The sequence below is a fragment of the Hemitrygon akajei genome, chromosome 11 (genome assembly GCF_048418815.1).
Source record: "Hemitrygon akajei chromosome 11, sHemAka1.3, whole genome shotgun sequence".
NCBI lineage: Eukaryota > Metazoa > Chordata > Chondrichthyes > Myliobatiformes > Dasyatidae > Hemitrygon > Hemitrygon akajei.
The window spans coordinates 115,380,673-115,607,558 of record NC_133134.1 but is presented as its reverse complement, the minus strand read 5'-3'; the positions used below and the strand labels follow the sequence as shown (position 1 = coordinate 115,607,558).

Genomic DNA, 226,886 nt, shown 5'->3' with positions numbered 1-226,886 from the left:
TAACTCTGTTCGAGGCTTCTGGTCCTTGTAAGACTCTGCTCTGGACTTTTCACCTTTGCAGCAGGCTGTTCTGTGCTTCTTTGTTTTGTAGGATTGTATTTTGGGCTTCCTGCCTTTGAAGAAATGAGTTCTGAGCTTTTTGCTTTTGTAGGAATGAATTCTGGGCTTCTTGCTTTTGTAGGCATGAATTCTGGGCTTCTTGCTTTTGTAGGCATGAGTTCTGGGCTTCTTGACTTTGTAGGAATGAATTCTGGGCTTCTTGCTTTTGTAGGCATGAGTTCTGGGCTTCTTGACTTTGTAGGAATGAATTCTGGGCTTCTTGCTTTTGTAGGCATGAGTTCTGGGCTTCTTGACTTTGTAGGAATGAATTCTGGGCTTGCTTTTGTAGGAATGAATTCTGGGCTTCTTGCTTTTATAGGCATGAGTTCTGAGCTTCTTGACTTTGTAGGAATGAATTCTGAGCTTCTTGCTTTTGTAACCATGAGTTCTGGGCTTCTTGCCTTCATAGGACTCTGTTCTGGGCTTCTGACCTTAGAGAGGTCCTGAGCTGAATTATCAGTCCAGTTTGGATCCTGAACCGCCATATAGGCCCTTGTAAAACCTGGGTTTACAATGCAGGTTCTCACAGGAAAATGAGGAGGGTAAGCTGGTACAAAGTATCCTTCTGCATTATTGACCATGGCAGGATACTGACCTGCAACATTGGCATCCGCATGATACCTAGGTATAAAGTATGCCCTCATGGGGCTCTCAGAAGTGTTGTTTGGCTTTTCCACATCCTTGCCTATTCCATTGTTCACTGCAGCATTTAGCCGTGCTCTCTCAGCCTCCATGAAGCCCTCGACTTCGTCCATCTTTGAAATATCCTGGCTCCTGCTGTCAACGTTGATAGGATCATGGTCTATGCTTTCAGTACTCGCAGAATACTGCCCTGAGCTCATTGAATCCCTCTCTACACTATCACCTCTCACACCTCTCACAGAATCTTGATCTTCACTGCTGTACCTCATAGCTTCCTGGTCTGCAATCTCAATCCTTTCAGTATCCTGGTCGGTGGAATCAGTTCTTTCAAAATCCTGGTCTATGCTGTAAACCCTCTCAAGGTCTTGATCAGCACTAACAGCCCTTTCAAAATCCTGGTCTACAACACTCTCACTCCTTGTAAGATCCTCATCTGTGGTGTCGGTCATTTCAAAATCTTGGCTTGCATTATTGATCCTTTGAACATTCCCATCTGTATCATGGCTTGTTGTGGAATGCTGATCCATGGTATCAGTCCTTGCAGAGTCGCAAAACAGATAGGTTTGCAAATTGTTTTGCAGACTCTGGCCCACAATGTAATTCCTCACTGCATACTGAGGGGAAAAGTGGGTCAGAGGATAGTGACCAGCGACGTAGTTTCTAATGTGATAAGGAACTGAATTGTAGGTGCCCATGTGATGTTGGCCCATGACATAAGTCTTCGTAGGATACTGATTTGCAACATAGGAGGGTGCTGGATATGGAGCTTCACTAGGGATCCTCATAGGATACTGAGTTTTGGCATGAATTGCGACAGGAGGTTTAGATGTGGCATAGGCTCCTCCAGAGTACTGATCTTTTGAGTAGATTCCTCCAGGATACTGAGCTGTGGCATAGGTTCCCATAGGATATTCAGGTTTGCCATAGTTACCCATAGGATACTGAGATGTGGCATATGTCCCCACAGGATATTCAGTTATAGCATAGCTCTCTACAGGATATTGAGATGTAGGATAGGTCCTCACAGGATACTGAACTTTAGCATACGTATTCATAGGATATTGAAGTGCAGTATAGGTTCCCATAGGATATGATGATGTTTCATATTCCTGAAGAATTTACCATCTGTTATTTAGGGAAAAGTTGCTAATGAGTTAAGTTATACACTAAGACTCAAATGATTTTATAAGCTACAGCATAATGATAAAGATAATTTACAACGTATACTCCCCCCTCCATTTGGTCTAATATGCAGTAAAATGTACACCAAACTAGTTGCTAATATTTAAACCAAAAGAAAGGTCAAATCATCATTTTGCGTCTGGTTAGTTTTACCAGATGTGCTAACTAAGCAGCCATCCACCCTCCTACACCAAAATATATTGCTGAAAATTATTTTTAGGAACAGCATGAACATTTATATAGCACCTTTAATATCCAAATGGATACAGATTTATCTCTTTTATCTCTACTTGAAAATTCACCTCACTCTATCATATTCTAACCATACCCCTTATCGTTTCTGCTACAAAATTCATAGTATGGTGTCATCTTTAGATGATAAAGCTTTTATTGCTGTTTAAAATTAACAATTGAAAATCACAGGCCAGATTTTTATTTTGCTAGTGATTTTGTAAAAGACAAATGTAGTAGAAGAATGGTCTGCCAATTATAATGTAACAGTAATAGTACTGCTTTCACATAGCTTAATCATCTACTTCAGTCCTACTAATGTGTTGAGAAGATTGACTATGGAGCCATCACTGGAAAAGCAATGTTCAAAGACAAACTTGTTGGTAACACACCGCACAGAGAGAAAGCCAATTGACTTTGGAACTCCAGAGGTCTGTAGCATTACTGGGCGTGCAACAGGGTCGAGAGCTTAACCTTCAGCTTTTGACAATCTTGCAAATTGTGAGAGTTAGTTATTTACATGATTAAAGTGTTGCGGGCTATGGAAATGGAGGTGTGCTCTGCAGAGGTTTTGGAAAACACTGAGGAAGGTGAGATGAAGATTACTGAATTGCAGAAAGATTACACGTGTACTGAATGAGTTGCCATGGAACGAGATGGAGCTTTTGGCAGGGGACTTACCAGTTTATTAGCATATATTGTATTCATGGAAGTAGTCATGAAAGATGTTCAGTACAATGGTTCATCTCTCAGTAATAGAAACTGTGAATGATCCTTCATACACCAGTGCTGAAGTATGTTTAATTACCATGTAATAGTCCCAAGCCTCATCTCAATGTTCAAAGGGTTTCCCCAGTGGCTGCACAATTAATTTTGGCTCCCATTACAATAATACAGTTGCAGCCTGTAAGTGTGCTTTTCCCTTTTCCATGAAAAGTTTTGTTCAATTTCCCTGAGTTATCCCTTTTTGTTTGTTGCTAGCATTATTGCCTTCTGCATCTTATACTTTCTGTAACATACTTTGCCTAACTTTCACAGTTCCTTGATAAAATTGTAGGGGAGAAGGCAAGGAGGAGAGGGAATGTCGAAGAGGTGTGGGGGCGGGGCTGGGAATAAACCCATTCAACAATATCAAGAACTAATGATACTAATCTCCGCATATTCTTTTCCCATAAAGTAATCACACCTGGAAGATGATATCCACAGTTTGCAGAGTATAGTGCTAGCAATCAATGATAAATTATTCCTCATTATTAAATATTTAATGAACAGAACTTGATATTTAATAAGTGGAATTGACAAATGAACAATATGCTAATTAAGTCTTGGTTGCACTTCTAAAAAGCCTGTAAGAGAAAAGTTTAGTGCAAAGGTTTTCTCTCAGGAACAGTAGAGGCTCTCCTTGTGCTGGAAGGAGCCTACATGCCTGGACGAAACAGTTCATTCAAAGTTAATTATGAAATACTTTGAGATCTTTTAAGTACATTTCAGAGGTCATATTTATACACTCTCACTGCAGAGTAGAGAATGTGGATTCCATCTTCCTTTTCCAATAATGTGTACATTCTTGAATTCCTTTTCTCTCTGGTCTCTTGCTCTATCACCAATAATAACGTATAAGTAAGAATCTTTATTAAGAAACACATTTTGTTGGTCTGTTAGATGGAGGTGAGTTTGATATTTGCTGCTAAGAGTAGACAGGGAAACATTCAAACCAAGTAAAAATGTTCTCATAATTATTTCAAGAATAACTGAATAATTATTCATGATTTGTGGAAAACCAAAAACATGTATGAACAACTGTTGAGCATAGGTCATAGATGGCAGTCTAACTAATCCCATATGCCTACACATGGACTGTATCCCTGTCCATTCATGCGTCTATTAAATGCCTTGTGCTTCTATCATCTTCACTGACAGCATATTCTAGGCATCTAGTGCTCTCAGTGTAAAGGAACTTGCCTCTAAAGTCTCCTTTAAACTCCTCCCTTCACTTTAAACCTACATCTTATAACATTTGACATTTCCAACCCTGGAAAAAGACTCCATTTATCATGCCTCTCATAATCTTATATATTTCACCTCTCAGCCTCTGGCCATCCAGAGAAAACAATATAAATCTGTACAACCTTACATTACAGCTAAAGCTCTCCAACATATCCGGATGAACCTCTTCTGCTTCTTTTCTGTATTATACACTATGATCTTCACTAACAAGCAGGGTAACGTTCTTGCCTCAATGGGACTTCTGTTGAAACAGTTAACTAGTCATTCTAGGAAGGGTAGCAAAATTGATTTTCCAAGACAAAGTCTTGCAAAACAAGAATGACCTTATTGTTGAGTTGATAGATAGAGGCAGGAGTAGTGGACCATGTAAAAAATATATAAACCAATTGGAGAGGGTTAACATTGATTTTTTTTAAAGGAGTTATACCAGAATTGCTGTTTTTTTTTTGGTTAAATGAAGATATTGACAAAGATAGGAATAAAATGTGAATACTCAGATTTTAGTCAAGGGTACCAAGGTGATTAATTTACTAAAGTGGCATCCAAAGGCCAGACTGTTGATCTTTTGCCTCAGTTTGGCTAGACACTTAGTTCTCCTCAGGCGGAGAGATGTTGCCCCACCCACTCACGCTTAATGGCTTAGTGATATTATGTCCTGTTTAGACCTTAAAAAGATTCTTTATTCACTTCTCAATTCGGACATAAAGTTTCATAAGGTGTGGGGACCTTTTCTCGAATACTTTCATAACTCTTTAGATTCAGCTTATTCTTTTTTTTCTGTACCATAATCCTTTACTTTCAGCTTTTTTTTCCTGTACGTTTTACAGGTTTTTTTGATGGAATTACATTATAGTTTTGGTAGTAGGAATTATATATTTTTTATATATATATATTTACAGCTCTGTGGGGTCGAACGCTCTGATTATTTTTCTTTTACATATTGAAATGGTTGGCCTGGGGTTTTGTAGTGGGAAGGTGGGGAGGATACTAACTTTATATGATTTTATTTTGGGTGCTTTTTCCTTATTGTCATGAATTATATATTAGACACATTTGTTTTGCGCTGTAATAATCTCCATTTTGTTGATTTTTTTTGTAGTTGTATTGTAGAAACTCAAAAAAATTAATAAAAAAAGAAATCTGATGGCTGATGGGAAGAAGCTGTCCCCAGAACATTGAGATTGTCTTCAGGCTCTGTACCTCCTCCGTGATGGTAGCAGTGAGAAGGGGGCGCGTCCTGGGTGATGGGGGTCAGCTTTTGAAAACATCCTGGATGCTGAAGAAGCCAGTGCCCATGACTGAGCTGGTTGAGTTTACAACTTTCTGAAGCAGTGGCCCCTCCAAACCAGGCAGTGATGCAGCCAGTTAGAATGCTCTCCATGGTACACCTGTACAAAATGTTTTTGGTGACATACCTAATCTCCTTAAACTCCTAATGAAGTATATCTGCTGTTGTGCCTCCTTTATAATTGCATCAATATGTTGGGCCCAGGATAGATCCTCAGAGATGTTGACACCCAGGAACTTTAAACTGCTCACCCTTCCACTTCTGGCCCCTCGATGAGGACTGGTGGGTGTTCCTCGACTTCCCCTTCCTGAAGCGCACAATCAATTCCTTGGTCTTTCTGATGTTAAGTTCAAAGTTGTTGCTGTGACACCACTCAACCAGCTGATCTATCTCACTCCTGTAGGCCTCCTTGTCACCATTTGCCAACAACAGGTACATTGTCGGTACATTTATAGATGGTGTTGGAACTGTGCCTAGCCACACAATCATGAGTGTAAAGACAGCAGAGCAGTGGGCTAAGCACGCATCTTTGAGATGCACCAGTGTGCACTGTCAGCGAGGAAATGTTATTTCTGATCCACACAGACTGTGATCTCCCGGTGAGGAAGTCAAGGATCCAGTTGCAGATGGAGGTACAGAGGCCCAGGTTTTGGACCTCATTGATTAGAATGTTTTGGACCTTTTTGATTAGAACTGATGGCATGATTGTGCTGGAATGCTGAGCTGTGATCAATAAACAACAGCTTGACATAAATATTACTATTGTCCTGGTGATCTAAAGTAATAAACAAACCTGGAAGTTAAAAAAAAATAGAATCATAGAGAAGACCTACCTCTTGAACAAGGCTAAATATATTGATAAAAGTACAGTGGAAGTTGGAAGGAGAGTTTTGCGTTTTACTATTTCTTCTGGAAAACAAGTTGAGCCTGAAAAATAGATAATTAGTTATGGCATTTTGTCCACTGTGTAAAAACCTGAAAATGTGGCATTGAAAGAAGGGTGCTATGAAAAAGTGATGAGACATTATTATGAGATAATCAATCAATTCCATAACTTTACAGGAAAAATATTTGGGATATTTAGATTAGTGATTTGAAAATCAGAAGGATGTAAAATGGCAAATTTGGATTCAAGCTGGGAAAGTTGTAACTTATAAATGTTATGTTAAAAGAGTTTTTACTTTATCTATGAATATTTAACTTATTTGGAAGGCTAAACATCTGATAAGTGAAATGTTAATTGGATATGAATTAAATCATCTAAAGCTAATAGGCTCCATTTGCCAATCTCAGAACTTCAGTGTTCAGACATTGTCTTCAATATTAAAATACTTTAACCATCAAATACATTATTGTAGCCAACAGGGTCTATGGAGACTCTGGGATATCAGTAACAGGGAGAGTCTCAGATTCATGTACATTATCAGATATAGATACAAGAAATCATTTAACATTTCTTTTTCAGTGGTTTGCAATCCAATGTTAATTTTACTTAGAGCAGATCACTTTATTTTTGATTGAAAATGCACTGGTTGTGAAATAGGGTCAGGCATTTCTGATGGCCTGTTAGTTTCCCAGCAACCTAATAGAAATCAGAGTCCATAGCTCTTTGGTGGAGAAGATAGGCAAGGTAAAATAGAAATTGGGAATCTGGGAGCAGTATTCCCTCTGGATGGTGGGCATGGATCTGGTCATAAGGTACAAGATACTCCCTGTGCTGTTATATTTGGAGCAAGTAACATTTCTGCACTGTGGCAGCCATTATCCATTTTATCTGGAGATGCAAGATATCTTGTATCTAATGGATTGTGATATACCCTATAGCAAAGTGGGGAATTGTATCCAGTATAGCCCTCAACATGATGATCACAGTGCTGAGGTGTCTTTGGTGCTGTGTAGAATGGGCCTGGTATTGTTGTTATGCAACGTTCCATTCGGTAGAACCTTGCCACACTGCCTGTAATTTCTGAAAATGTTGCAAAATATAAACGTTTTTGACTACAAGACCTCAAGAGGTAGTCTACACAAGAAGTCCCGCAGGCCCTGTGATGGCACACTGAATAGTGCGACAGTTTTTTGAGCTTTTAATGTTATTTTGCAGAATGTCATTTCACTAGAATTCAGAAGCAAGCAGTAGGACCTTACTCGGCTCTCAGTGAAAGGGGTCTTCCCTTGCCGCGTAGCTGGAGCCTCACTCACACCACATGCTAACTTCAAGATTGCAGTGATGTGGATGATTGTCCATCTCTTTGTGTACTTGTTAAGAAGGTCTGGAACAGGATGCAATAACCCTTGTTGAGATCCACCACAAGCAGCTGCATCTACATGCTATTCTCAGAGGTGATACTGAGACAAGCATCAACTGCTGCTGGAAGATCATCAATCTGGTGAAAGCGTGCTTTGGTCTATCTGAAACTTGTTGGTCTAGCAGTGTAAGAAGATACTTGTAATTGAAAGCTGCTGACTGGCACGTTTCGGGGCAAGGAGTATATGCTGAAGGATGCACTGAAGCCTGGTGCAGGTATTATAAAACTTTGTGCATAAGGACTACAGTCTAGGGTCCTACATACTGGACCCCGAGGGGTTAGGTGTATTATTAAGAGGAAACATTTAAAGGATATCTCAGCTGTGAAAGTACGAGAAGGTACCCATTACTACAGGTTTAAAGAAATTCATCGCAGGTGATATTGAGAGAGTTTGACGTCTTTGAACAAGAGATAAAGCAATCCATCAACAAAGAGCCTACTTCCAGAATATTATACCTGGACTGGTCTGATGAGCAAAGTCTTTGCTAGCTTAGGCTTTTAAAGTTTGTAATCACTAAGATAAATAAGGCCTTGAGGATGACTTTTGGTCAGGTTCTTGCGTCTGGAATTCATGTGAGTCAAGTTGACGGTGACTCCCAACTTAATGCCACTGTATCATTCCCAGCTCACCACAGCAAATCTTTATAACAATCATTAATTTGCTCTTGACTGCTGCATTGGTGAGATCCCAAGGCTTTGAAGAAAAGAAATAATATCTTTTGATTTCATAGAGGCAAAGCTGACTTCTTGGACAGAGGGATTTGCCAACTTTACTGACTTTGTATGAATGTAGGTAACTACTTACTGCGCTCATGGCCATTGCCCTTTCGATCAATTATCTATTCACTGGTCACTGGGAAAGCATTTGGCAGTAATTGCCACATTGGTATCCATCATCAGTGATTACCGTACTATTTGCGATGATAATGAAAGCAACTCAGAATAATAAATACTGCAAAACATTGATGAATGAAAGAGGATTCCACATAACCATATAACCATTCATTTGTTTGCTTTGGAAATTTGGCCTTTACTCATGGATAAGTGGATGACACAAATTGCATGTTTACATCATGCAGGTAGGTTCACCTCCTAAGCCCCAATCATCCTTTGTTTTGGAAACAGTAGCTCATCTTCCTTGTCACTTGGTAACATCCTAGAACTTATTTAACAGCATTGTGGGAGTATGTTCACCACAGACGTAGCAGTTCAAGAAGACAGCTCTTTGCTACCTTCTCAGAGATGCTAGGAATACAGATTGAGTGCTGGTTTGCTACCAAATTCACTCAGTGAATGAAATGGGACACGTATTCCTCATTTCACCATTCTCAGTGAATTTTCTTTCACATGCTGATCATCTCAGCATCTGTTTGACTACAATTTATGAATAGAAGAACCAATCAAATTATTATTTCAAACAATATTCATTCATCTAATTAAAATTAAAATTATGTGATTGATTAACACCTCTTGTGCATCAGCCCAGTTCATTCCTCTAGTGCCTGCAGCCATACCGTTGGAAGGCTGCTCATTTAGAGTGGATGAGTTTGCTCTCGGCCCTAAATGGAAACATCAAACTGCTTTGGCTTCAGGTTGCATCCACTTTCGTTGCTGTGAAGAGCAGCAGACTGAGCTGACGTGGCAGAAGTTTGAGCTTCTATTGAAGACTCAAACACTGAATGGCTTCTACTGAGATACTGACCATTAGGGATGCATAATGGTTTGAATTTTGTGAGAGCACGGAGTTAAAGCACACAACCACCTCCGTTATAGAAAGACGGCTCCGGGGTCTGACCATAGATCTGTTCAAATGTAGAAATGCCCCTTCTTCCTTGGCATCTCATGCAGGCCAGGCCTGAAAACATTTATCTAAGCACCTTTTAATCTTGTGCAGCTTGCACATGCAGTCCTCAGTTATATCTGTAGGGGATTTTTTTTAACTCATCGGGGCAAAGAGGCTAAACTGCGCAGGTATGTGACGTAGCGCACGCCAAAGGTTTAAAAAGGAGAGGAATTTTTCAACGGTCTTTTAAATTGAAGCAAGAAGCGGAGAGGGAAGCAGTAAAGGCATCTTGGAGAGAAGCCGTTTTTTTAACTGATCGGGGCAAAGAGGCTAGACTGCACAGGTGCGTGACATAGCGCGCCAAAGGTTTGATAAAAAGACCACCATATACAGCGCCATCATCAGAGTGGTCTGAGTCAGAGTGGGACGGCTTTGGCTCAACAGGATTCGGTGTGAACGGGCAGAGGAGAGGGTAGGTTCCGGTAAGTTTTGTTTTGTTTGTTTAGAGTAGAGCAAATGCCAGGCAGGATGTTGGAATGCTTCTCTTGCAGGATGTGGGAAGTCAGGGAGACCTTTGGTATCCCTGACAACGACACCAGCAAGAAGTGCATCCAGCTGCAGCTCCTAACAAACCGCCTTAGGGAACTGGAGCAGGAGCTGGATGACCTCCGGATCATTCGGGAGAATGAGGAGTTTATAGATAGTAGTTTCAGGGAAGCAGTTACTCCAAAGGAGCAGCGCACAGGTAATTGGGTTACCGTCAGGCGAGGGAAGGGGAAAGGGCAGGCAGAGCAGGGCTCCCCTGTGGCCATTCCCCTCAACAACAAGTATACCGATTTGGATACTGTTGGGGGGGATGGCTTACCTGGGACAAGCTGTGGAAGCCAGATCTCTGGCACTGAGTCTGGTTCTGCAGTGCAGAAGGGAGGGGGGAAGAAGAGGAGAGTGGTAGTGATAGGGGACTTGATAGTTAGAGGTACAGACAGGGGGTTCTGTGGTCGTGACAGAGACTCCCAGATGGTTTGTTGCCTCCCTGGTGCCAGGGTCAGGGATGTCTCTGATTGCGTGCACAGCATTCTGAAGTGGGAGGGTGAGCAGCCAGATGTCATGGTACACATCGGTACCAATGACATAGGAAGAAAGAGTGAGGAGGTCCTGAACAGTGAGTTTAGAGAGCTTGGTAGGAAGTTAAAAAGCAGGACCTCGAGGGTGGTAATCTCAGGATTGCTACCTGTGCCACGTGCCAGTGAGGGTAAGAATAGGATGCTCTGGAGGATGAACACGTGGCTGAGGAACTAGTGTAGGGGGCAGGGTTTCAGATTTTTGGATCATTGGGACCTCTTCTGGGGCAGGTGGGACCTGTACAAGAGAGACGGGTTACACCTGAACTACAGGGGGACCAATATCCTTGCAGGAAGGTTTGTTAGTGCTATTGAGAGGGGGTTTAAACTAGATTTGCAGGGGGATGGGAACCAGAGTGACAGAGTAGATAGTGGAGCGGGGGTGAAAATAAATGATGTTAAAGTTTTATGCAAAGTCACTGTGGTGAACTACATATACCTGTCTGGACTGCTCCTGTGGCTCCTCCCACAGACCCCTGCTGACTGCTCCTGTGGCTCCTCCCACAGACCCCTGCTGACTGCTCCTGTGGCTCCTCCCACAGACCCCTGCTGACTCCTCCCACAGACCCCTGCTGACTCCTCCCACAGACCCCTGCTGACTCCTCCCACAGACCCCTGCTGACTGCTCCTGTGGCTCCTCCCACAGACCCCTGCTGACTCCTCCCACAGACCCCTGCTGACTCCTCCCACAGACCCCTGCTGACTGCTCCTGTGGCTCCTCCCACAGACCCCTGTATAAAGCTGATTGAGGCCTGAGCCCAGCCTCATTCCCCAGGATGTAGTGTTGTTCATTCTTCCAGTCAATAAAAGCCGGTACCTCGTTTCTTACGTCTCAGAGTGAGTTATTGATGGTGCATCAATTTTATTGACTGGAAGTTAAAACATGGAAGCCGTTTTAGGTCCAGAAAGATTGGATTTGGACCCCCAAGGCCCTGAAGCAGCTCTTGCCTTTGAACTCTGGCTTGCATGCTTCCAATCATACTTGGAGGAGGTTCGTGCAACTGACCCCGCTGTTAGGCACAGAATTCTCCTCTCGAGAGTCGCCCCAAAAGTTTATTCATTCATCAGGGACCTCTCGACCTACGAAGGGGTGCTTGACGCCCTCAAAAGACAGTACCTGCGGCCGGTGAACACCGTCTACGCCAGACATCGCTTGGCCACGCGCAAACAGCGGCCTGCGGAGTCAACCGCTGAATTTCTCCGAGCTCTACAGGCACTCGTGCGGACTTGTGACTGCAAAACACTCACAGCGGAACAGCATGCGGAACTCTTGGTCCGAGACGCCTTTGTGACCGGAATCAGGTCAGTGTATGTGCGCCAGCGGCTGCTGGAAAAGGCTGATCTGACCTTACGCTCAGTGATCGAGACGACTGATACGCTGGAGGCTGCTCTGCACTACGCTGACGCTGTCCAGCCGCGCGATTCCCCGCCGGGTCCGTGGACGTCTCCGGCCCCGCCGCCACCGGTTCCCGTGAGTGAATTCGCCAACGCCGCTGCCAGTCGCGGTTCCACAAACTCCCCAAACTCGTCAGACAGAAAACTGTGTTACTTTTGTGGGCTCCTGAAACATTCTCGAAACAGTTGCCCAGCTCGAGAAGCGACCTGCTCCAGCTGCGGGAAAAAGGGCCATTTTGCCAGAGCCTGTAAGTCTAAACCGCGCGCGGGGTCGAGCAGCACTGCATCTGAGACCTGGGGGCCGCCATCTTGCATGCCCGGATGTGAACAACCATCTTTGCCGGCATCACCATGCCCCGCCCCTACCTACCCGTGTGAGACGTGGGGGCCGCCATCTTGCATGCCCGGATGTGAGCGGCCATCTTTGCCGGCGTCACCATGCCCCGCCCCCGACTCGCCAGAGTTTACCGGGCACCAGGACGGCTCAACTCTGGCCACCGTAACCCTCGGCCAAAGCGCTCCGCACCAGCTCGCAAGGTCAATGATGGACATCCTGGTGGAGGGGCACAGGACTAGCTGCCTGTTTGACACGGGCAGCACTGAGAGTTTTATTGACCCGGCCACAGTGCAATGCTGTGGACTCGTGACACGGCCGGAAAGTCAGAGGATCACCTTGGCTTCTGGGTCGCATTCCACAGACATCCGGGGGGGTTGTGTAGCCACATTGGTGGTGCAGGGCACAGAATATCGGAACTTCGCGCTACTGGTCACGCCTCGACTGTGCGCACCTGTGCTGTTGGGGCTGGACTTCCAGAGCCATCTCAAAAGTGTGACTATGGCATATGACGGGCCCCTCCCACCACTCACTGTCAGGAATCCTCAGTTTGGTGGGACTTCACCATATACTCCGTTACCACACGCACATACACACCGAACCCCACATCCCGCCCAGCACCATGCCGATAGCTGTGCTACTGACACTACTTGCAGCCTCTCCACCCTCAAGATCCCTCCCCCATCGCTGTTCACCAACCTGACCCCCGACTGTAAACCAGTGGCGACTAAAAGCAGGAGGTACAGCGCGGGGGACAGGGCCTTCATTAAGTCGGAGGTGCAGCGGCTGCTCAGGGAGGGGATCATTGAGCCAAGCACAAGCCCTTGGCGGTCCCAGGTGGTTGTTGTTCGGACTGGGCAGAAAAATAGGATGGTCGTGGACTATAGCCAGACCATCAATAGGTTCACGCAGCTTGACGCGTACCCCCTACCCCGCATCGCGGATATGGTCAACCAGATAGCACAGTACAAGGTGTACTCGACGATAGATCTGAAATCCGCTTAACACCAGCTCCCCATCCGCCCAGAGGACCGCCCCTGCACCGCCTTCGAGGTGGGCGGCAGGCTCTATCACTTCCTGCGCGTCCCATTTGGTGTCACCAATGGTGTCTCAGTCTTCCAGAGGGAGATGGACCGGATGGTGGACCAGTACAAACTGAAGGCCACATTTCCCTATCTAGATAACATCACCATCTGTGATTGCGACTGGTCGGATCACAACGCCAACCTCCAACGATTTTTCCAAGTGGCCGAAGCTTTGAACCTTACCTATAACAGGGACAAGTGTGTGTTCAGAACCACCCGACTCGCTATCCTTGGGTATGTCGTGGAGAACGGGGTCATTGGCCCTGACCCCGACCGTATGCACCCCCTGTTAGAACTCCCTCTTCCCACCACTCTCAAAGCCCTCAGACAGTGCCTGGGCTTCTTTTCCTATTACGCCCAATGGGTCCCCCATTACGCAGACAAGGCCCGCCCCCTGGTCAAGTCTACCACTTTTCCCCTCTCTGCTGAGGCCTGCGCGACCTTCAGCTGCATTAAAGGGGACATTGTCAAAGCAACGATGCATGCGGTGGACGAGACCATTCCCTTCCAAGTAGAGAGTGACGCCTCCGATTTCGCGCTTGCCGCTACCCTCAATCAGGAAGGCAGACCAGTGGCATTCTTTTCTCATACCCTTCAAGGCTCTGAAATTCGGCACACCGTGGTGGAGAAAGAAGCCCAGGCCATAGTGGAAGCTATTAGGCACTGGAGGCACTATCTCACCGGCAAAAGGTTCACCTTGCTGACCGACCAGCGCTCGGTTGCATTCATGTTCAGCAACCAACAGCAGCGCAAAATCAAAAATGATAAAATTTTGCGGTGGAGAATAGAACTCTCCACCTACAATTATGATATCCTGTACCGGCCTGGCAGACTCAATGAACCCTCTGATGACCTATCCCGGGGAACGTGTGCTAGCGCACAGCTCGACCAGCTGTATGCCCTTCATGCACATCTTTGCCATCCGGGGGTCACCCGATTTTACCATTTCATTAAAGCCCGGAACCTGCCGTACTCCCTGCAGGACATCAGGACGATGACCAGGGACTGCCAGATCTGCGCTGAGTGCAAACCTCACTTCTACCGTCCTGACACTGCGCAGCTTGTCAAGGCCACCCGCCCTTTTGAGCGACTGAGTGTTGACTTTAAGGGCCCCCTTTCCTCCACCGACCGCAATGTCTATTTTCTCAGTATTATTGACGAGTACTCGCGATTCCCCTTTGCCATTCCCTGCCCCGACACTACTACCACGTCCGTCATAAAAGCCCTGCGCCAGCTCTTCACCCTGTTTGGATATCCCTGCTATATCCACAGTGATAGAGGGTCCTCCTTTATGAGTGACCAGTTGCGCCGGTTCCTGCTAGCTAGGGGCATTGCTACTAGTCGAACCACGAGTTATAATCCCCGGGGAATGGACAGGTGGAGAGGGAGAATGCCACAGTGTGGAAGGCCACACTTTTAGCCCTTAAGTCAAAAGGGTTGCCGGTCTCCCGATGGCAGGAGGTCCTCCCTGAGGCACTCCACTCTATCCGCTCCCTGTTGTGTATGTCCACCAATGCCACCCCTCACGAACGCCTATTCTCTTTTCCCAGGAAGTCTGTCACTGGGACCACCCTACCAGTTTGGCTGACGTCCCCGGGGCCAGTGCTGCTACGTAAACATGTGAGGAGTAATAAATACTCCCCGCTGGTCGAGAGGGTTCACCTTCTGCTTGCTAACCCCCAGTATGCCTACGTGGTCTTGCCTGATGGGCGGGAGGACACGGTCTCTGTCCGCGACCTGGCACCCGCAGGAGCAGCAGACCACTACCCCGTACACTCCACGGTAACTATGAACCCTGTACCCGAGGTGACACCGCACACACCGTGCCCCACACAGACTCCTCACGACGCTCATGTACTGGGCATCTCGTACGCGTCTATTCCGGGGACCTCGCACACATGTGAGGGATCCCTGACACCTCCAGTTGGGCCAGAACCAGCACAATCTCCGTCTCCGGTGCAATCACCACCTCCGGCACCTGTGCAATCGCAGCCGGAGCTACGTAGATCGCAGCGAAAGATTCGACCACCTGATAGACTTAACCTGTAACTATACTTGTAAGAAACTTCGCCACCTGGGGACTCTTTTAAAACAAAGGGGGGGGGGGTGAATGTGGTGAACTACATATACCTGTCTGGACTGCTCCTGTGGCTCCTCCCACAGACCCCTGCTGACTGCTCCTGTGGCTCCTCCCACAGACCGTGGCTCCTCCCACAGACCCCTGCTGACTGCTCCTGTGGCTCCTCCCACAGACCGTGGCTCCTCCCACAGACCCCCGCTGACTGCTCCTGTGGCTCCTCCCACAGACCCCTGCTGACTGCTCCTGTGGCTCCTCCCACAGACCCCTGCTGACTCCTCCCACAGACCCCTGCTGACTGCTCCTGTGGCTCCTCCCACAGACCCCTGCTGACTCCTCCCACAGACCCCTGCTGACTGCTCCTGTGGCTCCTCCCACAGACCCCTGCTGACTCCTCCCACAGACCCCTGCTGACTGCTCCTGTGGCTCCTCCCACAGACCCCTGCTGACTCCTCCCACAGACCACTGCTGACTGCTCCTGTGGCTCCTCCCACAGACCCCTGCTGACTCCTCCCACAGACCCCTGCTGACTGCTCCTGTGGCTCCTCCCACAGACCCCTGCTGACTCCTCCCACAGACCCCTGCTGACTGCTCCTGTGGCTCCTCCCACAGACCCCTGTATAAAGGCGACTGAGGCCTGTTGCCCAGCCTCATTCCCCAGGATGTAGTGTTGTTCATTCTTCCAGTCAATAAAAGCCGATATCTCGCTTCTTACGTCTCAGAGTGAGTTATTGATTGTGCATCAGTCACAAATAGAAGGGTTGTGTGTGGTGGTAATAATCTTCTGAGCTGTGTCTATTTCAATGTGAGGAGTATTGTGGGGAAGGCTGATGAGCTGAGGATGTGGATTGACACGTGGAATTATAACATTGTAGCCATTAGTGAAACTTGGCTACAGGAGGGGCAGGACTGGCAGCTTAATGTGCCAGGGTTCCGATGTTTCAGACGTGATAGAGGCAGAGGGATGAAGGGTGGTGGGGGGGGGGGGGTTGCTTTGCTAGTCAGGGAAAATATTACAGCAGTGCTCAGACAGGACAGATTAGAGGGCTTGTCTACCAAGGCCATATGGGTGGAGCTGAGAAACAGGAAAGGTATGACCACATTAATGGAGTTATATTGTAGACCACCCAATAGTCAGCGAGAATTGGAGGAGCAAATCTGCAGAGAGATAGCAGACAACTGCAGGAAACATGAAGTTGCGATAGTAGGGGATTTTAATTTTCCATGTATTAATTGGGACTCCCATACTGTTAAAGGTCTAGATGGGTTAGAGTTTGTGAAATGTGTTCAGGAAAGTTTTCTAAATCAATATATAGACGTACCAACTAGAGAGGATGCAATATTAGATCTCCTATTAGGAAATGAGTTAGGACAGGTGACAGAAATATATGTAGGGGAACACTTTGGTTCCAGTGATCATAACACCATTAGTTTCAACTTAATCACGGATAAAGATAGATCTGGTCCTCGGGTTCAGGTTCTAAACTGGAAAAAGGCCAAATTTGAAGAAATGAGAAAGGATCTACAAACGTTGGTAAAAATCGTGGATTGGGACAGGTTGTTCTCTGGCAAGGATGTCGTCAGTAAGTGGGAGGCCTTCAAAGGAGAAATTTTGAGAGTGCAGAGTTTGTATGTTCCTGTCAGGATTAAAGGCAAAGTGAATAAGAATGAGGAACCTTGGTTCTCTAGGGATACTGGAACTCTGATAAAGAAGAGAGAGATGTATGACATGTATAGGAAACAGGGAGCAAATAAGGTACTTGAGGAGTATAAAAAGTGCAAAAAAATACTTAGGAAAGAAATCATGAGGGCTAAAAGAAGACACAAGGTTGCTTTGGCAGTCAAGGTGAAGGATAATAGACAATAGACAATAGGTGCAGAAGTAGACCATTCGGCCCTTCGAGCCTGCACCGCCATTTTGAGATCATGGCTGATCAATTCCCCATCAATACCCGGTTCCTGCCTTGTCCCCATATCCCTTGATTCCCCTATCCATAAGATACCTATCTAGCTCCTTCCTGAAAGCATCCAGAGAATTGGCCTCCACTACCTTCCGAGGCAGTGCATTCCAGACCCCCACAACTCTCTGGGAGAAGAAGTTTTTCCTTAACTCTGTCCTAAATGACTTACCCCTTATTCTCAAACCATGCCCTCTGGTACTGGACTCTCCCAGCATCTGGAACATATTTCCTGCCTCTAACTTGTCCAATCCCTTAATAATCTTATATGTTTCAATCAGATCCCCTCTCAATCTCCTTAATTCCAGTGTGTACAAGCCCAGTCTCTCTAACCTCTCTGCGTAAGACAGTCCAGACATCCCAGGAATTAACCTCGTGAATCTACGCTGCACTTCCTCTACAGCCAGGATGTCCTTCCTTAACCCTGGAGACCAAAACTGTACACAATACTCCTGAGTAAAAAGAGCTTCTACAGGTATATTAAGAGCAAATGGATAGCAAGGGATAAAATTGGTCCTCTTGAAGATCAGAGTGGTTGGCTATTTATGGAACCAAAAGAAATGGGAGAGATATTAAATGGGTTTTCTGCATCTGTATTTACTAAGGAAACTGGCATGGAGTCAATGGAAATGAGACAAACAAGTAGTGAGGTCATGGAACCTATACAGATTGAAAAGGAGGAGGTGCTTGCTATCTTGAGGCAAATCAGAGTAGATAAATCCCCAGGACCTGACAGGGTATTCCCTCGGACCTTGAAGGAGACTAGTGTTGAAATTTCAGGGGCCCTGGCAGATATATTTAAAATGTCGGTATCTATGGGTGAGGTGCCGGAGGATTGAAGGATAGTTCATGTTGTTCTGTTGTTTAAAAAAGGCTCAAAAAGTAATCCGGGAAACTATAGGCCGGTAAGTTTGACGTCTGCAGTAGGTAAATTATTGGAAGGAGTACTAAGAGATAGGATCTACAAGTATTTCGGTAGATAGGGATTTACTAGGGAGAATCAACATGGCTTTGTGCGTGGTAGGTCATGTTTAACAAATCTATTAGAGTTTTTCGAGGAGGTTGCCAGGAAAGTGGATGACGGGAAGGCAGTGGATGTTGTCTACATGGACTTCAGTAAGGCCTTTGACAAGGTTCCGCATGGGAGGTTAGTTAGGAAGATTCAGTCGCTAGGTATACATGGAGAGGTAGTAAATTGGATTAGACATTGGCTCAATGGGAGAAGTCAGAGAGTGGTAGAGGAGGATTGCTTCTCTGAGTGGAGGCCTGTGACTAGTGGTGTGCCACAGGGATCAGTGCTGGGTCCATTGTTATTTGTCATCTATATCAATGATCTGGATGATAATGTGGTAAATTGGATCAGCAAATTTGCTGATGATACAAAGATTGGAGGTGTAGTGGACAGTGAGGAAGGCTTTCAAAGTTTGCAGAGGGATCTGGACCAGCTGGAAAAATGGGTTGAAAAATGGCAGATGGAGTTTAATACCGACAAGTGTGAGGTATTGCACTTTGGAAGGACAAACCAAGGTAGAATATACAAGGTAAATGGTAGGACACTGAGGAGTGCAGTAGAACAGAGGGATCTGGGAATACAGATACAAAATTTCCAAAAGTGGCATCACAGGTAGATAGGGTCATAAAGAGAGCTTTTGGTACATTGGCCTTTATAAATCAAAGTATTGTGTATAAGAGTTGGAATGTTATGGTGAGGTTGTATAAGGCATTGGTGAGGCTGAATTTGGAGTATTGTGTGCAGTTTTGGTCACCAAATGACAGGAAGGATATTAATAAGGTTGAAAGAGTGCAGAGAAGGTTTACAAGGATGTTGCCGGGACTTGAGAAACTGAGATACAGAGAAAGGCTGAATAGGTTAGGACTTTATTCCCTGGAGCGTAGAAGAATGAGGGGAGACTTGATGTATATAAAATTATTATGGGTACAGATACAGTGAATGCAAGCAGGCTTTTTCCACTGAGGCTAGGGGAGAAAAAAAACAGAGGATATGGGTTAAGGGTGAAGGGGGAAAAGTTTAAAGGGAACATTGGGGGGGGGGGCTTCTTCATACAGAGAGTGGTGGGAGTGTGGAATGAGCTGCCAGATGAAGTTGTAAATGCGGGCTCACTTTTAACATTTAAGTAAAACTTGGACAGGTACATGGATGAGAGGTGTATGGAGGGATATGGGCCAGGTGCAGTTCAGTGGGACGAGGCAGAAAAATGGTTCGGTACAACCAAGAAGGGCCAAAAGGCCTGTTTCTGTGCTGTAATGTTCTATAGTTCTATGGTTCTATGGGAAGAACTCATGTGTGACCTTGCTGTAGTAGTGAGCTGCATTTTCCTACTGCTCAGTGAATTGTCATGTGTGGATCCCACTTCTGTGCTAACTCCTTTAGCAAACGAGGTGCCATTATCTGAACTCTTGGCTGTGAGTGTTTGTCAGAATGCATAATCTCATGAGTCCAGCAACTAGTTCCGAGTGAGGTGTGTGTGTTTGACTCTCTGAGAAAACATTTCAGCAGAATCACGGTGAGAGGAATAGAAGTAGAAAGTACTGGAAATGCTCAGGTGGTCGGGCAGTATCCGTGGAGAAAGAAATGGAGTTAATGTTTCAGCTCAGTGGCCTTACATCAGAGCCAGGATAAATTCAAGTTGCAGTGAAAGGAGAAAGGAGGTGAAAACAAAGAGAAAGTCTCTGATGAGGTGAAGACCAAGGGACTGAATGACAGAAGTGATGGAGGTGGTGGTGCTGACAGAGAGATGTCGGTAAAGGCTTATTAGTTTCCACTGTATCTGTTTGGGCATAATGTTAAAAAGCAACCAAATGGGAACAGTGGACAGAGGAAAAATACTGTTTCTGATAAAAACTGGAAAGGCTGCTTACCTAAAATTACAAAATTCAACGTTGAGTCCTGAGGTTTGTAACATGCCTTGTCAGAAAGCATGATGCTGTTTCTTGAGCTTACGTTGGACTTTATTGGAATGGTTAAGAACATTGAAGTCAGAGTATGAGTGGGATGAAGGATTAAAATGACAGTCAACTGGAAGCTCATTATCATCCTTGCATTGACCAGAGTTGTTCCAATAAGCTTTTCGATTCCCGTGGAGAGGAAATAACAAAGTAAGAGATACATGATTGTAAATCACAGCAATGTGGGGATGTGAGTAAGTGGCATCTGAGAAGATTGGTGTTGGATGAAATAAAACATCTTCGATATTTGTAAAGCAAAGGTGATGTAGATGTTGAAAATTAACAAGCCTTTACTACCTTTGTGTTATTCGATCTCTGTCTCCATCCTATCATAGACATTCTCTTTGCTCGATGTACTACTTGATCTCTGTACTTTCTCAGTTCTAATGAAAAGGTTATCAACCCAAATTATTAATCATTTTTCTCTCTCTTCACAGATGCTGCCTGCACTACTAAATATTTCCAACATTCTTTGTTATCTTGAATGAACCATGATGGTACAAGCCCCAGGCTCTTCTCCATGTTGCTGAGCTGCTAGACATATGTTTTGAGACATGAGATTTCATTACGTAGTTTCCAGTCTTTACTGTAATTACATCCACGCCCTTAGTTACTTTCATATTTATGAAGAACATGCAGAGCATCTTGTCCATCAAGGCTTCTGAGGCAACACTGGAAAATTGTGTCATTTGATATTGTCCATGCTGGCACCTCCCTACACAAATGAGTGAAATGTGGAATAATTCCATCAGCAGTTGCAGGCAATGAGTATATCCCCTCTAAGAGGTACAGTCATGGATACTCCTGGTATATACGCTGGCTAAACTTTATGATCATATACAGTAAAAGCTTCACTATCCAACAAACACAGGGAATAGGAGAGGCCAATGAGTTAAAAAAAGCTGGTTAGTTAAGGATCAAGTATATTTTTACAAAATCAACAATACTAGAAATTCCAGAATAAAAGAGACAAAACACAGTTTTCCGCAATATTCTACGAGTTGCAATCCATTTTTTGTAATGGAGTACTGAGGCATTATAGTACCGTTCAATGAAATTTAAAATCTGCTGCATACTTAAATTTAAAATTTCATTTTTTGCTGTAGTACAGGTTAGTGAGCTCCTATGTCTGTGCACAGTACTAATGCCCTTTTGCTTCGGGAGGGGAATGTACAAAACTAGCTGTCTCTGTTGTTGATGCAGAACTCGACAGTTTCACACACGCTGCAAAAGAAGTTTGTAGCAAGTTTTGATGGCTAATTGCCTAAATACTCAGCCGCATTTTCCTAAAATTAAGTTTCTGTTGATATGCAATCACATAACTTTCTGTGCAGAGTACATGGAACTCTTTGCTCAGGGCAGCACACACAAAATGCTGGAGCAGCTCAGCGTCTATGGGAAAACAGTACAGCTGCCTGACCTGCTGAGTTCCTTCTGCATTTCATGTGTGTTGCTCAGATTACCAGCATCTGCAGACTTCCACTTGTTTGCTTTTCACTCAGAATTTGACTAATATATTGGTTGATTTGATCATCAGATAAAAGTAAGGTGACTTTGACATATTCACTCATTTCTCAATTTCTTCTTTTCCAAGTTAATGTGTGTGCTTCAGAAGATTCAAAGAACATTTATTAAAGTGTTTATGCCGTATACAACCCTAGTATTCATCTTCTCCACAGACAGCCACGAAACAAAGAAAACATTGAACCCATTCAAGGAAAAACAACAACACCCCCACAAATGGCAACGTACACCAACACCCCCACACGCAAAAAGCAAATGGAAAAAGTGGCAACAAGAAAGAGCAAGCGAAAACACAGAATTAAAAACACAAAACTGAAAGAGCCAATATTCCGTTCAGCTCAGTGCCCATTATCTGCAGGTCACCCCATTTCAGTCGCCCAAAATAGCAACAGAAAAAGGAGTGACCAGAAACTACAGTCCATTCCACAACCTTCAGACCCAGAACTGCAGTACCATCCTCCAACATACCAAGGGAGAGAGAGAGACTATTCGAATGCAAGGGGCCTTCCTCGGGAGCAGTGAGAGAGAGACTGACACGTGCAGGCACCTTCCTCTGGCAGTACAAGTGTGAGACTGATAGACGGTACTGAACACTGGCTCACTTTCCCCACTCGCCTTGATGTTTTCAATCTTCCTCAATGCTTTAACCGTCGACATCAGCGAGAAATGGAGTCGATCGTGGGCTTGCACCCCTTCTCTAAGTTTCTCGGCCTTGAGGCTGCTCATCTCCTGGAGCCTTCTCAGAGACAGCAAAGTGCCAGACCATACAACCAGCCTGAAAACACCCATCAGACAGGCTCCAACATTACCGGAACCCCACTTAATAGAAAGACGATGTAAAAGAAATGAAGGGAACAGTTTTGGGGACAATTTGGAGAATGTTGCTCGTGTTTCACTGTCGTTCACTGGCACCATCATCACTCTTAAGGATTTCACTAATTGGCTTCTCTTTGTTTTCTTTGAAACCTTCAAAATCTTCTTCATCAGAGAAGCCACTCTCAAATATAATGGATTGTAAATTCCCTCAGGTTCTCCACATAATTTCACACACAAGTTAAATTATAAATGTCATCTTTGATAGCGTACTTAGATTGAAATTCTTAAATGGTATTCTCACTGTTCACCAACTTGCACATGAGGTCCTTCTGGCACAGCAGTAACAAATCCTAGATTATCATCTGTATAAAAGATATCACATTTGGAGGGAAACCATGAAACTATTTCCATAGACTCAGACTCTGCAGTTATTGAGAATACAAATCTCTTCACTATCCTGTTTTCCATAAATATTCCTTTACTCTTGTAAAGACATGACAGAATCAATGCAAGTAGATTTTTATGTCCACCCAGGCATTAAGTTGTACTTTATATTCCATTGGTAGATACCTGGTGCCCTTGAAAGCTCTTGGGTTGTACCTTCCAACATTCAATAACTACCTTATACGTGTCTGATGAACTAGCACATTTGATTACAGTAGACAATCCTTAGGTTGCTTAAACACCAGATGTTTACACCTGCTAATGCCAATTTTAGAAGATGAAACCACACACCAGTCTTGTCAGAATTGTAGATCTGTTGGCAGGAAAGAGACCACTTTCATTTACCAACTTCTGAAAGAACTCTGTATTTTTCAGTGCTCCTCAGACCAGCAGATTTTTCTCTCTCCAGTGAAATGTCCAACATGAAATATCACAATCAACCATCTAAGAACTTGTAGTTATCCATAATCTCCACCTTCTTATGAAAGCCCTTTGTCTTTTGATCAGCATGGGTCCAAACATTAGCATATATTATGAACATTTCAAATCAAGCCAAATGCTTAACTTGTCTAACTGAGCCAGTTGTAAAGAATTATGGGTTTTCATAGCCTTGCTTGTCTCTAGTGAAGCCTAGTTACAGGAGGTAGATAAGCATGAAGGTACACATTCAATGATTCAGGAACAGCTTCTTCCCCTCAATCATCTGATTCCTGAATGGATATTGAACCCATGAACACTAACTCACTACTTTTTTATTTCTATTTTGGACTACTTATTTAATATAACTATTTCTATATATATATAAATGTATCTGTGTGTATATATATATATATATATATTTACTGTAATATATAGTTTTTTCTCTATTATTATGCTCTGTATTGATCTTCTACGGCAAAGTTAACAAATTTCATGACATATACCGGTGATATTAAACCTAGTTCTGATTTGGCTCAGCTTCTGCAGACTGAACAGTTGTGGTCAATTGCAGGTCAAGGCAGGATACAGTAAACTCTGATAATCCACCATCTGGCTATTCAAAGGTACTGATGGCTCAGCATCTGATACACCAGGTGATATTTGTAACTTTTCCTTTTCTCCTCACTGGTGCCCAGTTCATGAGCATCACTTCTTCTCATAGGGGCCCCATTTTTCATCTTCATTCTCATTGGGTCCCCGTATCCCTTGCTCCCTTTTAACCTATAAGGCTCACTGAAAAAAATTATAATACATTGTAATAGCTTAAAAAACTGAATTAATAGGGTGTAGGTGTACTAATAGGATAGCATCCAATAGACCAGAAAACCTGCGAGTCTGGGTCTTGAATATCAGAGTTCTACTGTAACTTGGACCTCATTTGACTTTGTCACGGTACTGAGGTTTCATCTTGCACAGCACCAATGAGATCCATGAGTTAACAATGAAAGCACCCCATTGAAATAATTTTGTCTCTAAATTGAACAAGATTACTCTCTTACCGCTCATTACAGGTGTAAATTCCCTCTTATTTTTCAGTTCTAACTTAGTTATTGCTTTATCCTTCCACATTCTTTTAAACTAACTTTAGAATAGTGTGTTGGAGTTTTCAGAAGTCACATTTTGTTGACATAAATGTATTTTTCATTATAAACCTATTTTCAACTGTATTAATCAAACTGCAGCAGGTAATTACTCTCCAGGATATTACAGAAAACCACAGAGCAAAGAAAAGTGAGGAACTTCCAATCACCAATACTTGTGGAGAAAATTTATTAGGCAATGTAATGTGATTAATGCCAACAAAATTCCCCCAGCTTGACAGCCCACACTCTGGGGTTGCAAGGAAAGCAGAAGCATTAATTGCGATCTCCTAAAACTCTCCACGTTCTGTTTGAAGAAGAATCGTAAAGTTGTTAATTCAAGAAAGGAAGGAGCTACAGGGCAATTAACACCATTTATTAGGACAGTTCTGGAATCCACTTTTATGGAAGTGATAACAACTCTTAGAAAGCACAGCAATATTGGGAGCTGTAAACTAGGCTTTAAGAAAGACATCATGACAAGCAGAATTCTTCTAGGCTATAACAAATAACATTGATAAAAGGGAGCAGAAACTGTTTGCAATGAACTTGGATCTACAAAAAGCACCTGATAGTGAGCACATAAAGGTTACTGCAGAAGGTAATAACTTGTGTGTTTAGGAAAATACGTAATCATGGATAAAGTATTGGTCACAGGCATAAAACAGAGAGTAGAGATAAATATGTCATCTTTATGTCAGCAATCTGTTGTCAATGCTGCAGCCTCAGCTATGACTTAAATTAAGTAATGTATTCTCCTTAGCAGATGGCAAAAAGTTAAATGGAATATTTTCTGGGGAATAATAGGTGATTAACAAATTAAATGAATGAATAAAGAGATGACTGATGGATCACAATTATAAGAGTTGCGAGATTTCATAATTTAGTAGAAAGAATAGAAAGCAGAATATTATTTAAATGATGAAAGACAATTGCACATTGGCATATCGAGACTTGAAACCTAGAATATTAGTGTATAAAAATAGCAAATAATTATGAAAGTAAATAGAATGTTGTCTTTTTTTTTGTATGTGGGATGCAGAATAAGAATCTTGATAGAACTGTGTTGTATTTGATGAGACAACACCAAGCATTGTTTACAGTTTTGGTCTCCTTATTTCCTAAGATGAGATGGTTGTCCTTTACAGACAAATTGAACTGAACGTTTATACAAATAAGAGATGATTTCAGTGTAATGTATAAAATCCTGTAGAAACCTGACAAAGAGCTGCCTCAGTGAAGATCATGCAATTTCTTACTCTTATTTATTTTTTTCATAAATATCTTTTGTACTTGATATTTAAATGAGAACTTTCACAAACACATTGTCTAGATCAATGTTGTTAATTCTCTTACATTCCTGTTCTCATGACTACGCCCCTCCCACACCTGAAACCACCACGGTGGGCTTCACAGCTGAACAGGTGAGAAGACAGCTGAAACGTCTCCATCCAAGCAAGGCTGCAGGCCCGGATGGTGTCAGCCCCAGGGTGCTCAAAGCCTGTGGCCCCCAGCTATGTGGAGTACTTCACCATGTCTTCAACCTGAGCCTGAGTCTCCAGAGGGTTCCTGTGCTGTGGAAGACGTCTTACCGAAGACACCACGCCCCAGTGGCTCCAATGACTACAGACCGGTGGCATTGACCTCCCACATCATGAAGACCCTGGAGAGACTTGTCCTAGAGCAGCTCCGGCCTATGGTTAGGTCACATTTAGACCCCCTCCAGTTTGCCTACCAGCCCCGACTAGGAGTTGAGGATGCCGTCATCTACCTGCTGAACCGTGTCTACGCCCACCTGGACAAGCCGGCGAGCACTGTGAGGGTCATGTTTTTTGACTTCTCCAGTGCGTTTAACACCATCCGCCCTCCTCTGCTGGGTGAGAAGCTGACAGTGATGCAGGTGGATGCTTCCCTGGTGTCGTGGATTATTGATTACCTGACTGGCAGACCACAGTACGTGCGCTTGCAACACTGTGTGTCAGACAGAGTGGTAAGCAGCACTGGGGCTTCACAGGGGACTGTCCTGTCTCCCTTTCTCTTCACCATCTACACCTCGAACTTCAACTACTGCACAGTCTTGCCATCTTCAGAAGTTTTCTGATGACTCTGCCATAGTTGGATGCATCAGCAAGGGAGATGAGGCTGAGTACAGGGCTACGGTGGGAAACTTTGTCTCATGGTGTGAGCAGAATCATCTGCTGCTTATTGTGAAAAAAACTAAGGAGCAGGTGGTGGACCTGAGGAGGGCTAAGACACTGGTGACCCCTGTTTCCATCCAAGGGGTCAGTGTGGACATGGTGGAGGATTACAAATACCTGGGGATACGAATTGACAATAAATTGGACTGGTCAAAGAACACTGAGGCTGTCTACAAGAAGGGTCAGAGCCGTCTCTATTTCCTGAGGAGACTGAGGTCCTTTAACATCTGCCGGATTATGCTGAGGATGTTCTACGAGTCTGTGGTGGCCAATGCTATCATGTTTGCTGTTGTGTGCTGGGGCAGCAGGCTGAGTGTAGCAGACACCAACAGAATCAACAAACTCATTCGTAAGGCCAGTGATGTTGTGGGGGTGGAACTGGACTCTCTGACAGTGTCTGAAAAGAGGATACTGTCCAAGTTGCATGCCATCTTGGACAATGTCTCCCATACACTCCATAATGTACTGGTTAGGCACAGGAGTACATTCAGCCAGAGACTCATTCCACCGAGATGCAACACTGAGTGTCATAGGAAAGTCATTCCTGCCTGTGGCCATCAAACTTTACAACTCCTCCCTCGGAGTGTCAGACACCCTGAGCCAATAGACTGGTCCTGGACTTATTTCCACTTGGAATAATTTACTTATTATTATTTTATTATTTATGGTTTTATATTGCTATATTTCTTCACTATTCTTGGTTGGTGCGACTGTAACGAAACCCAATTTCCCTCGGGATCAATAAAGTATGTCTGTCTGTCTATATTTGTAAAATCGTTATTGACGTTTTCCCTTCTCCAAAGAAAACCAACCCAGCTCCTGGGACTGATAATCAGAATTGTCTTTTTGTCCCTAGCACCTGTTCAAGGTACATTGTGGCTATTACTTACCATTGAGTTCAGGCTGAATCAGGACCAAATCTTTGTTTTGTTTTGAAAATCGACTAAGTTCTTCAGCTGTAGCAGGAAAAGCAGAGAAGTAGCCTTTACGATGCAGTCAGTGTGTGGTGGGAATGACAGTGGGTTAGCTTGTAAGACATAATCAGTGTGTAATGGGGATTTATGGTTGGGCGGATGATAAGTTGCAGTCTGTGTGGCAGGACAGGTTATACCATGTAATCAGCATGACAGCAAGGCCTTTATGATGTAATTGGTATATGACATGGAAATGTTATATAAATCTGACATTATGCCTAGACTTATAATTGTACCAAAGGATAGAAAATGAATTGTGATTTAATTTGTCTTGGTGGCTGCTCAAAGAGAATGGTAGCAACTTGTCATTTTTTATTTTATTCTTTATGTGATTCATATTTTGAAGTTCAAAGTAAAATTTATTATCAGAGTACGTACATGTCACCACATACAATTCTGAGATTCTCTTTCTGCGGGCATACTTAGTAAATCTATAGAACAGTAACTGTAAACTGTAAACATCAGGAACTGTTAACTGTAAACAGGCTGTGCAAATGCAGATATAAATAAACAGCAATAAATAACAAGCATGAAATAACAATATAATTGGGTCCTTAAATGAGTGTAGCTATCCCCTTTTGTCAAGAGCCTGATGGTTCAGGGGTGGTAACTGCTCTTGAACCTGGTGGTGCGAGTCCTGAGGCTCCTGTACCTTCTACCTGATGGCAGCAGTGAGAAAAGAACATGGCCTGGTCGGAGAGAATCTTTGGTGGTGGACGCTGCTTTTCTACGGCAATGTTTCATGTAGATGTGCTCAGTGGTTGGGAGGACTTTACCCATGGTGTACTGGGCCAAATCCATTACCTTTTGCAGGATTTTCTGTTCAAAGGCATTGGTGTTCCCTTACCAGGCCATAATGCAGCCAGTCAGCACACTTTCCACCACACATCTGTAGAAGTTTGCCAAGATTTTTTTTTGTAATTCAAATTTTTATTATTATTTATTCTTATTTTACAAAGTAGCACAACATATCATAGAGCAGATACAGTACAACATATTTACACAGCCATCCCATGACAGGAAAACATATAAAACTAAGAAACAGAAAAAAACTTCTAATTTATGTTTAAATTAACATACAACCAAAATTGATCCCACGCGTCTTGCACTTTTCCTTCACTGTTAGTTCTTCCTAACATGTGCTCATATGATGAAATCTTAACCATTTCCTCAGTCCATTCCCTCACAGTGGGACATCTGGGTTTGTTCCAAGTTTGCAATATAATTCTTGCAGCTGTGATGAGACCCACCTTTAAAATAGTAAATTTGTCATTGTTTACATTAGGTATCATTGTCCTATCGCCCAGGAGACAGAGCTGTGGGCACAAGGGCAGTGTGGGACCCGACCAATTCCCCAACAAATCAAGAACTTTAGACCAAAATGGACGAACCATGGAACACTCCCAAATCATGTGAAAGTATGTGCCCACCTCATTTTTACATTTCCAGCATAAATGATTATCGACAATCCCCATTTTGTAGTCTAGTTGGTGTCCAATAATATCTGTGTACTATCTTATACTGAATAAGTTTCCCTCTCGCTTCCCTAATATGTCTCCCACATTTGATAAAATATTTGACCACTCATTATTTTCGACAGCGCTTCCAAGATCCTTCTGCCATTCTGCTTTGAGATTGTTACACGGTTGTTTACCAAGATTTTTGATGACATACTGAACCTCCACAGACTCCTGAGGAAGGAGGCTGTCATACTTCCTTCACAATAATATTTATACGATGGGTCCAGGGCAGTTCCTCTGAGAGAGTGACACCTAGCAATTTAAAGTTACTGACACTCTCCACCTCTGATCCTCTGATGATTACTGGCTCGTGGGCCTCTGGTTTCCCCCTCCTGGAGTCTACACTCAGATCTTTGGTCTCATTGACATTGAGTTGTTATTACACCACTCAGTCAAATTTTCAATCTCCATTTTCAATGCATTTTCAATCCATCACCACCTTTGATACAGCCCACAACGGTGGTATCGTCAGCAAGCAGGTATATGGTGTTGGAGCTGTTCTTAGCCACACAATCATAGGTACAAAGCAGGGGTCTAAGTACACATTCCCGTGGTGCTCCTGTGCTGTTGGAGATTGTGGAGTTGTTTTTGCCAATCGAAACTGACTGGGGTCTACACATGAGGAAACCCAGGATCCATTTGCACAAGGGGGCATTGGGGCCCAAGTCTTGGAGTTTACTGATTAGTTTAGAGCATATATGTCAAACTCAAGGCCCGCGGGCCAAATCCGGCCCGCGGTGGAATTATCTTTGGCCCGCGAGATAATATCTAATTACTATTAAAGCTGGCCCCAGTAATCGAAGCGCCTATGGCGTACGATATGGCTAATGCTGAGTTTATTCAGGTACCAGGTTTTCAGGGTTTTTAGTGTTTATTCGGCAGTCTTGCTCGGCAGTCTTCTTCATAAAAAACGGAATTTGTAAAGTGAAACACTTTGTAGTTATAGCAGAGACTGAGACACATGAGAGCAGGCTGAAAAAACGGAGGCAACGAAAGCTGCGTTCGCACGCGTCGACTGATCCGGCCCGCATGAAGCTGCATTTTGCTCAATCCGGCCCGTGACCTAAAATGAGTTTGACACCCCTGGTTTAGAGGGTATGATCGTGTTAAATGCTGAGCTGTAATCGATATATGCATCAATATATCCTGATGTATGCATCTTTGCTGGCTAGATGTTTCGGAGTGTCTGAAGAGCCAATGAGATAGCAACTGCTGTAGATCTGTAGGTGAATTGGAATGGATCCAAGTCACCATTCGGACAGGAGTTGGTATGTTTCAACACCAGCCTCTCAGAATACTTCAACACTGTGGATGCAAGCGTCACTGGGCTGTAGTCAATGAGGCAAGTTACCACGCTCTTCTCGGGCACCGGTACGATTGAACCCTGCTTGAAGCACTGCCAGAGTGAGAGGTTGAAGATATCCGTGAATACACCAGCCAGTTGGTCTTCAGTACTCGGCCAGGTACTCAGTCCGGACTGGATGCCTTCCTTGGATTTACTCTCTTGAGGGCAGCCTGCACGTCATCTTTTCATTGAGCAAAATGTTAATGACTTTTAAACTCAAACTATGACTCACCTCAATTTTGTTTTATGGTCTCCAATAGCTAAGCAGTAATATTTACTGCATCTAAAAGAGAACCAAGGGACTTTGTGCAGTACATTTTGCTATGTAAAGGACAATGCCAGACATGGTATGCTGCTAAGCTTATTGTAGCAAGGAGTTAACTGCACACCAGGTCACAATGCTTGTGATATAAATAACCCAAGCTGTGAGATGAATCTGTTTAGACGCCTGCTGAGAACAGCATCAAGTGTGGCTGCAAGGGACTCCATGGGAAAAGATTGTACCAAGTCACCACTAAACCGAGATGATCAATATCCCCTCCATTTACTGGGTACCCTACTTCCCTTATGTGAGTTGTTTGTAGGAATTACTGAATCAAGAAGTTTGATGCCAGTAACTTGACAAAAGATTCCAACAATTTTTTCTGCTTTCTTATGACAGTCTGTGGTGAACTACATATACCTGTCTGGACACGCCCTCCCACTGACCGTGGCTCCTCCCACGGACCCTGGCCTCAGTCTCCAGGATGTAGTGTGGTGGTCAATTGCTGCTTGTTCTTTCTTCCAACCAATAAAAGCCTATATCTCGTTTCACGTCTCGGAGAGTTATTGATGGTGCATCACAGTCATTTTTCATGTTTGCAACTTAACAATATCATAAATGGATGGATTGAATTGATTATAATTTGCTTGTGATTGTAATGTTTAACCACACATTTACACTGATTCCAAATTGCATGTTGCCCTGAGGCATAAATAAAATCTTATGAACCTGTTTGCACCACTATGGCAATTTAACATTTTACCTTTACCTTTACCTGTTTTCTTAATCAGCTAGCTTGGTGTGGAGGCAATAGAAGGTGGATATTAGAATGCCTAGCCTTCCCTGATCTCTTATCATTCGATGTTTAAGATCTATGCCTGATACAGACTTTCTCTTCGTCCTGTAGATTAGACGTTTCCTTTCTTCTGATTGTGTTTACTCAGATCATGTGACATAGCCACACTGGAACAGGCTCTTCGGCCCACAATACTTGTGGCAGCCATGATTCCCTTAATACCCAGACTTCTGTCATTCTGTTCTGAATGATCAAAATGTCCTCAGCCCTCCAGAGTAAACAAATCTCAAAATTCAACCACTCTTCTCCTCACTCCTGTCATGAACAAGAGCAAATCTGCAGATGCTGGAAATCCGAGCAACACACACAAAATGCTGGAGGAACTCAGCAGGCCAGGCAGCGTCTATGGAAACAAGTCCAGTCGACGTTTCAGGCTGGAACCCTTTGGCAGGATTGGAGAAAAGAAGATGAGTAGGTTTAAAAGGTGGGGGGGGGGAGGGGAGAGAGAAACACAGGGGTGATAGGTGAAACTGGGAGGGGGAGGGGTGAAATAAAGAGCTGGGAATTTGGTTGGTGGAAGAGATACAGGATTGGAGAAGGGAGAGTCTGGTAGGAGAGGGCAGAGGAGAGGGTAGGGGAGGAACACTAGATGGAGGCGATGGGCAGGCAAGGAGATAAGGTGAGAAACTGAAAAGGGGATGGGAAATGGTTGGGGGTGGAGGCGGGGGGCATTACCAGAACTTTGAGAAATCGATGTTCATGCGATCAGGCTGGAGACTACCCATGGCCTTCAGTCTCTTTCATCAATCAACTTCCCAGCTTTTTACTTCATCCCTCTCCCCTCCAGGTTTCACCTATCAACTTGTGTTTCTCTCTCCCCTCCTCCTGCCTTTTAAATCTACTCCTCAGCTTTTCTTCTCCAGTCCCGCTGAAGGGTCTCGGCCTGAAAAGTCGACTTTACTTTTTTCCATAGATGCTGCCTGGCCTGCTGAGTTCCTCCAGCATTTTGTGTGTCTCTGCACTTCTGCCCCATGTCTGTCCTGTAGAAGTGGGATAAGACGGAGCACTTGTGGTGAACTACATATACCTGTCTGGACACGCCCCCCTGCTGACTGCTCCTGTGGATCCTCCCACAGACCCCTGTATAAAGGCGATTGGAGGCACTGCTCCTCCCTCAGTCTCCAAGATGTTGTGTGGTGGTCTCTTGCAGCTAACAAAAGCCTATCGTTTGCCTCCCATCTCCGAGAGTTATTGATGGTGCATCAATTTTATTAGCTGCAATTTTAAAACATGGAGAGTATTTTACGACCAGATAAATTGGACATTGATTCTCAAGCTCCTGAAGCAGCCATTGCCTTTGAACTCTGGCTTGCATGCTTCCAATCGTACCTGGAAGAGATTCCCGTGACAGAGCCTGCTATCATGCACAGAGTTCTCCTCTCCAGAGTCAGTCCGCGGGTATACTCCCTAATCAGGGACCTGCCGACCTACCAAGGGGCACTGGACGCCCTCAAAAGACAGTATCTGCGGCCGGTAAACACCGTCTATGCAAGACATCGCTTAGCGACGCGGCGGCAGCGGGCCGGAGAGTCGAGTGCTGAGTTTGTCCGGGCCCTACAGACACTCGTGCGGGCCTGCGACTGCAGGGGACTGACGGTGGAACAGCATGCGGAGCTCCTGGTACGAGATGCCTTCATTACGGGGATCAGGTCAGTGTACGTGCGCCAGTGGCTGCTGGAAAACGCCGATCTTATCTTACAGTCAGCGATCGAGCTGGCTGACACGCTGGAGGCTGCTCTGCACAACACTGACACTGTCCAGCTGCGTGACCTCCCACCGGTCCCATGGATGCTGCAGACCCCACAACCCGCCGGTGAATCGACCACAGCTGCTGCCACTCGCGAGTCCATGAAGTCCCCGCAACCCGCCGGCGAGTCGGCCACGGCTGCTGCCACTTGCGAGTCCGTGAAGTGTTACTTCTGTGGACTTGAAAAGCACCCCTGAAAACGCTGCCCGGCCCGTGAAGCTACCTGCTCCAGTTGTGGAAAGAAGGGCCACTTCGCCAAAGCCTGTAAGTCTAAACCACGAGCGGGGTCGAGCAGCACTGCGTGCGAGGCATGGGGGTCGCCATCTTGGTCGCTGCCATCTTGCCTGCCCACCACGTGCGAGGCATGGGGGCGGCCATCTTTGTCGGCGCCACCTCGCCCCGCCTCCGACCCACAGGTGCTTACCGGGCACCAAGACGGCGATTCAACTCTGGCCTCCGTAACCCTCGACCAAAGTGCACCATACCAGCTTGCAAGGTCAATGATGGACATCCTGGTGGAGGGGCACAGGACTAGCTGCCTGTTTGACATGGGCAGCACTGAGAGTTTTATTGACCCGGACACGGTGCAATGCCGTGGACTCGTGACACGGCCGGTAAACCAGAGAGTCACCATGGCTTCTGGGTCGCATTCCACAGACATCCGGGGGGGTTGTGTAGCGACATTGGTGGTGCAGGGCACAGAATATTGAGACTTTGCGTTACTGGTCATGCCTCAACTGGGTGCCCCTGTGCTATTGGGGCTCGACTTCCAGAGCCACCTGAAAAGTGTGACAATGGAGTATGACGGGCCCCTCCCACCAATCACTGTCAGAAATCCTCAGTTTTGTGGGACTTCGCCATATACCCCGCTACTGACCACACACACACACCGACCCACACATCCCACCCAGCACCATGCCGACAGCTGAACTACTGACACCACTTGCAGCCTCTCCACCCTCAAGATCCCTTCCCCACCGCTGTTCACCAACCTGACCCCCAACTGTAAACCTGTGGCAACTAAAAGCAGGAGGTACAGCGCGGGGGACAGGGCCTTCATTAAGTCAGAGGTGCCGCGGCTGCTCAGGGAGGGGATCATTGAGCCAAGCACAAGTCCTTGGAGGGCCCAGGAGGTTGTTGTTCGGACAGGGCAGAAAAATAGGATGGTCGTGGACTATAGCCAGACCATCAATAGGTTCACGCAGCTTGACGCGTACCCCCTATCCCGCATCGCGGATATGGTCAACCAGATAGCTCAGTATAAGGTGTACTCGACCATAGATCTGAAATCCGCTTATCACCAGCTCCCCATCCACCCAGAGGACCGCCCCTACACCGCCTTCGAGGCGGGCAGCAGGCTCTATCACTTCCTGCGCGTCCCCTTCGGTGTCACGAATGGTGTCTCTGTCTTCCAGAGGGAAATGGACCGGATGGTGGACCAGTACCAACTGAAGGCCACGTTCCCATATCTGGATAACATCACCATCTGTGGTCACGACTGGCCGGATCACAACACTAACCTCCAATGATTTTTCCAAGTGGCCAAAGCTCTTAACCTTACCTATAACAGGGATAAGTGGGTGTTTGGAACCACCCGACTTGCTATCCTTGGGTATGTCATGGAGAATGGGGTCATTGGCCCTGACCCCGACCGTATGCTGGCTAGGGGTATTGCTACTAGTAGGACCACGAGCTATAATCCCCGGGGAAATGGACAGGTGGAGAGGGAGAATGCCACAGTGTGGAAGGCCACACTCTTAGCCCTTAAGTCAAAGGGTTGCTGGTCTCTCGCTGGCAGGAGGTCCTCCCTGAGGCACTCCACTCTATCCGCTCCCTGTTATGCACGTCCACCAATGCCACCCCTCATGAGCGACTCTTTTCTTTTCCCAGGAAGTCTGCCACTGGGACCACTCTACCGGCTTGGCTGACATCCCCAGGGCCAGTGCTGCTCCGGAAACATGTGAGGAGCAATAAATACTCCCTGATGGTCGAGAGGGTTCACCTACTTCATGCAAGCCCCCAGTATGCCTACGAGGTCTTACCTGATGGGCGGGAGGACATGGTCTCCGTCCGTGACCTGGCGCCCACAGGAGCACCAGACCCCTACCCCGAACACTCCACCGTGACTATGAACCCCGTACCCACCGAGGTGTATACCCACGAGACACCACGCACACCAGGCCCTACACAGACTCCTCATGACACTCCTATACCGGGCGCCTCGCACACGCATGAGGGATTACTGACGCCTAACAGGCTGGCACCTCAAGTCAGGCCGGAGCCAGTACAACCACCGTCTCTGGTGCAATCACCACCGGCACCTGTGTAATCACAGCCGGTGCTACGTAGATCGCAGCGACAGACTCGACCGCCTGATAGACTTAACCTGTAAATATACTTGTAAGAAACTTCGCCCTGTGGGGACTCTCTTTTAAAACAAAGGGGGGGGGGTGAATGTGGTAAACTACATTTACCTGTCTGGACACGCCCCTCTGCTGACTGCTCCTCCCACAGACCCCTGTATAAAGGCGATTGGAGGCACTGCTCCCCCCTCAGTCTCCAGGATGTTGTGTGGTGGTCTCTTGCTGCTAATAAAAGCCTATCGTTCACCTCCCGTCTCCGAGAGTTATTGATGGTGCATCAGCACTTTCGAATGAGCCCGACTTCTCTTAGCGTCTATTCTCCTGATTTAGTACTCCATTGTTAGTACTCTGTTTACAAGGACAGGTGTGTAAAAAGGGCTCGTAGGATCATTGGGGACCCGAGTCACCCCAACCACAATCTATTCCAGCTGCTACCATCCGGGAAACGGTACCGCAGCATAAAGGCCAGGACCAACAGGCTCCGGGATAGCCTCTTCCACCAGGCCATCAGACTGATGAACTCACGCTGATTTGAGTGTACTCTATGTTACATTGACTGTTCTATTTATTATAAATTACACTGATTGCACGTTGCACATTTAGATGGAGACGTTAATATAAAGATTTTTACTCATGTATGTGAAGGATGTAAGTAATAATAAAATAACATATTTTGTTTCTTTATGACAGTGTTCCACCCTAATTTACTGGTTCTGTATACTCAAAATCAAGCAGAATTTTGCTTGAGAATTCCGGGTTATTTTTGTTGTCATAAAAGGCACTCAGTTATGTTAATTACAGTTTTACGGTGCCAAACTATTTAAATACTGCACTGATTACATTGTTTCTTCTGGTTTTTATTGGCATTTTGAAAATATAATTACGAAATCTTTAAAGGTTGTAAATATTTTTTAGCATGTTTGCCTGGTATCAATATGAAATAAAAGTTGGGATACTGACCCAATAAATTTGCAAGAGTAAGGATAGTGTTGTTATCAGCTGATAAGGAATACCAGATACCACTCCTGAACGTCAAATAAACTAAAACTCAATTAAACAAAGTTCAAAAAAAGCATTTCAGGATGTATATTGTATTAATTTCTCTGACATTAAATTGTACTTTCGAAACCTTTGAAAACCATTTAAAATTGCAAGAACGAACAAAAGAAAATCTACAGATGTTAGAAATCCAAGCAACACACACAAAGTGCTGGAGGAACTCAGCCGGCCAGGCAGCATGTACAAAAACAGTACAGTCGACGTTTTGGGCTGAGACCTTTTATCAGGACTGGAGAAAAAAAGATGAGAAGTCAGAGGAAGTGGGGGAGGGGAGAGAGAAGTACAAGCTGATTGGTGAAACTGGGAGTGGGGAGGGGTGAAGTAAAGAGCAGGGAAATTGATTGGTGAAAGAGATACAGGACTGGAAAAGGGGGAATCTAATAGGATGGGTGTGGTGAAATACATATACCTGTCTGGACACGCCCTGCTGACTGCTCCTGTGGCTCCTCCCACAGACCCCTGTATGAAGGTGATGGAGGTCTGAGCCCGGCCTCTCAGTCTCCAGTACGGTGGTCACTCACTGCTTGTTCCTTCTTCCAGTCAATAAAAGCCGATACCTCACAGAAAGCCATGGAAGAAAGAGAAAGGGGGGAGGATCACCAGAGGGAAGCAATGGGCAGGCAAGGAGATAAGGTGAGAGAGGGAAAAGGGGATGGATGAATGGGGGGGGGGGTGGCGGGGAAGGGGTCATTACCGGAAGCTTGAGAAATTGATGTTCATGCAATTAGGTTGGAGGCTACCCAGACGGAATATAAGGTGTTGCTCCTCCATCCTCAGTGTGGCCTCATTGCAACAGTCGAAGAGCCCATGGACTGACATGTTGGAACAGGAATGGGAAGTGGAATTAAAATGGATGGCCATTGGGAGATCCCGTTTTTCCTGGCGGACAGAGCGTAGGAACTCGGTGAAGTGGTCTCCCAATCTATGTCGGGTCTCACTGATATACAAGAGGCCACACTGTGAGCAGGATGTATTATTAAAATTTCAGGCAGTGTTATTAGATAATCAGGAAGGATAATGGATAACAAGAGGATTGTAGACAACTGTACAAGAAACAGAAAAGCTGTATCAGTAATCTGAAACGTCAGACTGTCAAAGACTGTGCTGGTGGAGGGAAAAAATGTGAAGTTTCCAACATTGGTGCCTTGAAAAGAAAATAGGCAAAACACAATAAAACAAACAAACCCAAACCTGCTTCATACAACTTTGTCCCCTCCTGCTCCTGATTCCATTCACCCACTTCACTCACAGCCTCCCAGCCCCACAGCTCTCCACCCATCTGGTTCTTACTGTTGCTCACTGATGCACCATCAATAACTCACTCTGAGACGTAAGAAGCGAGATATCGGCTTTTATTGACTGGAAGAATGAACAACACTACATCCTGGAGAATGGGGCCGGGCTCAGGCCTCAGTCGCCTTTATACAGGGGTCTGTGGGAGGAGCCACAGGAGCAGTCAGCAGGGTCTGTGGGAGGAGTCAGCAGGGGTCTGTGGGAGGAGTCAGTGGGGGTCAGTGGGAGGAGTCAGCAGGGGTCTGTGGGAGGAGTCAGCAGGGGTCTGTGGGAGGAGTCAGCGGGGGTCAGTGGGAGCAGTCAGTGGGGGTCAGTGGGAGGAGTCAGCAGGGGTCTGTGGGAGGAGTCAGCAGGGGTCTGTGGGAGGAGCCACAGGAGCAGTCAGCAGGGGGTCTGTGGGAGGAGCCACAGGAGCAGTCAGCAGGGGGTCTGTGGGAGGAGCCACAGGAGCAGTCAGCAGGGGTCTGTGGGAGGAGCCACAGGAGCAGTCAGCAGGGGTCTGTGGGAGGAGCCACAGGAACAGTCAGCAGGGGTCTGTGGGAGGAGTCAGCAGGGGTCTGTGGGAGGAGCCACAGGAGCAGTCAGCAGGGGGTCTGTGGGAGGGGCCACAGGAGCAGTCAGCAGGGGTCTGTGGGAGGAGTCAGCAGGGTCTGTGGGAGGAGCCACAGGAGCAGTCAGCAGGGGGTCTGTGGGAGGGGCCACAGGAGCAGTCAGCGGGGGTCTGTGGGAGGAGCCACAGGAGCAGTCAGCAGGGGTCTGTGGGAGGAGTCAGCAGGGGTCTGTGGGAGGAGCCACAGGAGCAGTCAGCAGGGGTCTGTGGGAGGGGCCACAGGAGCAGTCAGCAGGGGTCTGTGGGAGGAGCCACAGGAACAGTCAGCAGGGGTCTGTGGGAGGAGTCAGCAGGGGTCTGTGGGAGGAGCCACGGTCTGTGGGAGGAGCCACAGGAGCAGTCAGCAGGGGTCTGTGGGAGGAGTCAGCAGGGGTCTGTGAGAGGAGTCAGCGGGGGTCAGTGGGAGGAGCCACAGGAGCAGTCAGCAGGGGTCTGTGGGAGGAGCCACAGGAGGAGTCAGCAGGGGTCTGTGGGAGGAGTCAGCAGGGGTCAGTGGGAGGAGCCACAGGAGCAGTCAGCAGGGGTCTGTGGGAGGAGCCACAGGAGGAGTCAGCAGGGGTCTGTGGGAGGAGTCAGCAGGGGTCAGTGGGAGGAGCCACAGGAGCAGTCAGCAGGGGTCTGTGGGAGGAGCCACAGGAGCAGTCAGCAGGGGTCTGTGGGAGGAGCCACAGGAGCAGTCAGCAGGGGTCTGTGGGAGGAGCCACAGGAACAGTCAGCAGGGGTCTGTGGGAGGAGTCAGCAGGGGTCTGTGGGAGGAGCCACGGTCTGTGGGAGGAGCCACCGGAGCAGTCAGCAGGGGTCTGTGGGAGGAGCCACAGGAGCAGTCAGCGGGGTCTGTGGGAGGAGCCACAGGAGCAGTCAGCAGGGGTCTGTGGGAGGAGCCACAGGAGCAGTCAGCGGGGGTCTGTGGGAGGAGCCACAGAAGCAGTCAGCGGGGGTCTGTGGGAGGAGCCACAGGAGCAGTCAGCAGGGGTCTGTGGGAGGAGCCACAGGAGCAGTCAGCAGGGGTCTGTGGGAGCAGCCACAGGAACAGTCCAGACAGGTATATGTAGTTCACCACACTCACTCTCCCCTTGTAGCTCACATTCTTACCTCCTTTGCTAATCAGAATCCAGTATGATAGCACTTTATGTTCCTGCTCATCTCCTGACAACAGCTATCTCTCATTTTTATGCTTCCTACCTCCCGTCTTGCTCCATCCCTCTTTTTCCTCCCTCTCTTTGTCTGCCTCTATTCACCTGCTGCTATTTTCCAACTCCACCCTCGTTCACCTTCTCTAACCGCTCTATCTGCTTGTCATCTCACATCCCTCCTCCGTTCGCCAATAACTTCTCAATCCTCTCTCACACACCAATTCTCCTTTCTTTTTCTGGCCTTTCCACTCTTTGGCCTGAAACACCAACAATTCCCTTCTTACCACAGATGCTGCTTGACCTGCTGAGTTCTTCCAGCAGATTGCTTGTTAAAACAAATAAGCAACCTTGCAATGGGATCATAAATAGGGAAACAAACAGATACTGGTACTAGAGCTGAAGCCTGATCCAGTTCTAAAACCTAAAATATTAAAGGGCCACTTGCTCAAAATTTTCCCAATATTTTGAAAAATTGGTAAGTAGGCAGAGAGAAAACACTTTGCCATTTGATGACAATCCAGAAATTAGAGTGCAACTTTCAGATATGAAAATATGAAACACAGTTACACATAAAAGTTTGCATACTATATATATGGGACAATATTTATTAATACCGTATGAACTGATAATTTAAAAACTAAGCCTGCTGTGTTTATGGAGTTAGTTAATAGATTAATCCCGTGCCCATTGAATGACAGAACTGGCTCAAAAGAATAAATGGCTTACTCTTCTTCCCATGTTCCTATTCAAGAATTGAAAAGCATGTCAACTATAATTTTTTTTTGAATTTGCAGTCTGGCTGTCAGTCACCATTGTACCAGAGAAACTGAGATGTTGATATGTGCTGTGTTAGATAAATAAATACAGTCTTGTTCAAATATTATTCAGGTTTTTATAAAAGTACGTACAAGTCCATCATGGCTTATATATTATCCCTCTCAACCCTATTCTCTTGCCTTCGCTCCGTAACCTTTGACACCCTTACTAATCAAGGACCTATCAACTTCCACTTTAAATATACCAACAACTTGGTCTCCACAGCTGACTGTGGCAATGTACTCCACAGATTCACCACCCTCTAGCTAAATAAATAACTTCTCATCTCTGTTCTAAATCGATGTGCCTGTATAATAAGTCTGCGCCCCCTGGTCCTAGAACCCTCACCGCATGATAGGAAACATCCTTTCCACATCCACTCTATCTAGGCCTTTTAATATTTGATAGGTTTCAATGAAATTCCACCATCATTCTTCTAAACTCCAGTGAGTACAGGCCCAGAGCCATCAAATACTTTTCTTATGTTAACCCTTTCATTCCCAGGAGGATTCTTGTGAACCTCCTGTGGAACCTCTCCAATGCCTCAACATACGTCTTTGCTTTTATATTCTATTCCTCATGAAATGAACGCTAATATTGCATTTGCCTTCCATACCACCAACAAAACTTGTAAGTTAACCTTTAGGGAATCCTGTACGAGGACTCTCAAGTCCATTTGTACTTCTGATTTCTGAATTTGCTCCCTGTTTAGAAAATAGCTTACACCTTTAGTCCTTCTACCATACACTTGCCTAAACTGTATTCCATCTGCCACTTTCTTTGCCCATTCCCCTAATCTGTCTAAGCCCTTCTGCAGACTCCCTACTTCCTCAACAATACCTTTCCCTCCACCCATCTTTGAATTGTTTGCAAACTTGGCCACAAAACCATCAATTACGTCATCCAAATCATTGACGTGCAATGTGGAAAGAATCGATCCCAACACAGACCCCTGTGGAACACCACTAGTCACCAGCAGCCCATCAGAAAAGGCCCCCATTATTCCCACTCTAAGCCTCCTGTCAGTCAGCCAATCTTCTATCCATGTTAGTATCTTTCCTGTAATACCATTGGCTTTTATCTTGTTTAACAACCTCATTGGCAGCACCTTGTCAAAGGCCTTCTGAAAATCCAAGCAAACAATATCCACTGACTCTCTTTTACCTTTCTCGCCTGTTATTTCCTCAAAGAATTCCAAAAGATTCATTTTAGATATAGCACAGAACAGGACCTTGTGGCCCAACAAGTTGCACGGCTCAGCAACCCACCTATTTAACCCCAGCCTAATACAGGACAATTTACAGTGACCAATTAACCTACTAACTGGTACGTCTTTGGACTGGGAGGAAACTGGAGCACCCGGAGGAAACCCACACTGTCATAGGGAGAACATACAAACTTCTTACAGATGGCATCAGAACTGAACTCTGAACTCTGACACCCTAAGCTGTAACAGCATTGCGCTAACTGCTCCACTACTGTAGTGCCCCAGGCAAGATTTGTCAGGCAACATTTCCCCTTAAGGAAACTATGCTGACTTCAGCCTGTTTTGTGATGTAGCTCCAAGTACCCCAAAACCTCATCTTTAATAATGGACTCCAGCATCTTACCAATCACAGAAGTCAGGCTAACTGGCCTATAATTTCCTGTCTTTTACCTTCCTCCCTTCTTAAAGAGTGGAGTGAAATTTGTATCGAGGAACCAGGCAAGGATCCAATGCCAGTAAGATCACTACTACTGTTCTACAATCTCCGCAGTTCCCTCTTTCAGAACTCTGTGTGTATTCCATCTGGTTCAGGTGTCTCATCCACCTTCAGACCTTTCAGCTTCCCAAATATCTTCTCCTTAGTAATAGCAACTACACTCACTCTTGACCAGACTCTCAAGTTTCTGGCATGTTGCTGGTGCCTTCTACAGTGATGACTGATGCTAGATACTTATTATGTTCATATGTCATTTCTTTAATACTTCTCTAGCGTCATTTTCCAGTGGTCTGATATCCACTCTCACCTCCTTTTTACTCTTTATATATCTAACAAAAGTGTTGGGTATCCTCTTTTATATCATTGGCTAGCTTACCTTCATTAGTCCTGGTCCTTATACCTCCTTGCCACTTGCCAAGGCCCAGCTCCCATGCTCCTTTGCCATTTTCTGGAGTACCCTGCTGCTAGTGACAGTGTTCACACAAAGATCAAGAACCTTGTACCTGGTGGATGCTCCAGTATACCACAATCAGGTTAGCTGCACCTGCCAAACTCACAGGTATATTCTCCTGTCCCTGACCACTGCTCAGATCTAAACTGGCACCTAATCGCAGGTGTGACTGCCTCTGGAACAAACTATTACAATAAATCTTGACATTTTTGGTGGATCACAAGTGATATAGTTCAGTAGAAAGTGGCAAATTTTGAAGGAAATTACATTGAGGTACAAAACCAGAGTGGTATAATGGGGGACTTCAAATTCATTTATTACAAAACCAGTCTGTACTGGACCATCTGCATACTGGTTGCATTGACTTGTCACCATTTTGGACTTTGCCAGAAGCTTGCAGCTTCTGACTTCAGTGAAGATTTGAATTAAACATTTGCCAAGGAATGGAATCCCTGAGCTGAAATGATGGTGTCTGCCCTTGACATTATGGCAGCATTTGACTCAGCGAGGTACAAAGGCACCCTGGGGTTAAACTTACATCAATGGATAACATTCCAGCACCTAGTCATCTTCCACAAAGGGAGTTGGTGATGATTGTTGGGACCAATCTTTCCAGTGTCTGGATATTGTGTGGGAAATCCTCAGAGAAACTCCTGGGCCCAATTATCTTCAACTTTATTGGTAACTTTCCTTCCATCGTAAAATTAGAAATGGGGTGTTTTCTGATATTTTCACAATGGTCAATTCTTTATACAACGCCTCAGCAAATCTATGCCTGCGTGTTGCAAAATCAAGACAATATTCAAGCGTGGGCTGTTAAATCACATTGATATTCATGCTCTAGAATTCCAGGCAATGATTACCTCCAGATGATATCTTTAAGATGAAGACGCAGTTGTAGCCAGCAGAACAAAGTACTCTGTTTAATTGGTACGCCATCCTCAACCTTAAACATTCATCCTCTTCATCACTAGTGCATTGCATTTGAATTATCATGTATGCTAACAGCAAAAAAAAAAGATTTTGGGCATCTGAATACAGGGTCTATCCTCAATGGCCCTTGGGAAGGCACAGAGAATGGTCTTCTTGAATTGCGGTAGCTCCCACACAGCATGTTGCTACAAAGTTCCAAACTGACTATGAAGGACTGAAAATCTACTCTAAGTCAGGGCATGGTGGAAATGGAGGGAGATCTGCAAGAGGCAATGTCCCATGAGCCTGCTGCCTTGTCCGTTTTGGCAATCACGATTGTCAGTTTGGAAAGTGCCCGTAGACTGGCTTGAGTGAGGAACTGCAATGCATTTTGTAAATCTGCAGTGGTGGAAATCAACTCTTAGGATGATGGGTGGGGTGCCAATTGAGTGGATTGCTGTTCTTGTACCTTCTTGGGAGTTGCTGATGCTCCACTCATCCAGGAATGTCAATGGATGCTAATACCCCTAAACAGTACCTTGTAGATGGTGGCAAGACCTTGGGGGTGGGAAGCTGGCAGGGAGCAAATAGGGATCAGTCTCCACAAGATACCCAGCTTCTGATACGCTTTCATAGACAGAGATTATACATAACTGGTCCAGATGAGTTTCTAGTCAGTGGAGACCCCTGGAAGTTCATGGGGACATAATGAGTGGAAGAAGGCAACTCTCTGATAAGAGAGGATCTGCTTTGTTTGTTCACAAAGGTGAGCAGAAATAGGTCAATGGTTTGACAAATAACTTCCACTTTTACAAACCTTCATATGTCAATTTTGCCCATAAGTTGAAATATGTCCATATGTACACAAAATCACTCAGTATGGTAATTATTTCTCCACAGAACTGGACATGATGCAACTGGTTCCAGAGATGTTGGTAAATGTAAATGGTTCTAGAAATGATGCTGAGGTGGAGGTGATTGGTTCTGATTTCATTTAAACCTTTTAGAAAAAACATATCATACAAGGATTGAAATTCTGATTTTTCTTTTCTTGTAAAGTGTCTTTGACATCCCTTAATGTATCTTGCTAAGCGATCCATTAGGTTTTTTTGTGCGACGGAGAGGTTTGTGAGTTTTGTTTCTTTTTCCCTTTCATGTGGGGACGGAGGTTGATTTCTTTCAATGACCCTGTGAATTTTCTGTATTTTGTGGCTATTTGAAGAAGACGGATAACAGAGTTGTACTGTACATGCGTACTTTGGCAATAAAAAGAACCTTTGAACCTTTAAGCTAGGCTCTTACCCTTCTAACATTTCCTTCTTCAAATTTCTTCAAAGCCACTGTCAACCCTTTTGTAGTGATTCTCTTTTCAGGTCTGGGGGTTTCAACTTCTCTTTCTTTTTCCTCTTCCAACAAATACTTTCCCAGTCCGATAAGTCTTCAAGCAGGAGATTCAAGCAAGTCAATGATACCATCCTCATTAATCTGAAACCGAAGATGATCATGTGTATTGTTTTTTGGCTTTTTAGATATATGGTAGAAAGAGAGGGTATATAAATGAATAAAAATAAGAATCACGATGCATGTCAAAAACCTAAACAGGATATGAGAAAAGGCAATAAGGAGCCAAGATAGAAAAAGACGAAAGATAATTAACTAACATAAAAAGCCCACAATTCTTCACTAAACATATAATTGTAAATGGATTGAGGAGGCTGAAATATTCAATGGATCCTTTACAACAATATTGAACAAAAAAGAGGACACAGGGTTGATAGGTGAAATCAGTGGGGTAAAATTGACAAGAAAGAGGTACTAAACAGGCTGGCAGTGCTTAAATAAATAATTCACTAGATCTGGCTCTGTTACCTTGTTGCCTTTTGCATTTTGTGTTTTGTGTCTGTTCGCTCTTGTTCTGTGGCCCCTTGTAGCTTGTTATTTTGCAGTTTATTAGTAAATTATCATTTACTGCTAAATTTTCTCCTCTGCTCTGCTTTTGGTTGAACTTCCTCTACATTTCTGGGGAGGATGGGTGAACCAGTGATTGACCAGCAGAGTTTGCTTGCCTAAAGGAAGTCGTCTGTTGATAAGGTCCAAAGCAACAGGAAACCACTGCCTTGCCACTCTCAAGCAACTCTCCATCTTGATACAGCAACCCTGAACCAGTCAGTCTCTTCCGTCGGAGCCCCAGGTTCTGGAGCCCAAACACTTTGACAGATCCCTGACCTGATGCCACAACTTCCTGTACCGACGCATCTTGCACTTCGAGCTCCAACCATCTCTGTATTTTACAGACTGAGCCAAGAGACCATCAGCTGTCTCTTGACTGGGAAAACTCTGAACTGGGCTGCTGCTAACTGGGACAATAAGACCGCCATTTTCAATAAATAGGAGGAATTCACCGCTGGGATACCCAGGTTTTCAACTATCCGGGAGCTGGACCAGGTACATTGTCTGCATCAAGGCTCACGCTTGGTGTTGGACTACACGCTGGCATTCAGGACCCTCGTGGTGGAGAACAGCCAGGATATGGAACCCCACCATGATCTCTCAGAGCACTTGAAAGATGAACCGTATACCTGGGAGATGCCCGTCAACCTCGAAGGTTCCATCACTCTGGCCCTCCATATTGGCAAACATTTTATGGAACAACCCTTCAGATCATCAGCCAGAACCCCAGTCCCATTCCAAGAGCCCCAGTCCCATTCCCGGAACTCTAGTCTCATTCCCAGAACCCCAGTCCCATTTCCGGAATCCCAGTCCCATTCCCAGAGCCCCAGTCCCATTCTCGGAACTCCAGTCTCATTCCCAGAACCCCAGTCCCGTTCCCAGAACCTCAGTCCCGTTCCCAGAGCCCCAGTCCCATTCCCAGAGCCCCAGTCCCGTTCCCAGAACCCCAGTCCCATTCCCGGAACCCCAGTCCTATTCCCGGAACCCCAGTTCCATTCCCAGAGCCCCAGTCCCATTACCAGAACCCCAGTCTCATTACCAGAACCCCAGTCCCATTACCAGTACTCCAGTCCCATTCCCGGAACCCCAGTCCACCTCAGGCTCCAGGACCCTCATCAGCAAAGCCTCCAGAATCCTTGCAGGTAGGGAGAGCTCCCTTAGCAACCACGCTCCTCCAAGAACACGAGTGTTGGTAGAGAAACAACTTGTGCACTTACTGTGTAGCTGCGGATTACCCACTATTCAAACGCCCAGTGGATCTGGGACACTGCAACACCAGGTGGAGATGAGGGTCCTTCTCTCTGGTAAGCTCCCCCAGCCACTCATTCCATCACCATAGCCCGACTCACTCTCTCTGTTCTCCTCCATTCCTCAGTCTATATGCACACAGGAGGCTTTGGTGGATTCCGGTGCAGTAGGCAACTTTCTGGAGAGATTCCATGTGTGCAGCTTGGACTCCCTACCAAGCCTGTCTTGCACCCATTCTGCATCGTGGCCATTGACGGACGTCCATTGGGGCCTGGGATGACCAGAGTGTATGCACCACCATCTGCACGTGAGCATCGGAGAGCACAGTGAGTCCTGATCGACTCACCAAACACTCTCATTTCGGCTACCCCTGGCTCTCCACTTACGGCCCTCACTTCAGCTGGTCATTCGGTTTACCCACTTGCCTGCCGCCTCCCTGTAAATCCATGGAGATGGAGGAAGCCCTCAATGGCACCAAGCTCACACAGGAATAACATGATTTAGCCATTGCCTTCAGTAAAAGGGAAGGCAGCACCCAGCCGCCTCATAGACCACAGCTTGGCTTCATATGACCATCTGGTGCAGGGTTCTTCTTTGTCAAAGATGGAGTTTGGGGGGGGGGGTCTCCATCCCTGCATCATCTACCATGGACTCAACAAAATCACCATTAAGAACTGCTACTCTTTCCCCTTGATTCGAAACACTCTGTGGGGCCCAGATCTTCACCAAACTGGATCTGCGAAGCACATGCAACCTGATCCACGTCCACTGGGGGGATGAGTAGAAGATGGTGTTCATAACATACACTGGCCACTACAAATACTTCTGGACTTTCCAACAGTCCAACTATTTTCCAAGCCTCATTAACAAGATAAGCTATACAGGTATGTGTTCATCTACCCCAATGACATCTTCATCTTCTCCATGGACTCCCAAGGCCATGTCTGTTGTGCCTATTTAGAACATAGTGCATAGAAATTTACAGCACATTACAGGCCCTTTGGCCCACAATGTTATGCCACCCATGTAACCTACTCTAGAAACTGCCTAAAATTAGCCTAGCGCATAGCCCTCTACTTTTTTAAGCTCCATGTACCTGCCTAAGAGGCTCTTAAAAGACCCAATTGTATCTGCTTCCACCACTGCTGCTGGCAGCCCATTCCACACACTCACCACTCTCTGTGTGAAAAACCTACCCCTGACATCCCCTCAGTACCTATTTCCAAGCACCTTAAAACTATGCCCCCTCATGTCAGCCCTGGGAAAAATCCTCTGGCTAACAATGCCCCTCATCATCTTATACACAGATCTTATACTCAATATCTTGTTTAGACCTTCACCATCTCCTCGAAAACCCTCTGTACTGTAAGTCAGTCCCATACCCCTGTAACTTCCATCCTGGGTTACATTCTTCCACCTCAAGGCATAACTATTGACCCAGACTTATTTTGTTATTTTGCAGTTTATTAATAAATTATTGTTTACTGCTAAATTGTCTCCACTGCTTTGGTTTTGGGTCAAGCCTCCTCTACATTTCCTGACAGGAGGACTGTGAAAATTGTGAGGATTGGATAAACATAGACAAAAATGTGTTAAGGTTTAGCATCTTTGAAAGTGAAGTTACCAAGACTGGAATAAATACTTCCTAGACTTAAATGAAACAAGGAAGGAAAAAGCCCTTCCATTATTTGTCAATCATCCTGAGCTTAGGACCTTGGTAGCTATAGACACAATTACAGTTAGAATCTGGAACAATTAGAGATGTACATGGGTGTAGAACAGGAGGAGTGCAGACATCTTGGAGGGTTATACAGATAGAGATTAATATAGAAACTGGCAAGAGTGATTAAGGGATTGAGAACAAGGATGTGCATTTTAAAAGCAGAGTACTGGTTTACCAGAAGTCATTGAAGGTTGGAAATCACAGGAAAAATCAATAAATTGGATTCAACATAGGCAGACGTTGGATGACCTCAAACTTATGGAGAATAGGCTATAGGAGGTCAGCAAGGAGTGTGGCGGAATAGTCAGATCTGGAGATATCAGAGGCTTCAATGAGAATTTTGGCAACATATATTCTCAAATACAGCAGGCTCAGGTGATCTTAATCACTCTAGTAAGATCCAAAATTCTGCAAATTTCTCCTTAAACCTTGCCCCTTACATTATTCCCTCTAAGATACCCTTTGAAACTAACCTGTTTGACCAAGGTTTTGATCACTGTTTTAATATCTTCTGAAAATTTTAATGTTCTTGTGAAACACCTCAGAAGTCTTATTACATTAAATACCTGTTGTTATTGATATCAGCTGGGATTTTGGAGTACAGTTTGATCAGACATCACTACAGCATTAGGGACTTTTACACAGGTGGACTTGCCAGAGTATTTCATGGTCAAGTAGATTGTTTTTGAAGGAAGTCTTTGTTGAACAAAGGAAACATAATAGCTAAGTTTTGTATAGGAAAGTCCCAAACGTAGCAATGAAATAAATAGCATGATTATCTGCTTTAATGAGGATGATTGAAGAATAAATATTGGCCTGTTTTTCCCAATGATGACATGTGTTCCTTACATGTGATACAGACTTTGACTTAACGTCTCTTCTGAAAGATAGATCTGATAGTTGAGCACTCCTAAAGTACTTAAGTGAGATTACTTTGAGACTCTAATTACTTTGAATTCCAATTTTGCACTCTGGTGTAAGACGTGAATTATATCTACTAACTCAAGAAGGAGAAGTGCTAACAGTTAAGCACGCTTGATTTTGTTAAATGCAGGGATGAATTGGGAAGGTGGTAGTGGGAGAAGCTTTGAATGAGCTTGTAACTTTATACAATGGCCTGATATTTATTCTGCAATATTGTCACCAATAATACAATACACTTTGATACATTCACGAGTCATGTTATATGGAGTCTTTGAGCTATTTGCAAGATTTCAGTGGGGTTGACCTCTGATCTCTAACTATTTGATACCAGCAACTGCTGTACTACCATGAGATGGCACCAGATGGCAACCCATCCCTTAAATCCTATTGCAAGTGTTCCGATTTCAGCATGCTGTACAGTGGAATCTACTGTATATCAATACCACTTCAATGAATCTAAACACATTTATGGACCATAGTCTCTTTGCAATTTAAATTATTTCTTAAAACAAATCACTGCGCTTACTGTATAAAATTTCTATAAAATCCAGCGACATCTTCTTCAGTACAAGTAGTTCAAATTGCTCTCCCAAATACGCCTTCAATGACTGATGCTTTTTTTGACTTGTTGGGTTAAGGGTCTCTTGTTCCACAGCCAGGGTTACCATGCATCTTCTATCATTGGCTTCATTCTCCTCAATCTTTTTCCAGAGAAAGTCCAATCCTGTGCTACATAAATGCTTTCTTGGTCTTTATCTTCTAGAATTTAGTTGTAGCAACTATCTAATGACTGTTACTTTCTATTATTTTACTTGTTGGCATTCTAGTTGGATTCATACCATAGCTGGTATGACATCTGCTCAGCTATCCAGCTGTAACAGAAATCTAACATTTCCTTCTCCCTCTTCCCTGAATGCTTAGCCCTCTTGGAATTTTAGGTTTCAGCAATCTTGCATCTGCTGGCAGGGTTGTCCTGGTCCAGTGAATCCTCAGTTTCTAGACTGACATGGACGTAAATCCTGCCAATGAGACAGAGCTATGATCTGTGTGTGCTTCTTTGGCCTTTCTCAGAAGCAAAATCTGTCTTCACAGAATCATCTGCTTTTCTGTTGGATTTGTGGATTCTGTGTTGAGGTTGTAGTAATGATCCAATTCCAGCATAGTCACAAACTTGGAAAACTCATCTGCAATATATTGTAGATCACTGTCTCAAACTCATATGGAATATAATATTTGGTCAGCCTGAGCCTTCACCTTATGAATGGTGATGGACAGAAGCAAGTCCATTTTGCGGATGTTGGAAAAATAACTAATTGTCACCGTAGTTCTTGCCATCAGTCATTAAGTGAACTGCTGCAATCTATGTCCAGATCTAGCTACTACTTCATGTTCTAGAACACATTTCCCTTGTTGCTTTGTCTATATAGGTTTGTATGTGTTACAATTTTGTGTTGTCTTTTACTTCTACTTTGCAATAATCCACGAGCTCTCCTGACAAAGTCATTTACTTCCAGACGTACTAGTCTAGCATTTCTCCCTCCATTGATTTGAGCACCGATACTCTTTCACCTCTGAAAACTAGGCTCCTGGAAGTGTTGAGCCTATCTTGAACATAGAAGGGGCAAGACTGTGTCATGCTGATAGCCTTTCATAATTGCTATCTGCAGTTCTTGTAGTTGTTTATTAAGTGAAGTACCTTGCTGTGGGTCATTGTCACAAATTTAATCAACGACTTTGCAATGGCAGACCCTTAAGCCTATTCACTTGACCTAACTGTGTGACTGCAATCTTTCTCTTCTCCAGGTCTAACTGCCTCTTTTGGTTTTTCAATGGCTCACACACCTCCCTCAAAAGTGCTCACTTAAAAAGTTGACAGATTAAAGAACCACTGATTCCTAGAAACATTTGTTGGGGTTGGTATTTCCATTACCTTTGTTGGATCCAGCTTAAGCTCCTCTGTGGTGACTGTAAAATCCATGACGATAATGTCTTTCAATCTAAAACTTAGTTATGCATATGCACTTTGACCACTTCTCTGCAGTTAACAATTAAGTCTCTGATCTTTCTGTCATAGTTGCCACTGTAATATAGTGGTTAGTGCAACACCGTTGCAGCTCGGGGCATTCCAGAGTTCAGAGTTCAATTCCAGCGCTGTTCTGTAAGAAGTCTCGGTACATCCTCCCCGTGGAATGCGCGGGTTTCCCCTGGGTGCACCGCTTTCCTCCCACAGTCCAAAGATGTAGACGGTAGGTTAATTAGTCGTTGTAAATTGTCCCGTGTTGAGGTTAGGATTAACTGGAGTTGTGAAGTTGATGGGGCCTCGTGGCACAAAGGGCTGACTCCACCCTGTATTGCTAATTAAATAAACAGACCATTTCTCCCACTGTATCAGTCAGTTCTTCTTCAAAGGCAAGAACATAATGCCAACAAGTCCTCCAAGAACCTAATAAACTTTGTGAAAATTGTGTGTACTGTGTTGCTCTCCAGTTGCATATGCAGCCGTAAATATCTTCAAAAAAGTTGGTAGAAATTAGATCTCACCACATGGCCATTCATGGCGTGCTGTAGACTGAAGATATATTCTTTGCTCAGATCTGACTAGGGATATTCAAGTGTCTTCATCCAATGAATATTCTTCGTCACCACTTCATTCACACTATCTGGATCCAAAGAGACTTCCTATTTGTTTGGCTTGCCCACAAAAAGTAACTTCTTTATTCAAAGGATAAGAATATCTACTGGCATGGATATCTCTGTTTCCGTCCTGCTTTCAAGCTTAAATTTTGGATTTTGTTTGACAGCTACTGGAACATATTTTGAAGAATTTCCTGCTGATTGCTCACTTTTATTTAGCTCTCAATAGTATTTCCCTACTGACTTTCTGTTCCTTCAAACACGATTGCCAATTCATAAAGATGATACTACTTGTTGAGTCCATCTGCAACACTGGAACTAAGGCAAGTTTGGTATTTCTGGATAGTTAGCTATGCAGCCACCTTGAGCTCTCACTGCGGAATTATAGCTGTGTAGTAAAGAGTTACATACCTGTTGGCATCTTGATGTAGCAGATGAATCCAAATTTGCCTCTTTAAGCCATTACCATATGATCTCTTTGTCTTACAGTGATCATGTAAAGTTTCTTTAAAACGCCAGTGTTCTAAGCAAATCATTTCTGAAGTCAACAGAACACATTCAAGCTGCTGACACCATGTAGCGCTATTTTGTCACCAATAGTTCGTTCTTCCTTTTAATAAAGTACTTCTTGTCTAATTCTGTGGGTTCTTGGTGAGTCGTGTTATGGATTGACAGTGAGATACTTATAAGCACGTAATGTTATTGTCCTCTTTCTTGAAAACATACTCTGACTGAACTACTTGACACTCACAGTCATTGGCTCTATACCTCTTGTGGTTCAGTGAAGTAACAGAACTTTTTGTGCTGTCTCAAAATGTCAGCCTAGCTCAGTGGTAAAACATTCACCTATGATACAGACTGCCATGGTCTGGAACTTGCAATGAGAAATAACATGAAATAATGATTAATAGTTGTACCCCCCATTACTGAAGACTTCAATTTAGGAAAACACTTCTCTTAGAAAATTTCCAGAACCCTTTCACAAATCATTTTCTGAAGGCTGCTCCCTTTGCAACAATGTACAATGTGTGGAAATTTGCTGCTCCATATTGCAAGGTCTGAACATGTTTTAAAGCAAAGCTTGAAAACTTTGGGTTGTAATCTGTGGATTTCCAAGATGGCGGCGCAACGCAGCTTGCGGCGGCCACTCCGGAGCTGATTATCTGTTATTTGTGAAGTGGGGTGCCGTGCACAATCATAATCGATTGAAAACAGACGTGAGAACACGGAGGAACATCGGGAAATCTCCAGGAAGACCTTCTTCATTGCTGCTGCTGCTGTGAGGTCCGGGACTCTGCTGGGAAGAACAGGCCCCCAGTCCTCGGGGTCGCGTTGCCGATGGCCGTTGGCGGGGCTGTCTTAATACACTTGGCAGAGGATGGTGCTCGGAGAAGCTGTGCCGGAGGGGATGGTTGTCGGCTCAGAGGTTCGACGGACTCGGAATCCGCTGCGGTCAGGTCACTTTCGATGTGTGCTGCGTCTGTGAGGCTGGTTTCAACGGAGCTTTCATTGTATGCTGCGTCTGCGAGGCTGAGTCGGGCGGTGCCATGGAAGTCCATATTGGGGGTATTCCCTTCTGCTGCCGGCGTGGGATGGCGAGTCTGTCGGGACCCTGGGGACTTGTGGAAACTGTGTGGTGATTTCTTTTGAACTTATAGTCCTTTAACATCTTTGGACTATTTTTACTGTGCCCATGGTCTGTTTTTTTATCAATTATGCTATTGTTTGCACTGTTGTAACTATGTGGTTTTGTGCAGGTCTTGTAGCTTTAGTTTTTGGTCTTGTTTTGTCTGGTGGATTTGGAGCTCCTTTCTGGGGAACGCGCTAGACGGTAGCGCAATATTAGTACGCAGCAGCCTCTCCAGACTCTGGATTGGGGATTGCCAAACGTTATGTGGATTTTCTGGTGTCGTCTGTTTTGTCATATGCTTTTGTGATATCATTCTGGAGGAACATTGTCTCATTTTTTAACTGCATTGCAGTTGTGGTTTCTAAATGACAGTAAACTGAATCTGAATCTGAATCTGAGTAAGCAAGCTCCATTGGCTTTAACTAATGTCACAACTGATTGAAGATGAAATCTATAGCACTGGCATGAAGTTGAACATCAGAAGTGGATCTGGCGGTCCATGTTCTGGAAGCAAAAGTGGAGGGATCAGCAATGAACATGGGAAGGGTTGGTCTGAGAGTGGTGATGCACAATATCCAACACACAGGATAGACCATTTGGGGTGGCAAGGTCAGTAGTAGGTCCAGCATTAGGTCAGTAGTGAGCTCAAGGCAACATGCTCCAGCTGAGAGGGAACTTATTGATGCTTACTTTACATTGGTGCATGTAAATTGCCCTGCACCCACAATTTGGCTCAGTCAAGCAATTCCGTAAATTGGCACATATACTACATTCAACAGCAATTGGGATGGTCAATGCTTATCATTACACTAAAGAAAACCAACGGCAATTTCTGGATTTTACAAATGCATGGATAAGCAAGAAAATCCAAAAAAGTTGCTAGAGTTCCCCATTCTTCTACTATTTCGAAACCTCCAGCATCATCATCTCTAGAAACTGATAAACAGTCAACAAAGGATCTAGGACAGGGGTTCCCCACCTTTTTTATGCCAAAGACTCCCACCATTAACTGAGGGGTCCAAGGACCTCAGGTTGGGAGCTTCTGGTCGAGGTGTTGCTATATTTTCTTTCAATTATTTAACAACGGCATCATGCTGTTTTGTAGAAATCCCATTACAAATCAAGATATTCAACTGAAACCTTCCCTCATGTATGCCCATCAACCCCGCCCCCCTTTATTTGTTTTGCCACTTATCTACATTGAGGGGTAATTTAGAATAGGCAATTATCATACCAGCAAATATCTGGGATGTGGACGAAACTAGAACACCCATAGTTACATGCAAGCTCCGTACAGTGTGGACGGGAAGTCAGAAGCAACCTGGGCTTGCGGCTCTGTGAGATGGCTGCACTTACTGGCATGCCACTGCAGTTATAAAAACCTGATGTTTGTTCCCTGCAATGCTACTGAATTTTAATGACATCCTAAGCCTTAATTATTATTAAGCGACTTCTCAGGTTCTTAAAAAAACATCTTACAGGTACTCATCATTTCCCGAGATGGTGAATTCTATGCTTTCAAAAAACACGTCAAAATTTTTAATGTTTGTATTTCAGGTTCTGCCTTTGGTATTTGTACTCATATTCAGAACAATTCATATTTGGATTCAAAATGACATGAAAGCAAACACAGTTTTAACAATAATAACATGGTTTCATGGTTCGACATTTGAGAATCTGTTCATCATTAGGCTGTACATATGATTGCCTCCAATTACCCCGCATTTTCATGTAGATAGAACTGTTAAATGGTATTGGGCCCATTTTTTTACCAGTGGGAGAGGGTTGATATGTGTGCTCATATTTTTTCAGAACTGCAGTACAGAAATAAAATCCTAAATATTAGGATAGGTTGTTCAAATGTAGAACTGTAGCTGAATTGTAGAGTTCAGATAGTTGGACTGCACAATTTGGTAGCTGCTTGGATTGGAGGGTGGTTATTGATTGTAACAGAAATAGGACGGTGGGGGAGTTATTATACGATTAAAGTAAAAAGATAAAACATTGAAGTGTAACATGAGAATTTGTGTATGTTGAGTATGAGTAATAATTTGGTGTGTATGATGCGGAAAGGAAGAAATTAGTGCCAGAAGTGGTGGATGGAACATCTCAGAAACTGCGAATCCTCTAGATTTTCACGCTCAACAGTCTCTAGAGTTTACAGAGAATGTTGTGAAAAACAGAAAACATCCAGTGAGCAGCAATTCTGTGGGCAAAAACATGTTGAGAGAAAGTTTCCAATAGTAGAGGAGTCTAGCACCACAGGGCACAGTCTCTGAAGACAAAGACCATAAGACATAGAAGCAGATTTAGGCCATTTGGCCCATTGTCAGAACAGAGATGGGCAGGCATTTCATTTGCCAGAGGGTGCTGAATGCATAGAATTCAATGCCACAGATGGCAGTGCAGGCCAAGCCATAGGGCATATTTAAAGTGGAGGTTGATAGGTTCTTGGTTGGTAAGGGGAGAATGGGATTGAGTGGGTTAATAAATCAGCCATGGTGGAATGATGGAGCATAATCAATGGGCCAAATGGTCTAATTCTGCTCCTAGTTGCTATGGTTTTATGGTTATCAAATGTCTTTGACAAATACAAATAAAGGGAATCTCAAGCCATTTTATACAGGTCCTCCTCAGCTTATGAGTGTTTGACTAATGTATAGTCCATACATATGACAGAGTGTTTGGAAAACTGGTAGGATGGCTTTGCCAGCTGTTGGCAGGGCTCTAGGCACCTATCTTCTGCCACGTGGAACTTGGTTCATTGCTACACACAAAGATTTAGCAGCTAGCTGAAGCTTTAAGCGCCAGTGATTGGGGTTGAAATCGTGCCATTGTAAGGAGTTCATACGTTTTCCCTGTGGCTGTGTGTGTTTTCTGTGGATGCTTCAGTTTCTTCCCGCACTCCAGAGTCGTACAGGTTAGTAAGAGGTGGGCATGCCATGATGGTGCTAGAAGCATAGTGATATTTGCAGGCTGCCCCCAGCACATCCTCGTATCGTATTGGTAATTGACACAACTGATGCATTTTACGGTATGTTTCAATGTACATATGACAAACAAAGTTAACCTTTAAATCTTTGAGTCATTTCCAACCTGTAAACTCTCCGTCCGGGTTATGAGTAAGTTTATTTATTTATTGTAATTATTTTGTGTTTGCACAGATTGTCTTTTGTATATTGGTTGTCTATCTTGGTTTGTGTGTAGTTTTTCATTGATTCTATTGCTTTTCTTTGTACCTTCTGTGAATGCCTGTGAGAAAATAATATCTATAGCATATAATATAGCATATATTATATAATCTTATAGTCTGTCTATAGTATATAGTATAGAAAATAGTATATGTTGACATATACGTACTTTGATAATTAATTTACTTTGAACTTTGAAATAGAATGGTGTCATTATCATAGATATGACCTGCATGAAACTGAAAATAGCCTGACTGGTAAGTTTGCGGAGAACATACAAACTGGAATTGTGGAGAGTTAGGGTTAGGGTTGTCAAAGGATGCAACGGTATATAGATCAGTTGGTAATTTTGTGCATTGTAATGACAGATGGAGTTTTATTCAAACAAATGTGAGGTACTGTACTTTGGGAGATTAACGGCAAGAGTAAAACACACAGGAGACATACACGGAGTATGTCCACAACTCCCTGAAGGTGTCAACACAAGCTGATAGAATGATAACGCATATGTCTTCATCAGTCAGACCATAGAAGTTAGGTGGTCATGTTGCAACAGTATGCACACAGTGGCCAAGGGAATAAAGATATTTGGTCTAAATAACAGATCAAGAGGTTCAGTTGTTATTCCGACCAAACAGCAGAATGAGTAAGAAATGTGATCTAAGTGATTTTAACTGTGGAATGATTGTTGGTGCCAGACAGGGTGCTTTGAGTATCCCAGAAACTGCTGCTCTCCTGGGAATTTCACTCACAACAGCCTCTGGAGTTTACAGAGGATGGTGCAATAAACAAAAAAAAGTTCCCGTAAGCAGCAGCTCTATGGACGAAGCACTTTGGTAATGAGAGAGGTCAGAGGAGAATGGCCAGACTGGTTAAAGTTGACTGGGAAGGCGACAGTAACTGAAGTAACCATGTGCTAAAACAGTGGTGTGCAGAAGAACACCCTTGGACATACAACACAGACAAGAGTTACCTGATAAAATGGCCACTGAGCACGAAACCTCGGTTAAGCCACATTTGGAATATTGTGTGCTATTGCAGTTGTTACACTACAGAAAGAATGTGTGGAAATTGTGGAGAGAGTGCAGAAGAGGTTACTCCAGTCCTGATGAAGGGTCTCTGCCTGAAACATCGACTGTTTATTCCTCTCCGTAGATGCTGTCTGATCTGCTGAGTTGCTCCATCATTTTGTGCGCATGTAACTCTGGATTTCCACCATCTGTAGATCACTGATATTTATGATGGGCAGAATCAACTGGTTTTGTGAAAGGGAAATTTGATAAACTTATTGAAAGTGCTTTAATATTATAACAAGAAGGATGGATAAAAGGGAACCAGTATATATAGTGAATCTGAAATTTCAGAAGGTTTTTTGTATGGTTCCATATAATAGGCTACTATAAAAGAGTTCATGGCATTGGGAGGAATACAATGGTATGGAAGAGGAGCCAAAAGAAAATATCCAACCAAGTTGAATAGATTAGTTTTTAGTTGGCAAATGAATTGTGAGAGCCATCAATAGCCTCAACAATTTACAATCTATATGAATTACTTACAAGAAGGGACCAAATATGTTGTATGCAATTGCTGATAATACAAAGATATATAGGAAAGCCATTTACTTTCTTTTTAATTTTATTTTAGCCATGCAGCATGGAATAGGCCCATCAAGCTGTGCTGCCCCAGCAATCCCAGACAACCCTGATTTAACCCTAACCTAATCATGGGACAATTTGCAATGGCCATTTAACTTAGTCGGTATGCCTTTGGACTGTGGGAGGAAAGTAGAGCCCCTGGGAAAACCCAAAAACATTTTGCAAGGAATACGTAGAGGCTTCTTACAGAAGATGTGTGAATTGAATTCCCAACTCCAGCGCTCCAAGCTGCAATAGTGTCACGCAAACCACCATGACATCCATTTATGGTGAAGGTGAAGAACCTTCAAAAATAGGATACATATCGACTGAGTAATTTGACAAAAAAAAATGTAGGTGGCGTATAACGTGGGGAATTGTAGCAATATCCACAGTTAGGAAAAACAGAAAATTTGAAGAGTGATTATATGAAGAGAGACTACAGAATGCGGTTTCACAGAGATACCCTCATATGTGAAGCACAAATAAATTAACATGTAAGTTCATCGAGTAATTGGTGAGGAAAATGGAATGGCAGCCTTTATTGCAAAAGCAATGGAGAGTAAAAATGGAAAAACTTGCTTCAAATTTAAAGGGTCTCGCGATTTAAGGAATAAATTTGCGGCGCCTGATCGATTGAGTGGCTAGGTTGTGTTTCCTGTTTGTGGTGGAATCTACAACAAGAAGGGAGGGGAGGATAAATACCTTCATAAAGCAGGACTGAGAACCTATGGAACTTTCTACCTTAGAGATGCTTGAATACTGAATGTATTTGAGACAACTGTGGTCAGATTTCTCGTCTGTGAGAGCAAGTCAAAGGTTATGGGAAAAGAATGAGGAAAATGCAGTTGGGAACAAGACAGATCGATCAACTGATGAAGGGTGTGAATTCTTGTTTATCTTTTGGGTATGTTACCTTTCCAACATTTCCCACTTTCATTTCTGATTTCTAGTATCTCCAGGTTGTTAAAAATTTTAATCAGCATGATCTTATTGAATGGCAGAGGAGGCTTAAGATACCATATGGTTTATTTCTCCCCTATTTCATATGACTGTTTTATAAGCTGATTATAACTGTGAGGAGTCCGGCCAGGATGGTATTTGAGGAGATGATTCTGATAAAGACGAACGTACAGTAAATGCAAAGCTTTTGGCAGCTTTAGACAACAGTTGAGGAAGTAGATTCATTTAGAAGGTATGATTATTTATTTCAGTATTCCAACACTTCATGTTATTGCTGAGTAACATAAACAAGGGCTTGGGGAAGTGGCTGCCTCACCAGTTTGCTATACAATAGTGTAGGTGAAGATCTGAGTATCAGAATCAGATTTATTATCAATGGCATGTGATGTGAAATTTGTTAACTTAGCAGCAGCAGTTCAATGCAATACATAATCTAGCAGAGAGAGAGAAAAAATAAAATAAAACATAATAATAAATAAACAAGTAAATCAATTATATATACTGTATATTAAAAAAGTGAGGTAGTGTCCAAAGCTTCAAAGTCCATTTAGGAATTGGATGGCAGGGGGAAGAAGCCGTTTCTGAATCACTGAGTGTGTGCCTTCAGGCTTCTGTATCTCCTACCTGATGGTAACAGTGAGAAAAGGGCATGCCCTGGGTGCTGGAGGTCCTTAATAATGGACGCCGCCTTTCTGAGACACCACTCCCTGAAGGTGTCCTGGGTACTTTGTAGGCTTGTACCCTAGATGAAGCTGACTTGTTCATGTTTCTGAACAACACACAAAAGTACCTTCTCCCTCACCAGGCCTCACCTATCACCTATCTGCTTGAACACCTTCCTCTCCCCTACTTTCTTATTTTGGCTTTTGCCCCTTTCCTTTCCTTTCCTTCCTTTCCAGTCCTGGTGAAAGGTCTTGGCCAGAAATGTTGACTGTTCATTTCTTTCCATAAAGGCTCTCAGACCTGCTGAGTTCCTCCAGCATTTTTTTGGAGTGTTCCTTTGGTACTACCCTGGATATAGTCAAACATCCTGTGGCAAACTACATATACCTGTCTGGACACACCCCTCTGCTGACTGCTCCTGTGGCTCCTCCCACAGATCCCTGTATAAAGGCGATTGGAGGCACTGCTCCTCCCTCAGTCTCCAGGATGTTGTGTGGTTGTTTCTTGCAGCTAATAAAAGCCTGTCATTTGCCTCCCGTCTCCGAGAGTTATTGATGGTGCATCACATCCCAAGGCTATTCACAGGAGCATACTCAAACAAAATATATTGCTGTCATGGCAGATACTCAGAAATCTTGAACAACAGAGTAAATTTTTTCTTAAAAGAGGAGAGTAAGGGAATGTATCTAGAAAAGTTACTGGAAGCCTCTGTTTTTTTGTTTTTCTCAATATGTTCTGATGTAATTTCCAAGATAGATGACAATCTCCTTTCTTATGGATATATCTCTGGAGGTCACGTGTACATATTTTGTGAAAAATATAAATAAATAATAGAGTTGGCATTTATTTTGAATGTGTCATTGCTAGGTGGTTTCATAACATCTGGCAAACTTATTTCTTTTCCCTTTGGCATGAACTACTCTTTTTCTACTTCAACATTGGCATGTGACCAATGATTTTGCTGTCTATATCAATACTGTATTCAAACTCGTTGTGGGACACAAAACAGTGGAAAGACGTGATCAAGCTTTGGTATGGTGAATTTTAAAGCTGGAAGAACTGACACTTTCAATAATATGATACCTTCCGTAGGCATAGACAATCAAAAGCAAATGATTACTGGAAACAGATTTGCAAAATCAATATTAACATTAATCCATGGCCCTTTTGGTTACTCCAAAATTCCCTTTGGTTCTTGCAGACTGGATACAATGACTATTTATCATGCGAGGCTAATACAACATTCATCTGCTTGTAACAAATAAGAGCAAATCTGCAGATGCTGGAAATCCAAGCAACACACACAAAATGCCGGAGGAACTCAGCAGGCCAGGCAACATCTATGAAAATGAGTAAACAGTCGACGTTTCGGGCTGAGACCCTTCATCAGGACTGGGTCAGCCTCTTGTACCAGGAAAGTTCATGTGTATAGAGGCTGCTCATGAAATTGTTCCTTAAATTTAATCTGATGATACCACGTTTTAGGGCCTAATTTTAGGAAACGTTTGGAACCATTGGCTTTCTGGATAAATTTATCCATTATTGATCTTACATCTTGCCCATATCGCATTGCTTCGTTGCTGTGAATTTGGTTTTGGTGTGTTTTGACTCATTAACAGCCCATGTAGATGAACCTCATGGCATTGTTTCATTTCTACCTCCTTCAATGATGTCAAGAGAGACTAGCCATTTGAATTATTTCTCTTTATCTACAACCGTGAAAAAGGAGCTTGCAATGTGCTGTATCACTGACTATACTAACTTCAATATATATTTGCACCCAACATTTCTCTTAAATATGTCATAGAATGTTGTAGTTATACAGTATATTTTTACATAGCAAATGACTGATTCTGTGAAAGTTGCTGATTCTCGGTAATATCCCAGTCCTCTGAGATGTATAAAGTTACTTTGGAAGTATGGTGCTACACTGTACAATAGTGTAAATTTAGAATCAGAATCAGGTTTAATATCACTGGCGTACGAATGTTGTGAGATTTGTTTGCAGCAGCAATACATAATAATAAAAATGACACATTATAATAAATATATATATAAAAATAAAAATAAATAAGTAGTGCAAACAAAGAGCTAAAAAAACCCACAATAGATAAATAATGTACATGGGTAATTTGTCCATTCAGAAATTTGATGGTGGAGGGGAAGAAGCTGTTCCTAAAATGATGAGTGTGTGTGTCTTCTGGGTCCTGTACATTCTCTTCGATGGTAGGAAAGAGGAGAGGGCATGCCCTGGGTTAATGATAGGTGTAGTCTTTTTAAGGCATTGCCATCTGAAGATGTCCTCAGTGCTGGGGAGGCTACTTGCCATGATGAGGGTTGCTGAGTGTGCAGCTTTCTGCATCCTTTTTCTGATCCGTGGTCCCTCCATACCAGACAGTGATGCACCCAGTTCGGATGCTTTCCATGGTACATCTTCTAAAATTTGCAAGAGTCTTTGGTGAATGCCTAGTCTCCTCAAACTCCTGATAAAATATACCCTCTGTTGTGCCTTCCTTGTAATAGCATTAATAGTACAGATCTTCAGAGATGTTGATGCCTAGGAACTTAAAACTGCTCACCTTTTTCTCTACTGATCCCTTGACAAAGACTGGTGTGTGTTCTCTGACTTCCCCTTCTTGAAGCCCACAATCAATTCCTTGGGTTTGCTGACATTGAGTGCAAGGTTGTTATTGTGACACCACTCGACCAGCTGATCTGTCTCACTCCTGTATGCCTCCACGTCACCATCTGAAATTCTGCCAATAGTTGCGTCTTTGGCAAATTTATAGATGGTGTTTGAGCTGTGCCTTGTTACACAATCGTAGGTGTAAGAGAGAAGAGAGCAGTGGGCTGAGACACAGCCTTGAGTTGCACTAGTGTTGATTGTCAGAGAGAAGGAGATGTTACTTCTGATCTACATGGATTGTAATCTCCTGTTGAGGAGGTCAAGGATCCAGTTGCAGAGGGAAGTACAGAGGCTCAGGATTTGAAGCTTGTTGATTAGTACTGAGGGTATGAGTGTTAAATGCTGAGCTGTAATCAATAAACAGAAGCCTGATGTAGGTATTGCTATTGCCCAGATGATACAAGGCCAAGTGGAGGGCCAGTGAGATTGCATCTGCTGTAGACCTGTTGTGGCAATAGGCAAATTGCAGTGGATATGGCAAGTGCAGCTTTTCCTCCTATGTAGCCATTAATTGTAGGTAATAATGGTTCATAAAGTATTAAAATTCTTCACTATTGTAGTATAACAGGGGTGCATTACTTTTTGGATGCCATCCTTGATTACAAATCACGTCACTAATCCTGTCATTCCTAGTGCAATAGGACAGAGAATGGTTTAGGATACATGTGGAATGGCAAGAGGTTAAGCATAGAGCTCCCCATCCTAACAGTATGTGAATGCTTCTTCAGTGTTCAAAATGCACTGAGAGTTGCTGTTTATTTAAATGTATATTTTTGATTTGCATTGATCAGGATTAATCACATTAGTTTGCCTTCTCAGCACTTGCTGGGCGAAAGGGAGCATTCTGACTGAGTGTATCACAGTCTGATATGAAGCCTCCAATGCACAGGATCGTGAGAGTGAGTTATAGACTCTGCCAGCTCCATCCTGGGCACAGCCTCCCTTCCTTCGAGGACATCTTCAAGAGACAGTGCTTTGAGAAGATTGCATCCATCACTAAGGACCCTCACCAGCTGGGACATGCACTTTTCTTGCTACTGTTGTCAGGAGAGCGGTACAGGAGCCTGAAGGCCCACACTCAGTGATTCAACTTCAGTGTCTTATGCCCTGACATCAGATTTTGGAATAGTCCATGATCAATGCCTCATTACTTCATTTGATTTTGTACTGTATTTATTTTGTAATTTATAGTAATTTTATGTCTTTGCTCAGTGCTGCAGTCGCAAAACACCAGATCTCACATTATATCAGACTGATAATAAACATGATTGTGATAACTCACTCAGTTTTGGCTTATCTTATATGTTAAATCAAAAATCAACAGGATGAATTCATATTCACACACAAGCTCACAGAATATTCAAACTGATAACCAATGGGTTTCAGAATTTTCATCCTTGCCTTTCCCTGGCACTTATGATTAATTATATAGACTCAGTGTTGGAAATATTGTACACAATGGCAGCTTATTGTATTATTACATCCAATAATGAGCATGCTTGGGGCTATGCACAGTCTTAAAATCGATTCTTAAGAAGGAACTTTCTGGACATAGAACAGCATTATAGTGGGGACAAAGAGTAGAGTCTGATTATTACATTTGTAACTTGTTCTATTTCATGAGGGAAATCACCATATGTAATATGCACATGAGAATTGAGGGAAGGGCCAGGAATATGTCTTTGAAGGGTGCAAGAAATAAAAATGCTGCTGATTCTTCAGCTATGTCTAGATAGGCAGGAAATGAAACAGTGAACCCACCCCAGCCAGGTTATCGTAGGAGAATAGTGTGATCAACTGTGTAAATGATTATAGATTCTTCAAGAAGGTTGAGGAAGAGTTTTCCACAGTCACAGTTACATATAATCTTATTTGAGACTTTGGGATGAGACATTTCCCCACTGTGGTATGGTATTTTAATCCCATTTAACAGTATCATACTTTGGGTAATGCTCTTTGGTATACACGTGAATTTAACTTAAATGTGAGGGTATGGTTCATGAGTAGATTTATCAAGATGCAGTGACTTGGGCTAGGTCCTGACAAGGGATATTCATTATTTCAGTGCACAGTTGGTCTCAAAAGTGTCAGTCAGACCAGAACTTTGGCCTTAGTCAGTGTCCTAAGTTGAGGTGGACTCAATTGTCACCTTTTAAAATAAATGAGTAAATATTTGGAGAAAAGATCAAGGAGGGTATATGAAAAGAGCAAAAAAAAAGTCTAAGTCAATTGGTCCTAGAAAGATCTGGCATGGGTCCAGTGGGCGAGATGAGTGTGTTCTATGCTGAACCACTTCACGATCCTCATGAACCACTTAAACCAACATGGAGCATTTCTTCAGACCACCTTGTTTCAATTACTTCACAAATCTGAAGTAATTCCATGAATGGTTTAGTGTCATCTGGTCCATGTCTATGGAGTTTTCATTTTCTTAATTTATTTTTTAACTTATTAAATTATAACTAAGATAAAATAGAAGCCAAAAGATTATCACTGGCATGTGACGTGAAATTTGCTAACTTAGCAGCAGCAGTTCAATGCAATATATAATCCAGCAGAGAAAAAAATGAATTAAAAAAATTGATAATAAACAAGTAAATCAATAATGCATATTTAAAAAAAACATGCAAAAACAAAATTTCTGTATATTAAATAAAAGTGAGGTAGTGTCCAAGGGTTCAATGTCCATTTAGGAATTGGATGGTAGAGGGGAAGAAACTGTTCCTGAATCGCTGAGTGTGTGCCTTCAGGCTTCTGTACCTCCTACCTGATGATAACAGTGAGAAAAGGGCATGCCCTGGGTGCTGGAGGTCCTTAATAATGGACACCGCTCCCAGAAGATGTCCTGGGTACTTTGTAGGCTTGTACCCTAGATGAAGCTGACTAGATTTACAACCTTCTTCAGCTTCTTTCGGTCCTGTGCAGTAGCCCCTCGATACTAGACAGTGATGCAGCCTGTCAGAATGCTCATCACAGTACAACTATAGAAGTTTTTGAGTGTACTTGTTGACATGTCAAATCTCTTCAAACTCTTAATAAAGTATACCTGCTGGCTTGCCTTCTTTATAACTACATCGATATGTTAGGACCAGGTTAGATCCTCAGAGATATTGACACCCAGGAACTTGAAACGGCTCACTCTCTCCACTTCTGATCCCTCTATGAGGATTGGTATGTGTTCCTTCATCTTACCCTTCCTGAAGTTCACAATCAGCTTCCTGAAGTTCACAATCAGCTCTTTCATCTTACTGACGTTGAGTGCCAGGTTGTTGCTGTGTTACCACTCCACTTGTTGGCATATCTCATTCCTGTACGATCTCTTGTCACCACCTGAGATTCTACCAACAATGGTTGTAAAGTCAGCAAATTTATAGATGGCATTTGAGCTATGCCTAGCCACACAATCATGTGTATATAGAGAGTAGAGCAGTGGGCTAAGCACACACCCCTGAGGTGCACCAGTGTTGATTCAACACATCCTAAATAAACCAATAGTGACATATTTTAATAGTACCTGTATATTTATTTATTTATTTTTAACAAACTATTTAATTTGAGTCAAAGAAGTTCTCAAAATTGACTTTATTGAGAGATGAAACAGTATTGTGTTTGTACATTCCACCTGAACCTTTTATAATAAATATGGTTTTAAATAAAAGATTTTGTTTTGTCCAAAACTAAAGGCTCCCATGTTGGTATGGATCACAGGGAAGAAATTGAAGTTAGAGGAAATAAATAGATTTTATGTTTTGTGTAAAGCTATTTACATAAATATTGCTTATATGTATACACACCCATGCACATAGGCATGTATGCACACGCAGCTTGGCATGAAGTAAAGGCATCTAGTTTCTGATTCTCTGAATTGTAAACAGAATAACTGTGGAACAGCTAATTCAGGGCACTGAACAATTTGGTGGCTTTAGATGAGAAAGAATTTTTAAAATATAGATATAGAAGTAAAATAAAAATAGATGAAAGTGGCCAGCTGGACTGCCAGTACTGTACTATTAAAATTAAATTCGTTTTTGTGCTCTTAAGTGAACCTTGAGAAACAGCACATAATCTGCCCTTGCTGTCCTTTTCAATTCTAGCCGTGAATACCAGGCAAAGGACTGCCTATCATTTGTAATTTACCAAACCTGGCACGGTGCCTCAGGAATGCACACAATGAGAATGTCACTTATCAATGTCTTCATTTGTTCCTCTCTACAAGGCCTTTTTTTATACTTAGGACAAACTTAACAAAGCATTGTATTCCTAAAATAGCTTGCCTGCTTATCAATATGTGCATACGTACATCAATTATTCTTGCATGCAAATTCATGAAAACACACAGACCTAGACAGGGACACATGTTGACAACCCATCTGTAGAAAGTTATACGCATGCTTAAAGCACACAGAGGACAAATGTGTTGTAAACCGCCTAAATGCCTGTTTCCATAAACCACTGTAATTTGAGAATAACTCATGATTTTTTCCATTGCTATTTAGAGATATGTTTTAGAATGGTAAAAACAGAAGCCAAACAATAAGGAGGCCTAATGGCTTATCTGTCATATGTCATCTATGTCATCCACAGGATGGCAGTGAATCATGTGGCTTTGTGATCTGAATAAGTCAAAAATATAAACAGCATTTGGAAAATGTTTGCAAGGTATAATGGGGAATAACAGAAGAGGCTAGACTGAAATTATGTTTATGAAAAATCAATTATCGTATTTTTCAGAATGGACATCTATAATAGGAAGAAATGTACAATACAGTACAATTGCACTAATATGATGGGGCTGAGTAATCAGTTGCAAAAATACCAAGATTATCCTTGGTAATTAGTGAAAAGAATAGGCTCATTATATTCAGGATTATAAGAGGTAAAAATAGCTTCTATTATCCTGCATAATCAGTGATAAAGAGCAGACTTAGTGGGAACGAGCAAATTCAGATAAACTTCATGATCAGAAGTGAAGAAAGCTCAGATTATCCTGGAGGATCAGCGGTAATGGCCAATGTTAAATTTATACAAATCAGTCAGTGGAAATCTTAAAATTGTCCTCAGCAATTACCAGTTAGAAAATCTGATTTTGATTATCCTGCGTAATCAGTGGGAAAGAAATGCAACAAGTAAATTGCAATGATTCTGAGAAACCCATATGGTAAAGAGCAGGTTCAGATGATCCAGGATAATTAGTGGTAAGGAGTGGGTTTAATCAGGAGCAAAGATCATGTTTCAGGTTATCCTGGGCATTGATGTTCAGATGAATCAGGGGGAAAGTCATTTAGGTTTATCCTGGATTATCAGTAGTAATGAAGATGTTTAGATGATCATTGCCTTTCAATACTAATGAACAGTTTAAACAGGAAGAGCTTTTTTTTCACCCACAGTTAAAAAACACTGTAGCCACTAAATAATGAATGGTAAAATCTAGTTGCAGATGATCTGTGGTATACAGTAGTAAAGATTCTGTTGATTGTGAATATTCATTGGTTCAGATTTTCCAGAGAAATCAGAGATAAAAGCCGATTATGATTATTTAGCATGATCATTAGTAGCAAAGCAATTTGGGCTATCCTGGTTATTAAAATTGAAGTGTAGATCCAGATGCAGATTACCTGATAACCAGTGGTAGACGACTAATTCAGAACATCCTGGATAATCAGGGGAAATGAATGGATTCAATAAATCTTGGTAAACAGCATTAAACACCAGGCTCACTTTATCCTGAGTAATCAGCGGCAATAATTATTGTGGGTAATTATCAGAGCAATGCACATTCAGATTATCCTGGCTATTCAGCAGTGTGTAGATTCAGTTGGGCAGTGGTGTGATCTTTTTGATTATCCATGGTAAAAACAGTGGTGAAGAATATTCAGGTTGCTTATGGTTATCTTTGGTAACAAGCAGATTCAGATTATTGAGGGCAATCAGTTTCAAAGAGCAGGTTCCTATTATACTGTGCAATGAGCTGTAATTATATTAAAATATCCCTAATAAACAGATTTTAAACAGTTCAATTTTAGTGTATACTTGCAAATTTGTAGATAAAAAGGTTTGATATTAGTGGTACAGGTATATCAGGCCACGCTGTTACAGAGAGCAGTGGTGTGTGTTTCTGTTGCTGGTGGAGTCCGCAGAGCTTGTGGGTGACCCAGTTTTGGTGTGCCAAGTCTGTTCTGAGTCTGTCCCATTTAGCACAATAGTAGCGCACAGAATGCGGTGGGCAATGTCATCAGCTCTGGGTTAGTTCAGGCAATTATTGGTGTAACATGGTTCATTTTATCATGTGTAATTTGCTGTTAAGGAGTAGGTTGCAATTATGGGTAATTAGTGGTGAACATCAGATAAAGATCATTTGGGATAATTGGTAGGAAAGAACATGATTGAATTATTCCTTGTAGTTGAACAGACTCAGAATATTCTGGATAGGCAATGGTATTCAACAGGTTCTGCTTATCCCGAACAGTCAGTAATGAACACATTCAGACTGCTATACGTAATAACTGTTGAGGAATAAGTTCATAACCTGTGCATCAGTGATAACAAGCCTGTTCAGATTATTTTGAATATTCATGAGTAAAGAATAATTTAAGTTTATCCAGACATATTCATCATAAACATTGGTAATAAATTCAGATTGTTCAATGTATCTGGTAAAAAGGGTCAGATTACTCAGGGAAATCAGCGGTTTAGAAGGTGGTGCTTACTCTGGGCATTCAGTGGTAAAGATAATCTCATTGTAAAGTCGCAAAGTTGTAAAGTTTCAGATTATCTTGAGTAAGCAGGAATAAAAAGTTCATACTATCCTTAGTGGTTAAATACAGGTTCATCTTATCCTGAGTAAATATTGTTAAAGAGCAGCAGATTTGAACAGTAGATTCAGACTGTGCAGATTTAGAGAATCCTGGATAGCTATCATCAATCTAGTTTGATTGTCAGTAACTTGCAGATTCAATTTATCATGGACAATGAAGAAATGAGCTGCTTGTGATTATCCTGGGTGATTTATGACAAAGAATCTGTTCTGATTACATTGGATAATCTGAAATGAAGGACATATTTAGATTACGTGGTCATCTTTGGTAAAGAACAGGTTTAAATTGCTCTGGGTAGTTATGGGGATCTGTAGCAGAAACAAGAGAAAATCTGCAGATGCTGGAAATCCAAAGCAACACACACAAAATGCCGGAGGAACTTAACAAGCCAGGCATCTATGGAAAAGAATAAACAGTAGATGACCCTTCATCAGGACTGGAAAGAAAGTCAGAGTAAGAAGGTGGGGGAAAAGGAGTACAAGGTGGTAGGTGAAACTGGGAGAGGGGGAGGAGGTGAAGTAAAGTGCTGGGATGTTGATTGGGGGAAAGAGATAAGGGGCTGGAGAAGCGGGATCTGATAGGAAAGGACAGAAAATATGGAAGGATGGGAAGGAGGAGGAGCACCAGAGAGCAGCAATGGATAGGTAAGGGAATAAGGTGAGAGAGGAAAACAGGAATAGGGAATGGTGAAGGAGAGGAGGGGGCAATTACCAGAAGTTTGAGAAATCAATGTTCATGCCATCAGGCTGGAGGCTCCCCAGACGCAATACAAGGTGTTGCTCCCCCAACTTGAATGTGGCCCATTGCGGCAGCAGAGGAAGCCATGGACTGGTATGTCGGAATGGGAATGGGAAGTAGAATTGAAATGGTGGGTACCGGGAGATCGCGCTTTGTCTGGTGGATGGAGTGTAGGTGCTTGTCGAAGCAGGCTCCCAATCTACGCTGGGTCTCACCAAATAAGAGAAGCACCAGGCACAGTAGATGACTCCAACAGACTCACAGGTGAAGTGTCGCCTCACTTGGAAGGACAGTTTGGGGCCCTGAGTAGTAGTGAGGGAGGAGGTGTAGGGGCAGGTATAGCTTGCAAGGATAAGTGCCAGGAGGGAGATCAGTGGGGAGAGACGAATGGACAAGAGAGTTGTGTAGGGAGCGATCCCTGTGGAAAACAGAAAGTGTGAGGGAGGGAAAGATGTGTTTGGTGGTGGGATTCTGTTGGAGATGGTGGAAGTTATGGAGAATTATGTGCTGGACGCAGAGTCTGGTGGGGTGGTAAGTGAGGACGAGAGGAACCCTATCCCTGACGTGGGAGTGGGAGGATGGGGTGAGGGGAGACGTGCATGAAATGCGGGTGAGGGCAGTGTTGATGGTGGAGGAAAGGAACTCTCTTTCTTTTCAGAAGGAGGGCACCTCAGTAGTTGTGGAATGAAAAGCCTCATCTTGAGAGCAGATGTGGTGGAGACAGAGAATCTGAGAGAGGGGGATGGCATTTTTACAAGTGACAAGGTGGGAAGAGGTATAGTCCAGGTAGCTGTGAGAATCAGTGAGTTTATAAAAGATATCAGAAGATAGACTGTCTCCAGAGATGGAGACAGAGAAATTGAGAAAGGGGAGAGAGGTGACAGAAATGGGCCAAGTAAATTTGAGGGCAGGGTGGAAGTTAGAGGTAAAGTTGATAAAGTCGACAGATTTAGCATGGGTGCAGGAAGCAGCATCAATGCAGTATTTGACGTAGTGTAAGACATCATCAATTATAAAGAACATATTCAGTTTATGCTGGGTAACATGGGACAACAAAAATTTTGCTTCCTGAATACTTTTGGGTTGATCTTATGGATTTTGGGCTACTGATCATGAAAATCACCATGAATTTTCCCTATCATGAACCATTTTCTGAAATTGCCTATATTTGTCATTTCAATTCATAATTCAAGTCAGAATAACTGATGCCAAGATTAAGGAAGGCATTTCTGTTGGTCCACAAATCAAGCACATCATCAAAGACAAGCAATTTGAAGAGCTTCTAGTGGGACAGGAGAAAATCTCATGGAAGGCAATCAAGGATGTTGTTGAAAGTTTTCTTGGCAACTACAGAGCACCAAACTATGTGCAGCTGGTTGATAACATGCTTCAAGCTTACAAAACCGTGAAGTGCAACATGTCACTAATGATTCATTTTCTGTATGCCCATTTAGAATTCTTCCTTGCCAATCTTGGCACTGTCAGTGATGAGCATGGTGAAAGGTTTCACCAGGATATTGTGGTCATGGAGAAATGGTATCAGGGCAACTGGGATTCATCAATACTAGCTGATTATTGTTAACATTTAAGCTAAAAGCCTCAGATAATGAGTACAAATGAAAATCACTGAAATAATTTTTTTGCTTAGCTGAACTATTGCAAAGCATAAGCACCATATGCAATTAATTGTATTATATTCAATAGAAGTTCATTTCTTGTTTCTCCAAATTTCTATGTGATACATGTAGTCTGAAATTATAATTGTGTTCAACTTCAAGTGGCCTATCATAAACAAAAAAAATTGAGGAAGTAATACTTTCGAAAAAAATTTGTTGTCCAATGTAATCAGCAGATCAGGTTTCTATTATCCTTGGTTATTGATAGCAAAGAGCAGGTACCAATTATCTTCGATTTACTTCTGTACAGATATTTCAAATAAATAGTTAAGTGCTGTTTTAGTTTATCAGAGCAAGTTCAGATAATCCCAGGTGATCTATAGTAAAAAGACTACCCTGTGTAATTAGTGGAAAGGAACTTAGTTTTGAGTATTGTTTAAAAATGTCAAGTTACAGTAGTTCTGTGTATTTTTTATCCGCTTTCTCAAAGACACCAATTATGCAACACTGAGCTTGTGTGCTGTAGCTCATTTGGAGGGGTTTGGTAACTAGAAGTCTTGTTCCATTCTTTTATAGTAAATCACAAATGTGAGCTTTATAGCCATGTTTCCAGTTGCTTAAAATTACAGAGTTTGTGCAACAAAAATAGTCTGTTTAGCTCGGTTGGCCTCTGCCACTGTTTGTACTTCATAAGTCTCCTCCCACTTCACTTCACTGATCCAAGTTAACATTACCATCAGTTTCTTTTTCTGTCGTGCCTATCGAACCTCCACTTAAATATCTCTATACAGTTTGCTGTAACCATTTCTTGTCAAATTGAACTTTAAATAAATTTCTCCTCAATTTCCTTCTGTACTTATGACTGTCTTAATTTTATGACTCACAGTTTTGACTTCTTTTCCCCAGAGTTGTAAACCATGTCAACCATTGTCAGAGCTATTTTGATCATCCCTTAGCCTGCTCTTTCCTAGAAACAGAGATACAGTCTGTTTACTTCTGTTACCATTCTTTCGGTGTAACTTCTTTGGTGTCCCAATAGCTCCTTTATAATTTGGAGAACCAGAAATCTGTACAATTCTGAAAATTGAAGTATAAGTGATCTGAAAATAGTTGTCTCTGATTGCAACTGATGAAATCTCTCATTTCCAATGATGACATTTATCAGTCGGTCAAACCAAAAGCATCTGCGTTCATCGGTTTCACTAATTTTCAGCAAAGCTAGTCTATCGTTCCTACTGTTTCCATCCAGTATGTGACTTCAGACCCCTTAATGTGGTTCACTCTACACTGTCTCTTCAGTTTACGGCAATAAGGGCCGGGTAATGATTGCTGGTAATGAAGTCCATCTCCCATAAACAAATAAATACCTAAATAAAAGCTTACTTTTAATTTTTCCCTTTTTCTTTCCATTGCTCAGCTATTGACGGAGACGTATCTGATGGTCAAGAAGGTGGCTGAGGCAACACAATCTGGAGCCAGAGATGCACTGCCTGCCCTCACCCTGCACTACAAGGACGATAACGAATCTTACCTTCCTCCTGTTTCTCGTCCCATATAACTGACAAATGACAATTCTTGATAACTTGAGTTAAAACAATAGTCTGCTTGATTATTAGGATGCCATACCTAAAATTCTCAAACGATAAACTTACATGCCGCTCAAAAGGTTCATGTGATTGAAGTGAGCTGTGCAGTACTGCCATTCAGGGCCCTGGCCTCTTCCTCTGCTGAAGCCAACAATTTTATCCCACTACCCCTCTGCTTAAGATCAGTTAGCACTGCACGGACTGAGGTTCAGCTGCATCTTTCTCAATTCCTAAAATTTATGCCTCGTAGTTCTCTACAGATCGAACATATATTGCAATTGAAATTCTACTGTAACCTGGCATGAAAAAAAATCTGCCCTTGACTGGAATTAGAGTTTGTGGTTGAGTTTACTCCTGAACATGTCCAGTGATATCAGAGCATGCATTTTTTTATCTGTCTATTTTGATTCACCATTTTGGAGCAGTAAATCAATCGTTGAGAAATGTCTTCTCCCTACTATAAATTGCAGAATATTGTCTTCAAAAGTGATCAGGTAATCTGACACACGTTTTTAAAATCTGAATTTTCCAACACAAAAAAGTCTATCTGAAATCCTTTGACCTCACACTTGCTCATAATACAAAAAGAATAGCTATACATACAGTCAGCCTTAAAAATGAAAGTTGTGGGAAAATATATTCTTGTTTTAAGGTTAGGTTTTCCTCAAAGCCACCCCAGTTCAGTAAGTAAGTTGACTTGTCACGGGGGTACTCATGACTGGCAGTGATGCTGGTTTCTCTGTCTTTCAGGAGCTAATGGCAGCCACATGCTCTAACAACCATGTTCCTGTATTTTTTAAGGATGACGTTTGAGCTGTCGTCAAAGTACAGCACGGAAATGGCGTTGAGCTGTGTGGGAGCGCAGCATGGCTTCGGAACATTCTCCGGGTTTATTAAATGGACCTGAATGTAAAATTAAGATTTTTATTTTAGAATTCACTTCAAAGATACACATAATACAACCAATCACAGTCATATATATACATGAAACTCATTTGGAGGAAATATGTTTCGAGATGAGTTAATAGTCTTCCACCCAGAAGAACGCTCCCTAAATCACACAGATTTTTTGACCTTCTGAAGCAACTGGTTCACTGAGAAACAGTTATCTCTCAGCCTCTGAACTCTAATAACTTTCCTGAGAAGGAATCTGGATACTGAGCATTGGAGGCCCATTCGTTTCTGTATGTACTGCAACCAATTCCGTTTTATCTTGTATTTATGTGCACAAGCTTTGGATTAGACCTCAATGGAATTGAACAAATTCCTCCCAGGGTTAGTTTCCAACTATTGTGCCGATTTATTAGTTTAGATCAGTCAAATCAGCATAAGCTTAACATAGTAATTTTCCTTTCAAACTCGATACCACACTGCAGTAACATATTGCTACACTAGCCTCATGAGAAAAAGTGAGGGGCTGTTTGACATCTGTACAAAATGAGCCAGCTTCCAGCTCAGTTGTCAGAACCAATCCCAACTCAGCAGTTGAAGGACTCGGCTGAGATGCCATTTCTTGTCTTCTCTGTCAATGCACTTACATGTGACTCAGAGCACACTATCAGTCTGCTTCCCAATGGGTTTCTGCCACCCAGGAAGACCCAGGACACACCCTCTTTCCTGGTGCGTGGGTCCTCATTAAGAAACCACTCAAGGAACCACTGGGAGCTGGATGGGAAGGTCCTTATCAGGTGGTAAAAGTGCATGGATATACACTAGTCACTGCAAGTGAGCTAAAGTGATACTCGATAAGGACAAGTGCTGTGGTTAATGTGCTGAGAACCTTTTGCCACTGTGCCTACACTGCTGGGCTACAGTGAGTAAATCACTAACCAGCCAGAAGACATTAAGCAAATCAACTTATTGATAACTAATGTTAGAAGTTCATTCTAACATTTGTTATTGTTATATTATTTGCCAATTTTACCTATTTACTATGAATACTAAAACTCATACTAATATGCCTTATCATAATTTACATCTGTTTTACTTGTTTAAAGACGATCATTAACAGAATATTTCGAGCTTGCATAAGTGCACCTGCTGATCTGCCTAAACATGACATAATCTTATGAATGAGGAATATATACCCTTTGATATTTCATAACTTAAGTAATTTTTTGATGATTTTACACACAACATACGAGGGGTGATTGATAAGTTCATGGCCTAAGGTAGAAGGAGTCAATTTTAGAAAACCTATTACATTTATTTTTCAACATAATCCCCTCCTACATTTACACACTTAGTGAGCGGACCGAAAGGTCTCTGGCACTGTGAAGCAGCACCCGTGCTAGCTGCACCGCTGTGCCACTGTGCCACCTGGTGATATGCTGGACTAGTCAACCTTCCCCACCTGGTGGGTATTTCTGCCTACAATTTCATTCCACCTTCAACCACACACTTATACTCGTCCTACATTCCTACCAACCCCGTCCCCTACCAAATTCCAACACACACCTACACTCCAGGGCAATTTATTTACTACTGATGAATTCTGGTGTTTTAATCCAAGGTTCTTTTAGAAGTCAAGAAAAGGCACAAAACTTGTTGCTTCAAGATCATTTTAAGAGTTGGTAGGAATGTAGGACGAGTGTGAGTGTGTGGTTGATGGTCAATATGGACTTGGTGGGCCAAGGAGTCAGCTTTCATGCAGTATCATCAGCTACCCAGTAACAAACTGGCCGTCGTGACCAACTTTGTCCTTGTGGACTTAGATGCCCATCTAAGCTAGTTCTGCCTTTGGGCCTTATCCTTCTAAAGTTTCCCTAGCCATGTATCTATCCAAGTGTGTTAAACATTAATATACCTGCATCAACCACTTCCTCTGGCAGCTCATTCCATATACCCTCTGGATGAAAAAGTTGCCCCTCAGGTTCCTATTAAATTTCTTAAACCTAAACGCTTCAGCTCATGATTCCCCACTGATGAGGATAGAAGTCTGTACACATTCACCCTGTTGATGCCCAGAATGATTTTGTACACTTGTCTAAGATCACCCCTCATCCTCCGAGGCTTCAATGAATAAAGCTCTGGTCTATTCATCTTTTCTTTATAATTCAGTCACTCAAGACCCAGCAACTTCCCTGTAGTTCTTTTCTGTATCTTTTCCAGCTTCATGGTGTCTTTCTTAGAGTGGGATGACAGTAACTGACTAACTTTTGAAATGCGGTTTTATTGTGTCTTGTAGAACTGCAACATAACAACATTCCAATTTCTATGGTCAATGTCCTGTCTGATGAAGGCCTGCATGCCAAGAAGTCTTCTCCACAACACTGTTTACTAGCTTCCTACTGCATTCTTAGATATACCTGCTCAGGCCCTGGAGACATTTATGTTTTAAGATGTCCAGCAACTCCTCAATTGTAATGTGGACTATCCCTAGAAATCCCCACCATTTGTCTCAAGTTCCAAAATCTTCATGTCTTTCATCTTAGTAAAAACAAAGGACACATAGTCATTGAGGCTCTCACTCAGCTCCTGTGGCATTACACATTGATACACACTTTGAAGGGCCCTAGTCTCTCCCAACTCATTTTTCCCTTAAATGCATAAAATCTCTTTGGAATGTCCATTATATTCTCTTTCACTGCTATCTTATGCCCCTTTACCCCCCCTTCTGATTTTCTTGTTTCCAGCATCTCTTATATTCCTGCAGAATTCCTTTGATCCCAGCTGCCTGTACCTGACCCATGCCTCCTTTATCCCTGACCAGTCTCAATATCTCTTTCCATCCAGAGACCTTTACTCCTGCTAGCCCTGACCTTCACTCTAGCAGCAACAGGCAGACATTGAAGTCTCATTATCTCACTTTTTAAAACGTCCCACGTGCTGGACATTCCGGTGAATGCAAACAACCTATTCCAATCAACTTTTGCAGGTTCTTCTCTAATACTGTGAAAAAGTTGCTCAGTTGTGCCAACCCTATTATACTTGCAACCTTCTGTAATCTCCCTTCATACCTGTGTTTCTTTTAATATCCATTGACCATTAGGGGCCTATAGACAAGATCAACAGAGTCATCATCCCCTTCTTATTTCTCCACTCCACCCACAAAGCCTCACTGGACAATCCATCAGAAATTTCGACCCAGACTACTGCCATGATGTTCTCATTAATCAGAAACGCAACTCGTCCTCCTGTCTTTACTCCACCTCTTTGCTGTCTGTAGTATCTGTACCCTGGCTGGAACATTTATCTGTCAGTCCTGAACCTCTAGAGTAGACTGGCCTCTGAACATATAATTCACAAAAATCTCGCATGAAGCTACACAGAGTGATTGGGAATGCTAGCAAAGTGTGGAATTGAATACAAAAGTAGGGAGGTTGTGATTCAAGTTTGTAGGGCTTTATTGAGATCTTATGCACAGTGTTGGTCTCCTCATGTAAGGAAGGAGATGTTGATAAGCTGTTAGCAGTCCAAGGAAAGTTAATACCTGGAATTGCTGAAAAACTCAGGTAGCAACTATGGAAAGAGAAACAATTTCTGTTTTAGTCTCGAGACCCTGATCAGAAATAGGAAAGATAAAAATAAGTTTGTTTACACAGCAGAGAAGGTTTGAGAGAAGTGAGCAAAAGGGAATTTCACGGATAGGATAAAACTGGATGACTTACGGTGGCAGTTAAGGTCAGATTGGTAATTTGTTGCTGGTATTATACGGTCTGTGTTATTGTCTCTCCTTCCCAGTACTGATAAAGAATCCTAAACCTTGAGAAATTAATTTCTCTTTCCACAGTTGTTGCCTGACCCACTGATCTTTTTTCCAGCATTTTTCATTTTTATTTCAGATCTCCAGCACCTGCAGTTTGTTTTTGTTTTCTAATACCCGAAATGGATTGGTTGTCAAATGAGGAAAGGTTGGACGGATATGCTGCACCCTGTTAGGGTGACTACGGTGATCATGCTTCCTCTTGTGGGAGAACATAAAACTCTTAGGTCACTGGTTTAAAACAAGGTGTCACTGATGCACCATCAATAACTCTCCGAGATGTGAGGCGAGATATCGGCTTTTATTGGCTGGAAGAAAGAACAAGCAGCAAGTGACCACCACATAACATCCTGGAGACTGAGGCCGGGGTAGTGTCCCCAATCGCCTTTATTCCGGGGTCCGTGGGAGGAGCCACGGTCAGTGGGAGGAGCCACAGGAGCAGTCAGTGGGGGGGGGGGGGGGCGTGTCCAGACAGGTATATGTAGTTCACCACAGTCACCCATTTAAGATTGAGATGATGTGTGATTATTTTTCTCTTAGAGAGGCATGTGACTTTTGAACTCTTTTTAAATGATAATGAAAGAGAGCCTATCAATGTTTTTAAGTCAAGTTAATTATTAGCAAAGAAGTAGAAGACTATTGCTGGCAGATTGGAGTGCAGAACTGAATTTATAAGCAGATCAACAATGATCTTACTAGGTAGCTGAGCAGGGTTAAGGGGCTGAATGAAGTATGCCTGCTTCTTACTCGTATGTATAAATCCTGATGGACAGCATAATTGAGTGTTTAGAGAGGAAAAATTAATCAATGTGGGATGGATTAGTTAAAGAAAGGTCATGTCAGACTAGATTAAACTTTCTGAGCAGGTAATAGTGGATTGATGGTGCTATTACATTTAATGTTGCCCTCTCGGATTTCGGCAAGACTTTTGGCAAACTGATTAGCAAAATAAAATGAAAAAAATGGGATACAGTGTAAAATGGCAAATTGAATTAAATTTCTTTCAGAAAGAGATTGCGAAAGGTAAATGGGAGTTTTAGTGACTGGAAAATTGTAGACAGTTGGCTTCTGCAGGATACGGTTACAAAAGTTAGTCAACGATGCCAAAACTGGCAGTATGATATATTGTGGGGAAGGAAGTTATGGGCTGTTAGAAGACATTATTTGACTAATTAAGTAGTTGATAACATTGGAGTAATTCATCTGCAAATCTTCAGCGCAACGGTAGTGTAGTGGTTAGCATGAAGCTATTACAGCTCAGGGAGTTCTGGAGTTCAGAGTTCAATTCCAACACATTCTGTAAAGAGTCTCTTTACTTCCCATCCGTGGAATGTGCGTGTTTTCCCCAGATGCTGTGGTTTCCTCCATGGCCCCATGACACACCGGGCAGGCTACTCGCTCCATTGTAAATTGCCCTGTGATTAGGTTAGGGGTAATCAGGTTTGTGGGGCTGCTGGGGCTGCATGGCTGGAAGGGCCAACTCTGCACTGTATTGCTAAATAAATAATAACAAATAAATAAACAAACTGTCATGAAGACAAAGGAATAATGATAACTGGTTTCTTCTGAGAAGACCAAAGAAAAGAGGAATATGAGGAGAATTAGGCCATTCAGCCCATCGAGTTTGCTCCAGCATTTCATCATGGCTGAACTGTTTTCCCTCTCAACTCCACTCTCCTGTCTTTTTCCCATAATCTTTGATGCCCTGAATAATCAAGAACCTATCAACCTCCACTTTAAATATACCCAATGACTTGGCCTCCACAGCTACCCTGTGGAGCCACCCATTCATTCAATGCCAATGAATTCACAGATTCACCACCCTCTGGCTAAAGAAATTCCTCCTCATCTCTGTTCTAAATAGTTGTCCCTCTATTTTGAGGCTGTGCCCTCTTGTCCTAGACTGTCCCACTATAGGAAACATCCTCTCTACATCCATACCTTGCAACATTTGGTCGTTTCAATGAGATTCCCCCTCATGCTTCTAAACTCCAGCAAGTACAGGCACAGAGTCATCAAACTCTCCTCATACATCAGCTCATTCATTCCCGGAATCATTCTCGTAAACCTCCTCTGAACTCTCTCCACTGTCAGCACATCATTTCATAGATAAGGCATTCAAAACTGCATACAATACTCCAACTGAGGCCTCTCCAGTGCCTTATAAAGCCTCAATATTGCATCCTTGCTTTATATTCTAGTCCTCTTGTAATGAATGCTAACATTGCATTTGCCTTCTTCACCACCAATTCAATGTACAAGTTAACTTTTAGGGAATCCTACATGAGGACTCCTAAATCCCTTTTCACCTCAGAGTTCTGAATTTTCTACTCATTTAAAAATGGGCTATGCATTTGTTCCTTCCACCAAAGTGCATGACCATTCACTTCCCGCCACTGCATTCCATCTGCCGCTTCTTTGCCCATCCTCCCAATCTGTCTAGGTACTTCAACCTTCCTGTTTCCTCAATACTACCTGCCCCTCCACCTCTCTTCGTATTGTCTGCAAACTTGGCCATCAGCTTTGTCATCCAAATCACTGACAGACAGTATAACATAAAAAGAAGCGGTCATAACACCAATGCCTGCGGAATGCAGCAGCCAACTGGAAAAATCTCCCTTTATTCTCCCTCTTTGCCTTCTGCCAATCAGCTAATCCTATCATTGCTGATATCTTTCCTGTAGTACCATGAGTTCTTAACTTGTCAAGCAGCTTCGTGGCCTTCTGGATATCCAAACACACAGCATCCACAGATTTTCCTTCGTCTGTCCTTTTTGTTATTTCCTCAAAGAATTCCCAAAATTTCCCCTTAAGGAAACCATGCTGACTTTGGCTGTTTGTCATGTGCATCTAAGTACCCTGAGACCTCATGCTTAATAACCGGCTCCATCATCTTCCCAGCTGCTGAGGTCAGGCTAACTGCCTACGCTTTCCTTTCTTCTGCCTCTCTCCCTTCTTGAAGAGTGGAGTGACATTTACAATTCCCCAGTCCTCCCGAACCACGGTGCACACATCCACAGATCCCTAATGTTAACAGAGATCTTGATAGGAAGGAATTTCAGATACCTTCCTTTATAAGCCCTGGCATAAAATATAGGAGAAAGGAGGTCATGGTGGAACTATATAAACAGCTACAGTGGGCAATTGTGAATATTCTGATGACCATACTATAACTGTAGTGGCACTACAGTGTGTAGAGAGGAGATTTAACAAGGATATATTTGGGTCTGGATGGGGTGCAGTGCTGTCGGAGCTCACCAGAACTCTGGCACCTCTGTAAAAAAAAGCCAAAATAAACAAGCAGGGAATTTAACAGCGGCCGCATATTAAACAGAGGGTATTTTATGGAAGCGGGGGTTGGGGAGAGGGGGTGGTGGCTGGTGGGGAAAATACCACTAATAACATTAGGATGTTTGATTGTTTTTGGTGAAATCCTGGAACTGTGACTTCTGTGAAATTCCTCCTTGCTCGATCCGTTATCCCAGCATACCCTGCTGTAGCCTCCCGCCATTTCACAGATCCTCAGTCTCTCTTCAGCACTTCTTGTCTGAGAATTGGTTGCTGAGAAAATAAAAATCTTAGATCGTTTGAAAAATGGCGTGTCGCTTGCTGAAGTGGGCCATAAGGTCGGTAAGAATGAATTGAGCATTTGCACAATAAAGCAGAAAGAAGTTGAAATTCGTGGAAATGTTGGTGCTACCACTACAATGGCAAAAATGGTCTCTCTGGTTCGTGATAAAGTGCTTGCAAAGACTGAGAAAGCATTAAATGTGTGGCTAGAGGACACATCACAGAAGCGTATCCCTGTTGATGGCAAAATTATGTGTGAAAAAGCACTTAGACTCTATGAGCACTACTATGAGGGGGCTGAGGAGAGTGAGAGGAGGGAGTTTAAGGCTAGTAAGGGATGGCTGGCTAGCTATGTAAAGTGCTACAGCCTCAAGAACTTAACGACCACGGGAGAATCGGCATGGCAGATGTACCAAGTATCCTATTATGGAGCCGATCGAAGTACACGCTTGAAGTCTCTCAGAAAAAAAATTGTTGATCACAAACTATCAAAAGCTCACACTGCTGCTCCAAGTGTTGAACATATAACTACTGAAGATGCTCTTGGAAAATTATGTGACACCATGAATGCTTCGTACCTAAAGGCAACTTGTTCAATTTTTCGATCTGCATATTATTTAGCTCAGAATGACAGACCATACTCTGATCACTTTGGCTTATTGGAACTTATTGAAGATTGGTTGTGGATTTTGAAGTTGGTCAATTCTTCTTCGATTTGTGCCAATCACTCTTTAATTCAATTTAAAATTGTACATCATTACTATTTGACAAAGGAGAGACTGTCTAAAATGTTTCCTAATATTGATAGTCAGTGTGACAGATGTAAAACCGAGACAGCCACATTGACACATATGTTTTGGCCGTGTTCTATATTGAAACATTTTGGAAGTCTATTTTCTCTACAATTTCTAAAGCTTTAAAAATTAATTTACAACCTAATAAATTGACAGTTTTATTTGGTATAATCCCTTAATATATTCATGATATTTCTCCATCAGACCAACATGTAATTGCATTTGTTACATTATTGGCCAGAAGGGCTATTTTGTTGAAATGGAAAGATGCTTCTGCTCCTACTTTGATACAATGGTTTTCTCAGGTGATGCTATGTCTTGGTTTGGAGAAAATCAGAAGTCAAACTTTTGATCCTTGATTCGATTTTGAGAAAAGGTGGGGTTCATTTGCCCGCAAATATTATCTGATTTGAGTTCATTAATATGGTTTCCTTCCTATTTTTCTGTAAGTGGATTTGAGTTGGCAGATTGATGTTTTTTTTTGGAAGCTTGTATGATGTATAGCTCCGGGGTTGTGATCCCAATGGGTTTTTTTTTTGCTTTTTTTTTAGTTAGTAGGGGTTCTTTTTTTCCTTTAAAAAAATATTCTTAACACTTTACTTTTTTATTACTATTGATATATTGCTTAGCTTTGTTAATCAGTTATTTGCTAACTTAATTCCTTATTGCACATAATGACATATTGACTTAATGTATCTTTTTTTGTCAATCTTCAATAATAATTAATAAAAAGATTTTAAAATGAAATGGAACTTCAAAAAAATGGTTTTGACATTGGAATTGGACTGAATTCCCGCACTAGTGCTACAGAGGTCATTAATCACATAGCCATTAATATGAAAAAGAAAATTTGCCGGCATATCAAGCAGATAAATGGCAAATTTTCTGTTTTCATTGATGAATCAACACACCTGAGCATTAAGACCACCCTAATGGTTTATTTGAAATGTGAAAGCGATAAGGAAGGTGATCCCCATTTTATGTTTTTAGATCTAATTGAATGCCTGGTCAGAAAGCTGCAACTATTGAACTGTGTCAATAACCATGGGTTTGATGACTCTTACGTGAAACAGAACCTTGTAGTATTTGCTAGCGATGGGGCGAGCGTAATGCTTGGTGTCAAATCTGGTGTTGCTACAATTCTCAAGGAACATTACCCTGATGTGATAATTTGGCATTGTCTTAATCACAGATTAGAACTTGCAGTAGGTGATTCGGTGACAGAAGTTAATGGAATAAATCATTTTCAATCATTTATGGAGAAATTGTACTCTGTTTACAGTAGATTACCTCGAAATCAAAAGGAACTGTCTGAATGTGCCTCTCGACTAGAACAACAAATTTGCAAAATAGGCAGTGTTCTGGGCACCAGGTGGGTAGCTAGCTCATTTCGAACAGTTTCAGCAGTGTGGCAAAATTATGAAGCACTGTGTTTTCATTTTGAAAAAGCAATGAAGAGTGAAACAAGATCTGGGAGTGACTGAAACCCTATGAAGGTCTGTTGAAAAGCCTCTCTTCATAACAGTTTCTATTGGACTGAGCTCTAATGTATGACATGCTGCATGAACTTGATTTACTGTCAGAGTGTTTACAGAAACACACTACTATGATTGTTTACGCAGACAAACTGATCCAACGGAGCATAAGATCACCACATGGACTGAAAGAGCAACCTGGTACAAAAACTCTAGAAGCTCAAGAGGCACTTAAAAAGGGGAAGTTTGGAGAAATTACCTTAACAAGCAACAACAAAATTGTCTCCATTAATTATCTACAGTTTCTTACTAGTCTTATAAACAATTTACAGCACCATATGTTCACAACAACCTCCTTGAAAGGTTCTCAAACTTCTAAACCTCAAAGTATGTATAAATCCCTGCTGAATAAAATATGTGTCCTTGATAAAGATAATTGGCCTGCTGAAATACCGCCTCATTATGGAGAAGCTGCAGTATCATCTCTCTGTAAGAGGTTTAAACTTTCTTCCTCCTCTGGAATAAATGCCTTCAGAGATTATGTGGAGGATAGTAGACGCCTTATCCCCCAAGCCCATTACTGAGCTGTTCACAAGTTATTCCTATTAGTACTGCTGAGTGTGAGAGAGGATTCAGTCACATGAACTTGATAATAACAACAACATACTCAAGAATTCTCATAAATCATGTATCATTATTTATGTTTGTTAAACTACATGGACCTCCTCTAGTTCAGTGGAATCCTGAGCCGTATGTCACAACATGGCTGCGGTACCACAGCTCAGCAGATGACACCAGGACAAGAGTTGCTTCAGACCCCCCAACATGTATTACGCCTGACCCTTTGTGGAAATTATTGTGAAACTTCTCATTGGTGGCATTTGGAAAGTAGGTGATTACCTTTAAATTGGTAAAATACATGATTACTGTCTTTTTCTTTACTTGCTTGATAATTATATTTTATGATAATTAGTGAGTGCAACCATGTAATACTTTGTCATATTATTAAATTAAGTATTATATGTTTTTTTGTACCAGTTGTACACTGAAATATAGTGATAGGCTATAATCTTGTTAATGTCTTAACTATCACTATATTTCTGTGGAGCTCTGGAATTCATATATTTCTTTCATCTTGGTTTAGTGCTTGACATAAGAAGCCCTATTCATTTATATATGTCACACCCAGTTTGTGTACCTGCTCATTACACGAATGGGGCAAGGAAGTTGCCCAGTACATGAAATGAGCAGGTAGACTAATTGGGTGTGACATATATTGTATATAGAGAGGATATAGGAAATGGCAAGCATTTTGTCAGCTCTGGCACCTAAAAAATTAACACTGCACCCCTGGGTCTGGAGCATTATAGTTATGAAGATAGACACACTCAGCTAGTGTTGTTTCTTTTTAATAAAGAAATTCAAATAGAAAGTAAAATGATGTGAATAAAATTATGAAAAGCTAGACAGGGATGACGTTGGGAGTAGAGCTGGAGATTATAGGATGTGCGGTTAATTTTTTTTTACCCTTGTAAATATAAGGAGTGCGGAATCATTTGCTGAAAGGGTGAAGGAGGCAGAATCCCTCCTTCCATTGAACAGATGAGAAGTTAGAGCTGTGACTACTTTGGGCAGAGAGCTGGGCGTTCTGAGTGATTTAAAGAGCTCACTTTTGATCTGGAATTGTCATGAAGAGCTAAGTAGCCTCCCACATACAGTAACATTATTTACTAGTTTTGTGATGTTACTGAATGTAGAGATTCTGCAGATGCCGGAAATCCAGAGCTACACAAAACACTGGAGGAACTCAGCAGGTCAGGCAGTTTATGATCCCACATTGCACCCATATCCAGGACTGTAATGCTCTGTGCAGAAGTCTCACAATCAGATTAACGTCCCTTTACATTTACCACGGTGTTCTGTAGATTTCAGCATCTTTAAAGGACAATGGACTTGTCTGAAATATTTCACTATTGTCATAACAGCCTAAAGGAATGAGTCCACAACTACCCTGAGCATGGTTGAGGACCCTTAAGCACACAGTGTGTTGAGCTGGGTTAGGTTAAATGAGGATGTTAGCTGGAATATTAAACTTCATAATGGCATTGCTACCTTTAAATTAGCATTGCATGCTGCTTGGCATTATGATCTGCATTCTTCTGACAGTTTCCAGGTTTGCTTGTATAAATCCTCAGCAATTTGGTGCCTGGTGTAACTTGTACTGTAAATGTGGGTACATGTTCATCTGACGTGATTCCGGTTTCGTTACTCCTTATAGCCCACCAAAATGTTCTATGGCCAATGTTTTATGCCGGGAGCATGAAAGTTGAATTACTGTGATGGCTATTTAAAAATTTTCAGACCTTTTGTGGGATATCTCCCCCTTTCCCCTTGCATCCTACAGTGCTTACCAGAGTTTGAACAATAGCATGATTTGTGGCATTCATGTATGAGTTCAGTGGGAATGAGCATTCTCCTTCACAATAGTACGCAGCATATCCCTCGGGAGCGATGATCCAGTCCTTAAGAGAGGAATAGTACATGCATTAAAGAAAAAACTTCCAGGTATGGCTGTTTGAAAAAACTTCTGTCCTTTCAGGGTAACCAACAAACAGCGTTAATGAGAAAAGGTAAAGGAAAAACTTGTTTAGCGTTCACTCAAGGGTTGGGATTAATGAGGCCAGATCAGAGTTCAGGTATGGATTTTGCAATTATGCAACTTTTATACTAACTTTCAGTGGTAAATAATACTGCGGTCTGCAAACAATATACAGATCAAAGTGAATAGAGCTATTACTGGGGAATAAACCACTTCCCATTTCACTGAATCTGCTTTGAGCAACTTTGGATCAGATGCAGAACAAGACTTTCTCAAATTAGTCCTCAGTTTAATGTCAGAGTATGCAGCTGCCCATCAGGACTGCATCTGAGTGTTGTTATGAGCAGGATTAGCATTTACATATCGAACCTTCCAACTACTAATGCAGTTAATGTGCTAGCGCCAGATTTAAGGTGACTGCTCCAGCTGGACATTGGATTCAGGAGTCGGAGACAAGTTCCAGAAGTCTAATTCAGTTTATGTCCTATTCTAGGATTAAATTGCAAATGTACACAACAAAATATATGTCATGCAGCTAAGTTCAAAACTACAGCTGTCTGACATATTCAGGAATAGTATACCTTTACAATTAGTTATCCGCAGCGAAAGATGCATTAATTCCCTGAAGTACAGCTTACAGATTGTTTTATTAAGAACTCTTATCTCTACAACCTCCAAATTCGAAGATAAAATAAATCAATTATTTCTATACAAGATGAAGCTATCAGTGCTAAAATGATTTTGGAGTAGAAAGAAAAATCAGAATCCTTTAATCTCAGGAATTACCTGCCATCCTAGATCACGAAAGCTGACGTAGAGCTCATGTTTCATGCAGGCCTGTTGCTGCTCACTGCTACTGTTTTCTGGTAACAATAAAAAGTGGAAGACATTAATCAAGGGATATAATTATGAAGTCTGTCTGGATTATTTCCCTGATGTTCTTGTGTTAGGTAATTGGCAGACGGGTTTGGTATCTGTCAAGTCTGAAAGGTTAATTCCTTTCTTAATGAGATGACAAGGTAAGAGAGCTATGTAGACCGCAAATATTTTGTTTATCTATAATAACTAATTAGAATTGCATTTATCTGAAAGTCTGTATAATCTTGAATCTCCCATATTGGGCTATCTAAATTAACTATACATTAAATTAAACTATATTTATAGTTAACTATATTAACTATATTGAATTACCATTTTTTCAATAATATCTTTGATAAAAATACATAATTACTGAGGGTTATCTTGTTGCCTTTGCAATGATATTTGTACATTTAGTGGTCTGCATCAAAACCATCTCTTAGAGATGGGGTTGGCTTCACTTAAACCACATCAAATGTAAAATCAATTTGAGTAATTTTGGGAAAGCCTCAAATCATAACTACTATTTCTGTGACAAAAACTGAAGAGGGCTATAGAAAATCAGAACTTTGGTTTCATCTTGAGATGACGAAACCTGAATAAGCTACGTGATATCAGAGTCAGCAGTCTCGCCATCACCTGGAAATATTATGTTGACCCCTCTTGGTCTAATGTCACTCCTTTCACCTAGTAATTTAGATCTTCCTTGAAGTACTGTGCAGTTACATTTTTACTGGCTATGTTATGGCCATTATGTAAATGGTGACTTAGTGGTACATTCATTTGAGACTGTTAGTGTTTCTTACGTTGTTTGTAGCCTCCCAATATACAAGAAGAAATGATGTAAATTCAAAATAATGGTGTCAATCTTTCAGGATTTTAAACATGCTTGAGCCCAAAGTTATGGTATTTATTTCATATTCAGCTCTATCATGAATCCTCTTCAACTATTTTTTTTTTACCTGACTTTCTTTTAGGTCAATGTCTGCTTTTTCTCTGTGCATTTCTGTGAAACAATCTTTAACATTTGTTTCACAGAGAAGCACTGGGTAAGTGTGTTGTTTTTGGAAAAAAAAGCCCTGGCTCTATTGACTTCTGGTAGAAGCTGCACTACTGTGTGAATAATTTGTACTTTGCAATGATATTATGGTAACTCTCTGGATAATCAAAGAATGCCTTGCCTTCTGGCTGTTTCTATTTGTTGATAGATCAGCCAAGGTATCAGCCATAGGAACATAGCAGGGAATATCTTGAAGGTAAATCAAGATGACAGAACCCATGCCATACTTGTGGTGAACTACATATACCTGTCTGGACACGCCCCCTGCTGACTGCTCCTGTGGTTCCTCCCACAGACCCCCTGTATAAAGGTGATGGAGGTCCCCGGCCTCTCTGTCTCTAGGATGTAGTATGGTGGTCAATCACTGCTTGTTCCTTCTTCCAGTCAATAAGAGCCGATACCTCGCCTTTACGTCTCAGAGTGAGTTATTGATGGTGCATCAATACTAAGACAACGTGGACTTGTATCAGCTTACGATCAAGTGGAGAGTCATGTTGCTGCAGGTGCAGAAAACGTTGGAGGTCAGGTCTTGTGTGGAGATTAGGATTTCAGCAAACCTGGTTTCCTATAATTTGTAATTGCAGCATTTGTTGCCTCTGGGCCTGTATTCACTAGAATTCAGAAGAATGAGGGCTGGCCTGATTGAAACCTATTGACTGGTGAAAGGCAACACACACAAAATGCTGGTGGAATGCAGCAGGCCAGGCAGCATCTATAGGGAGAAGCGCTGTTGATGTTTCGGGCCGAGACCCTTTGTCAGGACTAACTGAAAGAAGAGATAGTAAGAGATTTGAAAGTGGGGGGAGGGCAGATCGGAAATGATAGGAGAAAACAGGAGGGGGTGGGGTGAAGCTGAGAGCCAGAAAGGTGATTGACGAAAGGGATACACAGCTGGAGAAGGGAAAGGATCATGGGATGGGAGGCCTAGGGAGAAAGAAAGGGGGAGGAGGGGAGCACCAGAGGAAGATGGAGAGCAGGCAAGGAGTGAGAGGAGCAGAGAGAGAACAAAGAGAGAGAGAAAAGAGAGAAAAAAAGGAAAAAGTAAACAAATAAACAAACAAACAAAAATAAATAAATAAACAGATAAATAAATAAATAAATAGGTAAATAAATAAATAAATAAATAAATAAGGTATGGGGAGAAGGAGAGGGGGGCATTAATGGAAGTTAGAGAAACCAATGTTCATGCATCAGGTTGGAGACTACTCAGATGGAATATCAGGTGTTGTTCCTCCAACCTGAGTTTGGATTCATTTTGACAGTAGAGGAGGCCATGGATAGACATATCAGAATGGGAATGGGACGTGGAATTAAAATGTGTGGCCACTGGGAGATCCTGCTTTCTCTGGCGGACAGAGCGTAGGTGTTCAGCGAAACGGTCTCCCAGTCTGCATCGGGTCTCACCAATATATAAAAGGCCACACTGGGAGTACTGGACGCAGTATACCACACCAGCCGACTCACAGGTGAAGTGTCGCCTCACCTGGAAGGACTGTTTGGGGCCCTGAATGGTGGTGAGGGAGGAGGTGAAAGGGCAGGTGTAGCACTTGTGCCAGGAGGGAGATCGGTGGGAAGGGATGGGGGGGGGGACGAATGGACAAGGGAGTCGTGTAGGGAGCGATCCCTGCGGAAAGCAGAAAGAGGGGGGAGGAAAAGATGTGATTGGTAGTGGGATCCCATTGGAGGTGGCGGAAGTTACGGAGAATTATATGTTGGACCCGGAGGCTGATGGGGTGGTAGGTGAGGACAAGGGGAACCCTATCCCGAGTGGGGTGGCAGGTGGATGGGGTGAGGGCAGATGTGCGGGAAATGGGAGAGATGCATTTGAGAGCAGAGTTGATGCTGGAGGAAGGGAAGCCCCTTTCTTTAAAAAAGGAGGACATCTCCTTCATCCTGGTGAAAGGCCTTGATGTGGAGAGGATGTTTCCTATGGTGGAAGAGTCTAAAACCAGAGGTCACAGCCTCAGAATAGAGGGGTCCTTTTAGAACGGAGATAAGGAGGAATTTCTTTTGCCAGAGAGTGGTGAATCTGTGAAATTTGTTGCCATAGGCAGCTGAGGAGGCCAATTTTTTATGTATATTTAAGGCAAAGGTTGATAGATTTGGCATGATGGTATACAGGAGGAGGGTGTGGGAGGGGGAAGGCAGGAGACTAGGGCTGAGAGGGAAAATGGATCAGCCATGATGAAATGTCAGAGTAGACTTGATGGGCCAAATGGCCTAATTCTGCTCCTATATTTTCTTGTGGTCTTGAGGTAATTGACCAATGCATAAACTAAATCCCAAACAAATAAACATCAAAAGGAAACAAGGTATAGATTCCAGTCATTTGTGAAGATCATGATCAGATCTCTCTGTCAACACCTGAAAGTCCAGTCTGAAACAACTTGTCTTTCCATGTGTGGTCTCCAAAGCATTGATAGCTCTTATGCTAACTTGGAATGATTAGGACAAGTTTTTCAAATTTTCAATTTTTGTCTCTTTAGAATATCTTGACTGAATTTTCATGGCATTGTCTTATTAATGAAGATGCCAAAAGGAATTTTTTTTCACAGCACAAGTTTCATATCAACTTGTTGGCAAGGCACTCAGCTTTCTAGAACTTTGATACTGGAGTTCACAGGTTATTTTTGTCTTCAGGAATATGAATTGTGAATGGCATTACTATAATACTTTTTCAACAAACTGAATTAGATGTATGAACATAGTATTTGTATACCTGTTAAGCTAGTTGCTCTTAGAGATTCTTGACTCTTGGAAGACTTAGAGCGACTCTGGTTCTTCTGCTTGCCTCCTGCTGATCGTGCACTTCGGATGTGAATTTCAGTGGCTTTGAAGAAGACCACCATAAAAGGTTGTTTATTCTGAGGCCCAAATCTTCCAATGAGACCTGCTGCCTTGGGATTGACACTCTGTCCTTTAAGAAAGATTACACAAAAATGAATTTATTCTGTTGCGTCACCACATATTCCTATTTCTGGTGTTTTCATGCTGTTTTCCCATCAGGGCACCACAGCAGACGATTTGCCAAGTCTAACAAGAATACAAATCAGATGAAAATAGGTCCTCCCTCATCTAAGACCCAGTAGGAATTATGAACTGAAACTCTCTTTGAAACATAGCAAATGGAGGTGGATTAGAATGGTACCAGGAAAGAAGCAAATAGGCTCTGAAGATGAGAGAACTTCAAGGGGAGATTTGACAGAGGTGCTCACAATCATGATGGGTTTGGATGGAGTAATAAGAAAGAAGTGTTTAGATGGCTGTACAGGCAAAAGAATCAATAAAAATACAACTGAATGCCACTAACTGAATAGAGGACATTCAATGAAGATCCTTGAAGTAAAATCGCAAATGAGTTGGAGGAAAAACAAAGATATAAATCCAGGAAGAGAGTGGAGAAAGGGACTAACTAGATTACTCTTCAGCAAAGCTGGCACAGACTCAGAGGCTAACTAGATTCCTTTTGTGCCGTACTATGACTCAATTCATTTTTTTGTAGGGCAGATTAGAATGTATCTCTTTAATAGTCTTTTTAAGAATGATACTTTGAAGGCCTAGGAATTTGTCTGCATGTAAAAACATAACCTACTGACCCAGTGCAAGTATATGCTAGAGTTACTGCTACACAAGTGGAGATTGGGGATCAGATGCCGGTCATTTGGTTTTCCTTTTTCAGTTAAACCTTGTCCCCAAATGAAAAGCCAGCTGTGGTGTTGTTTGAATCTTACCGGTTGTTGTTTGCACGAAGAGTTGAAGGCCCAGGTTGTTTTTTGGATTCACCACCCAGTGATTACTGGTGACTGTTATATCGAATACCAGCCACCCTTCCTCTGCAGCCCAAATAGTTCTAGAATCCAGCGGAAACAGGGCAGACTCACTGAAAGAAAATAAGGAAATGTTAGCCAAATTCCTAATAACCTCCGGTAAAAAGGGTTATCTCTATTGATTCTTAATTCCAGATTTCTTCTGATATATGCATATTATTTATAAACATTAGGCAATAAAGTTGCTTATATCTAACCCGCAGTTTCAGACATCAAACAACTGATTAAAATCACAAATGATTGTGCAAATTTATAGCTGGTTGAATGCCACCTATTGTATCGCTATTAGGTGTGACACACAAAGCAGATGTGATATGAGTATATGGAAATAACCGAGGATTCCAGTCATGTTAACAACAGTCTATCCCTGGCTGCTGCAGCTCACTGCTTTCAGTGCAGTGTATAGATTACATTGCACCCAGCTCTACTGAAACTTTTGGAGTAGTACAGGTATAATATATAAAATCTAAAATGGAAAGAAAACATAACTCATTAGTATAATGAGTACGTCACTCATGAATTTGTTTAGGCAGTAATGCAATCAATGACCAAGTTTGGACAAGCAGGCAGACCCCATGGTGAGCTTTCCCACAGGACTGTGCCACATGTGAGCCAGCGTCGCAGTGTATATTTTCCAGAAGTTTTTGAAAATGTTTCATGATGCATTGCAAATATATAACTAATAAAGCAAAGCGGATATCACTCTTGACGAGAATGACTGTAGTTATTCTTGTTACATTCTATAAACAAGATGGGGGGATTGTTCTAACGGTTGACATGAAGTTGTGCAAATGTGCTTTCTCTGGGAGATTTCACAACACATTCGAAAGCCAAGGATTGATGTGATACGAGCAGCAAGAGATCGAATCTGACTGCCATGGACAAACCACAGATTATTAGGACTGTTGAGACAAAACCTTGGGGAAATAGAAGAGGTCCATCAAACCACAAAACAGCTGTCCTTGATCAGATACATAGAGTATAACATCCCATTGCTGTCTCTCCGCCAGTTTCCTGGCTTTAGCTCTGATCTATCTAGTCCACGTTTCTGCCTGACCATTGGTGAAACAATGCAACTGGAAATATGGCCTTTTGGGTCAGAGCTACATGAGTTCCAGAGACAAAAGCACCAACAGAATGGTGACATTTACACAGTTTTTGACTTGATTGGCTACATAAATATGGTCTGGAATGCTTAGTTGCTTTGGTCTTGAGTTTTTGTCAGCCAGAGACCGAAATGCAATAGATTCGGGGTAAAGAAACAATGGCCAATTATTGTTTCCTCTGAATAGTTTCTTTTAAAATTACAAAATGTTTTTCTTAAGCAGTCCTGCAATTATTGCCAGGTTTGAATATTGAATGTGTTATGGTCCGGTCCGGAGCCCGCATTCCGGGTCTTGATCCGGTCCGCGGACACTGGACTCCGGATCTTGTAGCTGTCCCTGCTTTCACTCTTAAACCCAAATAGGATCATCTTGACTTAAGGAGGCACACCCGATGCCTATCGGCTGGCAGGTGTATATAAGGGGCTCTGGGACTGAGTCTAGTTGGGGGTTGTTCTGTTTTGACCTTGGCTTGCAGTACCCACTGTTAATCATTGAGTTCTTGTAGTCACCATGGACTGAGCTCCCTTCTGATCCCTTGCCTCTGTTGGGTAAGCAGGCTGAACTGCTGTTGCCTGGTGGGGGGACTCTGACCCTTTCCTACCCCTCTCCTGATGGTTTGTGCCCTGCAAGCTGCCCAGGTGCTCTGTGTCTTGCCTAGGCCCTGTGTTCCTGCCTGGGAGGTGGCCCTGCCCAGGAGCTATGTGGCCTGCCCTGAGGACTCTGACCCTTTCCTACCCCTTACTTCTGATGGGTTGTGCCCTGTGACCTGCCCAGGCCCCTGTTTTCCTGCTTGGGAGGTGGCCCTGCCCAGGAGCTATGTGGCCTGCCCAGGGGGCTATCCTCCCAGCATTCCTTGTCCCATAGACCCATCCTTTAGCCTAACCAGGGTCCTGCCTTTGCCATGAACTCTCTGAACCCCAGGATCACCTTTACATGCCACAGTCTCCCCATCTTGTTCTATCCTTTAGTTGTTCCTGTCCTTAGTACTTCAGTGCCTGTGTCCTGCATTTGGGTCCAGCCTCCATGTCCCCCTGTGACAGAATGATTGTAATGCTTGTTAATTCACTCATGAAGTGTTAGTCATTTACAGGATTTTGAACCAGTGACAACGAAGTTCTTCTGGGTCAGGATGCTATGCAGCTTAGATACTGAGTTGCTAGATGTAGAGTTTCTATGTGCATGCTCATTATTTATGAAGTGAGTGAAGACATTGTTGAAGAAATCTAGACAGTGCAATCATGCATTTGGTAGATGTGTATTAGTGGTTGCAGAGGGAGGGGATGTTCAAAGTGGTGCACTGGGTATCAATAAAGTGGTATATTTGTTCCAGATGGTGCTAATTTCATTTTATTTGAACCATTAGATGATGGTAAGCTTGGCAGTAGAACTTTCTTGTAGGAGATGATAACTGACTGTCACTTGTGTGGCATGAGTGATTCTTGCTTTCCACTTAAAAAATTTTCTTCAGGTACTGTTTACAGTAGTGGACTTCATTGTCTGATCAGTCACAAATTAGCACAGGCTCCTTCTTGCTATGTACATAAAGTGTACTAAAGCCTCCATGGAAATGCCTACTGTTTACTCTTTTTGGGAGATGCTGCCTGGCCTGCTGAGTTCTTCCAGCATTTTGTGTGTTGCTTTGGATTTCCAGCCTCTGCAGATTTTCCTGTGCTAAACAAAATGGGATTGTAGAGCCCAGTTTCAATGATTCATGGGTCCAGAGCCTGAGCATCTGACACTCAGTAAGTAGGTGATAATGTAAACACAGTTGATTCTGATTAATTAGACCATCAGTTAACTGGTTCAGCTGCTTTTTTGGGACAACTTAGAGAACATGCTCTAATTGAGAAAATAACCAGGATTTCCTTCATTATTTGGGATACTATGTCCCTTAATTGGGACAGGAGACTGTTTCTAACCAGTGTCGATCGTGTGCATTTGTGTGGCTGTGCTTAAGAGTGAAGTTTTTAATTAGAAACAAGTGTTTCTAATTGGTGTCAGTTGCTTGTTTTTGTGTTTTGAAAAAAGCAGTGATTTTTGTCACATAGTTGGCAAGAAAAAAGCAGTAAGACAATTCAGAACTGTTTAACTCTGCACTTTCAAGCATTCAGGCTTGGGGATGTGAGAAATGGCTGGGAGTGAAAATGAAATGACTTCATTGCAAGTGAGGAACTACAAAGAAATTGAAGGTATTGACAATCACTTTGAATGTTACAAAGAAAATGAAGATTTGGAGGATGCAATAATGAAAAGCATTGTATGAAGGTTGTCCATTATCTCAGACACTAGACATCGGCACTGATATTGTTCGATTAGTCTATCAAACGAACACAGCAGTGTACACTGGATGAATTCCTCTGTCAATAGCTATTAGGAACTGATGCCAAGTTTTATAGTATTGTAGTATTGATAGTGTTCTAATTTGTTCTGTATTTCATTTAATACATAATTTACTACCAAGTTAAAATTAATGAGTTTTTATCTGATTTAAGTAATTTCCATGAAACTTCAGCTAATTTATTTATTGAAGTACAGCATGGGTTAGGACCCAATGGCCATTCAAGCAGTGCCCCCCAGCGACTCCCGATTTTTAACCCTAGCCTAATCATGGGACAATTAACCTACTAACTGGTATGTCTTTGGACTGTGGAAGAAAACTGGAGCTCCCGGAGAAACCCCATGCACTCCACGGGAGTACGTGCAGACCCCTTACAGACGCTGGAATTGAACTCTGGATTCTGATGCCCCCGACTGTAATTGGGGTAGCTACTTAATTAGGACAAAATGCACCAGTCCTATTGTGCTGCAATTAACTCTCTTTGCAACCTCTTTGTTGTATAATTGCAAATATATATATTGATCCTTCTCATCAGCAAAGGATGGTCAAATCTCCCACAGGAAAAATCAGATACCACTGGCAATGGCTGTCTGTGTGTATAAACATTACCTGTGCAATTAAATTTGTTTCTGAACCTTGCTCAGGTCACACATCTAGTCCACTCTAGTCTTTTGAGTACCTGTGATGCGCATTTCTGCTCCTAGCCTTCATAAGTAGTTGAATTCATGGATGAAGGTCATCCATGGGTAAACTAACAGGTTTCATTTTACAGTTACCATGAGTTGATTTTGTCCTTAAATCAGAAAATACACAAAAAAACTCTCGATATGGTAACCATGTAACAGTATTTCAAAGAATGGCATCAAAAGCAAGCAAGATGATAAGAAAGAACAGTTACTAAAAGTGGGAGAGAGAGAGGAAACTTCTGACATTTGTAGCATTATCATTGTATGGCGAAAGATGGGACTGTTCTAAGTGTGAAACTTGTGGTGTAATTCAGGAGTTATGACATTTCAAGATGCAGTTGGTGAACTTGACCACATGAGCTGCCATCAGACTTTATTTGGAAGGGCCTTCATGCCTTCTGGACTGGAGTGCTGGCACTGATTTCTGTTTTTCTGTTTCATGTTAGCTTTTGTATTGATATCTTGAGTTTTTAGCTTGTGTAGAAACTGGAAGTCACTTTGCTTTATGCATCAAAGTCTCCAGTGCCATTTCAGAAAATGATAAAACATTTTGTCGTGTCATTCTATCATTGCTTGTCTCTCACTCAGCTTCAAATGCAGGATGTCTGCCAGCATCTATTGCAACTAAATGCTGGCTACAGCTACTGCTACCGTCTTAAGACATGCGGACCTCTGCTGCAGCAACAGGCCAGGAATTGATGCAGTTAGCCGAATGCAGAATAGTTATATTAATGAATCAGGGGCACTGGTATTGAACAAGTATGAATTAATGCTGCATCGCTGTTTTAGGACACTATCCATTTTAGCACAAAGACCTCAGTAAATTATAAATCAATAATTCCTGATCAATATTCTGATATCTAAATTGCAGATGTATGCCAGTATCTTTTGCCCTATAACTTACCATGCAGCGACCAGGGCTCTGGCACTGAATCTGGTGCTGTGGCTCAGAAGAGCAGAGAGATGGAGAGGACTGCAGTGGTGATAGGAGATCGCTTAGTCAGAGGAACAGAGACAAGATTAGGGGCTCAATAGAGACACCCGGATGGTATATTGCCTCACAGGTGCAAGGGTTTGGGTTGTCTCAAGCCGGCTCCATTGTGCTGTAAACGGGGAGGGTGAGGAGCCCAAAGTCTTGGTACAGATTGGCACCAACAACATGGGTAGGAGGTGAGGAGATCCTGAAAAGAGATTCTAGGGAACTCGGTGGAAAGCTGAAAAGCAAGACCACCAGGAGAATAATCTCTGGATTGCCGCCTGTGCAATGTGCCAGTCACTCCACTGACATCTGACATTGCAAATGACATTCCACTCATCAAGAAGGGAGAGAGGCAGAAGAAAGGAAACTATAGGCCAGTTAGTCTGACCTCAGTGGTTGGGAAGATGCTGGAGTTGATTATTAAGGATGAGGTCCCAGGGTACTTCGAGGCACATGATAAAATAGGCTGTAGTTAGCATGGTTTCTTGCCTGACAGATCTGATGGAATTCTTTGAAGAAATAACAAGCAGGATAGACAAAGGAGAATCAGTGGATTGTGTATTTGGATTTTCAGAAGGCCTTTGACAAGGTGCTTCACATGAGGCTGCTTAACAAGCCCATGGTATTACAGGAAAGATTCTCGCATGGATAAAGCAGTGGCTGATTGGCAGGAGGCAAAGAGCAGGAATAAAGGGAGACTTTTCTGGCTGGATGCTGGTGATAGTGGTTTTCCACAGGGGTCTGTGTTGGGACCAATTATTTACATTATATATCAATGATTTGATTGATGGAATTGATGACTTTGTTGCAAAGTTTGCAGACAGTGAAAATAGGTGAAGGGGTAGGTAGTTTTGAGGAACTAGAGAGGTTACAGAAGGACTTGGATAACGGACAGATCTTAGGAGGGCGATGGCGACTCCTTTGCTTGTATCTTCAGAAACAGATCTATTTCTATCTTTAATATCTCTATTTTTCCCTTTCAGGATTCTTTTGAAGACCCTGACCTGGAGTTACACGCTGACTTCAGTTCTTTGCGGGAATGGGACCCGTTCCTGGGGTCTCACAACCGGCTGTTATTCGATATAGCAAGGATGCGGCCTAGAAGACCAGCGCACCTTCAAGGTTCTGGGATTTTGTGGCTCTGGAGATGGGTGGACATGAGGTCGGTGCCTCCGCAGGAATTTGGTGTGTCGTGGGAGTACATGGAAGATTGAAAGCAGTGAGCCAGCTGCTGGCTGTGTGCCCAGAGACTCCAGTTCTTTGGGGACAGAGCTCAGGAAAAGCGATGCAACAGACTTTTAACATCATAAATCAGTGAGTTGTTTGTTATGTCTCCCCTCTCGCTGTGAAACAGGGACATCTCTTTTTCCCTTATTAGGGGGAGAGAGAGAGAGAGCCGGTGGTATGTTGAATTAGTGAATAAGTAATCTTTAGGGTACTGCAAGTCTGTCTTTATTGATGCTTTGCTGCACGCTAGAGTGCTTGGTGGGGGGGGCGCTGATGCTATTTTTGCTGGTGGGGAGGGGGGGTTGTTGCTTTGCTGTTGCTCATGGATGGGAGGGGGAGCTGGGGGGCTTTGGGCTTCTAACATTTAACTGTCATTCATTCTTTGCGGGAATGGTTTTTGTGGATGGTTGTGAAGAAAAAGCATTTCAGGATGTATATTGTATACATTTCTCTGACATTAAATATACCTTTGAACCTTTGAGACAGATTAGGAGAATGGGCACAGAAATGGCAGATGGAATACGATGTAAGGAAATGTTAGATCATGCATTTTGGTAGAAGAAATGAAAGCATTGACTATTTTCTAAATGGAGAGAAAATGCAAAAAAAAACACTAAGGTGTAAAGGGACTTGGGAGTCCTTGTGCAGGATTCCCTAAAGGTTAATTCGCAGGTTAAGTCTGTAGTGAGGGAGGCAAATGCAATGTTAGCATTCATTTCAAGAGGACTAGAATATAAAAACAAGGATGTAACATTGAGACTTTGTAAAGCACTGATAAGGCCTCTCTTGGAGTATTGTGAGCAGTTTTGGGCCCCTTATCTTAGAAAGGATGTGCTGAAACTCAGGAGGGTTCAAAGGAGTTTCATGAAAATGATTCCAGGATTGAATGGCTTGTCATATGAAGAGCGCTTGAATGCTCTGGGGCTGTATTCACTGGAATTCAGAATTGAATTGAACCCATCAAATGGTCATAGGTCTTGATAGAGTGGATGTGGAGAGAATGTTCCTTTTGGTGGGAGAGTCTAACACCAGAGGACACAACCTCAGAATAGAGGGGTGTCCTTTTAAAATAGTGATGAGGAGGAATTTCTTTAGCAGAGGGTGGTGATTCTGTGGAATTCATGGCCACAGGCAGCTGTGGAGGCCAAGTCTTTGGGTATATTTAAGGCAGAGATTGATAGATTCTTAATTGGTCAGGGCAGAAGGGATACGGGGAGAAGGCAGGAAACTGGGGCTGAGAGGAAAATTGGATCAGCCGTGTTAAAATCATGGAGAGGACTTGATGGGCCAAAAGGACTGATTCTGTTCCTATGTGTTATGGTCTTATGGACATGTTTCTGTTTTACATCAAGTATCTCAGATGTACCTAGTGGATGCCGTGTTGATTAGATCTTGAAACCATTCTTTATTACTGTAGATCAATTTCAAAACTTAGGAAAAAGTTTTTATACTCTTTGAAGATAAACTACAAATGTAGCCATGCAGTGGTTCCCTAGTAGAATTTGTTCATTTAAAGTTAATGAAAAGCATTCTCAAAGTGCCAGCACAGTGCATTTATCCCCATTTTAATAATAATTATGTATCTTTAAAGCATAAACTTATGGAAATGCTTTTTGAGTAAAACAGTGTTGTTCACTTTCGTGGCTATAGGAAAGCTTTCTGCCAAATCTTCAGTATTTAACGTCAGTTTGAAACGTAATTGAGGTGAAACATTATTAAAACAATATGGCAAATAACATAACAGAATTTGCCATAATCACTGTCATCTGTATCTGTTTTTATTTAAAGAATTAAATCAACTCCAACATAATTCAAACCTTGACTATACAGTTTGAAAGCTGCCTAATTTATATTACAAGCAATAAAATCAAGGAGGATCAAGAGTTACTTGTTCCGTCAACACTCATCTTATCCCAATCCAGATGTTTACATCTCTCCATGCAGACTGCCAACCATGGCTTTGAGATTCCCTGGCACCTGAGCCAACAGTCTCTCCAGGAGTTTGTGCACAGTTTCCTTTGGGGCTTGAGTCTCAATCTCTCATTCCATCTCATTTCAGTACAGTTCAGAGGGGCAGTCTTTCTGACCAAGAGCTGAAATAAAGCAGTCTGCCGCTGGTGCCGAGGAGACGTACGGGAGTTTGGTAGAACGGCTGGTAGAGTGCTCTTGCCACAACAACCTTGCACTCAATGGCAGCAAGACTAAGGAACTGATTGTGGACTTCAGGAAGGGGAAGTCAGGAGAGCACACCCCGCTCTTCATTGTGATGTCAGTGGGGGAAGAGAGTGGGCAGCTTCAAGTTCCTGGGCATCGATATTTCAGAGGATCCAGCCCGGGTTTAAGATATTTGAGCAATCATGGAGAAAGCAAGCAGCTATACTTAGGAGTGTGAGGATCTTTGGATCCTGGAATAAAGGGAAGTAGGTGGGAATCAGAGGTGAAGGGCAGGTTGTGAGGGTGGGAGAGAACAGAAGGTGAGAGGGAAAACAGAGGAGTGGTTACCAGAAGTTAGAGAAATTAGTTTTCATGGCATCGGGTTGGGGACTACCAAGACAGAATGAGGTGTTGGTCCTCCAACCTGCATCTGGTCTCACTGTAGCAGTAGGGGAGGCTGTGAACAGGCATATCGGCATGGGAATGGGTGGTCACTGGGAGATCCTGGCTGTCGCACTGGATGGAGCGAAGGTGCTTGATGAAGTGGTCCCCTAATCTGCACCAGGTCTCGGATGTGTAGAGGAGGCTGCCATAAAGACACGGATGGACTTGCAGGTGAAGTGCTGCCTCACCTGGGATGATATTGACTTGGAGGAACCCTTAAAAATAGAATCAGTGTCAGCCCATAAGACATTGTAAAGATAGTGTGAGGCCATTCAATTTGAGTGGCAGGAATAAGGAACAGCAACAGTGCTCATAACGATGGATGGCTTAACATGAAAGCATTAAAAACACACAGCCATCTCAAAATCTCTAATTTTGAATTAGCCATGGAAACTGACAAAAATTAAGCAAAATAACAAAAGGCAGTTAATCTGATCAACCATTCTAGTTGGCCACTCCACCCCCTCTATCTATGATCCCAGTCACTGTATTGCATAGTGAACACTTTACACCACTTTTTATAATGTTTACATTGTAACTAGATGGGGGCATTTATTCATTTATGCACATTCCATATCCGTACTTTAACCTCTAAGTTTATTTTTTAAATTTTGTTTTTTTTGTTGCATGTCACGCCTAATACATGTAGATATGCATGGTGAATAAAGTTAGATATTAAAAGAAGAAAATACAGCACTAAAGATTCCCAAATATCCAGGATCCGTTCCAGTGTTTACACGGAAAAAGGTGATAGTACTGAAGGATAATATTCCTGAATTATAATGTTCCAAAGCTCTACTGATATGAAACCACTCATTCAGATTGAGGAAATGCTCTTGTCACTTTATAGTTTAAGAAACACGAGAGGGAAACAAGAAATTATGGACAATTTGCCTAAAGATCTGTGAGTCTGCAATTAAGGATAAAAGCTGTGAAATTGTAAAATATATTTCCATATTCTTAAGAGTTACACATTTGAATTTCAGTAATTTAGGCTTAAATCACAAGAATGTAATTCATTCCTTGCAAATTACAGCTTTCACAATTCAATAACCTGCTTTCAAGCTGTTTGAGATGAACTTTGTGAACTTCATGCCTCTGTCACTTCCATAGAGGACACATTGGGTATACTACTCAAATACATGCCCAACATCCCCAAGGACCACTAGGAAGGGAAGAGGCCAGAGTCCCTATCTCCAGAGGTAGAAACCATACTGCATCATGTTCTGAAACTCGGCCTCTAAGGAATAATGCAGCTAATCATAGAAATCTACAGCACTTTATAGGCCCTTTGGCCCACAATTTTGTGCCAAACATGCAACTTACTCTAGAAACTGCCTGGAGTTACCCTACTGCATAGCCCTCTATTTTTCTAATGGTTAAAAATCTCTGCATCCCTGTTAACCAATTTCCATGAGCCACTGCAGTAACAGGTCCTTGGACAAGTTTGCTGCAGAGATCAACGTCACGGTCGCCTGGAACTTGCGTGTGTCTGGCTCTGTCCCAGACGGCCACGTGGCTGATTTACAGTATGTATTGCAAACTTGGTTCCCCTTTTCCTGAGGCACAGAAGGAACGGATTTGTGAGGATTGCATGTTCAGGGAATCAAAGACTGCACTTGTAACAGTTAGACCCCTTTGAAATCCAATTTTTAGGACCATTATCCTCTCCTATCAGTTGCTGCTTGCTCTTCTGCTATCACCTTCTTTTCCACCCATGACCTCACAGCTTCTCATTTCGTCCCCCTCCCCCACCAACCTACCTTCCCTCCCCTCACCTGGCTTCCAGCTTGTACTCTTCCTCCTCCCCTACCTTATTGTAACTTCTTCCCTCCTTTTCCAGTCCTGATGAAGGAACTTGGCCTGAAGCAATGACTGTTTATTCCCTTCCATAGATGCTGCCTGACCTGCTGAGTTCCACCAGCAGTTTTGCACATGTAACTCTCTATTTTTAAGTACTTTTTTATTTCTTGAGGTTTAAAAATGTTATGTTTGTTTTTAATTTTTATATGCACTTCACCCATTCTAATTGCCTCCTAGATGTCAAGTCAAATCACTTTTTATTGTCATTTCGACCATAACTGCTGGTACAGTACATAATAAAAATGAGACAATGTTTTTTAAGACTATGGTGTTACATGACACAGTACAAAAAGTAGACTGAACAATGTAAAAAAAAAAACAACAGAAAAAAATCTACACTAGACTACAGACCTACCCAGGACTGCATAAAGTGCACAAAACAGTGCAGGCATTACAATATATAATAAACAAGACAATAGGGCAGCAAGGTGTCAGTCCAGGCTCTGGGTATTGAGGAGTCTGATGGCTTGAGGGAACAAACTGTTACATAGTCTGGTCGTGAGAGCCCGAATGCTTCGGAGCCTTTTCCCAGACAGCAGGAGGGAGAAGAGTTTGTGTGAGGGGTGCGTGGAGTCTTTAAATGCTGTTTGCTTTGCGGATGCAGTATGTAGTGTAAATGTTTGTAATGATGGGAAGATCATCTCAGCTGACCTCACTATCCGCTGCAGGGTCTTGCAATCCGAGATGGTGCAATTTCCGAACCAGGCAGTGATGCAGCTGCTCAGGATGTTCTCAATACAACCCCTGTAGAATGTGATCAGGATGGGGGGGGGGGGGGGGGGGTGGGAGATGGACTTTTGTCAGCCTTCGCAGAGAGTAGAGACGCTGCTGGGCTTTTTCCTGCTATGGAGCTGGTGTTGCTGTTTAAGAAGATATAAAGATCCTTAAGAGCATTGTGGCCGACTCTGCCTATTGTGTTCAATTCTGGTCACCTCATTATAGGAAAGATGTGGAAGCTATGGAGAGGGTGCAGAGGAGATTTACCAGGATGTTGCCTGGTTTGGAGAACAAGTCATATGAAGCAAGGTGAGCAGAGCTGGGACTTTTCTCTTTGGAGTGTAGAAAAATGAGGGGACTTGATAGAGGTCTACATGACTGAGAGGCATAGATAGTCAGTACCTGTTTCCCAGGGCATCAATAGCAAACACCAGAGGGCATAGGTACAAAATTAAGGGAGGGAAGTTTAGGGGAGACATCAGGGGTAAGTTTTTGCCTGGAATGACTTGCCAGGGATGATGGTGGAGGCTAAAACATCAGGGGTATTTAAGAGCCTCTTGGACAGGCACATGGATGTATGAAAAATGGAGGGTTATGGGGTAGTGTGGGTTTAGTACTTTCTAAAAGGATTATATGGGTTGGCACAACATGGAGGGCTGAAGGGCCTGTACTATGCTGTAGTGTTCTATGCAATGCTTGTGGCAGCTAGACCTCCCAGTCCTACACAAAAATTAAATAAATGGAGGAAATACTGCACTAAGGAACAAAAACAGCCTCTGTTCTTCCCATTCGGCACCAAAATGAATTTTAAGTTGAAGTTTAGTATGACAACGGAATCCTCAGCCCCATTTCTGTTGTGACAATCCTTTGCAGTGATGCAGGTTAAAGGCTGCTGCAGATAATGTTTTTCCAGCATCTGCAGATTTCCTTGTGTTTGCAGATAATGTTACAGCCTTCGTTCTATCATCCTATCGTGGTTGGAGAGATGGTGGAAGCAGGTTAGATTGGCTTGATTAAAGTCTTCAAATTTTGTACTGGGTGGCATTGATTGTATTTTCAGACATTGTCACATAAAATGAAATGCTAGTATTATTAAGTGATGAGGAAGTCCAGACTGGTGATTTAAAAACTCTTGCATTGAAATCCAACTAAACCACTTAACTGCACCGGTAAATGCTGAACTTGCCAATAATCCTGCAAACAGAAACTGAATTAAGGTGACCTGAGTTTTCACTATCCCATCCATAGCTTGCTCTTCTCCCAAAGGAGATGAAGGTAATATCGAAGGTCCACTGTCCTATGTTTACAGCAGTATAGTTACAATGGAATCCATACAGCCTAATCACTCAGGCTGGACAAAACAAGCGGTGACAGAATGTTAGCTGGAAAATGCGACTGAATAACAGCAAGCCGTGGGTTCAGCCTCTATGATGGGCCTCTGCCTCTGCCTCTTATCAGTTGCATAGTGCAGAGAAAGGTGATGCATATGTTTCATAATGTGGTAAATATTGGCTAGTTGGAAAGATTATGGAGAGAAGGCAGGAGAATGGGGTTGAGCGGGAGAATAAATCAGCCATGATCAAGTGGTAGAGCAGACACGATGGGCCGAATAGCCTAATTCTGCTCTGATGTCTTATGAAACTCTGCTCAAAAAATATCCAGCTTCTCCTGCTGTTAAATGCTTTTAAAAAATCTCCCACACTTCTAGGCACAACCCACTATCAAACAAAGTTCAGGAACACCGTCTCAAACTGGGATTGAGCTGTCCTTTATACCAAGATACAGTATACTCGTTTCAGCAAAGTAGAACGTAGGAGCTGGACTGTTACATCACAGCCTTAAAAATGCCTCACCAGAAGTATTGTGTGTGGATCTCATGGGCACAGTGAGAAGAACGTGCGAGGGAGCTGAGGAGATTCTCCAGGGTTAACAATAAAATGGAAAGACAGTGGTCTGGGTTTGCTTTCCTTGGAGATAGAATAGATAGGGGTGGATAGCATAGATAGTAAAAATAATTTTCTCATATCGCATAGGTTTAATAGACAATAGGTGCAGGAGTAGGCCATTCAGCCCTTCTAGCCAGCACCACCATTCACTGTGATCATGGCTGATCATACACAATCAGTACCCCGTTCCTGCCCTCTCCCCATATCCCTTGACCCCGCTATCTATAAGAGTTCTATCTAACTCTCTCTTGAAAGCATCCAGAGACTTGGCCTCCACTGCCTTCTAGGGCAGAGCATTCCACATATCCACCACTCTCTGGGTGAAAAAGTTTTTCCGCATCTCAGTTCTAAATGGCCTACCCCTTATTCTTAAACTGTGGCCTCTAGTTCTGGACTCACCCATCAGCGGGAGCATGCTTCCTGCCTCCAGCGTGTCCAATCCCTTAATAATCTTATATGTCTCAATCAGATCCCCTCTCATCCCGATTGCCAACATTTTAATTCCCCTCCTCATTCCCACCCAGCCTGCTCCACTCCCAAATTCTTCTCACATTCTTCTCACTGTGCCCATGAGATCCACACACAATACTCCTGGTGAGGCATTTTTAAGGCTGTGATGTAACAGTCCAGCTCCTACATTCTACTTTGCTGAAACGAGTATACTGTATCTTGGTATAAAGGACAGCTCAATCCCAGTTTGAGACGGTGTTCCTGAACTTTGTTTGATAGTGGGTTGTGCCTAGAAGTGTGGGAGATTTTTTAAAAGCATTTAACAGCAGGAGAAGCTGGATATTTTCTGAGCAGAGTTTCATAAGACATCGGAGCAGAATTAGGCTATTCAGCCCATCGTGTCTGCTCTACCACTTGATCATGGCTGATTTATCCCTCTCATCTCATAATGTTGGGCATAAGATTAAAAAGGGATTGGACAGGGGGGATTTTCTACACAGATGGTGGAAGCAGCTACTCCCATGACTTGTAAGAAACATCTCTACAGTGCTTGACTGGCCAAGGCGTTGACAGCTGTGGGCCTGTAGCAGATACATTAGGTTATTATAGATACATTTGGGAGGGGCAGTGTCCTGCTTCTGTGCTGTATGTTTCTATCCTCTATGACGCATGGTGACATCTTACATTCTCTCTAGATCATATATGTCAAACTCAAGGCCCGCGGGCCAAATCCGGCCCGCGGTGGAACTATCTTTGGCCTGCGAGATAATATCTAATTACTATTAAAGCTGGCCCCAGTAATCGAAGCGCCTATGGCGTATGATATGGCTAATGCTGAGTTTATTCAGGTACCAGGTTTTCAGGGTTTTTAGTGTTTATTCGGCAGTCTTCTTCATAAGAAATGGAATTTGTAAAGTGAAACACTTTGTAGTTATAGCAGAGACTGAGACACATGAGAGCAGGCTGAAAAAACGGAGGCAACGAAAGCTGCGTTCACACGCGTCCGACTGATCCGGCCCGCATGAAGCTGCATTTTGCTCAATCCGGCCCGTGACCTAAAATGAGTTTGACACCCCTGCTCTAGATCAAAGAGATTCTCTCTAGGTCAGCGAGTGAGATGCTGTGGCAGTGAGTCTGCATGAGCACATGGTCAAAGAGCCATTCCATCCACTTTGGGAATTGAATGTCCCACTTCGATAGCATCTTTCTACGTGTCTGATCTCGGCAAGTAACTTTTAAAAGGGTCACCGCAGTGCAGCTAGAACACTTTCAGCTCTGAAAGATTTGGCAAGGAATGAATGTGTGCTACAGTGGTGGAAGTAGGTGGCAGAGCCCTCTGAGGAAGTACAGGCTTCTAAGGAATGGTGCACATTGGTGTTGGCCTTTTGTATCTGTGACATTCCTGCATGTTGTTCTGTTATGTGTGTGTGCTGGTGCTGGGGGGTTAGTCATTGCAATCAGAGTTTGGGCCAATCTACTTGAGCTTCATTTGGCAGGAAGAGGAGTGGAGAGTTGAAGTGAAGGCAGAAGCTTGGGAGGTGATGGACGATGGAATCTGGTAGGAGAGGGAGGTGGAGCATGGATTAAAGGGAGGGTGTGGTGAGGACAGATGGGAGCCGGAAGGGGTGGAGGTGTCGGGGAAGCACTAATGGCAGGAGCATGTGCTCCATGTGATGGGCAGGTGGAGGAGGGGAAAGAAACTGTGATGAGGGCTAGGTTAAGGGTAGGAGGAATGGGGTCAATCAGGAGGAGAGAGAAAAGGAATAGGGGGAACAGATTACTGGAAGTTGGAGGTCAGTATTCATGCCATTGAGTTGTAGACTACCCTGGTGGAATATGAGGCGCTGTCCGTCTAGTCTGTATTTGGGAGTGGAGCAGGCTGGGTGGGAATGAGGAGGGGAATTGAAATGGTGGCGATCGGGAGCTTCAGATGGTCCCAACAGGCAGGGCATGGATATCTGGAGGAGCAGTCACGTAGTTTGCTCACTGATGCGCTGGAGGCCACATTGGCAGCACCAAATGCAACAAAGGGGGCCTCCCTTGCACTATGACGACCAGAACTGAGCATACTGCTAGCGCTGTTCTCCAGGCAACAGAAACGCAGCTCATGGTGACGCTTGGCTCTGAGCTTTTTGTTCAGTATTCACAGTCGGAAGCAAAACGGGCGGTGAGCTTGCCTTGCCTTGCTGATGACCTTTCTCCTTCACTCACCTTTCCATGTGATCCTCCAGCACCTGGTAGATGGTGATCAGGAAGGTTTCGTTTTCAAATTGCTCTCTGGTGTAGTCTTTGTAGATTCGGAACTCTGCTGCAGTCACTGCCTCCCCTTCCGGGATTTTCGCCAGATCAAACTTGAACTCTCTGTGATGTCGTCGCTGGTGAAAAACTTCCATGTCGTACTCCACTAGAAACAGGAAGCATAGGAAGATGTTCAGCGGACAGGTTTATACCAGCTGTAAATCTTCATTACAGAGAATCAAGTACATTTAAAAAGGATTTGCATCCATTCAATTTTCACATGGTGTGACCACGTTTTGTACTGAATTTTTTAACTATTGCGAACTTGAATTTGGGATTTATGATCTGAGCTTAAGAAATTTTTTTTTTTTTGTTCTACCTCAAAGGAGAAATTCATTCAGGTTCCTGCCTATATTCAGAGACTTTTTTCTAAAATACTACAGGTGCTACATAGGAGTAAATTAGGGCAATTAGGTTGCTGACGAACATTGACAAGATCTAAACAGAAAATTTATTCTTTTTGGCCAAGATCCAAACTGGAGTTAATGGTGAGATAGCACAGTGATTATTTCTGGACCAATAACTTGGAAAATATGATATCAGGTACCATCAGGCTCCAGATAAAGGGATTCAAAGTGTTATGAATCTTGGAATTCAGTTGATGCTTAAGTATAGTCAGTGACACCGGGGAGTAAGAGGTGAATGGGTATGAGTCAGTTCATAAGAACTGTTAGATTGGGGTGTAGAATTATTACTTTTTCTTGTATTTTCCTTGTAGTTTAACTTTCCTATGCCTGTCTATAATTTTATATAATTTCCCACAACTGTATGTGGGTAATTGTTCAGTGAATTTTCAGTAACTGTAGTACATATAGCTGATTTCCTACAAGTGTCTCGGCAGCCTGTGCCATGCTACTACAATAGGTTTCCTCTTATCACTGAAATGTGCTTTTATCTCTGTAGTGAGCTAGCTTTTCGTATAAGGTGACCACAACTTCTTTGTTCCTTTTCTGGAAGTGAGAGGCTTGATGTATGCACTGTGGTAAGGTTTCAAAAGACAAATGGGTAGCTTTACTCCCTCCACCCAAATTCCCTCATATGGAAAGATTGCTTGTGCAGTTTATACACGATGGATTATAAAACATTACAAAAAGAAATTCACTTCTTTAAAATACAAGCATACAGGAGACTAAGAGTCTTTCAGTTCGGGAAACCAGAATTGGTCACTATGAATTAACATTTAACTGAATGCTTTGTTTCATCTGAAGATCACTGAGAATACCTCAGTAGTCTTACTGCATGACTTGTATCCCCAGAGGTTCTTCAGCCCAGTCTCATGTATACCGCCTGCAGTATGAAATGAAACTGAACAGATGTGCTTGAAGACAGAGAAGTAACCTGGAATGAGACCAGTAGTGAGAGTGATTTTGGAGTGAACTTGGAGCCAGCTGGCATCTATGTGTTTAAATCTGTTCATTATTAACTTACATTGATCTTAAGGTTTGCAGATATAAATAAGATTCAGAATGAAAGACCTTTTCAATCAAGTACAATATTGGCCATATCTTCATGGAAAGAAAGAAAACTCTTTCTATAATAATGTGTTGAAGGAGCCTTATGGAAGGGAGAGAACAACAGCAATCTCTGAAAGTCAGTAGACTAATGTCAAACAGGGAACATGTGGAATAATGCCTACTCTGAAGGCACTTGAACTCATGTAAGGATAAGGGAATATGTATGCCAAGCTATCTTTAGGGAGATTTGACTGGATAGGATGGACTGCAGTGGACTGATGAACAGGAGGTAGAATATGTTGAAGTTGTATAAGACATTACTGAGGCCCAAATATGGAGTATTGTGTCCAGTTCTGGGCATCTACCTACAGGAAAGCTATTATGAAGCTTGAAAAAGCGCAGAGAAAGTTTACATGGATGTTCCCAGAACTTGTGGATCTGAATTACAAGGATAGGTTGGGACTTTATTCCCTTGGGTGCAGGAGAATGAGGGGAGATCGTATAGGGGTGTATAAAATTATGAGGGGTATAGACAGGCCTATTTCTGTGCTGTAATACTCTTTAACTGTATATTGCTTTTCTCTTTTCACTGAAATGTGTTTATCAAACACTTCTGTACGGTATTTGTTTCTACAGAACTAGCAATATAGAACTGCTCACAATGTTGTGAAAAAAAAGAAATACTGTTTCAAAGATGGTTTAATTTTTATCATCTTCCTCGTAGTAATTTAGCTCATGTTGGCTGATGCGATCAGTGTTGTCATTGGAATTTATTAGGTTGACTGAAATGATTATGCTTGTTCAATTGTACTCTCCAGTCAATAGATCTTAATATTGTGTCAAAAGCTTTTACTGTATTTCATCACCTTAAATGGATCACATCATTAATATGAATGGTGAAAAATGAAAAATTAAAAATTATCTGGATGCCAAGTTAAATTCCACTAGACAGTAAACTTGGCTCCATTGAAATTCTTATTATGTGATCGACAACATTGGAAAGTTTATAATTATGAATCATTCCTTTTCTCATTGGTGTGGATCATGTTAATGTAATTGCACTTTCCTTTACGGCAAAATACCCCGCCAGCACATTACAAATTGATAAACGTGCTTATATTTTATCTTTAGGACTCTGTGCTCTGCAGCCAATAAAGTGTGTTTGAAGAATATTCACTATTTTGTAATACAGCATAAGAGGAATTATGGTATCGGAAACGTGACAGCCAGTTTTCACACAGTAAGATCCCACTAACAGCAATTAGAGGCATGACCAGAAATCTGTTCATTGATGCGGGTTAGCCAGTAGAATGGAAAAATGCTTCTGTTTTTCAAATTGTACCACAGGAATTTTCACCACCTTTGCTGTGAAAGCCACATTTCACACTGGAAATCCTTCCTGAGAACTGGGAAGATGAGAAAGCCGACATCCTTCAGGCTGTCGAGATGGAGAGGTGTGGAGGGTAGAAAGGGAATATCAGTGAAAAGATGGAGATCAAGGTTGTTCTGCTGATAGAGTGAAACTAAACACACTTTATGGAATAGGAGTTACATGTAGGCTAGACCAGCTAAGGATGGCAGATTTTTCTCTGCTGATCGATAATGGTGAACCAGATTAGGTTTCATGGCATTCCAGCAGTTTTGAGGTCACTGCTACTCATGCTGGCTTTTTATTGCTGATTTATTGAAGTACTTTATATGGTGTTGTGGCCATATGGGTTTCCAACTTATGAATGAATAGTCCTTGCAAACTGAGCTAGCCAAGCTGTGTCTGTAATTTATTTAATATTTCAATAATATTTGAGTAATATTGCAATATATTTGAAGCATTCTTTGCTTGTTTACATTATTCAATGTGTTGTATGTAAGAAGTACAGGTGTTCCCCACTTTACGAATGTTTGCTTTACGCCACTTCGCTTTTACAAAAGACCTACATTAGTAACCTGTTTTTGCATTACAAAGAGAATTTTCACTTTTATGAAAATTTTTCCCATATAAATTAATGGTTCTTCGCTTTACGCCATTTCGGCTTAAGAAAGGTTTCATAGGAACGCTCTTCCTTTGTAAAGGGGGTGGGGGGGACACCTGTATGTGAATGGCATACACCATCACCCCACCACATCGTATGTGAGCACCACACCAAGAAAAAGTAAGAATATGAGTGCCCCTGGGCTCCTGTGTTTTTCTTTTGATTAGTTTCTAGAGTAACAAAACATAACAGTGGCAACAAGGTGGTTTTGAACCAAACCTGACATAACTACATACGTGTTGAAGTGCAGACGAACACTGGAATTTTAAAAAAAGTGCAGCACATTTTTTTTGGAAGGGGGAGAGAGAAATGTTTTAGTTTATTAAAAAAGGCAAAAAATTGACAAAATTCACAGGCTCATAAACAGTGAGTACCAGATGATGATGACGATGATAATAAACCAAAAAAAAAACAAATGGCTGGCTACATCAGAAAGATAAACGAGTTTGATTGCACAACAGATAACCATATGAAATGAAACAGCAAATGAAATAGCCAATGAAAAGCAAGTGCCAGTGTTACTGAGTACATTGGGTGGAAAAGCATACTTAGAACTTTGACTGCTCTGACCAAACCAGCACAATGAGTTCTGCTAATACCATGAATGTAATGCAGGAACATTTAGAATCGAGCCATTGTTGATTGCAGAATGCTTTAGGTTTCATAAACAGAATCAAAAGGAAGGTGAGTCCATTTCAGCTTATGTGGCTGAATTGAAGAGATTGTCTGAGCATTGTCAGTTCAGTGATGGGTTTAATAATTACTGAGAGATTGTTCTGTTTGTAGAATCTTACAAAAAAGCATTCAAAAATGGCTTCTAAATGAAACACAACTTACATTTAAAAGAGTAATTGAAATAGCTGTATCAAAGGAAACAGGAGAGAGACATACTTGAGCTGCAGGTTAGGAATGAAAGTGAGTGTGACCAACATTTGAGCAGAAACCTGTCTGGCTGAACAAATTGTGTTACTGCTGTGGGATAAGCTCACACACACCAGACCAATGCAGGTTTAAGTGTGAAGCTTGCAGAAAATGCAATAAAAGTTGACACATACAAAAGGCATGTTGGGCAGACAAAAATAAATGGACTGCACAGGGAAGAGACAAAGGTAGGAAGTCCAGCTGTAGTTTTAAAAAGAGCACTAATCTGTATGCTGTTGACGAAAAATCTGATAATGATGACAGTGACGCAGGATTGGGTACTTTTGAGATTTACAATGTCAAAACTAATAATAAATGCTATGGCTTACACAAGATGAGAACGGCAAATTAATTAAAATGCATTTAGACACTGGCTCGGCTATCTCAGTCATTCCACAAAATGAGTTTGAATGGCATTTCAAAGATACTGAACTGAAGCCTGCAGATATCCAACTAAGAACTTAAACAGTACTGAAGATAAGATAACTCCTGTGGGAGTGACATTTGGAACAGTGACATAAAACATCCAACAGGCCACATTGGCACATTGGGCTTGTATGTGGAGAAAACAGGAGGGCCAGCATTATGGAGCCATGATTGGCTGAGACAACTACAACTTGATTGGAGATCCATTCACCATTTGCATGCCACATACCCTGCAATGGAGTGAACTGAAAGTGAATTAAGAAAGATACTGGATGATGCTGCAGCAGTGTTGAAGGATGGCATTGGAAAACTTAAACATATGAAATGTAAAATAGTGTTGTGGTGAACTACCTATACCCGTCTGGACACGCCCCCCCCCCCCCCCCCCCGGCTGACTGCTCCTGTGGCTCCTCCCACAGACCCCTGTATAAAGGTGATTGGGGACACTGCCCCGGCCTCAGTCTCCAGGATGTTGTGTGGTGGTCACTTGCTGCTTGTGCTTTCTTCCAGCCAATAAAAACCTATATCTCACCTCACGTCTCGGAGAGTTATTGATGGTGCATCAAGTGTTAAATGAAAATGCTACACCCAAATTTTCCAAGTCTGTCTAGCTCCTTATACCATCTGTGATAAAGTAGTCAGGGAGCTAGATGGCATGGAGGCTGAAGGAATTCTTTCCAAGGTGGAAAGAGTGGAGACCGTGGGCAAGTCCCGGTAGCCAAGTAGAATGGGTCTGTTCGGATCTGTGCTGATTTTAAGGTCACAATCAACCTAGTACTGGAAGTAGATCAATACCCTCTATCCAGCATAGACAATATCTTTGCAAATCTTTTTGGAGGAAAACACTTCAGTAAAGTGGATTTAGCTGAGGCCTACTTACAGATGAAGATGGAAAAAGAGCCAAAAGTCTCTCACTCACAAAGGAATTTATTGCTAAAGTAGGCTTACTTTTGGAGTAGCATCTGCACCTGCACTCTGGCAGCAAGGTTTGGACCAGGTGCTGCAAGGCTGCCCAGGCACTCAGTGTTACCGAGGTGACATTGTTAAAGATGACAAGGGATATCTCTTAAATCTCAAGATAGTGTTAAAAGGTTAGAAGATTATGGACTCAGAACATGATGATAAAACAAGCATCACATACTGTGTCACACCATTAATGCACAAGTATTACATAAGTGTGCTGAGAAAGTTCAAGCAGTGCTTGATGCCTTGAAGCTAAAGGGTGTGTCAGAATTGTGGTCCTTTTTAGGATTTGTCAATTACTGTAATATGATCCTGCCTAACCTGGCTGCTGTGCTCCACTCCTTGAACTCATCAGTACAGATTGGGAAGAAATAGCAATGGACAAAATAAAGTGAGGTGGCTTTCTATAAGGCAAAGGAAATGGTGGTGTCAGACACTGTACTCACACCTTAGGAAGATGAGCCCATAAGAAGCATCCTGTCCATGCGGGGTATCTGGCCAAGTTCTAAAGACCTGTGCCGATCAACTGAGTGGATTGGACATTGAGATATTTAACTGCTTGCTGTAGCTGTCTGTGGTCCCCACCACCTGCTTCAAGCAGGCTTCAATTATTATGTGCCACGTTACATGCCACGTTATCAGCATCATTATGTGCCACGTTATATGACGTAGGCGATCATAGTCTTTGACCATGAGTGTTCTTGGCACAGTGGTTTGTCATTGCTTTCTTCTGGGCAGTGTCTTTGCAAGATGAGTGACCCCAGCCATTATCTACACTCTTCAGAAATTGCCTGCCTGGCATCAGTGGTCATTTAACCAGGACTTGTGACATCCACCAGCTACTCATACAACCAACCTACCTGCTCCCATGGGTGTATGTGACCCTGACTGGGGGGCTAAGCAGGTGCTACACCTTGCCCAAGGGTGACCTGCAGGCTAGCAGAGGGAAGGAGTGCCTTATACCTCCTTTGGTTGAGATGTATCTCTACCCCACCACTCATAGTTTTAAATCATACCACTGCCTAAGAAGAACATGGTAACCTGCCTCAATGACTATTGTCCAGTAGCACTTACATCCACTGTGATGAAGTGTTTTGAGAGGTTGGTGATAAAATGCATCAACTCCTGCCTGAGGAGTGACTTGGATCCACTTCAGTTTGCCTACATGTCCACAGCAGATGCCATCTCATTGGTTCTTCACTCAACGCTGGAACATCTGGACCGCAATGTTAACAACATCAGGATGCTCTTTACGTATCTGTTACAGCTCAGCATTCAATGCTATCATTCCCTTAAAACTACTCAATAAGCTTCAAGACCTTGGCCTCAATACCACCTTGTGTAATTAGATCCTCAATTTCCTTACTTGCAGACCCCAGTCAGTCTGGATTGGCAAGAACAACTCCTCCACAATCTCCATCAGCACGGGGGCACCACAGGGCTGTGTGCTTGGCCCCCAGCTCCGCTCACTTTACACTTACGGTATGACTGCGAGGCTAAGCACAATGCCAATGTCATATTCAAGTTTGCTGACAACACCAGTGCCATTGGCTGAATCAAAGGTGGAGGTGAATCAGCATTTAGGAGGGAATTGAAAGTCTGGCTGAGTGGTGCCACAACAACAACCATTTTGCTCGATAGCAGCAAAACCAAGGAGCTGATTATTGACTTCAGGAAGAGGAAACCAGAGCTCACATCAGAAGATCAGAGGTGGAGAGGGCCAGCATCTTTAAATTCCTTGGTGTTATCATTTCGGAGGATCTGTCCTGGATCCAGCAGATAACTGCAATTACAAAGAAAGCACAGCAGCGTCTCTATTACTTTAGGAGTTTGTGAAAATTTGGCATGACATCTGACTAACTTTTATTTTGACTGGTTGCATGACAGTCTGGTATGGAAACACCAATGCCCTTGGATAGAAAAGAAGTGGATATGGTGCAGTCCATCACGGGTAAAGCCATCCCCACCACTGAGCATATCTCCACAGGGCAGGAAAACAGAATCCAATACTAGGCGCCCCCACCACCCAGGTCATGCTCTCTTCTCACTGCTGCCACCAGGAGTCTCAGGACTCACCCCTCCAGGTTCAGAAACAGTTATCACAGAGTACACTGCAGATGCTGTGGTCAAATCAACATGTACAAACAAGACAGGGGAACTCAGCAGGTCAGGCAGCATCCGTGGAGATGAGCAGACAACGTTTCGGGCTGAGACCCTTCGTCAGGACTGAAGAGGGAGAGGGCAGGGGCCCTATAAAGAAGGTGGGGGGAGGGTGGAATGTGCCAGGTGAAAAACCAATCAGAGGAAAGATCTGGGGTAGGGGAGGGGAAGCAGGGAGGGTTAAGACAGGAGAGATGAAGAAGGAATCTAAGGGGAAGCACTATGGGTAGTAGAAGAAGATAGAATCAAGAAAGAGGTGATAGGCAGCTAGAAGAGGAGGCAGAGTGAAAGTGGGATGGGGGAAGGGAGAGCGAGGGAATTACCAGAAGTTGGAGAATTCGATGTTCATGCCAAGGGGCTGGAGACTACCCAGACGGTATATGAGGTGTTGCTTCTCCAGCCTGAGTTTGGCCTCATCATGGCAGTAGAAGAGGCCATGTATGGACATATCCGAATGGGAATGTGAAGCAGAGTTGAAGTGGGTGGCAACTGGGAGATCTTGTCTGTTGTGGCGGATGGAGCAGACGTGCTTGACGAAGTGGTCCCCCAATCTGTGTCGGGTCTTGCCGATGTAGAGGAGGCTACACCGGGAGCACCGGATGCAATAGATTACCCCAACAGACTCACAAGTGAAGTGTTGCCTCACCTGGAAGGACTGTTTGGGGCCCTGAATGGTGGTAAGAGAGGAGGTGTAGGGACAGGTGTAGCACTTACTCTTGAAGGGATAAATGCCAGGTGGGAGATCTGTGGGGAGGGACGTGTGGACCAGGGAGTCGCAGAGGGAACGATCCCTGCGAAAAGCGGAGAGGGGTAGAGAGGGAAAGATGTGCTTAGTGGTAGGGTCCTGTTGAAGGTGGCAGAAGTTGTGGAGGATAATATGCTGGATCCAGAGGCTGGTGGGGTGATAGGTGAGGACAAGGGGAACACGGTCCCTGTTGTGTACACTCTGTTGTAGTCTCCAGCCCCTTGGTATGAACATCGAATTCTCCAACTCTCGGTAATTCCTTCCTCTTCCTTCCCCCATCCCACTTTCACTCTGCCTCTTCCTCCAGCTGCCCATCACCTCTCTCATGATTCTGTCTTCTTCCACTACCCATAGTGCTTTCTCCTTACATTCCTTCTTCACCTCTCCTGCCTATCCCCTCCCTGCTCCCCCTCCCCCACCCCTTGATCTTTCCTCTGATTGGTTTTTCACCTGGCACATTCCACCCTCCCCCCACCTTCTTTATAGGGCCCCTGCCCCTCCTTCTTCAGTCCTGATGAAGGGTCTCGGCCCAAAACATTGACTGCTCATTTCCATGGATGCTGCCCGATCAGAAACAGTTATTATCCTCAAACATCAAGCTCTTGAACCAGAGGGGATAACTTCACTCAACTTCACTCACCCCAGCACTGAACCATTCCCACAACCTATGGACTCACTTTCAAGGACTCTTCATCCCATTATGCTTTTGCTTATTTATTTATTATTAATATTTCTTTCTATTTGTATTTGTACAGTTTATTGTCTTTTTCACACTGGTTGAACACTCAAGTTAGTGTAGCCCTTCACTGATTCTGTTATGGTTATTATTGTATTATGGATTTATTAAGTATGCCTGTAAAAATGAATCTCAGTGTTGATGACATGTACGTACTTTGATAATCAATTTACTTTGAACTTTGGACATTATGATCTACACATCCAGAAGGAAGGTATCTAGAGTTGTGAGAAGCACTTCCTGCGGTCCCAGAGTCAACCTCTGAGGAGGACCCAGAACCTGAGATTGTTTCACAGCCACAAGTCTCACCTGCCAACCAGAGTGACCCCCCCCCCCTTGTCAGGAAACTCCCACTCCCACAAGAGTAAGAAATTCTCCACAATCTTTAGGCTTGAATGAGACAATATATATACAGTACATTGACTATTGATATATATAGATAACTTGAGAGCAATATGTGACATACTTGAGTTGAGATGTATTCTATATTGAGTTGGAGTTTATAGCTAAGCAGGGAAGAGTGTAGTGTATTGAATATTTCAGTAATATTTGAGTAATATTGTAAATATATTGTTTGATGAAGAATCCTTTATTTGTTTACGTAATATGTAAGTTGTATGTGAATGGCAAAGTCATCGTGCCACCACATCATATGTGAGTGCCTCACAAAGAAAACCCAAGTACATGGGCTCCCATGTCTTCCTGTCGATTAGTTTCTGGAGTTACAGAATTTAACAGTGTCCACTGCAGTTAGATCATAAAACAGTCCAGCAGAGCAACAGGCCTCTTACTCACAGTGCTGTGCCAAACAAATTAAATTTGTAGTCAAATGCCCAGCTCAGCTAATGCTTTCTGCCTACACAAAGTCCATATCCTTCTAAGTGCCCCTGTGTAAGAGACTTTTGAACACCTTCTATCATATCTGCCACCACTATTGAAGCATATTCAAGACAGACAGACAGACAGACATACTTTATTGACCCCGAGGGAAATTGGGTTTCTTTACAGCCGCGCCAACCAAGAATAGTGTAGAAATATAAAACCATAAATAATTAAATAATAATAAGTTAATTATGCCAAGTGGAAATAAGTCCAGGACCAGCCTATTGGCTCAGGGTGTCTGACACTCCGAGGGAGGAGTTGTAAAGTTTGATGGCCACAGGCAGGAATGACTTCCTATGACGCTCAGTGTTACATCTCGGTGGAATGAGTCTCTGGCTGAACGTACTCCTGTGCCTAACCAGTACATTATGGAGTGGATGGGAGACATTGTCCAAGATGGCATGCAACTTGGACAGCATCCTCTTTTCAGACACCACCATCAGAGAGTCCAGTTCCACCCCCACAACATCACTGGCCTTACGAATGAGTTTGTTGATTCTGTTGGTGTCTGCTACCCTCAGCCTGCTGCCCCAGCACACAACAGCAAACATGATAGCACTGGCCACCACAGACTTGTAGAACACCCACCATCTTGCAAAAAACAAGCTTGTCCTGCACATGGCCTTTGAATTTACCCCCTCTCAATTTAAATGTAGCCCCTTTGGTGTTAGACATCATGTCTAACTGCTGTATTTACAAGCACAAACTTTACTGCTAGGGAGATACTGGCAATCTGTTGAACTCCTGACTGCATTTGGTAGGCTGTGGCCCTGTACATTCCATGCCACCTGCATGTGAATCAACTTTCCCTTGTGCTACTGATGAAGTCATTGTTTTTTTTTCTTGTGGAAAATTGACAGAAAAACGAGTGGTTTCATAGCCCAAAAATTGCCATACTGAGATTCCATGTCCACCATTTGGAAGAATCCAGAAGTTAGAAAAGAAATTAAGAAAGAATATAAAAGTTGTTCTGGGGGAAATTTCTCAGTTCAAGATTAAAGAGATTAGCTTTATTTGTCACATGTACATCACAACATACAGTGAAATGCAGCGTTTTCATCAAATCAGATCAGTGAGGGTTGTACTGGGCAGCCCACAAGTGTTGCCATGCTTCCAGTGCCAACATTGCATGCCCACAAGTTACTGTACATCTTTTGGAACATGGAAGCAAACACAAGTGGTCACAAGGAGAGTGGACAAGCTTCTGAGAGGCAGTGGCAAGAATCGAACCCCAGCTGGTGATTGCTGGTGCGGTAAAGTGATTCACTAACCACAACTCAGTTGTTTCCAAAATATCTCTGACACACTGCCTGGAACTCTGAGCAAACAAATGTATGGGAGTACACAGCTTTGACAAACTTCACCTCCTTCTATTGCACCCAGTATACCAAGTCAAACCCTATCATAGCCATGAGTTAAAGGGCAGGACCTCCAGGGTTGTGAGCTCAGGACTGCTACTTGTGCCACATGCTAGTGAGGCCAGAAATAGGAAGATCATGCAGTTTAACATGTGGCTAAGGGGTTGGAGTAGGAGGGAGGGCATCTGATTCTTGGACACTGGGCTCTCTTCCAGGAAAGATGGGACTGGAGTGCCAGAACAGATAGTGGAGTGGTTGTGGAGACATATATTGTTACGACCTCAAACCAAATCAGGAATCAAAAGGTTGAGCATGGTGCGACTAATGTCCTGAACTGCGTATGTTTCAATGCAAGAAGTATCATAGGAAAGGCAGATGAGCTCAGGGCCTGGACTGAGCTCATTCAACACATGGAATTATGATATTGTAGCCATTAGTGAGACTTGGTTGTAGGAGGGGCAGGTCTGGAAACTCAGTATTCTGCTGTTCCATTGTTTTAGACACAACAGAGCAGAAGGGATTAAAGGGAGAAGGGTGGTGTTACTAGTCAAGGAAAACGTCACGGGAGTGCTCAGTCAGGACAGACTGGAGAACTCATCTAGTGAGGCTTCATGGGAGTAACTGAGGAACGAGAAATGTATAACCATGTTAATGGGACTAATTTATAGACAACACAATAGTTCGCAGGATTCAGAGCAACAAATTTGTAGAGGAATCACTGACATAAGGTTATTATAGTATGTGATTTTAACTTTCCCATATTGGCTGGGACTGCCATACTGTAAAAGGACTATATGGGATAGAACTTCTCAAATATGTTCACGAAAGTTTCCTTAATCAGTACCTAGAAGTCTCAATGAGAGAGTGTGTGATACTGGATCTGCTATTAATACCATATTGTATAGGAGCAGAATTAGGTAATTTGGCCTGTTGAGTTTGCTCTGCCATTTCATCATGGTTAATCCATTTTCCTACACTGCCCCAATCTCCTGCCTTCTCCCCATAACCCTTCATGGTCTAACTAATCAAGAACCTCTCACTCTCTGCCTTAAATATACCCAAGGACTTGGCCTGCACAGCTGCCAGTGGCAACAAATTCCGCAGATTAATCACATTCTGGCTAAAGAAATTGCTCCTCATCTCCATTGTAAAGGACACCTCTCTATTCTGGGGCTGTGTCCTTTAGTCTTAGACTCTCCCACCATAGGAAACATTCTCTTCACATCCATTCTATCAAGGCCTTTCACCATTCCGTAGATTTCAATTACTCACCCCTCATTCTTCTGAATTCCAGTGAATACAGGCCCAGAGCCATCAAACACTCCTCATATAACAAGCCTTTTAATCCCGGAAACACTTCTGTGAACCTCCTTAAAACCTTGTCCAGTGTCAGCACATTCCTTCTTAGATAAGGGGCCCAAAACTGCTCACAATACTCCAAGTGAGACCTCACCTGTGTTTTATAGAGCCTTTATATTCTAGTCCTCTTGAAATGAATACTAACATTGCATTTGGCTTCCTCACCAGTGATTCAAACTGCAAATTAACATTTAGGGAATCTTGCACAAAGGCTCCTGAGTCCCTTTGCACCTCAATTGCAAATTCTCTCTCCATTTACAAAATAGTCTAGGCTTTTAGTTTTTCTACCAAGGTACATGACCATACATTTCCCAACATTGTATTCCATCTGCCACTTCTTCGCCCATTCTCCTAATCTGTTTAAGCCTTTCTATAGCCTCTATACTTCCTCAAAACTACACTCTGCTCCACCTATCTTTGTATCACCTGCAAACTTGACCACAAAGCCATCCATTCCATCATCCAAGTCACTGATATATAATGTAAAAAGGATCAGTCCGAACTCAGACCCCTGTGGAATATCATCAGTTATTGGCAGCGAAATAGAAAAGGCTCCCTTTATTCCATCTCTTTCCCTCCAAGCAATTAGCTGATGCTCTATCCATACTAATATCTTTTCTGCAATATCCTGGGTTTTTATTTTGTTAAACAGCTTTATGTGCGGCACCTCGTCAAACACCTGAAAATCCAAGAACACAACATCAACTGATTCTTCGTTATCTATCCTGCTTGTTATTTCCTCAAAGAATTCCAATATATTTGTCAGGCAAGATTTTCCTTTAAGGAAACAATGCTGACTACGGCCTATTTTATCATGTGCCTCCAAGTACCCCGAAACCTCATCATTAACAATCGACTCCAACATCCTCCCAACCACTGAGGCCAGATTAGTTGGCCTATAATTTCCTTCTACCACTCTTCCTTCTTGAAGAGTGGAGTGACATTTGCAATTTTCCAGTCCTCCAGAACCATGTGAGAATCTATTGATTCTTAAAAGCTCACTACTAATGCCTCCACAATCTCTTTAGCCACCTCTTTCAGAACCCTGGGGTGTATACCATCTTGTTCAGTTAATTTATCTACCTTCAGATCTTTCAGTTTCCCAATAATCTTCTCCCTAGTAATGGCAATTTTACACACACCTGCCCCCTCAAACGCCTGACATACTGCTAGTGTCTTCACAGTGTAGACTGATGCAAAATACATATTCAGTTCATCCGCCATTTCCTTGTCCCCCATTACTGCCTCACCAGCATCATTTTCTAGCAGTCCAACATCTACACTTGCCCCTCTTTTACACTTTATGTATCTGAAGAAACTTTTGGTAACCTCTTTAATCTTATTGGCTAGCTTACTTTCGCATTCCATCTTTTTCTTCTTTATGGCTTTTTTAGTTGCTTTCTGTTGGTTTTTAAAAGCTTCCCAATTCTCTAATTTTCCACTAATTTGTGCTCTATTACATGCCCTCTCTTTGGCTTTTATGTTGGCTTTGACTTCTCCTGTCAGTCATGGTTGTGTCATCCTGCCTTTAGAATACTTTGTTCTCTTTGGGATGTATATTTCCTGTGCCTTTGGAATTGCTCCAAGAAGTTCCAGCCATTGGTGCTCCACTGTCATCTCTGCTAGTGTTCTTTTCTAATCAATTTTGGCCAGCTCCTGTGTCATGCCTCTGTAATCCCCTTTACTCCACTGTAACACTGACACTTCTGACTTTAGCTCCTCCTTCTCAACTTCCAACATATTATGATCACTGGCCCCTAAGGGTTTCTTTACATTAAGCTCCCTAAACAATTCCAGTTCATTGCAAATACCCAATCCAGAATAGCTGATCCTCTAGTGGGCTCAACCATGGGCTGCATCTAAAATAAACATCTCGTAGGCATTCTAGAAATTCCTCTCTCTTGGCATCCAGCACCAACCTAATTTTCCCAGTCTACCTGCATGTTGAAATCCCGCGTGACTGTTGTAACATTGTCCCTTTGGCATTAGGGAATGAGGCAGGCAGGTGACAGAAGTTTATGTAGGGAAAAACTTTGCTTCTAGTGATCACAATGCCCTTCGTTCCAAAGTAAAATGGAAAAAGATAGGTCCGGTCTGTGGGATGAGATTCTAAATTGGAGAAAGGCCAATTTTGATGGTATCAGAAAGGATCTGCCAAGTGTGGATTGGGACAGGCTGTTTTTTGGCAAAGCTATACTTGGTAAGTGGGAGGCCTTCAAAAGTAAAATTTTGGGAGTACAAAGCTTGTATGTGCCTGTACATTGTTTTTCAAGAAATATTGAGGCCCTGGTTAAGAAAAAAAAGGAGGTGCATGCAGGTATAGGCAGGAAGGAAAAAAAAGAGGTACTTACGGGGCAACAAATGGGGCAGCATTGTAGTGGAATGGTTAGCACAATGGTTTACAGTACAGGTGGCTTGGGTTCAATTCCCACCTCTGCCTGTAAGGAGTTTATACATTCCCTCGTGACTGAGTGGATTTCCTCCAGGTCCTCCAGTTTCCTTCCACAGTCCAACAGTCGGTTGGTAGGTGAATTGGGATTGGACATTGTAAGTTGTCCTATGATTACTCTAGGATTAAAATTAGGGGATTGCTGGGCAGTGCAAGGGCCTATTCCACGCTGTATTTAAAAAAAAAACCAATTACGGTCTATCAGAAATGCAAGGGAACATTTAAAGAAATAAATCAGGAGGGCTAAAAGAAGGCATGAGGTTGCCCTAGCAGACAAGATGAAGGAGAATCCTAAGGGATTCTACAGATACGTTAAGAGCACAAGGATTACAAGAGATGAAACTGATCCTCTGGAAGATCAACACTGTAATCTATGAATGGAGCCAAAACAGACTGGGGAGTTCTTAAATGCATTTCTTGAACCTGTATTTACTTGGAAGGAGGACATAGAATCTGTAGAAGTGAGGCAAAGCAGAGGCGAGGTCATGAACCCTATACAGATTACAGAGGAGGAGCTATTTGCTGTCATAAGGCAAATTAGAGCGAATAAATCCCCAGGGCCTGAACAAGGACCCTGTGAGAGGCAAGTGCAAAAATTTCAGGGGCCCTAGCAGAGATATTTAAATCATCCTTAGTGACAGGTCAGGTACTGGAGGATTGGAGAATAGTTAATTTTGTTCTGCTGTTTAAGAAAGGCTCTAAAAATAAACCAGGAAATTATAGGCCGGTGAGCCTGATGTCACTAGTGGGAAAGTTATTGGAAGGTGTTCTAAGGGATCAGATATATGTGTATTTGGATAGATGTGGACTTATCAGAGATAGCCAGCATAGCTTTGTGCGTGGAAGGTCATGTCTAACCAAAGTTATAGAATTTTTCAAAAAAGTTACCAGGAAAGTTGATGAAGGCAAGGCAGTGGTTGCTGTCTACATGGACTTTAGCAACGCACTTAATAAAGTCCCGCATGGAAAGTTGGTCACGAAGGTTCAGTCGCTCGGCTTGGATTAGACATTGACTTTGTGGGAGAAGCCAGAGAGTGATAGTAGATGGTTGCCTCTCTGACTGGAGGCCTGTGACTAGTGGGGTGTGACAGGAATCAGGCTGGGTCCATTGTTGATTGTCAGCTATGCCAATAATCTGGATGATAATATGGTTAACTGGATTTGCAAATTTGCAGATGACACCAAGATTGGGGGTGTAGTGGACAGTGAGGAAAACTATCATGGGATCTGGACCAACTGGAAAAATGTGCTGAAATGTGGCAGATGGAATTTAATGAGGGCAAATACAAAATGTTGCACTTTGGTAGGACCAAAGCGGACCAGGGTAGGTCTTACACTGTGAACGGTAGGACACTGAGGAGTGTGGGTCAACAAAGGGTTCTGGGAATATAGAGCCATAATTCATTGAAAGTGGCAGCACAGGTAGATAAGATCATAAAGAAAGCTTTTGGCACATTGGTCTTCATAAATCAATGCACTGAGTACAGGAGATGGGATGTTATGCTGAAGTTGTATAAGACATTGGGGAGGCCTAATTTGGAGTATTGCGTACAGTTTTGGTCACATACCTACAGGAAAGATGTAAATAAAGTTGACAGAGTACAGAGAAAATTTAGAAGGATGTTGCTAGAACTGGAGGACTTGAATAGAAAAATAGGAAAAGTTGAATAAGTTAGGACTTCATTGTTGAAGATTGAGGAGAGATTTGATAGAAGTGTACACAATGATGAGGGTTTGGATAGGGTAAATGCAAGCAGGCTTCTTCCACTGAGGTTGGGTGGAACTACAACTAGAGGTCATGGGTTAAGGGTGAAAGTCAAGTCAGTCAAGTTTATTGTCATTTTGACCATAAACTGCTGGAGCAGTATGCAGTAAAAATGAAACAACGTTCCTCCAGGACCCTGGTGCTACATGAAACAATACAAATCTACACTAGACTATGTGAGACAGCACAAGGCTACACTAGACTACGTAAAACAACATAAAAACTGCACTAGACTATAGACCTGCACAGGACTACATAAAGTGCACAAAACAGAGCAGGGCAGTACAATAATGAATAAACAAGAGAATAGGCACAATAAAGGACAAATTACAATATAATAATAAATGATGTAGAAAGCAGACTGTGATAATCAGAGACACCAAAAATTCTATTTTTCTTAGTTCTGTTGCAGGGAGTGGGACTGTATCATTTACTGTTGAAATAACGTTACTATTCTTACAGAAAGCCCATGTTGAAGAAGCTGTGCTCTTTTTTCCCACAGGATTTTTTTCCTGTCTCTTCCTGTTCATCTAAAATGGTTTGTTTCCTCTTCACCTCTCCAACTCCTTTCTGTAATTTACAACTAACTTATTTTCTCTCCTGGCATGAACGTTAATTACTCTAACTTCTGGTAATTTCTCCCTCCTCTCCTTTCTCCTTTTTTCTTTTCCTACCACCTTACCCTTTCTCTTCACTTCACCCTCATCACTTCCTTCTGGTTCCCCTCCTCCTTCCCTCCCCCTGCATAATCAAAGTCCTGTCCTATCAGATTCCTTCTTCTTCAACCCTTTACCTCTTCCACCTATCACCTCCCAGCTTATGACTTCATCCGCTTTTACCCACCCACCCACTTTCCCCCTCACCTGGCTTCATTTATTACCTTGTACTCCTTCTCATCACCTTCTTATTCTCACCTTTTCCCCTTTCCTTCCAGCCCCGATGAAGGTTCTCAGCCCAAAATGTTGACTATTTACTCCTCTCTATAAGTGCTGCCTGACTTGCTGAGTTCCACTTATGCTTCTCCTTGCTTCCCTTTCTGACTTTTTCTTAGAACACCAGAAAATTGCATGATGACAAGATTTGAAGATATATGGATGACAGCAGGGCAGGGCCATGATACGGGGGTCAAAATTCCTCAGTATCTGTGGGTGGGGGTCAGAAGTCAGTTGCATCCCTTGGGGAGAAACATCACAAAGTGACAAATAAGAGTGAAATGAAAGGAAATCCGATCTGGCTGGAATCACTTATGCCAGAAAATCTTCTCTATTATTCATATTGGTTGTAACATCTGTATCTTAACTCTAACTAACCCTTTTGCTCCATTCCTTTCCATATCATTATCTAAGAAAATCTGCTGATCAGAGTTATTAAACTTTCAGCTGAACTCAGCATCAACAACTTTAATGGAGGCTGAGTTCCAGATTTCCACTATATTTGATCCAGCTCTGATAATATTCCACTCTGCCGTTCAGCAGGTGTTCTGGAAGCAGGTAGCAGAGGTAATATTGGCACATTGCCATGAAGTGCTGGAAATTCTCCGAAAAAGGGTCATAAAATATCTCAAGATGCTAGTGCACAAACCTTCAACAGTGTACACCCAAATCAGCAAATCAAATAGGTTGGAGGATTGGATTTGCTGACGATAAGTGGTGTGAGGATATGAGTTAAGAATAACATGGATAATATGAGTAGGTTACTTGGTCAGCACAACATTGTGGGCCAAAGGGCCTGTACTGTGCTGTAAATTTCTATGTTCCATGTGACTATTTTTGGACAATTTGAATGAAATTTTTAGGCCCTTACAAGCCACAATAGAAAAAGGAACAGATTTCTCTTATCATGTTTTCGTTAAAACTAGCCAGTGTCAGGGTTACAAGGCAGGCTACAGTATACACCCAGTGACCACTTCTTAAAGTACAAACAAGAGAAGAACTGCAGATGCTGGAAATCTGAGCAACGTACACAAAATGCTGGAGGAACTCAGCAGGCCAGGCAGCATCCATGGACAAAGTACAGTCGATGTTTCGGGCCGAGACCCTTCGACAGGGGACTGGGTACCTCCTGTACCTAACAAAATAGACACTGAGTGTATGTTTGTAGTCTTCTGGTGCTGTAGCCCATTCACTTCAAGATTTGATGTGTGCACATCATTGCTGTAGCGTGTGGTTATTTGAGTTACTGTCACCTTCCTGTCAGCTTGAACCAGTCTGACCATTTTCCTCTGACCTCTCTTATTAACAAGGCGTTTTCACCTACAGAACTGCTGCTGACTGGATTTTTTTTTGTGTTTTTTGCACAGTTCTCTGGAAACCCTAGAAAGCGTTGTGCCTGAAAATCCTAGGAAATCAGCAACTTCAAGTTATGCAAACCACCCTGTCTGGCACCAGCAATCATTCCACTGTCAAACTCACTTAGATCATATTGCTTCCTCATTCTGATGTCCGATCTTAACCATGTCTGCATCTTTTTGAGTTGTTACCATGTGATTGGCTGCTTAGAGATTTGAATTAACAATCAGATGTATAAATGTATCTAACAAAGAGACAACTGAGTGTAGTCTTGTGTTTATACAGTACCAAACATTCTAAAGTGTTTTCACCAGAAGTGACAAAAATTGACGCTGAGTCAAAGATGGAAGTCTTGTGAACAGCCACTAAGGTTCTGTCACAGATTTTAAGGAGGATTTTTATAGATGTAGGGCAATGTTGAGAGAGTAGAGATTTAGAACATTGATCTAGGGGTCAGGTGGGTAAAATCACAGGCTGGTAATGGTGGGAAGGACAATATGAAGAAATATAAGTTATCCACAAAGGAAATGCAGAGCCAGGTGATGCGTGTTTTCAGGATTTTGTATCTTCTGCCTGATGGGAGAGGGGAGAGGAGAGAATGTCTCGTCACTGGGTGCAGTCTTTGATTATTCTGGATGGTTTACTGAGTTTGCGAGAAGTGTGGGCAGAGTCTATAGAGAGGAGGCTGTTCTCCATGATGTGCTGGACTGTGTCCATTACTCTCTGTGTTTCTTGTGTTCACGTGCAGAGCGGTTACCATACCAAGCTGTTATGATGCTTTCTGTGGTGTATCAATAAAAAATTGGTAAGGATTGACAGGGACGTGGTAAATTTCTTCAGCCTCCTGAAGAATTAGGGGTATTGTGAGTTCTCTTGGCCGACGCATTTATGTGGTTGTATCTGGATAGAATATTGCAGATATTTACTCCTAGGAACCTAAAGCTCACAACCCCTTAAATTTCAACATTTCTAATGTCAGCAGGAGCCTGTGTACTGACCCCCTTCCTGACGTTGATGGCCAGCTCTTCTGTTTTGCAGACATTGAGAGAAAGATTATTTTATGACATCAGATTACTAGGTTCTCTATCTTCTTCCTCTGCTCTAACTCTTCATTATTTGAGATATGGTCACTGTGGTGGTATCACTTGTAAACCTGTAGATTGAATTAGAGCAAAATCTGGCCACATAGTCATGAGTCTACAGAAAATAGTGTAGGGGCTGAGGACACAACCTTGTGAAACACCAATGTTGAGAATAAATGTGGGGAGGTATCGCTGCCTATCCTTACTGAATGCGGTCTGTTGGTCACAAAGTCCAGGATCCAGTTGCAGAAGGAGGCATTGACTCCCATGGTCTGGAGTTGGTGTTAAGTTTGCTTGGACTTATAGTTTTAAAGACAGAGCTGCAGTTAATAAACAATAGTTTGATGTTAGTGTCTTTTCCATCCAGATGTTTCAGAGATGAGTGAAGAGCCAGGGAGGCAGCATCCACTGTGGACCTGTTCAGCAGTAAGCAAATTGCAATGGGTTCAGGCTGTCTGGAGGGCTGATCAGCCTCTCAAAGCACTTCATGATGGTGGATGGTGCAGCCACTGGGTAGTAGTCATTAAAGCACAGTATCTTGATTTTATTCAGGTACTAGGATGATAGTGGTCTTCTTAAAGCAGTTGGGGAACACAGATTGAAGCAGGGAAAGGTTAAAAATGTCTACAGATACCCCCACTAGCTGATCTGCACAGGATCTAAGGACACCATCCGGGCCAGACGGTTTCTGCAGGTTGGCTCTTTGGAAGATTGATCTTATATCTGCAATGGTGACTCTGCTTCAGATGGATTGGTCTACCTCAGCAACATTCTCATGCATTAATTCCACACCTCTGATTCCTTTAATAACCAAAAATAAAGAATTTTGTTTAGAATATTCTTTGTGGCAAAGTTTCAACAACATTCTCCATCGGACAATTCAAAGAGTTACAGTCACTGAGAGAAAATCTTTTATTGTCTCTGATAGAGATGTTATTGGAAAAATATTCTGAGGGATAGGAGTAATCAGAAATTATAAAGGCAGGGTCTAATTAAAGATAGTCACCATAGCTTCAATAGGACGAGATCCTTTCTGTTCAATTTGATTGAATTTTTTGAAAAGATAACAAAATGTACTCCTGAGACTAGTGTTGTAGTTGTCTTCTGTATGGACTTCAGCAGGAACATTGACAGGATCCCACATGGAAAACTAATTCCTATGTTAGAGCCCAAGGGATCCAGGGTGCACTGGCAAACTAGATCAAAAATTGTCTTGGTAACAGGAGGATGAGGGCGGTAGTGGATAGTTGCTCTTGTGATTGGAAGCCTAAGACTTGTATAGTATCACGGAGATTGGTGGAACATCCCTTACTGATTTTGGTTGTAGGAGGAAGGATAAACAAGTCAGCAGGTGACTCAAAAATTGATAGATTCATTAGGAGTGCGGAGGGTAGTCTTCAGCTGCAGAATGATATTATTCAGTCGGCAAGATGGGCAGTACAATGACAGATGGAATTTAATCTTGACATAGTGTGGATTTTGGGAGTACTAACAATAATAGGATATGTAAAGTAAATAGTAGCAGCCTAAAGAGTATTGAGCAACAAGGGAATCTTGGTGCACAAGTCTATGGATGTGGTAGCATCGATAGATAAATTGGTGAAGAAACCATTTTGGATACTTGTCTTCATTAGCCAGATGCATATACGTGTAGTGAGGTTATGGTATAATTTTTAAAACACTGGTTAGGCCACAGCTGGAAGACTATGCATTTCTGGTGGCCAGGCTATAGGAGGGACGTGACTACACTGAAGAGTGAAGAGGAGATTCATCAGGATGTTTCCTGGGATGGAGTGCTTCAGTTTTACAGAGAGACTGGAGACAGCACAGTACAGGCCCGTTGCTGTTGCAATGACTTTAAACCTTTTCCAAGACCTATCTAATCTAAGGAGTTTGTACATTTCATTGTGATTGTGTGCGTTTCCTCCAAGTGCTCCAGTTTCCTCTCACACTGCAACGATGTACAGTTTGGCTTTGTGAGTTGTAGGCGTGCTGTGCTGCCACAGGAGCACGTTACCCAGCACAATCCTCGCAGATTCGATTTGACACAAAATGACACTTTTCACTGTATGTTTTGATGTTTCGATGCACATGTGACAAATAAAGCTTATGTTACTGTTCCTCCCTCCCACGTTGCCCTCCATAAACGGGGCTTGTTTCATTTGCAGCAGAGGAGGCTGCAGGAAAACCCCGTGATGATTACAAAATGATGGAGGTTGATTGTAAGCAACTTCCCTCTTAGCAGAGGTGTCTAAAACTCGAAATTGTGGATTTAGGGGTAAGGTATAAGAGATTTAATAGGGGTCTAAGGAAGAATTTTTTTTATATTAGAGGACATTTGGAATCTGGATGAGCTAAATGAAGGCTTGGTGGAAGAAATATTGTTGCTATATTTAATGTTTTTAGCTGAGTATTTGAATGGCCAAACGAGAAGGCTATGCACCAAGTGCCAGTAGATGGGATTAATAGCGATGGGCCTGTGTGTACATGATGGGCTGAAGGACATGTTTTCGTGCAGTATGACTCTATGACTCCATAACATAGAAAACTTGCCAGCTGGGATTAGTCCATGTAAAGCTGGACAGGGGAAACTTGTTTAATTAATTTTCCATCAATCTAAATTCAGGACGATTTCGATGAAGATTCAGATGAATTTATTTATCAGACATACATCAAAATATGCTATGAAATATGCTGTTTGCATTAACAACCAGAAACAACCTAAAGATGTGTTTGGAGAGGACTTCCTGGGAGGAACTGCAGACCCAGGGCTTCAGCCATCAAGCCTTGACCTCTGGACTTCCGATCAATCTCCAGTGTCAACCCATGGACTCACCAATATGGGACCCTTTCATTGTTCCTATGTTCTAAACCTCGTTAATCTTCAGTCCAGCTTTAGACAAAATTTTAACATGTGAGATGAGTGTGATTATTTGACATCAAGGTAATATTTGTCCGTGTGTGGTGCCAAAGTACTCTGGAAAAAGATAATTAAAATCTTCACTGGCTGGGGTCAGGCCTAGAACAAAGAAGACGCTTGTGGTACCATTTCATTTCACCCTCAGAAGAGTATTGCGGAGTATTTCAGGGCAGAACCTTTGGCTCAAACAGCTTCAGCGCTTTCACCAGTGATCTCCCACTCCTGAGAGTTTGTTCAGTGATGCTCAGTTCAACAGATGACCATTGCTTTGGTCATTCATGGTCAAGAGACTCAAGAGACCAATTTTCAGTTTCCCCTTTCCTTACATTGCAATTTAATCATTGTATTAACTTATTCTTGCCACGTGTACTGAGGTATGGTGAAAAACTTGTCTTTCATACTGTCATACACACTAATTCATTACAACAGTGCATTGAGGTATTACAAGGTAAAACACTTGAATAATTGTAACAGTTACAGAGAAAGTGCAGTGCAGGCAGACAATAAGATCAAATGAGGTAGATTGGGAGCCCATCTTATCATATCAGAGAACCATTCAATAGTTGGTATGCGCTTTCAGGATTTTGTATCTTCTGACTGATAGGAGAAGGAGAGAAGAGGATATCTGGGGTGGTGAGGTCTTTGATTATGCTGGCTGCTTTATTGAGGCAGTGAGAATTGTAGACGGAGTCCATGGAGGGGAGGTTGGTTTTCTGTGACGTGCTGACTGTGACCACAACCCTCTGCAGTTTCTTGCAGCCAAGGGCAGAGCAGTAGCCAGACCCACCTGGATCTGGATAAGGTACTTTCCATAGCTCATTGATAACAATTGGTGAGGGCCACATTCCAAATTTCTTTAGCATCTTAAAGAAGGAAGGCACCAGTGAGCTTTCTTGGCTGTAGCGTCAACGTGGCTGGAGCAGGGAAAGCTAATGGTGATGCTCACCCCTACAAACTTGAAGCTCACAACCCTCTCGAGCTTAGCACCGTTAATGTATACAGGAGCTTGCGCACCAGCTCCCTTCCTGAAGTCAATGACAACAGCACTTTTCTTTTGATGACACTGAGGGAAGGATTGTTGTTATGACACCATATCACTAAGCTCTTTTCCTCCTTCCTGTACTCCACCTCATCACTATTTGAGATCTGGTCTACTGTGGCGGTGCCATCTGCAAACTTGTAGCTGGGGATAGAGCAGAATCTGGCCATGCTGTCGTGAGTGTACAAGGAGTAAAATGGGACCTGAAGACACAGCCTTGTGTGACACTAGTGTTGAGAATAATCATGGTGGAGGTGTTGCTGCCTATCCTTACTGATTGCAGTCTCTTGGCCAAGAAGCCAAGGATCCAGTTACAAAGGGAGATGCTGATTCCCAGGTCCAGAAGTTTGGAGATGAATTTGCTTTGAATTATGGTACTGAAGAGAAAACTGCAGTTGATTAAGAACAGTCTAATGTAGGAACTTTTACTGTCCAGACGCTCCAGAAATGAGTGTAGGGTTAGGGAGATGGTGCATTGTAAACATTGTAGAGGCTAGCCAGCTTAGCTGCATGTCTACTGAGGAATACAGTGCCATTCAGTGCAGTCCTTTCACGTATGAGAAGGAAGCTTCAGCTGGATCTATCACTGCTCTTCAGATGGTGGTCCCAACGTGATTGGACCTGGGCAAGGAAATGCTTTCATCATCCATCTTTGGATTCCTGGTAAGTACTGATCACCGCTGATTTCAACCGCGTTTGTTGGATCTGTCCTTTTGCTGTTGGCTTCTCCAGGTGTATTTCAGGAGAGGACTTTGCAAGGTATGCACAGTGCTTCATTGTACTGTGAAATGTTAAGGAGCATAAGAGAGACCAGTTTCAAACTTCAGATTCAGGCTTATTTATCACATGTACATCAGAATGTACAGTAAAATGCTTTGTGAACCAGCACACCCAAGGATGTGCAGGGGCAACCTGCAAGTGTCAGCACATATTCCGATGCAGATCGTGCCTCGTGCCAGGCTCTCGGTGGAGAGTGAAGCCTGTGCCTCCCAGCAAGGATGCGTTGAGTACTGCACGACAACATTGCACCACCAACCGTGACTGATATAGCATTTGATGCCCAGTGTTGCATCAAACTGAAGTTTCATGTTCCATTCTGGTGCAGATGGACATTACCCAAAGATGCTCTGAAAGGTTCAAGTTTATTGTTTAAGGCAAAACTGCTCTAATATCTCTGGATACTTGTCCTCAAAGGATATTTGAGGATATTATGCTCCAGCAGGAAATGGGGCTGCAGCTTAAGGGAATTGCCTGCAAGTCAATAGAGTATAAATTTACTCTTCTGTCACAGGATGTATTATGATCCTACCACTTGGGCAGCTTTCTTATGGTCAGCAACTTGCCCAAACTGGAGGTGAGATGGTGAGTCCAAAGCCAGGACAAACCCCGAATGGCTATGATTATCTTCCAGGGCAGACTGCAGCCTCCTTTGCCATGTGACAACCATTTACTAACCATGCAAAACCCACTGCGGGAACGCAGATCAGGGGAAGGGATGCAATTGGAAAATCACCAAGAGTTTTCACAAAAGTAATTAGTTAATATGCTTTTTACATTGATCAGATGTATAGATATGTTTGTAGGTTTGAAACATAAGAGATACTGGAAACCTGAGCAACATAGAAAATGCTGGAGAAACTAAGCAAGTCAGGCAGCATCTATGGAGAGCGAATGAACAGTGAATATTTTGGGATGCTTCATTAATCCTGTAAGTTCCTTCCATAGATGCTGCCTGACCTTGAGTTCCTCTAGCGTTCTGCAATTACAGGATTAAATTGTCTTGATTTTATAGTAATCAATTGTAGTCAGGCAAAGATTAGTAGTGAGTGTTCTTGGAACTTTGGTGCAGTAAAGAAACTTTTGCTCTTTGTTCACTAGTATTAAGGGTGACCTTGGCTGGGCTATTATTTAACGTTACTTCATACTGCTCTCGAAGAAATGGCAAGCAGTGACTTCTAGAACTGCTACAGTAAATGTACTGAAGGTGATCCCATAGAATTGATAGATAAGTATTTTCAGTTTCTGAATCCTATTTCAATGAGAGATATATTTTGAAGTCAGTGGGGATTATTTGTGATGTGGGGACACAGTGTTCCCTGTGTATGATGCCGTTTGGTAGAGCTTTGTCAGTTTGGGAGGTTTCCCTGCGAGAAGTTTGGTGAGTTGCAGCTATGCATTTTATAATTGATACACAGTGCAGCCATACTGTACTGGTCATGGAGAAAACATCCAGAGAGTTGGACGGGACACCAGTCAGCTGCTGTCTGAAATCATGTTGTCGGAACTGCAATGATCCAAGCATGCACCAGCAATTCTACCCTGCTTTCCCCCTGATAATGAGCTGTGCAATTTGGAGCTCTCTATCCGACTTCTGTAGGCAAATACTGTGGCACTTACAGTTAATGGTGACTCCCAGTGTCCGCACAGTGCACTTTCTCTGTAGCTATAATACTTCATTCTGCATTCCATTATTGTTTTCTCTTCTGTTGCCTGAATGGCCAGTTTACACCTTGGAACATGTGACAATAATAAACCAATTTTCGTTACCCTATTTATGCTTAATCCTATTGCGAAGCTTCCACTCGTGCCTTCTTTCCCTTGCCGTTCATTATTCCCCCAAGCTAATTTCACATTACCGTCTACAGCGTCTATATCACTACCCAGCACTGCACTCATTCCTTCCTTGCTTAGAGAATCACAGAGCCGCAGAGCATGTGAACAGGACCTTCAGCTCAACTTGTCTATGCTGACAAAGGTGCTTAGTTCATCTGCATTTGGCCCATGCCCCTCCAATCCATGCAAGCTGTCCAAATATACAATATTTTAAAAGCCAAAACTGTGCCCAGCCCTACCATTTCCTGTGGCAGCTTGTTGCATAAACCCACCACTCTGTGTGAAAATCTTGCAACTCAGGTCCTACTTAAATCTTTCTGCTCTAATCATAAATCTATTTCCTTTAGCTTTAAACACCCTGGTTCTAGGGAAAAAAAGACTATGATCGTCCACCTCATCAATGCCACTCACGATTTGACAAATCTCAGAAGTTCACACAGAAGCCTCCTGTGCTCCAGAGAAAACGGTGCTAGCCTATCCAGTCTGTCCTGATAACTCAGCCCTCCAGGCCCAGCAACATCCTTGAAAAATCTTTTCTGCGTGCTCTGTAGCTTAGGCACAGTGTGCAATGCAGTAAGCGCAGTCGTAGCACGATCTTGTACAGCTGTAGCATGATATCTGTACTTGCTCTCAGTTCCCCGACCAACGAAAGCAAATGTGCCATATGCCTTCTTTGCTCCCTTGTGTCACTTTGTTGCCCCATCTTCTTTCCCTCGTTTGCTTTTTCTTTGCAAACAGGAATAAGCCATATCAGAAGCTCTGTGAGCCACGATCCGGTGCAGATCAGGTGAGTATCCCGTGGTATCCCCTTCTTGACTTCCCAATCAAGATTTTTCCCATGCAGGTTGGAATCACAACTGGTTTGTTATCACTGCATGTGCTGTGAGATCTGTAGTTTTGTGGCAGCAGCGAAGAACAAGGAATAAACATTGCAATAAGTTACAAAAATAAATAAATAAACAAACAAACAAGTAATTTAAATAATGCAAAGGAGGAGTAGCAAGGTCGTGTTGATGGCTTCATGGACCATTCAGAATTCTGATGGTGGAGGGAAAGAAGCTGTTCCTAAAATATTGAGTGTGGGTCTTGAGGTTTCTTTACCTACTCCCTGATGACAGTAACATGAAGAGGGCGTGTCCTGGGGTGCTGAGGATCCTTAACAACGGATGTCACCTGCTTGACGATGTCCTTGGTGGAGGGGTGGGGTGTGCCGAAGATGGAGCTCCAACCTCTGCAGTCTCTTTCAGTGCTGTGCATTGGAGCCTCCATACCGGACAGTGATGCAACCGGTTAGAATGTTCTTCACTGTACTAGGGTATTTGGTGACACACCAAATCTTCTCCAACTCTTAATCAAGTAGAGGCATTGGCATGCCTTCTTCATGATCACATCAGTGTGTTGGACCCAAAACAAATCCTTGGAAATTTAGACGCCCGTAAACTTGAAGCTGTCCACCCTTTCTACCTCTGAGGCCCCCCAACTGATGTGTGCTCTCCTGTCCTTCTGAAGTCCGCGATCAATTCCTTGGTCTTGCTGATGTTGAGTGCAAGGTCATTGTTGCGGCACCATTCAATCAGGCAATCTATTTCGCCCCTGTATGCCTCCTCACTTCCACCTGACAGGAGTGGAATGGTAAACCTGGATGAGAGCAACCTGCCGATTGGCCCCCTCTTCATTCATTCCTTCCCCAGTGGCCTCAGTGTCTGCTGCGTGTACCAGGGACTGAGTACACTGTGGTCAAGCTGTTCCTTTAGCTGTAACCAGAAAGACAAGGGCAGCAGGTGCTTGGGACCACCACCTACCAGTCCCATGTCTCATCCCACACCATCTGTCTTTCCACCTTCTCTTCTTTGTCATTTTTCTTTCCAGTCCTGAAGAAGGGTCTTGGCCTGAAACGTCGACTGTTTATTCTTTTCCATAGATGCTGCCTGACCTGCTGAGTTTCTCTAGAATTTTGTGGGTGTTGCTTTGGATTTCCTGCATCTGCAGATTCCCTCATGTTGGTGACACACCATCCATACCTGGAAGTATATTGCTGTTTCTCCATTCTTGCTGGGTCTAAATCTAGTAATTGCTTTTCTGGGAATATTTGAGTACTGCAGTGGTTCAAGATAACCTACCATCACCTTCTCAATAATAAATAGCGACGGCCAATATTGATAAGTGTTATAGATATTGGCATAGATAAGCTTTATGGTAACAGTCATTTCCCCAAGGTAGGTGAGTCCTAAACTAGGGCACGTATATTTAGGGTGAGAGGGGAAAGACTTAAAAGGGACTGTTGGGCAGTAGATGTAGTGTATATAGATTTCAGCAAGGCATTTGATAAGTTACCCCATGCAAGGCTTATTGAGAAAGTAAGGAGGCATGGGATCCAAGGGGACATTGCTTTGTGGATCCAGAACTGGCTTGCCCACAGAAGACAAAGAGTGCTTGTAGACGGGTCATATTCTGCATGGAGGTCGTCACTAGTTGTGTGCTTCAGGGATCTGTTCTGGGACCCCTACTCTTCATGATTTTTATAAATGACCTGGATGAGGAAGTGGAGGGATGGTTAGTAAATTTGCTGATGCCACAAGGTTGGAGGTGTTATGGATAGTGTGGAGGGCTGTCAGAGGTTACAGAGGGACATTGATAGGATGCAAAACTGGGCTGAGAAGTGCCAGATAGAGTTCAACCCAGATAAGCGTGAGGTGGTTCATTTTGGTAGGTCAAATATGATGGCAGAATATAGTATTAATGGTAAGACTCTTGGCAGTGTGGAGAATCAGAGGGATCTTGGGGTCCGAGTCCACAGGACACTCAAAGCTGCTGTGCAGGTTGACTCTGTGGTTAAGAAGGCATACGGTGCATTGGCCTTCATCAATCGTGGAATTGAATTTAGGAGCCGAGAGGTAATGCTGCAGCTATATAGGACCCTGGTCAGACCCCACTTGGAGTACTGTGCTCAGTTCTGGTCTCCTCATTACAGGAAGGACGTGGAAACCATAGAAAGGGTGCAGAGGAGATTTACAAGGATGTTGCCTGGATTGGAATATGAGAATAGGTTGAGTGAACTCGGGTTTTTTTCCTTGGAGTGATGGAGGATGAGAGGTGACCTGATAGAGGTGTATAAGATGATGAGAGGCATTGATTGTGTGGATAGTCAGAGGCTTTTTCCCAGGGCTGAAATCATGAGAGGGCATCGTTTTAAGGTGCTTGGAAGTAGGTACAGAGGAGATGTCAGGGGTAAGTTTTTTACGCAGAGAGCAGTGAGTGCGTGGAATAGACTGCCGGCAACGGTGGTGATGGCGGATACAATAAGGTCTTTTAAGAGACTCCTGGATAGGTACGTGGAGCTTAGAAAAATAGAGGGCTATGGGTAACCCGAGGTAATTTCTAAAATAAGTACATGTTCGTTATAGCATTGTGGGCCAAAGGGCCTGTATTGTGCTGTAGGTTTTCTATGTTTCTGTCACTAACTCAGCCTACCTCTGCCTATCCACTGCATCCAGTAAGCCAATGGAATGGAATAAATAGGCTGCAGATGCTGATGATCAGAAATGGAAGCTGATTGTAGGAAGCACCTTGCAGATCGGGCAAGGTCTGTGGAAAGGGAAGCAATCAACATCAGTTTTCAGAACAAGAAAGGGGCGATAAAGGAATGTAGTTTAAAACTGCAGATAAGGTGAAAGGGGGAGTGCATGAAACAAAGGGAATATCGAGTGATAGGGTGAGGCAAGAGTTGCCAGTGTGTCTTAAGGGCAAATGGGCACAGTTTTGTGATAGCAGGGGCAAGTGTAAAATGTTTTTAATAGCAGGGTGGAGGAATTTGCCCAGCTGATCAATGAAGAGAGAAAAGCTTGGTAAATATCACAAATGAGCAACTTCCATATAAAATGCTAATACTGAAGTAGGCAGAAAAAGTGAACTACATGTTGAGGTTCACAGGTCTGGCAGCTCCTGTGGACTGGTACGTTTCGAATCTGCAGTACATATCTGTACTGTTGCACTAATTCTAGCTAAAGGAACGGACACAGAATGCTGGAGGAACTCAGCACCTACAGAAGTGAATGAAGAGTCAATGTTTTGGGCTGAGACCCTTCCTCAGGACTGGAAAGGAAGAGGAAGATGATAGAATATAAAGTTGGGGGAGGGGAAGGAGGGTAGCTAGAAAGTGATAGGTAAAGCCAGGTGGTAGGAAATGTAAAGGGCTGGAGAGGAAGGAATCTGATCGGAGAGGAGAGTGGACCATAGGAGAAAGGGAAGGAGGAGTGGCAGCGGGGGAGGTGATAGGCAGTTGAGAAAAAGGAAGAGGCCAGATTGGGGAATAGAAGAAGGGGGAGGGGGAGGGAAAAGTTTTTTTTAACTAGATAGCGATATTCATGCCTTCAGATTGGAGGCTATCCAGGTGGAATATAAGGTGCTGCTCCTCCAGAGGGTGGTCTCATCGTGGCACAAGAAGAGGCCATGGACTGACATGTTGGAGTGGGAATGGGAATCTGAATTAAAATGTATTGCCACTGGGAATTTCTGCTTTTTGCTGACAGAGTGGAGGTGCTTGATGAAGTGGTTTCCCAACTTATAGTCAAGATAGCAGTGGGAATCAATAGGTTTATAAAAGATGTCGATTGACATTTGTCTCCAGAGATAGAGACAGAGAGATCGATTAAATGGAGGGAGGTGTCAGAAATGGACCAAGTGAGTTTAAAGAGTAGGGTAGAACTGGAGGCAAAGTTGATGAAATTGATGAGCTCAGCGTGGGTGCAGGAAGCAACATCAATGCAGTTGTCAATGTAGCACAGGTAGTCGGGGAGCATTACTGGGAAAGGTTTGGAACATAGACTAAGCTCTAAAATTAACTACAAATCTGAATCTAATTAACCTGCCAGTGCAACTTTTGTGATCTCAGCCTTTTGTCACTAACTTACAGAAACTCTGGGTTATGGACCGTTGTCGGAATCCATTTCCTGCAACGCTTAAAAAGAACAGTTCCTTTGCTGAGAGGAAGATGAGCATGGAGGTAACTTCTGTGGTCCAGTGTTTCATGTGACGGACTAGAGAATTTCAGCCTGTTCAGTACTGTGCGGCATGCTCAAACTCGAGCCAGAGGCTACGCACTGATTGGTCAGAATAGGAGTGGCATAGAGAATTCAAGTGGAGGGCAACAGGGACTGAGCAGACTATAAGCAGTTGTTCTTTAAAATAGTCACCTGATCTTCACTTGGTTTCTCATTCATTTTGTTCAGAAATACTTTGCGAAGCAAGAATGCCTGTTCTCATCATTGTTCTAATGCACTTCCTCCAAGTGCCCAAACTCTATAGAAAGACTTCCACCAGTGGATGTTGGCATTCCTTTCAAAGCAACTGGTTAAGTTCAGCTGAATCTTGTCAGTCGTACAATTGCACCTCTTGCACTAACATAACCAACAGATGTTAGCACAAGCTAAAAACTTTAAAAACTATTTTCATGACAATGAAATGCAAACCCAAGCTACATTTGTGAATTCCAGTGCCTGGAATTGCCAAAGGTCATTAATACCTGCAAACCTTGTGCACATTTTCCACGATGTTCCAGTCTCCTGTCACTATCTACCCCATTCACTAAGAGTACCGCTCACCCCTTTCAGTGATTGTCACTCATCACTGGGTAGCCATCTTCCAACTGAGTTATACGAGGGGAGATGGATATGTGCGTGGCCTAAGGTAGAAGGAGTCAATTTTAGAAAACCTAGCACATTTATTTTCCAACATAGTCTCCTCCTACATTTACACACTTATTCCAGCAGTCGTGGAGCATATGGATCTTGGACCTCCAGAAAGTGTCCACAGATGGGTGATTGATATGTTCGTGGCCCAAGGTAGAAGGAGATGAGTTATACAGCTCTCGTTACAGGCACATACAGTTCAACTCTTTGAGTGATTATGCAGAAAGTTTGAAGTTAGTAACTCATCTCCTTCTACCTTAGGCCATGAACTTATCAATCACCCTGATGAGTTATTAATTTCAAACTTTCTGCATAATCACTCACTCAAAGAGTTAAGCAGCATGTGCATGTAAAGAGAGCTGTATAACTCATCTCCTTCAACATTAGGCCACAAACTTATCAATCACCCCTGCAGTGGACGCTTTCTGGAGGTCCAAGATCCCTATGCTCCACAACCGCTGGACTAAGTGTGTAAATGTAGGAGTGGACCATGCTGAAAAATAAATGTGCTAGGTTTTCTAAAATTGACTCCTTCTACCTTAGGCCACAAACTTATCAATCACCCCTCGTAGACTGGTTCCAAAAATTGAATGAGAATCTGCTTTCCACTGAAATGACAACCACCTTGCCACTAACTGAAATCAATTTTCAACCATCCTGACATGTTATGTGTAGCCTCGTTCCAGAAAATGGTTAGTTTTCTTCTAAATGAGCAATAATCTGTCTGTACTCACAAATAATCTATCTAGTGTATGACAGTCTGTCTCCCTGTTCCAAAGTTGGCAGTTTCTTTACACAAAGTAAGCCTATCTCTACTATATGGCAGTGCCACAATGCACAGTCACCTGGGCTACAACTGCTCTCTTCCCTGTGAGTGACAGTTTTTGCCCAAAGTGACATCACTCACCCCTCTGAATATCCATTTCTCTCTGCAAAATGATGCTCAGTTTCTCTGTTGAGTGACTTTGCCTCTCAATTTTGTCCTAATTGAAAGTTGGTTTTACTCATGTGTGATCATCACTCCACTGAATAACAAATTTTCTTTGCTAGTGAACAACCCCTCTCCAATGGCAGGCTCTTCCATTATGTGACAGCTCTCAACTGAATTACAATCTCTGAATCTTCCCCTACTCCAACGATCTGTGCATTAACTATTCCCTTCATTACACTTCCTAAAAAAAGCATTATAAACATGAAATTGTTTATGAACTTAAAAAGAAGATTCAGAATCAGTCAATCAAACTGACCCACTGGAACTGAACTTTGATAAACACAAAGCTACTTTGCCAAGAAATGTATTCAAAATTAGATTGGCATGAAAACGTCTCGGTAATAGGACAGAATTGGGAGTGATTTGGTCTATTGGAATGTGATTCTCTGATCTCTTAAGCTTTAATCTGTCCCCAGAAAAGCATTTGCTATCTCTGTTTACAACCTCATAAAACTGAATGTTGTGATAATCCAGCATCTTTTACAGAAAACACACACATTTTCTTCTTATGAAATAGTGCAGTAGAAAGGATTCTTGTTATTTTTCCAGAAGATTGCCAAGTTATCCAAAGTCAGGAGTAAGCAACCCTGTCTTCCCGCTCTGTGCTGTGCATGCTGCAGTGGACTTTGTGCTGACCGGGGACATTTTTCCAGTCTTCAGTCTCCCTGACCGACCCCCCCAACTGAATTGCACAATCATTAAACATTTACATCTGTTTGGCTCTCCATTGGCATATCCAGCACAAACAGATGTGATGGAGGATAATTAAACATTTTATGTGGGGAAAACAACAAAAAAAATTAAAAACTCAGAAAAATGCGAAAGGTTAAACATCGTAAACACAGAACAAACTCAGAGTGTAAACTGAGCAGATTACATTCAGCTAGCCTTCTCCAGGGAAGATATCAACTTCAATTGATCAACTGACATTTCATATCCCTTTTCTTGGAATCTCCTTCAGCATCACTGTGTGTCAGCTTGACCAACTGAAAGCCAGGGGACATCTTAAGTTAAACATGAAATATGAAGGAAGGACTCCTCCTTGACACATTATAGTCATGTAATGTAGCCAAAGAAAACCTATTCATTCTATGTATTTTGATCGAGCCTTAATGTTGACATTGGAAAAAAAAAGAGTCAAGACCGTAACAGCTTTTGGTCCAGATGGTAAAACAGACTCACTTAGCATCCTTAAAACAAAGACCAGGGCTCTGATTCCCATCTACAGACTGTTCCCCAGGACATGGATCAGAATCGGTGAGTGGTAAGGTACTGAGTGGAGCAGAGGGATCTGGGAATACAGACCCATAATTCCTTGAAAGTGGCATCACAGGTAGATAGAGTCGTAAGGCCTTCATAAATCAAAGTATTGAGTACAGGAGTTGGAATGTTATGTTGAAGTTGTATAAGATGTTAGTGATGTCCAGTTTGGAGAACAGAGGGCAGTTTTTGTCACCTACTTACAAGAAGGAACTCAATAAGGTTAAAAGAGTGCAGAGAAAGCTCACAAGGATGATACCAGGACTTGAGGATCTGAGTCATAGGGAAAGGTTGAGTAGGTTAGGACTTTGTTCCCTAGAATGTAGAAAAATGAGTGGAGATTGGATAAAAGTATATCAGATTATGAGGGGTATAGATAGGGTAAATGCAGGTGGGCTTTTTCTACTGAGGTTTCCCATGTGCTCTTTATGGACCCAGTTTATATCCTTGTGATACCCAGCTGCTTTGCTTCAGATCTCAAAGCCACTTAAAACATAAAGTCTCCCTTCAAGTCTAATGTATTTTCCTTGCGCCCAGCTGCAATATTATTAAGAGAGTGCGTTCTGAAGCAGCTCTGATCTCTGCACAGGGAACATAATGATCCGAGGAAGTGGGCCCTTGCCTTCCGCCCTTCACTTCTTGCTTAGTTATGTGGGTAGCATTTACCTGACCTCGACATCTGTCACTGTCTCTGAGAAAAATCAAGTTGCCTTGCAACCTCTCCCCCTCACTTAAACTTTGTGCTGACCGGGGACATTTTTCCAGTCCTCAGTCTCTGGGGAAAATACTCAATCTACCCCAACTATGCCTCTCATAATTTCATATATTTTTATTAGGTTGTACTTTAGCCCCAGATGGAGAAAATAATCCAAATTTGTTCATTGTGTTCATACAGCTAATACTCTCTAATCCAGGCAATATCCTGGTGAATCCCTTCTGCACCCTCTCCAAAGCTTCCACATCCTTCCTGTAATGTGGCTACCAGAACTGCAAGCGATATGCCATATACAGCTTAAATAAACTTTTATACAAATCCAACTTTATATATGACATGCCAACTTTTCAAATTCCCAGAGTCATTGTTACTTTCACGGACCAATGGACTTGCATCCCAAGATCCCTCTGTATATCAATACTCCCCAATGCCATTCGGCTTTACAATTCAACCGCCAGGAGTAAGATATGTTAAAGTGCCGGGGTTAGGACTCAATGTATTTAAGTAAACTACTTAAGAACTTTTTAAAAGCTATTATTAATGCTTTTTGAGAGGGTGATTTTAGATGCATATCATATTTTTACTGAGTTAAGTATTGTATGTAATTAGTTTTGCTACAATAAGTGTATGGGACATTGGAAAAAATGTTGAATTTCCCCATGGGGATGAATAAAGTATCTATCTATCTATCTACTAATGCCTCTGCCATTTGCGATTTTCTTTCCTCTTACATTTTACCTCTCAAAGTGCAATACTTCAGACCTGTCTGGTTAAACTTCATCCGTCATCACTCTATGATATTTTGAATTGATCTATTTCCTCCTTTATCCCATAACAGCTTTCCTCACTATCTACAACTCCAGTATTTTTTGTCATTTGTGGAGTAACTTTATCCCCATAAACATTAGAGGACCCAGCAGTGATTATTAGTTGGGACACCGAATATGTCCAAACTTTATAAAAACTTTGTCAGACCTTACTGGAGTATTGTGTACAGCTCTGATCATCAGGATGTAGTAGTACTGGAGGGAGCAGAGGAGATTCACCGGGATGTTGCTGAGGAGGATAATTTCAGTTAGGAGGATTGATTGGAAAGAGAAGGTCAGTCTCCCTCAAGAAAATGATGTTGAGGGGACATAACTGAGAAATGTAAAGTTATGTTGGTAGAAATAGAGTAAATTGTGGGATGGAATTAGAAGACATACAGTGCCTTATCAAAGTACTCAGCCCCCAACCCTTTATTCACATAAATGAATATTCCAACCAGGGACTTTGACCAATTTCAAAGTTCAAAGTTCGAAGTTCAAAGTCAATTTCATATCCAAGTACATCACCATTTACAAACTTGAGATTCATTTTCTTGTGGACATACTCAATAACAGAATTGATGAAAGACCGTCTAACCAGGGTGTTCAACCAGAGTGCAGAAGACAACAAATTATACAAATACAAAAAGAAGAAATAATACCAATAAGTATGGCTGTCACAACCATGGATTCGGCAATGCGGTAGATACGACAATTGCACTTGTGAATTTGCACGTGTCAGCTAATTATTATTTAATCGTGATAGTATTTAACTCCATTCTTGTCGTCGTAGTGCTTGTCGAGACTTGGACAGAGCACAGCAACGCTTCACTGCTGTTTTGTATTCGGCCTTCCATGACATAATGGACTTTCAAATCAACTGACTCTGAAGACTAGCGGTATTTGTTTAACGTTAAGATGTTCTTTTCAGCTGCAGTGTAGGCTTCATTTTCCTTTGAGAGTTTTAGCTAACGGCTCTGTTTGGCCTAGCATTTATTGCTTTATTTTCCCTTTTTCATATTAAAGTCTGAACTATCGACCTGCTTCAGTGCCTCTCACTATGCACTTGGGCCATATCCAAACCATGGTGACAATGACAATATATATTGAGAACATGAGATGAAAACTCCTTGAAACTGGGAATATTTTAGTGAATGGGGCAAGTGAAGTTGAGTGAAGATACCTCCTTTGGTTCAAGAGCCTGATGGTTGAGGGGTAACAACTGTTCCTGAACCTGGTGGTGTGAGTCCTGAGACTTCTGCACCTCCTTCCTGATGGCAGCAGCGAGAAGAGAGCATGCTCTGGGTGGTGGGGGTCCACGATGAAGGATGCTGCTTTCCAGTAGATGTGCTCAATGGTTGAGAGGGCTTTACCTGTGATGGACTGGGTTGTATCTAATATTTTTGTGGGATTTTCCTTTCAAGGGCATTAGTGTTTCCATACCAGGCTGTGACGCAGGCAGTCAGTATACTCTCCAACACACGCCTACAGAAGTTTGTCAAAGTTTTAGATATCATGCTGAATCACTGCAAACTCCTAAGGAAGTAGAGGTGCTGCCATACTTTCTTTGTAAATACACTTACGTGCTGAGCCCGGGACAAGTCCTCTGAAATAATAACACTCAGGAATTTAAAGTTGCTAATTCTCTCCACTCTGATGAGGACCGACTCAGGGACCTCTGGTTTTCTTCTCCTAAAGGAAATTAGAGACAAGAGGCCCATTCCTCCTTGCAAAATTGCTCAAGTTGTGCCAGGTTAGTTGGGGAATGGCAATGGACAGCAACATTGAGATCTTGCCAAGATTGGGTTAAGGTCAGGACTCTGATTGGACCACTCAAGGACATCAATTTTCTTCATTTGAAGCCACTCCATTTGAGCTTTGGGTGAATGATGAACTTCCTCCACAATTTAAGCTTTTTGGCAGAGGCTACTAAATCTTTATCCAGGATCTCTCTGTATTATAGCAGTATTCATCTTCTAATTGATCCTGACCAGATTTCTTGTCCCCGCTGCTGAAAACCATCCCCACAGCATGATGCTACCTCCACCATACTTTACTGTAGGGGTGGCGTGACCTGGCTGATGTACAGAATTAGATTTATGCCACACATCCTGCTTAGTGTTGAGGCCAAAAAATTCCATTTTAGTCTCATCCAACCACAAGACCTTCGTCCACATCTTAACTGTATCTTCTAAGACACACTTTGCAAATTCTCTAAGGGTAAGGATATGCTTTTTGTTTAGCCAGGGTTTCTTCCTTGCCACTTTTCCATAAATACCCTTTTTGTGCAAGGTCTTAGAGATTGTGGAGCCATGAACCTCATCTCCAGTTGCAGCCACTGTCTTCTGCAGCTCACTCAGTGACTGTTGACATCACAGTAGCCTCTCTTACAAGTTTCATTCTTCTCCAGTGACTACATTTAGAGAAGTGGCCTGACTGAGGCAGTGCGGCTGTGGTTTCATAGTTATTTCTACTTTTTTTTGCGATGGACTGCACTGAGCTCTGAGGTATGTTCTATGCCTTTGAGGTGGTCTTGTACCCTTCCCCGGATCTGTGCTTCTCTTTTATCATTTCCCTGACTTTGCTTGAATGCTCTTTTGTCTTTGTTTTGGCTTGGTCTGTTGAAAATCCACCACAGTGTTGGACCTTACAGAGAGAGGGGGTATTTATTCAGGTGATCCTTCAATTTTCTACATCAGTAAATTGGATGAGTTGTTAAGGTTATATACAGTATTGCACCCAAGGAAAGTTAGTGTAGTAATTACAAAGGGGATGAATACTTTTTCAGCCTCACAATTTTTGAATGTTAGTAAATTGTTGACAGGTTTTGAATCTTTTCTTTTGATTTAACATGATGCACAATGTTTTGTAGATTAGTTTAGAAATCCTACTCCAATGTATTTTAAATTTAGAAAATAGGACAGTAAAATGTATAATAGTTATGGGGTTTAATACTTCTTCAAGGCACTGTACACTCAGTGGGCACTTTATTAGGCTCCTGCTGGCCTGAGGGAATTGATAGCTTTGTGGCCAAGTCTGTGATGATGTGAAGATAGGCGGAGGGGCAGCTAGTGTTGAGGAAGCTGGGATTCTGCAGAAAGACTTGGTTACAGAGTCTGGCAAAGAAGTGTCAGCTGGAATATAATGCAGGAAGTTTATGGTCATGCACTTTGGCAGAAGAAATAAAGGTGTAGGCTATATTCTAAATGGGGAGATAATTCAAAATTAGAGGCACAAAAGGTCCTTGTGCACGATTTCCTAAAGGTTACCTTGCAGGTGATAAGGAAGGCAAATGAATGTTGGCATTCATTTTGCAAAGACTAGAATATAAATGCAATAACATAATGCTGAGGCTTTGTAGGGCACTGGTCAGACTGCACTTGGAGTATTGTGAGCAGATTTGGACTCCTTATCTACGTTTGTAAGAAAAGATGTGTTGGCATTGGATAGGGTCCAGAGGAGGTTCACAAGAATGATTCTGGGAATGAAAGGGTTAATGTATGAAGTGTACTAGATGGCTTTGGGCCTGTACTTGCTAGAGTTTAGAAGAATGAGGGGGGAATCTCATTGAAACTTATCAAATATTGTAAGGCCTAGACAGAGTGGATGTGGAGAGGAATTTTCCTATACTGAGTGAGTCTAGGACCAGTGGACACAGCCTCAGAATAGAGGAATGCCCATTTAGAACAGAGATGAGGAAGAAGTTCTTTAGCCAGAGGGTGGTGAATCTGTGGAATTCATTGCCACAGAAAGCTGTGGAGGCTAAGTCATCTGTATATTTAAAGTGGAGTTTGATAGGTTCTTGATTAGTCAGGATATCATAGGTTACAGGAAGAAAGCAAGAGAATGGGGTTGAGAGGCAAAATAAATCAGCTGTTATGGAATAGCAGAGCAGATTTGATGGGCTGAATGATCTCGTTCTAATCCCATGTGTCATGGTCTTCTGCCTTAGTAGTCTGTCCACTTCAAGGTTCAACGTGCTGTAGTTCAGAGATGCTCTTCTGCACACCACTGTTGTAACGTGTGGTTATTTGAGTTACTGTCGCCTTCCTGTCAGTTTGAACCAGTCTGGTCGTTCTCCTCTTAACTCTGTCATTAAGAAGGCATTTTCGCCCACAGAACTGCTGCACACTGGATTTTTTTTTTGTTTTTCACATCATTCTCTGTAAACTGTTGTGTGTGAAAATTCCAGGGAATCAGAGGTTTCTGAGATACTCAAACCATCCCATCTGGCACCGAGAATTATTCAATGGTCAAGGCTACCTCGGTCACATTTCTTCCTCATTCTGATGTTTGGTCTGAACAACAACTGAACCTCTTGACCATGTCGGCATGCTTTTATGTATTGAGATGCTGCACACGATTGGCTGATTAGATATTTGCATTAATGAGCAGATGTTCAGGTGTAGCTAATGTAGTGCTAACTGAGTGTAGATTTAAGAGGAAGAGATTCAAAAGGGATATAAGGGAAGGCTCTTCACACATACAGTGTTAATCACCTGGAAAACTGCTTAAATTGTTGAAAATGGGCTGCTGATGTGTTCAGGTGAACAATTGCCAAGGGGTGGACCAAGTGTTATAAACTGGGATTAATATGGAAGGGTGCCCACTGGTCAGCATGGACTGGAGTTGAGCTGAATAGCCTGATCTACACTGTCTGATTCAATGAATCCGATTCTAAGTCAATTTTTAAAAATTTCTCCACATCTTTCTCACTACTTGAACCAATTAGATGACCTTCCACTTTCCTAAATTCCATTTGTCACTTTTACCCACGAACAAATAGCCTGATTATAATCTTTCTGCTGCAGATTACAAGTGGTGGGCACTTGTATTTGAGAGTTGGAAGTGGGGGAAGAGGGTGAGGAGGGTTTTTATTTGGACCAGTGCCATGTGGGTCTGTACCCACTGAGGCTCGTGTTTCCCTTCACTCACCATGGGTCACCCCATTGAGCATAGGGAAAGCTCGTTAGTGGGATTCGCCTGATCGACGGAGCCCTGCAGATGGGACCCTTGGCTCACTGCTACCAGTTACCGCGCTGAGAGAGTCTACTCCAGTCTCTACTGCCACACAGCATCACCCAGGTCTGGGTAGTGGTGTCCTGAGTGTTTGGGTAGGTGTAGGGAACTGAATATGGCTTGTGAGTTAAAGTTCCTTTCAGTTTCATCATGTCGACTTGTAAGTCATTCAACCCCGCTTCGGGTCAGTTCCCACCTTGCCTTTATAGTTTTGTACACTCGACACAGTGCCACCACTGAACTTACACTTGAGGTTCACTATTGAGCGGTTCATGTTGTTGATAAATTATAAGTGAATGACTTCAACTGTTTCCATGCCATAAAGAAAAGAATGCCAGTCATAAATACTCATTGAATCCGATGACTGTAACCTTTAAGGAAAGGTTAATTGTTTCTGGACCTCTGGAGAAGGCACTACCTGCTTCAAGGCCGCCGCAAGCAAGAAACACTGCCTCAGCATTGACAACTGTTCAAACAACTTCAAGTGGACCACACAGCTTATTACATCATGTATTTTTAATGTGCACTTCAATAAAAGCCTCTCACAAATGGAGCTGGGTAGAACATTTTCAAATCTGTACTTCACTATTTCGTCTTGCTGAGAAAGAATGTGGGGCCCAGATGATTTTAATATTCTGGAGCATTGTAGGTCGAGCCTGTGAGTTACCATGACAGCAAGTGTTGTGGGTGACTCAGGACTCAGCTGCTGCTGATGTTAAATGGTGTGCCCAGTCACTTGGGAGTATACTGCTGGGTTATGTTCATGCAGGGGCACTGCAGTGGTTAGAGAGGGAGAGGAGGTGGGGGGGGGGAGTGGGAAATCATGATTAATGTTTTACTGGGAGGCTGGAAGAATCAGATCCATTTGGCAACTTAAATTGTCATTTTCATCAGCAAAACAGCTTGATCTGATTTGCAAAATCAAATAGGCCTCGGCCTTCCCAAACCACAGTGCTCTCGGGTTTGGTTTCCAAATCTTACACTGAAGTTTCCCACTGCACCTGTTCCAATAAAGTGGATCCCCAGGAGAGTCTGACCTGAGGGCACCGCTCCATGATTATTCATCAACATTTCTCAATTCATATGGCAATCATCATCTGAGGTAGGAAAGAGGAATTTCAGTCAAAGCACAGTCACCATTTCTCAGTGTATCTGTGTAAAATTCTGGGAGACACAAACTTAACAGTGAGCTGACACTAATTTCTCCAATCTCTCCCCCGATCCCCTTGCAAGGGTAACACTGACTAAAAGAGAAAGCTTTCAGTGTGGGATTAAATGTTTACATTGCTATAGTCTTAAGATAACTCTGAGAAAAATGCAAAGCAACTTGCGCCATGTAATCTTAAACGGAGCAAAATGCCACAAGTTGCACCATGTGAGTGTTATCAAGTCGAATGCCGCACGGTGTTTTAAGATTCCTAAACAAGTAAACATTATTGTGTTGAGACTGTTCAACTCATTATAAGATGTAGAAACTTTAAAGAAGGTGCAGAGGAGATTTACCAGGACGCTGCCTGGATTGGAGAACACTTATGAAGGAAGGCGGAGAAAGCCAGGGCTTTTCTCTTTGGAGCAAATGAGAAGGGAAGCTTAGGGGAGGTTGGATTTTCACACAGATGCCTGGAACGTACTGCTGGTGTTAGTGGTAGAAGCCAATACAACAGAGCAGTGTAAGATAAATGGAGGGATCTGTGCTGTGTAGGATGGGAGAGTTAGATTGATTATGGAGTAGTTTAAAAGATCGGCACTAGATCATGGGCCAAAGGACATGTACTGTGCTGTACTGTTCTATGTTCTACCAAAGGAATGTGGAATTGGATGGGGTTTTCAGAAATGGAATTACAAAGCTCAGGACCTTGTCAGCTGAACGCTTCATTATGTTAGTGGATGATAAAATGCTGGGGTGCTCAACCAGCCAGAATTAGAAAAGTTCTAGTTTCTTAGAGGGCTGCAAGGCTGGGGAAGATTACAGGGAGCAGGAGGAGTGGATAGATTTGAAAATAGGGACGAGTATTTCAAAATCCATCAGTTTCCCACATGTTTGATGAAGTCATCTCATGGCCATGTCACTCATTACGGGCAAATTGTCAGCCTCCTTATCCAAGAGCAGAACCAATGTCTTCAATCAATGGACATAGCAAATCTGAAGATTAAGAGCATTTAGATTTCAGCAAAGCAGAAAAATAGAACTGATTTTGAGAAGTAAAACAGTGTATGGGATAAATTTGTAGAGGGAGTAAGAGCTTCTCAAAACATAAAAAGTAAAAGATTAGTGACCAAAGTTTAAAGATGAGCTTTATTTGTCATATGTGCAACAAAACATACAGTGAAATGCATCATTTGCTTCAAATGAGGTCAGTAAGGATTGTGCTGGGCAAGTGTCACTATGATTCCTATGCTCACATCTTACTAACCCTAATCCGGATGTCTGGAATCAGGGCAGAAGCTGGAGCTCCCGGACGAAACCCACACAGTCATGGGGAGAATGTACAAGCTCTTTCCAGACAGCAGCAGGATTTGAACCCTCATCTTACAGCTGGCGTTGTAAAGCATTGCACTAGTCACTACACCGCCCACTAGTTAGTGATGATATATATGGTACAAGTTATGTGTGGTTTCCCTACAGTAGGAAACAAAGGGCATTCATAATGAGGAACTGTGCAGTTAAGCAAGTGCTTTGGTTCTGTCTTCTCAGACATGCTACAGAACCATAATCTATTGAAACTGAGGATCTAAAAGGAGTTTAAAGTAGTGAGAAGACAGCACTGGAGAAATGAATGGCACTGAATCCTGATACGTTCCCAAAGCATGATGATTTGTATCTCGGAATACTAAAGGAGGTAGCTGTGGAAAAAAGGATGCATTTGTCATCATTCCAGAATTCTATAAATTATGAAATTGTTCCTTCAGATTGAAGGGTGGCAACTGTAATTCCACTATTTAAACAAGTGTAAGAGAGAAAACAGGAAACGAGGCACTTGGAATCATGTCTAACAAAGCTACTGCAGTTTTGAGGATGTAACCAGTATAATAGGTGAAGGGGAACCAGTACACTTGGTTGTCAAAGTGCTTGATAAAGTCCCACATCAAAGGTTAATGTGTGGAATTATTGGTTTAATATTGTCACATGTACCAAGATACAGTGCAGAGCTTATCTTACATACTGTTCATGCAAATCAAATCATTATGTAGGTGTTGAGGTAGAGTAAAGTAAAAGAATAACATTGCATGGTAAAGTGTAACATCTACAAAGCCCAGTGCAATTAAACAAAGTGCAAGGTCATTGTGAGGTCATACTGGGGGAAAATTCAACACTTTTATAACAGTGGTATAGAAGTCATACTTGAACATGGTGGTACATGTTTCCAGGCTTCTGCCCAAATGGAGAGGAGAGAAAAGAGAAGTCTGGGGTGGGTGGGGTCTTCGATTGGCAGCAAGAAGTACAGGCAGAGTCCATAGAGGGGAGACTAGTTTCCGTGATGTGCTGAGTTGTGCTGACAACTCCATGGTTTCTTGTGCTCACGGGCAGAGCAGTTGCCACACCAAGCTGATATTCATCCAGACAAGATGCTTTCTGTGATGCATCATGGGTGGAAAAGGAGGGGGTTTCAGAAGCAAACTGAGCTCAAAGGTGGCAGGAAGGGAGAAAAGGAAGAAGCTAGAGGTGGAGGTTAATTCATTTGGCTTCATTGTGGAAGAGAGAGGACAGATGGAGATGTTCAAATGAATTACCTCAGTATTAGTGCTCTTGCACATGCTGAGGGGACAAAGCAGAAGTTCTTTATTCTTGGTTGGTATCTTTACCTTCTAGATAGATAGATAGATAGATAGATACTTTATTCATCCCCATGGGGAAATTCAACATTTTTTCCAATGTCCCATACACTTATTGTAGCAAAACTAATTACATACAATACTTAACTCAGTAAAAATATGATATGCATCTAAAATCACCCTCTCAAAAAGCATTAATAATAGCTTTTAAAAAGTTCTTAAGTAGTTTACTTAAATACATTGAGTCCTAACCCCGGCACTTTAACATATCTTACTCCTGGCGGTTGAATTGTAAAGCCGCATGATAATGCTTACTGTGGTGCAACTGTATCTAATATGAGTGGTATTTCTACACATATGAGGTGACAATGCTTCCATTGTCGACATCCCCATCCACTCTGAACACTTCCTAGCCAGGCAGTGAATTGACAGCTGCCTTCCTGGAAGGCTTCTCCTTGGTTGCAGAGTTTGGTCAAGGGAGCCACATTCTCTTCCTATGGGGAAAAACCCATTACTTTCTCAGAAAACTTCACACACAACAGATAACCCAAGAATATGATCTCATCTCCAATCAGCAAAACGTTGCTCATTGCATAATGATACACATAGAAAGTAGTCATTTGGACCACTTCCCTTACATTCTTCAGAATATCTACATATTAGTCCATTGTTTCTCAAACTTCTGCAAAGTTTACACAAAGTATACTGCAGATGCTGTTGTCAAATAACACGTACAAACAAGCTGGATGAAGTCAGCAGGTCGGGCAGCATCCGTTGAAAGGAGCAGTCAACGTTTCAGGCCGGGACCCTTCATCAGGACTGCAAAGTTTTCTCTTTCAAGTATTTAACCGAATGCTTTTCAAAAGTTGTTTGCCTTCACCAGTCGTTCATGCAATGTATTCCAAGTTATAACAAATAAATTCACACTGAACAAAACTCTTAGCTCCCCACTGCTTTCGTTTGTTGATTACCTTAAAAATTCTTATTTTTTTGTGAAGGTGTCTTTGTGAATGTTTCCTTGTAGAACTGTTGCACATTAGCAGCAGCAACTTGAGAAATAATGAATTGCCTTTAATTCCTAAATCCTGCACTTTAAAATTTCATAATCTTTTTAATAAAGTTTCAGAATTTCTACATCTCACTGGGTTTCAACAAACTGTGGCATCAGAAACTTTGGAATGCTCAGAGTGTAAACGCTTTCCCCAGGATGCATTCGCTCCAAACTGAAAATTGCAAGAGCAATGAAAACGGAATCCAAACACCAGCCATCTGAGAACTTCCAGGTGGCCAAATGATCTGTTTGCAAGGTTTTCTGAATCTTCTTGATATGCCTGAAGGTTTTTCCTCTTTGCAGAAACAGAGGAGTCTTCTGTTCAACATGGATCCTGAACCATTACTTTTGATGATACTTTTGGTATTGGTAAATCAATAGCTCAAAGTACAATTTATGCTGTTGGGTCCAACATAAGGTAATGTAACTGGTAAGAGCTTTGGAGGATGTTTAGAGAATTATTTTGATGCTAATACATATTTTCATCTGGAATGCACTACCAAAAAGAAGACTGGAAGTAGATTCAGTTCAAACTGTCAGAAATAAATGCTTAATTTTTGCAGGATTACGGTGAAAGAGCAAGGTTGTTTAATACTGGGTAAAATGATTCCCAAATGAGCCACAGCTGATACTGCAACCATTCAAGCTCTTCTTCTTCCCATGAGGAGAAAGAATGCAAAGCAACAGATACTCAAGAAAAACAAGCATTTCAGAATAGACATTCAGAATTATTTTTTTCTGTTGTTTTGCCACAGTATCAAAGGTTCTCGCTATAATGATAGTGAGTGGTAATGAGTAATTTGCAAAATGTCAGCACTTCAATTTATGTCTAGAATCCACCCTTAGGGCTGCTACATCTGAGAGTCTCTTTGTGTCTACAAGAATGCATGGAATGAGATGAGACCATTTTATTTGCTTGCCATGCTTGTTCAGTTTTGTCGGGTAATATTCTAGGTAGGTGCCAATTGCACTGTACTCCACAGCACTTTCACAGTTTGTGCAAATTTCTACTAATTTGTTGAACCTTATTATACCACCTTGCTCCTCCCAAGCACAATAAATCAAAAGTGATGAAGGCCGCTGTACACAGCTCCATCAAATTTTGCTTCCAGCCTTAGGAGATTTTTACATTTCAACACTTAAAATGTTGGAGATGAAATAAAGCCTAGGCAGTTCTAAGGTAAGGACATGTTCGGCCCTACTTTGTGGGCTGAAGGAACTGTATTGTGCTGTAGGTTTTCTATGTTTCTATAAAGAAATTTCCAAATGATATAAAGAATAACCATGCAATTGTTAGAAAGGAGGAAAGCTTTATATCATTAATCTCCTTAATTGCATGGAAAAGTGATTAATTAAATTTAATTCAGAGAAATCTGAGGTAATACGTTCGCGCAAAAGAGGCTGGGAATCCAGTTCAGGTACAATAGATAGAAGCATGTGGAGGAAGGAAGAGTTGTATATGATCAAAGATTCTTAAATGTGGTATGGTGGCGTACCAGTTGGTGGAATCACTCTATAATGCCAGCAATAAGGGTTCGACTCCGGCCACTGTCTATAAGGAGTTTGTACATTATCCCTGTGACTGCGTGGAGTTTCTTCGGACTCCCCACTTACCTCCCACATTCCAAAGATGTATGGTTAGAGTCAGGGTTTGTGAGTCGTGGGCATGCTACGGCAGTGGCGGAAGTGTGGTCACGCTTGTGGGCTTCCCCCTGCACAATCCCTGGACTGTGTTGGTCAACGGCACAAAAAAAATGCATTGCATTGTATGTTTTGATGTTTCGATGTACATGTGACAATAAAGCAAATCCTTTAAACCTTTAAAGGTAACGGGACAGATCAATAAGGTGGTTAAGTTGAGTATGGGTATTTCTCTTTATTAACAGAAACATAAATACAAGATCAGTCAGTTTGAGCTAGAACTATATACAGTGCAACACTAGTTAGGTAACACGAGTAAAGCAGTAGTCTCTCTGCTAGCACTACATTACAGGAGGAATATGACTGGAGTGAAGAAAGTGCAGAGTGTGAATTGAATTGACTTTATTACTTACATCCTTGATATACATGAGGAGTAAAAATCTTTATGTTATGTCTCTGTCTAAATCTGCAATGTGAAATTTATCGTAATTTGTAATAAATAGTATATACAACAGGACTGTCAATATAGCATAGAAATACAATTGTATCAGCATGAATTAATCAGTCTGATGGCCTGGTGGAAGAAGCTGTTCCGGAGTCTGTTGGTCCTGGCTTTTATGCTGAGGTACCGTTTCCCGGATGGTAGCAGCTGGAACAGTTTGTGGTTGGGGTGACTCGGGTCCCCAATGATCCTTCAGGCCCTTTTTACACACCTGTCCTTGTAAATGTCCTGAATAGAGGGAAGTTCACAACTACAGATGAGGGAAGAACGTTTCCCATACCAGGCAGTGATGCAGCCAGTCAGGATGCTCTCAATTGTGCCCCTGTAGAAAGTTCTTAGGATTTGGGGGGGCCATACCAAACTTCTTAAACTGTCTGAGGTGAAAGAGGTGCTGTTGAGCTTTTTCACCACACAGCTGGTGTGCACAGACCATGTGAGATCCTCAGTGATGTTTATGCCAAGGAACTTAAAGCTGTTACCCTCTCAACCCCAGATCCATTGATGTCAATAGGGGCTAGCCTGTCTCCATTCCTCCTGCCCCATAATGCATTCCCTCCAAAATGAACATTGCAAGGCAATTTTATGATAAAATGGACAATCCATTTACCTGCACTGCACTTATCATTTACCTGCACTGCACTTTTCAGTGGCCTTTACACTTTATTCTGCATTGTTGTTGTTTTACTTCATTCAACCTCAATGAATATTGAAAGGCCATGGAGAGGTTGTTTCCAATATCGGGGGCCTCAGAATACAAGAATGTCCCTTTAGGTAAGAGATGAAGAGAAATCTTTTAAGCCTAAGGTTGGTGAATCTGTGGACTTCGATGCCACTGACGGCTGTGGTGGCCAAGTCATTGGGTATAATTAAAGAGGAGGTTGGTAGGTTCTTAATTAGTAAGTTGTCAAAGGTTGAAGAGAGAAAGCAGAAAATGGGTTTCAGAGTGATAATAAATCAGCCATGATCAAATGGCAGAGCAGAATCAATGGGCCGAATGGCTCTTATGCTTATGGTCTTATGATCTGATCTTTATGAACAATATTCAAGACAAGCTTTTCATTGTATCTCGCTACATGTGAAAGCAGTAAACCAATACCAATACTAAAACTAATCCATTTATGTGAAATACTTGCCTAATTTTCCAATTATTTGCTAAACCTACATGGGAAATATGTTTTCAGTATTTGTGCCTGAGCATGAGTGTGTATGCATGGCAATGTATCCATGCAGGAGTCAGTAGCACTGAATATTGCCCTAAAAGATTCAGTGCACATGGATCTAGTCTTCCAATAATTAGCGTTCATTGACATATGTCCTGGCAGGAATGAATTCATGGAACTTTACTCCAAATGGTATGTTGGAACTGTAGCCCAGAGATTTTACTGTCTATGGAACTGTATCCCAAAAGGCTGAGTGTCCAGGGACTTTGGCCCTGAAATTTCACTGCCTGTGAAATGTTAGTATCATAGAACTGGATGTTGCAGCTCCCTTTAGTTTTCCATCTCCCTCACTTTATTCCATGTCTACTATTCCCTCCTATCAGATTCTTTCTTCTTCTTCAGCTCTTTGCCTCTTCCAACTATCACCTCTCAGTCTCTCACATCATTCCCTCTCATTCCACTTTTTTACCCACCCTTCTTCCCCACTCACCTGGTCTATCTATCATCTGCCTGCTTGTACTCCTCCTCCACCCCCTACCTTTTTATCTTGGGTTCTGCCCCCTTCCATTTCCAGTCCTGATAAAGGGTCATGACCTGCCCGTTTTCTCACAGATGCTACCTAACTTGCTGAGCTCCTCCAGCACTTTGTGTGTGTTGCTCATGCACAGCTTGGTTTTTATGACACAGCACACGACACCCTTGGAAACCTACTGGGCAAAGTTTAGCATTCTCTGAACTGTGCCTGAGAAAAGAGTAAACTACTCCAGAATGGATCTGCAAGTAGAAGCCTGTATCAGCAAAACAATATCATGACCCACATCAATGGCCATGGATTTATACTGTTTAGCAATTGACACAATTGACAGAAGAGCAAAACAAGTATAACCCAGTAAGATAGTGCCACAAAGGGCAAGAGCTCCCAGTGACTACCCATTTCAATTCAACTCCCTTTTCCATTCTGAAATGTCTGTCTACTGTCACGATGAGGCTAAACTCAGGTTGGAGGAGCAATACCTCATATTCTGTCTGGGTAGCCTCCATCCTGATGGGATGAACATCACTTTCTTCAATTTTCAATAAGCTTTCCCTCTCCCTCCTTCTCTTTTTATCCATTCCCCATTCCGGTTACCCTCCAATGTCTTCACTTTCCTCTAGGTGCCCTCATCCTACCCTTTCTTCCATGGTCCACTGACCTCTCCTATTGGATTTATTCTTCTTCAGTCCTTTACCGCATCCACATATGAGAAGATCATCAGGGTCTCTCTTCCCGCCATTACAGACATTTATACCACACGCTGCACCCGCAAAGCTAACAGTATTGTGAAGGACCCCACGCACCCCTCACACAAACTCTTCTCCCTCTTGCCATCTGGCAAAAGGTACCGAAGCATTCGGGCTCTCACGACCAGATTGTGCACCACTTTCTTCCCCCAAGCCATCAGACTCCTCAATACCCAGAGTCTAGACTGACATCTACATCATTTATTATTGTATTGAAATTTGTCCTCTACTGTGCCTATTGTCTTGTTAATGAATTATTAATTAATTAATTAATTATTGTACTGCCCTGCACTGTTTTGTGCACTTTATGTAGTCCTGTGCAGGTCTGTAGTCTAGTGTAGTTTTTATCTTGTTTTACGTAGTCTAGTGTAGCCTTGTGCTGTCTCACATAGTTTAGTGTAGATTTGTATTGTTTCATGTAGCACCAGGGTCCTGGAGGAACGTTGTTTCATTTTTACTGTGTACTGTACCAGCAGTTTATGGTCGAAGTGACAATAAAAAGTGACTTGACTTGACTTGATATTCCCTCCCAGCTTCTTACTTTACTTCCTCTCCCCCACCTGCCTACCTTCACCTCACCTGGTTTCACCTGTCACCCACCAGCATATAACCCTTCACGTCCCCCAACTTCTCCTTTCTGTCCCTTTCCTTTGAAGTGTTAATGAAAGGTCTTGGCCCAAAATGTCTTCTGTTTCATCCCCTGCACAGAAGCTGCCTGACTTGCTGAGATTTTAATCTTTATCTTTATATAGATGTGCTGAATGGCCTTCCAGCCAAATGCGCCCGTCTCATCTGAACAATGAACCTACCAGCCTGTACGCCTTTGGAAAGTGGGAGGAAACTTAGCACCAGGAGAAAATCCACTTGGTCACCGAGAGAACATACAAATTCCTTACAGGCTGCGGTGGGAATTGAACGCAAGTTGCTGGCAGTGTAATAGTGTTGTGCTACTGTGTGAGTTGCTCCAGTGTTTTGTGTGTTTTGCTCGAGGAATAGTGTCCAGTGGTTGTACCCCAGTAACATTATAGATGTATGAATATACAGTAGATATGATAGAAAGTATGAATGGAAATGTACCCCAGAGAGAACTGGACAGAATACATGACCCAAATGACAGCTAGTGGTACCTGGAGAACAGTACCACAGCAGTGGCAGGTAACCAGGCAACTGCGTCCCTGGGAGTCAATCCGTGCGCAACAGAGGCAGCCTGGTAGCATAGTGGCTAGGACAATGCTTTACAGAACCAGCGACCCAGGTTCATTTCCTGCTGCTGTCTGTAAGGAGTTTATACATTCTCCCACAGTCCAAAGATGTACCAATTGATCATTGTAAGTTGTCCCATAATTCGGCAAGGGTTAAATGGGGTTTCTGGGCTGCGCGACTCAAAGGGCTGGAAAGGGTTACTCCACGTTAAACCTCAGTAAGTAAATAAATAGACAAAAAGAACACCAAAGAGAGTCAATGCCTGGGAAACCATACCTCATGAGAAATGGTACTGAACCATAAAGAATACCATTACCTGGGCTACTGTGCACTGGGAAACTGAACGGCAGGAAGAGTTACATTATAGAATCTGGGATTAGTATTTAAAAACACAATGTAGATTTCACAGGTAAAATAATCAGTAGATTATCAACAGTAACTCAGGGATATGTATATGGTACATTTGGAATATTTACACTATTTAATTTTCCAATTACTGTTTTAATGTGTAAGTGCCTTAGGAACTGAGCATGAATACCTTCCAAGGATGACTCCTCTCTGGCTGAAGTTAAAGATAAGAGGCACTTTCTGTTTTACTTTGCAGGCTCTTTTTGGCTCTGATACCACCCTGCACCTGCTCCGTTCCTGTGCTGCAATCCTCTTCTATGGCAAAGAGTCAAATGGGATTGAATTTAAGGAAACAGAAGAAGGTTGGCCTTGGCCACACATTTCAAGAACAGCAGGTACAGAGTTTAACACTCGACATGACATTTGCAGAATTAATGCCAAAATTCCTCAATTGTTGCTTGTGTTACGGGCTTGTTCTCTATCTCAACTGGCTTGACATTTTGCCTCTAGTATTGGCTTATCACCGTACATCTCATTCTATTACTGACAATCCCAGAAGCTTTCTGAGTATTCACAAACCTGTCTTGATTACTCACCTTGAATAAAGAGTTTGCATGTAAGTACATTGGCCTGGGCCCACTGATTTTGAAATAGCATTTCAAATGTTACAATAATCAGTGCTAATTTTTGGTGTAAAAGATCTGACTTTGACTTCTTTATCAGTAATAGTGAAGATGTACAGGACTTCGTCATTTTATTTAGTTATCGGTCTCCTTTTCCATTGGCCATTCAGCTCCCCTCTTACCCCTTCTCTTCTCTTCATCTACCCATCACCTCCATCCCTTTCTCCCATTGTCCACTCTCCTCTCTTATCAGATTCCTTCTTCTCCAGCTTATTACCTTATTCCAGTCAAAAAATTGAATGTTGCTTCAACAAAAAAAATGTATGATTAACTGTTGCTTTTCCTGTCGAGCACCTTCACTTCGTCCACCACAACAGGCGAGCTTTCCCAGTGGTCGCCCATTTCAAATCTACTTCCCATTCCCATTCTGAATGTCGGTCCATGGCCTCAACTGACATGACAAAGCCACTCTGAGATTGGAGGAGCAACACCTTATTTTCTGTTTGCAGAACCTCCTACCTTATGGCATGAACATTGATTTGTATAACTTCCATTAATTTCTTCTCCCTTCCCTTTCTCACTTCTTCCATCCCTCATTCTGGCTCCACTCTTACACCTTCTCTTCTCACCTACCCATCACCTCCTTTCTGGTGCAACTTCTCATTCCCTTTTTCCCATGGTCTACTCTCCTCCCCTGTCATATTCCTCTACTTCAGTCCTTTGTCTCTTCTCTCTATCACTTTCCAGGTTCTCACTTCATCCCCTCTTCCCCACTCACCGTCCTTTCCTCTGACCTGGTTTCATCTATCATCAGCCAGCATGTACTCCTTCCCAAACTCCCACCTTCATTTTCTGGTTTCTTCTCCCCTTCTTTCCAGTCCTGATGAAGGGTCTCAGCCTGAAACGTCAACTGTTTATTCCTTTCCATAGATGCTGCCTGACTTGCTGAGTTTCTTCAGCATTTTATGTATGTTGCTCTGGATTTCCAGCATTTGCAGAATGCTCTTGTGTCTATAATAATTGGAACATTCCTCCTCATCATGGATAAGAGGGGAACCAGTAGATACAGTTAGATTAACTGAAGATAATCAATAATCATGGAGTAAGAGATAATATGTTGGCACGGGCTAACAATAAACAGAAAGTCAGGATAAAATGGTCATGCTTAAATTGGTAATCAGGAAGTATTGGAGGATCAGCATTGGGGCACTAACTATTTAGAAATAATATTAATATCTCAGATGGAGGGTGAACTGTAGCTGCTGATGGAAAAATCAGATGGGTTAGGAAGTTATGAGGCACCTGCAAAGAATTATAAATGAATTAGATGAGTTGGCAAGAAGTTGGCATATGATATATAATGTGGGGAGATATAAGGTTATCCAGAATAACACAGACAAAATACTAAAAGAATTCAGCAAGTCAGACAGCTTCTTTTGAGAGGAATAAGCAGTCAACATTTTGGGCCGAGAACCTTCATCAGGACTCAGTCCTGATGAAATGGTCTGATGAAGTGTCCTGGCCTGAAATTTTGACTGTTTATTCCTATACCTAGATGCTGCCTGACCTGCTAAATTCCTCCAGCATTTTTGTGTGCTACTCTGGATTTCCTGCATCTGCAGAATCTCTTGTGGTAATGGAATATTTGCATTTATTGCAAGAAGCTTAAAAGTAGATGTGTTTGATGCAATTCTACAGGGTACTGCATAGTCTGACAGTGGGTCACTGCTTTTACTTTTGGTCTCCTCTGCATTGGAGACAGTGCAAACCGTATTCACTGGGATGAAAGGGCTGATATACAGAGAAAGGCTGAGGAGCTTGGTCCTTTCATCATTGGAGCTCAGGAGGATGAGAGCTGGTTTTTGTGAAACCTCCCAGTTTCTGAGGAGGACTGGCAGGATGGAAACTTGAGGGGATGTTCCCCTAATGGGGCTATGTAGAACCAGCTGGCATATTTTCAAAATAAGGGGTGAGCCAAATAGTGGAGATTGAGGGATTTCTCCTCACACGGGAGTCATGATGCTCCAGAATTCTTTATCACCGAATGACAATTCTTTGGAATTCTCTATGCCCTAATTAGCATGCAAATGATAAAATAGGCACAAAGTATATTGTCAGATTATCAGACGTCTGAACTACAAGGAAATTAGAAGGGGACATGGGGAGGGCAAGGGAAAGTTTTGTTGAGTACAAGTTTAGGCTCTTTGTTTTGTAGCTGCCTGTTAGGAGACACATCTCAAAGTTGTATTATGTATCGATACTTTGATATAAATGCACTTTGAACTTCTGAACCTTTGAGATAAGCCATGATCTTGTTGAATGGAAAAGCGCAGAACAGTGCAGTACAGAAACGGGCCCTTTGACTCGTGATACCAATGCTATGTTGCCAGTTTGAAGTAATCCCATTTGCCTACACATGATCTACATCCCACCAGCCCCTGCCTGTTCTGCCTGTCTAAATCCCTCTTAAATGCTCTGACATATCTGCCTCCAGCACCTCCCCTGGTAGAACTTTCCACCTCTCCTCTACTTCCCTCAAGTGAAGCCAAGTGAATTTTGAATCCAATCTGCAGTGTCACCACTGATCCCAAGTGTCTTAATTCTTGGGTCAAGCTACTATGAAGGATCCTGCGGAAGGCTTTACTGAAGTCCACTGCCTTACCCTTATAACTCATCTTAGTTGCCACTTTAGAAAACCTAATCAGGTCTGTAAGACTTGACCTCTCCTGCACAAAGCTATATTAAGTATACTTAGTAGGTCCATGCTTGTCTAGATGTGATTAGATACCGTCCCTAAAAATCTTCTGCAGTAATTTTCCTATCACTGACGTAAGGAACACTGGCCTGTAATTTACTGGATTACCTCTAACACCCTTCTTAAATGAAGGAACACATTGCGTATTCTCCAGTCTTTTGGGACCTGTTCAATTACGGAAAAAGATACAGAAATTTCTGTCATTCTCCTCTTTTTCCTCTGCAGTGTCCTGGGATGGAGCCCATCGGCCTTGGAGACTTATTCACCTAAATGTTCTCCGAAACGCCTAATGCCTGCTCCTTCTTGATATCAAACAAGTGCTAAAGATGGGGTTCCCAACTTTTTTTATGCCACAGACCCCCACGATTAACTGAAGGGTCCCATGGACCTCAGGTTGGGAACTTGTGCAAAGCTATCAGCATAGCCCTGCCTGATCTCTCTATTCTTCATGTCCATCTCCTTGGTGAATACCAAGGCATTTATTGTCTTCACTTATGCTGGCTCCAGGCACAAACTCCTTCTTTTCTCCTTCAGTCTCTCAAGTTAACCTCTTGTATCTAATATATGTATAAAATGCTTTGGGATTCTCTTTAATCCGACTCAACAGGGACATTACGTGACCCCTTTTTGCTCTCAGGATTCCCTGTTTAAGTTCTTGCCTGTTTCCTTTATACTTCTCAAGATCCTGCCTGATTTCAGCTTCCTTTTTCTTATTCTAATTATGTTTTCTTATAAAAATATGTACAATTGATGTCTCACTTATGTTTTTCTTGTAAACGTTGTGTATCAAATGCCGTGCGCTCATGATGTTCTTGCAAGAACATTTTTCATTACACCTGTTCCTGCATGGACATGCGCCTATGACAATAAATACAAATTTGACTTAGACCAAATTTGCAACACTCTTGTCCTCCAAGGTTAATGAGCCTTGCTGTTCATGTCTTTCTTACTCATAGTAACTTGTTGGTCCTAAATTCATACCAGCCTGCCTGGACACATCTCCCACATATCAGATGTGGACTTATCCAAAAGCAGCTACTCCGGATGTACACTTTCCAGCTCCCAAGGCCCAACAGGATGGTTGACCCACTCCTACCCCCTCTCTCATAGTCTTAAGCCGTTCAGTTTCTGAGCCACTACCAATCTGCTGGAGGAACTCAAGGGAGCTGTGCACCTTCTGTGGGAGGAAAGCAATTGTTGACACTTTGGGTTTAAACACTGCGGGAGTCGTGATGCTTGTTGGCCTCTTTTTGAGTCAACCACATTGTTGTAATATAAGATACTCAGGATAAGAACAGAAGATTTCCTTCCCGAAGGACGTTAGTAAATCAGTTGAGATTTTATGATGTTCTAATAGTTCCATGGTCACTGTTTGAAATCACTTTTTTTTCCTTCTAGGTTTACTTAATTACGTGAATTTAAGTCTCCCAGCTCTCATGGTGTGATTCAAACAATGTTTCCATGTTAATAATCCAGCCCTCTTAATAGGTTCAGATTCTGAATCATGGAACCACGGAGTCATACAGCACAGAAAAAGACCCTCAGCCCAACTCATACATGCCAACCTAAATTTTTCTTGTTAATCCTCATTAAACTTACAAAAGTATTCATCCCGCACTTCCAGCGCTGTATTCTTGTGGGTCCTCTGAATTTTTTTAGATGGCCTTCGGTTTTCCATTCTTAAAATGATATATTGGCTGTTGCTTCTTGTTACACTGCTGTGATAGGGAGCAATAAATCTGATCTCTCTTTTACTTCCTAAAATCCCTAGGTCCAACTCCAACCTATTCTCCTCATTCACTAGCAGCTAATCCATTAACAGTCCAGGGACTACAATCTTCCCAGTGGTTTAACATGTTGTCCATTCACGTGATAAATGCTAGGTCCACTAAACCTAATGAAGTGAAGTCTTTCTTCTCCTGCCAGTACCAACTCACCTCTGTTTGGTCCTGTTCCCTTGACAACACACTCCTACACAACACTTTCCACATCTGTCTGTACACCTGGCCCGGAGACTTCCCGAAGACAGGTGGCTTCAAAAGGCAGCTCTGTCCAAATCTGACAGAAAATTGCGTTTAAAGCATTCTTTTAATATGCTGTCATTACAAAGTATATTTTGTGTTTCCTTTAAATGGAGACTTTTAAGGAATGAATAGCCCACCTGGATCGTTACTCCACACCTCACCATCAGCTAAAGTTGCCAAATCTGGCTGAATCCATTCCTGGGGGTTTTATCCCAGGAATATCTTGTCTCCAGTTGCCTTCAGTTGGTTCCCGGGAAAACGTATTGCCTCACACTCCCCATCCCATTCCCCGCTGCTGCTTTCTGCAAGTTGAAAAAGTCAATAGAATTTGCATCATCCAGTATTTGTTTTCTTCTGCTTTCAGTATTTTTTGAGGTTGTATGTCACAGCAGCCACATATTTTAACTAGCACTTTGATTTTTTGAATGCAGCTGTGTCTTGACAATTAATGGATTAAAGGAGACAGCCGGAGGAAGCTGCAGAGACGGCTACAATTACAATGTTTAAAAGGCATTTATATAGGTATGCAGCTAGAACAGGTCTGGAGGGATATGAACCAAATGCGGATATGCGGGATCAGCTCAGGTAGACTCTTGGTTGGCATGGACGAGTTGGGTCAAAGGGTTTGTGTCCATATTGTATAACCTAGTGAACCTTTGGCAATCCTAAAGCGGGGTTTTGACCCAAAAACATTGTCAGTACCATTCCCCCCCCCCCCCCCCCCACAGATGCTGATTGACCTGCTGAGTACCTCCAGCTGATTGTTCTTTTTCAAAGGAGGCTGATTCAGAGATTCACATTACACAATGTGATACACACTATGAACAGTCAGTGCTTTCAAAGTGTTACACAGTTTGTACTGTGGAGAGCATTCTGACAGACTGCATCACTGTCTGGTATGGGGGGGGGGGGGTTGTGGCTTTTGCACAGGACTGAAAGAAGCTGCATAAAGTTCAGCTCCATCTTGGGTACTAGCCCCCGTAGTATCCAAGAGGCAGAGCCTCAAAAATGCGACATCATTATTAAGAAAGCCCCCACCCCGAGGGCATGCCCTCTTCTCACTGTTACCATCAGGTAGGAGGTACAGAAGCTCGAGGCACACACTCAGCGATTCAGGAACAGCTCCTTCCCCTCTGCCATACGATTCCTAAATGGACATTGAACCCTTGAACACTACCTCACTTTTTTCCTATTTTTGCACTATTTATAATCTAACTATTTAATATGCATATAGATACTTACTGTAATTGATTTTCTTTTTTTCTATATTATCATGTATTGCATTGTACTGCTGCTGTGAAGTTAACAAATTTCACGACCTATGTCGGCGATACTAAACAGGATTCCGTTTCAGTGAGCCCTATCCGGAAGGCACGTGAGCCCTTGTTGCCCACTGGCCCCAGAAACCTGCCACAGTATCTCAGTACTGTGTGCTCCTTCTACAAGGATACGAGCATGGGTGTAACCCTGGAAAAGGGGCAGGCAGTCAGCTCGGGCAGAACCCTCGACTGCCCACCAGTTACACCTGTGAATGGCCACCTTCGCCTGGCCCAAGTCTGAAAATAGCAGATCGTCCGTGCTCCTGATAATTAAACCTCAATTGATAAGAGACTCCAGGGTATTCCTGGAAGGCTAGTGACCCTACCCACATGGCTGTTGGGACCTCAGCCACCATTTTTAAGTATTCAGTAGCTGTGACAGCAAAATCTGCCCTTATTTATTTTTCAGATTGGAGGGGGGTAGGGGGAGGTCCTGCTTATAACCTCAGTAGTGCGTAGTTCCTGTGTTAGGCGAGCTATGAATGAATAGGCTTTTCATAAACAGTTGTTTTAGAAAATGAAACTTCTATTTTGAAAGCTGAGAGGGAAGAGATTGGGTTTTCTTTGTACAGTTCTTCAGTCATTCAGGTTCAGATTTATTTGTGAGTCCTTGAACACGGCCCAGTCCATTGACTGGAAGCAATCCTGTAGCCACTCCGATGCCTCCTGCGACCACTTCTTTGTTGTTCCAATCTCTGGAACTTTGGTCTTTAGTCTCTGCCTGTACGCAGGTAAGAGAAGGGCAGCTAAGGCATTAGATTTCCCAAAATGCCGCCTGGGCATGGAACGGGAGGCATTGCTTATCTCAGTATTACAGTGGTCTAGTGTGTTGGGACCACTGTTGCTGCAGGTTATATGCTGATGGTAATCAGGCAGGGATTTCTTCAAAGAAGCCTGGTTGAAATCTCCGACTATGATTTGAGATGTGACACAGTGGACTGTTTCTCGTTTGGTGACAGCATCGTGCATTATCTCAAGCGCTTGATTATTGTCCTCCACTTGTGGTATGTAAGCTGTGGTCAGGATCACGGAGAGAACTCTCTTAGTAAATAGAACGGTTGGCATTTGATCGCTAGGTGTTCAAGGTCGGGGGAACAAGAGTACGACAAAACTGCCACATCAGAGCACCACAGGAACTTTATCATGAAACAGACATCTCCACCTTTTACCTTTCCTGAATCAGCAATTTGGTCCATCCTGTGTAATAAGAAGCCTTCGGGTCTGATCACTATATCTGGCAGAATCTGAGTAAGTCACATCTTGGAAAAACACAGAACACAGCAATTCCTTATTTCCCTCTGTTACTGCATTCTTGCCCTTCGGTCCTCAATATTGCTCTCCAGCGACTGTACATTTGCTAGCAAAATGCTGGGTAGAGGGGGGCCTCATCCCTTTGTGTTTCAGCCTGGCTTAGGATCTCCCCGAGAGTTAAGTCCACCGAGTCCTTCGGGAGATTGTGAAATCTAGAGTTCATTAAAACTGGTTCAGAAGTACATTGCTTAAAGAGAAATTATGCATTGCAGATTGCAGTGAGAGTAATTCAAAAGAAGTATATTTAGAAGTTTGGTATGTAGCCTGCAGAATGTCGCCACAGTTCACTGGTACCATCTTGGCTGGTCCCATTGATTTTCTGATCGATGGAGACCACTTCAGAATGTTGCTAAAGGGTTTTAACAATCATAATGCATTTTAATATCAGAGAAAATGGTTAGACACACTCTTGTTGGAGTGACAGTTGCCTGACATTTTTTAGCTTGAGGTTTACTTGTGCCTTAATTAGCCCATGCCTGAATGTTAACTTAGCCTTGTTCATACTGGCATGGACTACAGCATTTGCTGAGGAGCTGTGGATGCCAATGAGCTTCATGCAATCATCAGTGAAGACCCCCATTTCTGACACTACAATAGAAGGAAGGTCACTGAATGAAGCATCTGAAGATCAATATCAAAATCACTGCCCTGAGGAAATCTTTGATAAGGATGTTGGATCTCCAAAACCACAAATACTTTCTTTAGTTTGAAGTTTGGTTCTAACCACTCAAGTTTTTCTCAGCACACAGGAACTCAAGTGACTGCAGAGAGTTGTGGACATGGCCTGATGTGTCACATGCCATCCTTCTCGCCATTGACAGCATCCATATTATGTGCTGCCTCAAAAAGGTGGTGTTCAGCACCAAGGATCCCCACCATCTGGGTCATGCACTCTTCTCGCTGGTTCCATCAGGGTCAGGAACAGCTATTTTCCTACAGACATCGGCTCTTGAACTGACCAGCTCAACCCTAACCCTACCTCAGCAATGGAACACTACAGGACACCTCCTGCACTACAATCCACTTGTCCTTGACTGTGTCTATCCGTGCACTGTCTGATATAACTTTATTCTATGTGCTCTCTATACCCACGTACATACCTGTGGTGTTGCTGCAATGCACCTGAACCTCACTATTCTTGCGTGTGTGACCAGAAACTCGCCATGACTTGATTGGGCGCCCGTCCATTACAGTCTTAACAGGACTTCTTGTCCCCACTCCTGGTCAAATGCTGCATTGGTGCCAAGAATCTGGCTCTTTAGTTTATGTTTATGATGAGGTGTCCCCTGAGTGGTCATGGTGAAATACCAGCAGGGCTTCAATGTGGATCTTATCCGTGAGAACATATAAGGTGATGGTACTAACAATGAACTTCCCATCACTTTGCTGATGATCGAGATCAGATTTGCTCCCTCTCCCATCACCTTTCTCTGGGTCCCCTCCTTCTCCCATTGTAAACTCTCCTCTCCCATCAGATTCCTTCTTCTTCAGCCTGTTACAAGACCATGGAGAAAGGAAGGAAGAGAATGCTATTTTAAAATGTAGTATATCAGGAACTTATTTAAGGTAACAAGTGCCTGGGCAATGGGGTAACTGCACTTAATGAAGGTTAGGGTACTGGGAGTGGGTTTTGGAAAAGCTTGCTTCTGGTCAAGATGGTGCCGAGCTACAATGTCCATTAAGGTCATGGCTCAGACTTAGTATATTTTTGGTTTGTAGGGATGGTTTTGGGGACAGTGCAGGGAGTTAGGAGTCGGGTTATGGCTTAGGGACAGAAATGAGGGGGTGTGAGAAGTTAGTCTGGAGTGCTCTGTGGTCAAAAGCCAGTGATCTCCGTGGACTGATGTTGGGTTGGCAAGTGCTGTGGACGAGACCAGCGATCCCCATGGTCAATGGTCCCCACAACAAGGGCTGATGTCCTCCAGATCAGTGAGTCCCCTAGGCGGGGGGGGTCTCCAGGATCAGAGGATTCTGTGGGCAGCAGGAGGCATGAGGGCTGATAACACACCCCCATGCCCAGTACATCTCAGGGTCAGATGTCCATGCAAATCCGGAGTTTGAGACCTAGAGTTTGGGTGCCATCATCTGCTAGTCCTGGGGTTGAAATCGAAGATCAGAATACGAAGGTTGAAGACCAAAGTCAGTGAGTCTAGAAGTTGAGGCCCTTTGTTTGAAGCCCTGGTTATGGATCCAGAAGATGGAGTCCCGATGTCGGTGATTCTACAAATCTGTGAGTCTACTGGTGGCTGGAGGCCTGGAGGTGGCATGTCCTGGGGTTGGAGGCCAGTATGTGTGTGTGAGTGGGAGGGTGGGAGAAGGCTTGTTTTGCTGTTGTTGTTTTGTTGTTGTTTCTTTACTTTGAACTTTGTGTTCTGCTGAACAGGATAGGTGTGCTACGTTGGCACTGGAGTGTGTGGCAACACTTGTGGGCTGTCTCCAGCACATCCTTAGGCACACAAATGACACAAGTCACTAACAAGAGAAAATCTGCAGATGCTGGAAATCCAAGCAACACAAACAAAATGGTGGATGAACTCAGCAGGTCAGGCAGCGTCTATGGAAAAGAGTACAGTCGATATTTTGGGCTGAGACCCTTTGGCAGGATTGGAGAAAAAAAAGCTGAGGAGTAGACTTAACAGGTGGAGGGAGGGAAGTGAGAAACACAAGAACATAGGTGAAGCCTGAAGGGGGAGGGATAAAGTAAAGAGCTGGAAAGTTGATTGGTGAAAGGGACAGAAAGCCATGGAAGAAAGAAAAGGGGGGAAGAGCACCAGAGGGAGACGGTGATGGGCAAGGAGATAAGGTGAGAGAGGGAAAAGGGGATGGGAAATGGTGAAGGGGGTGGGGGACATTACTGGAAGTTTGAGAAATCGAAGTTCATGCCATCAGGTTGGAGCCTACCCAAATGGAATATAAAGTTTTGTTCCTCCAATCTGAGTGTGGCCTTATCATGACAGTGCAGGAGGCCAAAGATGGACGTATTGGAATGGGAATGAGAAGTGGAATTAAAATGGGTAGCCACTGGGAGATCCTGCTTGCTCCAGTGGACATAGCGTAGGTGCGTGGCTAAGTGGTTAAGGCGTTTGTCTAGTGATCTGAAGGTCGCTAGTTCGAGCCTTGGCTGAGGCTGCATGTGTGTCCTTGAGCAAGACACTTAACCACACTTTGCTCTGCAATGACATCAGTGCCAAGCTGTATGGGTCCTAATGCCCTTCCCTTGGACAACGTCGGTGGCGTGGAGAGGGGAGACTTGCAGCTTGGGCAACTGCCAGCCTCCCATACAACCTTGCCCAGGCTTGCGCCCTGGAAACCTTCCAAGGTGCAACTCCATGGTCTAACGGAGGCCTACTACTACGGCTCGGCGACTCAAATCACTGTATGTTTCAATATACACATGATAAATAAATAAATCTAAATGGAATCTGGAGACATTCCCTTCCTTTTCTATCCACATTATTCCTTTTTAAATTCCTGTGTTTTTTTACCTTAGTTAAATCTCGTGATAGGATTTTCCATATCCCAACACCCTCTAAGTAAAGAAATTTCTTGTGAATACCCAATTGACTTTTTTTTAATAACTGTTTTATATATATATTTAGCAATAGTAGCAATTTTCTGCACTGAAGGAAGTTATTTGCCCAATTATGCCCTGACCAAAGAAACAGGAGATTTTCAGACTAATCAGTTTTCAGTTATCAGATCAAATGCTCATTTAGTTATTTTTTAAAATACATCCTGTATTTCTGTCTCCATCATGCTTTCAGGCAGTGGGTTTGAGATCCCCATCACTTCTAGGGTGAACTTACTTTGTCTGTCAGCTCCTCTCAAATTCTTCTACTTATGACATTATATCCAGGTCCGGATATTGATTTTTATACCAAAGGAAATAATTCCTTCCTATACCTCCTTTTGAGGCCCCTCATAATTTTATTTGTCTTGATTAAATCTCCTGTCAACTTCCTTTATTTTAAAGAAAGAAAGCTCAGTCTAAGCAATACTTCCTCGAAGGTAAACTCCCTTTCTCGTAAATCTCTTCTGTATCCTCTCCAGTGTCAAGCTGGATTCAGTGCTGAAGCTTCGTCTAGCTGGTATCATATATACAATTCTAGCATGACCACCACCAGCCCCTCACCCCACCTTTCTTTTACTTCTCTCAAAGTTTTACACTTTTGTTCCATCCTGTGTACTCCATGGCACTGAGGAACATTGAGAATTGGGAGTCACATCCTTTATCTTAATCATAAAGAAATTTGAGCAAGCTGGGGATTTTCCCTTTGGAGTGAGGGAGGATGACTATATAGAGATGTACAAGTTAACAGGAGGCATAAATTGATTGGATAACCAGAGACTTCTTTCCAGGGCAGAATTGACTCTAATACCAGAGGGCATAACTTTAAGGTGATTGCAGGAAAGTCTTGGGGTCATGCCAAAGACAATTATTTTACACATGTAGATACTTTAGAGGCATTTAAAAAACTTTTGAGTAGGCATATGGGTGATAGAAAAATGGAGAGCTATGTAGGAGGGAATAGTTGGATTGATTTTTGAGCAGGTTAAAAATTCCACACAACATTGTGGGCCGAAGGACCTGAAATGTACTGCACAGTTCTATGTTCTTTATTTAGACTTTGCTGGCTTGTCAGTACTCTGGCAGTAAGTGATGGTCTCTGAAAAAGCATGAATAAGTTATGAATATCAGAAAAAGCTCCTTTCATTGCTGTAAACTAGAAATTTGCACTATGTCAAAGTTAAAGAGTAAACTCTGACTCATTAATCCTTCTCATCACTGGGGCTTGCACAGTTCCAGTTGCAAGACCTCGCCAGTATTTTGGTTGAGTTTGATCAAGCTGGCATACATCATGGATCAACGGTTTTTCTCAGAGACTGCTGGTTCAAAAGTAAAACTCCCGATCTTCCAATTTACCTGACCTCGTTGTGAGAGCACGGCCACCATGTAGTCTGCAGTGGCTCAAAAGGATATTCCCTACCACCTTTCTAGGACAGTGAGGCAGGGGAAATAAATATGCTGCCAGTAACAGCTGCTGAAGTTTAACTTCCAATGCATTTTGATTTTTCTTATTAATCTTCATCATTTACCTGGCTGTCCGTTTATCAAAGGCATAAACACTGTGCGTGAGCATGTTACAGAAATCAGATTGTGAAGTTCCTTTGTGCTGGAGAAGTATTTTTCACTGTTTCTCTGAGGCTTTTGGGAAGCAGTGGGAACCAGACCCTCTCACAGCCATCCTTGGAGCAACAGGCTCCCTATTTTCAGCCAATAAGTATGAAAAAATGGCTGTATTGTTTGGAATGGTGTTGCTAAGAAGTTAATCCTGCAAATGTGGAAAATGGACTCTGTGCCTATGTACAATCTGTGGCTGAGAGAACCGGCAAATACTTTACATTTGGAGAGACTGAGACTACGTAATGAGGACAGAGGGGACATCTTTGAAAGGATATGGGGCCCTGTATTGGACTTTCTTACGGGGTGAGGACTGAGGTTTTCTGGTGCGGTGCACCTCTGCTGTGTATGTTTACTTTTTGCCTTTATATTATTCTCCCTTTCGCTGCTCAATATTTAATTTGATTTTGTTAAGGTCATGGTTTTTGTGGACGTGCTGTATTTTTCTTGTCTGTAGAAAAAAGAATAAAAAAATTAAAAAAAAGAAATATCTTTGTGAATCCTGAATGTACCTCTTGCACGATAAATGGACTCCTGACCTCATAATCTACCTCATTATGATCTTGCACTTTAATGCTTACCTGCTCTGTACTTCCTCTCTAGTTATTACACTTTATTCTATGATGTTATTGTTTTACCCCTTGTTCTAGGTCAATGATCTGATTTGTACGAGCAGTATGCAGGGCAAGATTTCCACTCTCTCTTGGTACATGTGACAATAATAAACCAATTCCAAATCCAGTTTCAATGGAACCCTTTAAGATCCCAGGATGGTTTGCAGTCAGTGATTACTTTTATGGTGTTATAATTTATGAATGTAGTTTATGCAGCATTAATCTACACACATCAGTCTCCCCAAAACAGAAAACTATCTGTCTTTCACATTGATTAGGGCCCATGGGATCCTTTATGTTTAACTGAAAGTTTAACATTTCTATCCGAAAATGCATCTCCAGCTGACCAACACTTGGTGTTTCATCAAGAATCAGAGTCAGAACAGGGTTATTATCACGGGCATGTGTCGTGAAATTTCTTGTTTTAAGGCAGCAGTACAGTGCAAGATAAATAATAACTGAGAAGAGTGAAAAAGGAGTAGTGAGCTAGCTGGACTGTTCAGGAATCTGATGGTGGAAAAGTTGAGTATGTGTCTTCGGGATTCTGTACATCCTCTGCAATGGCAGTAATGAGAAGAGGACATGTCCCGGATGTTGAGCGTCTGCTGACTTCTTGAGGCACTCACCTTTGTAGGTGTCCTTGATAGTGGGGAGGCTTGTGCCCCTGCTGGAGCTGGCTGGCTGCACACCCTTTTACCTAGACCATACTGTGGATGTCATAAGAATACATGGCTTGTCCCTCTGCTATGAAATTCTTGTTTCAAACAACTGCATCTACTTCGAAAGCTAGCATTTGGAACAAATCATAAGCACAAGAGGTTCTACAGGTTGTGGAAATACAGAGCACCACACCCAAAATGCTGGAGGAACTCAGCAGATCAGGCAGCATCTATGGAAATCAATAAACTGTTGATGTTTTAGCCAAGACCCTTCATCAGGGACTAGAGGCCACACTATGAAAGTGGGGGTGGGGGATGTGCTGGGAGAAGAAGGGGAATAAGCTAGAAGGTGATAGGTGAAGCCAGGTGAGTGGGGCAGTGCGATGAAGTAAGAAGATAGGAAGTGACAGGTGGAACAGGAAAAGGGCTGGAGATGAAGGAATCTGATCAGAGAGGAGAGTAAGAGAAAGGGAAGCAAGAAGGGCACCAGAGGGATTTGATAGGCAGGTGAGGAGAAGAGGTAAGGGGGAGTAGGGTGGGGAATTGAAAAAGAGGGGAACTGGAAGGGGGGAATGTTTCCAGAAGTTGGAGAAATTGATGTTCATGCCATCAGGTTGGAGGCTACTAAGACAGAGTATGAAGTGTTGCTCCTCCAACCCTGAGATTGGCCTCATCGTGGCAATACAGGAGGCCATGGACCGACATGCTGGAATGGGAATGGGGATTGGAATTAAAATGGTTGGAAACTGGGAAATCCTGTGGATAGAACAAAGCTGCTCGACAAAATGGTCCCCCTTTCTATGTCGGGTCTCACCAATGTAGAGGAAGCTACATTGGGAGCACTAGATACAGTAGCCAGGAGGGAGATTAGTTCCTCACAGCTTCCGCCATTTTCAATGGAACCCTAGCACCAAACACATCTTTACTGTTATGTTTTGTAACTCCAGAACATAAAAATACTAATTGAAAGGAAAACAAGGGAGCTGGAGATAACTCATGTACGTTCACTTTTACTTTAAGCAAAGGACTTAATTATGACGTGGAGGAGTATTGACTCTGCAATTTACATACTTTTACATATAACCCACAATACATTATATAAACCACAAAGAATGCTTCATCAAACAATACACATATTTACAAAATTACTGAAATATTAAATACTCCTTCTGAGACTGGCTTTGAGGAGATCTAAGTGTGAATGGAGAGCTTGACCCAGGAACAGCACAGCTGGTGGATTGACGGTTGTGGAGTGTGCTGCATTGCGATATGCAAGGGGGAAATTGGTGAGCTTCTGATTCAGTGTCAATGTAGTGTGTTCTACTTTAGAGTCTAGACAAACCTTTCTGCCAAGCCATTTGTTAGCTGGGTGGCACAGTGCAATGACAGAAACGGTTCCACAACAACCTGTGCTCCATTGTCCCTGACTAAGTGCTTTGGGACACCAGTCTTTGAGAAGCAGCTTCTCAATGCATCAGCAGTGTGTGAGGCTGTAGTGGAGGCGATGGGAAACACTTCTGGCCACTTTGTAGCTACATCCATTACTACCAAGAAATTTTTGCCCATGAGTGATCTGGCAAAATCCACATGAATCCTCTGCCAGGGCAAGGCAGGTCATTCCCAGGGATGAAGAGGCGCTACTCTTGGCATCTTCTGGTTGTTTTGGCATCCCATAAGCTGCTCAACCTGCCGATCTATCCCAGGCCACCAGTCAACGCTTCAAGCCAGTGCTTTCATTTTAACCACACCCAGATGGCCAATATGTAGCTCCTCCAGTACTTCAGCTTTCAGCTTGGATGATACAGCAACTCTCGATGCCAACATAAGGAAACCTCTGTAAGTTCAGCTCTGTGCTGGTAAATATAGGGAAATGGGCATTTCTGTTGCACATTCCAGCCATTTTGAGCTGCCACATAGACCTCAGACAGTGTGGGATCTTTTCTGGTTTCCATTTGGATCATCTCTGCTGTAATAGCGAGACTTTCAATTTGTATTAGGGAGAATACATCAAGAAGAGTGTCCTCTTTTGTAAGTTTTTTAGGTATTTCCTTTTCCAAGGGTAAACAGAACAATCTATCAGCATTTACATGATTAGTCATCCTCTTCAATTCAACCTTGTATTTGTGTCCTCCAAGAAACAGAGCCCACCTCTGCATTCATGCTGCTGCTGTTAGTGGAACACCCTTCTGTGGATTAAAAATGGACACTAGTAGCTGATGATCAATAACGAGGGTAAACTCTCTCCCATACAAGTACTGGGTGAAATGTTTTACACCCCAAACCAGACTCAAGGCCTCTCTGTCAATCTGTACATAATTACTCTCTGCAGCAGTAACAGAATGTGATGCACAGTCTATGGCACATTCACTTCAATCACTCATAAGATGTGACATGACTGCATCTATACCATAAGGCACAGTGTCCCAGGCAAGCTCCACTGGATGGTATGGATCTTATATAAGAGCACAGTGTCTGATGTCACTATTTCCTTTACCTTTTTGAAAACCATCTAAAAATATCCATTGCCAGAGCCCAGTAGCTAGGTTTGGCAGGAACCTGTTGTAGTAATGGACAAATCATAAAAAGGACCACAACTGTGACACAGCTTTGGGCTTGGGTTGACTAAGTGTGTGACTAAGTGATTGACTACACCACTGCTTGAATTTTCTCAGCACACTTATGTGCTCCTTGTGTGTTAATGATTTGCCCACAGTAAGTGATGCTTGGTTTAAAGGATTCACACTTATTGCATTATGCTCTGAGCCCATAATCTTCTAATATTTTTAACACCACCTTGAGGTTTTGGAGATGTCCCTTGTCACTGAGTACCAGGGAAGCCTTGCAGCACCTGGTCCATAGCTTTCTGACAGAGTGCAGGTGTAGATGCTACTCCAAAAATAAGCCTTTTAGAGTGATAAAGCCCTTTGTGAATGTTTATAGTGAGAAACACTTTGGACTCTTCTTCCTTCTCCATCTATAAGTAGGCCTCAGCTAAGTCCACTTAGCAAAAGTGTTTCCTCCAGAAAGGTTTGCAAAGATATCCTCTATCCTGGGCAGAGGGTATTGATCTACTTTCAGTCCTGGGTTGCTGGTGACCTTAAAATCACTACAGATCCTGACAGACCCATCCTTCTTGGCTACCGGGACCACTGGCATTGTCCATGGACTCCACTCAACCTTGGAAAGAACTCCATGCGATCTAGCTCACTGGCTACTTTATCACAGGAATCGGACGTGCTTTGTAAAACTTGGATGTGGCATTTTCATTTAACACTAGTTTACCTTTGATTTGTTTGAGTTTTCTGATGCCGTTCTTGAACACTGCTGTGGCATCATCTAGTACCTTTTTTAATTTGTTTTCGGTTGACTTCATTGCAAGGGATGTGTCATGAGAATGGTGGATGGATCTCCAATCAGCCAATCACGCCCTCACAATGCCAGCCTTCCTGTTATTACTACATTCAAGCCCAATGTGGTTTGTTGTATTTCACTGGTATGAATGTCATTTCCACAGGAGTCATCTTTTCTCCGGTATAAGTTTTTAGTTGGATATCCGTAGGCTTCAGTTAGTACCTTTGAAATGCTGATCAAACTCATTTTGTGGAATGACAGAAACAGACGAACCAGTGTCTAATTGCATTTTAATTAGTTTGCTGTTCACTTCTTTTGTAAGCCATAATTCCTTTCTATTGTTAGTTTTCACATTATAAATCTCAAGGCTATCGGTCCTGTGTCACTCTTATCATTATTAGATCTTTCAACAACAGCATGCAGTTTAGTGCTCCTTTTGAAACTGCAGCCTGACTTTTTATCTTTTTCTCTTCCCAGTGCAGCCCATTTATTTTTATCTGCCTGACACACTCTTTGTATGTGTCCTACTTTGTTGCATTTCCTGCACGTTTTGCCCTTAAACCTGCATTGGTCTGGTGCACGGGAGCCCCCGCCACAACAGTAATAGAATTTGTTTGGCCAGGTCGGTTTATTTTTTGACTTTGCAGTTTTGTTCACACTCGTTTTCATTTCCAGCTGCAAATCAAATGCATCTCGGTCTGCTGTTTCAACTGCTTATTTAAAAGTAAATTGTGCTTCAGTTAGGAGCCATTTTTGAAAACTTTCTTGTAAGATCCCATAAGCTAAATGATCTCTCAATGCATTAAGCCTTTCAGCAAACTGAGAATATTCAGACAATCTCTTCAATTCAGCCAGATACACTGAAGTGGACTTTTGATTAAAATTCTTTTGATTCCGCTTATGAAACCTGAATCATTCTGCAATCGACAATTGTTTCAGTTCTAAATGTTCCTGTGTTATTTTCACGATATCAGGAAAGCTGATTTTGGCTGGTTTGGTTGGAACAGTCAAGCTTCTAAACAAACTGTAGGTTTTCCCACCCAATACACTCAGCAAAACTGGTGCTTGTTTCTCATTGGCTATTCCATTTGAATTGAAATACTGCTGAATACGCTCAGTATACGTACAGTATAAAACCATAAGATAGAGGAGCAGTATTAGGCTATTTGGCCCATCGTTTCCATTCTGCTATTTCATCATGGTTGATCCAATTTTTCTCTCAGCCCCAATCTCCTGCTTCTCCCTGTATCCCTTTTTACCCTGACCAAGCAAGAATCCATCAATCTCTGACTTAAATATACATAAAGACTTGGCTTCCACAGCAGCCTGTGGTAAAAAATTCCATAGATTCACTACTCTCTGGCTCAATAAATTCCTCCTCATCTCCATTCTAAAAGGACACCCCTCTATTTTGAGGCTTTGTCCTCCGGTCTTAGACTCTCCCATCATAGCAACCATCCTCTCCACATCCACTCTATCAAGGCCTTTCACTATTCGATAGGTTTCAATGAGGTCACCCCTCATTCTTTTAAATTGTAGTGAGTACAGGCCCAGAGCCATCAGATACTCTTCATATGACAAGCCATTCAATCCTGGAATAATTTCCGTGAAGCTCCTTTCCTTGTGCAGGATTTTCTACAGGTTAACTTGCAAGTTGAGTTGGTGGTAAGGAAGGCAAATACAATGTTAGCATTCATTTCATGAGGACTAGAATACAAAAGTAAGGATGTAATGCTAAGGCTTTAATAGGCATTGGTCAGACTGCACTCGGAGTATTGTGAGCAGGTTTGGCCCTCTTATTTATGAAATGATCTTCCAAGCAGTCTTGAATCTAATTAATATTGTAGATTCTGTGACCTGCTCACTTTTGGATCTCCCATGTCTCTTGACAAGCCCAGTCCTACAATTCAAACTCAGGTTTATCTTGTGCATTGTACTGCCAATCCCTCAAACATCATTCACAGCCATCTAATCGACAAGTGCATTTTAGCAGCTGCTGTCCATTTTCACCAGGAAACTCTTGACTCCCAATATTCCTACCTTTTTCCGACATATCCAATATCTGACTGTGTCCTCACAGTAAGAGAAGTTTTACAGTGTCGTCCCTCCTAAGCTTGTGTTACCTGTGCTACTCTTTCTGGCTCCTCATCTTTCTCTCCACCCACCCTTACAAGTTGGGATGGATGATGCTCATCCATATCTGCAACTGTACTAATATCTGAATTTTAACCAAAGAATATCCTTAGTGTGTGGGAGTTCTCCTGAGGAGTCTGCGGTGGAAACTTCAAGTTTCCAAACTAGGACCTGATCAACCCTGGCTGGGTCGCCTGGACGAGGGTGTCTGATGTTGAAAGGCCCAAAAAGCCCAATGACCCCAGGTTACATCACTGATGATGTGTTCCAGTGTACCCTAGGATGTATCTCAGCATCTAAAATAACAAAATAAAATATTGAACTGATTCTGATTCTGATGCCGTACCAGCCGGTGAACTAATGGACCATTTAGAGGATTTGTCCAGCATCCACTTCATGTGGAAACAGAGAATTCAGCCTCTCCATTGGACAGAGATCAATATTAAAAATTCCATTAGAACTAAGAAATGTGACAAATTAACTGGACACCATTATCAGAAACCAGTTTGTTTGGGAGATCCTGCATTGCATAAAGTGAACCCTGAGTCTGTAAAGGCACTCAATCCAAATGGCTGTTTTGAGTGGCTGTCTCGGCCAGCAAAAAGGAGTGGTCCGATTATATCTAAAAGAAGCCAAGATGAGCTGGAGCTCTCTATTTTGAGCTAGATCAGTAAGCATCCGTGACCTGTAAACCTGACTTACTGAGCTCCTCGTTAATCCAATTTCAAGTTCAAGTTTTCAGTTTATTGTCATTCAATCGTACACATGTATACCACCAAACAAAACAACGTTCCTTCATGATGGTAGGGGGGCAAAGAGATTATTGGATGGATGGGAGGGCTCATTGACAATGCTTAGGGCCCTGTATACACAGCGTTCCTGGTAAATATCTCTGATAGGTGGAGGAGAGACCCTGATGATCCTCTCAACAGTCTTACAGTTCTTTGATGGGACTTACTTTCAGACGCCTTGCAAATCCCGCACTAGAGGGTGATGCAGCTGGTCAGGACACGCTCGATGGTGTTCCTGTAAAAATTGGTTAAAATGGTCGGGGGAGGGGGCAGGAGCCTTACTTGCTTCAATCCCATCAGGAAGTGGAGATGTGCTTTCTTGATTGAAGAGATAGTGTTGAGGGATGAGGTGAGATGTGCACTCCACTTAGTGCTCCTAACTCTCTCCATGGAGGAGCCATGTATGTGCAAAGAGGAGTGCTAATACATACCCATACCCATACACAGCTCAGTACATCCAGATGAATACTTGAAATCACTGAGTCTTGTCTTCGTATATACAATGCCTATATATGCTTAGCATGAACTTCCTACAGGATAAATGGAAATGGCCCCCTTCGGAACAGTGGTGGGCCCTGTTACACAGACACTTTTGCCTGAAAAGACTAATTCTGCTATCGTTCCTAGCTCTGATTCACTCCATCTCGATACCATGTATACATACCGGTGCCTCAGGAACCAAAGTAACACGTGACCCTGACAATCTCATCAGCTGAGACCATAAAATCATCTCTAACAAACTCGGTTGAAATTTTCCCTTGAACAAGGGCTGTCAAGGCATTTTGCCAGGACGTTGCTTTGAAATGCACCATATTAATGATTAATTTGACTCCCCACATTCACACTCAGGTGTGTGTATGTACTGTAGAGCTTAATAAAGTATCAAGAAGCTTGCAAGGTGGGTGCTGGTTGATCATCAGCTGTTCTGTCTGGCTGGATAACCTTGCATTTCCCACATAATGACACCCCCCTCGGCTGATGGAGTTGGCCAGACTCTGCGCAGCCACACCCGGTTCATCCGTGCAGCTCCTCCTTTACTCAGGGCTTAACGTTCTGGAAAGCAATTCTTTCCACTCACGCAGAAGTAGCATTCCACTACTTCCTACACATCAAAAACCTGCTGCTCTACTGTCTGTAGGTATTCCTGAGTCAGACCGGTTAGAGAAGTAACGTGTCTGAAGCCTCAAACTAGCTATCTTTTACTGAAGACGCATTCACTCAACCGACAAATGTGGTTGACTTATCAATGATACTCAGTGGACACATTATTAGGTACCTCCTGTACCTAATATAATGGCCATTCAGTGTATGTTCATGGTCTTCTGCTGCCGTAGCCCATCCACGTTAAGGTTTGACATGTTGTATGATCAAAGATGTTCCTATTCACACCACTTCTAATGGTGGTTATTTGACTTATTGCCTCCTTCCTGAAAGTTTGAACCAGTCTAACCATTCTCCTCTGAATGCACTCATTAACATTTTTACCCACAGAACTGTCACTAAATGTTTTTCATTTTTTACATCATTCTCTGTAAACTCCAGAGACTGTTGTGCGTGAAAATCCCATGAAGTTTCAAGATACTCAAATCACCCCATCTAGCACTAGCAATTATTCCACGGTCAAAGTCATTTAGATCCCATTTCTTCCCCATTCTGATATTTGGTCAGAATAATAAATGAACCCCTTGACTACGTTGCATGCTTTATGAATCTTATCGCTGCCACGTGATTGGCTGATTAGATATTTGCATTAATGAACAGATGTACAGGTGCACCTAATTAAGTGGCCACTGAGCATATTTATCAACATAATAATTGATATTAATCATTTTTATTATCTATTCCTCTGGCGTTGTTTAGTTACTCAACTGGTTTAAATTTAGATCTGAGATATTATCTTCAGAAGACAACTAATCAGTACTGGGCTGTCACTGGTCCAATAAACATCAGAGGTTGGAAGAAAGGAAGGAGTTGAGGCATAGTGTAAGCTGGAGGCATTGAATGTCATAAGCTCCTCAAGTTTCAATTCCATAGAGGTCACATATGATATCTAACCTTTCCTGTTCCTCATAAATGCCTCTTACACAAAAGAATACCAATTGCGTATGAAAGATAATTTTGATTATTGTTCAGTCTGCCTTCCTGCCTCTCCCTCTTTCACTCTCCCCATCTATCCATCTATATGTCTATTTATCTAACTTTCTATCTCTTTATCTATCCATCTGCTTCTATACTATCCCTCTACCCACTTACCCATCCCATCTACCTATAGTTGCATTGTTCTAAAACATGGGGTCTTGAGGTCGTCAGCGACAAAGCTGCTGTATTATTCTGGCATATTCCCTTAGAGGCCATTGCTCAGATAATTCCAAGGTTAGATGGGTTGTTTCTGATACATGAACGTTTCTGCAGACTATAGACTCTTATCTTCAGTCTTATAGTTTTTATATTCTGTGTTTTTTTTGCCTGATCTCTTCATTTTTTTGTGCAGAGAGGATGTTTTGGGGGTCAATGTGCCTGATCCATTGTGTTCGTATTTTTGTGCTGGAAGAGGGATTTGGGGGTCAACGTGCCTGATACGTTTCGTTTTTTTTCATGGGAAGAAAGATTTGGGGGTTGCTGTGCCTAATCCATTTTGTTCTTTTTTTTGTGTGGGAGGTGGGATTTGGGAGTCACTGTGCCTGATTGGTTTGGCTCGGTTTTTGTGTGGGAGGTGGGATTTGGGAGTCACTGTGCCTGTTCTGTTTTGTTCAGTTTTTGTGTGGGAGGTGGGATTTGGGTGTTGTTGTGCTTCTTCCGTTTTTGTTGTTTTTTTAGTGGAGTCATGGTATTTGGGGGATTGATGTGCCTGTTCTGTTTTGTTCAGTTTTTGTGTGGGAGGAGGGATTTGGGAGTCACTGTGCCTCTTCTGTTTTTGTTGTTTTTTTAGTGGGGACGTGGGATTTGGGGGGGGGGGTAATGGTCGTGCTGCCTCTGTTTTCTTTCTTGGTTTCATGGCTACCTGGAGAATTGAAGAATTTCAGATAATAAATGAACTTTGATAATAAATGAACCTTTGAACCTTTGAAATTTATCGTTCCTGCAAACCCCTCCCATTATAAGGTCAAGAAAGATAGCTGTAAGGCCTCCCTTTTTCCCTCATATTTGCCTGATAGTTACTCCCTATGACAAGGCATCAGAAAGATCTTATGCCAGTGGAACTACACCAAGGTCAGAGGAGTTGACGGTACAGATAGAGCATTGGCTGATTGGCAGTAGGCAAAGAATGGGAATAAAGAGAGACTTTTCTGATTGGCTGCCAATGACTATTGGTGTTCTGCAGGGGTTGGTACTGGGACCGCTTCTTTTTATGTTATATGTGAATGATTTGGATGATGGAATTGATGGCTTTGTGACCAAGTTTGAGGATGATATGAAGATAGGTGGAGGGGCAGGTAGTGTTGAGGAAGCAGGAAGGCTGCAGAACGACTGAGACAGATTGGGAGAATGGGCAAAGAAGTGGCAGATGGAATACAGTGTTGGGAAGTGTACAGTTATGCACTTTAGTAGGAGTAATGGCGAAGAGTATTTTCTAAATGGAGAGAAAATTTAAAAATCAGTGGTACAAAGGGATTTGGGAGTCCTCTTGCAGGATTCCCTAAAGGTTAACTTGCAGGTTGAATCGGTGCTGAGGAAGACAAAAGCAATGTTAGCATACTTTCCGAAAGGACTAGAATACATAAGCAAGGATGGAAGGTTGAAACTTTAGAAGGCACTGATGAAGCTTCACGGGGTATTGTGAGCAGTTTTGTGCCCTTATCAAAGAAATGATGTGCTGACATTGGAGAGGGTTCAAAAGAGGTTCATGAAAATAACTTCGGAATTGCAAGGCTTATCATGTGAGGACTGTTTGATGGATCTGGGCCTCTCCTCACTGGATTTTAGAAGAATAGGATGGGTAGGGGGGAGGTCTTATTGAAAACTATCAGAGTGGATATGGAGAAGATGTTTCCTATAGTGGGGGAGTCTAGGATCAGAGGGCACAGCCTCAGAATAGAGGGTTGTTCATTTAGAATGGAGATGATGAGGAATTCCTTTAGCCAGAGGATGGTGAATCTGTGAAATCTGTTACCATAGGTGGCCATGGAGGCCAGGTCATTGAATGTATTTAAAACGGAGGTTGATAGATCCTTGAAGAAAAGTAAACAGTGCTCCCTGATGTCACTCTGGCACTGCAAATTGGCTCTGAGGTCTTCAGTTTTATTTTCCAGGGACTGCATTTGACCGCAGGATAGTTGGGAGTGGTGTCTAGGGCCTCTGCATTTCAACTGTACCCGTAGACTGTCGCGCCTTCCCTGCCTCCACCCTCTTAAAGGGGATTGCACTCATGGCCTAAGTCTACAGCCTAAGTTCCATCGATTTTAAATATTGATAGATATTGTTAAATGTCTTAAAATGTTGCTGCTTACTATGAATTTCATCTGTAGTAGTCCTAAACGGGAATATTTGATGATTCCCATCAACACTGCGTGCAAAGAATTGCCACTTATTGGAGCCATCAATGAGATATATAGTACCTCGTTGATCATTAAGGACCCTCACCATTTGGAGCATGCCCTCTTCTCATCACTATCATTGGGGAGGAGGTACATGATTCTGAAGATCCACACTCAATGTATTAGGAACAGCGTCTTCCCCTCTGTCATCAGATTTCTGACCAATCGATGAACACTACCTCATGATTCCTTTTTTTTGCAACTTAGGGCAATTTTGATGTCTTGCACTGTCTTGCTGCCACAAAACAACAAGTTTCACGACATTCGTCAGCGATAATAAACCCGATTCCGATTCTGATTCATTGGTGACACAATTTCTGGAATTCTGCATGCAGTGTTCGTCTCCTTATGGAAGGATGTTGATGTTTTGGAGGTACAGTAGTTGAGAGAAGATTGATGGACTGGTGTATGAATAAGCATGTTGTATCATGAGAAAAGAGCACCAATTCGAAACAGGGACGCGCAGAGAATGTTTTCTCTTCAAAAAGTTCCAAAAAAAGTTCAAAAGTAAATTTATTATCAAAGTATATGTATATGTCACCGTATCCAACCCCGAGATTCAGTTTCTTGCAGGCATACACAATAAATTCATAATAGCATAACAACTGATATAGAATCACTGAAAGACCACACCAACTTGAGTGTTCAACCAGTGTGCATATGGCTATCCCCGGCTATTTCAGATGCAGCAATGCAGTCCGATCGCTTCACATTCTCTGCACTTCACAGCAGCTCAGTCTTTTAAATGCAGAGGAAGTGGAGTATGTTAACTTATCGTGGTGCACAGGCATTTCCGTCTCAGTCCTGCTCACTCAACCTGGGACATCTAGTAGTCAAATGTCATTCTCTTGGCTGCCGATGGAGTTTTCCACCATCGTTCTGGTAGTGGTATACATTCCACGTCGGGCCGATGTCAGACAGGCTGGAGGAGCTGAGCACTGTGATCAGCCGTCACAGAACAGCTCACCCTGTTGCCTTCCCTATCATTGTGGGGGTTTTAAACCAGGACAACTTGAAGAAGTCCCTGGAACCTGTGGAACCAGAGGAGACAACACACCTGACCACTGTTACATCACCATCAAGAATGCTTACCGTGTCATCCCACACCCACACTTTGGAAAGTCTGAATCCCCGGCTGTACTTCTACCCCCAACATATAGGCAGAGATGAAAAAGTGTGCCCTTGGTGGTAAGGACTAAAAAAGTATGGTCAAGGGAGAGAGAGGAGCACTGGCAAGACTGCCTTGATTCAGTGAACTGGACAATATTCAGGGATTCATCCTCAAAACTGAAAGAATACATCACAGTTGTTACCAACGTCATCAAGACCTGGATGTGCCTTCAAGAACATACCGGACACACCCAAACCAGAAGTTGTGGAAGAACCAAGAAATGCGTAGACTGCTGAGGGCTAGATTTGTAGCATTCAGGACTGATGGTCCATAACTACACAACAAATCCAGCTATGATTTCAGAAGGCTATTTTAAGAGTGAAAAAACTATTCTAATTGAATTTAGAGATGGGCCAGGTGCATGTTAGCCCTGGCAGGGTTTGTGGGCCATTCTTTCCTACAAAGAGAAACTTTTATGTCTGTTTTGAAAGGGAGAATAAAAACTACACCTGTGTGAATCTCTGCAGAATCTGATTAAAAAAGTCAGCTAGCACCTTCTAGCTATCCTCCTTCCCCTCCCCCCACCTTTTTATTCTGGCGTCTTCCCCTCTCTTTCCAGTCCTGAAGAAGTGTCTCAGCCCGAAACATTGAATGTTTATTCATTTCCACAGATGCTGCCTGACCTGCTGAGTTCCTCCAGCATTTGTGTGCGTTGCTCTGGATCCCACTGTAATTTGCCTATCGCTGCAATAGGTCCTCAGTGGATGCCATTTCACTGGCTCTCTACTTGGCCTTGTATTACCTGGGACAACAGTAATACCTACATCGAGCTGCTGTTTATTGATTACAGTTCAGCATTCAAGTCAATCGTACCCTCAGATCTAACCAATGAAATCCAAAAAAACCCTGGCCCTCTGTACCTCCTTCTTCATCAGGAGACCATTGTCTGTGTGGATTGGAAATGTCTCCTTCCCACTGACAATTAACACTGCACGCCTCAAGGATGTGTGCTCAGTCCACTATTCAACTCTCTCTACAACCGTGACGATGTGGTTAGGCATACCTCAGACACCATCTATAAATTTTCTGACAACACAGCTATTATTGGCAGAAATTTAGATGTGATGAGGAGGCGTACAGGAGTGAGAAAGATCATCTGGTTGAGTGGTGTCACAATAACAATCATCGCACTCAATGTCAGTAAGACCAAGGAATCGATTGTGAACTTCAGGAAGAGGAAGTCAATGGAACACACACCAGTTCTCAGTTTCAAGTTCCTGGGCGTCAGCATCCCTATAGATCTATCCTGGGCTCAACATATTGATGCGATTTCAAAAAGGCATGACAGCAGCTATATTTTATTAGGAGTTTGAAGAGATTTGGTATGCCATCAAAGACTAGCAAATTTCTAAAGATGTACCATGGAGATTATGGAGAAAACGGCAGTATCTATTGTTAAGGACCACCAACACCCAGAACATGCCCTCTTCTCATTGCTACCATCAGTGATGGGGTACAGGAGTCTGAAGACACACACTCAACATTTTAGGAACAGCTTTGTCGTCTCCACCATCAAGATGTCAGAACGGGCAATTTATCCATGAACACTATCTCACTATTTTTTCAATCTTTTTGCACAACTTAATTATTTATACTTATACTTTTTATTATGTATTGAAATGTTCTACTGCCACAAAACAACAAGTTTCAGGACATGCCCGTGACATTAAAGCTGGTTCTGATGGATGCTGCCTTCTTGAAGCAGCACCTCTGGAAGATGTGCTTGATGGTGGGTAGGGTTCAAAGTTCAAAGTAAACTTTATTATCAGAGGACATCCATGTCACCACACACAATCCTAAGATTCTTTTTCTGTGGGTGTACTCAGCAAATCGATGGAACGGTAACTGTAAACAATAGACAGCAGCCTGTGCAAATTCAGATATAAATAAATAGCTATAAATAATGAGCATTATATAACAAGATAAACGGGTCCTTAAACGAGTTTAGTTATCCCTTTTTGTTCATGTGCTTGATGGCTGAGGGGTGGTAACTGTTCTTGAACCTGGTGGTGCGAGTCCTGAGGCACTTGAGCTTCCTATCTGATGGCAGCAGTGAGAGAAGGACATGGCCTGGGTGGTGAGGATCTTTGGTGGTGGATGCTGCTTTTCTACAGCACTGTTTCATGTAGATGTGCTCAGTGGTTGGGAAGCTTTTACCCATGATGTACTGGGCCAAATCCACTACCATCTGCGGGATTTTCTGCTCAAAGGCATTGGTGTTCCCATACCAGGCTGTATTGCAGCCCACCCAGTTAGCTTGCCACCACACATTTATAGAAGTTTGCCACGATTTTTGATGACATGCCAAATTTCTGCAGGCTCCTGAGGAAGTAGAGGTGCTGTCATGCTTTCTTTGTAATTATAATTATACGATGGGTCCAGGGCAGATCCTCTGAGAGAGTGACACCTAGCAATTTAAAGTTACTGACACTCTCCATCTCTGATCCTCTGATGATCACTGGCTCGTGGGCCTCTGATTTCCCCCTCCTGGAGTCTACACTCAGATCTTTGGTCTCATTGACATTGAGTGAGAGGTTGTTGTTATTACACCACTCTGCCAAATTTTCAATCTCACTCCTGCATGCTGATTCATCACTACCTTTGATACGGCCCTCAACAGCGATGTCATCAGCAAACCTGCATATGGTTATGCCCATGATGGAGTTGGCTGAATCTAAACCCTCTGCAGCTCTCTCAGCTCTGCACATTGGAGCCTCTATGCCAGGCAATGATGAGTCCAGGCAGAATGCTTCCCATTGTACGTTTGTAGAAATTAACTGGCATCTTTGGTGAAATGGCATACCAAATCTCCCCAACCTCCTAATGAAGTGTAGCCAATAGTGTGGTGATTGCATCAATACGTTGGTCGGGGATAGATGCTCTGTGATGTTGACACTCAGGAAATTGAAGCATAGCTTCCTCCTATTCCTCTGACTATTACATTCTAAATATTTGCTGTACCTGCAAGTCAGGTATGATGCCAAGTTCTATTGCATCTCAGTTCTCTGCATCTCTCACATTTATTAAATACACTTCTCTTATTTTTTCTACAAAATGCGTAATTTCACATTTTCTTACATTATACTGCATTTGTCAAGTCCTTGACCACTCTCTGGGCCAACACACTTCATCATTCCTGATGAAGAACAGCCTGAGATGACATTCTGGGTTCTTGGATTAATATATAATCGATATATAGAAATTAAGTAGGTAAAAGTTGGGAGCGGTATCATAGTGCGGCAGCTAGTGAAACACTATTATAGTGCCAGTGACCCGTTGCTGCTGTAGGGAGTTTGTATGTTCTCCCTGTGAGTGCGTGAGTTTCCTCTGAGTGCTCCGGTTTTCTCCCACATTCCAAAGACCGATGGATTAGTGGGTTAAATTGGATGGCATGGGCTCATAGGGCCAGAAAGCCCTGTTACTGTGCTGTATCTCTAAAATAAAATTCAAAAAGGCCTGCAGGAGTCCAGTGTGGGTGAGAAGAAACAGAAGGGGTACCTGGAGCTTTACCATTCTACCTTGCCCACTAAGTATTGCCGGGGAGTAAGGACGTTAGTTAGCATGCTCTAGCTGACATTGTTGATAATTCTGGGTAAATTAATGCCATTCACACCCAAGAGTCTGTTTGTCTTGCCTCCAATGCCCCCAGGAGACTTACGACATGAATAACTAAAGCTGTTCAATCTTGTCCTTTGGCTGGGTGCCCAGCCCTGCTGCCTCTGGCCATTATTGAGATACAATTGTTAATAATTCTGACTTTGCTGAACTACAAGTCTATTGATTAGATATTCACTCAAGTAATTAGATGAAAATAAAGACAGCACACACAGAGGATCTTCTCATGTTTCTGGGTATTGCTGAATGACACAGACCGGACAGTGGGATTAAAAGATAGCTTCTACCTACTTTAGTTGCTTGCGACAGTTTATACTTGTTTTATGTCAACGGTCATGCAAATCAGCATGAGCAAAAAAAAACATCTGTCAAAGCCAGATGTAACATTTACTCAGTTGGGTAAATCACATCAAGGAAATTCCAGGCTATTGGCCTTATTTATAATAATATGATATCATATGGTGTGACATAGATACTACACAGATTTTTAACACACTGTAAATTCTTCTTTAACTGTTAAATGGGATTATATCCATGTTAAAGCATCTGTACCTCAGTGTCTTTTATGACGTGGAGCCACAGGGAATATGCTCAATGTTTTAGGAACAGCTTCTTGCCCTCCACCATCAGATTTGAACCCATGAACACCACCTCACTATTTTTGCTCTCTTTTTCTCTACTTATTTCATAATAAGTAGAGTATCTTTTATGTACTTCTCTGTACTGCTGCCAATGAACAAATTTCATGACACTCTGTATTGTCAGTGATTCTGTTTCTGTTTCTGACTACGTCCATCCTGTCTCCAGAGCAGGATGGCACTTGGACACCAGATCGAACCAGCGTTGCCTCATAATAGGTCATGTTTTGTATCCTTCCAAAGCATGGTATGGAGGGGCTGGCCCTCTTGTTTCCAGAACAAGCACATTTCTGTGACTGTATGAATAAAGCAGTACAGCTGGTTGCCTGCTGGGCTCAGCACAACTCGTGCGAGTGTTTCTGGATGTCCACATTGACCCTTTGGCCAGGTTCCAGTGAAAGGCTGCAGCGAGCTGGAACGTGGGGCTGCCTGATCCAAACTCTTAAAACAACACAGGTGCCAGCAGCCTGTGCCTCACTCCATCCCTTGGCCCAGGGCACCTTTCACCCAAACACTGGGAGACTGCAGCCCAGGCACAGCTGTTGCTGGGTACGAGGGGATCCAGATGCAAACCGGACTGCAAATGAATAGACCTGACAATTTTATCAAGTTCCAACCGAGGTTGTTTTATAGTTTGCATTAGCACTGCCATGTTTGTACTTTAATGTCCTCAAGGGAATTAAAGCTGTCATTCTTACCAGAATGGGCTCTTTCTCACTTAATCCCATTTGGCTTTGGTGCCCTTTTCATTTTGTGTACCAGTTGTATTAAAACATTCTTAGAACAGCTAAGGAAATAAAGTCATTGAAAATAAATTATGGGAAGGCACAGCCCAGAGGGTGGACTAATTGTCCCATCAAATCTGCACTTACTCTTTAGAAGAGCAGTCTAGTTAGTTCCACTCTTTTAATCTTTCCCCATCCTCCAGATTTCTCCTTCCTCAATTACTTATGCAAAAAAGGATTTGTTTTCATATTGTTTAGTTTGTAATTATTAAACAGGAATTAATCCGGTTTCTTTCTGTGAAACTTCAATTGAAATTGTAACCACCTTTGTCACTGGAAAAGCCACTTGAAATTCTGATCATCTGGGAGCTAGAAATCTTCTACCTAATATTTTACACAGTGACGCCACAGGTTCTTTTGCCAGTTGATTTCTAGTTACTGACCCTTCATACATTGCAAATTCCTCAAAACAAACATCTGTAGTCTAAGATGAACAGCTTCAGCTTCTCAAGTCCAATCATGCATGGCAATTCCTTATTTCATTGTGTTACAGCTAAAGCCCCAAACTGTATTTAACAAAGAAAGTGCTGTGGAGAATTTTTAAACAATATCTGTCACTGAACTGTGTAAAGACATAATAGGGTAGAAAAAGTAAATGCCTGATCAACGAGGTAGCTTTTCAGGAGATTCTTTCCTTTGTGGGAGTGTTGGAGGGGCGGTGGGGGGGGGGGGGGGGAGGGGGAGGAGGTGCTGTGAGGCAAAGACAAGGCAGTTTAATGTGAGGTTGCTTTGGTAGCTGAAGGAATGGTAGAGGAGTTAAATTAGGAGATCATTTAAGAGGATAGTATTGATAGGGTCTGAATCCAAGTCCAAAATCTAGGTTCATTGAAGGCTGGAGGTCAAAGACTACAGACAGACTTGGGGTTAGAGGACTGTGTATGTGCATGGGTGGGAGGGAGGAATAAGGCTTCTTTTGCTGTTGTTGTTTTGTCGAGTGTTGTGTTGTGCTGAGTAATGTTGACACTGGAATATGGGCTCTCTCCCCCCAGCATAGCATTGGGTGTGTTGGTCGTTAATGCAAACAACACATTTCACTATACGTTCGATGGACACATAACAAATAAACTTGAATCTTAGACAAATATTAGGATAAAGTAGAATAGAGAGATGAGAATTTAAGTCAAATGCTGCTTGTCTGGAAGCCGTTGTAGGTCAGGGTGATAGAGAACATTAAGAAGCTGGTCACTGAAGTATGGGTAGCTCACTGAGGGTAAAGGAAGCATATTCATTGGAATACTACAGTATCAAAATGGAGCATCTTAGCAGCAGAGGAAATGAGACGGGGTGAAGTTGGGGTATACGATTGTGGTAGAAATGACAGTCTTTGTAACGGCATGGGTAAGTTACCTAATGAACATCTTCAGATCCATTATGACACCAAGGCTGTGCAACCCGGTTGTTCAGTTTTACTTGGTTCCAAAGAAGGGACCAATAGATTCTGCAAACCTTGAGCAACACACACAGAGCACTGGAAGAACTCACCAGTCCAGATGAAGGGTCTCGGCCCAAAATGTTGACTATTTATTTCCCTCCATAGATGCTGCCAGACCTGCTGGGTTCTTCCAGCATTTTGATGGATTTCAAAGAGGGAATGGGACAGGTATCCTTAAACACTCTTGGAAATGGTCTTTCACATTCCAACAAGTCACCATCACATGCTTAGGTAAATACTAATAAATGCTGACCATGTGAAAAAACATTTTAGAATTCTAAATGATGCAGTATATTCTTCATACATTCCTTTTTGCCTGAAGTCATGCTAATGTACAGGTCAGATAGGCTGTAGTCCAGGATTGCCAGCCTTTACAGATTGCCACGATATCCATCAAAACTAAATAAAGTGTTCCAGAGACAGCTCAGGAGTTTAAAACTTTTTGCCAGTGTACAAAAGGTTATTCACCTTGATACTGCAGACTGAAACACCCCAGCCTGACAGATTTTATCCATATAATCACACCCATTCTATCCTTTCCCCCAGATTGAAGTAAGAGTTGGAGGCAGATCACAGACAAACATACTTTATTGATCCCGAGGGAAATTGGGGTTTGTTACAGTCGCACCAACCAAGAATAGTGTAGAAATATAGCAATATAAAACCATAAATAATTAAATAATAATAAGTGAATTATTCCAAGTGGAAATAAGTCCAGGACCAGCCTATTGGCTCAGGGTGTCTGACACTCCGAGGGAGGAGTTGTAAAGTTTGATGGCCACAGGCAGGAATGACTTCCTATGACCCTCAGTGTTGCATCTCAGTGGAATGAGTCTCTGGCTGAACGTACTCCTGTGCCTAACCAGTACATTACGGAGTGGATGGGAGACATTGTCCAAGATGGCATGCAATTTGGACAGCATCCTCTTTTCAGACACCATCGTCAGAAAATTATTAAGAAAACTAATAGTTGAGAGAGTGGTGTAAATCTGAGGGAGAAGATGGCACTAACTACCAACAAAGCTTACAGTCATAGTATGAAGCTGATACTTGATTCAGATTGAAGTGTATATCAAATGACCCTCCTAACTCAGCCTAGTTTGCTTAGCCATTGACTGGGGATCAATCTCCAATGTGATTTAATCGCATTTGATGCAAAATGATATCTGATGAAACTCAAATGGAATTGGCTATGTGATTCTGTCCTACTGTATATTGATTTAGTTGATCTCTTGTAATAATTCATTTTTGTGTTGGGACTCCAAGGTATGAGTATTGAAAGTAACCTTGGTGTCACAGCTCGCATTTTGATCTCTAGTTGGAACATAGAACATAAAGATTACATTGCAGTACAGACCCTTCAGCCTACAATGTTGTGCCAACCTTTTAATCTATTCCAAGATCAATCTAACACTTCCCTCCCACATAGCCCTCAACTTGTCTATCATCCATGTAAGAGTTTCTGAAATGTCCATAATATATCTGCCTCTACCACCACCTCAGGCATCACATTTCATGCACCCATCGCTCTTTGTGTAAAAAAAGTACATCTGACAACCCCCTAAACATTCCTCCAATCACCTTAAAATTGTGCCCCCCTCTTGTATTAGCAATTTCCATCCTGGGAAAAAATCTCTGGCCGTCTACTCAATCCATACCTCTTATCATAAGACCATATGACATCGGAGACCATGTAACATTTTGTACATCAAGTCACATCTCATCCTGCTCCACTCCAAAGAGAAAAGTCCTAGCTCGCTCATCCCATCCTCACAAGGCATGATCTCTAATCCAGGCGGCATTTTGCTAATCTCCGACACACCCATCCGAAACACGTACGCCACTCCCACAATGAGGTGACCAGAACTGAACAAGCCATTTCAACTGTGGTTTAACCAGAGTTTTATAGAGTTGTAATACTTCCTCGAGGCTCTTGAACTCAATTCCCTGACTAAAGAAGGCAACACACTACATACCTCTTAACAACCCTCACAACTTGCGTGGCAACTTTGACGTATCTATGGATGTGGACCCCAAGATCTCTCAGTTTCTCCACACTGCTAAGAATCCTGCCATTCACCCTTAACTCTGCATTCAAATTCAACTTTCCAAGGTGAATCACGTTACATTTTTCCAGGTTGAATTCTATCTGCCACTTCTCAGCCCAGCTCTGCATTTTGTCAATGACTTGTAACCTATAGCAACCTCCTACACTATCCACAGCACAGTTTGAAAGATTAATTGATTAACTTGTTGCTTTGGTCCTTTATTGTGAATGACAGGACCAGGAGATGATTGGGGGGTGGGGGGAGGGGTGGTTGCTTCTGAAAGCTTGATCAGGTCAGAAAACCTAACCTGTGTTCAAGTTCAGTTTCCTATGCCTGGAATCAAAATGATTGATACTAAATTAATCTCAGCTGTGCTATTAACTTTTCACACACTGTGAAACTACTTTCTGAGAATCTTCTGGTCTCTCTTACATTTACCTAAGACATATGACATATGCTGGAAATACACTGCAGAGCAGTGAGCACAAAGTGCTGGAGGAATTCAGCAGGTCAGGCAGCATCTATGGAGAGGAATACACAGTTGAAGTTTCAGGCTGCAATACCAGTCTCTACACCTCCTCCCTCACCACCATTCAGGGCTCCAAAACAGTCCTTCCAGGTGAAGCAACACACTATCTATGAGTCTGTTGGGGTTTTCTACTCTAGCCAGTGCTCGCAGTACCGTCTCCTCTGCACAGGTGAGACCCAATGTAGATTGGGGAACTGCTTCGTTGAGCACCTTTGCTCCATCCACCACAAAAGGCGGGCTTTCTGGTGGCCACCCATTTTAATTCCACTTCCCACTCCCATTCGGCAATGTCAGTTCATGGCTTCCTCTACTGTCATGATGAGATCACTCCCAAGTTGAAGTTTAGCACTTCAAATTCTGTCTGGGTAGTCATCAACCTGGTGGCATGAACATCGATTTCTTTAACTTCTGGTAACCCCCTCCTTCTTCCCTTTCCCCCATAGTCCACTGCCCTCTCCTTTCAGATTCCATTTTCATCAGCCCTTTACCTCTTCCACCGATCGTCTCTTATAGTTACCGTTTTCTCATTACAAGCGAGTGTTAAAATAGAGCACAGGATGCGGTAGTAGGGATATCGCATAGAAGGTTTTCACCAAATTACATGATACCAAATGCACATGGTGCAAGACAAAATAACCTATTTATTCATGCGCCCAAATGGGAACAGGTGGTTTAAAAAGACCCAAGATGGAGGTTTCAGATAATATACCTTATTGTAAAGTATTTGAGAGCAGTGGGGGGAATCTGCTATAATGTTTTTCTTTCCCCATTGATGTCACACTGCTGCATCCACGAGGATCCATTGTTAATCCCAATTTAACCTGGCGATTTGTAAGAATTGCTGGATGAAGTTTTTTTTAACTGAAACATAAGTATATTGAAATGGAAGACATTCATTCAATAGCTTAACTGTGATGTGATGCTGAAAGAGATCACATTTATTGATTTTTCGTTGCATTTATATATGCTGAGTTTGTAAAAGGTACGACATAGATTCAGTCCATCTCCTTCTGACTTCTACTATAATTAAAATGGTCCAGATGCATTACAAGGTATGAGGGATTCAACATATAATAGAAAGATGCTTGCAGATTCATGCTTGTAAATTCTTTATCTGTTGCCACTTAGCTAAATGAGCTCTGCCCACTGACTATTGATCAGGGTTTCTGAGCCATGTACTGTCTGAAAAGTGATCTAGTCATGATTCTATTGAATCCACTTCCAAATAGTCAGAGATAAACTGCATGACTTTGAGGGGACATAATATTTAGCTTTAAAACTAGCTTGGTGGCATGGCACCTTTAGCTAAACCACACTGGGATAAACTGGTTAGATTCAGTTATAGCAATCAGGCCAGGTTAGTATGGTAGGATTATAAATTTTGTGAATGTTAGGCCGGCTGGTTTGGTAAATTAAGTTCTTGGTTTTATCACATTGGGTCAGGCTGCTTTGATGAGGTGATTTTATTGGTTATTTCAGAGTGGAATAGGATAGTTATGTCACAATAGGACAACCTTACCTGGTGGGTTGCAATATTTGGATGTAGCCTTCTCTAGAGAAAAATGAGAGGATCAGCCGGTAGTGTGCCTTTAACATTATAGAAGTTTTTTATGGGGTTCATATAGAAAAAAAAACAGTTGTGATGAGCCCAAAGCAGGCATTGATTCTAAGATAGTCATCAAGGACTAATAATGAATTCAGTGGAAACATATTAACATAGGGAACTGATTAAAATGTGAACCTCAATTTGGTAGATGCGAGTTTAAATGTAACATTTAACACAAGCTTGGATCGGTACATGGATGAGAGAGATGTGGAGGGTGGCGATCCAGATGCAGGTAGATGGGATAGGCAGAAGACTGGGCCAGCACCACCTAGTTGGGCCAAAGAGCCTGTTTTTGTGCCGTAATGCTCTATGACTCTGAGTGACACTGGGCTGACATTCCAGGGCATTATTAGGGTGTGCTGCACTGATGCTTTCTGAACTAGATGTGTAACCAGAAGCCCACTTGCCCTTTTATGTGAATGTAAACCATCCATTAGAACTGCTCCGAAGAAAAGGCAGCGCTCGCTGTAGTTCCTGGCCAGAGTTTATTGCTCATTTGATTTTCATCAAAATCACATTGTTGCTTGTGACAACTTGCTGTGAGACCTCAATCACTTCTTTAGTCATACCTCAAGGCTACAGGTGCTAGGTTAGTCCTGAGTAATACAGATAGGACTTATAGACCTGGGCCACTTCCTTTGACAGACCAGGATCATTCTATGAAGCCATGGATATGGTTTATTACTCAAGAATGCAAACAAAGCCCCTGAATTACTGATGTTGGCCACTCCCTGAGACCAGAATTAGATCACTTTCTAACTCTTACTGTTTATTCCCTGAGCCAGTGGCATAAATCAAGCCCTGAATAAAAGACAACGATCACTCCACAAACTGCAAACATTCATCAGAGTTTGTTGCCTGGTCCTAGTTGCCATGGAGACGATGGTGGTGTGCCTCCTACTTGAATTGATGTGATCTTTCTCACAAAGGCACTCACAAAATGCTGTTGGGTAGGGATTTCCAGAATTTAGGCCTGACAATGAAGGGATGATTTAATATTTACATAATGATGTCTGACTTAGGGAGTAATCAGCAAATAATGGTCTGCTGCCTTTGTCCTTCTTGGCAGTCAATGTAGTAGGTCAGGGGGCGAAATGGTGTTGAGGTTGACAGGGCTGACAGCTTCAATCTTAGCAACATCACCACATCGACAACACAGCCAAGAAACGTCTTGAGGAGCCTGAAGAAATTCGGCATGTTCCTGTAGACCCTTACCAATTCTTATCAATGCATCACAGAAAACATCCTATCCAGAGGCATCATGGCTTGGTATGGGAGCAGCCCTGCAGGTGGTAGCAAGAAACTGCAGTGAGTTGTGGACACAGCACAACCCATCATAGTAACCAGCCTCCTCTCTGTTTACTCTTTTTGCTGCTGTGTGGTAAAGCAGTCAGCAAAATCAAAGACCTGATCCACCCCAGAAATTCTCTCTCCTGCCTCCTTCCAGCATACAGAAGATACAAAAGCCTGAAATCATGTCCCACCAGGTTCAAAGCTGCTATTTATTTCTTAATATAAGCTCTTATTATTAAGTGGTTCCCTTGTATGACAAGATAGAGTCTTGACCTCATAATCTACTTCTTCATGAGCTTACAGCTTATTGTTTCCCCATACTGTACTTTCTCTGTGGCTTTATTCTGCATTGTTATTGCTTACCTTGTTCTACCTCAATGCACTGTGTAGTGATCTGATCTGTGTGCAAGACGAGCTTTTCACTCTATTTCGACACAAATGACAATAATAAGCCTATTGCAATTCCAGCTGCTGTATGATTGAGTATAGTGCGATCTGTAAATGATACGTATCCACTGAATATGGTGTGGAGAATCAATGCACATGACTGCTTTGTCCTGGGTCTTCAAAGTTCAAGTTCAAAGTAAGTTTACTATCAAAGCACATATATTTACTCATATACTGCCCTGAGATTCATTTTCTTACAGACATTCACAGTAGAACAAAGAAATACAATGGATTCAATGAAAAACTGCGCACAAAGACCAACGTGCAAAAGAACTCAGACTGTGCAAATACAAAGCAGAAAAATAAGTATAATAATAATAACTAAATCAATAAATAAATAATACTGAGAACATGAACTGTTGAGTCCTTGAAAGTGGATGTGGAAACAGTTCAGTGTTTAGCGAGTCAAGTTCTCCACACTGGTTCAGATGGTTGAAGAGTAATAACTGTTCCTGAACCTGGTGGCTCCTGTTCCTCCTTCAGATGAGAAGAGAGCACTCCCTGGGTGATGGGGGTCATTGATGATGGATGCTGCTTTCTTGTGGCAGCACTCCTGGTAGATGTGTTCAGTGGTGGGGAGGGCTTTTCCTGTATCCATTACTTTTTGTAGGGTTTTCTGAATTGGGGAATTGGTACTTCCATACCAGGCTGTGATGCAAACAACCAGTTAGGATACTCTCCACTGTGCGTCTATAAAAGTTTGCCAAAGTTTTCGATGGCATACTTAATCTGCGCAAACTTCTAAAGGCAGATTTATACTTGTGCGTACGGGCTACACCGTAGCCCTGATTTTCACTTCTGCGTCGCTCTACACCGTAGCGAGCATGCGTTGGTGTGCGCCAAAATGCTAGTTGTTGGGGGGGGGTTTCTATGCCACTGTGTTGAGTTTCTTTGTGAGAGACACAGACGAGGAAATGCATTTCAAACATTTTCACATGTCGGCAGGTAGATTTGACGATTTGGTTAATCTATTTCACATCGGTGTACAGACATGGCGGAGAAGAAGCAACCGGAAATGCGTAGGAGGAAATGTGATGCTATCAAGCGGACCAATCACAGTTGTTGCGGTCTGCGTCGCCGCGACGCGTATTACTTTTTTAGGGAGGTGCACGTCACCCTACGGTGTAGGATACGGCGTAGGTACGGCATAGGGTAGATGCGACACACAAGTATAAATCAGCCTTTAGAAGGTAGAGATGCTGCTGTGCCTTCTTAGAAATGGTGCTTATGTGTTGTCGGGTTTCTTGAGAGTTGTTGGTGTTGCATTCATCTAAACAAATGAAGAATATTCCACTACAATCGGCATGTTTGCCTTGTGGCTATTAGTGAGGCCTTGGGGAGTCTGGAGATGAAGCACTTGTTGAAGTTTACTATGTGTCTCTTGTAGATACTTTTGTGACCAGTTGAGTCTCTGATCCCATTAATGATGGGGGACTGGTGGTAATGCCATCGACTATTAAGGGCAGCTGGTTAAATTCTTTATTGTTGGATGTGAGCATTGCCTGGTGCTTCTGTGGTATAGACAGAACACAGGAGAGTACAGTGCAGGAGCAGGCCCATTCGCCCACAACGTTGTGCCCAGGTAATCAAATACCCAGCTGAATTATTCCCTTCTGCCTACACAATGCCCATATCTTTCCATTTCCAGCACATTCATGTGCTTATCTAAGGGACTCTATTGTATTTGCCTCCACCATCACTCCCGGCAGCATGATACAGGCACTCACCACGCTCTGTGAAAAATTTCCCTCGTACATCTTCTTACCCCTCTTCCCTTGAATGCATGCCCTCTGGTATTGGACATTTTAACCCTGGGAAAGAGATACTAGCTGTCTACCCTACCTATGCATTGTATAATCTTGTAAACTTCTATCAGATCTCCCCTTAGCTTTTGCTGCTCCAGAGAAAATAATGAAAGTTTGTCCGACCTCTTCTTATAGCACATGCCCTCTAATCTAGGTGGCATTCTGGTAAACCAGCTCCAATGTCTCCACGTTCTTCCTATAATGGGACAACCAAAACTGAATGCAATAGTCCAGATGTGAACTGACTAGAGTTTTTTAAAGCTGCAATATCATTTTCTGAAGCTTGAATTCAATGCAAGCATGCCATGTGCCCCCTTAACTACTCTATCAACTCATGTAGACACTTTAGCTTGAGGATGAGATAAAGAAGGTTTATCCCATGTGTTGATTGGCTCACCATCTATTGCAGATCTAGTACGATATCCTCATTGAAGGATGGAAGTGTAGAAAGTGAGGGATTTTAAGTTCCAGAGTGTTAAGTTCTCTGAGGATCTAACCTGGTCCCAACATATTGATGCAGCCATAAAGAAGGCAAGACAGCGGCTATACTTCATTTAGCATTTAAGGAGATTTGGTTTGTCGCCTAAAACACTCAAGCTTCTACAGATGTGCCGTGGAGAACACTTTGACAGGCTGCATCACTGTCTGGTATGAGTGGGTGGGGTTGCTGCTCGTGAACAGGATTGAAAGAAGCTGCAGAAAGTTGTAAAATTAGTCAGCTCCCTCTTGGGTACTAGCCTCTGTAGTATCCAAGACGTCTTCAAGGAATGGTGCCTCAGAAAGGCAGCATCCATTATTAAGGACCTCCAGTACTCAGAACATGCCCTCTTCTTATTGTCTCTCCGGGAGGGAGGTACAGGAGCCCGAAGGCACACACTCAGCAATTCAGGAACAGCTTCCTTCCCTCTGCCATCTGATTCTTAAATAGACATTGAATCCATGAACACTACCTCACTTTTTAAAATAATTATTTCTGTTTTTGCACTATTTTAAATTTAACAATTTAATACTTACTCTGCTTTACTTTTTCCCCCTATATTATCATGTATTGCATTGCCCTGCTGCTGATAAGTTAACAAATTTCACAACACCTGCTGATGAAACCTGATTCTGATCGATATCCTACAAGACATGACCATCTCTATCAGTGGCGGAGCTACTGTTCTGTCTTAGTGATGGAAATTGAAAACATCAACCCAGGGCACCTTCTACCCTCTTTCTATTTTCATAGAGCATAGAACAGTACAGCATAGTACTGGCCCTTTGGCCATGATGTTAGGCAACCCATATAAACCAACTCCATGATCAATTTAAACTCTCCCTTTTACACAGCCCATAACTTCTATTTTTTTTCTTCCATCCATGAGCCTATCTTGGAGTTTCTTAAATGTTCCCAATGTATCTGCCTCTACCGCCACACCATTACATCACCGACATTCCAATGCATTCTAAGAACTTACCACTCTTGGTGTGGAAAAAACCTACCTCTGACACCTTCCCTAAACTTTCCTCAACTCACCATAAAAGGATTTCCTCTGCTATTAGCCATTGCCATGCTGGGAAACAGGTGCTGTTTGTCACTCTATCGATACCTCTTATAATCATGTTCACCTCTACCCAATCGCCTCTCACACTCCTTTGCTCCAAATCTCAAAGTGTTTTTCAGTATGGAGGAGCACAAATTCATCATTGGAGGGACAATTCTGGGTGGTATCAAGAAGTTTCCTTGCCCATGTTTGACCAGAGGGCATGCATTCAAGGTGAGAGGGGCAAGAGGAGCATATGGGGCAAATATTTTACGCAGGGTATGGTGAGCGCCTGGAATGTGCTGCCAGGGGTTGGGATGGAGGCAAGTCTAATAGAGACACTCAAGAGCTTCTTAGATAGGTACACAAATGTGAAGGAAATGGAAAGATATGCCCTTCGTGCAGGAGTTAGAGGCTCTTGTGTGAGTGTGTGGGTGGTGGTGGGGATGGGAAAGGGGCTTGTTTCACTGCTGTTGTCATGTTTACTTCTGTTGTGGCTGCTTGTGTTGTTTTGTGGAGCGTGGCGGGCATGCTATGTTGGCAAGAGAATGTGCAGTGCCACTTGGGGGCTGCCCCCAGCACATCCTTGGGTGTTAATGCACACGATGTACTTCACTGTATGTTTTGATGTACATGTGATCAATAAATATGAATCTGATTTGTTGGGCTCTGGATTCCCAGACTACACTCTTCTACAGTGACCGTAACCTGTCAATGGTGCCCAGGGATTCGGATACATTGCACCCAGGCTGCTGCCACGGTTCCCAAATATACATGACGAGGACTTTGCATGTTTGAATTGGCTAAAAACAAATTCTGTGATGTTTAAATTTGATGCTGAGGTTGAGATCATGTGGCCTATTTAATTTTATCCTTTTTGTTTTTAACGGATTGGTGATGATATAACTGAGCGGCATCCGGCCTTTTCAGAGGACAGTCAAACATCTTGATGCAGGTCTGCATTCACACCTAGGTCAAGGTAGGTTCTTTCAATCGAAGCAGAGCGCTGCGGGATGATGTTTCTCTACCATTTGTGTTACTCCGCTTCAACCCTCACTCTGAGCCCCATTTACCTAAGGATTCAGTTTCCAAAAAAGTTATGACAGCTGAGCTGAAAGATCTTCTGGCAAGTTTTATCCAGACTTGATCCAGCATATCCAACCTTTGCCCTGTTTGGCTCCAGACCACATTAGGTCAAAAGTTATCAGGACAAGCATGGGCAAGGAATACTCTTAGATTGCCACCCAATATTTTCCCCCAGATGCTGATCCTCTGTTTCTCCATATGCTCTGCAAGCACTGCTGTTGTCATTGAAAGGTGTTTAAACATGAGTTTGTCAATAACTTCCAGAAGTAGGGCAGTGCGTATGCTTCCAATGGTGTTGAGGTTGAGAACTTCAAGTATCTAACCGTGAACACCACCAGCCTTTGCTGGCCCAAACGCATTAACGTCACATTCAAGAGAGCTCACCTGCACATCTTCTTCCTCTGGAGGCTATAAAAATTTGACGTCCCTGTTGACCTTTACCATTTTTTATCGATGCACTATAGAAAGCATTCTATCTGGATGCAATACCCCTCTCTGTGGCAACTGCTCTGCACGGGATTGCAAGAAACTGCAGAGAGTTGTGGATACAGTCAGCACATCACGGAAACCAGCCTCCCCTCCATGGACACTGTCTGTACTTCTCGCTGTCTCAGTGAAGTTGCTAAAGCCGGAAAGCCTATCGCACAAAATGCTGGGGGAGCTCAGCAGGCCAGGCAGCATCTATGGAAAAAGTACAGTGGACGATTTGGGCTGATACCCTTTGGCAGGACTAAACCTGCTCAAGAACAGCTTCTACCCTGCTGTTAGCAGACTTCTGAACAGACCGCTTGTATGATCAGATAGAACCTTAACCTCACAATCTACCTGGTTACGATCTTGCACTTTATTGTCTACCTGCACTGTACTTTCTCCGTAGCTGTTACACATTATTCTTGTTTTACGTTGCTCTCCCTCAATGTAATGATCTGACTTGAATAAACCGAATGCAAGATGCAGCTTTTCACAGCAGCTTAGTACATGACAATAATAAACCAATATGTGCACATTTTCAATTGTCTGCAGTCAGTCACATGCCAATCTTTATTTACCTTGAAAAATGAGTGAGATTGTACACTGGAAGTTCAAAACCTAGAGAGGTAAGATATTGGGGCTGAAGGTAAGTAGTTCACATCATTGTACTGTGGAATACCGGACTCATAACGGAGTGCACAGACAGCAAACGGGGGCAAGACTGCCCACCATCAACTGTGTAAGAAAATTACATCTACTGCATTGTGAATGCTCATGAACGTGTTTGTCGCATAACATTAAGAATCGGAGTGCAACCCTTCTCAGTATTCTAGGAAACTGAACATCCGACACACACTATTGAGTTTGTGTTTGAAACAACGTAGTCTCGGCCAGAGAACGATTTAGAGGTGTAACAACTGTTTGTTTTTGCATGGTGTTCAGAAAACACAAAGCACCAGATAACCACCCCATAGCACGTCCGATGTAGTTTGAATGAAGGGCAAGACCCTGGGTTAGCATTTAAATACGGTCAAGAGACCTGTTGATGCTGTTCAACAATAGTTTAAATGGGAAGAAATCAGGAGAGGTTTCATTTGGTGATAGAACTTGTCCTAGGAGAGTAGAGCAAGGAGAGGACAAAGCAGGAGAGTAAAAGAATATTCTAGCCAGTTTGTAAAGGTTAGCAGAAGTAGTAACACCTGCCTACTGTGACTGAGGTGAATGCATTGACTGGGGATTGCACATAGCAGCTCCACAAAATGGAGCAATGGGGAGACAGCTGCAGAGTGCTCACTTCACCAGTGCACTTTCCCTGCCTCTCAGCAAATTATTTTATCGGGGACCTGAGACTTTAACTCTTAAACTGTAGCACCAGCTGTAAAACCTCACCAACAGAAATTAAACAACTGCACTTTTACCATTGTCATTACCCTGAATTCCTCTCTGTTTAGTTTAAAGGCTGCAAATGGATGAAACTATTACAGGTCAGAAAGAAACCATTCAACTCATCATGCCTGTGCGTGGCAATTACATAGAATAAATATCATGCTGGTCTCACTCCTCTGTCCATTGCCTGTAGTCCAATGTTTATTTTCTTTTCTCATGTCGCAATCCAGATCACTTTTTCATTGAAGTGGCAGTTGCCTGCATTCACTGAGCCAAGCGTTCACCTCATTTCAGCTGTGATTTCACTGTTGGTCATCCTAAGGATGCAACATGTAATTGTCATTCCTTGTAGCAGCTTCCTGCGTAGGCTGGCCTGTTTCTGCAGCCCCCTTCTCGCCTGCTGCCATTGTTCTGGTTTCCAGAGAACATTGCGTTTTATGGGGAAAAAAATGATTGTAGCTTTTCAAAGGAAAAATTGTCACTGGTGAGGTAATTTCAGGGAGATAGAATAGAAAAGCTGGGGGCAGGGGTAGAAGCTGATAATCCTGGAATGGCCTGACGGTGAAGCCCACTGACTGGCTTGGGAGCTACCAGCTGGATTGACCTTAAGTGATGTCCACAGTTAATCTTCTTTAACAGTCGAAAGAGGAAAGGGAGTGCAAAAAGATAACCAGACATAAATAAACTAAACAATGTTTTGCTGGACAGCTTTCTGCCAATCACTTGATTGTAACTGCTACGAGATTCTCATGCAAAATGCAAAGCTTTATCGTGAATATTATTAATCGCCTAAAGCAAGGTGTGCCATATGGGGAGGTTCGTGCATAAAAATCCAGATCTGAAGCATTAGATCAACTTCCCAGCTGAAGTGAAAGAAGTTTCAACTTACCCAGGTTGACAAAGCTCATAACCAAGTCAGCATCACTGAGGAAGGAGCTGTCTTGCAGGCTGGCCAGTGGGGGTCCCTGGGTGGTGAAGATGGCCTGGTAAGGGTATGAGAAACCCCTCGCATCCTCCGTTAGCATGGAATTGTAGAGATCCAGCATGAACATGGGGGCAGAGTTGTGCTTGCCGTGCAAGTGGGGTCGGGGGCGATGAGGCAGACCCAGGATTGAGAGGATTTCTCTTTGCATCTCCCGCCTCTCCTGACTCTTTAGGCGCCCATGGATAAAGCTGGAATGGATGACGTTGTCTGTGGTCAGGTTGCCCAGAACCAAATGCAGCACAAAGCAGTTCCACAGAAGCCCCACTGCAGCTCTTTTAATTAACAGCAGGAAGTTCATCCTTAATCAGGTTGGACAGCTACGTTAATCCCCTACACAAACATGGTCACGTCTCTCTCTGTCTCTCTGTCTGTCTGTCTGTCTCTCCCTCTCTCTCTCTCCCCTCCAGCTCTTTACAGCTCAGGCAAGGCTGCCTAGGCACTAGGCAAAGCTATCCGAGTGAGGTTGTAGTTCAAGACCCATGCTGTGTGAACTGGCTCCCACAGTTCAGCGAGAGAAGCTCGTGAGTTACTTCACCTACAGGAGCTACAGTCCTTCTGCATGTAAATCAGTGCAGTTGTCTAGTGCAGACGGAGCCAGCAGGAGGCTGCTTGTGTGGGAGGAGCACCCTCTAGTCTAAGTTCAAAAGTAGCAACAGAAAATTATCTGGATGTCTTAAGGGCGTCTGTAATTAAGCAAGAGGGATGGGCTTTTGAATTTAACCACTTTTTGGTGAAGAGGTGAGGGCTGACGCAGGATCAGGATGTCTCCATGCCTTTTCTTTTTACTGAATGAAATTATTTCAATCTTCCAGTTGTTTGGGGGAAGATTTAATTCCCTTTATTTTATCTGCAGTTTTACTCTTATTTGATAAAGTTTCCTTTCTGAGAATGTGTTTAAGGAGGAGAACGGTGGTTGGAGTTGTAGGTGGATCTTGAACGGGTGTTTGGGGGTTGTTGTTGGTGGGGCAGAGAACAGGGAGAGACAGAGAGAGATAGCTTTCAGAAGCACACCAAACTTTTCCTGTACAACAAATAAAAAGGCAGTTACTATTATTTATCACAAACTAACATGTCAAGCATTTAGTTCACAGCAAGATTATGCAAAAGATGAATGAGTGATAATCTGTTTAAAGAGGGAATATAAACCAAAAATGTTCTTCCTTTTAAAAAAAATTTTAGTGGCAGGTATGCCACTATTATGATTATGATCAGAGATTAAGGGAGCTAGGGCTTTACTCTCTGGAGAGAAGGAGGATGAGAGGAGACATGATAGAGGTGTACAAGATTTTAAGAGGAATAGACAGAGTGGACAGCCAGCTCCTCTTCCCCAGGGCACCACTGCTCAATACAAGAGGACATGGCTTTAAGGTAAGGGGAGGGAAGTTCAAGGGGGATATTAGAGGAAGGTTTTTCACTCAGAGAGTGGTTGGTGCGTGGAATTCACTGCCTGAGTCAGTGGTGGAGGCAGACACACTAGTGAAGTTTAAGAGACTACTAGACAGGTATATGGAGGAATTTAAGGTGGGGGGGGGGTTATATGGGAGGCAGGATTTGAGGGTCAGCACAACATTGTGGGCTGAAGGGCCTGTAATGTGCTGTACTATTCTATGTTCTATGTATCTTTAAATTTCTTCATTTTAATTTTGAAGCTACTAACCACATCCAGAGAGAGGCTTTATTCCTCTTTGTGCTATTTTGGCAGTGGACACCCAAGTGGTTTGAATAGCACTTTGATGGGGTGGAGAACTGTATCCAACCTGTTTCTGCCCACATGTGGGACATGTCATGTGGTTATTACTGGGAAGGAGCAAGATGTTGGAGCCTTGACTGCATCATCCCTTCAATGAGTGAGTTGTGGCACCAAGTCCAGCCGTGACATGTCCAAGCACATCAGGATCAGGCAGGTTAGAACAGGTCAGGAGATGAGGTACTGTGGCTCAGTACCACCATTAACCAGTAATCCACGTAGTGAGAGGGATCTTAGTATCATGGATGAGAAATTATGACTCCATTAATGAACAGCGAATCACCTCAACCTGCTGGGGAAGATGGTGGTACTCATCTGTACAAACAGGGCTGTGACATTGCCAGGTGTTTTGTGTTGGATTCACTGCCTTTGCCTTTTGTAGAACTGAATTAATGTTCTGGGTCCAGGTTTGATTCTAGACTGTACTAAGACTGTATTCTAGGCCAGGAGATGTGTGAGGGACAGAAATAGGTAGAGATTGTGTGCTTAGGGTGCATTGTGGTTCTAGTTATGGTTGGAGCTTGGGGAAGTCAGGAGAATGCAGATCAGTTTTCACAGAGGGGTCAGCACCTTTATGTTCCTAGGTACCAACATCTCAGTGGTTCAAACCTGGGCTGAACCCAATGATGCATTCATGAAGAAGGCAGACCAGTGGCTGTACTTCATTAGAAGTTTGAGGAGATTTGGTATGTCAGCAATGACTAGCAAATTTTTACAGATGGAAAGTGGAGACATTCTAATGGGTTTCATCACTGCCTGGTATGCGCAGGATCAAAAGAGGCTACAGAGGGTTGTACATTCAGCCAGCTCCATCATGGACACAATTCTCCTCACCATTGAGGTCATCTTTAAAAGGCGATGCCTCAAGAAGGCAGCATCCATCATTAAGGACCCTCACCATTCAGGACATGCCACCTTCTCATTACTACCATGAGGGAGGAGGTACAGAAATCCAAAGGTGCACACTCAACATTTTCCCCTCTACCGTCAGATTTCTGAATGGTCCATTAACCCATGGACACTACCTCACTATTCCTCTTTTGCACTATTTATTTAATTTACCTTTTTTATTGTAACTCGTAGTAATTTATTGTATCCTGAACTCTACTGTTGCCACAAAGTAACAACTTTCTTGACATATATCAGTGGTAATAAACCTAATTCTGATTGTGATTAAAGTTAGTGTTAAGGATTAGGTAAAGTTACTTGCCCTTAACCATAAAACATAGAATATAGCACAGTATATGCCCCATTCTAAGATCAACCTAATCCTTCCCTCCACCTTCTTCATCATCCATGTATGTAAATGTTCCTAACGTATTTGCCTCTGCCCCACCACACCTGGCAGTGTGTTCCACGGAATGTTCCAAGGGTGCTCTGGTCTAACCAGGATTTCATGGAACTGCAACATTAGCTCAGGGCTCTTGAAATCAACCATCCATCTAATAAAGGCCAACACACCATACAGCTTCTAAACAACACTCCCAACTCGCGTGGCAACTTTGAGGGATCAATGGACGTGGACTCAAGATCCCTCTGTTCCTCTATTCTGCTAAAAATCCTACCATTATCCCTATATTGTGCATTCAAAATCGACCTTCCAAAGTGAGTTACATCACAGCTTCCTGAGTTGAACTCCATCTGCAACTTCTTGGGCCAGCTCTATCATGAGCTAGGTAGTCAGGCTTAGGGTCTGGGTAGGGTCTAAGGTACAGATGTTGATGTCCAGGTTGGTTAGAGCTTTGTTTATAAATAGGCCTGATAACATTAGGATCACAGTTTGGAGTAATTCAGGAATAGGGGTGATGGTATTGTCCAATGTAGGGATGGTGGCATTGTCCATATTCTCCCCCACACATGGCACACTATTGTCCTTTTGATTCTCTTTTACAATTAATACATTAAGGAGTAATTTACAGTAGCCATAACCTGCCAACCAACCTTTATAATGTAGGAGGAAGCCCGAGCTACATATATTTGATACGCTGCTAGTTTCTCAAATACCCTGAATGAAACCCAGGGGAAGTAATTGTCCACAGACTTGGGACAAAATTCGGATACCTAATTTCAGAGGAGGGCACAATAAATGAAAACCATTTCATCTCTGATGAACAAAAAGCTTGCATTCACATCATTGCTATACATTAACTACATTTAACTAAGAATATGGTCAGTGGCCACTTTATTAGGTACACCTGTATACTTGCTTGTTTATGCAAATATCTAATCAGTTAATCATGTGGCAGCAAGTCAACGCATAAAAGCATGCAGACGTGGTCAAGAGGCTCAGCTGTTGTTGAGACAAGACATCAGAATGGGGGAAAATATGCTCTAAGTGACTTTGACCATGGAATGATTGTTGGTGCCAGATGGGGTGGTTTGAGTATCTCAGAAACTGCTGATTTCCTGGGATTTGCAAGCACAACATTCTCTCGAGTTTACAGAGAAAGGTGTCTAAAACAAAAAGCATCTAGTGAGCAGCAGTTCTGTGGGTGAAAATGCCTTGTTAATGAGAGAGGTCAGAAGAGAACAGCCATTCTGGATCGAGTTAAGAGAAAGGCGACAGTAACACAAATAGCCACATATTATAACAGTGATGTGCAGAAGAGCATCACTGGATGCATAACATGTTGAACCTTGAAGTGGATAAGCTACAGCAGCAGATGACCATGAACGTACCTCCTGTACCTAATAAAGTGGACACTAAGTATATATTTTCCTGTATCAGAATCAGGTTTAATGTCACCGGCATATATCATGAAATTTGTTATCTTATTGGGAGCAGTACATTGCAATGTGTGATAAATATCGAAAATAAACAAATTAATTACAGTAGGTAGGCAGTGCAAAAACAAAAATCATAATAAAAAAGTGAGTAGTGTTCATGGATTCAATGTCAATTTAGGAGTCATTTGGCAGAGGGAAAGAAGCTGTTCCTGAGTCACCGAGAGTCTGCCTTCAGGCTTCTGTATCTCCTGTACCTACTGTATAGTAGCTATTGTATTGTTGAAATTTCATAAAGAACAAGATCCTCCAAACAGCAATAAGGAAATGTCAAAGAATATGTTTAAATGATACGAGCTGAAAACAAATATTGGCCATGGCATTAAGAAGAATTCCCTGCTCTTTGAATTATTGTCATAGGATCTCATACTTCTGCACGTGAGTGCAGCTGAACCTCATCCTGAAGCTGCCACCTCTGACTTTCAAGCAATCCCACAGGACTGCATTAAAGTTTTAGCCTGGAATATGGAAAGCGACTCGAATGCAGGAAGATCTCTGCGTTATTTCAGGCAATCAGAGTTCCTTGCAAGCATGAGTTGGTATACATGTGGCAATGTACCCGGCACAGGTGAAGAGCAGCTGACACTGTTGGCAAAATGGGTCAAGAGGCAATTTACCCTAGGGCAGGGTACTCCGTCTCTTGTCTTGAACCTGACAAAATATAAATGCCTTGTAAGTTGGAATTGGAATTGGTTTATTGTCACATGCACAGAGATACAGAGGAAAGCTTGTCTTGCAGACTTCATACAGATCAATTCATCAGCAATGCCAGGTAAACACTAACAATGGAGACTGAAGTGTATAGTCACAGAGAAAGTGCAGAGAGGGCAAACAGTAAGGTGTAAGGACGTAATGAGGTAGACCGTGAGGTCGAGAGTCCACAGAATAGTTCAAAAAATGCTTGCTTGTATTTTATATAATCACCTCGATACACTCAGTGGCTGCTTTGTTACGTACCTCCTGTAACAAGCAGGTGTACTGGTGTACTTAATAAAGTGGCCACTGAGAGAGTGTGTGTGTACGTTCACTGAATTTTCCAGTATCTGTAGCATAGCCACTTCCGTATTGTTCTAGAAGCTTCTTAATTTACTGCAGCAGGTGTCACGCCTAATTGATGCAAACACGAAGAAAACTTGGCAGCAACTATACTTCATTAGGAGTTTGAGAAGGTTTGGCATATCAGCAAAGACTCCAGCAAATTTCTGTAGATGTATGGTTGGGAGTATCCTGACTGGCTGCGTCACCGCCTGGTATGGAGGCTCCAATGAAGAGAGGCTGGTGAGGGTTGTAAACTCAGCCAGCTCCATCACGGGCACAAGCCTCCCCACCATTGAGGACATCTTCAAGAGGCAGTGCCTCAAGAAGGTGGCTTCCATCATTAAGGACCCTCATCATACCCTCTACTCACTCCTACCATCAGGGAGGAGGTATAGGAGTCTGAACACCCACACCCAATGTTTTAGGAACAGCTTCTTCCCCTCTGCCATCAGATTTCTGAAAGGTCCATGAACCCATGAGCACTACCTATTCCTCTTTTGCACAATTTATTTATTTTATTGTTTATCATAGTCTTACATAGTACTGCTGCCACAGAGACAACAAATTTCACGACATGTGTCAATAAACTTGTCTCTGAATCTGATTCTGAAAAGCAGACAAAAGTCACAAGAACTAGGCAAAAAACATAAAAGCCTTTTCTCAAGCTGCTCTTTGTAGTATTCCCAAGCACGAGGAGCCTTGAAATCCAAAGTGCCCGGTCTGCCCTGAGGTCCACCATGAAAAGAGTTAGTGAAGGCACTCTTGCCTTCTCTACCCGAAATCACCCCAGCATGATTTGATTTGAGTGTCCAGCAGACCCAGGGACTCAATAGCTATAAGACGTTCCTGGATTGGAATCTCCAGCATGCCTCGAAGGAGAACAGCACAGCTCTTCAGAGACGTTAAGGCTGAGGTCCAACAGAACAATCTGTGACCTAAAGAACAGCTGGTGGGTGGAGAGGGAGCAGGCAGTCAGCAAGTAGTCAATAGCCATGACACGTGTGGATTCCTCAGCACTGTCAAGGCTTCCACAGTCCAAACCTCCAAGGACACATACCCTGATGACAGCCAAGAACAGAGGAGTGATTTTGAGTATATAGAGCCAGTGCTGTTACAATCAGATCAAAAAATGTTTCAGCTGAAGTTCTGTTAGGGATGCTGGTACCCTCCATTCCACACAACTCTTTTTGTATGGTCTTGCCATTGCCCCAAGAGGCCAAAGGAACTATATGTCAACTGGAGGACAATGCCCTGGAGCAGATGGATGCTTGCTGAAATTCTAGAAGTCACAAAGAAGAACTTCTGGGATATATTCCCAGCCTTGTAATCTTCTTGTAGAAGAGGAGGGCAATGGTAAAGGAAGCTTAGATGGATTGGGATCAACAAAGGAGACAAATCTGATTACGGTAACTTCACAGGGGGTCCTTGGGGTCAGGGTCTCTGGATAAAGCTATCGGCTGCCTCCTCTCAGTGGTGTTTACTGACAAAATGGTATGAGACAGCACATCAACAATTAGGCAGGATTACTACTGTGAGACTACTGTAAGAAAAACACATTAAGATGCATCATCTACTAATCATATTTTTATTTGTCTCATGAAAAAATTTTGAGTTTATCAACCAGGTGTTTGTGGAGAAAATGTTCTCTATTTTACTTCTAGTTCATGATGAATTATGGGTACAAGCACCAATTTCAAGTAATATGTCCATCACAGACTCAAAAAGAATTCCATTGCCCTAGCTCTTTTCTCAGTCTGTTCCATCACAGTATTACACCTCACATCCAACAGAATTCCAGCTATAATGGACAATCAATAAGACTTGCTGGAATTTAGAAAAATAATCATGGATTTATTGAAACCTATTGTATATTGAAAGGCCTGGAGAGAACGGGTGTGGAGAAGATGTTTCCTATAGTGGGAGAGTCTAGGACCAGAGGGCACAGCCTCAGAATAGAAGGACAATCCTTTAGCCAGAGGGGGACGAATCTGTGGAATTCATTGCCATAGACGCCTGTGGAGGCCAACTCATTGAGTATATTTAAAGCGGATGTTGATAGGTACTTAATTTGTAATGGCGTCAAAGGTTATAGGGAGAAGGCAGGAGAATGAGGTTGAAAGAGAAAATGAAGTAGCCATCTCGAATAGCAGAGCAGATTCGACAGGCTGAATTGCCTAATCCTCCTCCTGTGTCTTACGGAATTGCCTAATCCTCCTCCTGTGTCTTACGGAATTGCCTAATCCTCCTCCTGTGTCTTACGGAATTGCCTAATCCTCCTCCTGTTTCTTACGGAATTGCCAAATCTTCCTCCTGTTTCTTGTGGAATTGCCTAATCCTCCTCCTGTGTCTTACGGAATTGCCTAATTCTCCTCCTGTGTTTTACGGAATTGCCTAATCCTCCTCATGTGTCTTACGGAATTGTCTAATGCTCCTCCTGTTTCTTACAGAATTGCCTAATCCTCCTCCAGTGTCTTACGGAATTGCCTAATCCTCCTCCTGTGTCTTGTGGAATTGCCGAATCCTCCTCCTGTTTCTTACGGAATTGTCAAATCCTCCTCCTGTTTCTTGTGGAATTGCCTAATCCTCCTCCTGTGTCTTACGGAATTGTCTAATCCTCCTCCTGTGTCTTACGGAATTGCCGAATCCTCCTCCTGTGTCTTACGGTCGTAAGAACAAGTAGCCTTTCACATCCTCTTTTCCAGAACTAAGGTTTCTGACCTCGATGCACAGTCATTGTGTCTCCTTGGACGGTTAAATAGCATGAATCATTATTGCCACAAAATTCTCAGGTCTTGACCACCTCCAACAAGAAAGTGCCGGCAGCACCTTAAAAGAGAATTGGAGTTAGCATTTCAGAATGAAGACCTTTATCAGAATGTTCTGATGAAGAAGCTCTGACCTGAACCTTTAACTCTATTTTGAATTGTGTAGCGATGTCAGTATTTTTCAGTCATACTTCGCCATTAGTTAGTCGTTTTTATGATTTTCACCTCAAACAAACCCCTAACCATCTAACTACGATTCAATATTATGGTAATTTCCAAAACCCCCACCTTCAACCTCCTGCGTCACCATTAACCAGAATCCCAACTGGAGATTCTCAGTTCAGAGAGGGGTGGGTGCGTGGAACACAGACCTGGGATGGTGGTGGGGCAGATATTTAAAAAACTCTTAGATAGGCACATATATAAATGAAAAATGGAAAATTATGTGAGAGGAAAACATTAAATTGATGGTGGAGTACTGTAGGTTCAAAGTCGGTACATCGTAGATTGAAGAGCCTGTATGAGGCCGTTCTCTGTTCTATCTGCACAGAGACTACAAGAGAAGGTCAGAGGCTCGGTAACTGAAACACCTGACACATTCAAAATTATGAGGGGTGTAGATAGGGTAAATACATGCATCCTTTTTCCACTGAGGTTTGCTGAGACTAGAACTAGAGGTCATGGGCTTATGGTGAAAGGTGAAATGTTTAAAGGATATCTGAAGAGAAACTACTTCACTCAGAGGGTGGTGTGAGTGTGGAACAAGCTGAGAGTGGAAGTTGTGGATGGGGGTTGAATTGTAACACTTAAGAGAAGTTAGGATAGATCAATAGATGGGAGAATTTGCAGGGTAGTCTGGGTGCAGGTAGATGGGACTAGGCAGAAGATTAGGTCAGCATAGACTCGATGGGCCAAAGAGCTTTTCTCTGTGCTGTAATGCTCTATGTCTCTATAAAAGCAGAAGCCAGGAATGTGATGGAACAGTCTTCAAAGAGCTGAATATTTGCAGTTCAACAACATTCAAGAAACACAACATCCTGCAGGTGAAAGCAGCAATGAATGCAATCCTGTCCTCCATCGAAGTATGTACCCACTCCATCGCTGCCTCGTCACGGCTACAGCTACGGAACTGAACTGCAGTTATCCGCCGAGGCCTCTCAGACAGCGCTCTCCAAAATCCTGGAAATAGAATGGGTTTGTTCATTGTCATTGGGTCTAAATCCCACACTTCCCTCCTCAGCGAAGATGCAGGAGTATTTGCATCCGAAGGACTTTGGCTGATCAAAGTTGCAGCTCGAGAAGGCGCAGAAAAGATTCACAGAAGTGTTTCCTGGACTGGAGGGTTTGAGATATAAGGAGCTTTTGGCTAGACTGGGACTGTTTCCTGGAATGAAGGAGGCGGAAGCATGATCTTTTGCAGGTTTATAAAATCTTAAGCTGCAGAGGTAGGTAGATAGTCACAGTCTTTATTCCAGTGTGGAGGAATCTAAAACTACAAGGCATAGGTTTGAGAGGGGAAGGATTTCAATGGGACCAGAGATGAACCTTCCCACAGAAAGATGGCCGAAGCAGGTAGAATTTCAATTTAAAAAGTTATTTGGCTGGGAACATGGATGGGAAATGTTTAGAGTGACATGGGCCGACTGGATTAGCATAAATAGACATCTTGGACAAACTGGGCTAAAGGGCTTTATTCTGTGCTGTATAACTATGAATCTATGAAGTGACTCATCACCACCATCTCAAGGGCAATTGGAGATGTACAATGAATATTGTTCTCTTACAGTGCTACACATATCATAAAAATTGAATAAGAATTAAGTTAGAAAGTTCAAGATTCTCCTCCTAAAGTCAGCTCGAAGCACTGGAGAACAAGTTGGTGTACAAGTCCTCCAAATGCACTGGCTGCATCAGTAAACCAACATCAGCTGGTCTCCCACGTTGATATTCATAACACCAAGGCTCTCATCACAGTCAGTAGTTCCTCACCTTCCAACGCCTCCCTGGAACCCTAGTTCCCTCATTCCCTGAACACTTATTGGGGCCTTATGTTTCCTGCCATGTTATGGTAACATTTTGCTTTCAATTCCTCTTATCAAAGTCCGTGACCTCATGCCCTCCACTAACTCCATTTAGCTAGCTCGCATTCAGATATTTAGGCAGATTCGGATGCAACATTTAACCAGCTAATTAAAAAGAGCTCTATTATTTCACCAGCTTTACTGATTGTGTTCTGATATGCTAAGATGACTGGCTCCGTTCAGAATAAACTACGGAGCTATCTTTGGACTTGTTCTTGGTATCAAATGGAACCAAAAGTTCCTAATTATTTTGCCTTTTACTTTTATCCAACAGGACTTCTTTTAACCAGATTATTAACTGATCTACTGTCTTCTTTAGAAGGAAAGCAGCAAATTATCCCAGTGTTGCATCCAATATTTTTCCTCAACCAATGTTTTTATATGAAATCATCAGGTCCTCATCTGAACAGGGTGGCGATGTTCAAGTTGACCATCATGTTAACTCCCAAAGGACTTAACTTAATTCTTAGGTGGTGAGAGGTGCTTTAAATATACTAGTCATTCTTTCTTAGGCTTTCCGGCAGTGTTTCCATTATCCTCTGTGAATTGTGATAGCTATGTTCAATTGGAGTCTTTAAACACCACATGAGCATCTCATCTAGGTAGTAATAGTTAGCTGTGTTTGGCTGGTGATTTCTTCAGCCTACCTTCTTCTCACCATGACCATGTTCAGAAATCTAGCTCAAACATTCTGATTCTTCCTGAGGCAGTTAGTGGATGTGAGATGAGGTGGGCCAGTAGCGTGGTGGTTAGTGTAACGCTGTTTCAACACCAGTGACCCAAGTTCAGTTCTGACGCTGTCTGTAAGGAGTGTGTATGCTCTTCCCGTGACCATGTGGGATTCCTTTGGTTTCCTCCCACATTATAAAGACATACGGTTTAGTAGGTTAGTAGGTCATTGTGGGCTCAGTGGGCTGGAAGGGCCTGTTACTGAGCTGTATCTTTAAATAAAATACGAAGCTCTTCATTCCCTTGGGTAGTTGTTGCTTAACTGCTGGACACCGGAGCTTTGCAGGCAAATGGGCCTTGGCTTTGTCCCTTCCAATCCCCTCTCAAGACTGTGCCCTTGTGGTTGTTTGTGGGAGGAGATTGTTGAGAACAATGGAATCTTGTTTGCTCTGCTCTCTAGTCGTAGGATGGACAAGATTATTTTTAACAGCCCAACCAAATGGACATCCTAAATTTGGTTTGATGCATGTTGGAATAAAAGCAATGTTCGTTAGTTCGGGTGATAGGATGATTTATAGAAAGCCCGGCTGTGTATTTAAAATACCATATTGAATGCCAAGTAAACCAGAATTGAGTAAAATCACAAGGCGATAGCCTTGCTGTCAGTAAGCAATGATTATTCCTCTAGGTCTCTGAGTGGGGAGGAGGATGATTGGAAGAACCATGCATGTATATTTCAGTATGTCATCTTACCCTGTGCTGGGCAATCAGTACTGCTTTGCTTCCTACTTAACCTGCAGTGACACACCTCCTGCTTTTGTTTCTCAAAGTTAATTACTCAGTCATTTGGTTGGGATACACTGCTTGCAGCACGTGTGATTAGCAAAGGATCATGGATCAAGGATCAACTTTATTCACCATATATGTTTACGTTTATTCGGAATTTGTCGTGTTGTCTTGGCGTGACACGCAACAAAAAGAAACAACATCCAACAATTATAAAAAATAAAGAATTATATAGAAAAAGTTAGAGGTTAAAGTACGGATATGGAATAAAATGAGCATAAATACATAAATAACAGCAAGTACTTACAGTGTAAGCTGCACTATAAAAATCAGTTTAAAGTGCAGAGCAGTGATTGAGGTAAGAGATAGATGGGGTGTGAAGGGGTCTAACTAGAATGGTGATCAGATTAACTGTCTGCGGGAAGGAACTTTTAAGATGGTGTGAAAATTTTGCTTCAGTAGCCCCATAGTGCTTTCCCAGAAGGGAGCTTTTGAAAGAGCTGGGTGAGTGGCATCTGCAATGATTAATCCTGCCCGCTTCTTTGTCCCAGACACACACAAGTCCTGCAGTGATGGCAGACTGCAGCCAATGACCTTTCTGTTGATTTGAAAGTTTGCTGTAGTGAGGTGACCAGAACTGAACACAGTACTCCAAGTGGGGTCTGACCAAGGTCCTAAATAGCTGTAACATTACCCCACGGCTCTTAAACTAAATCCTACGGTTGATGAAGGCCAACACACCATACACCTTCTTAACAACACTGTAAACCTGTGCAGCAGCTTTGAATGTCCTATGGACATAGACCCCAAGATCTCTCAGATCCTCCACACTACCAAGAGTTTTACCATTTGATGCACCATCAATAACTCTCCGAGACGTGAGGCGAGATATAGGCTTTTATTGGCTGGAAGAAAGAACAAGCAGCAATTGACCACCACACTGCATCCTGGAGACTGAGGCCAGGGCTCAGGCTGCAATTGCCTTTATACCGGGGTCTGTGGGAGGAGCCACAGGAGCAGTCAGCGGGGGGTGGGGGGGGGGTGTCCAGGCAGGTATCTGTAGTTCACCACACCATTAATATTATATTCTGTCTTCAAACTTGACCTACCAAAATGAACTACTTCACACTTATCTGGGTTGAACTCCATCTACCACTTTTCAGCCCAGTTCTGCATCTTGTCAATGTCCCACTGTAACCTCTGACAGCCCTCCACACTATCCACAACACCCCTAACTTTTGTACCATCAGCAAACTTACTAACCCATCCTTCTACTTCCTCATCCAGGTCATTTATAAAAATCACAGATCCCTGTGGAACACCACTGGTCACCAACCTCCATGCAGAATACAAACCATCTACAACCACCCTTTGCTTTCTGTGGTCAGGCCACTTCTGAATCCACAAAGCAAGGTCTCCATAGATCCCATACCTCATTACTTTCTGAATGAGCCTCGCATGGGGAACCTTATCAAATGCCTATGATGAAAGCTGGATGTATATAGTAGCCCTCTTACAGGATGTTAGAAGTTTATACTAAAAACAGAGTAGTTCTGGATTCAGAACCATCCACAGCACTGAGTACAGAGAGGGTAGAGTACTGAACACCATTGAATACAGAATGACTGTCAGTGAAATGGCTCGGTCAGCAACTGGCATGCTCCACTCTTTTGCTTTTTAGAAACCGTGTGGCTGTAGGGAAGACATCAGAGAGAAGAGGGACAGAACGGGGAAGATGACTCAGTTAAATAATTGAATGTTTCTCGGACTGTCGGTACTTTGAAGGGAGCAGGGCATGCACACTCCTTTGAAGCAGAATCTTGCTGATCTTTCAAATGGAACTAAGTTTAAATACACAGGTGTGTGTGTAATTTGTTTCATTTGCTGTGTGCTATAATAATTGGTCTTGCCTGTTTTAAAACATTTGATTGTCCAGAAAGCCACAATTTGAGAGAGGGTTGCCCATGGTTTGTTTCACTGGCCTTTAGTATAATAACATTTTGGAACTGGAATTAGCATTGGCCTGTTATTGCCACTGTCATATATACTGAGACAGAGTGAAAAGCTTGTCTTGCTTACTGTTCATGCAGGTCAGATCATTACACAGTGTATTGAGGTAGAATTGGTATTGGAATTGGTTTACTTGTTACGACTCACATCGATCCGCTGCAGCTTCCGAGGTTTAGACGCTCTAACCCCCCCTCCCCAGAGTATGGCTAGCTTGTGTGGCCCCTTTAAGGGCAGTCCTGCTAATTGACGATCATGTTTGAGGTGCCAAGAATTGAGCATTTAAGGAGCACCTGAACTGATCTTCAGTGCTAAGCCTACTTGTGATTTTGTCTAGTGGTAGTTTTGTGCTCTGATTCTCGATCCAGTTTGAAACTGTGTCTTGATCCTAGGAGCCTCGGATACTGCAGCTTTTGGGTCCAAGCCATTCTCGTCAAGGACATCTGTGATTGGGCCAGTATGGACCTGATGGGGTATCAGGGTCTTTCGACACTGTGACCAGCCACAGCAGAGATATTTCCTGACAGAGGCGGGAGGTACACGAACTCCAGGTAGCCATGGGTCAACTTTCTCAAGGAGGAGACCAGAGTCGTTTGGGAGAACCAGTTGGTCCAGTTCCAGAGCCAATACGTCTTCCAACCCTGGAGAGATTCGACGGTGGCCCGGGTTCTTGCCGTGACTTCCTCATCCAGCGCTTGTTTGTGTTTGAGATCCAGCCATCCCAGATCCCTTTGGAGCGTGGAAATGTGGCCTTCATTGTCTCCCTTCTGACTGGAAGAGCCCTGGCCTGGGCCACCACACATTGGAATGCAGGTCGAAGATTTGCTTGGACTTGGCGGAATTCATGGCTGCCACAAGAGAGGTGTTTCATCTCCCCACTGGAGCCAGCCAAGCCTCGAGCTACCTGATGAAGGATCGATGGGGGTGGGGCGAGGAGGTCAGCAGCTGACTATGCCATCAAATTTCGGACCTTGGCTTAGGAGAGTGGTTGCAAAGGGAAGGCCTTGGCCACATTATCCTGCCACGGACTCTGGGATGAACTGAAGGATACCCTTACCTTAGGAGTGCCAGCAGAGAACATCGAGGTTCTTATTGACCAGTCCACCTGTTTTGATAATCGTCTGGCAGAGCGTAAGTGGGACTACATTATGAGGTCGAGGAGGGGTAGCCCGGGCCTGGGCTTAATGCATCGTTGTTCCTCTCCCCAGCTTTGGACCATGACTGTCTCCTGCTCAAGATCCAGTAGAACCCACGCTGATTGGTCGCACTAGACTCTCTGCTGATGAGAGGTCCTGGCACCAGAGTCAAGGTTGCTGCTTTTACTGTGGGGAAGCACGTCACCTGTGGGCCGAATGTCCGAAGCTGCAGCCACCTGGGAGACTGCTAAAACTGTCCAATGTCGGGAGGACTGTGATGGAAACAACCACTACGTTCAAGCCCACGGATTCTGGTTTTGTGCTGAAGGTGGGGTTTACCCGGGGTGAGAACCTAAGGCAGCTGAAGCCTTTTCTGGACTCTGGGGCAGCGGGTAATCTTCTGCTTAGAGGAACCACCCTATCGACATACCGCTGTGAGAGTTGAGCCAGTCCTTGCACACTACGTCTTGGACAGCCGCCCGCTAGGTTCCGGGCAGATCTGGCAACAGACTGTGGTGTTGCAGATGAGGATAGGGGATCATGTGGCAGACATTAGTCTCTATATTATTGACTCTCCACTCACATCCTGATCAGGTACCCTCAGCTGTCTCAGCATAACCCATGCATGGATGGGAGGGAGGGGACTATCACTACTTGTTCTAGCCATTTAAGAGGGTTTGTTTTCAGATTGGTGTTCTGACCTCCAGACTCCCCCGAGACCAGCAGCCAATGAGGGGAGAGACCTCTGCTCGGGCTAACAGGAGGAAGGAAGCCTACAAGCTGGCTTCAGCCAACAGGTCCGTGTGAGTCCAGATCAAATTACGCGTTGAGTGCGTTGAGCTAGAATAAGATAAAAGCAACAATGCAGAATGAAGTGAAAATATGCAGGTAAACAATAAAGAGCAAGATCATAATGAGGTAGATTATGAGGCCAAGAGTCCATCTTATTGTACAGCAGATCTGTTCAAAAGTCTGACAGCAGTGAGGGAGAATCAGTCCTGGAGCCTGGTGGTACAAGCTTTCAGGCTTTTGTACCTTCTGCTCATGGTAGAGGATGGGAAGGAGGATGGATGTCCATGGTAGGAGGTGGTCTTTGATTACACTGGCTGCTTTACTGAAAAATTTAGACTGTCCACAGAGAGGATGCTGGCCCCCTTAGTGTACTGAGCTGCATTCACAGTTCTTTGCAGTTTCTTCTGGTCATGCGCAGAGGCAATGTCGCTCAGATGCAGAGACGCAAGAGATCCTGTAGATGCTGGAGATCTTTCCAGATGCTGATCAGCACATGCAGCATGCAGGAGGAGCTCAGCAAGTCGGGCAGCATCCACAGAGGGAAATAAACAGCTGATGTTTCGGACTGAGATCCTTCATCAGAACAGCCTCGGCCTGAAACATCGAATGTTCTCTGTCCTCCATGGATGCTGCCCGACCTGCTGAGATTCTCCTGCATTTTTCATGCGATGCTCGGTTGCATTCGGTTTCCTGCATGACGATGCTGTTGTTGCCCGCATGTCTGGGACAAGCAGCAATAGCAATTGCACAGAAAGTAGAGTCATATCTTTGCTGCCGTTGGAATGCTTTGAGCTCCAGACTCTCTGAACAAGCCTTGCGTGGACACATATGCAGTCTGCTTCTTCTTAATTTCTGCTTGCACCTTCCTGTACCAGCAGGCTGCAGTTATTGTTTCAGTATTATTGCACTTGCGTATTTGCAGTCTATTATGTTGTGTGGCTGCACTTTGCTGCTGTGTTCTTTGGTTTATGCCCATTTCCAGCCTTCTTCTGTTTCCTTTGTGAATCCGTAAATTAGGTTCCAGTCTGTTAATTGACGCCAAAGAGCCATATTCTGCACAAGGATCTTCCCAAATTGTTGTAGGCCTATAACCTAGCCAGAATACCTTACCCAAATATTGGTTATTTTAAATATAATCCACCAAACCTGTTGATAACAATCCTATCAGTAACTCAGTGCTGAGTAACTATGTTATGTCTATAAACTATGTGCTCACCTCATGTAAATTCCTGGATTTCTGTTTTGTATATACAAACTATCATGATCAGAATCCAAGCTCTAACACATTCCCAGCCACCAAATGGAAATAAGAGGCTACAGAGGGTTTCAAACTCAGCCAGTTCCATCACGGGCACAAGCCTCCAAACCAACAAGGACATCTTCGAGAGGTGGTGACTCCAGAAGGCAGTATCCATCATTAAAGACCGTCACCATCTGGGACATGTCCTCTTCTCATCATTACCATTGGGGAGGGTGTACAGGAGCCTGAAGACTCACACTCAATGTTTTAGGAACAGTTTCTTCCCCGCTGTGGTCTGAATGATTTCTGAATGGACCATGAGCCAATCCACACTACTTCACTAATCCTTTTTTGCACTGTTTATTTTTATATAGTAACTTTTATGTCTTGCATTGTACAGCTGCTAGAACATAACAAATTTCATTACAGTTTACCTGTACTTGACTATTTTGGTAGCTTTTACACTTCATGAGGGGGACCAATATCCTTGCAGGCAAGTTTGTTAGAGCTGTTGGGGAGGCTTTAAACAAATTTGGCAGGGGGATGGGAACAGGAGTGAATGGGCTGAGAATAGGGCAGTTGGTGTACAAGCTGATGCAGTAAGTTGTGAGACTATGGGGAAGGATGGGTAGATGACAAGGCAAAGTGTTGAAGTGCAACATGGAGGCTGAGTCAAAAAGGGGATGAATACAGGATTGAAGGTGTTATATTCGAACACACGCAGTCAAAGTCAAAGGTAGATGATCTTGTAGTGCAGTTAGAAATTGGCAGGAATGAGGTTGCGTGTATCACTGAGTCACGGCTGAAAGGTAGCCTAGTGATTAGCACAATGCTTTCCAGTACCTGGGGCGCAGGTTCAATTCCCGCTGCTCTCTGTAAGGAGTTTGTATGTTCTCCCTGTGACTGCATGGGTTCCGGTTTCCTCCCACAGTCCAAAGACGTTCTGACTGGTAGGTTAATTGGCCATTGTAAATTGTTCTGTGATTAGGCTGGGGTCAAACTGGAGGTTGCTGGGCAGCACAGCTCGAAGGGCCAGAAGGGCCTAATCTGCTCTGTGTCTCAAAAAATAAAAAAAAACAAATAAATAATATGACAGGATTTGCCCTGCAGTTTGAGAGGGAGAAGATAAAGTCAGATGTATCGGTATTACAGTGGGGGTAAAAGAAACTAACCAGCAGGATAGGAATGGAATGAGGTGGCAGATAAATGCTTGGCTGAAGAATTGGAACGGGAGGCAGGGATTCAGATTTCTGGATCAATGGGACCTCTTCTGGAGCAGGTGGGACCTGTACAAAAGGGATAGGTTGTACTTGAATCCGAGGGGGATCAATATTCTTGTGGGCAGGTTTGCTAAAGCTGTTGGGAGTGGTTTAAACTAATATGGCAGGGGGATGAGAACCAGTATGATAGGGCTGAGGACGAGCCAGCAGGTTTACAAGTAGATGCTGGGTGTAACATAATATGAAAGTAAGGAAGGACAGACCAATGACTGGGTGCAACTGCAGACAGAGCAAAGAGTTAAGTTGTACCACAGAGACAAATTCATAAGAGCAAAGAAGTGCATTAGAAGTGAAGGTGCTGTATTTAAATGAATGTAGCATTCGAAATAAGTTGGACTCGTGGCGCAATTAGAGATTGGTCAATATGATGTTGTGGGCATCACTGAGTCGTGACTGAAAGAAGGTCATAGTTGGGAGCTTAACATCAAAGGATATGCTTTATAACAAAAGGACGGGCAGGAAGGCATAGGCCGTGGTGTGGCTCTGTTGGTAAGAGATGAAATTACATCTTTGGAAAGAGGTGACATAGGGTCAGAGAATGTTGAATCTTTGTGGGTGGAGCTAAGAAACTGCAAGAGTAAAAAAATCATATGGGAATCATACATAGGCTTCAAAATAGCTGCCATGGTGTGGCATTGAGATCACAGAGGGAGCTG

The 226,886-nt window shown here is 42.9% G+C and overlaps 1 protein-coding gene across 1 annotated transcript; it reads right to left on the bottom strand.

Moving 5' to 3' along the window:
* Window positions 1-66,825: 66,825 nt before the first annotated feature.
* bmp7b (bone morphogenetic protein 7b) lies at window positions 66,826-208,506 on the bottom strand. Its single transcript, XM_073061549.1, has 7 exons — window positions 207,810-208,506; window positions 109,071-109,263; window positions 92,854-93,002; window positions 91,842-92,039; window positions 87,991-88,067; window positions 87,017-87,127; window positions 66,826-74,964 (listed from the first exon to the last, which is right to left on the bottom strand). The coding sequence occupies exons 1-7, from the start codon at window positions 208,201-208,203 to the stop codon at window positions 74,815-74,817; spliced, it is 1,272 nt and encodes a 423-aa protein (XP_072917650.1). The 5' UTR covers window positions 208,204-208,506; the 3' UTR covers window positions 66,826-74,814.
* Between the last annotated feature and the right edge of the window lie 18,380 nt (window positions 208,507-226,886).

Excerpts from the sequence above, each read along its gene's own strand:
- bmp7b (XM_073061549.1), bottom strand. The coding sequence starts at position 208,203 with ATGAACTTCCTGCTGTTAATTAAAAGAGCTGCAGTGGGGCTTCTGTGG. Across the intron at positions 93,003-109,070 it reads CTGGAGGATCACATGGAAAG|TGAGTCTGCCCTGTTTCCGC; the intron begins GTGAGTGAAGGA and ends ATTTTCTTTCAG. Across the intron at positions 92,040-92,853 it reads CTTCGTGCAAACAACAACCG|GACAGAGTGTCAATCCCAAG; the intron begins GTAAGATTCAAA and ends TCTTTCTTAAAG.